This window comes from Manduca sexta, chromosome 23 (genome assembly GCF_014839805.1).
Source record: "Manduca sexta isolate Smith_Timp_Sample1 chromosome 23, JHU_Msex_v1.0, whole genome shotgun sequence".
Lineage (NCBI taxonomy): Eukaryota > Metazoa > Arthropoda > Insecta > Lepidoptera > Sphingidae > Manduca > Manduca sexta.
In genome coordinates, this window is record NC_051137.1 from 4,592,101 (window position 1) to 4,880,458 (window position 288,358).

The 288,358-nt window shown below is 33.6% G+C and overlaps 21 protein-coding genes and 1 long non-coding RNA gene across 33 annotated transcripts; 15 read left to right on the plus strand and 7 right to left on the minus strand.

Moving 5' to 3' along the window:
- The first annotated feature begins 1,880 nt into the window (after nt 1-1,880).
- Nucleotides 1,881-14,893, plus strand: LOC115443698 (lactase-phlorizin hydrolase). The gene is made up of 12 exons (XM_037441715.1): nt 1,881-1,980; nt 2,605-2,747; nt 3,314-3,978; nt 5,310-5,618; nt 6,489-6,727; nt 6,871-7,029; nt 11,668-11,694; nt 12,186-12,322; nt 12,495-13,159; nt 13,391-13,699; nt 14,129-14,367; nt 14,689-14,893. The coding sequence occupies exons 1-12, from the start codon at nt 1,961-1,963 to the stop codon at nt 14,846-14,848; spliced, it is 3,072 nt and encodes a 1,023-aa protein (XP_037297612.1). The 5' UTR covers nt 1,881-1,960; the 3' UTR covers nt 14,849-14,893.
- A 1,646-nt stretch (nt 14,894-16,539) lies between these two features.
- On the plus strand, nt 16,540-21,433 carry LOC119190289 (myrosinase 1-like). Its single transcript, XM_037441826.1, has 6 exons — nt 16,540-16,619; nt 16,866-17,010; nt 17,563-18,227; nt 19,349-19,657; nt 20,340-20,578; nt 21,101-21,433. Exons 2-6 carry the CDS (start codon nt 16,881-16,883, stop codon nt 21,258-21,260), a joined length of 1,503 nt encoding a protein of 500 aa, XP_037297723.1. The 5' UTR covers nt 16,540-16,619; nt 16,866-16,880; the 3' UTR covers nt 21,261-21,433.
- Nucleotides 21,434-21,627: 194 nt separating this feature from the next.
- Nucleotides 21,628-47,923, minus strand: LOC115443706 (probable G-protein coupled receptor 158). 2 transcript variants are annotated; one of them, XM_030169226.2, is made up of 11 exons: nt 47,324-47,923; nt 28,336-28,512; nt 27,324-27,848; nt 27,020-27,256; nt 26,831-26,899; nt 26,448-26,615; nt 25,934-26,134; nt 25,413-25,622; nt 24,952-25,146; nt 24,492-24,512; nt 21,628-23,660 (listed from the first exon to the last, which is right to left on the minus strand). In XM_030169226.2, the coding sequence occupies exons 2-11, from the start codon at nt 28,486-28,488 to the stop codon at nt 23,508-23,510; spliced, it is 1,932 nt and encodes a 643-aa protein (XP_030025086.1). In that variant the 5' UTR covers nt 28,489-28,512; nt 47,324-47,923; the 3' UTR covers nt 21,628-23,507. The 2 variants fall into 2 exon arrangements, with proteins under 2 accessions (XP_030025086.1, XP_030025087.1); XM_030169227.2 differs by lacking the exon at nt 24,492-24,512 and having other exon boundaries at nt 47,324-47,921.
- LOC115443697 (myrosinase 1) lies at nt 30,395-34,071 on the plus strand. The gene is made up of 6 exons (XM_030169212.2): nt 30,395-30,546; nt 31,379-31,515; nt 31,689-32,353; nt 32,583-32,891; nt 33,313-33,551; nt 33,888-34,071. The coding sequence occupies exons 1-6, from the start codon at nt 30,524-30,526 to the stop codon at nt 34,045-34,047; spliced, it is 1,533 nt and encodes a 510-aa protein (XP_030025072.2). The 5' UTR covers nt 30,395-30,523; the 3' UTR covers nt 34,048-34,071.
- Nucleotides 47,924-48,634: 711 nt separating the features above from the next.
- On the minus strand, nt 48,635-80,853 carry LOC115443704 (rab3 GTPase-activating protein catalytic subunit). The gene is made up of 4 exons (XM_030169222.2): nt 79,522-80,853; nt 78,844-79,028; nt 50,121-50,376; nt 48,635-49,847 (listed from the first exon to the last, which is right to left on the minus strand). Exons 1-4 carry the CDS (start codon nt 80,770-80,772, stop codon nt 49,086-49,088), a joined length of 2,454 nt encoding a protein of 817 aa, XP_030025082.2. The 5' UTR covers nt 80,773-80,853; the 3' UTR covers nt 48,635-49,085.
- On the plus strand, nt 52,635-77,415 carry LOC115443703 (vasorin). The gene is made up of 5 exons (XM_030169221.2): nt 52,635-52,992; nt 74,263-74,427; nt 74,512-76,110; nt 76,197-76,737; nt 76,859-77,415. Exons 1-5 carry the CDS (start codon nt 52,990-52,992, stop codon nt 77,119-77,121), a joined length of 2,571 nt encoding a protein of 856 aa, XP_030025081.2. The 5' UTR covers nt 52,635-52,989; the 3' UTR covers nt 77,122-77,415.
- A 385-nt stretch (nt 80,854-81,238) lies between the features above and the next one.
- Nucleotides 81,239-86,218, plus strand: LOC115443711 (protein FAM92A). Of its 3 annotated transcripts, XM_030169236.2 has the most exons (8): nt 81,239-81,463; nt 82,850-83,009; nt 83,206-83,355; nt 83,433-83,657; nt 84,471-84,509; nt 84,585-84,707; nt 85,076-85,180; nt 85,984-86,218. In XM_030169236.2, exons 1-8 carry the CDS (start codon nt 81,327-81,329, stop codon nt 86,035-86,037), a joined length of 993 nt encoding a protein of 330 aa, XP_030025096.2. In that variant the 5' UTR covers nt 81,239-81,326; the 3' UTR covers nt 86,038-86,218. The 3 variants fall into 3 exon arrangements, with proteins under 3 accessions (XP_030025096.2, XP_030025098.2, XP_030025097.2); XM_030169238.2 differs by lacking the exon at nt 84,585-84,707; XM_030169237.2 differs by lacking the exon at nt 84,471-84,509.
- Nucleotides 86,219-87,205: 987 nt separating this feature from the next.
- On the minus strand, nt 87,206-89,228 carry LOC115443712 (heat shock factor-binding protein 1). 2 transcript variants are annotated; one of them, XM_030169240.2, is made up of 2 exons: nt 88,982-89,228; nt 87,206-88,415 (listed from the first exon to the last, which is right to left on the minus strand). In XM_030169240.2, the coding sequence occupies exons 1-2, from the start codon at nt 89,066-89,068 to the stop codon at nt 88,263-88,265; spliced, it is 240 nt and encodes a 79-aa protein (XP_030025100.1). In that variant the 5' UTR covers nt 89,069-89,228; the 3' UTR covers nt 87,206-88,262. The 2 variants fall into 2 exon arrangements, with proteins under 2 accessions (XP_030025100.1, XP_030025099.1); XM_030169239.2 differs by having other exon boundaries at nt 88,970-89,228.
- Nucleotides 89,229-89,722: 494 nt separating this feature from the next.
- LOC115443724 (cell division cycle protein 23 homolog) lies at nt 89,723-94,461 on the plus strand. 2 transcript variants are annotated; one of them, XM_030169252.2, is made up of 7 exons: nt 89,724-90,248; nt 90,375-90,723; nt 91,064-91,243; nt 91,784-91,948; nt 92,662-92,908; nt 93,566-93,752; nt 94,155-94,461. In XM_030169252.2, exons 1-7 carry the CDS (start codon nt 89,817-89,819, stop codon nt 94,380-94,382), a joined length of 1,788 nt encoding a protein of 595 aa, XP_030025112.2. In that variant the 5' UTR covers nt 89,724-89,816; the 3' UTR covers nt 94,383-94,461. The 2 variants fall into 2 exon arrangements, with proteins under 2 accessions (XP_030025113.2, XP_030025112.2); XM_030169253.2 differs by lacking the exon at nt 91,784-91,948 and having other exon boundaries at nt 89,723-90,248.
- Nucleotides 94,462-96,218: 1,757 nt separating this feature from the next.
- On the minus strand, nt 96,219-99,538 carry LOC115443710 (arf-GAP domain and FG repeat-containing protein 2). Its single transcript, XM_030169235.2, has 6 exons — nt 99,295-99,538; nt 98,697-99,221; nt 98,451-98,599; nt 98,311-98,376; nt 98,093-98,226; nt 96,219-96,708 (listed from the first exon to the last, which is right to left on the minus strand). The coding sequence occupies exons 1-6, from the start codon at nt 99,456-99,458 to the stop codon at nt 96,658-96,660; spliced, it is 1,089 nt and encodes a 362-aa protein (XP_030025095.1). The 5' UTR covers nt 99,459-99,538; the 3' UTR covers nt 96,219-96,657.
- Nucleotides 99,539-100,097: 559 nt separating this feature from the next.
- Nucleotides 100,098-104,066, plus strand: LOC115443689 (zinc finger protein 33B). 2 transcript variants are annotated; one of them, XM_037442112.1, is made up of 3 exons: nt 100,098-100,660; nt 103,010-103,355; nt 103,440-104,066. In XM_037442112.1, exons 1-3 carry the CDS (start codon nt 100,550-100,552, stop codon nt 103,703-103,705), a joined length of 723 nt encoding a protein of 240 aa, XP_037298009.1. In that variant the 5' UTR covers nt 100,098-100,549; the 3' UTR covers nt 103,706-104,066. The 2 variants fall into 2 exon arrangements, with proteins under 2 accessions (XP_037298009.1, XP_037298008.1); XM_037442111.1 differs by having other exon boundaries at nt 100,101-100,660; nt 103,010-104,066.
- On the minus strand, nt 103,764-108,168 carry LOC115443688 (asparagine synthetase domain-containing protein CG17486). 2 transcript variants are annotated; one of them, XM_037442110.1, is made up of 9 exons: nt 108,011-108,026; nt 107,589-107,859; nt 107,161-107,412; nt 106,405-106,579; nt 105,801-106,018; nt 105,319-105,725; nt 104,468-104,639; nt 104,065-104,306; nt 103,764-103,980 (listed from the first exon to the last, which is right to left on the minus strand). In XM_037442110.1, exons 2-9 carry the CDS (start codon nt 107,637-107,639, stop codon nt 103,785-103,787), a joined length of 1,713 nt encoding a protein of 570 aa, XP_037298007.1. In that variant the 5' UTR covers nt 107,640-107,859; nt 108,011-108,026; the 3' UTR covers nt 103,764-103,784. The 2 variants fall into 2 exon arrangements, with proteins under 2 accessions (XP_037298007.1, XP_030025056.2); XM_030169196.2 differs by lacking the exon at nt 107,589-107,859 and having other exon boundaries at nt 108,011-108,168.
- A 238-nt stretch (nt 108,169-108,406) lies between these two features.
- Nucleotides 108,407-113,892, plus strand: LOC115443687 (regulator of nonsense transcripts 2). Its single transcript, XM_030169193.2, has 10 exons — nt 108,407-109,105; nt 109,377-109,589; nt 109,780-110,031; nt 110,186-110,328; nt 110,580-110,874; nt 111,161-111,376; nt 111,597-112,637; nt 112,780-112,929; nt 113,000-113,145; nt 113,569-113,892. The coding sequence occupies exons 1-10, from the start codon at nt 108,407-108,409 to the stop codon at nt 113,741-113,743; spliced, it is 3,330 nt and encodes a 1,109-aa protein (XP_030025053.2). The 3' UTR covers nt 113,744-113,892.
- Nucleotides 113,893-115,425: 1,533 nt separating this feature from the next.
- LOC115443720 (nuclear pore complex protein Nup93) lies at nt 115,426-122,125 on the plus strand. The gene is made up of 15 exons (XM_030169247.2): nt 115,426-115,595; nt 115,990-116,170; nt 116,630-116,935; nt 117,956-118,098; nt 118,187-118,420; nt 118,607-118,748; nt 119,005-119,173; nt 119,245-119,350; nt 119,594-119,679; nt 119,885-120,011; nt 120,395-120,560; nt 120,642-120,722; nt 120,801-121,040; nt 121,418-121,615; nt 121,933-122,125. Exons 1-15 carry the CDS (start codon nt 115,426-115,428, stop codon nt 122,050-122,052), a joined length of 2,469 nt encoding a protein of 822 aa, XP_030025107.2. The 3' UTR covers nt 122,053-122,125.
- Nucleotides 122,126-122,140: 15 nt separating this feature from the next.
- LOC115443721 (putative nuclease HARBI1) lies at nt 122,141-123,961 on the minus strand. Of its 2 annotated transcripts, none has more exons than XM_030169249.2 (5): nt 123,614-123,961; nt 123,343-123,533; nt 122,930-123,062; nt 122,711-122,844; nt 122,141-122,563 (listed from the first exon to the last, which is right to left on the minus strand). In XM_030169249.2, the coding sequence occupies exons 1-5, from the start codon at nt 123,833-123,835 to the stop codon at nt 122,560-122,562; spliced, it is 684 nt and encodes a 227-aa protein (XP_030025109.2). In that variant the 5' UTR covers nt 123,836-123,961; the 3' UTR covers nt 122,141-122,559. The 2 variants fall into 2 exon arrangements, with proteins under 2 accessions (XP_030025109.2, XP_030025108.2); XM_030169248.2 differs by having other exon boundaries at nt 122,143-122,563; nt 122,703-122,844; nt 123,614-123,956.
- A 105-nt stretch (nt 123,962-124,066) lies between these two features.
- On the plus strand, nt 124,067-126,026 carry LOC115443714. Its single transcript, XM_030169242.2, has 6 exons — nt 124,067-124,479; nt 124,670-124,861; nt 124,950-125,015; nt 125,195-125,351; nt 125,447-125,600; nt 125,693-126,026. Exons 1-6 carry the CDS (start codon nt 124,276-124,278, stop codon nt 125,727-125,729), a joined length of 810 nt encoding a protein of 269 aa, XP_030025102.2. The 5' UTR covers nt 124,067-124,275; the 3' UTR covers nt 125,730-126,026.
- Nucleotides 126,027-126,141: 115 nt separating this feature from the next.
- LOC115443730 (general transcription factor 3C polypeptide 5) lies at nt 126,142-131,044 on the plus strand. The gene is made up of 8 exons (XM_030169259.2): nt 126,142-126,442; nt 127,266-127,473; nt 127,760-127,874; nt 128,533-128,824; nt 129,234-129,444; nt 130,063-130,241; nt 130,477-130,659; nt 130,943-131,044. Exons 1-8 carry the CDS (start codon nt 126,332-126,334, stop codon nt 131,021-131,023), a joined length of 1,380 nt encoding a protein of 459 aa, XP_030025119.2. The 5' UTR covers nt 126,142-126,331; the 3' UTR covers nt 131,024-131,044.
- Nucleotides 131,045-132,893: 1,849 nt separating this feature from the next.
- On the plus strand, nt 132,894-160,277 carry LOC115443731 (retinaldehyde-binding protein 1). The gene is made up of 6 exons (XM_030169260.2): nt 132,894-133,111; nt 135,133-135,371; nt 148,157-148,313; nt 149,090-149,232; nt 157,226-157,387; nt 157,731-160,277. The coding sequence occupies exons 2-6, from the start codon at nt 135,144-135,146 to the stop codon at nt 157,914-157,916; spliced, it is 876 nt and encodes a 291-aa protein (XP_030025120.1). The 5' UTR covers nt 132,894-133,111; nt 135,133-135,143; the 3' UTR covers nt 157,917-160,277.
- On the plus strand, nt 149,239-155,331 carry LOC115443732. Its single transcript, XR_005112849.1, has 2 exons — nt 149,239-153,202; nt 153,364-155,331. It is a non-coding gene; the product is annotated as an uncharacterized LOC115443732 (long non-coding RNA).
- A 1,995-nt stretch (nt 160,278-162,272) lies between the features above and the next one.
- On the plus strand, nt 162,273-170,481 carry LOC115443696 (alpha-tocopherol transfer protein-like). Its single transcript, XM_030169211.2, has 6 exons — nt 162,273-162,989; nt 165,446-165,540; nt 166,314-166,467; nt 166,972-167,165; nt 168,595-168,856; nt 169,537-170,481. The coding sequence occupies exons 1-6, from the start codon at nt 162,812-162,814 to the stop codon at nt 169,569-169,571; spliced, it is 918 nt and encodes a 305-aa protein (XP_030025071.1). The 5' UTR covers nt 162,273-162,811; the 3' UTR covers nt 169,572-170,481.
- Nucleotides 170,482-171,251: 770 nt separating this feature from the next.
- Nucleotides 171,252-198,138, minus strand: LOC115443695 (alpha-tocopherol transfer protein-like). 3 transcript variants are annotated; one of them, XM_030169207.2, is made up of 7 exons: nt 197,899-198,138; nt 176,839-177,018; nt 175,288-175,382; nt 173,993-174,146; nt 172,759-172,952; nt 172,287-172,548; nt 171,252-171,772 (listed from the first exon to the last, which is right to left on the minus strand). In XM_030169207.2, exons 1-7 carry the CDS (start codon nt 197,948-197,950, stop codon nt 171,741-171,743), a joined length of 969 nt encoding a protein of 322 aa, XP_030025067.1. In that variant the 5' UTR covers nt 197,951-198,138; the 3' UTR covers nt 171,252-171,740. The 3 variants fall into 3 exon arrangements, with proteins under 3 accessions (XP_030025067.1, XP_030025069.1, XP_030025070.1); XM_030169209.2 differs by lacking the exon at nt 197,899-198,138 and adding an exon at nt 179,790-179,955; XM_030169210.2 differs by lacking the exon at nt 197,899-198,138 and adding an exon at nt 177,100-177,118.
- A 19,090-nt stretch (nt 198,139-217,228) lies between these two features.
- LOC115452562 (alpha-tocopherol transfer protein) lies at nt 217,229-253,717 on the plus strand. 2 transcript variants are annotated; one of them, XM_030181128.2, is made up of 6 exons: nt 217,229-217,335; nt 242,302-242,446; nt 248,602-248,696; nt 249,439-249,589; nt 250,236-250,429; nt 252,387-253,717. In XM_030181128.2, exons 2-6 carry the CDS (start codon nt 242,308-242,310, stop codon nt 252,732-252,734), a joined length of 927 nt encoding a protein of 308 aa, XP_030036988.2. In that variant the 5' UTR covers nt 217,229-217,335; nt 242,302-242,307; the 3' UTR covers nt 252,735-253,717. The 2 variants fall into 2 exon arrangements, with proteins under 2 accessions (XP_030036988.2, XP_030036987.2); XM_030181127.2 differs by lacking the exon at nt 217,229-217,335 and adding an exon at nt 217,653-217,729.
- The last annotated feature ends 34,641 nt before the right edge of the window (nt 253,718-288,358 follow it).

Consider the following 288,358-nt stretch of genomic DNA (forward strand, 5'->3'; position numbering starts at 1 on the left):
AAACAAACTCTTCACCTATATTTTTAGATTAACTTTATTTTTGCTTTAATGGAAGCATGAATGGACTGTCACATACAAGGAGACCTCTTTATTTACATTTTGGTATCAACAAGGCATTACTGTACTAGGCCATATCCCGTTACACTTGAGTAATAATTATTAGTAATAGACCTGGCCTGACCTCCAGCAAGAGTAATTATTGTAATAGACCTCATCAATACATATTCTAATCAGTTATTAATCTAATTATCTGCGCGATCACAAATGTTTTAGGTACATCTTTTACTCTCAAACTATTTAAAGTAAAAAGTCGAGCTTTATATTTACGTTTTATTGCTAATCTATACTTATAATAAATCTGTAGAGAGGTCAATTCTGTACATGAAATATATTTCCAAAATAACTATCAGGGGGTGATTTGGGATCGATACTGATGCCAAAAATGCAATTAGTAAAATTTTTGTCTGTCTGTCTGTCTGTCTGACTGTATAACCGTTATAGAAACAAACCTACTCGACGGATTTTAACGAAACTTGGTACAATTATTTTTCATACTCCTGAGCTGGTTATAGTATACTTTTCATCACACTACAATTAATAGGAGCAGAGAAGTGAAGGGAAATGTTGGGAAAACGGGAGAAGTTACTCCATTTTTTAAGTTTCCGTCGCGTGTGCAACCTTAATGGTTAAAAATTCCTTCGATTTCACCAGGCTCCCATCATCAGACCCTGACCGGACAATCGGACCACCTGCATACCACCATACATTAAAAAAACATCCCGACAAATTGAGCACCTTCTCCATTTTTGAAGTCCGAAATCCACGCGGGCGAAGCTGCGGGCGGAAGCTAGTATATAATATTATTCAAAATTGAACAATAACATAATAGATTATATTAAATCTTATCTCAATATAATATACATAAGATATCAATACTTTGACAGCATGTCAATATTTGAGTGTACGCGTTACGTAAATCGGATAATATGATAGGTAAAGGTAGTGGGACACCGTGGAAGGATGAAATTTTAGAAACGGAATCCGACACAACATATAGGCATTAATAATATGCATAAACGCGGTCTGGACATTGTTCTAATGATAATTAGATATCACATATATATGAATGGGAAGCCGGCAGGAACTGGGTTAAATGAACTATGGACGTGGGGACGTAATGTCCTTTTTGATCGGTGGAAATCTAGCGAAATGGCAAGTGATATCAGTATCACTTACTTAATGATGATGCCTTATTTAATGAATCGATGCCGTCATGGTTATCAGTGTCGATTTTAAGATCCATTAGAGTTTTAGATCATTTTTCTTTTAGGGATTTGATTTGTTTTTTATATGGGCGCTGAGTTGATTCATTGTAATCAGTAATTGTGAAATGTGGGTGGAATAATATGCGTGGATCCTATTGGAATGTGCGCAATAGTCCGACCACTGTCTCTGACACTACCAGTTTATTAATTATTAACTATACTATGGTCACCACTACATCTCGCCTTTATAAGTGTTATATCGCGTCGGGTCGAATATAATGTTAACTGACGAAAGATGATTACCCCTCGGCAGTCGACACAATTATGCCGGCCTGTTGGCCTGCCGGAACTAGATATACATAGTCTGATCCCGGAACGCGATACACTTGCATGGGTCACTATGGCGGGTTTTAACGCCTTGTATACTATGCTCGCTATCCGGGCTTACATAAATTATATCCTACAACCAGCAAACTGTTTTAGAGTTGTCAACCCTAACGTAATTTACAAATTAACCGTGCTGGTTTCATTTTTTTTTTCTTCATACACTAATACGCAGCTTATGAAAAGTGGAGGGGATTCTTATCAAACTTGGGGATGATGAACGAAGATAACAGTATATATTATCATATTTATTTAAATAGCCTGGAAAACAATCTGCAGTGTCGAACGGCTGAGGTTAGAAGTAGGCCAAAATGTTACGAAAAAGCACCATGTAAGTTTTTTTTAAAATTCACCGTTATATTAAAATTGCTGTATCTAATTGAATTATCTAATGTACAAGTTAAGTTACAACTCCTAAAAATAAACACGGAACTCTATAATACTTGACACGGATACTCGTCAGTTCCTCACATTTAAATTATTGTCTCGCATTTTAAAATTAATGATGTTACTAGTAAAATCTATTTCTATTTTTATTTAATAGTAGCTTTTGCCCGCGACTTCGCCCGCGTAAGGGAGTTTTCCGGGATAATTGTCCTGCTATATATTTTCCCGGGATAGAAAGTAGCATAACCTTCCCAGGGTCAACTATCTCAATTTTTTTGCGACTTACTAGAAATTACACAAAATCATTATAAATTGTAGCCTATGTGTTATTCTATGATGTATAACCAATATTACTGTAAAGTTTCAGCCAAATCCGTTTAGTAGTTTTTACTTTACGTGAAAGAGGAACAAACATGCATACCTACATACATACACCCATACATCCATCCTCGCAAACTTTCGCATTTCTAATATTAGTAGGATGTATTTAAAATAGTTCGGATATATATTTTTTGTTATATAAAACAATTAAAGCTTAGTACTAAATTTGTCCTAATTTTTGTTTAAGAATTTTGTTGGTGGCATGCGTTGCATTATGTTCAAGCAAGTATACCAAGGATGGAAGGCATGAAGTGAGAAAATTCCCGGACGGGTTTATGTTCGGCACCTCAACAGCTTCATACCAAGTGGAAGGTGGTTGGGATGCCGATGGTAATATACTATTTACAATTTATGCCAAAAGCAATTTTCTTCTTTCTTGCATTGATGTCCTCAGTTCTGAAAGTTGTGACCTCCTCTCACCGGCTTCCGTCGTATGATGTTACACCATCGATCCCGGCTTTGGCCAGCTGTATGGCGTCGTATACTATGGTGTCAATTGCGGATCTGATCGGTCCACCCTATCAGGTTACCTCCACATGCTCTTTTGCCCTCTACTTTGCCGGTGACCATCAGTTTCTCCAAGTTATCTCTCGTCTTCCTTGCAATATGTCGAAAATACTCAAACACTCGTTTAAGACAGATGGTAGAGTAGTTGTGATTTTGATTGCTTGAGTATAGAGACATAGTTCGTGGCGCCGTGTAGCTAATATCAAGCACCCTGCTGCAATACCACATCTCGAAAGCATCAATTCGATCCCAGTCTGCCACCTTTAGAGTTCACATCTCAGCACCATAAAGAAAAATTTAGAAAACCAATATGCGTAATGTTTCATCTTTCTTTCTTTCTCCAAACAAGTTTACATTGTAAATAATTATTAATGGTGTTCACGTTTTAGGTAAATCTGAAAATATATGGGATCACTTGACTCACAAAGATCCATGTGCCGTTAAAGATTGCTCCAACGGAGACATTGCCAACGACTCTTACAATCAGTACAAACGGGATGTAGAAATGATGAGGGAAATGGGCCTCGACTTCTACCGTTTTTCACTCTCATGGTCAAGACTTTTGCCTACTAGCTTTCCTGACAAAATCAATGAAGCGGGAGTTCAATACTATAATAATCTTATTAATGAAATGCTTAAATACAACATTGAGCCCATGGTCACTATATTCCACTGGGACTTACCGCAAAAACTGCAGGAATTGGGCGGTTGGACTAATCCCCATATAGTAGACTGGTATGCAGATTATGCTCGTGTGGTTTTTGAGTTGTTCGGGGATAGAGTCAAATATTGGATAACCATGAATGAGCCATGGGTCATCTGCTATCAAGGATATAGTGTAGCTGCAAAAGCTCCCTTATTGGAAATTGCCGGCGTGGCCGAGTACATGTGCGCGAAGAACTTGTTGTTGGCCCACGCAAAGGCTTACCATATATACGATAAGGAGTTTAGATCGCAACATGACGGAAATATTTTTATAACATTAAATGCTCAGTTCTACATGCCAGAAACTGAGAATGATTTACAGACTGCTAATGACTTGGCTGATTTTGAGGTGAGTACTTAGATTATATTTGTACTTAGAAGATTATTATAGCGGCGATAGCCTAGTTGGCTGTGGAACGGACTGCCGAGACCAATGTCCGCAGATTCAAATCCCAAGGGCACACACCTATGACTTTTCTATAAAATTATGTGTGTATTCTTTTTGAATTATTGCTTGCTTTAACGGTGAAGGAAAACATCGTGAGGAAACTTGCATACCTGAGAAATTATCTATACGAATTTTCAAGGATGTGTGAAGTCTACCCATCCGCACTAGGCTAGCGTGGTGGACTAAGGCCTAATTCCTCTCAGTAGTAGAGGAGGCCCGTGCCCAACAGTGGGACAGTATATAATACAGGGCTAATATTATTTATTATTTACTTAGAAGATTAAGAGTCTGCTTCACATGTTCTGAGTAAATGCTACTCGTTATATATATATGTATAAGTTAATCAAATACAACAGTTAGACTCTAGCCTATACTACCAAAAAAGTAGTAATAAAATGAGTACTGTCTACTATAGCTGTTTAATACAGTCACTTTCAAATTAAATTCACTTGAAACTTGTGAAACAGGCCCTTAATGTAAAAAAAAAACTTAATAGAACCGTTAAAAAAATGTTAAGTTATAGAAATTGTGTATCCTGTCAAATAAGTATGGCTTGAAAAAAGTGGGAAGAATTTAAGCTCTTCTATTCCTTTCATACCATTATTCAAATTAGTAATTTAATATAAATGAAAAATAACAATGACAATATTATGATATAATATGATAAAATTTAAATCATTGTGTGAGTCAAAAAATATCTTTTAAGAAAAATAACTAACATTGAATCATGAAATAGAAATCCGAGCTTATATTTGCTAATTAAAACTGAGTAAGCCTTTAACGTTTACATCTAGACTGTTTGATATAAAGTTTAAAATCGAGACTAGTTTAAAACTATATTGACCCTCATGGGCGTCCAAAGCAAACAAAGCAAAGCAAAGTAATCGCGGTTCCGGCCGGTGAGCTCTGTACCAATTGCATCAAACATACCATACATTTTAAATTGTTTTGTTTAATACGGTACACAAACATTTTCTGAATCTACTTAAAGCGCAGCGTTGAACCACATTTTATTACCGAAAAAGTTTCTCATTATTTTGGTACTCATGGCTTTGCATGCATGATAAAGTTTTCCCGGGATATGTCTTGTTATACATTTTCCAGGGATAATATACTTTTTACTTGATGGCTGTGTCCTTAACCATGGTTTCAGTTTTTCCGCACTAAATTTATTACACATAATTAAAGCAAATTATTGTTTATAGTTATTTATAATTTTTATTTTTTTCTAGTGGGGAACATACGCGCATCCAATTTTCTCTGAGAACGGCGACTTCCCACCAAGAATGAAAGAACTTGTCGCGATTAAGAGCGCAGAGCAGGGCTTTGCCAGATCTAGGTTACCTGAATTCACAACAGAAGAGATCGATTTTGTAAAAGGAACCTCGGACTTCTTCGGCCTGAACCACTACTCCTCGTCAATGATCTACAGGAATGAGTCAGTCGTTGGCTACCACAAGATTCCTTCATACGATGATGATGTGCAGGCTATCACCTACCAGCCCGACGAGTGGAAGAGTGCTGCGTCACCGTGGTTACGGGTAAGTTTTATTCCTTGATGTGCTTGTTTAATTCATTATTATTTATTTTTAAAAAGAGTTGTTGTAACCAATCAGGACCTGTCTCTGAAATTTCATGAATTTAAATTTTATTTCATATTAATGTTATTAAACAGCTAATGTAGATAGTACTCACTTGATTCTAATTTATTTCAGAGCATATGTAACAGTGTGAGTTTTGTATTTGGTAGGCTTATACGAATATATTTATGTGACGAGTAGCAGAAATTGTATAATACAAGTATGTTCTAGCGCAGACGTGATCACCACATTCAAATGCCATTTTAACAAGAATGTGTCACACACATAAGCTCCCACATTATACAAATTTTTGCATCGTAATATTATATTCAGGGTGGATTTTTGAGAAAGTGCGGCAAGGGCTGCAACCTTAACCGTTGTAGCTATAAAAATACTTTCTTAGGAGACTGTCCATTCTTTTGCAGACATTAACATTTACATTCATAGATTTTGAGAAAAATATACAATTAACATGAAATTGGCAATTTATTACTTTTTTATGCCATTCGATTCTGTTGTTTATAAGAATTAAAAGACTCTTTGGAACCTTTAAAGATTTGTGCTTTTAAGGTCAGAAATTGCAAAAAAACTTTTTCCATACATTTTATAGAAAAATGGGACTCCAATGCGCTTTAAAATTTTATAAAACTTTGTATTCAAGATTTATTAATTTAAAACCTACCAAAATCTACCTTGTATAACTAGTGGATGACTGGATGACTCCAGTGGCCGAAATTCGGCTGCCGAATTAAATATATTTATACTACATATTATGCATGTACTACATTTTAATTTTCTTTATATAAATTTCAATTATATTAAATTTTGTAGGTTGTTCCGTCGGGCTTCTACGAGCTGTTGACTAAAATCAGGAAGGACTACAACAATCCCACTGTTTACATCACCGAGAATGGTTTCTCGACGTTCGGTGGGCTGGAAGACGACGACCGCGTGTCGTACCTCCGGCAGTACCTTGACGCAATGCTGGACGCTATGAACGATGGCTCTGACATCGCGGCCTACACCATCTGGAGTCTTATGGACAACTTTGAATGGATGGCGGGATATACGTAAGCTAATTTTTTAACATGTTCATTATTTGCTGGGTTTAATATTTTACCAGCCTGATATTCCTGTATGTGGTTACATTTAATAACGCAATATTACAATTACAGTGTACATGAACATCATGTTCATTAAAAATATTTTTCAGTGAACGCTTCGGAATCTACGAGGTGGACTACGAGAGTCCTGAGCGCACGCGCACTCCGCGCAAGTCCGCCTTCGTGTACAAGGAGATCATCCGCTCGCGCTCGCTGGACCACCACTACGAACCCAACACCACCGTCATGACCATCGACGAGGGACACTAATTACCTCTGCAATTATTACAAATAGAAAATATCAATAAATACCGATCTTTTCATTTTAAAGATTCTTTCACTATCTTTATAAAATATGAACTGTCACTGATACTGAACATACATACATTATACATAATATAACCCTCAGCCATAATGAACAGCCGGGCAAGGTAGCCCTACAAGAAAACTAAAAAGAAGAAGCGCCGCTATGAGATAAATAAAAATACTTGAAGTATTCATCACACTTAATGATTTAAACATTCTCTTCAAGTAGAGGCTCTAATCGGAACCATAGATGTAACATTACCATAATGTATGCGTAAGTAAGGTTAAAAAATATACTTACTACAGACTTCAAATATCTATCTGCAACCAGTGTTCTCCGAAATTATTGGCATGTCATTATGTTAATTTATGTATATACTATATGGGGAAACTCTACCCTAAACTTTCACATAATTGTCAGTAACACCTATGTTTTTCTAAATACAAATATTTGAAAAAATAATTTTATTTTGTCGCCCGGTTTTTAAACAAGTAAAAAATTTTTTCACACACATACTTACGTCTTTTATCACTGAAGGGGTAGACAGGGGCACAAGTGGAACACCCACTTTCCACCGTGTGTATTACGCTACATAATGATGATAATTTTAAACATTGTTTAAAGAATGTTCACAGCCTGATTCTTTCGGAATTTTAATAGAAAAGCGGCCCACGTGCGTTGTTTGGAACATAATAATACTTTTCTCCTTAAATAGGTGTCTAGATCTACATATAGCTAACTAAAAGTCTAAAACACGGCAAAATTTTTACTAAGGGTGCCATGTGAAGTCTTTTTTTCATATTCACAAAAAAATTCTATTAAGAAAACTTTTGCAATGGCTTTGTAATAATTGGTATATTATCGTAGTAAATGTAATAATTTGTATATGCTTTCGGATAAAAAAGAAGTTTCCAAATAGGTTCAGAAATGACCGAGTTCTGAGGTAACAAACATAAAAACAAAAATATCTCGTCGAATTAATAACCTTTTCCTTTTTGTGACGTCAATTTAAAACTGTACCTAAATCTAAGTCCTCAGTAATCTTCCTTCATATTCTAATAAAGAATGCTCTGCTGTGCTTTACCCACAACGATATATTGTATGCAAATTCTAAAATTTTCTGGAGCGGTAACAAATGGTAATTCGCATATTACGAGTGATTAGCGTACAATATATTGCTATAACCATCGATATGTTATAACACTTCAAGCTTTTGTCCATGATTCCGCCTCATTAAAGTTCGTTCAAAATTAAAAGTAGCCAATATGATACATTTCGTTGCAGTATAATAGATTTAGATATCTTGCTACCGAAACTATAAATTATCTTTACTTCTTCGTAATGCTAGGATAGATCTATAATGTATTATAGTAAATATATAGAACCCCATGACCTGCCGGCTGCCCTTTCGTCATTTATACATATAAAATCTAATTATCTTTAAACGATTCTACTACTACTACTACTACTGCATTAAGCATATTAGTAATTATATGTTGTGTTGGGTTCGTTTTCGGAAAATTTCGCCCTTTGCAAGGGCCCTTATAAGGACTTAATCATAACATCATACGATTTTGAACAAGTGGAAGAAGTAAACGAAATACTTTGCAAAACATTTCTTACATAATCAACTTGATAACAGTAATCATAAATGACAATACAAACTGATCTTGAAAGCCGACACTTAACTTGATGTTAACTTAACATTAATTAGCAATCAAACTTAGAGACGAATAAAATCAACGAATACCTAATAAAACGTTAATAGAACTCAGAGTGGTAGAAGAATACAATCAAGAGAATGGGGGAATAGAAATTTAACTCCGAATGAGAATATAACTTAAACAACTCTACTGAACTGTACTTGCTTTATCACTGCTTTTTATTATATTTTTTTTACAAAATTTTTTGGTTATACTATTCAGAAACTGACCAGAATAGGTCATATTAATTAGTTATTATAGATTGTCAACATCATTAGATTTCAACTTAGCATTAAACATCCTATACATTTCATTATTGATATCAATATTGCAACATAGGTGTAATGCGTTGATATATTTAATGTAACCCTTAGTAGTTAAAATGAGAAACTTGCAATTTGACTCTTCTAAGCACCCTACGGCTAAGAGCAGGTTATTTCATTATTTAAAAGTGAACCAAACGTTTTTAAAATGAGTACAAAAACAATCATGAAACTGCCGCCAGTGATACTTAGTAATTGTAAGCTCAAATTGGTATCGTAGTTTTAGTATCTGGGCCACTGGATCACCGATAATGTTCTTGATATCGATATAATAAGGGAGTTCAGTGCACTTCTCAATTAGAGCCAACGTGTTAGCCCGTAGGTTTACACATTGCACAAGTGATGTAAAAATCACAGTATTCCGAGCATACTGTCATCATTTTATACGTGCATCTTATAGGTATATAGTATATTTATATACTAAGTGCGAGGAATGCACTGCTGTTCCAATACAATAATGCATTCCGAGCTGTGGTGAGACTGGCGTGATTCTGCAGTGCTTCGCGAATGTTTGTGGAGGCGGGTGTAGATGGTCACGGCAATTTTGGGTAAAAGAATGGCATCTAACTGTGATTGTAACTCTGTACAAGAAATACTTGATCCGCTTCCTAATGTTTGAGATTTATTGAAAAAAACTAACTCGGATAGTCCATTCATGCAGCGGTTGACACGAATGCACCTTAAATAGCATCCAAATAGTGTTGTACGATATTCATTTGTCTTGTTTTATTTCATTTGTTCATTTAAATATTGAGTGTCGTAAATTTAAAGTATAATACAAGAAATCGACCATAGACCTAATGTCGTCCTACAATAGACCTAAATCGTAATATTGTTAGATCAATCTTTAAACTTATCATCTTTATAACTCATGCAACTAGAGAAGTCAGCGCTTCCCCGCCAGAGTATTCAAATGCCATGCCTGTGAATAAGTTTTTTTATAACAAAAACGAATTATAAAATTATATATATATTGTTTTAATTCACTATATATTTTAAATATACTTGGAGACTGATATAACTCGCATATGTGAGCATTCGTATTATTAGTGTCGATAAGTGGTTTTAACAACAAAATAATAATTATTAAAACAAAATAGAACTGATAAATTCATCATGAGTGACATTAATAAATATTCTATTGATATTAATTAATAATTGTGAGTAATGTCAAAACTACAAGCTATAAAAATCGCGACTGGAAATTCGGTTAATCCAAGAAGTTGCATCCAATAACAGCTGCCTCAGTGGCGTATTTGTATTAGGGTAGTCACGACTGCAGTGCTGAAATCTCAGGTCAAGTGAAGTGATATTGAGTTTTTCTGCGCAGTGTTTGCACACAGTCTGGACCAGTAGCGATGGGTAAATTTTTTTAAAAGGTAACCTGATGCAAAAAACATTGCCTTAGTTAACATATTGCGCCCAATTTAACAGAAAACAAACCCAAATACGAAAGTAAATAAACCTAAAAGGGAAGCCTGTAGGAATCGGGTTCTATGGACGCCTCGCTATTACTCTGGACTTCGTGCACGATATCACGATAATCTCGCCCCCAATCACATCATGGCATGAAATATATGCATAGGACAAAAAATTACCATAAATAATCATAAGATATAAATTTCCATGTTATTAACTCGATAAGGTTTTCTATATTTTATTATAATGAAAACAGTACCCCTAGTAGGAATTAAGTATATTATCCGTATCACGTAATTTAAAGTTTAAGTATTTGCTATAGTTGTTTGACAATACGACACGTCAAAAAAACCTAATTCGGTTTGCCGATTCCCACCCCAGAATTCCCACACATTTTAATTTAATCGCTACCATGGTTACATGATTCACTATTAGAACTTCACATGAGCGCAATACGCTCACGGGACTCTATTAATTACTATACAAAAATCTACTGAACGAATTTATGCTAGGGGTAGTTGCGTGAATTATTTTGTTATTTTGCTACAAATAGAACAAAAATAGCTAGCTTATAATGATAAAGCCAGATAAAATTGTGATAAGACGAGACCAATTTGATTGAATTGTTGGTAAGTTATATAAGCAAACTTAATACATAATACTTTAGTATTTTTTATTATAATTTGTATGAATATGACCATAAAGTTTAAATTTGGAAACTCCTACTATTATGTGTTTACCATTCATGAAAATTGGTACATAAGTATAATATATCATCCAACTTCAATCCTTACGACTTTTATTTATTACTGAGCCTATTTTGGTCTAATCTCGCCACTACTAGTTTGTGACCAGTAACAAAAATAAGACTTTTCAATGAAATCCTACGGTAATCTGCGTCACATTTCACGAAAAATCCGACATAATTTGGACAACATCATGTGATAAGACCCGTGTGCAAATAAACACACACAATAATGAACTGAAAAACAACAAAATATGCAATCATCATGACTCCCTTGGATATTTTCATCTTATTCTTAAGTACTTAATAATACAAGATAATACAAGGTTATTATCTTCAAGAGTATCTGATATTTATGACATAAAAAACTAGGTGCGACGTATTTCAATATTTAGTTTACTTTGAGACAGCGAAATGTTCATTAAAGAGAGTTCTATGTAAGTATTTTTTTATGTCATATGTATATGTAAGGTTAGTTGAAGGATCTTTTAAAGGAGGGTTGTTATTGTTCGATTCTCGTCCCAAATATATATAAAATATACGGGCCTATTTTACCGGAATTTTACCACCTAGATATTTTTGCCCTCTGAACCTAGGTGTGAAGTATGAAGGGAAAACCCATCATAGTTAAAGGTCATATACATACGGAATGACCGATAAAACGGGTAAAAAAGTTTTATAATGTTTTTTTTTTAGTAATACTCTGATCTACTCATTTATTATTATATTTATTTGTGTATATTAATATTAATTACATGTAAGCATGAACTGCTGAGTATTTAAATAGGTCCGTCGATCAAAAATACATATTGTATAAATACGATTTTCCAAAGATTATTTAAAAAAAAACATAAAATGAACTACGAAACGTGAAGATCCATTAACTAAATAATTGGGTTTTATAAAAAGGGACAATAACTTGTTACAGTTTATTATTTATATGCTGCGTTTTCTTTGCGTACTGCAAGGCGAGTGTTCGACACGATGTGAGAAAATTTCCTGAAGGTTTCTTATTTGGCGCGGCTACCGCTGCGTATCAAGTCGAAGGCGCTTGGGACGAAGATGGTTTGCAGCTTTAATTTATTTCATCTCTTTAATTTCTTATTTATACTTAGTTCACCCAATTTTGCTACGATTATAACGAATCTTCATAGTATTACACTCAACAGAAATAATAGTTAAAATTCATTAATTGACCGCGCGTATTTTATTAGGCTACAATTTATTTTGATTGCAGGAAAGAGCGAAAACATCTGGGATCACCTCACTCACCAAGTTCCAAGCGTTATTTGGGACGGAAGCAATGGTGACATCGCTGATGATTCATACCATCTGTACAAAAGAGACGTTGAAATGATGCGGGAACTGGGCCTCGATTTTTACAGGTTTTCTTTATCATGGACGAGGATCTTGCCTACAAGCTTTCCTGATAAAATCAATGCCGCAGGAGTGGAATATTACAATAATTTGATAAACGAAATGCTTAAATATAACATCTTGCCGCTGGTCACGCTATACCATTGGGATTTACCACAGAAATTAATGGACATGGGAGGTTGGACCAACCCACACATTGTAGACTGGTATACGGATTACGCACGTGTTGCTTTTGAGACATTTGGAGATAGAGTCAAACACTGGATCACGATAAATGAACCGAAAGAAATATGTTATATGGGGTATGGTCCCGGACTCGCGGCTCCAAGGATAAACGGTTCAGGATATGCGGAATACTTATGCAGCAAAAATCTGTTGATGGCCCACGCTAAAGCATATCATATTTACGATGAAGAATTTAGACCCAAGCAAAATGGAACTATTTTCATTTCTATAAGCGCAGAGTGGAGTGAACCTGAAAGTGAAATACACGCTGACGCGGCTGACGATAAAGCACAGTTCGATGTAAGCTTTTTTTTTATAATGAATAGTATAGACAGAATTAGAATTCAATCATTCTAAAATCAGCATCATTCTTGAGGCTAATAATCTAAACTATCATGCTGTTTCTAATATTACCATCCGAAGGTTTAATTAGGGATATATGTATCCTTATTCCTTACAGTACAACTTAGCCATTAAAATATATTTTTATTTTTATATTATATAGGTACATACAAAATATTACTTTTACAGTGGGGTCAATATGCTCATCCAATATTCTCGAAAACCGGTGGCTATCCTGAGGTAATGAAACAAAAAATATCAAAAAAGAGCGCCGAACAAGGTTTCTACAGATCTCGATTGCCAGAATTCTCTCAAGAAGAAGTAGAATACGTAAAAGGCACCTCCGATTTGTTTGGTCTCAATCACTACTCCACTCGATTAGTCTACAGGAACGAGTCTACTGTTGGATACTACGATACTCCATCCTATGACGACGATCTTGGTGTGCAAACATATCAGAAAGAAGAATGGCGTATCGGAGAGTCAATATTTACTATGGTAATTGCATACCTACTGATCCACTTGTTTGTAAGGCAGTTTCTACATTTATTATGCAGCAGAATGATCAGACGAGAAACGAGAGTCAGCGTCACAACTAGCTAATTATAATAATTAACCAAACTACTCAAAACCTATATAATACACCGTGGCTATGCTTCGCTCTCATTACGTAAAATAGTACATGTTTCCTATTTATTCTAACTACAATGTCAATCATACTGGAATTAAAGAAAACCTCCAAATTGCCGCTTAGCGATAGAATTAGATAAGCAATCGGTTTTATAGATAGGATTCCGCTCAACAACAAAAATGTACAATATTGATTATTTTACAACAATGCTCACAAAAATGTACCATTGTGATCATTTTAGAATTATGGAAATTGAAATATGCGGTTATTAATTACTTACTCTTAATCATTTTCAGTACGTGCCCTGGGGATTTTATAAGCTGTTAAAAACTATCAGAGAGGAATACAACAATCCTCCTGTGTTCATCACTGAAAATGGTTTCGGAGCTTACCCAGGTTTGGAGGACAACGACCGCGTCACCTACTACAGAGGATACCTCGACAGCATGCTGGACGCTATAGAAGATGGCTCTGATATCAGAGCATACTCCACTTGGAGTCTTATGGATAACTTCGAGTGGGTGACCGGATATACGTGAGTATCACCTTACTATAACGCTATTTGAATACAAAGTATTTCCGAAGTACGATTTTGACAATTTTAGCAACAAGCATATAATTAGTTTAGATCATGAGCTGTAGCATTCCGTTAATAGCTCATTTGAATATACTGTAGACAAAAAGCATACACAATATGTACATTGTGATGGTATGTAGGTACAATTATTGTACATAAAATCGAGATATTTAAATAAAACAGTATCGGCTACATAAACCGTTGCCAATTTAACTTCTACTTACAAATTTGTTCGTTGTCTATCGACTAATGAATTAACCCTAGTGTACTTAATTCCAGTGTGAAATATGGACTGTACGAAGTGGACTACGAGAGTCCTGAGCGCACGCGCACTCCGCGCAAGTCCGCCTTCGTCTATAAGGAGATCATCCGCTCGCGCTCGCTGGACTACCACTACGAACCCAACACCACCGTCATGACCATCGACGAAGGACACTAATTAAGGTGTAATGATTATAAATAATAAATAAAAACTATCAATAAATATCGAACTTTTCTCTTTAAAGATTCTTTCACAGTCCTTATACAACATGTCACTGATACTGAACATACATACATAGGGATATATATAACCCTCAGCTATAATGAACAGCCGGGCAAGGTGCGCTAGTCCTACAGGAAAACCATAAAGTAGAAACGCCGATATGCTATAAAAAAAAATACTTGAAGTACTCATCACACTTAAGGATTAAACACTTTCTTCAAGTGGGGGCTTTCATTGGAACTATAGATGCAGATGACTAGATGATGACAAAAAATAATAATTTCAAAAATGTCCTATTTATTTTAATGTACAAATAAGCGTAAGCCACACAGGACGCTCTATGCAATAGTCTGAAATGAACAGTATCCAAATAATATTTGGTCATAGTGTATGCATCAGTAAGATTAAAAAATATACTTACTATGGACCTAAAATATGTATCTGCAACACTGTTAAGTATATTTTATAACCCTGGTTGAGAACACTGTTTCACCGAAATTATTTATATGTCATTATGTTTATTTACGTCAATATTCCATATGGAGAAACTTTACTCATAACTTTCATACATATATTTAAATTCTAAACAAAACAAGTAAGACGTACCTATGTTTTCTAAATAACATACAATGTGATGTGAAATAACATACAGTGTGACAATATTCATGCGATTTGTGACAATGGATGAAACATGGATCCACCACTACATTAAAGAGTCAAAACGGCAGTCAAGTGAATGGACGGCAACCGACGAAAAGCGTCCAAAGCTAGCAAGGTTATGGCGTCCATGTTTTGGGATGCGCAAGGTATAATATTTATTGACTATCTTCAGAAGGGGGAAAGGATCAATAACGAATATTATATGGCATTACTGGATCGTCTAAAAAAATGCTCAAAATGCAAAAGGAAAAAGTGCTTTTCCATCAACAGAATGCATATCACAAATCGGTCACCACAATGTTTTTTTTTTAACATTTCTAAACAAGATCACGTTATTTAGGTAAGTTCATTGGATAGGTATTTCTTTAAGCTATATGATGACTTAAAATTAAGATTTAATTTTTTTTTGATATACCGCTTTTGAGCTTAGCACGGCAGTTTAGGTAATATTAAAATTTGAAAAGACAAAGAAATTATTTTGTCACCCTTAATGAAAATTTGATGCTGAATCGGAATTTAAAACAAATAAAAGAAAATTTTATCAAAGCAAGTAAGCCTTTTGTCGCCGAAGGAGTATGCAGGGCACAACTGGTGCACCCATTTTCCGCCATGTTTATTTCGTTACATGATGTGATAATTTTTCGGACATTAAAACAGCGGTCTGCGTGCATTGTTTTGAACATAATAATACTTTTTTTCCTTTAATATGTGTCTAGATCTTAAAGTAGCTACAAGTCTGAAACACCATGTGCCATGTGAGGTTTTTTTTCATATTCATACAATTATTATATTGAGAAAACATTTATAATTGTTTTGGAATAATTTGTGTTTTATCGTAAAAATACTTAAGTTTTTAATAAAAATTAACAATATGAAAAAAAAATCTAAAAACCCTTCCACCAGAAGTTTTCTATATCATTATAAAACTTAAAGCATCGGAATGTTTGCCGGCAAACATAAGGTTATATTCCCGTGACACACGTAAATGTCATGTAGCTGTCATGTTTGCCGGCAAATATTCCGATGCTTTAAGTTTTATAATGATATAGAAAACTTCTGGTGGAAGGTAGGTAAAGATAGCGGGACACCGTGGAAGGATGAATTTTTAATTTAATATGACGAAATTTTAAAGGCCGAAATATCCATGATTATTAATTATTTTTACGTTTTTCTTTCAACTGCGAGAACTAATCACTAACTAGACGTGAATTTAAATTCTTTACTTGCCAATACTTGTTTAGTTACCCAGATTAAAGGTGAAACAAAATGTATGAAAATGGACCTTGAGGTATCGCCTTAATGTTTGTTTAAGAATTTTGTTGGTGGCATGCGTTGCATTATGTTCAAGCACTTGTATACCAAGGATGGAAAGCATAAAGTGAGAAAGTTCCCAGACGGGTTTATGTTCGGCACCTCAACAGCTTCATACCAAGTGGAAGGTGGTTGGGATGCTGATGGTAATATACTATTTACAATTTATGCCAAAAGAAAATTTCCTCTTGGTTGCGTTGATCTTCTCTGTTCTGAAGGTCGTGACCTCCTCTCACCGGCTTCCGCCGTATGACGTTACATCATCGATCCCGATTTTGGCCAGCTGTATGGCGTCGTATACCGTGGTGTCAAGTGTGGTGCGGATCTGATCGGTCCATCCTGTCGGGTTGCTCGCACGTACTCTTTTGCCCTCTTATTCACCGGTGACCATAAGTTTCTCTAAGTTTTCCAAAATACTCAAGCACTCATTTAAGACATATGGTAGAGCCTAGTCGTGCTTTTGAGTCGCTTGAGTATAGGAGCACTAGTTCGTCGCACCGTCCAGCTAATATGTAACATCCTCCTGCAACACCACATCTCGAAAGCGTAATTTTGATTCCTGTCTGCCTTTAGAGTCTACATCTCAGCACCATAAAGAAAAATTTAGAAAACCAATATGCGTCATCCTTTCATTTTTCTTTCTTTCTCAAAGCAATTTACAACATTATAAATAATTATTAATGGTGTTCACGTTTTAGGTAAATCTGAAAACATATGGGATCACTTGACTCACAAAGATCCATGTGCCGTTAAAGATTGCTCCAACGGAGATATTGCAAACGACTCTTACAATCAGTACAAACGGGATGTAGAAATGATGAGGGAAATGGGCCTCGACTTCTACCGTTTTTCACTCTCATGGTCAAGACTTTTGCCTACTAGCTTTCCTGACAAAATCAATGGAGCGGGAGTTCAATACTATAATAATCTTATTAATGAAATGCTTAAATACAACATTGAGCCCATGGTCACTATATTCCACTGGGACTTACCGCAAAAACTGCAAGAATTAGGCGGTTGGACTAATCCCCATATAGTAGACTGGTATGCAGATTATGCTCGTGTGGTTTTTGAGTTGTTCGGGGATAGAGTCAAATATTGGATAACCATGAATGAGCCATGGGTCATCTGCTATCAAGGATATGGTGCAGGTGTGTTAGCTCCCTTGTTGGAAATTTCTGGCATGGCCGAGTATATGTGCGCGAAGAACTTGTTGTTGGCCCACGCAAAGGCTTACCATATATACGACAAGGAGTTTAGATCGCAACGTGACGGGAATATTTTCATAACATTAAATTCTCGGTTCTATATACCAGAAACCGAGAATGATCTCCAGACTTCTAATGACTTGGCTGATTTTGAGGTGAGTGATTAGAAAATTAAGGGTTTGCTTCTATCTATGAACCATTCACAACTAGTGTGCCCTCGGCAAGAAGGCGCTTAAGCCTTAACTTTTTTAAACAGGACAAATAGGTGCTCTGTTCCCGTAAATGTTTTGATAGTATTAGGTATTATGCCTTTTATATTATTTTTCCTCTTAGTATTACTTACAATAATATTCAAACGGAATTGTAATTGTATTATTAGCTACCATACTTGTCTGCTCATTTTTAGCTATAATGATAACTATAAGTGAAGTCTTGTTATTGGCTTTCAGTCAACTAGTTTAGTGTTATTTAGGTTTCTATAGCTGTAAGTCTTCCATACTTAAATACATAATATATATATATGTCGGAGGAAGCCATGTGTCCGGTTGATTGTTGTTTACGTGCATAACGCACAATAATTGTTAATCTAATTTTATTAGATTTGTTACATTTTTCTATTACTTAAAACCTTACGCATAAGCCATAATGTAATAGAAGTTTATTTAAAAATTATAATTTACGAAACGACCAATCAGAGCAAGGCACGTGCCTCGAGCGGGGTCGAGGCGCTATCTTTACTATTCAGGCAGGCCATGAGTGCTTTGGACATTCGTTGAAGGAATCATGATAGTGACTGGTCGAGTTGATCGAGTTGGATCGTTGAGAATAATGCTTCTCCGACATATATATATATATATATGCATGATCTGAATCTGTATAAATTAAGTACTTACTGTGTTAATCACAGTTTTGAACAAAATTTTACTTCCGAAAAAGTTTGTTTGTTTTTAATTTGTGATTCAAAAACTGATAAGGCATTATTTTTATACTAACTTCTACTCGCGGCTTCGCCCGCCTGAAAAAGTTATTTCGGGTCAAAAATTCTGCTGTATATTTTCTGGGATCAAAAGAAGTCTATGTCTTTGCATAAGGTTTAAATTTACCACGAAGTAAACTTTAATAAAATCGATTAAAGAGGTTAGGCCGTAAAAGCGTAACAGGCAAACAAATAGAGTTACTTTCTTATTTATGAGTGAATATTTGAATATAGATAAATAATATTAACTATGCATAATTAAAACAATTAGTTCATTCATTTTATTTTCATTTTTTCCAGTTGGGAACATACGCACATCCAATTTTCTCTGAGAACGGCGACTTCCCACCACGACTAAAAGAACTAGTCGCGATCAAGAGCACAGAGCAGGGCTTTGCCAGATCTAGGTTACCTGAATTCACAACAAAAGAGATTGATTTTGTCAAAGGAACCTCGGACTTCTTCGGCCTGAACCACTACACCTCGTCAATGATCTACAGGAACGAGTCAGTCGTTGGCTACCACAAGATTCCTTCATACTATGACGATGTGCAGGCTATCATCTACCAGCCCGACGAGTGGAAAAGTGCTGCGTCACCGTGGTTGCGGGTAATTTTTATTATTTTCCGCACTTGTCCAAGCTGATATGTTGAGGTGTTTGACAGTCTATTTAACACGAGCTTTGACTACAATTAAGAGTTCTTAATTCAATGTTAATTAAATATGAAAAATATAAAAAAAAACATTCGAAAAGCAAGAACACCATATCGTATCAGGTCAATGAAGTCTCTGTAATAAATCAATACCATCTCAAAGTATAAATAGAGTCATTTTAACATTGCGATACTTCACACTACGCGTTAGTCGTATCGTCGATATCAAATAAAAAAGTTTAAGTTTCGAACAAAATAAAAATTAATTTTAAATTTATACGCCCTAATGCCATTACTACTACTCAGAATTTGTCAGTGCCACAGTTTCAGTCAGAAATACGTGTGACTGTGTTCTGTTCGGACATCACTTTGTGAAGGTCGTTTTAACACCATTTTACCGAGATTGGATTACTGGATATAGAGGCAAGCAGCTGTTGTAAAACTAAGTCACATCCATTCTGATATCATCTGCAGCATGCGTGTAATACCGACGTTGTATCCACAGCACACTGGATTCAGATAAGAGCAGGAAGATGGTTGCCGGAATACGTACAATTATGAGACCTATTACGCTGTACGTCGTCGCAATTGGCCTAGTATAAGACCATATATCATACTAAATGTTTATAATTTTGTAGGTTGTTCCATTGGGCTTTTACAAGCTGTTGACTAAAATCAGGAAGGACTACGACAATCCCACTGTTTTCATCACCGAGAATGGTTTCTCGACGTTCGGTGGGCTGGAAGACGACGACCGCGTGTCGTACCTCCGGCAGTACCTTGACGCAATGCTGGACGCTATGAACGAGGGCTCTGACATCGCGGCCTACACCATCTGGAGTCTTATGGACAACTTCGAATGGGCGGCGGGATATACGTAAGCTACTTTTAAAAAAGAATCTTTAGTTGATTGGTTTTGTGTGTCACCAGCCTGAATTTTTTTCCCGCAACAAAAGTAAACCATTTATGTTGTTAGTTGTTACCTACATATCTACCATCGGTGTGTGAGTCCAGCTCGCACCTGTCCGGTCTTTTTGACTTTGCATTTCTAAATAAAACCATATACTTGTCTTCTGGAAGATAAAATTTTAAAATGTGGTGCTATAATCGAAAAAGTAACTTTAATGTGCACACCCTAATGCCACTACTAATAATACTAATACTTTAAGAAAATTTGTCGGAGCGGCATCACGCATATAGTCAGAAATACACTTATGCACACACCATATTCGCACTGAACTACAAATTCAGCAAAAACTATATGCGGGATTTTTGGCGAAAATATTCTTTATTCATGAATGAATTTTAGCACAAAATTAGTACCTAACGGTAAAAATGGATTAACACAATGCTAAAATGTTGTATATGGAGATCATGCTCGTTGAAAAATATTTTTCAGTGAACGCTTCGGAATCTACGAGGTGGACTACGAGAGTCCTGAGCGCACGCGCACTCCGCGCAAGTCCGCCTTCGTGTACAAGGAGATCATCCGCTCGCGCTCGCTGGACCACCACTACGAACCCAACACCACCGTCATGACCATCGACGAACGACATTGAAAACACGTATACATTTTCATAATGAACGCTTGTGATAAAAATACAGAAACAAAGTTAATGAATAAAAAAATGTATATATTTGAGATGTTCATGACTTTCACAAGAATTACTGGTGCTAAGTTCCACAAAATAAGACTTACACCTATATAAAATAAAATTGCGGGAACAAAAGAAGTAAGTTCCTTAATAATCGCCTTTAATTACAAGCCTTTGTTACTTACCTTGTGTTTTCCAAAAAAATAAATATTTTTACATCATAGTACTGCGAATTCCCTCCGTGAACTCATGCACCCAACACACCTACTTTACTTACCTAGGTACTTACCACAGAAAGCTTTCTAAAAAGGACAATAATAAAATATGGCAGTTATGAATATTGTCATGTATTCAATAATTAATACAATATTGTTTATATTTCTTTGGCATCAGTAAGATTGCACATACCACGAAAATATATCAAGCTCAACGTACATAATATAATATCAATACAAAAAAAATCAACAAAATTATGAAACTATTCTTTCATTATTTACATATTTTATAGCACATCAAAATATAACAAATAAAATAACTTATTATCACCGCAATTCTGATTGAAGAAATTAAAATGAAATAAAACATAACATTTCAAAACCAACAAATATTTGAATGACAATCAGATAACCAGATTATAAGTATTGATCCCTAACACTGATAAGTTTAAGTCATGTCCTTAATTAGAATATCTATAGAATATTAATGAGTAAACATGTGAGCAGACCGGAGATTAAACATAGTGATGCTCGGTATGAAGGTAGACAATAAGTATCTATTATAAAATATTGAAATAGCCATTTGTGCCAGTGACTCTTAACATAACAAAACTGTGTGCTTAGAATGTGGTAAAAAAACACGACACGACTCCGTGTCGTTTTGTGATTGGTTGAAAAACGCACGTGACTGACGCATTGGTCTCGCGACCAATCACAAACGTCAAAATTAAACGACATCGACTTACGAGTCGTGTTTTTGGGGCATTCTAAGTCGACTGAGCCTTTTTACTGTCACTATATCAAAATTCTGAATAAGGTGGTGATCACGATTAGCAATCTAATTATGCGGCTCAGATTGATATTGTTAAGGCATGTGCCTCAAACTGGAACACATATTATTTTATATCTAAATGCTTATAGAGGAAGTTAGGACACTTCTTGTAATGAACATCAGAATACTTTGTGTATATACTGTAACCAATGGCCTGCTTAGGTACTTGTTGACTAGTTATATTTACTAGATTGTTTGACATGAATAAGGCTGCAATAGGTATTGGTTTATATTCGTTATGAAATATTCTATGTATTCGCCCTTATACAAATGATTTCTTACCAGCTATGTAAAATTATCCATAACACGTGAAATATGACAAAACAGGTATTTGTCTGATTATATCTACAAGACAAAGCCACAGGGACAGCTTGAAAATAAGAACATTTACAGATACATGGAACTAGTAATAAGTAAAGATATAAAATTTACATTGAAACATATATGTACGTAGTATACAGTAAAATTGTGATTGCAGATTTGTGCATTTGATACATATACCACCAACTACCGCGGGATTTTTAGAACGACTAAGATTTAATTTGTGAAAACTAAAACTCCAATATTCGGGTTTAGATTTTCGGACAAAATAAATAAACATTCATAAGCAATTTTATTTTCCGACTATAGTCACGTAATTATATACCACAAAATCAACTGTTAACACATGATTCCAAAATAACCGATGTATTTAAGTGCAATTAAACATGCACCGACAATATTTAATAACGACAGCAATAAATTTTCTACCAGTACAATATGTACTACTGCTGTACATCTATTTAGGAAACTTTTGGTTTCCTCATAATAATAACGTTTAACTCTTACTTTAAACTGACTTAACAGGCAACGAACTATCTTATTACCACTTTGAGCCAACATCATGGTCAAAAGTTATTCAACATTACACCATTGGAATAATTGCCAATCACCTTCAAGTTGTTTGGTGTCTTCATAAATTTCAAATATGGACCCACACCCCAACCTTCAACGAATCAAAATTATTTTTGTACGTAATGCTTTTGTAGCAATACTCTTTTTAGACATTTTGCTCAAGTTACGACACGCATTATGACCAAATTCAACATCAGCGTCAACGATTGCTGCGACATAGAAGAGTTTATAATTTAGAACCCCATTTACATCGAATGAATTGGGGAACGATCAGGCCTGGGTGTCTCCATCTGTGTAGTGGGATGGACCTTCAGCGGAGCAGACGGAGTCCTCGGGCGTGCGGGAAGCGTCGCACGCCTCGCTCGCCTCCACCGCGCTGGCATTGCCGCCGGCCTTCTTACCACCGCGACGAGCTTGAAGAGCCTACATGTTTATGACTAGATTTTAATAATTAAAAGTTATTAAATTCATTAGAAACTTGTTGATTTTACAGTGAAATTATTGTCTTTCATATTACTCTTTTTATTTTATTATCACTTATTTTTTTAAGGTTTTTATTATTGCATTTAAACAGGGATGCTCCGATTTAAAGTCAACGATCGACCACAAAATATGTAGGTACATAAGTTACTATATATACTGCTCCTATCCGTCCAGCTAAACAGTATTGGTCTTTTAAACATTGGACTTAAAGATTTTTTTACTATATATGGCTTCAATGATATATATCATTATATCAATCGGTCGATCGCAATTTAGCTTCTGAGCACCACTTCATTAAAACTATTAAATTATCTCTTTGTGTTTATATTTTTTACCATGGGATTTAGCGTAAAACCAACAAGCTTCACCAACTAATCTTATTTTAATATTATAGTTATAATTAGCCAAAAGTAGCTGGGATATAAGCGGCATACTCTGAAAAATTTAAAACGACGAAAACCGATGTAGACCTCAATATGAGGAGCGGCCTGGCAGAGACGGTCGATGATATCAAATAATATAATTTTGATAACTTTTAATATGTAGCCAATAAGTTTAGACCGATACCCGAGTAACAAAGAAAGCGGACGTGTGAAACATCGAATCAGGTTGCAGTATTTGCGTTAGGGTAGGTGCAGACTTGGTGCCGCTCTGGGGGGGCGGGGGGCGCGTGCCACGGCTCGGGGCACTACAGTATCGGGGGAAACTTCCACAGGGGTCATGCGGGGGAGCCACATCAGTGCACATGCCAAAAATTTCGTATCTCCTTACCTTTTCCCGACTGCCCTTTTTCTAAATCGGAGAAGGATGTAAGATGAAACATTCCATTAATGACATTGAAGATAAAATACTTATAAAGGAGGCTGGTTTCTATTAATTGCAAAGTTTGGTACCTTATGTTGTTACCTGCAATATGCAGCTAATAAAACTAAATCACAAACTAATTCAAATAAATAAAACGCAAAACCATGAAACATAGGAACTAAAACACCTAGAAGACGATAAGGTGATGATTCAAAAACAAATTTATAGTTTCTAAAAGAAAGGTTAGGTTACAGTTAAGGTGATATTCATCAATACAGTAACGAGTTCAGTTAACACTTCTAAATTATCCAAGGGGACATGATACTTAATTCGTTAAACTTTGAAGGGGAATTAATGTATTGTAATTTGGGTAGGTAATAATGAGATGCGTATAAGGAAGTATATACGTGTATACTACGATGCAGACCTGCAAGGAGAATCTGCGATGTGGTTTCCTGCCCCCTCTCCTCTTGCTTATGTGTGGATTGTCTCTTCGCATAGTTTTGCTACGCAGCAGTTCCAGCTCAATATAAATTCTTTTCAACTCGGCCCTTACTTCCTCGGATGTTGGTTCTTCTTCAGCTTCTGGACCGAAACCTTCCGCTGGACCTCGGCGAGACACCTGATAGTATTAAGCAATGAAATATTAAAATCAAATTAAGAAACCTTGTGTTCTGTGAACATCTCGCAGATTAACAGAAAGTAACTGAGCATTACTGCTAAAAACATAATTGTAACATGTCTATAGCAATTACACTCCGTCAATAACCTTAACTTGTTTGTAGGGCGACGTGAAAACGAAAATGAGGGAAAAACCTTCCTTTAAAGATGGCATTTGGAATACAGCTAAAAAGTTTGAAATCAAACAATACTAAACCAAATACCGACCTCCTGTGCAAGTGATCTGGCTCTGTATCCGTGCCAGAGGCGTGGTGCAAGCACGCAGGCGAGTGCGGCGCCCGCGGAGAGCTGCGCGCGCACCGTCGCCGCCACCGGCCAGCGCTCCGGCGCCGCTCCACCGGCGCCCCACGCCAGGCAGCGCCACCACACGCCACACGCCACCTCCGACCACAGCGCCGCTGTCAGCCACCGGCGCTCCTATATCATATTTAAAAATTACCATACAGCATGAACAAAAGTAGTTTCATAAACTCGGAAACTTCACAAATTCAAAACCTATGATAAGACGTACTCTACGAGAAAACTAGTAGTTCGAACTGAATAGTGAAATAAACAAAATCGTCTTAATTCCAGGGGTTCAAGTTCAATTTGCAAAACGCAGCTAGTACATAAGTATATACATATTGCATATTGTAATCTCTTTAATTTCGCATTATAGGCAGAAGGGTTGCTTCCTATTATAAATATTAACTGGACCCTGAATTAAGTAATTTTAATGTATAACATACTTGAAATGGCACATTAGCATTCCGAGCAGCGTACGCGATTCTGATACCAGCGACGAGCAGCAAAATCTCGGCGGCGGCAGTGACGTGATGCCAGGCGGCGCGTGCGCATCCGTTCCAGTCATCATCACACACTGTAGTAGCGGTGAATGCTGCTAGATAGCACGTCGCTCCCAACAACATCGCACCCACCACGCGGAGGACCTATACACAGTAAAATTATTTGAGAAGCATTTAAGTCAATCAAAACGATGAAATTGATGTAACGCGGTACTAACGAATATTTTTTTAATTAAGAGAAAATGCGGTGCTGTATGGTAGATATACGAAAAACCCACCAGGTAAAGGGCCATTTCATTACTAATACGAGCCACCTCACGTCAAGAAACGTAATCTTAAATCTCAGACTAATGAGTGCAGTAAAGCACTATACAATATCAGGTTTAGCATTCGAAGTCCTGAGTAGCAGTGATATCTACTCCTAATGGATAGATTTAGTTAAGATGTAAACCCTTACCTCAGAATCTCTAGGCGTCCATCGATGTGCCTTTCTGGTGCGGAACTCGGCCAGCAACACCCACAGTCGCAGCACTACGGAGCCGTAGCAGGCGACGAAGCCGAGCTCGCGCAGCCACGCGCCGGCGATGCATCGCCATTTACCGTTAGATAAGTATTGAGACGCCGCCTGGAATGTGCATACTCGATTCGGTTTATATAAGAATTCTTATTTCATTTATGTTTATTGATATAGAATAACATTAATGAGTGACTGCATTTTTTATAATTCATAAATAAACAAGTAGCTATTAAACTATTTGGTGTACATCTATAGGTTTTAATATTTTTTTTTTTATTTCTTTGTTTCATATACTTAATATTTAGAGAATACTTATTACTTACAGATGAATAAATCAGGAAAGCGCCTACGAGAACAACTTCCAACACGGTCCACATTCCCATCGCTACAGCCTGAAAAAAATTTATTAAAATTCATAGGTTATTCTCAATTTTAATTACTTGTATGATAATTTACATACGAAGTGGGAAAAATAGAATGAATGAAATATTTCTAGAATACACCCCACCCACCTTACACTTTCTCTTTCTAAAGATAATAAGACCAATAACAAGACAGCTGAGCATTCCTGCTAAGTTGACGGCGAGAAGTACCACGCGGTAAACATCAGCGAGGCACGCCGTGACGTCGCTTCCCATCCCACAAGGAGTGCAGGTGAGGACATGTGCGTCATTATTAGCTAACGCACTTCCGCTCACCCAGCCATCACCGATTTCGCTCCAGTGCCCTCCTTGGCATTTACATCGATACTATAACAAATATCAAAGATTAAAATTAATCATACCTTTTTTTATTTAAATATTCTTCAATATATACCTCTATCTTTCGGTCACTGTTTCCCAATGCTGAATACGCTTCACACTCTGTACTAACAGAATCACACCGTGGAGGTCCTCCGAGCCAGTCGTACATAGCTTCCTCACACGGCACGGCTGGCCAGCGACGAAATACAGCAGCAGCGGCTCTTGTAGGGCCAAAACCACGTGCCGCTGCGACACCTCCCCACCAACCTTCGTCGCCACTCTCGCAGGAAAACCAAGCGTTTGACCATACTACAGCGGTAGCATTCCAAGCTGATGCCAACGTCCTCCAGAATTGTCGTAACGTGAGAGTGTTATTTTGTTGAAAAACGATGAGTCGCGGTGGTTCTGCGAAGTATAGTACTCCGAGGTGCAATTGTGGAGCCCCTAGAGCCACGGCGGCTGGCGGCGGCGACAGCGGCGCTCGCGCTGCGGCTCGTGCTAGCGCGGCCGCGCGGGATTCATCTGCTACACCCTGTTCAACCAGTTCTGCTAGGGCACGCGCCGTGTGTACAGCAGCCGCTTCGTGTTCACGAGAATTCTGAAAAAAATATTGATAAATGGTTATGATGTGAACTTCTGTATTCAAAAACTTATTCCAAAATTAAAAGCATACATTACGTTAAAATAGTAAAATCCAGCTTGATATACTATATTATGTAAAATAGATCAACCGAACTGGTTGCTTCGTTGTTTAGGCATGACAATCATCTAGACAACGAGTCTTACGACCTGGTACAGTAAAGTGATATTTGCAAGCTGTAAATATATTACTGTGGGGTTTCGGATTATGGTTAAATAATTAACGCACGCGATAAAGTTTAAATGTTTATAAATGTTCAATACAAATGGTAGAAATAATGTTATAAAATGTTGTTATAAAATGTTATGTTAAAGGTGGTGCACCCGCTCGCGACGGTTGTACGTAGTGCACTGTTTTAAATTAATATGTGAGCATCAATAATCGATATGTGCAACGTTGGTACCAAAATGCGTCGCGTGTTCGGGTTTTACCAAAACCGAATTACCGTCGGCAGAGGCGGTATGTTCCGCAGCAGCAGCGGGTCGCAGGACGGCGCGGGCGGCGTCGGCGTGGCGGATGGACGCGTGTGCATCTCAGCCGGCGCGGCGGAGGCGCACGCGCATACTGCCAGCGCCCACGCCGCCCACCGCGCCGCCATCGCTCACCTTCCGCGCCACACTCTCTGTAAAATAACCACTTCCATTAACATCAAGATACATTCATAGGCGGATGTATAAAAAAATATATCTACGAAATTTACGACAATATTCTATAACCATAATGTTTCTGATTTTTCTTTCAAAATTACGCTTAGAAAAAGGAAAATTATATTTTACATGTTACTTCTCGGGAAGCAAAAGACCTTACTTATCTTCTCTTTAGTACTACAATGTTCGCAGCTACGCCGTTCGCATTCATATCTATTTTGTAACCTACACGATGTAAACACTCTTGGCAGTATCCAACAGCTACGTAGAAATGACGTTATTTCAAATTGCAATGACAAAACCCTTATAACTTTGGCTACACAATTGTATTGATTAATGCGTAACGTTGTTACGTAACACGATAATAATATGTTAATCCATGTCTATCTGTAATAAATCACACTTCGTAAATACAATACTACGACTGGTCTATTTAAGTTTTTACTAATATTATAAATTCGAATGTCGTTAGAAGTAAACATTGTGGCCGAACGGATTTGGATGAAATTTGAGACACGGACAAACTATGTCTTTGATTACTAAGATGTTTTTATTACATAGATACGTTGTCCGAGCTCAATACTGGCAAGACGAAAGCAAGGTAATTGCCCGACATTCACTTTGTCAACCTTATTATAATTATCTTTACACTATTTACCTTATTTTTTAACTTATAAATGCATTTTATTCGACTGTCTTGGTGACGGGGCGGTCGACGCTCGGATCCACTCAGGCGCACTCGGGCCCACTCGGGCCATATCAATACGAACCGCTAGGGCTGTGACTATAGTAAATACTGCGCTGTTTTATGTGCAATTTTGTTAGTCTATGACGCTTCTATTTGTAATACGTCATTGTTTGATTAACATACTTTTTATTTCGAAGATTTGTTCCCGTGGAAAAGGTTTGAATTTTTTTATCTTGGTAGATTTCGTAGATGTCCTTTTTTTTCTTGGGGAAAATCCTCTTGGATCCCTACCTGCTAATGGTAAGCAGGGTATGCCGGACTTTTACCGGCTAAAAACCCCATGTTGGTTTCCATCTGCACCTTGGTAAAGCTCTGGGTCCTCAAAATGAACACGCCAGAACTCCACCGGTTCGTAGGTGTCCTAGAGACAGCGCTGAAGACCGCTAGTGATTTAGGGACTTTGTAGCAGATAAAGCGGTTCACGCGAGCGAAGCCGCGAGCAAGACCTAGTCTAAAATAAACATTGAATTGTTTGTTAAAACAGTACAGAAATTTAGGCTGCTTAGGGCTTTCGTTGCCATGGCTCCTAGACTTAAAAATAAATGTTTGAGGCTGAGCTAAAAATTTACTCGGCGACAGAGCGGGGTTTTTCCGTTTCTCAAACGACATATCTTTTATTGCGATATTGTTATTATATAATTCATCTTAAAATAAAAACACTAAAGCCAGATAAAATTAGTGATAAGACAAGATCAATTTGATTAAATTGTTGGTAAGTTATATCAGTGACCTTAATACATAATACTTCAGGCTTTTTTGTAAATTATTTGTACAAAGTTGAGCATACAGTTTAAATTTGGAAAGTAATATTATATATTATAATAATTATGTTGACCATTCATGAAAATTGGTATATAAATATAATATAGTCGTTTCACTTCAACCGTCCTTGATTTATTACCAAACCTATTTTGGTCTAATTTAACTCACCACTACTAGTTTGTGACCAGTAACAAAAATAGCACTTTTTAAAATCCTACGGTAACATGCGTCACATGCCACAAAAATTGCGACATCATTTGAGCATCATCACCATTCTGCAATTTGTGGCTGTGGTAAGGCTCGTGTGCAAATACACACAATAATCAATTGAAGACAACAAATGCAATCGTCTTAACCCCCTTGGATTTTTTCATCTTATTCTTAAGTACTTTGATAATACAAGAGTATCTGATATTTATTACATAAAAAACTAGGTGCTACGTATTTCAATATTTAGTTTCCTTTGAGACAGCGAAATGTTTATTAAAGAGAGTTCTATGTGAGTATTTTTTTATGTTATATGTATGTGTAGGGTTAGTTGAGAGATTTTTAAAGGAGGGTATTTATTGTTCGGTTCTCGTCTCAAATATATACAAAATATATAATATATAATAATAATAATATCAGCCCTGTATTATATACTTGCCCATTGCTGAGCACGGGCCTCCTCTACTACTGAGAGGGATTAGGCCTTATTCCACCACGCTGGCCTAATGGGGATTGGTAGACTTCACACACCTTCGAAATTCCTATAGAGAACTTCTCAGATGTGTAGGTTTCCTCACGATGTTTTCCTTCACCGTTAAAGCGAACGATAAATTCACAAAGAATACACACATGATGTTTTTAGAAAAGTCAGGGGTGTGTGCCCATAGGATTTGAACCTGCGGACATTCGTCTTGGCAGTCCGTTCCAAACCCAACTAGGCTATCGCCGCTTATATACAATATACGGACCTATTAATTTTAGCACCAGGATATTTTTGCCCTCTGACCCCAGATTTAAAGTATGAAGGGAAAACCAATATTACTTAAAGGTCATATACTCACGTAATGACCGATAAAACAGGTAAAACAGGTTTACAATGTTTTTTTTTAGTGATAGTCTGATCTACTCATTTATCGTTATTTTTATTTGTGCATATTTATATTAATTACATGTAAGCATGAACTGCCGAGTATTTAAATAGGTCTCTCGACCAAACATACATACCCTATATCTATACGATTTTTCCAAGATTATTTACAAACAAAATTAAAACGAACTATGAAACGTGAAGATCCTGTAACTAATGATTGGGTTTTCTAAAAAGGTCCAATAATTTGTTACAGTTTATTATTGATATGCTGCGTTTTCATTGCGTACTGCGAGGCGAGTGATCGACACGATGTGAGGAAATTTCCTGAAGGTTTCTTATTTGGCGCGGCTACTGCTGCGTATCAAATTGAAGGTGGTTTCAACGAAGATGGTATGCAAATTTAATTAATCTAGTCTCTCTAATTGCTTATTTATTCTTAATTCACCCAACTTTGCTACTATTAAAACTAATCTTCGTCGTATTTACACTCAAATGAAAAAATAATTAAAATCAATTGATAGCCGGCGCGTATTAAACAAAGATAAAATTAATTTTGATTGCAGGAAAGAGCGAAAGCATCTGGGATCGCTTAAGTCACCAAGTTCCAAGCGTTGTTCAGGACGGAAGCACTGGTGACATCGCCGATGATTCATACCATCTGTACAAAAGAGACGTTGAAATGATGCGGGAACTTGGTCTCGATTTTTACAGGTTTTCTTTGTCGTGGACGAGGATCTTGCCTACAAGCTTTCCTGATAAAATCAATGCCGCAGGAGTGGAATATTACAATAATTTGATAGACGAAATGCTTAAATATAACATCTTTCCACTGGTCACGCTATACCATTGGGATTTACCACAGAAATTAATGGACATGGGAGGTTGGACCAACCCACACATTGTAGACTGGTATGCGGATTACGCACGTGTTGCTTTTGAGACATTTGGAAATAAAGTCAAACACTGGATCACGATAAATGAACCGAAAGAAATATGTTATCTGGGGTATGCTACCGGACTCCTGGCTCCAAGGATAAAAGGTTCAGGATATGCCGATTACATGTGCAGTAAAAATGTATTGATGGCCCACGCTAAAGCCTATCATATTTACGACGAAGAGTTTAGACCCAAGCAAAATGGAAGTATTTTCATTTCTATAAGCGCAGAGTGGAATGAACCTGAAAGTGAAATACACGCAGAAGCGGCTGACGATAAAGCACAGTTCGATGTAAGCTTTTTTTCCTATTGAATGGTATAGACAGGATTAGAAATCAATCATTCTAAAATCATCATCATTCTTGAGTCTTATAATCTAAGCTACCAAGCTGTTTCTAATATTACCATACGAAAGTTAAATTGGGGATCTCTATCCTTATTCTTTATACTACAAATCAATCATTAAAATATATTTTTACTTGTTATTCTACATACATACACACGAAATATTAATTTTACAGTGGGGACAATATGCTCATCCAATATTCTCGAAAACCGGTGGCTATCCTGAGGAAATGACGCAAATAATATCAAGAAAGAGCGCTGAACAAGGTTTCTACAGATCCCGATTGCCAGAATTCTCTCCCGAAGAAGTCGAATACGTAAAAGGCACCTCCGATTTTTTTTGTCTTAATCACTACTCCACTCAAGTAGTCTATAGGAACGAGTCTGCTGTTGGATACTACGATACTCCGTCGCATGACGACGACGTTGGTGTGCGAATATATCAGAAAGAAGAATGGCGTATCGGAAAGTCACAAGTTACTATGGTAATTGTAAAAGTACTAACCCATTTGTTCATGTGGCAGTTTCTACATTTATTATGCAGCAGAATGACCAGATGAAAAACGATAGTCAGCGTCACATCTATCTTATTATAATAATTAACCAAACTACTCAAAAGTTGGAAATATAATACAGCGTGTCATTTCTTTGCCCTCATTAAGTAAAATAGTATGTCTGTATTTTCTCTGAGTGCAATATCCACGATACTGGAATAAAGAAAACCTCCACATTGTCGTTTAGCGGTAGAATTGGGTAAATAGTCGGTTTTATAGCTGAAATTCTGCTCAACAACAAAAACGTGCAACAGTGAATCGTCCTAGAAAATCGCATTACACTTTGCACTAATTGAGGATTATGGAAATTGAAATATGCTATTATTAATTACTTACTCTTAATCATTTTCAGTACGTGCCCTGGGGATTTTATAATCTGTTAAAAACTATCAGAGAGAAATACAACAATCCTCCTGTTTTCATTACTGAGAATGGTTTCGCAACTCACGGAGGTTTGGAGGACAACGACCGCGTCACCTACTACAGAGGATACCTCAACAGCGTGCTCGACGCTATAGAAGATGGCTCCGACATCAGAGGGTACACCACTTGGAGTCTTATGGATAACTTCGAGTGGGTGAGGGGATACACGTAAGTATCATCTTACTATACTGCTATTGAATACAAAGCATTTTCATGAAGTATTATTTTGACAATTTTAGCAGCAAGCAGCTATGCTTGCTAAATTTAGGTCATGAGTTTTAGCTGGCTAAATAGCTCTAGTAAATAGCTCATCAGAATATACTATTGACAAAAACATACACAATATGTACATTATGATAGCATACAGGTACAGTTGTACATAATGAATTGATATTTAAATAAAACAGCATCGGCTACAAAAGATGTTGCCAATTGAACTTCTACCTAAAAAAATTTTTCGTAGACTATCGATTAGTTAATTAACTCTAGTGTACTGAATTCCAGTGAAAAATTTGGACTGTACGAAGTGGAGTACGAGAGTCCAGCGCGCACGCGCACTCCGCGCAAATCCGCTTTCGTGTACAAGGAGATCATCCGCTCTCGCTCGCTGGACCACCACTACGAACCCAACACCACTATCATGACCATCGATGAAAGACATTAATATACATTATCAACGAATACTAAACCGATTTTTATTTTTACATGCAATGCTGTGTGTTTCCTAATTGATGTGGATAAACTGCCGTAAGCTGTATTTGTCCCCTAGGACTACGTTGAATTCTGTTCCAAACCGACTCTAATCTAATCGACCCTAAAAATATTTGTAACTTGTTGTTGTTCGCGGCTTCGCCCGTCTGAAAATCCTTTCCCGCTACAAAAGTCCTTAATTACTATAGCGATTTATAGCGCCGCATATTGCGACGCCAGCGCCATCTAATTATAAAAACTCCGTTGATTTCAATAGTTGTAAATAAAATGATAAAACATTACCGAGATATAAAGTAGCCTATGTGTTAATCCAGGACATAATCTCCTCCTGTGCCAAATTTCATTCAAATCCATTCGGCTGCTTCTGCGTTTATTTTTAAAAAACATTCGTACACTTTCATAAACCTTTGCATTTATAATATTAAGAAGATAAGATACTTCTCATCTTATCTTATCAAGAAAGATTCGTGTACTAGTGAAAAAATACTAACAATGTTATGATGTGATCTGCAAACAATAATGTTTATTTATTTATTTAGATTTGCTTAATATGGTTTCAACATTATCACTAAAATGTAAAACACATACACTAGTTTAATATAAGTTGCACAACCAATCGTAAGCAAAAACACAGAATGCAAACAATTCATTAATTACTAATGTTTCAAGTAAAGGTGAGGTTGCACATTATTCAGTAGCATTTAATGTTCGAAACACCACATGCATCAAAAAATTTAAATGCAATACCCACATATTTTGTTTTCATTAATGTCCATTAAAGTATTTATTGATATTGGAACGAGAGCACTCGGGATAAAACCAATTAACTGGTTGCTCTCAATCATAATAGTTCACCGGGCCGACGAGCAAATAGCGCGGATAATGCTTTGGCTCCGTTATTAAATTGTACGTTTGGTCGAAATTGCATCGCTTCGTATCTTTACAATAATAGTTATGGCGTTCATTTAGCTACATCGTTTGACTCGACGATTAATTAATAAGAGACTTGGGGAAGACATCGAACAAATCTATTTCCAAACGTTGCCGGTGGAGTAGGATTATCTAAATACGTAAGTTTCAACTTCATTACTCATTATTAGAATTGGAATTAGAAGTCTTTCAATTTATAATGCTTAAGTCAGATGGTCTGGACCGAACAAGCTAAATGAGCTACTTAATATTTAAAACTACACACACACACACACACACACAACATCACGCATTTATCTCCGAAGGGGTATGCAGAAGTGCAAACAAGGCACCCACTTTTCGCCAAGTGTGTTCCGTCCCATGATGTGATAGGGCAGGAGCCTATCGCCATATCGGGCACAAATTCCAGACTCCGGGCTGATACTCAGCAGAAAAACCCAAATATCACTTTGTCACTTTGCCCGACCCAGGATTCGAACCCAGGACCTCAGAGCGCTATCGTAGCGCGCATGCAGTATAACTACGCCACCGAGGCAGTCAATTTTTAAAACTATTTATTATACTATTTATTATATTTATAAAACTAATCAAAATTGGAAACAAACTACATTTTATTTTCTAGAAACGACTTTTGTTTAGTGAGTGTAGAAATACTTAGTCGTTTGCATAGGAAAAGAAAAACTACACACTTTAATTTAAGTTAGCATAAAAAAGGCATTTAAAAAACGCATAATTCTACATTATCCGGTCTCGCATAAAATACTTGCAGGCCATAATGAATGGGTAAAAGTATTTCCTTTGAAACGTTAACTTAATTTTCAAAGGGCGTTGCTTGAGGTCATTATGGCATAATTTAGCGGCTGATTTACCGCGGAGCTCACTTCATTAGTGCCGATTGTAGGCCGCTCTTCAGCACTAACTTCACTCTCTACCTATTTGGATACTATTAAACATAAATTTACTTCATGATCCTAATTGAATTCATGTTTCAATTAGACAACATTCGGGTTATAAACTTTACTATTTATAAAACCTTCTGAATTAGTTGCAGTATTTATTTAAACAGTTTAAGCATACTTATATTATAAAAATACATTAATAATATTGAGACATGATTCCGCGATGTGACTTCAAGCTGAATTTGATGAAGGTGATAACTATAAAACGCATTTTGCAATATTATTCTCAGCAATAATGAATCGCCAAGTTGCATTTAAGTCACTTAACTTGTTATCTCTTTGGTTATAACCTGGTTTTACACTACTGGAGACGCAGTAAAGTCACAATTGCAAAATTAAATAATGCAGTGCATGTTGCAGTGTTAAATAATGTTGAAAATGTATGTGTGCACGAGGTGTTATTACCCGTGTTTGTTCCACGACAAATGCGGAAATAGCTCCATCTACGGAAGAATTCTTATTTGTTCCATGACGAGCGACGCAACGGTACGCGGGATGCCTGTCATGTATGGAGAAAATATTTTGTTAAACGATGTACTTGGTGGTATGACTAATTTTGTAATAGTATCATGGCGAAATATGATGTGAGAGGTATAACGCACTGCGTTGGTGGAGTTATTGATATTTATTCTTAAGCTGAAGGACCCTGTTGATCATTTTACATTGCAGGTTAATCTTGATAGTAGTCCTTATGCTATGAATCGTAATCTTATATTCCGGAAAAGGCCTCGCGCCCCTTGAACTGCGAACAAACCCCAATTTATCAATAATTATTGTTGTCAATAACTCTCGGCACAGGTATATAGCAAATATAAGTACTGCATGCAAAAATAAATCTTCAAACCAGAATTCTAATCCTCAAAAAACATCATTGCAATCTTTTTTTAATAATTATTATATAGTTCTTCCTCGCCTTTTATACTCATAAGCCACAACTATGCCCCAAAAAAATATGATGTATTGTGCAGCTGAAGTCTTTATTCTATTGATACAATTTAATCGAAGTGAAATATTCCAATCGCTGTTGATGCTCGGTTATCAACACGACCAACTTACCTAGACCCCTCTGGAATTCTCTTGTTTTGTTATACGCCGTGCTGCAGGGAGCTTCACATTGAATTGTCAGGGGCCTTACTAGATAGATGGAAATATTCTACAGCATTTCCAATCTTGGTCGACGCTCAAACCTCGTTGTCGATGACAATAAATGTCCGTCTAAATTGCATTCAAATAAAAGCTTCAGTCAGAAACAAAAGCCTCGTAGTCATTTTATTGAATCGTCTATAGATTTTACTTTTTATATTACGTAAATGTAGACAAAAACGCATAGATTGCAAGTAGGTAAGTACCACCAACCTATTTCTACCGCCAAGCCATAGTGTGCATATTGCGTTTCGGTTTGAAGTATGTACAATCAGCCATAAAAGTTATTGAACAAATTAATGATGGGATATTAGTTAGTCTAGTTATTCTAGTTGGGATATGTACAACCTTTCAAGGACCCTCTCTGTCTCTACTTATGGAGGAAATATAGCCAAAAACAGTGCCCACAAGAAAAAGATGAAAATTATACTGAGTCTATGGATGGGACCTGGCTGAACTGGTTTCTGGGCTTTTGAATGAGACAACGGGACGTCTACCAGAAAAATGTTGTATTTATTAAATTCTAAACATAAAATCGCGCATACACGTTAAGTTTAATTGAAACATTTTTTTCTTGTATTTAAATAAAGTGTATCTATTTTATTTATGTATGTAAATCTGTTATAAAATGCATTGTAATTAAAATTTCTTAATTGTGTTGCTTTTGTCGAATGGTGATCGTATCGCATGCCATTACATTAGCGCCTTTTTTATTTTGCCTTTCAGTAATCAGTAGTACATAAAAACATGTTTGTAATGTAATGCTATAAAAATAAATATCATTAAATTTAATATATTAAAGGAGGTATAATAATTACTAATAGCTTTTTACTATATCAAGGTCAGACTAATTGTATAATATTACTCTAGGAAAGAGTTCAATATTAACCTTTGATCATATTACTCTTTAATAAAGTGTATCGAAGACATTGACTGTCCACAAACAGTGCAGGGTAGAGCAAAGGCGGAGCCGGATACTGCCAGGTACGGAAAAAAATAATATGTAAGTAATTACCTCCAACAATCACATACGTAGTTCTGTATAAATACTTATACAATCACATTAAGTGGTATCAAGAAACCCAAGCTTTTGGTCTCACAACTTCTAGACTGGTATCCAATTTATATAGGACACAAACATTTGTGTCTATAAGAGAATTAACTACGTCGCTTATTTTTTTTAATTTACTTATCCGCTCCTTCAAGAAAGGAGATAGCAAGAGCCTCAAAACTACTGCGTCTTTCATAATAATAACTGCAAAAGTCGCAAAATATTTTCTTGTTAAACACCGTGTAATATATTTTTTGTAACAATTTGACACGTAGCCAAGATGGATAGATACTTGATTTTTCCTCAATAGGCCCTTGACAATTTGGAGAGTGTGCGTCGGGACGAACATTCGACGTTATCCTAAATCCTATATTTTCCGTCGCTTATTATGCTCTACAATGAGCACGCACTGTTGTTGAAAACGCCGGAGCTAGAACGCCCCACTTAACTCAAAGTGCGTCTTGTTAATTCCTTCAAAAACTCAAGTGGCTCTATTGTTCTCATATCCCTACCGAACAATGCGATTAGAATTGCTGAATCAGTAACCCAGACAGCAGGTTCTCGCAGTATCACGTAATAAAATGTCTGGCTAGTTGAGAAATAACCAGATCCGTTCCGCCAAGACCTTCGTACAAACAAACACTCTGATGAAGAACATAAACACCTCTTCTGCATTAATAATATTCATAAAGAGTGGCTCTATGAACGAAGAGAATTTCCCTGCGAACGATGTACAAGGCCGTTTCCACGCATTCATTAATTCCGCCGATGGTAGTAATGCGTCAATGTATAATTTACGCCTTGAGACATTGCTTGGCTAGTTGCCAAAACCGAGATAGCGTATTCAAGGTGTGTAACCAGCCGCCTTGTCCAGTAACCGACTAAGTGCCTGAAATTTTAACAACTATTATCTTAGTTACGCTTTCCCGACGAAGCTCACATAAATCAACGTTTATGTATCTTCACACCTCCAAATGGTTGTTGAATGGATGTTAACATACCATAGATCCGGAAGAAAAACACAGTTACGTAATTCCAGTGAGAGAACATCGGGTTAATACTCCACAAATCGCCTTCCTGGACAAAAAATGACGAGTTGTCTGATGATAATGTTATTTACTCGTAACTAAAAACATATTAATTGCGTCATGTAGGTTACATTATTGAAGCAATAGTGCAAGATTCCCTACGCATGATGAGAATGGTAGTTAGCGATACGAAGGCTTTTCTGGTATCGTGAGATGAAATTCCAATTAAGAACTAATCACATCAAAACCAACTACGTTTTATCTGTTTTTATCATTGGCACTGGTTACAAAATAATGATATAATTAAATCAAATTAAAGATTTTTCTACACTTTTCTTACCGGTTATATTCGTGTTCTCTGGAAGTTTTTAAAATACTAAATATCCTATTTTTTATACTAATAGGCGCTTGAGCAAATACAAAATTCATGCGTACAGATTTAAGATAGAATGCAAACAATGACACTAATTTGTAAAAATAACTACACATGTTTTAGCATGGAAAACTTTCATTCAACACGGACATCTCGTTCGAGTTTGCAGTAACGAGCACAATGGCCCTAATTCGACTGGCCAATAAAAAAAGTTAAAAGTGGCCCTACTTCGACTGGCAAATAAAAAATGTTAAAAATACACCACATACACTGTACAGTCAACTAAAATATTATTCTGATAAAACATATGGAATTTTTGTCTTTAATATAAAAAAACATAAATCGCATAAATTGCTCGACCTGGTATTGAAGTTTATTCAAAGCTGATTTTCTGAACAGATAAAAGCTATCAAATTAAATTAAACATATTCTAACCTTTACGTCAGAGTTAACGGAAACTATTCAACTTTTTTATTGCTCCAATTTTTTATTACTATTTCAAACTAAATAAATAATAATTAATTTTATGTTTTGATTGTAAATTTCGCCCTAAGGAAGGGATATTCTAAGATAGTTTACCTACTATTAGAGATTCAGAATATGGAAAGATAAATTATGCACTTGCCCTATGACTACTAAAACATTATGTTGCATGCATACTATAGGAAAATTTTGATCTAACTATGAAATTATATTTCCTAACGGATCACTGAAAAGAAATTATTAATTGTTACGTGTACCGGAATAAACTTATCGGGTTTAAGTGTTTAATTAAAATTGGATCTACTTAGTCTGGCCATAAATACTGTTACACTTAATTATAAAAAAATATTACATTTGAATTTCGAATCTGTCATTTTTATACGATTGTTCATTGTGTTTTCTCATTTTGGCGCCAATACATTGTAAAATATTTTGCGATATTAAAATGGTGTGGGGTGATAAAGAGAACCGAATCGCTGTGATAGCATTACACAAAGTAGGTATGGAGCCAAATGCAATTTTTAAAACTCTCCATACACTTGGTATTAGTAAAATGTTTGTGTACCGGGCTATTAATAGGTACAATGAGACCTCCTCTGTTTGTGACAGAAAAGATCTGGCCGTCCACGTAGTGTTCGTACGAAAAAGGTGGTCAAAGCAGTAAGGGAAAGAATTCGAAGAAATCCTGTCCGAAAGCAAAAGATTTTATCTCGGGAAATGAAGATAGCACCTAGAACCATGTCGCGTATTTTAAAAGATGACTTAGGACTTGCAGCCTATAAGAGACGCACTGGCCATTTCTTAACTGATAATTTAAAGAAGAATAGGGTGGTAAAATCGAAACAACTACTGAAGCGGTACGCAAAGGGAGGTCACAGAAAAATTTTGTTTACGGATGAGAAAATTTTACAATTGAGCAACATTTTAACAAACAAAATGACCGTATTTATGCTCAAAGCTCTAAGGAAGCTTCCCAATTAGTCGACAGAGTGCAACGTGGACATTATCCGACTTCAGTGATGGTTTGGTGGGGTGTTAGCTATGAAGGAGTGACTGAGCCATATTTTTGTGAAAAAGGTATCAAAACATCGGCACAAGTGTATCAAGATACCATTCTTGAGAAGGTAGTTAAGCCCCTTAACATCACCATGTTCAATAACCAAGTATGGTCCTTCCAGCAAGACTCGGCGCCGGGTCATAAAGCTCGGTCCACGCAGTCTTGGTTGGAATCGAACGTTTCGGACTTCATCAGAGCTGAAGACTGGCCGTCGTCTAGTCCCGATCTTAATCCGCTGGATTATGATTTGTGGTCAGTTTTAGAGAGTACAGCTTGCTCTAAACGCCATGATAATTTGGAGTCCCTAAAACAATCTATACGATTGGCAGTGAAGAATTTTCCCATGGAAAGAGTGCGTGCTTCTATTGATAACTGGCCTCATCGTTTAAAGGACTGTATTGCAGCCAATGGAGACCACTTCGAATAAGCTTTTTATATTTTTAATTGTTTTATATTTATGTATTAAACTGACACACTGTAAAAGTAATAAATGTTATTTGCAGTTAACAATTTTCTTTTTTCTTTATTACAATATTTATGGCAAGACTAGGTATTTGCCGCACCATTTTCTACCACATTCAACAGTTATGCAAAATTACGTACATAGAATAAACTATACCTACCAAGTAGCGGTATTAAATGTATATATACATATATACGTAACTATAAGTAAATATTTCAAAACCATATTCAAACGACTATAAATAGTCACCCCTGAGCAATATGGTGTCTAGCAAATAGTGAGCCAGCGTAGTCAAGCAAAATATTGAATTTGAAACCAGAGCCTCGTACCGTTGAATGTTTTAGAGTTTTTGACATATATATTTACAAATTTCACTTTCGAAAAAAATATATCGAAATACTAAAGTTAATTTATATGCACACTAGCCAAAACAAAAAATCTTTCAAGAAGCAAGATTATTGATGTTGATGTCTCTGGAACGGAACTCAAGGAAAATAAGCCCGAGGGTATTTCCAGGAAGTACAGGTTTTGCATTGCCGTTGCTACGCAAAAGGAACATGGAAAAATACTCCGCCATGTTACAAGTATAATGCGAATAGGCGGATGCGAGCTTTCATACTCCTCGCATACAGCGATTTAAAAATGCATTATATTTTCATGCTAGGTCATGTTAAATTCTAGCTCTTATATAGAACCGTTTCGATATAACTAATATATTAAGTTGATTTTTAAGTTGATTTTTAACTAAGTGTCGAATAGGGCCGTAAAAATCCAAGATAGGTTATTAATTGACTCTTTCAATTAATTATTTTCATTGATCGTCACAGTTGACAAGATAAGAGAAAATGATATTGCTGGCTGTAAGAAGAAAACTGATGTTTTATATTTGATCGTAAATTAAACGTCAAGACCACGCACGATCGTTGCGGTTGAACTATGGGCGGCGCTGAGCAGTTCCACAGCATGTTTACTTCGCACAGCCATAATTCAAACTTCAAAGAGAATAAAGCTTACATGTTATGATGTGGATTTCACTTGTGTGGTTTTACAACTATTTTGGACACATATACTCACGCCTTTATCCCCTAAAGGGTAGGCAGAGGCGCAACTGGTGCACCTTCTTTTCGCTGTGTGTATTTCAAGCAATGATAGGAGGCGAACCCATCGCCATATTGAGCACAAATTCTGGACTCCAGATTGATACTGAGTAGAGAAACTCAATATCACTTTGTCCGACCCGGGGATCGAGCCCGAGGTCTTAGCATTGCAATCGCACCGTAATATTACTATGCCATCGAGGCAGTCAATAGTATTTATGAATAGTACAAAATTCACATTGGAAGATTATTTACTTTTTATCTACAAGTAAACATATCATATTAGCGTGATGTAATTAGGTCTCGATCAGGGATTCTTCAAAGCAAAATGTATAAAGCTTGATGTGAGTAATAAAATCTGATTGCGTTAGATATATTATATAAAATATTCCTTTACATGGATTGGAAATTTCAGTTACAAGGCTCAGCATGACATTGATATGCCCTTGTCACAAGAATCTGCCGAGCAGACACAGGTTCATCTTAAACGATTATATTGTCTACAATGTCCTCAAGCCGGAATACATCAATGCTTAAACTTTGCTGGTGACAACAGACAACAGGTAAGTATCGAGCCATACAAACGTCCAAACCTTAGACTTGCCATTTAAAAATTCCTGGATATAAACATTCTAATAATATCGGCACATCCTACTAATATTATAATTGCGAAAGTTTGTGAGGATGGATGAATGTATGTTTGTTCCTCTTTAACGAAAAAACTACTGAACAGATTTGGATGAAACTTTACAGTAATATTGGTAAAATTAATAATATAAAATAACTCATAGACTATAACTTATAATGATTTTGTGTAATTTAGTCATAATATAACGATACATATCAAGTAAGTCATAAAAAAATATTATCCAGAAAATCTCCTTCACGCGGGCGAAGCCGCGAGCAAAAGCTAGTTGTTGAATAATATAAAACATTTCATCACGTTATGCGGCCGAGAATTTGTTACAATACTAAGACTAATATCTAGAACGCAGACTATTGGTATAATTTATCCATATTTACAAACACGATAACAGGTTCAAACTATGGTCAACATAACCTGCTACGCGTAGCGATACCTTGATAACAGTATTAGTAGTATACGGTTAATTATAAGCTGAGTAACGTAAGAAACTAGTAAAATAATAGATTTTAAATGAATTTTTATAATTACCAATGCTCATAACAATCAGAATGCCAAAAACAAGCTGGATGCGACACCGATAGAATTGAAATTAGAAATAGGAGACTAAAAGCGATATTGAAGTAAAATTGTTTTTCGGATTTTATCACGGTTTTTTATATTATAATTTTCTTCCGACGTTTTGAAGACTTTGCAGTCTTCATGGTCACAGGGGGACTGGGGTGTTGGTTGTCCGAAAAGTTAAAGTTACAATATCTAGGGAGATAATTATACAATCCCATTTTTATTATTTTTAATTTATATATTTGAAGGAAAGTGATTGATAGGCTACGTATCATTACAGAAAAACTGCAGCTTTACTTATATCTATTCATGTCAAGTAGACAAATTGAGTACAAGTGTGGCTCTACCAAACATTTACACGGTCCGTTTACAAGGTAGTGAGTAATACTTGGTATTAATAAGTCGCTTGTTCGTAAACTATAGTCACTTTATCGCTCCATTAAACATAGCATCAAAATATTAAGTTGATATTTTTTTTTGTAACTCTATTCGGCAGTAGCCAACTGAGGAATATATAAGAGTTTTACGAACACACCTATTTCAAGAGAAATACCTACACATTACGATAAAAAATATATTTTTGTCATCAACAATAACTAAGATCCCATGATGTGCTAAATATTTATTTCGGTATTACATACCCGTATTATTTCGACGACAGACACAAACAAGGAAATAGAATACACGAGAATTATAATTAACCAGCCGTCCAACGACTTTACACTATGTTAATTGAAAGCTACACAATATTAATGATTCCATGGTACACGTTTTGTTCGCAAGACATTATATTTAGTAGTAAATGCTCAGTTAACGCATCGATGTGCTAACAGAACAGACATAATATGCTTCATATAATATAGAATAGCATTAAACAAATTATATATTAAGTATTCACTAGCATTTGATATGAATTGGCTCCAGAATATCACCTTCTCAGAACTTTTCGAGTTGTTAGAAAGTCGACTAAAGGATAAGGTCTAAACATTTTACTAAGTCGTCGACATAATTTCATGAACCAAAGCCAACGAAGACTTTTTACCTGCCCAATTGTTTAAACCAACATTACTTCATTTAAGAAATTCCAGAGCTCTAATCCAGATAGATCTTTTTCTTTGTAGCTAGCTTATATACTTATTAATTTTGTTTTTATAAATGTAACTTCATGTCAAATATGTTGATAAATCCATACCTGGAATGAAGAATAATACGCATGCAGCAATAAGGAACTTTGCAAGTCAACATTTACCAAACACATAGGTACCAACCATCGGCTATGTACTACAGAAAGTGGTATTAACCGTGACCCTATTAGTGAGCGGTATATTGAAAGTTATGTAGCTACGAAGGCGACTGGCTACGTCTTCCATCAATTGTCCAGTTGAATGAGCACCGTATAATGGTCTACCTATTTATAATGAGTTCTACAGCTCACAGGCCACCATTCAGTGGCCATGGAGGACGACAGTATCGCTCCATTTAACATACACGTATGCTTCGTGTATAATCAGCGCTAATAGCTAAAGAAATTTAATTGGGGCCGGACTAAGTAGGTGAGGTTAAAGGAGAATAGATATCTATAAGGAGCAGTTTATATTTATTCGTTTTGTAGCGATAACGCGATAAGTCAGCAGTCGAGTCTAATGTAATTACTATCGCCTATACATGACCACAACCTCAAAGGAATTCTAAAGTACGTAACTAACTTTGAAGGAAAATCCCGATGCTTTCCTCTCAGTGTCTAGACTTGATATGGAGTGGGTTGTTAAGCCCTTCATAATTTTTTTTCTACATATAACGCAACCGCGAAGTTGTTACCCCAATTCGATTATTTGTAAAAAAAAACGATAAAGCAAGCTTGTGATTATCTATGGTAAATATAGATAATTCCATTATATCGTAAATCATGATTCAGTTAATATAAACGTACTTATTTGAATAAATTATTTTGTGTTACGATAAGCAAATAAGCAAGAATTTTGCCAAAGAATACTTTAGTTTAAGTATAAATTTATATTTTCACGTGAATTACAATTTTGTGAGCGAAACCGCCAAAGAATATTAGCTATAAGCCAGGATATCTACCTAATAGTACTGATATAATAAAATATATGTACTTAAGTACTACAATGCTTAAATACATTTAATATTTGGCAGTATAATGTAACTGGAACTGAAAAGAACGAAATAAAAGAAAGATATACTTCTGTGTTGATAAATACCGTTGGTGGACCAAATAAATAAATAAATTTATCTATATTTGTTTAAACCAGCAGAACAAAATGTATTCATTATAATTGTGGTCATTGCAGTACAAACTGGCTGCAATAAACATCCATTTCCCCATTAACAATACAAGGATGTTGCATTATTAGATTGGAAAGCGACAAAACTGCTAGAACATGTTACAGTGAGGGACTAAAAAGAAATTATCATATGTATAAAAATACAATAAATATGGTTAGTTGATTGATGAATCCTTTTTATGGAATGGAAGGCCAGTATTTTTTTTATAATATTACAAAAATATTCAATATTTATGTTGTTACAAATAAGTAATTGTTTGTGTATTATTTCGTTTGGGTTCATTTAGTTATTCAATCATTATAATCATTCAATCCATACCTACTGAAAAGAACATTTCCGAAAATGCAGTCAAATTAGAATCCACTAAATTATTCAATATTCTGTTAATTTTATAATAAAATAATGTTTTTTTTTTCAATTGTTCTGTACTCGTCAAAATCGATACAATCTACGCATATGGGTATATAGGATAAAAAGATTAACAAAAAAATCATAAACCTCACACAATGGCTTTCAATATTTTTGTTTGGATTACTTCCACCCGTCCGTGATTTATTCCAACATAATAGAATTATCATTCAGATCAACAACCAGAGATAAATGAAAAGGTATTCTTTGATCCAATGAAATATTGTGCATATTAGACTTCCGATTTCATTAACAGTAGGTACTTAGGTAAGTATAACCTTATTTAACACCTCTGTAAACATGGTATAAAGCCAGTCAATTTGCCTATAAATTGTAGAACAAATTATTTCGTGTTACGATAATTCATTTAAAAGAATTTTGAGAGCATAACCTTGTAGAATCTATCATGTTACTTACAACTCTGTAAGCGAAACCGCATAAGAATATTACCTATAATCCGGGACGTAGTTATTACCTGCGATATAATAAAATAAATATGTACCTACTTACTACAATGCTTATAAATACAGTTAATATTACGAAATATAATGTTTCTGAGAAGAAACGAAATCAAATGGAACGTATGGTTTACGAAGATATTCTTCTGTGTTTGAATATGGCTGTTTATTTTTACAAAACAATTAAAATGTATTATTGTATGTTTCGCAGATGCCGCAATTTGTTTACACAGTTCTAATTAATAGTATGGTTGCTTTCGCTCACCTCTGGTAGCACAGCTGACATATTCCCCTTCATAACAATTCCTCTCGAAACACGTTAGAACATCACACTATACAAGTTCACACATTACCCGATTATCCATACTTCAATAACTACCATAACTTTATGTCACAATACTATTACAATATCCTTGACTTTGCACTGTCAACCGTCAGAAAAAAACAACAACTAAATCATCTCATCGCACTCAGCGTGTAGTTATCACATGACGGGAGATATACGAATGCGTCCTTTGATTTTTTTAAGATGACAGCAATCGTTCGATCAGATTCAACAATATGTCTCGACAATTGAATAATTACAGTGGAGATTATTCACTTTGCCCACAAGGATAGTGATAACCTTGGCGTGTATGGCCGGCTTTATTTATATTTGTATATAATTTACGTTTCATACGGTACGGTGAGATGGTGCTTGCGCGCGCTCAGGAATCGACCGGGCGTCCCGCCGTGCCACTGAGCCATCTCGCGAGGTTCCTGCGAGCGGCGCGGCGGTGGCGGCGGTGGCGGCGGTGCGCATGCGTGCGTCGCACCACCCACGCCACGCGCCACCCGCCTCGCTCTACGAGTACATTACGTGCTTATACATACCAGTGCCGTATACTCATTCCGTGCACATAGCAATACGCACCGCACGGGCCGTTATCACCGGCGACTCGCGGTCCGCCACTCACGACTCGCGTCACCTCATGCCCAATTCGGTATCACTGATATGACGTCACCAATCACAACTTATCACTAGTGTTACGGTGCATGACCAGCTCGTATAATAAGGATTATTTGATTAACGTCCACAGAGGGCGCGGATCGGTAAATGAACTTATCCAGGGTTAGATAATCTACTAGGTGGAAGTTCACGAACATATTTACGTGTATCTTCATATATTTAATATTTATTCATTGAATTTAATGAATGCATAAAGATAATTCGTTAATCAAATTGTAATCATGGAACTAAGTACGAAAATAAGTACCAGCATATGAAAATAATATCCATGAACCAGTACAATAATTATTATATTCTGTAAAAATTGCCAGTTACACCAAGAATAAATTTAAAATAATGAAAGATAAATCCTTCATGTTAAATTCACCAGGACGAGAATTGTCAAGACATGATAAATATCGGGAAGGTTACTTTCACATCCTGCCGAGGTCAGAGACATTCGGTCTGGCAATTAGTCGCCGTACAGCCATGGATTCGTTGAATAAATATACTTTTTCACACCAACTTCATTTGTCTGCGCTTTGCGGAGCCGTAGAGGTCATGAAAAGAGCAAAAGAAAACCGTGTATTTTCAGTTGTAAAGATGTATTTAAAGAAATTAGTAGAAATTTATAAAGAAACACAATAGAGAAGTGAATGTATAAAATTAACAGTATATTATCCAAATGATGATGAAGAATACACTAACCTGCACAATTCGTTGCGGAAATCAATAATTAATTATTGCAAGAATAATAACGTAATTAATTAAACTTTCATATTTATAACTTATATACTTATCCACTTAAAATTATTTCAACAATTTATACAAGCCGTTAACAATGTACGCATGATATTATAATTAACAGTAACATCCGAATGCCGAATTTGAGGAGGAACAAAAATGCCCCACTCGCCTTATCAACCAAATGCTATCCCCCTCGCACTGCCAAACAAAAATAATTGTCTCGACAACTTAGCAAAGTCTATGAGCCTGGTAGGAGGGCATCATTAAGGAATGGAACACAAGGCGAGGTATGCTACAAACACACGATCCGCTCTGTGAACGCGCCCACGATAGTTATGTCGGCAGCCAGCGCCGCGCGCATTACCTGCGGCGCCACCGCGTCCTTCACCCGCAGGGTGAACTCCTTGCGCACGGGGGCCGGCAGCGACCCGCCTGTCGCATGTAAGACCCTCGCTCTGCCAGAAGAGTCCAGCGGTTTACCCTCGACACTACTGCCCAGCACGGTTCGCATACACAAAGCCCGACATGCTTCTTTCTCCGCCTCGTACAAATCCCTCGCCGCTATCTCGTACGTTCTGCGTTGGTCAACACCACCAACTGAGTTAGTCCCACTCGTAACTCCTTCTTCTATAGCCTTAATTGCTCCGGCCTTTAAGATAGCCGGTAGTAGAAGTTCTGCCGCGCCGCTTACGGTTCGCGAGCGAAGGAAGTGTAAGACTTGTTCAGCCTCGCGGGTTTCGTCGAAGAGTCTACGTTGACGCGACGCGGGCACTGGTCTCGCCACACTCCATGCCTCTACCCATGGATTTCCGGGTAAGAGCATGCGATCCCCAAGGGAGCCACCACCTTCCGGTTTCCAGTCACGTGGGGAATACCACTGCACAAAGTCGCACAGCTCAGCCCCAGGGTTGGCTGCTTTGAACGCCTCCATGTCCGAAAGGAGCGAAGCACTCATCATCCGTGCCCGAAGTTCAGAAGCCTTGGCGTCGTCACCTAGACGCACCATCAGTTCGGCGTCTTCTTCCAACTGATCCTCAGTCTTAGGCGCGGGGTCCTAAAGGACAAAACAATCTTTTATCTTTCATTAAACATTACATAATTTATTATAACAATAACAATAAAAAATAAAACAAATTCAAACTAGTAGTTCCAAAAGATTAAATAATATGTGGGACAGAAGTCTTCGTCTTCTACTACTTGCGTTAATACCTTGGACTATGACTTAATCAGACGATAGATATATTAATCCTAATTGAAACAAATACAAACTTTCTAATATTTTCTAAATTATCTACTTTTACTATCATTAAACAATCAGTTTTAATACCTGAGTTCTAGGCACGAAAAGCGGGGCGCCATTCTTAAGCATTGCTTCACCGAGTCGGTTGAGTCGTCCCGCAGGCCGGTCCCACAGCGGCTGTTCCTCGCCATCTTCATCGTCAGTGCAATCGAAGAACTCGTCTTCAGAAGAGTTGCCCGCGAAACTGCTGCTTCCCTCCAGCGCCCGCTTTATACAACAGTTGAGCAGTTGCAACTTCTGGTGCAGTAAGCATGTGCGCGCGTTGGGAATCCCGGCGGCAACACTGTTAACAACATTTAGATAATAAGTGAAAGTACAACTAACTCTAGACTTATAACGGTTATGCTATAGAAAGTGAGATTTGAATGGATCCTCTGCAATATTATGGAATAAAGATATCTCCATACTACGATATTACGGGTTCACCGTTTATTTACATTACTTTGTTATAGGAAATACAGCGAACGAAAATGCCAAATGAAGCGTGTTTTGAAGATTCCATCGCACTGTAACACATTCACTATAACAATCACAAGGGCCAAGGACTAAGGACTTTTCATTGCAATGCATTCGGTCTTAAAAAGTTGATTCATTTATAGCCAGAAGTCTCTACTGTTACCTGACGATACTAACCAATGTTTAAACTATAAGTATAGTGTTTTGTGTGTTTCTTTCCTATGTCATATTATAAATATAATCATGAAATGAGCTTAGGTGACTATTTCAGGTGCAAGCCTTGCATCATTTTAACTCGTGATGGTCTTATAGTTATTATTTACATCGTGTTGATTGTGTACGGTGAGGGTTGAAGGGTCGATAAATAAAAACAGGTATCATCGAATAACACTTTTTCCAAAATATGAGTTAGAATAAAACTAAATTAAACGTCGACTACTCTTGTTAATAATTCAAATCTCTTTATAGCAACTTAAAAAGTAAAAGTTGCCCCAAAACGGACCTACAAGTTTGCTAATTAATACCACGATATCTTAAAATTATTTATGGTTTTACATGAAATCATTATGCATTTAAGTAATGTCGCTCTCACTCAAACTCGTAATGCTCTGTTGTGCTTTCGACTAAGGTCAAACGGCATGCAGTCAGCGCGCGGTGCGGCGGTCGCCACGTATAAACCATTCGCTACGAAGCTTTCTCTCTCACATTTACATTTTAGGAAATAATATATAAAACAACATAGATTTTATAAAACTGAATGAATAAAACAAGTCGCTCGCCTGAAGGTGAGATTTGTTCAACAAAAAAAAAACTACATTTGAGACACGTTAAATGCTAAAATTCCCACCAAACGGTTATTACGCTGAGTATAATGTCTTTTCAATCAGAATCTATAATCTGGCACACTGTTGCTTGGTGGTGAAAATAGACAAAGCAGTGGTTCTTACCAAAAATAATCCTCACATATGAGAAATTGCAACTTAGTAAAATTTCTATCAAATGTTTCTAACCGCCATTAATTCGCCCGCTGAACAGTTAAGGGACAAGTACAGATTGATCGTATGTAAGTATCGTCGAACGGACAAATGAGGGTGTGGTCATATTTTGTTCATAGCATTTCTATGCTATACATATTATAGGTCAAGCCATGGCAATGCGAGTAACTTATTATATTTTTTTTAAAACTACCTTTTTTGTGTTCCATCTCTGAAATTCTAGCCTTTGTCAAATTTAGGTTACAGATGAATAAGCAATTTTTAAAACAATTCATAAACATCATAATTACACTCATCCAAATGAAAACGTCGTATTTTAATTATAATCGTAAATATTACGTATCCACTAACCATTGGAAAATAGAAGCAAACGTACATAATGATTTCTAAATGACCGTTTTTACTGCAGAAATATAATCGAGTATATATAAAATATCTTAACGTCGTACCTAGGGACGGTGAGAGTGCACATACGGCTCTTTTATTAGCTTTGACATCAAGTGATCTTAACGAGTCTAGACCTTATTTACCCAGCATTCTCATAAGGTTTACGTTTATAGCGCACTCACAAATTGAATTACTATCACGTGTTAAACCTTCGCGCAGTTTATCGAGAATCGTTTTTCGGAACGATTCCAAATATCTTCCGAATTCACAGGTATGTCACCGTTCACAATGACACGAATTTAATTTCCTCCATATTCATAGAAACTGACGGGCTTCGGCATCGACGGCTTTTCGACTTTCACTTTAGAAACATTTTTGGGTAGAAAAGTACATGTCCTCATGTGATAAACGAAAAAATGTTGAATGTCTCGTACAACGTCGAATGTTTTATCTTTCATTTCACCAAGCACGCTTCCATAAACGAGGCGTACAGCTAGGAATCTTGTCCTGTGTCACTTAAACAGGATGCCGTTTCGCCACCTGCATACGTATCTGACATTCGAATTCCGTGCCTATTTGTGTGCCGCGACCCAGAATCGCTGAGAACAGAAGTAAATGCGCAAGCGTTCTCACAACCGTTATCATATTGAATTACAAATGTGTCGAGCGGCGCATGGCGGGCGAACATCGGCACAGCAGCATCTTGGCGATCATGGTCTTGTAATCGGTCGGTGAACCGTTTGTTTACCAGGCACACCACGGCCGCAGCAAGTGGGTGTAGGTCAGGAAGCGTTGGTGGGGGCCTCCGTGCCGGCCACCAGTCCGTTGCCGACGACGGGCGCGAGCGCAACCATCGCGCAGTCATGGACCTGCCTCCAGCGCCCTCCACGCAAATACTGGTTCTGTGATTTGAACGAAAGTGATTCCGACCACTGTTATGATCTAATGATGATAAACTCCTCGTGATATATTATAATTAACAAATTACTTGAAGTGTTTTTGTGACAGTGACGCGAGGATCGACGGATTTTTTTTAAAGACTGCAGATTATTTCCATCATGGTAAGTCCACGGATTCTATTATAAATCAATTATAAACACCAAATTCAGCAAGTCGCGAAGAAACTCTCATCGAGTACGTTGACCGACTTAAGCGAATCATCGCATAGCGTCTCCAGCAACCGGCACGAACAATAAGAAACTAACTTGCATAAATACCACAAGAACGTGATCGCAGTACGAAATAAATATTCATAACCTTCACCGCCTCTTTATCAAATACCACGGGGCTTGGCAATTAAAAGCTAAACGCGATACACATCTCTGTATTTCACAATATAAACAAACGGTATGAGAGTACTAATTACTTTGTTATTCAGTAAAATAATTTACTAGACAAAAGTCCATAAGACAGCTATTTAATCTATTATTACTAAAACTCTAATAAGTGCAAATATCCATAAACCCAATTGCTTTCCTTAAAGAGCGATGCATCTTGGATACACTATGGATTGTTCTTTTGGAGTAGTCGTTGTTAATGAGTGGAGATCATTTATTCATCGCATCTGCTCAAACTTAAATTCAAATTTAAATTCTTCTTATAACTAAAAAATAATGCTTATGGCACATATTGACATAATTTGTAATTTTTTTCATATCTATTTGGTATTTTCTAAAGTTTCTTCCGCGTGGACAATACTTTTACCGACGGATGGCGAGTAGAGCTGTATACTCCGACGAGACGCATCATTACTTGGCGAGCTAACGTGACTCTATGTCAAACGCGTACTTTCTCTGATCAATAGAATTTCATTAGTTTTGTCAATTCTATTGCTTCATTTACGAACAATAAAACTAGTCCATTTTAGAGATATTGAAATGACACGTTAGCTCGGTTACTCTGAATTTATAGTATGAATTTTTGTAGAGTGATCACCCTGCTTCAAAGTGCGTGATTTAAGCTAAGCTCTCTCATCAAAATCAGTTCCGTCCTTTAATTTCGTTAATGTTCTCCCCAAGTTGATTCATAGATTAGGAATAAAATATACAAGAGGAGACAAAACATAATCTATTAATTTATAGACACGATAACATGAGTCTAACAACATCGCATCATTTTATTGCTACAACTTTCTATGTACTCTAATGACAATGACTATTCTCTACATGTCCGAAAAGTAATGTTATACATTTCTACTCTTGTGCTCCTATTTGATGATTTATATGAAGACAAAAAATATATGTAATGATATTACTGTTCACTCGTTTGCAAAATTAATGCATAATATGTTAACGTACTTCACGATAAATATACGAACTAATATAATACTACTGGTGAAAGCTATCATTTGTCGCGGATGATTTTTTATATTTTGAGAAAGTTATGCCAACTAAAATCTGGTTTTATATTAACCTCATTAATTTAATATTCTATTGCAAATTGTATCAGAACAGAAAATATGTGTTTATATATATTTTTTTAGACGTTACAAATATCTTCTGACGTTGAGATATACTTATAATAATATTTAATATACAATTTGGCACGCATGCATGCATGCATGTATTTTAAATTGCATAACAAAATATGACTCGCTTATAAATAAATAAAGGACCCTTTTCATTTAAATAAGTAAACGTAAACAAAGCTCGCGTGTACGTGTGTGAACATAATACAAGTATCACAGGTCATCACTGAGAAACGCGGAGTTAAGTGTAGTTTATGAATTGCAATAAACATTCCATACGGGAAATTATTTGTGTCGAATCAGCTAGATGAGTGACAAAACTCAATCCTGACAGTGTAGCGGTACAAATAGACAAAGTGTTAACAATCATCCAGGTCGATGACTTCGAAATATACTTTGGATGAATCCAAATGCAATTATTGTTAGACTAGATTTATATTAGGTTACTAGATAGATTAAGTAGTAGGTTAACACCGAGAATTCGAAAATAAAAACCATGAATTTAGTTCTAATATCTTTTATATTATAAAAAATGGTAATTTACATTACCGATGTGCGGAAATAATAATTATTATAGACAAAATCTATGATTAAAAAAAATAAAGCAGTATCTCTAAAAAGTTAACGTAGTTTAACAGAAACAAATATAATTATTGTCTTTTAAAGTTATTAGTTGCCATGTTAAATTACACATTTCATAACAGTCACTTATGCAAACAACAAAACACGAACAAAGTAAAACGTCTCAATTTAATAACTAGCTACACTCCAACTCATAAACAGCAGCGAAATGTACAAAACAAAGTAAACAATAATTTCATGCAATTTTCGATAGCTTAGCAGCGCTCGAGCGTTCCTCTTGACTCGTAATATTTGTTGTGTCGTCCCACGCGAACCTACCTCGATCCGTAAACTCTCCGGAATTCAGGAGTATGATTCGAATTTTGAATTATTAAATTTGATGGTGAACACCGCGTAAACTTTCCGTTCAATATGACTACCTTTTTGTCCTGTACAAAATATTTTCTTTGGAATAGGAAATGTAGTTGGATCAATTTGTAGAACATATGTCTAATAAATATGTGTACATACTTAATATTTGTTTGAAGTGTTTTGAATTTCAAGCTAAAGCTTGCTTCCGAAGTTTTAAAGACAATAATAACCCTAAATAATAATGGGGGTCAAAGTGAATTACCATCATATTAATATTAATTGTTATAAAATGAATATATTAGGTATGTTAAATATGTATATTTCAAAAACATTCTACCAAATAATAAGTAAATTAATTTAACTTTTATAAACACGATCCCCGAACCATATTAATCATAAATTGTATATCCTTAAACGAAGCATACTCATTCACATCATAGCCCTTCATTCATTCCAATACATAATATGTGTGGCATAAATCCCAATACCTTTTGGGCTAAAAGGTACTATTTATAGGGTACGACAGAGGACGTCACCTCCCGCAAGAGCCGCGGACGAGGGACCGCCGCACCGTCCACACCCTTATACCCGTAAAATGCGCTTCACATAAAAGAATTTTATGCGATAGCCGCCAATATCATTGTATAGGATTTAGTGAAGCAATAACTAACACAGGTACGGGGTACACAATTCCAACGCGGAAAGTAAACGTTTGCCGGTCATTATCACGTAGACACAAGTAACATGGAGTTTTTAGGCATCGATGTTTTCACTTAAGATTTATAAGTGTACAAAAACGGCACGAATAACAAGCGGAGACAATAGGCAGAGTAACTGTGATGACTGTTACAAACGCACGCTCGTGGGAGACACCACATGTCTTTGTACTCCAGTGTATAATACGGTTGACACTGAGATTAGTGCGCCGCCTGTCGTCTGTTTATTTGTAGGTTAATTACTTGAACCGTACATACACAAACTAAAAACTCAAACATTAATCCAAAAACCTCTGAAGAACAATACTCACAGCCGAAAGTGTTAAAGCACTTTGTGAATCCCATTTTATCTGTTACGGCATTCAGCGGTGATGGAAGAATTCGCATAAAACTGCGGCGAAGTTCAGTTAACTGAATTAAATTGCCTCTTGAAATTTTATGTTCTCAACTATTTCTACTCTAGTGGCCAGCGGATGCGGTAATAAAAAAATATAATCAAAAAATTTTGTGAATTATAGTGAAAAAACAGCCCGCGCTGGGAACAAGTGAAAAGCGCAATCGAGGATTAAAAAACTATTCAAACACGCAGGATTTAATGAAAATGGAAGGCAGCTGTTGTACCCATTAGTCCTGTAATCGTCTTATTTCCGATTGACTCGCTTCCTATGGAACGTTTTGTAATCAAGTCTTATATAGAAGGAAACCAACCCCTTTGATGTTCATCTTAAACACATTTATAAAAGCATCTGGTGGAAGAGAGCGGCTATTCAGTTTTATATTGCAGTTATTACGACTAACCTCCCAATGGAAATATTGAAAGTCTGTCACGTGGAAGTCCTGCATAACAACTATTCAGAGTGAATAGCTAAAAAATAATAAGAAAGCAATATTGAGCCAAGACGGCATAAGCGACTGGTTTTATTCATTGCTAAGCCTGTAGGCATATTTTATCAAAAGAATATCGGTCAGTATCGCTTTCTTAAACTTATGCCAGTTTTAACATACATATATCACCAATACATAAATTTTCTCATAATCTTCATTTATTTGAACGAGCATGATATTTTCATATTTAATAAAATAGGTTTTGAGTTCTCAACTTTCCAATTAATTATACAAAGGTATTAGGGCCAAACATAAACCGCATTCTTTAAAAATATTTAGCCCCATTTACGAAAAATATTAATAATTTACTTCCTGATAGTCTCATAGCATTCCACATTTCAAACAAAATTTATAATAATAGTAATACCTGCCTATATTATATACCACCCACTGCTGAGTACGGGCCTCCTGTATTAATGAGAGGGTTTTTACTTTTTAAGCAGGGTATGGAATGGACTACCGAGAAGTAAATTAATATACATTTAATAACGGCAAAGAAAATATTTTTTATGAAACCTCAACCGATGAATATGACTATATCACGTTTAACATTATGACCTGAGAATAATAATAACGACTACAATAAATAAGACATTGTCACTAATTCTAAAAACGTCCATGAAATACAAAACTTGTTTCAACAAGAGTTTGGAAACAAAAACATTTGTCGAAAGCGTGTTGATTTCACGGAAGCAGTTGCGGAACTAAAGAAAACTCCGTGACATATGAACGTCGCACTCAAGTTGGGAACAGTTCCCCCGGTGTCGAATGGAAGCCTAATAAGCCGTATAATAAGAGAGGAAACTTGAATCTGTCTGAAGCGTGCTTAATTTACTACTTCACTCTAGTTTGCGATTAGTTCGTAATCTGATGACGGCACTAAATAATAGATACAGATTGAAATATAAGGGCGTCATGCAAATTTCCTGTACTGGTTAAACTATATTTTTAAAAACTTAAATATCAACAAAATATCTTGCTAGTCACTAAAATTGAAGCATCCCAGACGGAAGCGATAGATGCAATAGGCAAAGCTTTAGTACTTGCATACTCAAGTAGTAATGTAATACACAAGTTACCATTGCTTTATTCATAGTTCGTACATTATTCATAAATCGTAAGCAGGTACAAAGCGAAATGATCGAGTTCAGTGAACTCGCACAGGTGCAGTAGTGACATTCATCTAAGTCAAGGCGCCGACGTCGCCAGCCGTGAAGATGGATTGGCCACCATCAAGGGCCATTAGCGACACTCGATCTAACACCGATGTAGGCCATCACTTCATACAAAAAATTACAACCAAAAACAAAAATGAAATTTAACACAATTTCCTCGTCAAATTCATTGTGCTCGTTTTGTTGGTCATCTCATTTTCAATGCAAGCCAATTTGGAGCTTCTATGTAAAATTCATGTATCATTCTCGACCAGTGATTCTCATGAATTTTGGGAAAACTCTTGCAGCACTCGGTGTGAAGTGTGATCTACTTATGATAAGTGTGGTCAAGTCAGTTGTTAAGATTCGCACCGCTCGGCATCGCGGTCAGCTGTCGGACTCGGCTCGTCCGTGCTGCTGATCTGTTCGAATCTTCACATAAAGTCGATGATGGCTCGCCGCGTGCCGCCGTAACATGTTTTTATACATTTCAATGTGAGGAAAATGTAAAATACTGTGTGATTTCACTCGCATTAAATTCAAACGCAAACGGGAGCTACGCTCGGGTATCTGTTCAATAAATATGTTAATCCGTTCGGAACTTCTCTCGTTATTCGCTGCAGATGCTTCGCATTATCCACGCTTTACTTAGGAAACATCTATTTGAGTTTTGGATTTTTCGGTTGATTAGATTGAAGCAGAAATTGATAGCGCAACACTAGATTTCTTCTGCATTCGAGAGAGTCAGGGTGCAGCAATTTGATTCTACACCACAATTGCTCCGACTTTATGGGGATCGGACTAAATTGCTTAGGTACTGCTATACAGGAACTAGCATCAAAATACTTTTGTAATTGCCTTTCGAGCTATCAATGAGATTACTAAGATACAATTGATTAATAATCAATTACCATCAGATGGCTGGAATAAAAATATATTATTTACCATCACAACTAGTAACGCTCATACAATATACGTAATTAGCAATATAAAAAACTATAACAACATCGATCAATTACAAAGTTAATTAATGATACACACCAAATACGATATCATGAATCAAAATGCAATTTTCTCGTCGCAAACGCACATAAATCCGAGGATATTACCAAACCCGGCTTCAAGTGGTAGGATCCGCTACGCAAGCGAAGACGGCGCGGGCCCGGCGAACGGCGGCGCAGCACTTCCCGGCGAAGCGCTGTGAATGGAACCCCGCCTGCCATTAGACGGACAGTCTCCGGGCGACTATTACCCACCACCGGTGGATATCTATGAGGCCTTGTTTTATTGTTCATATACTTGGCTATTGAGGATACGCTGAACGATCGTCTTAGAATACGTAGGCACACGGATTTAAGTTGTTTTGTATGTTATATGCGGACTTCAGTCTACGTAGATATAGATATAACTATTGCCGTATTGTGTTCCGGCTTGAAGAACATTGACAATAGATGACAATGAATGACTTGACATCTCGCATCTATAACGAATACAGTGCAGTATAGTGTAGCACCTAATAAGTGATAAAAAAAAACCCACGCTGTTGCTACTGATGTTTTCCATCAGGTGATCCGCTCCTCCGCGTTTAAAAAATCTGTTGTAATAATAATAAAAAATGATAATGGGTCATCAATGATATAAAATGATCATTATAACACTTTCTTGGTTTGAAAATACCTCGGCTGTGTTTCCACTCTTTGCTCTATATACATACATACATAACATCACGCATTTATCCCCGAAGGGGTATGCAGAGGCGCAACTAGGGCACCCACTTTTCGCCAAGTATGTTCCGTCCCAAAATGTGATAGGGGGCGAGCCTATCGCCATATCGGGCACAAATTCCAGACTCCGGGCTGATACTGAGCAGAAAAACCTAAATATCACTTTGCCCGACCCGGGATTCGAACCCAGGACCTCAGCGCGCTATTGTACCGGACATGCAATACAACTACGCCACCGAGGCAGTCATAAACTAAAAAAAAGTGATTGTATATTATATTTAGTCAGCAATCTATCCAGGTACATATTTTGATAACAATGAAAAAAATATATTCCCTATACAGTATTCAAGGAAGGAAAAATAAATATTTACCCACTTTTCGATTATCTCTACCGCATTAAAAGTAATTGGCAGTTAGAACACAGGAACACTGAAGAGCATTTTCAATTTGTTTATATTAATTTTTTTCCTTCCCTCATAGTATGGCTATCATAATTTAACACGCACATATTTGCCATAGCGGTACAATACACAAACGTACACATGATCTAAAAACATCGGCCGTGAGTCGACAAATAACGGTATTAAGAAATAAATTCGCGCCAAATCACTATCACACATATTAATGCATGCTAACTTAATCGCATGTGTCTGAACGAGCTATTATGACAGATATAGAATAATTATAACAGAATGACGCATCGTATTTTAGTCGAAGGATTATTAGTGTAATTATAAAATACATCGTAATTACACACGTGTAATATACTTTCGACAACTCACATATGAAAATCTAGAACTTCAATTTCCGTCGTATATTGTGTTAAGTATGTATCTGTAAATCATATAAATGCATAAAAGTATCAAATGTTTAACATCTTTTAGCTAATATGTAGTGTGTAGTGTTGTTGACCGTAATTTTATTACAAATGAAATCACGGCATAAATAAAACATTTTCGTAACTTTGGGAATATTAAGATTAGGCAAATATAAGATATAATTTGTACAATTGTTCGCGACACAAAGGGATGCTGAAGCGGGAAATAATCTCGCACGTGCCATCATGACGCTCACGAGCGATTAACTAACACTTAGGGCTCTGATTAAGATACGGCTTAAGATAAAAACGACCCAATAAACGAGAAAGCGCAATAAAATTTAACATTTTCCGCTAAATTATGTACGAATATAAAAGAAAAGTGTTTGTTTCTCTTGAAACGACTGTCAAACGGTTCTATTGAATGACAAACAGACATTCCATTTCCAATGGCTGTACAAAACCATTTATATCCCAAAATCCGCTACTGAATGAATCGTTCGATACATGAAATACAGGAAAAACTTGTAACACGCATAGCAGAATGTCTCTCGATTTCTTCGGAGTGCAGATTTGCCATGGTCGGTGAGCAAAGTCATACAAATAATGAGATTCAATCAAAATGAATTGTAGCATCAGGCTTAACGTTACACAGCGTTTGATACAAGCATTATGCGGTTTCTTGTTCATTATCGACGTAAGAGGCAATAGAGCGTAAACACTAACGAGCCAAAAAGAAACTCCAAATTCTAACGACTCTTTACAAAACAGTAACTGAATTGTAACTGCTAAAACAGAAAGTTACCGCACGCAGAACCATATGGCATCATACGGAGTTGAGATTTCACGATCGGTACACCAAATGGGAACAGAACAAAAACAATAACCGAATGAACTAAAAGCTGAACATAAAATGGCAATTTTGCACATGACTACAATATCGGCCTCGACCATGCCGTGGATTAATAATAGAACCGAGATGTTTTACCGATACACACACAAATAAATCTATTTTTAGATTATTCGAGTGGATTTAAATAACTATTTTTCTTTGATACTCATATACATTACCTCTATCAGATTTTACGCGTTATTCAGCTTGAATTTTCTATTTGTTTTCAATGCGGCGATGATTATTTAATAAACGTACCTATTTTCTCTTAAACGACAATGCATTTAATATAAGCTTATGAAAGTAAAATAGTATATGTGCATCATACCGCTTTAGTTCTTTGGCACATAATTTCAACTTATAAATAAATAACACTGCAATGGAAACTCGTAACTTACACCTAACTTCTAAGCATTCTTTAGTGGAAACAATTTCAAACTAGACCAGCACATTATGCAGACTCATAAAATGATTGCATACGGTAACAAACACTTTTAACTGCATGCACGGACGGCAATAACCACATTTTATATATACACAAACAGAGCTGTGGAGGGTACAGTCTATTTGATCAAGGCAGGTGGCATCGGGCATGCATGGTATCGAGCGCAAACACCGGCCCGATAGGATCCTATGCAAACAGCGCTCTGCATCGCGTTCATATTTTCCGACCGCACTAGTTTGTGTTTTAGCCCCACGTACACCCACGTGACTTTATACAGGTTTCATTATTCAATACTGCATCCGATTTCTCGCAAAGCCGTATGGCACAGAATCTAATTCCAGATAAAGATTGCTTAGACCTGAGCGAAGTCAATTTATGGTTATATGCACCTAAAGATTCAGGCGTTAGCTTATGTTAATTAATGAACTTTTGTTGATACTCCCATTACTCAAACAAATGAATTCGCCGACTACGTCACTAGAACTTAATATATATTTCAGCTAAATCCAATGTGATTATATTATGGTGCATTTATGTACAATAAACATCACAAAACAATATAACACAAACAACACAAATAAACAAAACTAAACGAATATAATTGTTCATGCTCCCATAACTAAGAAGTACGTTGAGGAACAATTAAAAATCATATGTCAAACAATCTTAACCTAATCAAGGGAAAGTAAAGACTGACCAATTTCAACCATTTGACCTAAACAGACGCCAGAACAAGTTGAACGAGGTATCATCACGATCTGAATATTCTGAACTGGTCATCCAATCGCAACTGGGACACGCGTACCGCACGGTCGGCCGGAGCGACCAACTTAAACCAACGGTAAACACTCGTTAGGCTCTATTAGACCATAATATAACTCCGCTGTAACTCCACATCTTCATTCGCTGTAACAAGTTATGTCATAAAACTGGTTAATATTTTAACTAAACTGGTCTGCTTGCATTGTGCGAAACACCATTACTTGGAAGCCAAGAATATGTGATCGTCGTCGGAATAAAAAGTGTTTTACGCTGTTGGCAGATGTGCAAGCCATTTATCATAGAATGTCGCGTCTAGATCGATTTCGTGTTCTCCAGATCTTAATGGTAGATATGTAGTTTAAGATTTCTGCCATTTTGCTTTCTCGCAAACAACTGCAATCTCGATAGATAAGCCTTCAATTTACAATAACAATGTACGAGAATTGTCATAAAACAAATAACACATTTATAGAACAAATACATTTAGAAGAAGTATAGCCATATTTTGTTTTGAAATTAATTTAACATTAGATACATATTTATGAAACACCATCACTCATGATTGCGGTATTTATAAACTTCAATTAGTTTGATAATAACAGACAAATAATGCAATTTTTTATATGAACACAAATTCATCAACAAAAAAGAGACGTATCTACATAGATTCCATGATATACATGTATATTATAATTATTCATTGTCGAAGGTCTATACCTTGCTTGCTATCAAGCCCGCCGAAACGCAAGTCACTAAGATAATAACGCTGAGTCATCAACTTTCGCTCGCTGACGTGACACTGACAACCCACACAAATTAATATCCTGAGCCATACAAAGATGATGTACGCCCATTATGACACGTGACAAATTGGCGTCACATTTTTTAATACTTTCCATAGGGCGCCTAACACTGACCTACGGCACCTAATCACATGCGAAAAACACCATAAATATATAGAATGCATTAACGCATAACTTCAATTTCATTCGCTATAATTTTAAATTCAAATAATTTTGCATTAACCTAGCACGTTTTGTTTCATTATATTGCCAGCCTGTGCTATAAAAGAAAAAATACTGAACATATCGCTGACTCATTATTACAAGGTACTGTTATATTGTTGCAAAAACTGAACTATGCGTACATATCAAAGTATTCTACAACTTTTTCAGTTAAAAAAATCAATAAACCCGAAACATTAAAAAAACTAGGAACCTTGAATTATAATAATTGTCTTTTCATTTTTACCGACATGAAAATTTTAAATATATTTTTTCCAACATAAATAAAAATATACATAGTTGTAATAGTAAGCCAGCAATGTATACGTATTGCGCACAAACATAAGTCTATTATTGTGACCAGTAACCACAGCTCCGGTGAGATTGTGTCAGCGTCTTCCGGACAGACGCGCAGCCTGTTTGTCATGTCCTGATGCGCAGTGGTAATGTGCATCCGTCACACTATGATTGATTGTCATAAAATTGGACTGCAAAGATGGTGAATCTCTGTTGCCAGCATACGTGAGCATAAAAAGCGAGAAACGGTCTATTTCTTGCCAAGAAGCTCGGTACGAACTATTGTATTCACATTTGAAGATTGTTGTCCCTACTTTATTATCGAGGCATTATTAGCCAAATTGGCATTATGGGGAATTCACAAGGCAACAAGAGCAGAATATTGCCATTCTTAGCTTATCAATTCTAGTTTTTTGCTAAATATCCGGGGACCCAATTCTTCATGTAGTGATAAAGGTCGGTCCAATTATGAATTTATAACTTCTTTTGACTTTATACTTCAACGCTTCAGTAATCGTTTATAAACCTTTGCGAACTTCACATACCTACAAAAAACATAAGGACATTAAATAAGCTACTCGATTAGCGTGTAACACGACCATACAGAGATTTAGTACTACTAATAAGCTACTCGATTAGCGTGTAACACGACCATACAGAGATTTAGTACTACTACAGTATTTTATGAACTGTTAAAGCAACGATAATATGCAATATCGTGAGTAATGTATCGTAATCTCACTTTGTTCAGCTTTATTCGCGTTTCGTGTAAACGGAACATTGAAGTGCCATTACAACGCAGATAGCTTTAATAAATAGTAACATGATAAAATTAACTTAATGTATTTACTAAATAGGTGTACATTAACCGTATAATATGAATTTGATTTAAATTAAGATTAATTGCTGTATATAATAAATACTACCAGTAAAAAGGCGAAAAAACAGATGATTTTTAATATCTAAAGTAGTAAATGCTGATATCCCAATTCTAGCAGAGCTAGACCATAGTAAATTTTTAACCACCAAAAAAATATAATTTACGCTGGGAAGCAAATTTCCTTTGATATGAAAATAAACTCACCCATATTACATGACGAGATAGAAAAAGGCTCGCAGCCAACAGGATGCACTCGTTGCACCCCAATGATGTTAGAGACGTGACCTCATTACCAAGGAGTCTTCATGAACATATCGTGAGGAAAAATGTAATCTAGGTAGGTACAATATGCACGTATCGTACGAGCGTGTCCACCGCCCTGGTGCATCTGCATACCAACTTGGAGATAGATTGTAAAGGGGATGGAGAGGGAGAGGGGGGCTTAGCAAGAGCTCTTATTCCTCCACTGAGGCAGTGCTTTCAGCGACGCACTGGTGGAATTAAGGCGTGTTCATCTTGAGGTCCCGGAGGTCCATCAAGTTGCATAGAAACCAATATGGAGGTTTAAACCAGTGAAAATCCGGCATACCCTGCTCACCCCTAGTAAGCGGGAATACAAGAGGATTTTCCTCATGACATAAAAACGTACATAAGGTACAATATGCACGTCTCAATCTTAGTATAAAACATGCACAGCTAAACTAGATATCAGATATGAATGTTTGAGCAGTTGTTTAAGCATAGGATGAAGACGGCGCGGCGTGCGGGGTGTCGCTGCGTCACCGCGCCGTCGGAACGCGACATGTGAAATGTTTGATGAATCTCACGCGTGGAACACGCTTTCTTAACATACCAACACCTTAACGCCAGTCTGTACGGAAAATGTTTAGGCTTCAAACACTTTCTGCACTTTAATATTTTTCGTATTACAAACATGTAAGTTGGATAATTTAATCTAAACGAGTAACGGAATGTAGTACAAGTCTCCATTATACTATTTATTATCATGAGAACAGCCACAATTCATTTTGGAAAGGAAGATATTTCAAACATACGAAAAAAAATAACTCCCTTATAGCAACGTTGCTATACGGACTATGGCTGTATGTAAAGCCTAAGCCAAGACTATAAAAATTGTATTTTTTTTTTCATAATAGTGTGTAGTACGTAAGTATTAAGAGTTACCTATATTATGTAATAACACGATGCTCCGATATAATCAGTAGTCGTCGTTGAGGTCAAGTTTGCTATTGTACGCAAGTATAGTCGCACACCGCATACACAACCACAATAGCGGCCCGTTTAATATTCCGCTCAACACCAACACGTACTCTAAGTTTAAAATATATACTTGAGTCTTACAAATCAATTATTGTAACCAAAGAGTTTCATGTAAACTTTCTAAATAATCCTCTTTGGTGATTTTCGCCTTTGTTTACCTTTAATTATAATTAGATTAGAAGCTATTTTAATATTACAAATCTTACATTCGTTTATTCTAATATAACAAATCTTGTATTCATCCAAGGTTAGTCACATTAAAAATCTTGTTATAGTAAGATCAAACATCAGCCCAATGATATTTTTATACCTATTTAAATTTTATAATGCCTCGTAATTATACTGGATACACATGCCACATTCCTTCAATGCGGAACATAGTAGAGCTTGTGGACTGTTGCGCGATGGCAGAAAAAATGTATACCTATTCATTATAATTCATGTTAATATCATCTATTTATCATATAATCTAGTTGACCTATTATAAACAAACACCACTCCCTCATAACTTAAGATTGCTTTGCATTAAAGATCATAGAGCGTAAAGAAAACCGCACATTATTGTGCAAACTCGCCCAAGCTCCAAGTTAAACAATAACGGACCGTTATTTTAATAAAATTTCTATATCGAGTAAAGTATTATACGGTAATCTATTATCACCACCGATACAAGTTTGACAGTACATTAATCATAATCGGCGAGGGCGACCTGCTTTCGCGTCCAACGGTTTTTTTTAACCCGTTGACATAATCAGTTTATGAGCAGCGAAATAGGGCTTTATGACGCGTTAGCCTTTGCTTACGGCTGCGCCTGTGTGGAAGTTCGTTTCCGGAATAAAAATAGATTATGGCATTCGGGAACAATGTAGATTCCTATGTATACACTTTAGAATCAGAGTAGTAGTTTTAGATATTACGCCTTACGTCCAAACCTTGAATGTTGGTACAGAAATATAAATATGGGTTGTCATGCTTTTCTTTATCACTAGTAGTATCATTTCAAGAAATTCAGTGCTTTTTTTATGTTCGAAGCTGTGTATCCAGTTTTGACGAAATAACTATTCAACTAAAACTTTTAACCTTTCGTTAAAAGCCCGCAACGCAAACTTTGTTTCCTCTGACTATTGTGAGGGTTCATAGACGGAAACTATGACTATTTAGTATAAACTGAACTAAAATCATCGACTCTTCGTGAATCTTAAAAAACTAGATAGCAGTGCAAAACCACCCGTGAGGTAATATAGTATGATTCTCATGCATTCTGTCCGACCATTTATAGAAAAAAATATTTTAAATGTATCGATAATTGTAGACATAATAAAATATAAATTCTATGCCTTTTCTATGAAAGATATAAATACAACGACATCGTATACAAATTGATGACCACTTAGCAACATGCATCCGTAACAAAAAAGTCTCAATCCGCCGATAAACCTAAAAATATAGGTTAAGACCGCCTTAAATGTTATCGAGGAAGTCTCAATGGTAAGTACGGGGCTTAAACCTGTACCGGAGGCGGTAAACCCAAGTGCATTATTCCCGACTGCAAATAAAGTTCGTAGATAACATCTCGACTGTCGGCCAATACGACTACTTCGATTCCCGCGGTCGTTACAGATCGGCTTTGTTCCTGCAAGGCGTACATAATGAAAATATAATATTGATAAAAGTTGCGAGTTGTTTATTGTTTTTGAAACTTAACATTTCACACGGATATTATTATTTTAAGAGTTTATTATTTATTGAGTGAATGATTCGGGCGGAATTTGTATATAGTTTTGGGGAATGTGTTTTGGTGGGTTTTAGAATTACATGACAAAATTACTGTTAATACTTTTTTAACTTTATTTACGTAGTGATTAACAAAAATATATGCATTATAATATTGTAGCGAATTAATAAATGTAAAAAATATTTTTTTTCGGTATAGCTAAAAATTATTGTAGAGCCTAAATGATCAAAAATAAAATATTGTACAAGAACCATAACCTCTATAGTCCAGATATATTTACATTTAGTAAGCAAAGTGAAGTTAATAATTACTTTATTAGTTTAGTAGTCCAAGTTACACTAGTTCCGTAATAACTGACAGTATAATTCGATAGTCATCTTAAATATTAATAAACAATCGACGCAAAAAGACAATAGCAATAGCACTGCCATTCGTTTATATTCATATTGTGGTAAAAAAAATTGTATACAGCATGAATATGATAATGTGAAGTTGTTGTTCAATATTCCACAACTCGTTATATTTTAATTGCGAGGAAAGCCTGTGTATATTAACCCAAGTAATACCAATCGTGTTCTGAATTAATTTTGCCACTCGCGCATCGAACAAAATGACGCATTTATAATGTTGACCACGTCACAACGCAGGTAATTAAACACAAAGGTGACGTCACAGATAAAATATAAATATATAAAACGTATAGATATAAACGGTATGTTGAGCTCCAACGTATCAATCCCATGTATGAATTTTTTACGTTTTCAATCGCGCGTAAAACGTTGTGAAATATGTATGAAAGTATTCAGTACCTCTATAACCGGGTGGGTCACGTTTAAGACTTATGTCGTTCATTCGACACGTCTTCCACATTAAAAGTCATGATAGAGTCCACTTTCAGTTCCGTCCTCCGCAGTAGTTTTGAGATATAAAAACGTAGAAATGTTTTTATGCACATAATCATTAATTATGTATATTGTGCATCAAAATACTGACAGTCAATAAAAATATAAACGCTATTCACCAGTTTTAGGCAGGTTTAACGGTTTAATTCAAAATATCCTGCCATAGTTATCTACTATTTATCAACTATCACGTCTTATCAGTCGAGTCACTGTTTGGCTTTGATTTTTAAATACCAAAATATCGACGATAAATTCGTAGTTCCTACTTTGCCCACCATCACCCGACCACTGAGCGCTAGTATCAGTAGTCACTGTACAGCACTAATAAATCTATTTTTTTCTACAATAAGATCTTCCAAAAATTAGGGGTCAGTCTGATTTTAGCCCGCCAAATGCGTAACAATCGATGGCGGACTTCACGCAGACGCGTGATTAATCGGATCATCATCCCCCGTTAACCTTTAGAAAGATCGGATGATGTTGGTGGCAAGCGAGCTCTTGTATAAACGCTTGTAACCAAACCATAGCGCGATCTAATTCGACGCTAGCGCCATCTGTTGGCTGCTTTCGTAAAGCTTCAAAATAATATTTTTTGGCTCAATCGCTTTCACAGAATAAAAATGACATCAAACTCTATAACTAAATCTGCTATTTTAAATAATTTAATTTAATTCCACAATCTAGGTCACTTTGTGAATATTTATCTATAATAATTCTGCATATCAAATTCTCAGAACAACTTTATAAAGCCGAAGATAAGACCTAATCTAAAATGAAATGTCCATTTTAAACGAGGCAGGTGATAAACTTAAATGAAATTAAATTTTTATTTCCTTCGAGTTGCGCCAAAGTTAACTTTGTTGAAATCTATGAAAAGTTAAATCAACCTGTCCTCGACGCTTAACTGAGAACTTTTAAGCACAACACAGAAACCGTTCAATCCAATTAAATATGTATTTGAAAAATAGTAATTTAATCACTTTTATTTATTTATTGATTATTTGATTAGAACGATTATAAAACCATTTACACTCATTAATACAGTTATTTGCCTAAAAAAACATTTTCAATTATTACATGCATGCAGATAATATAATAATAATAAAAAAATACTACAAAATACAGTGATTTTCACAATAGGCTAAAATGTAAGATCTAATAATATTCAAATAATTATCAGTAAAAAGATCAAGGCATGGAGGCAGTCATCCAAGAGAGTATTAATTTGTCTGTAGTATATATAGCTTGAGAAATTATTAAACATCATAGAGGCAATCATCTGAATCTGAAATTCAGACGGGTAGTCTAGGGAAACAACTTTTGCAATAACGAAGTTTTCCTCTAAACTACCCGCAATAAGATGTCCACCGAAGTGATTACAACTGCTCAGATGCCTTATCGCAATTCCAATATCCCGAGATTAAATTGAAAATGATAATATTTCCATCTTGAAACGTATTTTAATAATCTCAGCGGCGTAATAATCTTCGATGCAGTATATTTTAAGAATATGAACAACTTCATATAATAGTACACAACAGATTCCATTCAAAAATCACCGTTAATACCCATTCCTAAATTGATGAATTGTTGGATATTTAAAATTTTATCATTTTTTATTTAATTGTAAGGTAAAATCCTTTCGGTAACTCGATTGACAATAGTCTTAGTCTTTATTCTTGAAATTTGAGACTTAGATACACCGCAATACTCTTAAAAAGGTTTGAGCGGCATTTTTCCACAAGTTTGAATTACTTAGTTTATAGAGAGTATTCAATTAATGTGTATAATTATTATAATTAATTTGAATTCGATGGGTATATTTAGAAAGCTATATAAATATTCCTTCCGCGACTCAGTCAAAATTTGCATAGAAACTTTCGCAGTACGCATCACTTAAAATTTACAAAAGTCGGTCACATTTTTTTCCAAAATAAATTTTATAATGCATTCATTAACGTATAGTGAAAGTGGAACCTAATTAAGTGGCAAAAATGATTATTAATTTTTAAATAATTTCACTTGATTTTAAAAACCGTTAAATTAACCTTTTATCTAAATTAGAAACGACACGCAAATCGGAATGACATTCATATTATATGAATATTTTTATAAATTTCTATGCATTAGTATTTAAAAGAACATCACATTATAATGAAGTTGTATGAACTGCAACAGAGTTTCAAACTATCTTCCTCAAAGAGGAAAATGACACAAATCCGATATTTCCGTTCAAACCGTGCACCGATTCACAATGAACTTATTATTCATTCTAGCTTCAGAGCTAAACGAAGTCTATGTGAATTTAAACGAGCTGTGACGCTGTGTTAGGTCACTGCACGTTGCACAACGTAAATACGTGGTTATTTAACTAATTACATTCTATAAATCATTTTCTTCCGCTCCTCAACATTACAAGATTCATTACGATAGCATTATGATGTTGAATTGAAAAATATTAATTATCCAGTCATAAATCGATGTACATAATAAACAATTGCATGGAATAAAAACATCAGTCAAAATAGAACACAATGCAATAAAAAATAAATCATACCATGTTAAAAAGATGAGCAATTTGCGCTAAACAATACAATGAAATAAATAGCCAATAACGTAAGTAAAACTAGAAACGTAGCCAAAGGCCATGAGAAAGTGAATTCGCCAAGATTCTGTGTCCCGGCGGCGGTGGTCGGTGTAGTCTCTCGACCGCGGCAGTACCGTTAACGGCGAAATCGGATGACTCGTAAACTCATGTAAATGGGCCAGTGTTACGAACGCGACGCACGCCGCGTGCGCCACCACTAGTATGTTGTTATGAATGATGCCACGTTAATACTTCATTTCACTTATATTTTACACAACATGTAACTCGTGAGTGTAAATAGGTATGTATATATAATTTAATTGAATCGGAGTAACAGCTATAAAATGGCAGTGTCACTTAAACCGACCTGAGTAATAGATATTGATTGTGTTACAGAATGGGATAGGGAACAAACAGCATCTAGCACTAATAGTCGTGAACAGAATACTTAACTACACAATAAACGGAGCGTCCAAATTGCTTTACAGCGAACAATACGAGACATGGGAATGGCCGCCCAAGAGACGACACAAACTTGATCAATCACGTAATCTCATTGCATCATAATTATTCCAACAGTTTCCATGCATTTTATAATAATCAACTCATTACATTATTATTGTAAAAAATATTTCTATAAAAAAGGCAACTAATCTTGATACCATTTTGTTACAAATCGTTAACTATTCATAATTAGTGCATGAAGAAGTAGAGTGTTAACTGATATGCCTACTATCCATACTTTAACGGATTCATAAACCCATGTGATATAACGAGCTGCAATATAGTTTTAATTACCGCTAAATATGACTTTTTAATTATTTTATTATATTAGGAAAACAAATAAAACAATAATTTAAATTAAAACAAAATAAAATAGGTAACACACAATACAGTCAACTTTCCACAAAATCATTATACAAAAAAAAGCTAGAGGCATCTTCAAGCCACCGACTTCATCCGTTTTAATCCGCATTATTATAAAATATTTTAGAACAATAGCACAATAATATGTTTTTGAGGAACACAATGGTATGATTTATTATTTTATAAACGTTTCAAAGAAGTAAATACGATCTCTCCGGTAATTGTTCATAAGACATAAAACTTCTACTATTGCTCGTGGAATCACATCAACGGGCACATATTGGCGTAAAACAATAATGGCAAGTGTAACTAAAACAAGATAATTATAGCATCAAGCACTACTAATATTAATGAAGTTAACAGATTAATGTTCAAACAAAATATTTTCAGATACCCACACCACTAACATCATAGTGAATAAAATTACCACACAAAATAATAACTATATCAAAATACCCTGGGTTTTGTCTTGAAAAATCTCCAAGCTTTATTTGTTAATGAAAATTATATTAAATCTACATTCGAACATGTTTAACAAAACATTTGTACATATTTAAACTGCGACAGCATTATCCATTTGTAACACAACACTGGCTGGATAATCGACGTCTGTGGACATCCGCAAATTTACTTACATCCAACGCAAATATTTACAATTTTTCGGGGTTATTTATATCTAAATGTCGGCGCGGGGAACGTTTTTCGTTCTATCAAAGGTAAATAGACGTGGAAAAGGTTTTATGCTTCATTTTGTATATAGGCTAGAGGCATTAGGATTACAGGCGATGTGGGTATAGGGAAAGCTACATTTTCCAAGCTAGTAGCCCGTAGCGGCCACGCTGCGCTACTCTTTAACGGTCCGTGCACTAGTTGATTGCAGCTCATCATACGCATTGTCGTTCGCAGCTTTTTACTCGAATGTAAGAAGCCATCATTAGCATAGACAGTATTCTCAATTTAAAATCGCCAATATTCTACTTCGATGACCAATTACGACATTGCAGCGCACGGCATTTGTCTTGTAATTTCTATGCTTACTTTAACAAAATAATCTGACCAAGTAGAATGACTACATACTTAGCTTATATACTATAAATTTAATGATCATATAAAATTATGTATAATTTTTCTACTATACCTTCGGTAACTGGAGAATATTCCATACTTATTAAACTGCAATAGTAAATATATTCCTGTCATAATGATATCTCTCTCTATTTTTTTAATCACGGGAATTAGTCTACATATATATTTTTTTTTCGAAATAGATAGAAACTTACACAAAAACATTAAATATTTTAGAAAACAAATAACAATTCATTCAATAATTTGCAACATAATGTACAGTATATACATCCAGTTCTCAAATCGAAGATACCTATTCCATAATCCATACTTTATCCAAGTACAAAAAATAACTTTAACGTTAAAATTTTCTTGAGAATAAAAAGTCAATTAAATGCACGCAGACAATGATATTGTTGGCACCCATCAGCACCTTTTAATTAAACTAACAGTTATATCTTGTGGATCTTTTAAGTGCTTGCATGTAAAGAACACATTACGAGTGAATCATAATGCAAGAGAGCTTATTTGTTATTAGCATATAACAAACAAATGTAATAATTAAAACAATAAAGGGTCCACTTTAATAGATAATATACGTCCAAATTAACCGATTTCAATGAATCATTATATTATTGTAGTTAGAAACACTACGAAGCTTAAGAATAATACGATAAATATTTTTGTAAATAGTAGTATTGCACGATCTCATCAGCGGTTTATTACCATAGTTATTAAGATTGTTCTTTATTTATGTTAAACAAAGATGTAGAAAACACATCCTTAAATCGATATTTATAAACTTTATCAGTAATAAATTACTAAAAAAAATAATCAAATACCAAATACATAAAATAATAATTGTAATTTTCTTGTTCAAAACTTGTCATTTTAAATATCAATGTGTATTTGTTTCAGGGGAACCGTCCACATAACGCCCAACAATGGATTTTTACGCTGATGCTTGTAACTTTATTACGCAACGTGTCAGGGCAATGTCCCTGGGTAGGATCACCAGCCTTACAGTCGACATGCGTGTGCGCATTCAATCTAGCCAGCGATCTCTCAGTTCAATGCGACCAGGTGTGTACTCTTATAATTAAGGACAGACTTGAGAATGTATTTAAATATTATACACGTACATAATAATATAAATTTATGTTACAGGTAGATTTCCCGGTGCTCTTGGCAGCACTAAACTCCAGCGCAAAGGATATGATCATAGAACTTTTATACGTAAATAACTCGACAGTTTCGACTCTCACCAATGGCATGTTCGCCAACCTTAAGATATACAACTTACAAATATCAGGATGCAAAATCAAGACAATAGAAGAAGACGCCTTTAGAGGCCAAAGTGTTTACCTCAAAAATTTAAACTTGCAAGACAATAAACTTACCGAAGTACCGACAAATGCCTTAAAAGTTCTTACCAACCTATCACTCTTAGACATATCAAAAAATCGTATTACACATATAAACAACTATTCGTTCTCTACACTTCGCAAACTAACAACACTAAAAATTTCCGATAACAATGTGACGTTAGCGACAAACGCACTATCCGGTTTAGAAATTTCATTAAAAAATCTCAATCTCAAAGGAACCAGACAGAAAACAGTACCGGAATGCATAAGAGGACTCCGTAGTTTAGCATTTTTAGACTTATCTCAAAACAGCATAAGAGAGCTACCTGGTCCGGAAGGAAGCAGTACATTTGAGGGGTTGGACTCCCTTACTGCATTAAATTTAGAAAGAAATTTAATAGTAACCCTTAGGGAGGATGCTTTTGCCGGTATTCAAAATACATTAAGCTCTTTAAGCCTTTTAAATAATTTATTGCCAGAATTTCCGACTGCTGCAATTGGAAGTTTAAACGATTTAAGAGTATTAGACATAGGTTTTAATTTATTGAATAAGTTACCAAAAGAAGCTTTTCGTCAAAATCCAGCTATAACATTGTTAGCCTTGGATGGAAATCCTTTACCTACTGTACCAAAGGAAGCATTTATACATTTAAATCAGTCGTTGCGCGGTCTTAGTCTAGGTGGAAGATTCCTAAACTGCGACTGTGGACTACGCTGGATCATAGAGTGGATACGTAATGGGGAACTACAGGTGACTTCCCGGGAAAGAAATCCACAGTTTTGCGGAAAACCAGCACATTTCCGAGAACGAGGCTTTTATAGTTTTGAACCAAGTGAACTGGTTTGCGATTATGATACAACAATTATTCCTGAAGTATCATCCACTTTAGGGGAGTTAAATGATTGGAAGATAAGTCAAACCACGACCAGTACGACAACTATTAGCACTACAACCACTACCGCCCGACCAGTAACTAGTAGTACAACAACTGCGACAACACCAGCACCTCCTGAAAAAGTAAGCAACGTAGACCTTCCGAGTAGGCCCGTTACCACACCGTCACCAACGTCGTCGTCAACCACACTCAGTACAGCCCGGCCGAGTCGCGTTCCATCGGTTCGCCCAGTTTCACCAACATGGCGACATGCTCCTAATCAAAGACCACCATTAGTAATGAATTTCCCACATCAGAAACCGAAAGTTGATGACTCTAATGAAGTTATAGTGAAAAATGCTTACAGACAAGACAATTCTGTCATTATACAATGGGATTCTGATGTTGCCAATATACTGGGCTTTCGAGTAGTTTATCGACTTTTTGGAGATAAAAGTTTTAAACAAGGACCGCCACTGGAGGCAAGCGAACGAGAATTCAAAATCAAAAACGTTCCATCTCAGGTACATTTATATTATTATTTTTCAGGATACGAACTCAGGAAATTTTATGATTAACATATTTTAATGCTATTTAATCTGTGTTACAGGAATGTATCGTGGTCTGCGTGATCTCCTTGGAGGAGGTGCACGTGAGTCCAGAGACAGTGCCATATTCTCAATGCCGTGAAGTGCGCACCGTTTCCGCTGCAGCCTCCAATATGGACAAGATCACGATAGCAGCCAGCGCAGCCATCTGCGGCACAATCGTGGTGGCAGTGCTCGTGTTCGCAGCCGCCTCGAGACGTCGCTCTCGCACCGTTCACCGCCTGCACAGCCAGGTGCCTGAGAAACTGCCCAACCCTTGTTGCGGCGGCATCACTGGCACGCCGAGCCCTAGTGGACCATTGTCATCTCTTGCTACGCTCGGCGCGTTTGGAAAACAGCGTGAGTGGGATCAAGTGTCGGCTTACAGCGCACGTTCGATCCCTCGCGCACGCACCTATAACGAACCGGCTCCCCCGGATCCTTTGCCAGGTCGACCGGGCCGAGCACGATCTCTCGCTGATGGTCAATCGCAACATAGCTACGCACATTCTGGACGGTACGGAATGCCGGGGTACCCTGGCAGTCTATTAGGATCAAGAGCTGGTAAGTAGCTTCTGCTTAATCTATATCCCCACTCTTATCTTTTTGCTCTTATATTAGACTGTAGTGACCGCAAACTGTATTAGGATAAAAATACAATAAACATTGATATTTTTATTTTTAGATTTACGACAATCTCGCCAGTCTCTAGGAGGAGCATCAGAGAGGGCTTCTCGTTTGTCTTTGAGCGGCGCTGCAGGTGGCGCCACAGGCGGCACGTCCGGGTCTCGTCGGAGGCCGCGTTCTCGTTCCCGCCCGGCGAGTAGGTACAGCGTCGGCTCTCTAGGCATGGGCTACTGTGATACTTCCGACAACTGGACAGATCACGACATGGACATCTATATGGCGCGAAATCCGACGACGCGCAGCGGCTTGGTACCTTTATAGCGTGTAAGGAGCACGGCGCGGAGAGAAGCGACACCTCGCGTGCGCTGCTTGCCCTCGCGGATAGCCGCCACGAAGTGCACCTCGTGGTATACTCATGAGTATTGCATAGCTCCGCGCTACCACCGCCATTCACGACCACACCGACATAATTACGGAAAACTTAACACTCATACAAATGTGCGTTGCGACAAACATGCATGAAAGTTAAAAATGACTTCAAATATTAATGTCATTTTGCATATTGCATTAATGTCACCAACCAAAATTACATGACGATTTTGTACAGTAAGTAAATGAAAATGAAGTACTTTAAAATAGATGATTTTCCTATACCGTTAAAGGTAAATATAGTGTTATTAAAATTGTTATGATATAGTGATTATAGATAATTCTTCAGAGAATATTGTATTAATTGTACCACACATATCGGGGGTTGCAAACACTTTGCTCAATTATGCAGAAAGAACAATTACGTATTATTGGTTAGTGAAAACTAGTCATATTGATACCTTTCTACCCGTATGATAACAGATAGGCTATAGACGATGAGACGTCGCACACACATTGCCACCTCCAATTGCAACACGACAAATTAGATCGTCGATATGAATTATGTGTTGTTTTAAACGAACGCTCCACTTTACGAATAAATTTGTTGCATTACTTAATCCATTGGACGTCGAATAGCTAAACTAAACGATCCTAATGGCTATCTTCAGATTGATCCCAAGAAAAAAAGGATTAAAGGAAGTAGTCATCTATAAGCATGTCAGTCAAACCATATTCTGATGCATTTCCGTGATTAATCCAAAGATAGCTATTTGTATAGTATAAAAATATTGACCGATTACGCCTTTGGTCTATCAATCGCCTTATCTCTAAGTCTCTCATGAAAATTGAAGATACCATATTTTTTTTTATGTTCTACTTTTCTTACAGGCTGCTCTCCAATACTGTTTAAATGTCATGTAAATAATAATTATGTAATTAAATAATAAGATGTACATATTAGATAGGTATAGATTCCAAATAACTTATATTTTATATGATAACCAAATACGAAAGTAGCGCTATTGAAACGGTGCTATTTAATGTAGATTATTTTTTATTATTACCAAATGAGAGATTACGTGGATTTAGAGTTGGATAATAATGTTGTTTTAAACATACTCAGCTTAAAAATATAATTAATAATATGGAACAAACACTATGGTAGAAAATTTTCACAAAGTATATATTATTATTTTGTTACAATTAAAATTTAAGTAAGGGTTTAAATATACAATGCTGAGTTTGTTATTTAAAATTGATCATTATTATATTTATTTTGTATGGATTTTATAATGTATTTCTAATATATTATAGATTTAATAAAAAATACATCTAAACTTTCAAGCATGTGCCTTTTAATTACAACCGTATAATTATAATAATTCCCACAATAAAAATCTTTTTACATATTAACCGATATTTTCATGGTTTTGGATAATAGAACATATCGCTCAGAGCTAGAAGCTTTAAAAGATATTTCAGCCAGTGTTATTACTAGGCGATTGTAAGACTATCATCAAATGTCTCATTATATAATATATTTGCCGGTCAGAGTCAATGCTTTGTAATTCAGGATAGTATAGCCACAATTAAGACAATCATGACGTCAGTCATCAGGCAAACAACTTGCTAAACGATACCATCTCTTAGCGCTATGCATCACCCACTTACCCTGGGACGAGTATGCGCCGCTCCCATCGGTACTGCAACTCTTGAGCGAACTCGTACCACAGATGCGCGAGGTACGCCAGCCCACCGGCGTCGTACAGGCGCGCCGCCGTCACCGACAACCTCCACACAAGCCCGTCCTCAGGACTAGTCTTCACATAGCTGCATAGCTTGTGCTCAGATGAGTCCTGGAACATTAACATGTTTGCATTTAACTATGGTTGTATTAAAATAGTACTTAAAACCTACATTTATTAAAAATAATACAATCTGGTCCATGAGAACCAGTTCTAAAAAATAACATGAAATCTACACTGTTCCTGAGGGACATACAACAAAGTTTTATACTGTTTTATAACTTTTATTAGCAAAAATTTTTGTACATAGGTAGAGCTAAAAGAAGCTAGGACTTCGTAGTATATTCCTAAGTTAATATTGCAATACTAAAGTGCATGGCACTATTGCAGCATTCATGTGTTTCAAAATTCTATCTCATAAGACAAAGTTTACAATTAGCTCTAGAAATAAAATTAAAAGAATTGGGAAGGTAACTCTTAACAATTTTCTTAACATTGTGACAGAAGTTTCACCATCTTATAAATTATTTTATTGCTGCAATAAATTCATTTATATTTTACAAACTGCAATTTTTACTTAATCAGAAATATTTAAGTATTTTACCTGTTTGAATTCAACTTCTAACTGTTCTGTATAATTAAATGTGTCATCTTCAACAGCATCAGGGAATATGTAATATAGCAGAGGCATGAGCAGGTCATCAGCTATAGGTCCCTTGAACTCCGATGTATTACGGCCCTGGCCTATAGCTGCTTTAACTAACTTTGATATGGTTATTGGTGCCTCAGTAATTTTGTGTAAAGGATTCACTAGACCCAAGCTTCGACTCAATCCAAGTGTGTCCATCAATAAATTGTTGTCCTCTAACAGATTCATCATTTTCTGTATTATATCTGATAATTGACAGTTAATTTTCTCCCTCATTTTGAGAGTAATTGTCCATGTCGGAGCCATCAGTGGATCTATATCAGAAAAAGTTGAAGATTCAACTATTGTACATTCTCTGAACTTGGGCCATATTGCATTCAACAACACACTGCTTGTAGGATTCTTCTCAGAACCAAAAGGTAGTTCAATTAGTTTTTTAACATCAAAACCATCTATAGACAAAAATTCATTGGAGTGTGTAGTTTTCTTCCAAGTAAATGCTTCAAAGTCTTTTAATTCATAAGAAAATTTTGTTGAGACTACAACAGCATCTAGAGCTACAGGTGAGGCAATTTTAGACTTAAACAGGCTAACAAGACCACTCAAGTGAGAGCATTGGTTTGATATCCTTTTTAAATGTATTGTATCAAAACTAATTTTATACTGATTATCTTCATAAAAACCTAGATATGTGTGTTGCCAGTGTTCCCTTATTTTAACAAAGAACGGCACTCCACAGTCCACATTTGCAAATGCTATGTTTGCACTACTCATGACTAGTTTAATAAGGCTGCCATCTACAAGTGGGAAACTGGGATAAAGTACAAGAAATCTTTTTAAACCGAACCAGTTAGACACAGGGAACTGGCTGCCGTCGTCATCATCCATGAAGCTAGAGGTGGCCTCCCAAAGCCCATTATGTATATGAGTCATTAGTGGTTTCTCTTCAGATCCTTCAGAATCATCACTACTCCTTGAGAAATCGAGTGTGTGGTAGCTTAGAGTATATTTTTGGCCAAGAAACAGAATTTCTTCAGTCTTTGTAATCCATTTCTTTGTGTATTCTACTGCAGATTTGGGTATAGAAGACTTTGCTAATCGCCATTCGCCCAAAATCTCTTCTATACGTGCAATAAACACTTCCCACTCCGAAACAGTAGTGAAATCTTGGTGATATATGTCATATTCATCTATTTCTTCGTTCATTTTGGGAGATAATTGACAAAATTATAACAAGGACAGGTACACAAAAACAAACAGCTGTTCCTTATGACATTGACAGCTGACATTTGCTATTTATGAAAATACGACAGCTGTTTAATTCCGATGTCTATGGTTTTAGGCTGTATGGCTAAGAGCCTTTGCCTTCTCCTTAAGGAGTAAATCAAACCAAAAAAAAAATGTCTATGGTTTTTCACAACTAAATCCACAGAGCATGTGACATCTTAAAATCGTTATAATCATTCACTCCTAAATATTATCCACATTTATAATTTGGTACACGATTTCGTACCAACTTGATCCATAGCCCTGAATGTGAAAAGAAATCTTATAATAAGTAATCGCATAAAACAATACATATCTAAGAAGCGTTTAAAATGAAATTTTAAACTTTCGAATTTTCGCACTTCGTCATTACGTTTTAAAAAAAATTGTCTCCATGGTAACCATGTATAAGTAAACAAACAAAAAAAAACGATTATTAAAAAATAGTTTACTCCATATTTATTATAATTCTCTTTAAGTTTACTATCGCTTCAATGTTTAGAGGAGATAGTGCACATTCTTTAAGCTATGAGCAACAAGCTAAATTCATACAGGATAGAATTACTAGCGTGGAAAAGAATTTTGGAGAATTATGTGTGGCATTTGGAGATTATACACGAAAAACAGCCAGGTTGAAATTTTGATCGATATTATTTTCTAGTACAACATAGACTATGTAATATTATAATAAGAAACAGTATGGTGATTTGTACAAACACTACTGTGTTCAGGTTTGAAGGCCCGGTTAACCAGTTTAAATAATTAACTACTACGCATGATGAGATTTAAATCTAATCCTTTAACATCCAATTCGAAGGTGGAGTAAAATGACAAGTCTGATTATACCTATACCTATTTTAGTAGACAGTTTTTCTGTTCTAGCATAGGTAGACCTAAATAAAAGATTAATGCTGACCAAATACATATCTACCAACCCGTTATTAGCTGTTCAAAAAATGCAGCTTATTTACATAATATAGTATACAGAGTGGCGGTTTTCAATGCGAAGCTGCGGCCAATTGATCTAATCAAAGCCTTTTCTATTCGAACCCCTTGCTCAGGTTTAGGCGGTAATTGAATTACTTACCTACTTACAAGTAGGTAAGTAATTCAATTACCGCCTAAAATACATTGATATTTGTATTTCAATTACTTACTAAAAATGTTATTTGTAATTGCTGCTTATTTGAATTAAATTTGCAGCAAAGGTAGTGTTTTGTAGTTATTATTTCAAATACTTATGGCTTCAACATAAACCTTAATATAAATAGCTACATTTAGCGATCTTATTAATGGGTGTCTTATACAAAAAATAATTATTCTTACCCCAAGAGGCTATTTGTCTGATAATAGATGTATTTAAAAATCTATTGCTGATGAAAGAAAATTCTTCTTTTCCTGATAATTAGGCCCTGCTGAATACATTTTAGCCAGCTCTACCCTTGCCAGAGCCAGCGCGAGACGACACGCGGGAACAAAAAAAAGTTCCCCGATTTTAACAATTTCCTAGATAAGAAACTTACTTAGGATGGGTTGATAAACAGGTTCCAAAAAAAGTCCTTCTAAACACTAGTGCCCAGGCTAGGCGGTTGCCTAGTTCACACCCCCTTTCCGCCCTGAGTCCGCCAAAGTGTATACACAGATACATATATAAGATTTCGTTCTAGATGCCCAAGGAGATTATACGTATGCTTAGGTAGGTAGGTATTTAAACTTTGTATTCTCAATAGTTACACGTTTCAATACAATTTGAGTTTATAGATGCAGCAGATATAATGAGTGGTATTCTTCTTGATGAAATATTTACACAGCTACTACTCAACAACACTTACTTAATAAATAACTATAATAAATAAGTATAATATAGGTACTACGATATCGAGGTATTAGTAACATTTGTTTTTTAAATTATGTTTTTTATGTAAATACTTATGTAATTATAGTAGATGTCTAGGTACCACAACTTAACGCTTTAGTGCTATTTAAAGCGGAATAAGTAAAATGTAAATTTAAACAGGCTTCGCGATATGGGTGACGAATTAACAAAAGTACTGAAAGAGTATGCAAATAATGAGATCGTCAACAAATCATTGAGCGCTGGCCTTGAAAATGTTTCCATTACTCTCACCGCTATAGAAGAATACAGGAATTGCGAGGTGCAACGTTTGGAAGCCAAGGTAACAACAACTATTTACACACAAACCTGTAAAAGTAGGTGAAGCTTATTCCTAAATGTCTTCTTTGGTATGCCTAAGTATAAACGTGGGATTACCGTAACATGTTTAATGTAATTTATAGTAATTGTTGTCACAGCCGTTTAGAATAATTATCAACCGAGACCGATGTTGAACTACTTTACATTTCATTCATCAGGTAATAGGAGAACTTAGCCAATATGAATCCATCTGCAAACATGCCAGAGAAGAAGTAAAGCACAGCATAAGTGTAAGAGAAAAAGAGCTTGCGCGAAAAAAGGTGCTGGATAAGACTAGAGAACGACAACCCTTTAACCGGCAACAAGTCGTAAGTGTATAATGACTATTCATTTTCTATTTTAAAAGAGGAAATTTATTATGTTTTGACCAACAATTTTAATGCAGACATATGCTGAAACCGAGTTACAAAAGGCGTCAGCAGAAATGTCCCGTACGGCTAAAGGACTCAGCGAACAAACTGAATTTTTTGAAAGACGTAAACTCCAGCAACTTAAAAGTCTCCTAACAGATTTTGTCATGATTGAAATGACGTTTCACGCAAAAGCTGTAGAACTGCTTACTGTAGCGTATCAACAAATTGCGGATATAAACGACAAAGCTGACCTTGAGGTTAGTATAATTTCCTTGTCTAGTTTATACAGTCATTTCTTGAATTTTAAAATATTCGCACGTTCAATACTTCAATCACTGATAATTATGCAGATTCATGGTAGGTAATTTTTTTTTTTATTTGCACAGTCTTCCACGAAAGCAGCTAAACTCATACAAAATTTTAAATCCCTTTTGAACTCTTGTGTCCGTATGAACAATCGCTTTTTATTTATTAAAATTAACTTCAATGGGTTTATTATTATAGATGTAGAAAAAAATTATATTTCGATTGAAGTCAATGTGTAAAAGTGTTTCGAAGTTTTGAATTTGTTCAACTACTTATCAGGCTGACTACAAAATATAAACGTCATTCAACAAACAAAGAAGATTGACATGTTAGCCTATATAGCTACTCTTAATTAAGAACTCTAACGTAGTGTTATATTTCTTACCTACAGAGTCAGATAAACTACATAAATGATTGATTTAGATCCTTTTCAGATGACAACCGCTAGACGCACGTTTACAAACTATATGTATTTCAATTGCTAACGCGCGCTACGCTAAGCGCAACATCCCGAACAAAATACATGTAGTTGGTAATGCGCGTCTAACGCTCGTCATCTAAGCGGGGTTTTAAGTACTTCAAATAATCCTTCGAGCCGCATATGATCTTTATTTTTGGATTTTAAAGTTAAGAATTCGAAAGCAATCATTTTAAAGGTACAACAAGCGGAAAATAATTTTCTGAGTTTGAATACTACTAAGTTTAATGCCATAGGGCGTAGAAAACAAAATTATTTTAATAATTTTTGTTTTTCTCTTCCGAAGCGATTGAACACAGGTCTTTCAGATAACGAGGAGCAAGCGGTAAATATTTTGTTATTTATGATGCATGTTTAAATTTCTTTTTATTATTTGGATTGTTTTCTTTTGTAAATATAGAACTTTAGAAGAAAGTTGCGTTCTCCGGAGAAACAAGTGAACACCGGTATATCGGCCAGGTCTTCTTCGCTAGCTTCACTAATGACTACATATTCACCATCAAAAGACAATGACAACTCATTGGTAAAACTATTTATCTTCCCCTTACAGTAGTCCAAGAAATACTTATTAATTCTAAAAATCAATGTTGTGATCAAACAATAATATAAATACCTAAAAATGGAAATCGATATCATACTTACATATTTTGTTATGTTTGCGCTGTATTTCAATAATGGTCTAAATAATCGGCACTTTTCCGTGATTGAGAAGTGTTAGATCTATCGTCCATCATGTAGGTTCTACTAACTTACTTTAGATGCATTCCAAATCCTTATAAATATGTCCCTTTCCTTTTTTATTATAGTATTTTTATCTAACGATTTTTAACTATGAACATCTACGTCCTAAGCTTCTGCTACTTGTAAAACCAAATAATATAAATATTACAGGTAAACAAAAACATCAAAAGTCCTGAAAAAACTGGCATGAATAGGTCCACCTCACTCGCTGCTCTCATGAATCAATCGTCTTCCAAAGATGAAGATCAAACCACGGTGAGATGTTTTTAATGGTTATATTTTAGTACGTACTTTCATCTACATTTTTATCACCTCCAGTTGAATTATAGAGAATGCTTTTGTATAAGTTTATATACCTATAAGTAGCTGTATGTATATTATATAAGCTATCAATATTATGCCCACTGACTTGCAAGTAGGAAGGTATTAACTCATAAAACCACTTGCGACCGCAAGCAAGATGTATCGTCTTACACCAAGTCTGGTCTTATTCAGGTCCAAGGTGAAGGACATTACAATACTGAAGTTCTTTGCAGGTGTTAGGTTATTTGTATCCGTTCAGATAGCGATAATTGTACACAGGGTGTGAAACTCGCCATAGTGGCCCAAGTCTTACGTTCTGGGATCAGCCTGTGTACCTTAGTCCGATGTCAAACAGGTCGGCATTATTGTGTCGGTTAACGAGGAATAATTATTTCTCGTCAATCGACAACATCAGAACCATAATCCACCTACCATTATGTGCATTGGGTCGCTTTGCTGTGTAAAATAAAAATATAAGATATTTTCGACGCAAAATTGAAAGATAAAATATCAAGAAACTTACAGACTTCAGTGTTCCGTATCATGAAACTAAGTACCACAATCGATCGAATTCAAACTATTCTTAAACGCTTCGCTTTGCGAATCGCACCGGAAGTAGCAAAGGAAAACTTAGCATACATTTTGTATTCTCTCCCATATTCAATTTCATAAGTACTCTTTATTGCTATTCTAGATACTTGTGTTTACTTTGAGACATTCAATTTGTCGTCTGATTAACGAATTTTTTATGACAGGATACTGAGGAATCTGAAGAAGAGGACACTTCGGAAGAGACTGAATCCCGATAAATATATATTTTAGTGTAAGATATAGGTATATATTTTATTTAGTATCATTGGCTTGCTTTATATTCATTGCAACTTCGTACGTATACAATCATAGCTATGTATAACAAAACATACCAAAGTTACAAAAATCATGAACAGCTGAGTATAGTGTGTCTTGTAATAAAGTACAATTTGTATAGCATCATTTTGTTTTTATTTGTAAACCTGTACCAGACCCTTCATGGCATTTATTGATTTGTCATTATGAACATGCAATGTAACATTTCAGTGTGCCATCCAGTCCCAGGCACCGAACTTGATCAGTATTCACCCCTCTGCACTAGTAATGTATATAAAGACCAAAAAAAACCTAAATTATTAAAAAAAAAATGTACCAATATCGAAGAGGAGAAAAGATTGTTTTACAATTATAATATGAAATATGAATATGGTAAGGGGGTACCTACTACGTCTAAGGGGCTAAATCCGCCTTTTTGTAATTTCAGACGTACTAACCTAAGGACAGCTCTATTAGCTATATGGTTACCAAAGCTGTTCTCCGATTAGAACGCCCGCAAATGTAAAAAGAGGGATATGCCGCCGTAGACAGTATAGGGCCCGCCGACTATATTAGGTTTTGTTAACGGCTTCGGCTGCCTGAAAGTTCTTTCCCGATATTCTAATCCCAATATATAAACTTTTCCTATAGGTTCCATTACTGGAATAAAAACCAGTCTGTATCCAGAAATCTGTATGTAGAATCCAGAAAATGGTCTATACATGTGTAAAATTTTAGCCAAATCAGTTCAGCTGTTCCTATGTTTACTTCTAAACAACATACGAAAATGTTTACATCATTTTGCATTTTTTATGTAAGAGTTCCCTCTGCCCAGCAGTCCAATGCGCGCGTCTATTAAAAAGTAAGCAAAGCTTGGCTCTGGAACTGCTAGAGGAGTGTTTACACTGTGCAAATGCTATCACTTTCATATAATACTTTCATATTGGTCTCTACCCCACCCGAAAGTTATCTGGGAGAGAATGCCATTGGCACTAAGTCCGCTCATATACATTTGGATATAAAGTGCATAAATAACTTGTAGCTACCCTCATTCATTCTGAATATCCATCATCCGCAAATATTAAAATTGAAAGATGGTGAAAAGGCTTGAAGTCAACGAAGAAACAGATTGACAAAATTAAAAAACAAACAATATTTAATATATCTACAAATAATACACTTTAATTATAAAAACCATTTTACAAATACAATCAGGTGAACACCAATGGACTTGACCCAGCTTGACTATTTTTCCACTAGCTCACTATATCTGTGTATACAAGTCTTATTTAATAAGTGAATTCATGTAGTATAGTGTTATTTTTTTTATGAACAATTCAAAACCTCAATCACGTAGTTAATACATTATAATGATAATTCAATATAAGCCAAATTCATTGTGTACACAAAACGGAATGCGGTCAGGAAATATATTTTTACATTATTTCTATGTCCTAGTAGAGAACAATTTATGCGACAATTTAATAAGTTTGGCATTATATGGCGAAGTGAGGGTTAATTTGGGTGGTACAAGTTAAAGTACCAAATTGACTCAACAGCCTTATTGGTTTTGTATCTATGTAAAGTTATTGGTAAACTACACAGAATCTGCCACATTATCATATTATTGTTTGAGCATTCTTATTATTCATGTAAAAGTGCTGAACTGTGATATATAACAAAGCCTTACTAGGTTTTTAGTTGTTAAAGTTGCATAAATTCAATGTGCTTTAGTGGACATAATTTTATTATGATGGTGAATGATCATACTAATTTGATATGAACTTTTAATACCTATACTAAGCTGAATGCATATTTTTTATGTAACAATATAAAAAAGTATTAATTAATTTTACGAGGCAAATATTGGCTGTTTACATACTATGTAATATATTGAAAAGATCATGGAGCATTTCCATTATCAGCAGTTATATGCCAATAATAATTATTCCTTAACAATGAATATACAAAAAGGCAATTGTTTGTACAACTATAGTCAAATTCTAACATATTCTTCTACAACTGTTCCATAATTTCATACACTTTAACCCCATATGGATGTACTCTTTCACAATATTACATCTATTGTTTTTAATATTATTTGTATTTAGAAAATTCAGGCACAAAATTATCTTTGGGTGATATTGCCAGTATCCAAAACTGTGATAATCAAATTCACAAACTTATTCTACTTTTCATTTTCAACACCAGCTTGTGTCATAAGATCTGTGATGTTTTTTTCAAGTTCATCAACTCTTGTGCCCATTTCATCTATTCTGTTTATTATCTGATCCGACATACTCTGGAACTTGTCCTGCATGTTTTGTAACAGCGACTGCACCTGCAAATTTTATTTAATTTAAAAAGTTACACCTTAAATAAAAATATCAATATTATATTCCCAATTATTTAAATTAATAAAAATACTAAAAAAAGCAATTAGACACTCTACAATATGCAATGAAAAGACAACTTTGCTTTGATCAATTTTATTATAACTATATTTTATTATAAATGATTGTGTAGCATATTTAATATTTAACTATTATATATATTCCAGCAACACAATGGTATAAACACCTTTTTAGACTACCATGGGAGGAAATTTTGGTGCACATTTAAATATGGTTTTACCAATTAATTGCGGGTAATATTAGAATAAAAATATCCAATATGCAAGAAATCAGTAAAAAAAACACTAACATACTGTAAACTATAACATAATGCATGATGTATAATATATTGCTTCTGTTTATTCAGCTAGAATATAATAGTACATTACATTTTATTTGGTATATTTTCTTTATGAAATGGCATCATTTTATTTGTTTGGTTATGCAGATTTAAACTATACTATAAAACAAAATACATAATATTGGGATATAAAAATCTTACATATTGTGTCACCTCTTGCATGTTTTTAGGATCGTTGGCTGGCGCAGAATATTCACCCTCGCTGGTATTTTTCACGGCTTCTGTATTTTGTTCTGCCATTGTAAAGGAGCAAAATTTATGTGGAGTCTACGGTCGGATATAACAAACTGTTACAAATTTTATTGGGCAAATGTTAGCAGACCGTAGAATAAACGAACCCCACAGTGAATATGAATTACGAATTTTAATCATATTGACAATGACACTTAACAGTGAGATTTACACAGACTATGCTACACGTACTATTTGAATGATGATTGATTGATAAGACCTTACTAATAAACATGATAGAACATTTTTAAATTAAATTATCCCCATATCATGTTAAAGTAAATTTATAAATTTATTTATTTAAGTTTTCCATAAATGAAACTATATCGAATGAATATAAGTTAGTGATAAGTAAGATTTTTTCTCGGTAATGCGTAAATTTATCTATGGTAAACGTTTAAATAACACTGACAGTTAATAAATATTGCCGATACAAAAAAATATAATTTCCTCTACTTCTACCAAATTTGAATTTGTTGGTGTCAAGGTTGGACTATATTATATTTTAAATAAATCTCTTATCAATAAATGGAAAGATAAATGAACTTTACCTTATCTAAATTTAAGCTATAAAGTAAAAACGAATATTATTGGCAACGTCATTATTATTGAGTTTCCGGCTGAGGAACATGTAGCCATGGCTATGAATAAATTTAAAAAAATCACGTTAAGTGACAGCTGTCATAAAAAATTATAAATTGGGAATTTTGAGAAATTCTAAACGATATATGCGAATACTGATATACTACAGGAAAATATGAAACCCCTGTCAATGAATAATAAAGGCGACATTCAAATCGACTTAAACCAAGTCAGGATAGATATAAAATGTGGTATTCGCGAATGTACAGATCGCGGTTTAATGCAAACTACAAAGTGGTTGGCCGAATTAAATTATGCTCTTAGGGACCACAAAATTTCTTATGATGATTCTCAAGAACTAAGGGATGACGGTATCTCTCCAGAAGACCGAGATGCCTATATATTAGCAAAAAGCTATTTTGATTGCCAAGAATACGACAGAGCAGCAAATTTCCTAGAGAATTGCACAAGTCCCAAATGTGTTTTTCTCCATAAATATTCCCAGTATATGTCTAGTGAAAAAAAGCGAATGGACAATGCCACACATGCAGGTGCTGAAAATACAGAATGCACACAAGTATTGTTGGATCTGCTGTCATTCTTTAAGGTGTGTCGCTCAATGAACTTGAATCAGAAACATATAATCCGTAAATTTTATTCTTGGAAAGGGCTCAAGTACACATCTTGAGGCATTTTAGTAATAATACAGTAATACTTAACTAATTAATTTCAGGCAAACCGCAACAACCTAGATGGTTACTTACTTTACTTAGAAGGTGTTGTGTTAAAAAAGTTAGACTTACGAAGTCAGGCTGTAACAGTCTTGCAAGCTGCAATATCTGCTGCTCCTACTCTCTGGGCAGCATGGGTAGAATTAGCTGGTCTAGCTAATGAATATGAGGCACTAGACTCCTTACAACTGCCAAAACATTGGATGATGTACTTCTTTGCAGCTCATGCATTTGTAGAACTAAAGTTGTCTGAACAAGCTCTTGAAGCGTACAATACATTGGCTGCAGCTGGTTTTAATAAGAGTACTTATGTCACAGCACAGATGGCTATCGCACATCATGATAGAAGAGGTGACCTTCACTAAAATATAATTTTATGGAGATAATTATATTTATTACAATATATTATTATTTAATAAAAAAACTTAATTTCAAATTATATTAACAAGAAAGTTACATCACAATACTTAAAGATGTTCAAAGTTTCATAACATTCATCAAAAAACTTGCAAGTATTTATATTTCTTAACTGTGTTTTACATTTTATAATAATGATAATGTGTATAGTGATTTATTTATTAGCTATAAGTTTGGCTCTGAGTAATGGTCAACCAAGACACTTTGTTTGTAACACACACAAAGTATAGAATGAAATATTAAGCAACTATGAACTATATTTATAATGTTACAGATGTGGACTCGTCATTAGCTTTGTTTCGAGAGTTGTACCAAAATGATCCTTACAGGCTTGACAACTGGGATGTTTACTCTCATCTCCTTTATTTAAAGGAGAAACGAATGGAACTTGCTAATTTGGCACAAAAGGCTGTATCAATTGACAAATACAGAGTGGAGACATGTTGTGTTATAGGTATTTAATTATAATATAATTGTGAACTAAATATTGCTTTGCTGCATGAACAGCCTTTCTCACCACAAAAATCCTATAAATAACTAGTGATCAATAGCACCATCAGTACCACACCATTAACATATGATAAATATACATAATAATCAGATTAAAAATTAATATCTTTCACCCAAAAGCAAATTACGGAGATAAAAAGTAGCTTATGTTATGTTAAAAACAATTTCCACATATGATTTTTTGTTTATTGACTAGTCAGAAATGAATTATATAGACCTGGTGCCATACTTTAAAAATTGAGCTCAATTATTTATATTAGAAAAAAATTATATTAGGATAAAAAAGAAAATAATTTTAATTGAAATCATAGAAGGCGTAAGATGCTTAAAAAGTAAAAAAAAATGTATGTCTGATTTTACCATGTAAATATTTTAAACCAAAACATGATTGGCTTATTTGCTTATTACTTAACCAAGAACTCAGAGATGAATTTATATAATTAATAATCCATGTAACTCACTGTTCTAAAACAATGTATTCCAGGAAATTATTACAGTTTGCGAGGGGAACATCAAAAAGCAGTAGTGTACTTCCAAAGAGCATTGTCCTTAGACCCACAATACTTATCGGCATGGATACTTATGGGCCATGAGTTCATTGAACTGCAAAATTCGAATGCTGCTATTTATTGTTATAGGCTAGCTATAGGTATGTGGTAATTTCTTTTTTCTTCTTGTAATTAACCCTGTACAATATGCCAGTAAGAAGTAAAACAAGTGTGTGTAAAGTGTATTCCACTCAACAAATTATGCAATGTTTAAAGTATTTTCTGCCTTTATATACCTAAAAGAACTATATTTATATAAGGTACTAGCGACCCGCCCCGGCTTCGCACGGGTGCAATGCTGATACTAAATACACTACAGAAAAACTGTGAATGTTGTATATAAAAACATAGCGGCCCGCTCTGGCTTCGCACGGGTATAACATAACAAAATAACAGTATTTCTCCACTATTTAATGGATGTTATTATACATATAAACCTTCCTCTTGAATCACTCTATCTATTAAAAAAAACCGCATTAAAATCCGTTACGTAGTTTTAAAGATTTAAGCATACAAAGAGACATAGGGACAGAGAGTGATATGAAAATAGATTCTATTGTCACAAAATTAAACCATGGAACACATGAATAGGCTAAATAACATTTAACTATAAAAAAAAATGGTGGAATGCACCATTGAAATTAGAACTTGTGTAGCTAATACATTACCATCATACTCAAGCGCTTGAATATTGCTTTACGTTCAACTTCAACATATTGAATATAGTATGAAAATATTGTTCATGAATCCTCTTTATTATTTTTTTTAATAGACTTCGAAAATGTATGTAAACAAATAGTTTCATAATTTTTAGATGTAAATAGGAACGACTACCGCGCATGGAACGGTCTTGGTCAAGCGTACGAAATATTGGGCTTAAATGGTTACTGCATTTATTATTATTCAAGAGCAGCACAACTGAAGCCCGACGATTCCAGAATGTTGGTCTCCCTTGGCGAAGCATATGAGAAGATGGATAAAATACCTAATGCCTTAAAATGTTATTACAAAGCGCACAGTACCGGTGATATTGAAGGGATGGCCTTGTTTAAATTAGCTAAGTGAGTTTTTTAATCTTCTTATGTATTGATAAACTATCTATATCTATATGGTAATTCACAAGGCTAATATTTTTCTAATCAACTGAGTAATAGGACAAACAAGTCGCTCGCCAGATAAGTCTAACAATATAAGCAGCAGCAATAATTAAAAAAACAAAATTGCTTGGCAATGAACTGCACACATCTGTCTGAGATATTGGACATTGATTCTGGCAATGCCAAGTAACAACACCACATGTCCACTTGGACATGTGGTGTTGTTACTTGGCACTTGGATATGCGGTGTGGTGACATAATAACTTTATTATTAAGCACTAAAATGCTGGGCAAAGGAAATATATCATGCGGTGATACCTACCCGCACGGATTCTTATACGTGAAAACAGTGGATTTGATGATGATTATAATTCATTAAAAGAAGGCATCTACTCGATTGCTCTTTACTGTTACTACATAGATTTCGTACGGGCTTTCCTTATCACGTACAAAACTCAAATTTCTGCTCCCGGGTCGTCGCATTGGTTAAGCGCGCCACACGCTGCGCCGAAGGGGCCTTTATTGCTCTCGGACCTTTGGGTTCCTAGCTAGACCCAATGATTTTCAAGCAAATGGGTCACAATCCTATTATAATACTAAACCATTAATATTTCCTTTCAGGTTATACGAAAAACTGAATATGCCGAACAGCGCAGCGGCGGCGTACACGGCGGCCTGCCAGGACCCAGCCAATGCGGGGAGCAAGGAGTTGCCGACAGCGCAGCAGTACTTAGCACATTACTATTTAAGATTCTCGTTACTAGATCACGCCGCGCATTACGCTTACAAATGTTTGGAACATGAAAGTGTAAGTTATATGAAATAAGTAATATTCAGAGATATAAAATTCATTTGTTCAAAATCGAAAAAGTTTGTGGAAATGTTTGGATGTATGTTTGAAATAAACGCAGAAACAGCTTAACGGTTGAGGACGAAATTGGCACGCGATTTGTCCATATTGTCTTGGATGATCTGTGAATCAGTAAAGTTTTAGGGACTTTTGTAAAAGAAAAGGCTTTTCAAGCGGGCAAAGCAGTGTGCAACTCCTAATATTATATAAAATAACCCGCTACGCCATAATAAGTACCTCGCTTTAAATTTTTTTTTTAATACTTTGCAACTGAATTATCCACTAATGACAAAAAACGTTTTTATGTGGACTGTTTCACACATAAGAAATTTTCATTAAATATTTTATGTAACTTTTCAGACTAAGGAAGCAGGAAAGAGTATATTGAAAATTATATCGGAAAAGCGATTAGCTGCTTCTTCACAGCCGGCGAACCTACCGGAAGATTTGCCCGAAGCCATCAGAAACGTCTCTGCGGTGTCCATCACGCAAGATACGCCAAAGACTCCACTGCCCAGCCCCAACGTGACGCCAGATAATTTCTCCACGCCAGTTCTAACACGGAAAAGCAGTAAATATAAAATGTGACATACAGCTGACCGAAGAACTAAAATGTAATGCAAGAGAGTAACGTAAATGAATGTAATAAAGACAGGTATAAAATAAACCAGTGGCGTATTCTTTACACTTACCATAAAAAGTTTAAATAGTAAAGGGTATTTGTTCTACAATTTTTAGACAACACCTCGAATGGAATTTCTCCTTTGAAGTCGTTTAAATACTTAGTAAATTATTTGGGTAACAACTAAAAATGTGTTTTTTATTTAGTTAAATAAGAAAAGGTGCGGCCAATCCGCTCCTATTTAATGGTCTGAATTACGGAATCTGGGGCGGGCAGACTGATGACAAATAGTTGAACAATGTTTTGAATATAGAAATTAAACTTCAACACTTTTTTCCTGTGATTTGTCCTGGGTGTTACTTGTCCAAGCGTCGATGCTGCGTCACCTAAATTGATGGTAAGATGCCGGCCAACCATAAAAACTAGTGAATCATCTCAATTCAATCATTATTTTCTAATCGGATTTCCTTCCTCATAACTCCCCGGCCGACTTCGGTCTCGCTTTGTGTTTATAATATGGAATATGGTGGAGAGAAAGACAACTGCAGACAAACTTGTCATGTGTTGTTTTCATCCGAAATTGATTATAGTCGTGCTTTATACAATGTTGAACCATCTTGTGGGCTGTTCTATGGGTGATTCCAGAGATGATGACTAAGTTCAGACTTTGAAGGATAATTTTTTTAATAATACACAATTTTAAAAAATTAATAGTGATTCATCTTTTATTTATACAAATTAACAGATCTTAGTGCTCAAATAGTAAAAAAAAACAATTACATTTAAGAAGTAAATAAATAGTAAAGTGCATTGATTAGAAATAAAATTGTTCAAGTTAGCTCCTTGCAAATAAAAATAAAACTGATTACAATCACAGATGAAGCGCCAAATTTGAGAGCTCATTTACTAATTGTCTACTTATTTTAAAACCTAAGTTTCATGATTTAACAAACAAGGTTTCCTTATATTATAACGTAAACCCTGACAATGAAAATATCAGTACAATTTTTTCATGTTTAATATGAAAATATTAATATTAGCGTATTTCATGAGGCGATATAACTAATGTAAATATATAATCAACAGCTATATTTTACCAATTCTCAGAACTGAAAAAGCGTAATTTGCACGACACAAATTAAATTAGAGCCTCTTATGTGCAGCATTATACTTCCTAGAGTTGTGATAAAATCATACTGTATCGCTACATGAAACACTTTTAACAATACATTACACTCATAAAAATGAGTCCAAACGAAAAGCTGTTCCACATTGTATTAGCGTAATCAGGAAACATAGGCATATTAGATTAGGGCCTTTCAATAAACTAAACTATGTACAGTAGATTCATATAAGAATGCACAAATGGCAACACATTCTAAAGAACCACAGTAAATAAAAAATGTTGCCTTCAAATCCTGTTTTGCGATGCACGTGTCTCATGCACATAGTGAATCGCCAATATTTCATCTCAAGCGGTCGTAACAAATTTACGCAAGCATCTCGAAATTTGATTATCAAATAAGGCTTCTAGCCCAAGGATGACATCATAATTTAGCAGAATAGCCACCGACAGACTTAATGAATAATCTATGTGCATTAAAATTGTGTTGTGTATAATATAGGTGTCTGTTTGTAAACTCAACAGGAAATTATTAGTAGCGCATTATAAGCGCACGCTCACGCACACAATACTTATCATTATACAAATAAAATTTGTCTAATGCACATATTATATTACAAATAAAAATGTTTGGTGACTATGTGTCTGCAGTAACATGAGTAAAGTATTCATTTTTCAATTTTGCAACAATCTTTAATCTGGTATCAGCAGTTGGCCTTGACATTGCCCAACTATATTCGTAACAGTACTAACTAAATAATTTAGAATAAAGCTAAGACCAGCACTTTTATCCATATTCGTTTCATGTTAACTTATACAGTCTTTTAACATTCAAAATACTTTTTATAACTATAGTAGAATATTAAGAAATATATCTTTATAAATATTCATTTTTAAGGCATATTGTGAGGCACTGAAGTATACAACCATTAGCGTGTTGAATTAAAAATTCAATAAAGTAATGGTCAATGCAGATATTCTATGGCATAATGTTAATAAATTATTTAACTACTTTTACATTTTTTTTATTATATAAAGTTTGTAGCATGGTTTGTGCTTTTGTTACTTATTTTGTTCTTTAATTTCTTACTTGGTTTGTGCCACTTCAAAGACACCAATCAGAGAAATGGATTGTTCGAATTTGTAAAACTGCCATTGTTTGTTGTTGGCTGAAACAAAATAAATAAGATAAAAATTTGTGGGTATGTTATCATATTAATAACAACTGCCCAGAGAGTGATACATTTAATAACTATGTTATCCAGTATGTTTAAAAATATTTTCTGATAAGGGGTTCTATGAACTGATGTGCCAACAGTGTGTGACAGAAATAAAAACATTGATATTCATCTATTTCCTTTGCATTGATGTATGCTAACATTTAGTTAAATACTTTATTTGCATACACATTTTAAAAACTATAATATTAAAAAAAACTCATTATGACAACAATATAAATAATGATCATTTTATTACAATTAATAAAAAGCAAAACAATATTTAACTACTAATAAACATTCATCAATATCAGCTTTAAATCAAGTACTTCAAGCACAACAAAACCCACACAGATATTATCTTCAGTACTTATGCAAAGCTATTTGTAGAACAAGCAAAAGGTTAGTAGGCCAAATGATTATCTGCCAAATGCCTTTTGAGTTCCACATACTAAGGAACATATATGCAATTTAGCTAAGCATTACTGTTAGAAATAATTTATGCAAAATAATGTCTGACATCACAGTCAACTAATGCTGTATGGTTAGTACTGTAAAGAGTTAATGGTATGAGATCAATAATAATTAGTTACATGGTATTACTTGAACACAAACTAATTTGAAACAGACTAGTTAATGCAACACCAATGGTCACTAAAGAACTTATGATATCCACATTTGCAAAGAAACTACAGTATCCACTAAGCAGCGACAGTCTACTTAGGGGCGAAAACCAAAGGCATGCACCTCTGACTTCACTAAAGTCATGTGTGAATTCTATGTGAAGTATCACTTGTTTTTATGGTGGAGGAAAACATTGTGTGGAAACCTGTGTACTTGATAAGTTTTCTATAAGAATTTTGAGGGTGTGTGAAGTCTACCAATCCGCAATAGGCTAGTATAAAATACAAGGACAATGTAATTATTATTCTTACAGTTTTTTAGATCCAAAACTGCAAATTACTAGATACCGATTAAAAAATTCAGAGTAGCCTTTTATGTATTGTCAAAAAAATTAACTGCATATTGTATCCTTTCTTATTATAGTCTCATTCCTATTAGGAGCCATACCTCTGGCTCATGTGTGATGTACTACATTGGCATGCATGATGGACCAATCAACTCCAAATCTAAGCACTAGCGTGCTAATAAATATTATCAAGCGATTCAAGGACACATGCAACGTAAATAGAAGCCTCATATGTAATATGATAAATAATTTCCTGTTACCATAATATAGATACTATGCAGAATATTGTATTTGAATTTTAACACATTTTCAGATAATAAAATGGAGGCCCGGGTTTTATAATATTTTTTGCATGATTACACTTACCATAAAGGGGTTTACCGGTACTGGTGCAGTAGGAATACTCCATCCTCCATTGAAAAAAGGGTTTTTATTGGCAAAAATGTCATTGGTTGTTGCACTTTGGAATGGGTTTTTGTTAATTACAGGATTACTCTCCTCTGAAATAAAGAAATTCAAATAAAATATGTTCTACTTTTGGTATACTTTGACAATAATTGATAATGAAATAAAAAATTTCTTACCCATTTGCTTCATGTTTTGCTGTCTTAATGCTAAATCTAAGTCTGCTAAAGCAGCATAGCGATCATCTGTAACAATGATAATTAAGATAAATTATTACAATAAAACAAAATTTTGCAATTTACTGAGATCATAATCTTACTTGCAGATGTTGTGGGCGGAGTGAAAGCATTGAATGCTGGTGATGCCATCTGTGGTGAAGGCATCAAATTGTTGTTCATACTGTTGAAACTATTATTATTAAACTGACTGCTGTTGTATATATTCGCTGTAGAAAAATCCACTGGGAAACTACAAAAAAAGAATTGTTTAACAATTTATTATTTATTACATAGGATAATCATAGAGAATGCAAACATGATAGATGAGGATAATCATTGTAACTTACTCAGGTACAGGAGGTGGTATGTTGACTGGCGCAGTGGGCACGGGTGGTGCATTTAAGTTGTTAAGAAGTGGTTGCCCCATACTGCTAACAGGCCTTGCGATTCTGTGGCTGACATCATTGCTAGTGGGTGCTGGCAATAGATTGGTTACAACTTTCGCCGTTTGCACTGCCGTATTATTGTTAGGCGCACTTTTTAACGTCTGCGGCGCAATCGATATCAAAGGAGCCGCATTCGATGCACTGCTTCCGGTTCTAGTTTTCGATTTATTTTTTAGTGAAGAGTTCCCGTTGACTACGGAATTATTTAGCGGCGCATCCAAATAGTAACGTTTTTTTTCATACTTATCGGACATAAAGTCCCTGACACTCTGTTCGTCAGTAAAATTCACACTTTCACCCTCATAAAGACCGAGCCAAACGCGCCTGCAGTAGTCATTACCCCGCGCTTTTATAATTTCTATCTCTTCCGGAGTAAACGTGGCCATTGAGATCGACTTCACTCGATGAGGAGGCGTCAGGCCACGCCTGAAATAAAATATCTTTAGGTTTGTTGTTCTCAAACAGACAAAAGCAACAATAACGTAGAAACAATACTTACAACATTCCCGAACATTTTGAACACACAAAAGAACCGATTGTAGTATTTACGTATGTAGGCCCTCTTTGATTACAATCTAAGCAATATTTATTTCCATTTAAAGAAATAAGTTCACGTAAAATTTCTAAATTTTTATCGTCTTGCTTGCGACGATTTGCGGCCATTTTTATGTTGGATGTGTGGGTGCGCTAATGGTGTGTGTATTAGCTATTTTAGAGATTCTCATTCCAATGACAGTTAACAAGTCTTCAAAAGGGAATGAATGAATGACATGTACAGTCATAAAATTCTATAAGAACTATTGAAAAAGACAATAACATAGCTCTATGGGTACGGGAAAATAAAATGTCCCCATACAGGGGTCCTAGAATAAAAAATACCTCAAAATTATGGGAAATTGGAAAAACAGTTGTTTGAGGGTATTTTTAAAGATCTATCACATCTATACTAATATATAAAGCTGAAGAGTTTGTTAGCAACAACCATGTATGACGGAATTATTCCTTTTTTAAAAGTTCTAAAAATATATTATAAAATTAACTACCCCGCGGCATCTATCTGCCTGTCTGAAGGCGATAAACAAAAGTGCCTGACCGGTTTTGATGAATATTAGGTATGGACATAGTTTGAGGACTCTAGAAAGGACATTGTATACTTTCTATCTCAGGAAAATGTATTGCGGGATTTTTATCCTGGAAAATTCTTTCACGTTAATCGAGTAAGTACAGTTTTGTAGAGCACACATTTAAATATTATGTACTTGATAAAGCCAACAACTGGCAACACAACAGTACAACTTTATTTTTTATAATCAATAGAAATTAGAAGAGGGGCGGTGTGCAGTCTCTATATCATATTGCATAGGCGTACAATGGGCATACAATATTATAAGAACAAAACATGAATACGATTTGTAGTTTAGTTGTGAATGAAGCCTAGGTGCATAAGACACCTTCAAAAACTATGCATTAGAATATGGAATATTATGAATGAATTATTATGAAGTTGGAAATTAATAAAGACGACATCAGTTACGAACTTATACTAGTAAGAAAATTTTGTGCCTCGACGAGTTTAATTTCTAGTAAAATGTATGAAATTATAATGCGGTACAAAGAAAAATGCGGTACCAAATTAAAATTATACTTCAATGATCTTTAAATATACCTAATATTCAAATTATCGTAGTAAAGTTTTACATGTTAACAAAGACTCCGAAAATATGTTAAATTTGGATTAGCGACAAAATATAGCAATGAAGGAACTTTGTAGGCTATGCATGGGTTCAGAATTATTAATGGATATATTAACACTTGATGGTGAAACTAATATTGGTGTGAAAGCTGCATCTTGTATTGGTATTCAGGTATGCTATTTTAACACTGTGGTATTCTAGTTTCCTATTATTTAGCCATTTATAATTACAAGTGTGACCAAAACTAGTTTTTCTAACCGAAACCAAAAATGAAATCTAATGTCGGTTTGTTGGATTTTATGTCTTCGTAAAAGTAGAAAAGGGGATATTTAACTATTGTCTGAAACTAAGTCTATAAAATGAACGTTTCAGTATAAATTACTGAAGAAATGAATTGTTTTTGAATCTAAATAAAATCAATTTTATATTGAAAAATAGACAATAAAGAAATCAGTAAATATTGGTTTACTCATACTTATTTAATGTACATACGAAACATTAATACTCCGCGATGACTGTTTACACACGTAGTTTCAATTTCGGTCGTAGTTTCGGCAGTATCCTGCCGAAACCGAATCCAATGCATTATAGGATTATCTTAGAACTAGAAAGATTTTTTAAGTTATGAGCAATCTCTTTTGTATGTAAGTATTTTTAGGAATAGGGAGTTGACGATTTTTTTTACATACATTTATCAAAAATGTATTTTAACTAAAATCTATCGGAAAAAGAAATTACAAAATCCACACATTAATAAATAAGTAATGAAGAATTAAATTTGGTGGAAAGGGAAGTTGTCAAATTACAGTAATTGTGAAATAGTCCGGTCAATCTAGACCTAAAAATGAGAGCGAAGGTACATAAATTCCCATCAAGCTGAAAATCAGTAAGGTTGTTAAAAATATAATTTGAAAGTTCCCCATCTTTCCCCTGTATGGAAAAAAAATATTCAAGGTCAAAGGTAAAAAAATGAGTTTTTCGCGATTTTCAGCGAAACGGCAAGTTTTATCATAAAAATATCTCAGACAAAAATTGTAGATCATAAGATAATCTACAAAAAATGTATCAATACTTTTTTTCCTACGAGCTACCGTTTTTGAGATATAACGTATTTAAAAAGTTGTTCAAGTTGTTATCGTCATAATATGCATGAGTGCGCCACGTATATACATCTCTTATCTAGAGTTGTTATATATGTTGAAATATTTTTCTATCGGTGATTGTAACATATACTTATAAAATATATCAAAATTTCAAAATGTGTGAAAAACTAAATTTTGTTCAATGTGCTGGAGTTTTTAAAAACAGTAATTCAACTCAAGAAGAATTTATCACCAACGGCATCCGCTTTCTTCTTTCTATGTACGGAGCTCCTAAAAAAACTACCTGCTTAGATAAGCATCGATATGTATGTTACGTTAAACTTTACTCCCACCTGCACCGAAAATACTGCTGAACACAATTTTTTGCAACTGCAAAAAGGGATGCAGTGCTAAATGTGGTTGCAAAAAAGTCGGACTGTTTTGTTCTCTGGCATGTACAAACTGTCAAGGCCGGTCGTGCTCCAATGTTGAATCACTAACAGAGGAGGATTCGTTTAATTCCTACGAGGATACATCGCTATTGACACAATTTACTTGCACTCAGAATGAAGAAGAACAAGAAGAAGAAGATCGAGAAGAGTTTGACGGTTACAATTCAGACAAATAAAATTCACCACTTTTTTAATTTACATCGTTTTTTATGTTTTCCAATATTTACAAATTTCCGTAATTTTGCAATAGTTTAAAATTAAACAGGATCACAACTGACCGGTGGAGTAGGCCTACGGGGGAAACCACGTTAAAAAAACGCGCTAAGTACACGACCTCATTGGTGGCGTGGAACGTGTGCATATTATGACGATTGCAACTTGTACAAATTTTTGAATCGTTATATCTCAAAAACGGTGGCTCATAGGATAAAAGTATTGGTACATTTTTTGTAGATTATTTTATGATCTACAGTTTTTGTCTGAGATATTTTTATGATAAAACTTGCAGTTTCGCTGAAAATCGCGAAAAACTCATTTTTTGACTTTTGACCTTGAATATTTTTTTTTCCATACAGGGGAAAGATGGGGAACTTTCAAATTTTATTTTTGATCATATTTTTAACAACCTTACTGCTTTTCAGCTTGATGGGAATTTATGTAGCTTCGAATGTTTAAATTGACCGGACTAAAATATGACGCCACTCAGTGTCACCAACCATAACGTTGCGAGAAAAGGACAGCGCGATTAACCCCACCACGACCCCACTTTTGCTCACTACAATATGACGAATATGAATAATACTGCTTTATTATACAACCAATTTAGATACGAATTTCACAAAAGAATTTCTTTTTCATATTATTTTCTGTTACATATAAAATAATAAACTATATCAAACATAGGAAAACTACCCTATTGTAAAAGTTTAGCAAATTATAATAAAACTTCAAATAAAGTTACTTATAACAAATGTTTTTTTTTACAGATTTCCCCAAACGACGGATTATCTTCAAAGATTTGCAAAACTTGTAAAGAAATGGTGACAATCTTTTTCAACTTTAAACAGAAATGCATGGACGTCGATTTAAAACTTCGAACATTAGCAAGTTCCGCTTTAGTAAACAAAAACCTAGACATTTGTAGTCAAAAACCTAGTCAGCATAATAAAATAACTGATTTAGAAACTGCAAAAAGTAACATAATAAATAACGAAAATTCAACAATACAAGGATTCGACAAATCCATACCGAAAAAAAAATTTCAGTGTGAAATATGTGGCAGAATATTTAAGATGAAAGCAGGATTAGAAAATCATATAATAACGCATTCAGGTTTAAAACCATATCCATGTAAATTGTGCCCTAAAAGATACTGCAGAATCGAAAGTCTCACTATTCATATGCGTTCTCATGCAGGAATTAAACCATACGTCTGTGAAATCTGTGGCAAAACGTCAACGAAACCGCAAGATCTTATTCGGCATATGAAAATACACAGTGAAGAGAGAAACTATGCATGTCCCAGATGTGACCGACATTTCAAGCGAGGTAGCGATGTAACTAGTCACATGCGGACACACACTGGCTCGAGACCTTATGGCTGTGAAACTTGTAAAAAAACTTACACGTCGCACAGTGGTTTACGGAAACATTATAAATCACATTGTAAAAGAGGACTATGACTATAATTGTTTATATTTTATTCTTAAGTAATGACAAAGGTCGTAAGAAAACTATTGGTTCTATTGCTATAAGTGTATTTTATTTTTTATTATTTTCACATAAAAACGATTTAGATAAATCACTTCCTTTTTCGTTTTTATTGGCTATACGCGAACCGAATTGCAATGCTCGTTTGGGAAATAAAGCCACATCTGCCAGCCCAAGATTTACGGCAATAAGTCTTAACATTAACTTATCACCAACCCCAGGGCCTAAACTATCGCTGGGGAAACATCTGAAAATACCATAAAATTTATCATTTAGTATTATACTGATATACCATGTAATATATATTCGCAAAATAACATTATTTACTTACTTTAACCAAGGTTTCAATTTTAATACAAATTCGGTAAAATCCTCGTCCAAATAAGGCATTCTAGGTTGCCTACCATGATCGCAAATTACTCTGTTATCTCGAGCTAAATTTCTGAAAGATATCCTTTTCCAGTCAAGGTCTAATTCCTCTGCAAGTCCCGACCAACCACGTCGTCTAAAAGCATTTCTATGTCGTGTATAGCCGCCAAATAGCTCATCCGCTCCAGATCCTAATAATAATACCTGAATGAAAAACATATTATTTTTAAGAAATAACAATCCTCGATGTTAATAAATAAAGAATCTAGTACTTGTATGTACATGTCGGGCGAGTGATATTTTTATTATGATTTCATCATGATAAGTTATAACAATTTGATGCGAAAAATTATATTACTCCTGACCCTAGAAGTAGATATGCTGTCATTATCTTGTCCTCGCGCGGCAAACCACAAAGCCGATCCCAAACTTTCGTCCAGAATTGTTTTTCTTGGATATACCAAATCTGCTATTGTTGAAGCTTGACACCTTTCTAATTCTTCTTTTGTCACATTAACTTCTCTAAATACCCATTCCCTGGAAATTATATAAGAAATCATAGATCTACATATACTTAACTACTTTCAATTTAATATCTAAAATTTCCGTAGCCGCCTAATGGCCTGTCACCACAAATTTCGGTTGAAGCTGAGGGATTAAAACACGTAAGAAAATCATTTTAAGATTGGTTTCAAGCGTCCATTAACAATAAAAAATATGTTAAAACGAAAATTTAAGGCTTGTAATGACTATAGTGGAACTAGACAAAAATTACTTAACATTCTAGAATGTGTCAAAAATATTTTTTGTAAATCATGTACTTATAACAATTTGTTATTTACTGGATGTTGCTCGCAACTTCGTTTTTGTGAAAAGCTTTTCCATTTCATAAGTCCGTAGACACATTACTTAGCCAACTTAAACGTCATCCGTATAACGCGAGCGCCATCTATTTAAATAATCTGATTAAAAATGCCAAAATTTGTTATAGGAGCAAATTCACGAAATAAAAAGTAGCCAACTTGCTAATTCAGAACAAGGTTTATCCATCCATGTATCAAGTTAAAAGCCGAAATTACGCCGAATGATTTTTTCCCCGAATATGTCTGAAACTGAACCCGACGCCTCACTCGGACACTAAACGAGTTGACAAGTAGTTAAAAAAAACTGTTACATAGAATCATAACTTTGATTAGTATGAACAACAAACACATACCGTTTTGGGCATAATTTCTTTAATTGCTCTAAAGAATGTTTCGCAGTTATTCTATCTGGTACATCATAAGATTGATTATTATTCTTGCTAAAAGCAACGTTTATTAGATCTATGCTTTGTTCTTGGCTTATGTATTTGTCTGCTATAAAAGCAAGTATCGTACAATCCAAACCACCAGAAAAAAGTATTCCAACTGAACTGTGATGGCAAATTAATGCATTTAGTGTGATACAAAGTTTGCATTTTGCTGGCTGTCTCTTTAGGCGAATTTCTACACTTTTCTCTAACAGCTTCGTAATTTTAAAAATGGTTTCATTAATTACAGATTGTTCCATAATTTTTTTCATTAATGTCAGTTTACACTTAATTGTATCAGCAATTGTCTGTATATATTCAACGACATTGTCCTGTAATTTATTAAGGCATATTTTATTAAGTATATATTTTTTATTAATGCATAGCAACACTAATTTTATACTTACTTCATTAAACAAATTCTGAGTACTGTGATATTCAAGAACAAACTGTTCATCAGATAACATTTGTCGTGATTGTAGTATATTAAACCAATCTTCTAAATCATGTTTTTCAGATGATAAAGCCTCACAATCCCAAGGATGAAGAGAAATTATATTACTTCTTAAATTCAGAACATGAATGTGAGTTGCTGGAACTTCAACACATTCATAATATTTTCTACCTGTAAGAAACAAAACAAAACTACGTGGTGAATCTGTAATCAACCCCCCCCCCCCCCCCGCCACCCACTCCACCACCGTAATTCTATAATTACACTTTCCCTAGAAGGATATAATATACAATATGGATATCTGACATTTTAAGGATTAAAATGTCAGATATCCAACATCCATGCCTTGGTAGGCGTTCGAACCTGCAACCTTTGTCTTGGCAGAGAAATGTTATATGTGGCAAATGACAGTTACACACTCACATCATTAAATATTACTCAGTATTTCACACAAAATAATAATGCATTAGAAAGAAATAATTGCCTCTAAATTATACACAGTAGGTAGATACAACAAACAATGATAAGGATATGTAGCAACAAAATATTTTACTCACTTAAGACACTACTGATCACAAATGACTTATTATTTATATGGAACAATAAACTATTTCTGCCAATCTTATCTCTGGTGAAGAACAGGTCATTCGTAGCTTTATTGTAATATATAATGCTGAAAGGACCCTTGAGTAACTTCAAAATATTTATGATTTCCTGCTCTGATTTTGTATCCTGAAATTTATAAAATTATTGTTAGAAAATTGTAGACTTGCTAAAATCTCACAAAATGTTATATTTTAACATTAGGGCATTGAAACGCTGTCCTTAACTTTTTTTTCACATGGGCCACAAATATGTCTTTCTTAGTCATAAGTGAATTCATTTACCTACTTGATGCTAAAAACAGAATTTAATATTTAAATAAAAATTATTCACTATTAACTTAATGATTTTTATCTTACATAGCTTAAGTGGTTGCATATCTTGGTTAAAGTTTATTTAAATTTAATAAAATTATTTAAAAGTTTAGGGGTCAACTTGCAAGAACTTGGCAGACTGCATGAGAAAGCCTGGCAGGCCTCAGGTTGTGTTAAGTTGCCTAAACTAAACTACTTGATACTTCTTTCTTAAAGTTATATTTGAAATTTTGGAAACATGAGTAAAGTTCATTTCAATTGACTTACATGTAAGGATACACAATTTATGTCTCAATTTTTAAATCTTTGATAAGTCTTTATTGTCATAAATCTATAAACATATATGAATTGCATAGTGGATTAAAATGTTGGTGTACCTAATAGATATATACTTACATTTCTGTTATTAAGTTTATGCATTATTTCTTCTGTATCACTCTTCTCTATGTCCCAAGTCTCATCATAAATATCACCATTATAAAGTAGTATGCCACAATCATTCACCACTGGTTGTTCTGTCAGCTCCGGCCCTTGCGTGTGTAATACTGAACTACAGAATGATGCATTGATTCTAGTATCACCAGTTATGTTAATAATATCATACCAGTTAGGTCCTCTATTCTTAATCCTGTCAATTACTTGAGTATCCTAAAATATAATATGAATAAGAAGTATCCTGCCACATAATATTCATTCATAAAACGGATTATTATTTTAACTTTTTAAAAGAAGCTTGTCCGTACAATATGCATAAATAAGTTACTCCATAAGTCCACTTTAAAATATGTTTACGCCCTAATAACATAATACTGCTTTGATATTACCTTTACTACAATGCATTCCTTGCAACTTATTTCACAAAATATGCCACACATGTCGTATTAATTGTTTGTAACCAAAATTTAATATATTCCTTTCATTTATATTAAAATATAAATAAAATTGCTTGTTAAACACGTTCACTGTTCACATAAACAGAATACACATTTTTTACAGCTTAGAATATTAATATAAGCTGTTAGTAATTAGTTATTACTTATCAACCAAAGGGAATTATGTATTATAAATTATAATAGAAATTAAGGAAACTATCCCCTGAAAACAATGGTATAGGTTATGTTTGCAGACAAATGGCACAACAGCTGATCGAACTTGATTATTTCTATGTATTCATAGACACGTATAAGTAAGGGACCATCCTGAAAGAAATCCTCAGATATAGGTGAAAAAATCTTAAATGATATACCTATCTGATATTATATTTATCGTGGCTTGCCTAACTTCGTTTGTTTTTCCTGAAAGTAAAAAAAAAAATGTGTGTACGGTTTCTTGTCTGAGGTTTCTTGGTGTACTACATAATGGACGGAATAGTTGTATGAGTTTATATTATCTGTGATTTATATTTTCACTGAGTTGTATGCTACACTTATCGTAGGAACCAATCTCAACCAATCCAAAGAACTATTCACTATGGAACAATTCTTAATTCACATCTGCTCTTCCCTATAGATGAAAATATCGCTAATAAATGTCAAACAGGTTAATAATTCAAAATATTATTTAATTTTAGAAAAGGTACATACGCTTATTGTATTTACAGTGTAAAAGATAAGAATTGTCCATGTAAAAATAATCTAAAAAAATGACTTCAACTGACAACGAGCCGGAGAAAAGTGAAGCACCTGTACAAGATGAGCCTGAAAATACAGAGGAAAGTGAAAAGTCCACACTTAGTGAATATGTGGCAAACCTGGAAGCTAGACTCAAACAAAAAGCTGAAGTACGTAACCAAAACTTGAATTGCGTTCGCCCTCCAGAGAATTATTTCTCAAAATTGGATTCCGGTCTGAAGAAAAATACGACCTTTGTAAAAAAATTAAAGTCGTTCAGTGCTACACAAATCGACGTACTTTTAAAGGATTTTAGTGCTTTGAACCTAACAAAATATATATCGGAGGTTGCAGCCGCTATTGCAGAAGCGAAACTAAAGATGTCAGACATCCCTGCTGCACTTCAACTGTGTTCATTGCTCCATCGAACTTATGCTGAGTTTTCATCAAACTTTTTCGAAAACTGGCAAAAGATTTTGACATTTAAAGCTACAGATAAGATAGTGAATTCGTCGAAATTACGGGTGGATATCAGATTTTATGCAGAGCTGGTTGCTGCGGGAATATTTATGAATAAAACTGGATTGCCGTTGTTGGGAAATGTACTTACTGTGCTCATATCTATGGACAAAGAGGAACATAACAACATACCAATACTGTTGTCATTCTGTAAACACTGTGGTGAAGATTATGCTGGACTAATGCCTAAAAAAATAAGGGATTCTGCTGAGGTAAATGCATTAATATACATAAAATAAGATTAATAATATCCTGTTTGCTGTTTGTCAGTTTTTTTCAGACACATCTCATACGGGTTTTTATAGGGTTTCCGATGTTATTACTTGAGTTAATCAAAATTGAAGATGGAACGGGTTCAAAAGCATTTCAAGTATAATGCAGAAAAGATACGATTTTCTTTGTATAACAGTCTATATTCCTGATGTAAATGCCTTTAATAATTATTTGTGTCACAATTAGTTAAATCCATTTATTATTTTGTAGAAATATAATGTTACAATACCGCGGAACACTTTTCTACCAGCTGAGAAGCAAACAGTAGTGCGGTCACTGTTGAAGGATTATTTTGTGTCATTGACTAAGCACTTGTTGGCTGAAAGAGCTCAATTGCAAGCGTTGCATGCTGCCAATCAAAGAACACTGCATACCAGAGGTGAACTGTCACAGGAAAGAAAAGATCAGTTGGAGCAACATCAGGTGAGAAATTAGATGCCATGAACCAAATAAATTTTAATGTAATTCTTGCAAAAATTGTTGAAATTGCTTAGTATTTTTTATTGGTGTTTAGTAAAATGAACATATTATATCTGTAGGTAACTGTGGTATGTTCTGAATGATTATTTGAAAACTGTCTTTTCAAGAGGTCCATAATAACAAATATTTTTAGGCTACCTATGATAAACTGTTGGTTGGTGCTCAAAACTTTGCTGAAGTTTTGGGTGAAGAGTTAGGAGAGGCTGGTGAGCCTCCAACCTTGACTATGACCGTGATAGAGACTCAGGGATCCGTCACCATAGGTGGCAATGAGGAGTTCAATATGCAGGCTGGCACAGACCCATGGCAGGATGAAGATACAAGGACTTTCTACACTATACTACCAGACCTCAAAGATTTCATGCCTAATTATCAACTAAAAGAGGTATGACTCTTTGTAATATTTTCTTAATTATTTTATTAGTTGTAATATTTGTTCCGAATGAATATGTGTATAGTATATTTAATTTGTTTTTGTTGCTGATTTTTATTTAAAAAGGTTAGATAAAAAATCTAAATAGTGCAACATTAATTTTTAGACTGTGAAAAATAAAACAGAGACTGTGACAGAAGAGATGCTGGATGAAGATATAAAAGAAGACGATTTGAGTGACACTGAGGAGCCACCTACAGTACCCGATGTTGAGCAGGAAGAGGCACAGCCAACTTATGTCTCTAATAAGTATGATTTTTTTTAAATAATAAAAAATACACTTAATTTTCTGTGTATGTATAACTTTGTAGTTTTTATCTATTTTGGTATTATAAATCAGAATATTATGTATAATAAAATTAATAAAGAAATATACAGTGTTTCACAACTAGGGCCCAAATTTAAAACCACATATTAGTCAAATTAACTTTATTAAGTGTTAATGAAGGAGATATTTGATACATGATAATGATGGGCATGATCAATATTGTCATTTTCAGGTACGCACTTGATGCATTTTTAAGTGATTTACCAAATTGCATCAATCGCGAACTAATAGATAATGCCGCCGTGGATTTTGTTTTGAATCTCAATACGAAAAATAATAGAAAGAAACTAACAAGAGAATTGTTCAGTGTTGCCAGAACTCGGCTTGACTTACTCCCATTCTATTCAAGATTTGCAGCTATTCTGTATCCTGTGTTGTCTGATGTATGTGTTGATCTGTGTCAAATGTTGAAGCAGGATTTTAAATATCATGTTAGAAAGAAGGATCAAATCAATATAGAGTCAAAGGTAGGTGACAATTTATATTTTACTACAAATATGTTTATTCATTTAGTAATATTAACACAACATATATTAACACATCACCATAACACTGTTATAGTATACTTAAGCTCAAATTTACAATATAAAGCATACACAGTTGCATATAAACACAATCAACTTGAAAAAAAATTAGGCACCACTAAAGAATAGTGCGTAAATTAATCCACACACTTAAATTTTATGTTATGTATGTTATTTGATAACCCTTAAACGCCTATAAATTTATGAAAGTTTTATTTCTGTTTTCTAGATAAAAGTAGTGAGATTCATAGGAGAGTTGGTTAAATTTGGTTTGTATTCTAAAATGGAAGCTCTGTTCTGCCTCAAAGTACTTCTGCATGACTTTAAACATCACCACATTGAAATGGCATGCAATCTGCTGGAGACTTGTGGAAGATATTTATATTGTAATTCAGACACACACCAACGGACAGTGATATATTTGCAGCAAATGATGAGGAAAAAGGTATATTATTTTTGTTTATTATCTAAAACAATCAGCAGTATCAGAATTTTTAAACATCTTGGAGCATTGGTGATGTACGCCCTCTCTGTGACGTAATTAACTTTGACTTACATATTTATTAATTTTCTCAATAACTCGATTTTTAAAGTTATTACCTTACCTTTTATTATCTAAACAGTATTTTTAAATACTCTTATGTAATAAAAAAATATTTTTGTAGACTGTGTCAGCCCTAGATTCGAGATATGTCACACAAATCGAAAATGCATTTTATTATGTTTGTCCACCCGAAACACCGGCGCAACCTAAGGAAGAAGAACCGCCAATGCATCAGTTCATCAGGAAAATACTACACGAAGATTTACAGAAAAGCAATGAAGAGAAAATACTTAGACTGATGCGTAAGTTAAATTGGGACGACCCTGACATTTCGGCAATCGCAATTCAACATTTAGCAGGTGGGTGGAGGGTGCGAGCTAGTGCCAGAAGAGCTTTGGCGCGCCTCACAGCTGAACTGGCGGCATGGCAAGAAGTAGTAGCGCCAGCAGTTGTGGACACAATATTAGAAGAGATAAGACTTACTATGGAAGATCCGCACCCAAGGTACAATCAGAGAAGAATAGCCACAGTCAAATATCTCGGCGAATTATACAACTACAAGCTATTGGATTCCCGCGACGTTTTTACAGTTCTGTATTCGTTTATAACTTTTGGGGTGACAAACGATCACAACACTGTCTCGCCTTTAGATCCTCCCGAAAACGTTTTCAGAATAAGACTGGTTTGCGCTCTCCTCGAGATCTGCGGCGCTTATTTCAACAGCGGGTCTAGTAAGAAGAAACTCGATTACTTCCTAATATTTTTCCAACATTACTTTTGGTTCAAATACTCCGATCCGATATGGACTGATGAAAACAAATTTCCCATTTACGTATACAATATATATCAAGAATGCCTGACCAATTTGAGGCCTAAGTTAAATATGTTCACAAGTTGGCAACAATGTAAAGATGCTATAGAGGAATTGCGACAGACTTTGTATCCTGAATTGGGTGAAGAAGAGATCGATAATGAAGACCACGGTGACGATAGTGTGAATGAAGGGTTAGACACGATTATAGAGACAGATGATGAAACAGACAATCCACATTTGCCAGAGGAAAGTTCTGATGAAGAACCACTGCCAGAAAATATGAATAATGATGAGGGTTTACTTCAAGATGACATGAATATGGAACCACGAAGACCAGCTCCAAAGCCAGTAAGTAAAGTGTTTAATAACTACACAACATTATTTGTTTCTAATGCAAAATATAGCTTCTTTTACGCATATTACTTTGATAGTAGATATTACTTAATTCATTCAATACTTCTCAGTGATTGCAATTGGTTACCTCTTTCAGGTGGAAGATGTAGAGTTCGAATCCGCGTTTGAAAAAATGGTTACGGAAAATATAGCAGAGAGACAACGGGAGAATAGACCGCAACAGAGAGATATTGCAGTCCCTATGACATGTCGGCAGACCACTAAGAAAACATACGAACAGCTATTGGTAAGCATAGTTTTTTTAAAACATGTTACTTGTAAAACATTTGTTAAAATCGATTTCCATTTTTTATTAGCAAGGTAAAGAAGGCGTCGAATTTGTTTTGATGGTGCGCAAAGGAACAAAGCCGCAATACAAATCGTTCAGCGCACCGCCAGAACTTGCAAGCAATTTGCAACAACAGGCGCTGGCTGATAAACAAGAAATGGAGAGAGTGAAACGGTATGTTAGAAACACGCACACTTATTTCCTTCACGTAGCTTAGCTTATGTCTAACTGTCCGCTTTGAATTGGCCAAGTCGCTAACCACACATACCGCCATTTTCAATAAACGATCCCAATCGCTTTTTCTATCTATCTCAAAAATGGACCAATCAGATCAAGTTTATTTTGACATGCTTACAGTTGAATTATTTTAATTGAATTATTTCAATCTGGAATTGAATTGAAGATTGAGATTGGGATTGTTTATTGTAAACGGCTATTAATCGATAGGTGTCATAATTAAACTTATATTTCTACTACTGAGCTACTGTATTAGGTAATGAGATAAAGATTTATTCAAGTTATAATACACTCTTTCTCAACATCACGTATACTTTTTTTATATAAAGAAATAGAAAACAACTATTGGTTCTTTTTCAGTCTGACTCTGAATATTTCCGAGAGGCAAGAAGAAGAAGAGTACAGCGCTGAAAGTGGAGGAGGATCCGGAGGTAGTGGCAATCCCAACAGAGGACAACATGTCCGCCAGAAATATCAGCATCCCAAAGGAGCACCTGACGCGGATTTGATATTTGGACCAAAAAAATTTAAATAGCATTTACTTTCCGACTATTTTACAGACATGTAAATAGTCGCTGATGATTTCCTGGCTTGTGGATTGATAACTTTTTGCTAGCTAATATTTTACTTTAATTTTGCAGATGAATATGCGAATATGAGATAATATAATATGTAGTAATATTTTGTGTAAGTTTTATTTGATTTGATTCTTTCCTAGCCGAATTTTGGCCACGGCGCGGCGGCCAATTTCAACGGAGATCAGCCAGGTACCGTCACGAGATTTTACATTATATTAAGGCAAATGACGTTTTACTCTTACTAATAAATTTCCTTACTAACTAACTTATAAAACACTGCTTCCTTATAAGTACTAAAATTAAGTACGTGATTTAAAATCCACTCAGTACCTACATTGTTAATACTGAGAACAACCCTTTGAAGTAATGGTACGCATGAAGAATTGCCCGTAATTCGCAGGACAAATGCAATTACCGTGGATCTTCACAACGCACACTGCAAAAAATATTATGAGAGTATAGTAATTTATTGAATACGATATTTTTTTCAAACTGCGGGTCCCTATAAGTTATAGCTAAAAGCGTAAAAAACATATAGCTGACGTGAAACACTAACCCCCTTATTCATAAACGTTTTTTTATCTAAGGACGGAGTAAAGCTGTGATAACAAGCCTGTTTCTCAGTGCCCAACGGCACTGAGAAATAAACATAGGGCCGTTGTGATTGGTTATTATTGTTGTATTTCAATATTAGCCAATCACAACGGCCCTACGTCTACGCACTGCGAAGACTGCCATGCCGTCAGCACTGAGAAACAGACTTGTTATCACAGCCTTACTCGATCGTTCGATAAAAAACGTCTATGAATAAGGGGGTAATGCTCTACGAAGTCTGCAGTCGCTAAACACTGAAGGAGGCTCCAATTATAATCTGCGACTAGACAAGCCACAAGTCGTTGCAAACGAACATCGATTCCTGCTTAGGGTAATTCGTGAGGCTATTAAAAAATATCTAAATTTTAATAAAGAAGATGGTTGGAAGCTTGCACAAGCTTAGGAGCATAGATGTAAGGCCGGTTTTAAATTAAATTATACCAATCAGATTAATTTTAACTACATTTTCTTGATTTTACCGCAGTAAAGATTTAACAGGGTACCTATATACTGTTTAAAATATTTTTTATAATTTGTGATATACTACTGTTATTGATAGACTTAACGGTTTAGTTCTAGTGGTCTTTGAGTTGGTCAGTCTGACCAAGCGTACGTATTACCTACCTAAGTAATAAAAAAACTTTATTCATATAAGTAAAAACTCTGTGTTGGTAAAAAATAATTGTTACATTGTTTTCAAACGAAATAAATAATCAATTTGCATCTGCTTACATGATCCTCCTCAGAACAATGACAAGTCTGAGATGATCCTCTAAAAAATAAAGTTGGCAATATTTATTAGCAGTCTATAATATTGGGCTCTTCTGACATGAAGTTTGTACGCTTTTGAAGCTGTCAAAGTATCGCGCTTTTGTGTACCGGTCAAACATAATTTTATTTTTATGCAAACTTTTATTATAGTGGTGGATTATTTCCAATAATGAGTGTTTAATAAATAGAATATTTTTGGATAATTATTAAAACGGTTTAGACATTGAATTACTTTGGTGTTTCATACAAATTTAAACATAACCTAGTGTGCACGATGGCGGACGAAGATTTTAGTAAATTACTCCAGCAAGCAGAGCAGTTGACAACGGAAATTGAGGGTAATGAAGAACTGCCCAGGGTCGAACGCTCTTTAGGGCAAGTGTTGGAAGCTTCGCAGGAATTGTACTCGCGGGTCATACAATCTGGTACTAATGATATCCAAGCGTAAGTATTGACTTATTTTTGTTTAACATAGGGTCTTTTTTGCATTGTACTACTTCTAAGTGATAGCCTCCGTAGCCGAGATACTAATTCGAGTCTTGCATACATGTATTATAATATCTCGATAGTTATTATGCAGTTGGACTTATAAACTAAGTCAAATCTATTTTGCTTGAGTGAATTTATTGCGCCAACTCTACGCTGACGTAAGGTCAGTTTTTATCAGTGTTGGTGGTATAACATTTTACAATCAATAACGGCTACCTTTGCCTAACTACAAGAATTATTAAAAATACATAGTTTTGGTGTACCTGATAGCCAATAATGTTATTGAACCACTAGTCTTCACAAAGTATAATAATAAGTATATTAATAAAAATGGTAATTTAATTCACAGACATCTATTATTTGGATCCAAAGGAATTGATCTGAAGCAGATATCACAAAAGTTAGAAACATTAAGTGCAAAACGCACTTTTGAGCCTCTTCAGCCAATAGCAGATTCTGATATTGAAAGCTTCCTGAGAAATGAGAGGGAAAATGCAATATTATCCCTTATTGATGAGGTTAATGAGAATGTAAGTTTTTTTTATTCACATACAATTCCATATTATCCATTTATTATAGTACATCAGCTATGCCTTTATATGTATTATGATTTGTTCTGATGTCACTTTTGCATAGTATAATATTATGAACTCATAGTATGATGATTGTAGTGTCTCTTTTAATTCTTTTTACTCTTTTCTTTTCTTGGGCATTAACATCTCAAGTCATGAAACATTTTGAATTTTAAAATGTTTTTAGTAGCTTTTTTTCATGATTTGGCCTCAATAATAGTGCAAAAATACACATTCATATAAAGACTTCTACATGTTATTATAACTCATAAAGATCATAGGAGGCTGCTGGATGCGGGCTACTTCCAATAGGTCAATCTCAAAATCTTTGGGGGAGGCCCATGTTCAGCAGTGGAGATCTTGTGGTTGATGATGATGAATATTATAACTGATATTAACTTTAAATCATTGTTATAGTCTTTACAAACTACTGAGGATCAAAAGTGGGAACACATGCTCTCAGAATGGAACAGGGAAAAAATTAAGCTCATGAATGCAATGATAGGACCCTCTCAGAACTGGCTGGACCTGAAGCGCACACCAGAACCTCCAAGTATTGCAGACACTCCTAAGAAATTTGGTCAATCAATGTTGGATAATGTTGAAGCGGCATATGCCAGACAAGTGCATCAGTACAACAAAGTTGTTATCATGCAAGTGGGGAAAGCAGGAGTGGAATTGCATCAAAAGTTTGCTCAGGCTGCAGAGGAATTTAATGATCCTGTAAGTATATTTTGCCTTATACAACAAAGCCATTTTATGTAATTTAAGAGTACTGTGAGATATTAATAATACAAGTTTGCAAAAATAAATTGGTTTTGTCTAAAAAATTTAGAAATTTGAAGTAAATTAAGCAATATTGGTGTGTCATGCCATGGTGAGTTTTCTCTTACTGTTTTTTTTTAATAAGTATTAAATAAATTTTGCTCTTTTAAAGAAGTTAATAACCTGTCCAGAGTTGGAAACTATATAATACTCTTAAATATAGTTATGAATTGCCGCCCTGACAAATTAATAAATGTAGCTTACTGTATGTTTTCTTTTATGATTTTTGACTGGTGTCCTCTAGACATTATCATCTGAACCACTAGGACCATACTTCTCTGTGACGATTCATGTTACTGTACTAATCCCAGAACTTCAGCTACATGGTTGTGAACACAATCCAACAAAATAATTAGATTGCCATTGTTTTTTCTCTTTTTCAAAATAATTGTGAATTCTCGAGACACAAATTCACGCGATTGATGATTTAAAACAAATCTAGTTTTCAGAATTTTGTAACACCAAATCAATAAATTGTTATGAAAGATGTACATAGTACATGTTAGCATTGGAATCGAAAATTATATATGAAGTATACCTTGTTAATCAATAAATTAAATGAATATTATAGTATTTAAATACAATTAACTAAACATAGCTTGATCATAGTATATTTAATTAAATTAGTTAAATTAATTTGCATTGATTAAATTAAATTAATATGGTACTGTCTAATTCAAACAACAACTATTAGAAAATATTCCATTTATTGATGATCAAGCACTTAATCCTTTAATAATAGCAGTAATTGTTTTTCAACAAATTTGTTTTCTTAAAAGAAATATAATTAATTATATGTTAATGAATAAAACATTACTTTCAAGTAACTGATCGTTTTGCAGTTGTCAGTGCTCTTTGTAAAGTAACTTGAGTATAACTCATATTTTACTCATATTCATATTCATATTTTGGTTACAGAAAGTAAAAGAAATGTGGGAAATTACAAAGACTATGGCCAACATTCCAGCGTTAGTTAGAGATGAAGACCCACTTAAGGCAAGAGGGAATCCAGCCATTCAACAGTGTCTTGTAGCACAAGGAAAGAAATATTTGGAAAAGAGGTTAATTACATTCTGAATGATCTTTAAAATAATTCTCAATTATATTATGGGTAATGAAAAATCTCTATTATTTTTTTTTAATTTTTAGATATAAACAATATATGAGTGACGTAGTGCGTGCAAACCCAGCGGCCGCTATGAGAGGCGGCGAGCCCGGCACTTATCCATTAGTACGTGGCTTTGTGGGTCTGCGCCTGCAGGGTCAGAACATTCAGGTGCTCACTGACGGTGTGATCGACGAACGGCCCTTGTGGCCGATGGTATATTATTGTTTGAGAAGTGGAGATGCTAATGCAGCTTTACATTGTTTGAGGAAAGCTGGGTAAGCTCAATTTCATTGTACAAGACTTGAGTATTTTATGTAAAATTATTTCCATACAGATATAAATTACTTTTCTTAATTCTTTGAAGTAACTTGGTACTTAGGTTTACATAAATATGTTAACTAAAGAGTTTACTGATGAAAACATGTAGTTTATGTGGAATAAAATGATTTAAATTTATTCAGTCGGGATCATGAAGAATTCATAGCTGCTTTGGAGGAGCATATAAGAGACCCAGAAAAACCTTTAAGTGATAAATTACAAACTGCCATCAACTTCCAATACAGAATTCAAGTTCGCAACTCGACAGATCCATATAAAAGAGCTGTAAGTAATTTAAAACCTTCAACCCACTTTATAAGCACAGTATGGCAAAAAAAAAAATCGCAAAATACCTCGGGATTATTACTTTTAATTCAGCATCAGTTATAATTGACGTTGCAGACATTTAGAGCAAGATGCGCTTATACGGAAATTCAACACCAGAAAGCATATTTTAGAACATAAGTTTACCACCTACTCAACTTTAAATAAAAGATTTTGTTAGGTTACTTGCTATTTGTTAATATTTTTTGTTTTACAGGTATACTGTGCCATAGGTTGTTGTGACATCAGCGATGAACACTACGAGGTAGCTCGCACGGCAGATGACTATCTCTGGTTGAAACTGTCATTCATAAAATCACGAACCAATAATGAAACAGAAACATTCTCCTACTCTGATCTACAGAAATTAATTTTAGAAGAATATGGTATGATACTTGGAAAGCAACTTTTTTCATTAGAAAATTATTGTTTTGTTAACATATTTTTTTTATTGCAGGTGAAACTCATTACCATGCGTATGAAAAACCAGTTGTTTACTTCCAAATGTTAACTTTGACGGGACAGTTTGAACCTGCTATAGAATTTTTGTCACGGATTCCAAGGTACATAATGTATTCAGTATTTATTAGATAAAAGATGCACAACAAAGTCCCTTATATTGATAAAACATTTATAACAATGTTTTTTGTTCAGCAATGTTAAACATGACAACTATTAAACTCTATATACATTATATTTTTTGTAAATTACTTGTAGGATATTTTATGGGTGCATTGTTGTCTAGTAACACAGGTTTAGTATTAAAAAAAATATGTCATTACAGTCCAAATGTTACGTAATTGCAGATATCAAGTACATGGCGTCCACATGGCCTTAGCTCTTCATGACTTGTACATGTTGGGTACTCCGAGAAATGTTCAAGCTCCTTTACGTAAGTATAATTGTGTTTTAATAAGGAAACCAATATATTATAGCAATTGTTTGATATACCTTTATATAACCATAATATAATTATTCTCTTTATTATAAGTAAAAATACAATTGTTCTTTGTCATATTCTTTTGTTTTGGCTATATATTACAGGCAGTGTTTTAGTATATATAGGAACTCCATTATAGTTAATATTTGTTTCACAGTTTCCGTTGATACGGACGATCCGGCTCCATTACGGCGACTGAATTTGGCAAGACTTCTATTACTTTATGTTAGAAAATTCGAACTCACTGATCCATCGGATGCTCTCCACTACTATTTCTTCTTAAGGTAATAATATCTATCTGTGTAGAGCAGCTATTCTCAACCTGCGGCCTGATAATCTTCAGCCCACCTAACTTCAAAATGTTATTTAAACTAAAGATGTTTTTTTCTAAGATTGCTCGAGTTGTACGATAATCACTTAGTTAATTATAAATATTTTTTATTACTAAAATAAATAAAATTTTAGATATTTGTTACTGTTTTAAACAATAACGTATTTCAACGATTTAACGAAGAAACGGTAGAAAGTTATTGAATTGAAAATTTGTTATTCACATTGACCTCGGATTTCTATATAAGTACAAATAATACAATGAACATAAGCCAAAAGCAATATATACTATTCAGATATTATTTTTTGACTTCTATAAATTTCGTACTTTTTTTAGGAACCTTAAAGACCCCAGTGGTAAAAATTTATTCATGTGCTGTTGTACTGATTTGGCACTAGAGAGTAGAGATTATGACCTACTGTTTGGTCGAATGGATGCTAATACGGGTCTTCGCAGTCAAGGTTTATTAGATCAATTCAACAACAACCAAATTGACAGTAAGGTATGCTATAATTCCATGATAGTAAACAATTTAATTGTGGGAGCCAAAAATATTTTTATTGATATATTTGAAATTTTGCAGGTCATTGCTATCAATGTAGCAGAACAATTAGTCAATAAAGGTCTCTTTGAAGATGCCATTACAATGTACGACATTGCTGGGGTAAGTAACCATAAGGTATAATTTATAATATTATAACATCCTTTTCCCATTGGAAGTAATGTATTTAGTTTTTTGCAGAATTTAGAAAAAGTCCTGGAATTATTCTGTGTGCTGTTAGCCCAAGTGGTGAACAGCGGAGGAGGCGCAGGCGGTCTCAGGGAAAGATTGTCACTTCTGGCCGAGCACGTGTCTCGAAGACTGCGATTTTCAGATGCTACAAACTTGCCTGCCGCTCTTCTCGAGGCATATAAAAAGTTGTGCAAATTGATGGCATTTTTTGACCAATTCCATAGTGAAAATTACGAAGGAGCCCTGGAGGTAAGAATTACTACTTCAGTTATGCCACTAATGTCTTGTGGTGGTGGACATGATATATCATTAGTTTTCAATTACCGAAAGTAAAAATTGCGTTATTTGGTGCTGTTACAAAACACATCTTTGAAAAAAACATAAAAAATATGGTGTCATAAAATTTTTCCAAGAGGGGCAATTACACCATATATGTAGAAGCGCCGAAAAAAACCTTATTAACACTTAAACCACCTATGACAGCTATCCTTCTATCAGAACGCCCATAACTGCAAAAATATATGCTTCCGTAGACGCAATAAAGCCCCTTGACCGTAGCTCTTTTTTTTTATACTTAATTAAATACTGCTGTATAGGTATTAGGTATACATTGTTGTATTTGTTAGACGCTGCGTGAATGCGCGCTGGTGCCGCTGAGTGCTGGCGAGCTGGAGGCGCGCGTGTCGGCGGCGCGGAATGCGCGCGGCGAGCTGCTACGGAGCCTGCCCGCCGTGCTGCGCGCGCTCTGCACCATCCTGCTGCACCAGCGCCAGCGCCTGCGCACCACTGCCGCCGCACAGGCCAGGGGGCTCAACACTAACAACGTATGACAGTTATCCTTCTCATGTATTTTCCAAAATGATATGTACTAAATTCTTAACAAAATTAAATTTTATAAAAAACTAGCGACCCGCCCCGATTGCATTGTTGTTATAATATAGGGTTTTTTTTTTCTGTCATTGTGTTTGACTTAGCGCGCTTCAGCTTATAGCAACGGTGGGCATCCGGGAACGGCGCGCGTCGGTCTGTGTCAGCTTGAATTTATTTTGTCGCGCCATAGCTTTAATTTGATATTCTTTTGTGTTCATAATTTAAATTGTTTATTAAAATGAATTATTAAATTTCACTTTTTCCTTTACAGCAAGTAGAGTGGTTGCGTGAACAAGCAGAAGTGTTGAACACTTTCGCGGGAAGCATCGCTTACAGAATGCCCGGAGATACCTACAGCCAACTAGCACAAATGCAGATCCTTATGCACTAAAATGAGGTTAATAATAAAAAAAAATTACACCAATTTAGTAATTAATTTAATAATAAAATTATTTTCAAAATAATACTGTTTTAATACTATTCTTATGCACTAATCAGTCTTCGATAACCTTAAACACTATAATAAATTCGTTCGGAAAATTGTCGTCTGACTTCTAGACCTAGGTAAAAATCATTCATGTTATCATTGGATATTTCAGTGATTTCATTCATCACAGGAAGTGGTTCAGGGTCAACATATAGTTCTGGATCAGGTAGGCCTGCCTTTAAGCACAAATTGTGCAAGACTGCACATGCATTGATAATTTTTGCAGCTCTGAGTGGTGTGTAGTGCAGAGGGCGTTTGTATAGACACTGCCAGCGACCTTTTAGTTTGGCAATACATTTGTCGATGCAAGTTTTTGTGCGGCCGTGAAAGTGGTTATATTGCGAATCTGGGGTGCCCTGGGCGGCATGAAGTATTGGCGTCATTATCCATGGCCTCTGGGGATATTTGTTGTCAGCTGAAAAAAACAATAACACTATCATTTTAAATAGTTCATTAGATTAATTTTGTAAAACGTTTGCAATTCATAAAACGGCAACTCAAAATTGTTTTAAAAAATTAAAAGCCTGTCCACATTAGTTTTTATACATACATACCTACTAACCAGCTAGTTTCACCCTGGCTGTAAATATTTTCAATAAATGGCCGAATGCACATTTTGTTCCATATAGAAGCACAACTTCCTGACCCGCCATACCTACAGCACACAGCTATAATCCTCGTGTCTGCATCACACATCTAAAGTATTTTTAAACAAGGTTAGAATTTTTGATACTGAGTTGAGTACTATGTTATTATTAATTTATATAAAAAATGAACTTACAATTTGTGCATGTATTGAGTAATGCCCTTTCTTGTCATAAAACGCTTCCTCGTCATCTCTAGGGCATATTATTTCCACATATGTTCCATCTAAGCAACCTATTGTTTCAGGAAAGTGATATTTACTGTAAAACCTAAATGATTTTTTTTTATTTAAACAAACCATGGGGCGAACAACTTGCTTGCTTGATGGTAAGCACAACTTAGCCATAAACACAGAATTACAAAGCACTGTATCACATGGCACTGTGCTTGTGATATATCAGATATCACACTCTGATATATCAGAGTGACAGGCACAAAGAGTATAACAATCCTACAGGACAGGTGCCAGTATTATTAGAAGTTGAGTTATACAATGTTTTGTAATTACACTGGCTATGATGTCTTTTAACATATAATTTCTATAGTTACCCCTCTTTAATCTGCTCTCTCTGTACTGGTGTAGTAGGAAACACAACCCAATTATCCAAGACCACATTGAGACCCTCTATGATTAGCTTGATTGCCCTGCTGACTGACTTCTGAGATATGCTTACATTGAAATCTTTGCCGATAGCTTTCTGGTGGGAACCACTTGCCAAGAATGAGAGAGTTACTAAAACCTCAAAAAATATTGAACATTTTACTTTAAGTTTTATTTAAGTACATGTTTTACAAAAAAATATTTAAAATCTGAATGTACCTTCAGGGGAAAGGGTATGCCATTCGATCGTTGTGTTTTGGGAACTACCGGTTCGAGTATTTTTAAAATTTGGTGGAATACCGCTTGGTTTATGCCACAGTTTTTCATTAAATAAGATTCTGGGAGTGTAATACAGTCCAACATGTCCCTCAACTGACGCCGAGCTATTTTTTCTTTATAGCCACTGCCTCGCAACATCCGAAGTTTCAAAAGCATAAACATGATGTAATTTAATACTTTTCATTTATAAATGAAGAATAATTTATAGGAATTTACAAAAATAAATATTTTCTTGTAAAATGTCATAACAAAAAATTGACCACAGATTACAAATGAAAGACAGATGATAAATAACTAACCACAGATTATATCACAGAAGAATCTGAATATTGTAATAATTAGCAAAGATTATAGAGTACCTACAAATAAAAAAAAATACAAGGCACAGCACTATGCTACAGCCACTGACATTTGTGAGAAAATAAACAAATTATTATTGTTTTGTTTATGAAATATGCGGCAATAACAAAAAGTAGATTATTTTATAATTTCTAACAGAAATGCGATATGTTATCAAGACAAATGTTATAGAAAGATGTATATTGAACAAAATTATAAATAGATCTTCAGTGAAATAAGTATATCACTCAGCTGCTACGAAAATGGAAAGACGTAAAGCGAGTCCTGAACAATTAAACATGCTATTACATTTCTTGGAGGAGGATAAGGAATTAGCTATAGGTAAATTCACTGGGTTAGAAGGACGTATTCGGCAAACCAACGCATGGATCAAAATCACAGAAAAACTAAACGCCAACTCGGGATTTGGGTCCGGTGCTATTAAGACGCCGGACAAATGGCAACAGGTTTTTTTTTTACTACTATACAAAAATTTATGAGATAAACACCAAATTACAATTTCTTATTTCAAGAAAAATATGTTTTAACAAAAGTGAACATTTGTCTAAATTTTTCTCTAATATCTTTTTCTATTTATGTATTTCTTACACCATTTTAAAACATGAAGAAGTAATATAAATAGAAGTTTATTTTTAGACCTGGAGAGATTGGAAATCAAATGTAAAGAAAAAAGCTTTCAAAATTCGCAAGAACCGGTTTACACCAGGCTGTAACACCAACATTCAGTTGACGGAGGCTGAGGAGAAAATATTAAGACTTATTTGCACAAATACATCTGTATTTGGTATTTCTGGAGTGCCTGAAACAGCTGCTATCTCAAACTCAATGGTACTTCAATTTAGAAACCAAAATTGTAGTATGATAATTATTATGAAGGATCATAGGAAATAAGGTAAAGAGGTATGAAATTTTTCAGGCTCCATCTCAAAGCAATGGTGTGAATGATATCATGTGTGGGACAGATCCATCCACCAGTACTATGGTAAGAATTTTGATGCTGCCAAGACAAAAATGTATTATAAATTTGTACTTTGTATTCTAATTTGAAAAAACTTATATAGTAGGTATTATTTGGATATTTATTTGGGTGTTGTAAATTTAATTACTTTCAAGAACAATATTTTGAAAATAATCATAAAAAAAAAGATTTTTTGTTTGTAGAAGTGGCCACCAGACTCCCAGCATTTTACACAGGTGGATCTAAGCATGGCAGTTGATGATGTAATAACTACAGAAGTGGAAGCAGGGATGGGACCAAATGAAGTATCCTCGGCACCGAACACAGGCAAACCATTATGGAAGAAAGGGAGACCTGTCCGTTAGTATTTCTTAATTAGAAGTTTGTAGTAAAGTCTCTTATTGTGTGTAAAACTTTGTTCATAATAAAATTATTTTAATTACACACATTTGCAGGACTAGTGCATGACAGACTTCTTGTATTAGAAGAGGAGAGAATAAAAATTGAAAAGCAAAAACTTTTAGAAAAAAAGAGATGTAATAATATAAGACTGAAAATGGAAAAGGACAGACTGGATATTGAAAGACAAAGAAATGTTTTATTAGAAAAGTAAGTTCTCATAATGAGACTAGTTTTTAATCAATATAATATTTTATACTTTCTTTATTTGCTACTACGAATTTTTATTCTTTCTATTTCAGGTTGCTAGTTGCTGTAGAAGCCGTAGTTCATCGATAAGCCGGTGCAATTGTATATTAGACAGTACGAATTGCAATAATAAGGATATTAAATTATCATATGCCATTAACTTGTAAGAATGTGATAAAAACTTTTTTTTACTGTATTAGTTGTTTTTTTTTTATTAGGAAAAATCGACATCCTAATGTATGTTCCATAAACATGTGTGAGGGCTTTACGGCGAGTGGTCTATGTTCAAGTACTTTCCCGCTTTGTATAAGATAGTTGCAGAATGCCAGTATTAATAAATATTTTTCTTTTCAAAACACGAAGCATAAATAAATAAAATAGGAACAATTTAACTTATTATTCATATATAAACATGGTAATTATGTCAATCCATACTGATTTGTGTGAGTTTATGAACTCCTTTGCTCTCGCAGTTGTTCAAAAAATACCTAGTTAACTGTCAAGGCGACAATGTTGTCTGTCACACTACAGCTGAGTGCTGACAGTCAAAAACATAGAAAAGCACAGTTGCGATTATCAAAATAAACAAATATATTTTTAAATAATAAAAATATTAGTGTATCAGGTTTTTTAAATGATAGTCAAGTTTCCTATATCCTTTTTAGTGATCAAAGTTCTGAATTTATAACACAATGGATTACAATAACCTAGATCGCAATCTCGTAGCAGTGCTTTTTCCAGGAGTGGTTAAAAATGATCAGAGAGCTATAGAATGTTTAGGCGGCATAAGAAATATCTCTCAGGTAATATTTAATGTTTATATTATAAATTTTGAGTTGGATAAAATACATTTCTCAGATAATAAAATTAAATAAGTTGTCTCACAGAATAGGTACCTAATATAAATCTACATACTATTTTGATTTTGGGGGCTTAAAAATATCCCTCCTTATAATTATTTTTAAATACATAATATAAACGATTTGCTGTTTGAAAATTATGTACAAAATATTTAAATTATTAATTATAAACTTTGTTTTTATATTGCTCCGGAGCAAAAGGCCTCTAGCATTTGATCCATACATTTGTAGCACTATGGCAGTAATATACTAAGATTTACAAATAAATATCTTAAAACTGAATTTGAAGTCTTTTTGAAAATTCTGAACTAACAAAATATTCTCTATTTAGTTGTCTATTTAATAGTGTTGGTTTCAAATCAATGTGCTGTGTACTTTGTTTTGGAGGAGATGCATGGATCAACAATTTTTTGTGGTATTTGTATTGTGAAATTAAATTGTAAAAATATTGTGATTGTTTTTTCTGTATGTTTTATAAATTTCAAGTGGATAACTTCTAAAAATAAGGTTAGCATGCCATTTCGTTGGTGGGAGCACCAACCATGTTGGTTGAGCAGCCCATATTCAGCACCCATACAGGGTGGATTTTAGAGACTGGGCAAAAAGAAGAGCTACATTAACAGCATAACTACAAGATATGGACAGTTGTGATGGACAGTATTCTAGAAAAGTTGTCTTGCAGCTACAGTTCCGCTTACAAGTGCTCCATCTTAAAAATCCACCCTGTATATCACAGAATTTATAAACTGTTATTTTCTTTGAACAGGTATACACACAACAGAACAAAAAACGACTTGGTATGTGTTATCAGCCTGAAAATCCATTTATAAAAAAGATTTATGCAGATAACAATAAAACTGCTGGAGTGCTCCTGAAGATTAGAGTTAAGAAGTCAAAAGTGGATAATGAAGTCAAAAGGGAGGTAATATCCACTACAGTGCTAGGAAGAGTTAAGAAAATATATAGATTTGATTGTAAGTAAGTTTATGAATTTATGATAGGTAACAACTCTATGGATAGTAAATATAATGTCTGTATATATTTTATTATAAACCCACTTATAAGTACAGGAAGTCCAGAAAGTTCTGTTAGTACAATACAACTTAATAATAAATAATATGTAATATAATAGGCCTGGGTAATTTTTACAAAATACAAAACCCATAATACACAAGTATCACAAGTTTATTTTGGTGCCTTTGTAGCTTAAATAAAATTAATATATATGCTAAAAAAATAAATTATTTTCGTTGTTTTCAGCTATGTGTGATTTTCAATATTTACCAATACTAAAAGAGGGTACTAGCTCAAGTCCACCAAAATGTATTTTGGAGGAAATTCTACCTTCTGGTGTTGACAGTTTCAACTTTATTACGTAAGTTACATTTTCCATTTTTAGTAGCGTTTAAAATCCACAGTAATAAAATGTAAACACTAATGTTCATACTAGTGATGTAAAAATTTTGAATTTAAAAAATAAAATTGTAGTTTCTAAAAGTTTGTTTATAAAGATATTGATGCAATCTTTTACAAAAACCAATACTTTACGTCATTTGTTTGTATAAATGATTATAGATTTCTTCATTTGAAATGCCTGATATCGGTTGAAGGAATTTGTACTTTGAATATACCTACACTCTTCATGTACCAAAACACTTATGATTCTGTAGTATTTATAAGTCAGTTTTGTTGGTTGCGTGCGCGTTTGCTTCGCAGCATTGTCTTAAGTGCCGCGCGTGTTAGCACCACGTTTGGTAAATTATAGGGTTAATCCTTCAAAAAACAATAAAATGAACTTGAGTATGAACATTTAAATTTCAATGCCAAGCTAAATTTTAATATGCTACGGCCAAAGCCACAACCAGTTACAATAATAATATTAGACTTCGTTTTTTATGAGACCGGCTTTTGTCGTTTTTCATCTTGTTTTGGCAATACATACATGTTTCGCTTTCGCATATAATCAAAGGGTTTTGCGAGTTATAGAGATGCACTTTTTAGTGTTAATTATTATTTTTTGGATATTGTTCAAGGGATCCGTCTCCTTTATTCGTGGTGCCGTGGAACTTTACGAGGTTTGATAGACCAATCACGTACGCGTACACAGATAGGAAATATTTCGCGGAGAAAGGGGACACATCCCCTCAGAGAGATGATGATGTCCATAATAAAAGGCGGTCCGAGCGCGGGGAGCGGCAAACGCGGTTCCAATTCAATCTCATCGATGACTTGCCCACAGAACCCAACGAGTATTATATCAAGCAGAAGAACGAGAAAATAATCACAAGCCCTGAATTAAAGCAGGAGTATGAAATTGTTAAAAAGGTAATAAACATAATTATTTCTACACATATAGGGTATAAGATTGATGTTAGGCGTTCTTTATTTTTTATAGAAAGATTATGAATGTTCACATTTGTATTTTCCTGTTTTATATCTACGCGATTATATTATTTTAAATATGAAGTATGCAAACCGCATACTTCACCTAATTTACATTAAATGTCCGTTAACTTATAATTTATATTTTCCCACGATGACTGACAACCTCACTGTATTAGACTTCTTATTGGGACGTCATATGATGTTATTAGATATAACAGTTGAAGTAACAGTAAATTACTAAATGTTAAAACATACATTCATTAACATACTATGAATGTATATACCAAGTGACATCAGATTTTGTTATTAATTTATTTGTTAAAAAATAATATTAATAATTCCCCCTTAGCTATTTGAAGAAAGACCGATATGGTCACTGAATCTCCTTAAATTCAACACGAAAATAAAGTTTGTGTCATTGAAAATGATAATACCTTGCCTGGCGTTCCACTTGAAAACGGGTCCCTGGAGGGCCATGTGGGTGAGGTACGGGTACGATCCTAGGAAAGATCCCGGAGCCAGAATATATCAGATTTTAGATTTCAGAATGCGCCATCAAGGTATGTTTCCTGTATAAGTATATCATTTAGTTGTGCGACATTTAGGAGTAGTAAGCAAAGAACAGATCTTCATAAAATAAGTCGGGATTGTTTTGAATGAAACGAGTTTATTTCAAGTTTTCAATGCAGTTCACGTGCAGACTGCAGCTATGGACTGTAAGACTCTAGCTGATAATCGTAAACCTAAATACATTATTTATCTAAAAGTGCCTACTGTTAGCAGTTTTATGAAAATATTTAATTATGTATACATATATAATAGCGTTATAACAGTTACTAAACATACAAAAAAAATATTTGACAATTGGTTTCAATATACCTGTGGACCACATCTGTAAATGTCTGCAGACTGCAAACAAAAATAGATCTACTTTCTTGGAAATAACGACTACTTGACGTCTTTCGTTGATGAATAAGATCTACGGAGGTTTCCAAACATTAATCTACTATCTTGATATAACCAATTTCCTTTTATTAGTCCGCCAGCGTTTCCATTTATATTTCGGTATCCTCGGAATTTATGATCGGCGTAGAATAAAATTGGTTTCTGGATAACCAATTTGATCGTTTGCAGGCTTAAATAAAAAAAAAATACCAAAATAAATGTGATTTTCGTAGGTGGTGCACGATCGATGGTGACGACGAAAGACCACATAATACATTATAAAAAGGCCGATAGGGTCCGTAACACGAAGAACAGGAATAGAGATGAGCTCCTCGTGTCAGAAGATGTGGCGGAAGGCGCGGTGTACTTCAAGTCGGGAATGGTGCCTACCCAACGACAAGTACTTTATCAGGTAAGCGAGTTTAAATCGAAATATTTTTTTCGCCTTTTATGTGATGTAATAATGCGGAACTGAATTCTAAATTTAAAGTTATTTTTGTTTGTAATATTCAAATATGTGAAAAAATTTTATGCTAATGTAAATTTTCTGTGTACTCTCAAACCAAAAAAATTAGGGGTTTACAAGTTTTGGTGGTCTCTTGACTAAATGGTAACAAGTTTATCTTAAAGAATGAATCGTGTTTTAGTTTTGCGACGTGCAACTACCCGAGGTCCAGGAGTTGTTGGCTGAGGAGCCGCCACCAGGCTACCTCTGCCACGAGAAGCACGGATGGCTCTCTCCAAACGTGAGCAAGACGTGTCGCGACCATATGTTCCGGAACGTCAAACAGACTCTCTTCTCAAATCACAACACGGATTTGAAAATTGAGGTGAGATTTGATTGTTTTTATAGCACGAAATGGCCATGGTATAAGTAGTTAGTTCGGTGATAGTGATTTCCACTGCCCATAAACACAATAAAAGGAGAATACAGATTAGGAGGAGAATGTGGAAATCTGATTTACTACTCACTTCACATTATTTATAATACAATTACGGTGGTTTATACCGGGTAAGCCTGTTTATGCTGTAAAGCGTGGATTACATCGGGACTAACACCAAAAAATGTATATAAAGACAAGGATTCTGGGTAATTGTGTTTTGTTTTTATAGGAAGCGAGCAGCGATGATGAATCTAATTCAGACGAAGATTTACTTAGCAGCGTATTAAATGAAGCAGACGAGACTTTATAAAATAAAAAAATACGAAAACTATTTCTGTATTTATTTCTAGTAGCATAGGTTTTAAAATACACACATAATAGCTTAGGTCCAACATTAATTTAAGAAAAGTTCTATGGAATTTGTAATTTATTTTCCAAGAAGTACGTAGAAAATGATATTTCCCATTTTGGAAAAAATTTAGATTGAGAGAAGACAAATCTATGCAATTTTTTATCCTCGAACGGCAAAGTGACTTACTCGCATGTCATAGTAAAGAGTGTACAGATTAAATAAAACATATTGAGTTCTATTCTGCATTGTTTTAATACTGGTATGTAAGAACGGTCTCAGCAATCAACTCCCAATAGGAAAGCAAGCAGGCAAAAATTAAGTCATGGTGACCTGGAAGAAAGGCTGTACTACATGGAAACAAACCGTGTCCAATAATTGACTACGGCCTTAGACTTTGTACAAAAATATCTTAGATTATTATCGACTTAAAAAATATTATTTTTGTCCTTGTAAGGTCGTAGGTATAGCTTATCGCTAGATAATAATTGTTTATCGCAAATAAAGTTCACGCAAGTACAGCGTTACATCAACATGCGCGATGCAAGTTCCGGCATAGTGACTTTTATCTTTTGAACTGTCTTATCGCAGCTTAGTGTCCACGGAGGTGACTTCAGTCATGTTATTCCTAACAACATCTAAGTAATTAATGAATTTCTATTATTTTTCATAGTTATGTAACTGTTCTACACGAATATCGGGATTTATTTGTAGTGATATCGATTGTACATTAGAAAATCATGTACAGAAGAGAATTGTAGAGTAGTTGCATGTGGAGCCAATTCGTACCCATTTTTATGTGTGTAAACCCGAAAACGACTTTAAATTGACTGCATGCAGCATTCATCTACAATCACATTCGTTTCCTTATCAATTTATACATTTCTGGTATTTACAGTTTTTTTTGTTAGTACATCTATTAAAAATGTGTCATATTTGTGTGTCGGTTTTGTAATAAAATCCTCGTAATAATTACACAACATTTATCAAATGATTGTATCGTATTGGATTATTGAGACTAGAGATTTGTTATCACATTATAGATCTTGTATAGTAACAAAGTTTAATCGTTGTACTCAATGTTTTAAAGTTCTGTATGCATATAATAAGTTAGATTCCGACACGAAAATACGTTGTTCATTAATAAAGAGATAACACTGGTGTCACAAACGGCATTGTCGCGTTCAAGAGTCCGCCGAGTGTTCGTCATCGGAACAAAGAAAAGTTTTGGTCGTGTGTGAAGTAAGTAGCGGGAACAACGGTCGATACTTTGTGTATGTAAATACGGTCTATTTTATTGCATTTTGTAGGTATATCTGACTCATTAGTATTTGTAAGTTGGAGTTTGTACTGTTGTTACGATATGACAGAGTTTGATCTTTGCTTTTAATTTAATACAAGGATAGACCGATATCTTTATCTTTTCTAAATCTAAAATGTTACTTCCGCCTCTGTTTGATCTATGGAAATTGTACTTTTTAAAAAATTTGAAAACAAATAAATAAACAAGAATGAATATTGATTAAATATTAGTTTACAAAAGAACAATAAATTAGTTTAAATATATTAAAAAACCCAATTTTTTTTCACGTAATAAATATATAATATAATAAATATAGCCAAAATATTTTTTACAGATAAAGTTTTGGTACAACTTAAATACCTATGCTGATATTTGGGAACTAATCGTAAAGTTGCAATAGTTTTTTTTCATATTTTATCACGTATCTATTCTAACTCATTTAACATAATAAGGAGAGATAAGGACATCATACACAATAATAACATATAATTATTTCCAGCACCAGAATGTGGAGATTATAAAGAACTTCTATTGTTCCGTCCGTTAGGGTTTATCAGCAGGCTGTCCGCCGAGTGGAGAGCAGTGAGCAGCAAACACAAAGTGCTGTGCGCTTTATCGTGTAGATATAAAACGAGCGGGGCGTTGCGCGCGCGCACACTCGCTTGCACCTCTCACACGCCGCACGATCGATTTTCCGCCCTTTGTGATTTCCACCGGCGCGAGAGCCGCTCTACTACGCGAGTGAGGTTAGTGAATACAATATTACTACATTTATGCAGTGAACATATGGAAATGAACGATATATGTTTGTGTTTATATTTCGAACGTGTTTTGTATATTATGTGCATGTATAATGTGATATACGTTATTATTGCGTTTGGTTCAGTGTATAATCTACAAAATGATTTTTTTGATTTGGTTATGAAATATGGATTTCAAATTTAACGGAAATAATATTTGTATTGAATATTTCACGCACAGTAAATTATTTCCACCGGGTGACCAACTTGCTCTTTAACCTACTTTTTCGTATATTAATAATTATTAATATCTTATTAAATTTCGGACATTAGTAACTATAGGCACACGTTCCAATGACCCCTGCTAGAGCTATCGCTGTGAAGCAATCGGTAACCGAAAAACAAAGTCGGTGTATTTGAATTGATAATTTAAAGAATATTTTTGCGCAGTATGAAATATATTCTTACGAATAAGCATATTGTTTTGCCATGCGTTGCTTGAGTAGGGTTGATTGAACTAAAGATAAAATCAAGATAGTACAAATCGGTCATAGCAATGTAAAGTGGTGCTCAAAACAAAGAAACAGTAATTTTCCTGGATTTGCAAGCTTAAGTGTGAATAATCGTTTTTCTTGACGATTTATGTTCACCGATTAGATAACTTGCTTGACAACACTATGTACTTACATCATGTCATATGAAAAGCTACTAGCTTAATCTTTACCGATGGACTATCAATCGTCTAAGACCAAACAACGTAAAAGGAAAAAGGAACGTTAGTAAAATAAGTAGCTAATGTTATTACGTCACTTCTGCAATAATCTCTTAGCCTACGTCACATTTGAATCAAAAGATCAAAGTACTTGTTTTTATTTTATCGTCAAATGTTTATAAATTTTTTTGACCCACAAATACACATCTTGCTTAATATATATATATATGAATATGACCGGTCAACATATCATGGGGTAGATTATGGAAATAAATAGTCAAATATGGGTGTGCTAATTTTGTTTTTACCTCTTTTAAGGTATTATTCTGATGGGACATTCTGTGCATTATTATTAGTACGTAAAAGTAATATATAAGTACGGTATAGAAGATAAATGGCGCCCATTTGGACAGCCAGTTTTTTGCAATCTAAGACTCGGACGCAATGTGTTTTTAAACGTCCTAGCGACACGTGCGCCGGCGCATCGTGTTAGGAATTCGCAATTAGACCTTGCCTTGGAGCAGTGTCACGCCAAGTCAGAGCTCACTGACTACTGGTCAGTGACTACTGGAGACGTTGAGTATCGCAGCATATATTATAATCTGCAGGAAGTCAATATTTGGACATGTCACAATGTGATTGACCTTAATTATTTTTCCCTGGCACGTGAAGCAATCTCTACGAGAACAATGAGGCCTTAGCCGAGTACATGCGAACTGGCAGATGGTTACCATTTTTGACATCTACTCGTACAATAGTTATGGATAATTGAACAGCAAATTATATTTAATGGTTCATTATCATTAAACAGCCCATATTACTCATTGTTAGTATTCAGAACGTTTAGGATAACCCTTTTAAACAATATATTTGATTACTGATATGTACTGTATTATTTGATTATAAAATCCTGGTACAATACTAAAATAAAGAAAATATTTTTATCTGTTATATACGCAGAGACCCATAGTAGTCAGTCAGGAGATTACAATCTGTTCTATATTGGTAAACTTACCTTTGTGTATTAGATTTATATATCGCGATACATCCCACGTAAAAACAAATATAACTTTATGCCTATCAGAGGCTTTCGTAGGATAATATTTTATACAAGGGACCTTTTTGCCCTGTATGATAAACCTCATTAGAAATATTAGAAAATTAGGGTGTCCAAAGTTACTTTATTAATTAACTTTGGTAATTTTCTACGAGAGCGGAGGTTTTAGGAGATTTACGTTATTATATTACATACGTTATCATGTATAATTGGAGGAAAAATTTATAATTAATTAGGTATTTATTTCATTGTCCACAGTAAAATTGAAGATGGCTTCAAGCGAATTTAGGCTGGAGCGCAGCGTCGAGCTGTTGCCAGAGACAAAAGAGATTGCAGAGAAAGAGCTCAGAGAGACACCAGAGAGAGTCCGAGAGGCTCTCGAGAGACTTCGGGAACTTTTGAAGGAAAATAAGGACTTATACTTTGCGGATGACGATGAATTGTTAACTATTTTCCTCCGACCCTGCAAGTGGTATCCGGAAAGCGCCCTCGCTCTGGTGAGTAAAACAACAATAAATTTTGCCTTAAGTGTTGTTCACGAAACAAAATGCTTTAACATACTTATACCACAAAGATACTTTTGTTGTGTTATCTGTAGAGTGTGGAGTGAATTAGTATTTAGAGTCGTTTTTGAAAAATACACACTTCGGTTCAATTATAGTTGTAGAGATAAATCTGTATAATAATAAAGTTCCGTTTTGCTTTCTTATAATGTTTATTATTTTTGCACGAGTAACATATAGAGTAGTAAATAGCAAATTTACCTAATTAATTAAAAAACCTATAACATTTATTTAAACTATAACATGATTTAAAATTCGTAACCATGTTTGTGAATTTAGTTGAATTATATTATGCACGTGGCGTAAAGACGTTGTTTAAAAAATACTTCGTTGTGACACAGTCCAATATCCAAGGCCAAATAGGTTAATAAGTAACAAGAAACCCTTATTCATCCTCATCTGTATTAATTAATCCATTTAATCAGATATATTTAGACTGTATTTTGCAAACATCGTTAAGATTATGTATCAAGTGAACTGTGTGTTAATTAACGTGATGCAAATTTGCACACTGTAATTATTTATTGCTCACGGTTATTGAATTATAATTATTAGGAGATGCACATTATACAGGACGAATTCAATGTTAATAGCTTTTTAATCATTACGTGTGTACGATTTTAATCATTTACTTCGTGATTTTTAATTTTAATTTAAAGTAATATTAAAAACGTTATAAGTTTTTAGGGTTATATATAAATAGAATGAAAATTGATACGAATGAAAACAAAATTGCTAACGATTGTTAATATCTGTGTTACGTGCGTAATGTTACAGCCTAGTTAGTTTTCGTAATGCGCGGCTACAAACATAATATTGTGACGTTTCGGCAACAGTGCATTACGCTCGGTTAACGAGGGGTTTCGTAGTTTTGTCCTAGACCCAGCAGTTACTCGGTTACTATGTGCCACGAACGAGATTGTAGTTTAATGTATCATTACCTCCTTGCAACACGCCTTTATGTGCGAAGTTTGTAACTCTTAAATAATATTTACGTTGGAATGTTACACTTTTTTCATCAAGTTTTTTGATACCAGTTTGTTTTATTAAGTATTACATAATTGGCATCATTCGCTCCGAGATTTACAGACATTAATAATTCTGCATATTAGATATTGTAAACAATTCATTTGTTTATAACTATATTTGTCCAATATTAAAATCAACTCAATATAATTATGATTACCTATTGCTCGATATCATATTGTCTTTGTCAACATACATGATTATTATTTAAGTTAAAGTTGGATATATTTAAATTTCTTCATATATATATTCTTTACTAAAGAACAATTAGCTAACAGTGCCCGTCGTTGTGATTAATTGTCGCTTCTAATCATCGAGGCGATAACTACACATATTCTCTTACATATTTACTTGCATTAATGAGTTGGTTATGTAACAGCAATATTATTATCATTTATGTTGTATCCTAGAAAGTTCTTGTTAATTGCGGTAGTATCACTTTAATGGTGTCTTAAATGCAGTATGTGTATATAGACATTTAATATTTACTTCGTAAGAGTTGGTGCGGGTCAAGGTTTAGGTTAAAGGAGGATTAGAAATACTGGTCTATATGATGTGCTTTTATTAATATAGATGACTAATGTTTTTGTTTGTTTTAACGCTCTAGTCTCTGAAAATACTGATTCGATTTTTTTACTAATAGGAAGGTATATTATCCAAAAATAACCAATAGGGCTACTCTTTGTTTATGCACGGGTGAAGCCACAACTGAAGCCTATAGCTTGTCTAAATAAATGGCTATTTATAATATCACACTGTCACTTGGTAATTAAGATCATATATCAAATATATTTGTACATGCAGCGTATATTGTAATTTTGCAGCCTATTTTTTAAATATGCGCAATATGATGGCATAACCGGTCTGCTTGTTGATGAGCTCTAGTCTCTATTAACATTATAAGTCCATCACTCACATCATGCAATTGATCTAAGGTTTTTGTTTCTTTTTAAGAGATTTCATCTTCTATACTTATAATAAATCTGTAGAGAGGTCAATTCTGTACATGAAATATATTTCCAAAATAAGTATCAGGGGGTGATTAGGGATCGATACTGATGCCAAAAATGCAATTAGTAAAATTTTTGTCTGTCTGTCTGTCTGTCTGTCTGTATAACCGTTATAGAAACAAAAACTACTCGACGGATTTTAACGAAACTTGGTACAATTATATGTCATACTCCTGTGCTGGTTATAGTATACTTTTCATCACGCTACAATTAATAGGAGCAGAGCAGTGAAGGGAAATGTTGGGAAAACGGGAGAAGTTACTCAATTTTTAAGCTTCCGTCGCGTGTGCAACCTTAATGGTTAAAGCTACACAGAAATTATGTATGACGGAAATGTTCTCCTTAAAATTATGTAAAAAATATCCCACGACAGCATATGTCTATCTTTTATGGTTGACTCACAATAACGCGTGTAACTCCCGATAGCTTAGCAGTTCGAAGCTTTCTCATTATATTTGTCTACTCTTACGTTTATAACACTCTCAGTCATCCCTAATTAAAAAGTTAACATTATTAAATATTCCATAAAAAGAATCATAGAAATCGGTATAGAAACACCAAAGTTATACATGAAATACGCTAATAATAAGCCATCATGCGTGAATAATGATCATGCTATAAGGATTATTTTTGTATATATATAAGGTCGCGAACGCACAGGCAGACGGCTTGCTTGGCACCTAGAGGCTAGCGAATCACCTAGCGAGTAGCTTCGTAAAACGAACATTCTCGAACGTTCGCGACCGGCTCCATTTTTGAAGTCCGAAATCCACGCGGGCGAAGCTGCGAGCGGAAGCTAGTAGTAAATATAAAACTATCAGTATGTTCTCGTGGTCAAACTATTGAATTGATTATGATAAAATTTGGTATCCAGTAAGTTTGAATATCAAGAAAAGACTGACTATAATCTTTTATTCATATTTTTTTTTCATTTGACCCAAACCAAATTCCACGCCGACGTAGCTGTGAGCAAATGCTAGTAGATAAGTAAAAAAGAAAAAAAATATGTAGATATTGGAAACCGATCGTTGCATGTACAATGTATAGTCAGCTATGAAAACACCTCGATAAACACTACTTTATAATTAATAGATTAATAAATCTAAACTTCAAAGCGCTTCCACACATTGCCTTTTAGTCGAATTATAATTTTTCTTTATTTAAAATAAAGTAAACCCTTTAAAGTTTATTTTACTGAAAAAACGAAACAAAAGTTTAAAGGCGATTTGAAATTATTCAGCTATTTTTGTAGCTGACTGTACTTAAATGTATCATAATAATATATACGTATAAATAAAATGTGGAATCAGTCGGCTCCGACATCGGAACAGCTCCGATAAGCCCATGTCAAAGGGCAACGCTTATCAAACTCCATAGAGTTATCAGCTATCTCTATTTACAGACACGCTGCAACTCGCGTGTTAACGTTTATGTTTCGTCTCTATGCAATTAGAATAATATTAATTAATTAATATGAAAATATAATGAGATATTAAAAAATATTTTCACACTAAACACAAAAATCAACTAATAGAGTTAAATTAGCTAATGTAGAGACACGGTTATATCAAATTTAGCGACTCGATACAAATTATTTTACTTATTTTTTCATTAATTTGAATTGTTGAATATTTCAGATTAATAAAAAAACGTTTATCCATTAAGTTTTTTTTTAATATGGCCAGTGTTGCTTGTACCTTATTTTACTCGTGAAAATGCGAGGTGTAAGTACGCAAAACTAGTATCACGACTTGATTTTTTGTCATTGTTAGTTTGAAATTGTTTTCCATACAGGGTAGTCAATTGTATTATTGTTACTAAAGAGCGTAAAAATATACTTTTTTTTCTCTCTCCCTTAGGCAAGGCGCGGTTCCATCTGCCAGAGTCAAATAATATAACCAAACAAAGCTTTCTTAGTTTTAAAATTATAAACGCAGATATTATAATGTATATATTTTACAGACAAATATAAAACAATCTAATTTGCGTATTGGACTTGCGTCTTATTTCAAATAATCTTGTTGGGTAGAAGTATATACTTAATATACTCGCGATCATTACAGTCAAAATTAGCGTAATTATTTATACGAAACACAAATAACGACTTAGATAAAAACTGTACTATTAGTTCTGTGCTGCGGTCTAATAATACCTACCTAATTTAATTTTAATTTATTTAAAACTTTGTAATGATTGATATTACGTTTTTTTATATTCAAAATTCGAGTCTACATATATCTCTAAGTGTGTTTAGTTTAACAACTCAGTATACTTGGTTATTGAAATTTTCTAAAATTCTAATAACCATTTAAATTTAATTCAATTAATCTTAAGGTCTAATATTAATATTTTTAAATTTATCAGTTTTACAAAGAAAAACACGATTTCTCGCCGCATAGCTTAGCATTAAAAAGTCACAAAGATTTATCTACAAAATGACAAAGTATGCGTAAAATATAAACGTTATTAAGTAGTCACAAATACGATTAAAAATATTTTAAATAGGCTTCCACCATTTGATCTGCTATATAAATATTACAAAACGATGAGATTTTATAAAAAAAAAATCGTGCAGGTAATTTTTACCAAGGATTATTTTATGTTTAATTCTATACGCCAGTCCTGACGTGTGTAAATATTGTGGTATAGTTCAATAAACATTGACGGTTGATTCCAATGTCAACAACATTTAGCATTTAATTATACGCATATTTGCAACAGTGTATCAGCTTAGCCGGATATCACGGAATCAACACGAGTAACAATACGTAAAATAGAAAAATATAATTATGACAAGATGAATCACGTTGAGCACCGTAGTTTCATTAGCGGTTATTTATTGAATGTTTTATTATGCCCGTAAGCAAAATGTCCGCATTGATAAATAAATAAAACAATTATCTAAATAAAACATCCGCAGTCCGCCTTAAAGTGTAATGAATTCCAAACCGGCGGTAGCGATTTAGTAATATAATTTCATTATTCAACTCGACAACAAAAAAATCTTATCGTGTAGTTTCTGAACGACAGCACAGTTTAGAATTTTAGAGAAAAAAAAATATGGATGATTGCGTGGTAATTTTTTTAATGACATTACCTACCTGTCGTAACTTAATTATATAAGTAGAAGATCAAAATGCTGGTTCTAAAAATAACTCTTGACGTAATAGTAGTATCTATTATTATTAATATCTTAATTTTGATAGTTGGTCCCAAATAATAAATACGTGGTCACCACGTCAGTGTCTTCGGTTTCCTTACATTTAAAAAAAAAATTAGCAATAAACTTTGTGTGTCAGAATAATAAACGTCGGAGAAAACACTCCGCCAAGGTTTCTAATGCAATATGTGAACAATACCAAGTGGTGTGCATTTAGATTCCGGATTGATGTTGCATTTTACTTAATCGGGGTTTAGCATTGCATTCGATACGTTTTGTAACGTAATGTACCGGGTTCGAATAAAATGGAGATGAAAGTTAAAACAGTCTTTCAACTCAGATAAATGCGTGATGTTATGTATGTATGTATGTATGAAAGTTCGCTTTTCATTGGATTTAAAATATATTTTCTGTGAGTTTCAATAAATTCACTAAATCCAGGAATATTATATTTTAGAGGTCTTTATAATTTTTTTATTCCTTGAACTTCTGGTAGTTATAATAGGCATATTTTAGGGCTAAAGCCATGTCAATAAAAGATGCGCGGCACAAAGAAGGGAGTAGCGAGAAAAAAACCTATCAGTCCTACTTTTGGTAAGCGTTCAAAAAGCGTTACCAAATTATTGAGCTTCATATTATTATCTGCAAAAATTTTGGTAAACCTTGTTGCGTACAAATTATATTCTTTTCTTTATATTATAATATTAAAGTACCAGTCACAACTGAAGGAGGAGTCTTGTCCTCATAATGAATAAACAACAGATTTAGAAATAGATAATGTAGTCGTATACGCGTCAATATGTTATCAACATTTCACAAGATCTTTAACAATAAAAATGTATTGTTTCAAAATGCTAGAATCCTTGAGACGGATTATAGTAAATAGGTAATGTCCAAAGGGCGCGTTCGTGATCTTGTTTGTGAAATACGGATGCACGTAAAGGTAAATTACGCGATAACAACGATTGCTTAATAGCCTATAGCTATTAACAAAAATATTTACGTATGAAAATGCCTGAAGAATATATGAGTTGTATATTTTCCCTACCTCTGCTTTAACATTTTAAAACAAAAGTAATCATTTCTGAGTTTTGGAGGGAATTTCATTTAATTACTTATTACATATTGCTTTGTGAATAGGTACTTAATCCTCAGCAGATTCGGAAAGTTATTGATATGTAAAATAATAGGTTGTAAGTTATGTTTGTTGCGTAAAAGCAGGATTAGTAGATATAATTTAATGTATCTATATTCACAACAGGGTGTTTAACCTTTTAATTGAGAAATTGTAGAGTTTTGTTGTGAGTTACTTTAGATTTTCATTTTCACTACAATTGTGGTTTCGTAAATAGTTTATCTCAATATCTAACATTCGCGTAAACATAAGAAATCATTATTGTGGTTTCATTATGTTTCTTTTTTTAAATTTAAATTGAATTTGAATACACTTACTTTCCTTATAACATCTCGAACTGTTGCTATGTAGGGAGACGTGTATCAATGACCTCGTTATTCTAAATATTGTTTTACATGGGGTTATCAGTGGACAAGTTTTCCAGTGATTGAGCAAAATGAGTCGTAAACATTATGTCTTAATAACTTTATCAATATAAATGAACAATATATTACGCATACAACATTTTAAAATTAATTGCATATTGGAATACATTTTCGAAATGATAAGAGCAAACTGAACTTAAAGTGACGTTTACATACACACTACTGGAATGATACCAAGATGATAGCAAGAACATAATCCATCAAATATTTGCTTAATGCTTTATAAGCTCCCAGTAAATAACATAATAATTATAATATGACTGTAGATATTGGAACTCGCTACTGTGTCAAGATTAAGAAGTAATAATATTATTACGCGTTCAAGTACTTATAGATAATATTATATTTTTACAACATATAATTTAAAACTCAGGATGTAAAATAAGTTCAAATTGCTAAATTCGTAATGGCATAATTACGTTGAATGCGGTGATAGCCTAGTTGTGAATGGAACGGTCTGCCAAGCCGAAGGCCGTTGGTTCAAAATCCATCGCACATATGTACCTCTAGCATTATGAAGTTAGGTGCATATTGCTTGTCTATTATCGCTTGCTTTAACGGTGAAGGAAATCATCGTGAGGAAACATATATATCCAAGAATTCTCCATAAGGATTTTGAAGTATTCTGAAGTCTGCCAACTCGCGCTAGACGCCCGTCATGGACTAAGGCGCAAACCCTTAGTAATAGAGTAGGCCCGTCCTCAGCAGTGCGCAGTATATTATACGGGGCTGGTATCATTGTATAATGACGTGGAATTGATTCCAGACACACAGCGAAGTGCTGCATCCTCACCAGGATGTTACGTTATGATAATGTGTAAATTTTAAGTATTATCATTTAAATGATAATATTTAATTATTGAACTTGTAGCAAGTGAATATTTAATGATGTATATGCATTTTTTGTTTATGTTAGTATCTATGTTCTTATATTAGGTATAACTTTGCTTTTTGATATTTATGTTACCTTTCTTTTTAATTTTGTATCAATCTACGACAATTTGTTGTTATTTTTCTAGTAAACTGTGGATAACGTTGTGGGCTGCACACTTATGTAAACGTTGATACAGTAACAACCTGTTTGTAAATTTCATTGTGCAGCTGTTTGTTATCTCAACATAAATAAATAAATAAAAAAATCATCATGACAAAGTACAAGGAATAAAAATTAAAGATAACATAAAGCGCATGTAGCATTATGACTGGTTCTTAGCAGTAATAATGAACACCTTCGTTTTTATGTTGAAATTTATTCTAATGTTTTGTAAATGTGAATAAATGTGAACATTAACCATGTTGTAATAAATTGTTACTGACCAGTAACGTGTTGACGGTAACACGTTAACGTTGGAGTAAGACGTAACTTGGACCGATGATGTCAGAAATAAACTTAGCGTTTGACCAATGCAAGGTGTTTCAAATGCAAAAGTTCTATTTTAGCGTCTAAGAAAAGATGGACAGACCTTTAAGGTTATCGTGTATAATTGTATACAAAAATATATGGAGAATGGTTTAGTAAACAAAACTTTACCTAAACGAAAAATTGCTTGATGGTAATTTTATCCATATGTTATCATTGTAATGTTGGCATTTTTGGCTATAACTTTTAACTCTATCCGGTGTTGCCAACTTAGTAGAGTTACCATTATAACTGGTAGTATAAACTTCCCCCTATTATCGTAGAAATATAAATTTTGATGGCTTGTGGTTTTTGTTGCTGCACTAGTTTGCAATAATTGGTGAGAGGAAAAAAGCATTAAAACATAATTCATAATTTGTGACAAAATAACTTTCGCCAGTTAAAATAGTAGTGCGAGGTTGTAGCGTGTGTGGACTAAAAAAATCTCGCCAGAAAATCAAACACGTGATTCCATGTGGTGGTGGTTTGAGACAATCACTTATTGCGGGATGCGACAAAAATAGTTGGCAATACCGATTCTATCCCATTTGATCACTTGTTGCAGGCGTGCCAATGCTTTGCTAATTCATCAGTTAGAGTGCCTATTTGCAAAATATTTTGTCTACAATCCATGTTACATAACGTGGTAATACATGCATAGATTGCATAGTACATACCTAATTTATACATTGCTGAATATCTTTAAAAATGTGCGTCATAAAAAATAAAATAAATTTTATAAATTTATATGTAACAGGTGACAATATTCGCGTAAAATGTTTGACGTGTAGACGATTAAATTGAGCAACAATGTAGCTTTGTTAAGTAACTTAGTGCAGTTAATCTGAGTAATTCTTAGATAATTATGACGCGTTCTTTTAAAATCCGAAATGCTAACAGTAGCATTATTAGACAAGTACGCACATAAATGTTGCTAAGTAAATAGATACATTTATTAAGCGTTTATTGGAAATTGATTTGGTAGGGTTTAGATAATCTGGAAGAGATCGGTGTTAAAAATAAAACCATCCTACTGCTCTAAGTTACAGTTGATTTGAATATACATATTTTTGTATTATATCAATGAGTGTTATAAAATAAAATCTTCTTTTTATCTATGTAATCATGTTGGAAAAAAAACGAAATTACATTTACTCCTAAAATTACGTATCATTAAGCAAAAACAAGTGATTATTGTTTTGGAATGCCGTTGTCATAAAGTAGAGTAATCCAACCGTAAATTATTGCTAACAAAATATTTTAATTTTAATCGTATAACTTCGCATAGCCAAGTTAATCACGTATGAAGCCGCCGATAAGCCTAAATATAAAAGCATAAGAGAATACGTGTCACATTTGTGCTATATCTTGTATTATTCACACATTTAAATAAGCATTATGCAATAAATTATTGTTTATCGTACATGATAACAATTGACCGTAGCTTCATCGATAGTGATATTTGTTATAGATATGCGTCAATAAATAAATGCGTTTACAACGTTTACATGCGTTTCAACTCCAGTATCGTAGGCAGATGAGCAACTATTCCTCCTACGTTCAAGCAATAAGCTGAATTTCAAAAATATGTACCAAAAATTTTCTCCAAAATTAAGATTTTCCTATCGATTAACACTACGGATTTACAAAAAAAGACAATTTTTAGAACAAATTTATCATGTTTGAATAATTTTATAGAATCTGTTGTGGTTACATGTTTCATTCCTTTATTACCTTATAAATTACTCAGAGCGATCTTTAACTTAGTTTACGTGTACGAGTACAATAGTAGAATTATTTCTACTACGAACTAGGAAGCATTATATGTAAACAATAAACATGCTTTGTAATGTGTTTATTTATGCTTATTTAGGGGCCTTAAGCCCAGAGAGCCTTTTTTGTTAAGATACTGTGAATGTCAGTAGATAAAAAATATTTCTCTGATTCGTGGGTTGCACTAACTCACCATTAAATATAATAACTCAAAATATGATTGCCCAAGTTATTTTTGCGCGCAGTACGTGCGCGCTTGAGGTACGATGTTTGCAATCACTAGTGTTGGGCAACTCAGTGACCATCTGTGTTTCTTGCGTGATAATGGTCTTCATGTGGATGATTATTACTAACAATAACGAGAATTTCAGTGTTTAAGCAAGTGGGTCGCGTGCGTTCTTTATTCCGTAGTGCGATTTGAATTAAAATCTTATAATTATCAAATTGGTAATGGAGTTGATATTTGATACTTTGTAATCGTAATTTAAGGTGCGTGTCGTAAATAAACTTGGATTGTGATTCTAAATTGCGTCACTTGTATTACAAATATTTATAGAATTTAGTTATATTACTCAAAAACGATAAAAGATCTTTATATTTACAATTTATTACAAACCAAGACAACATTTTTTGAAGAAAATAACATAAATTTTATTAAAGCAATGTTACAAATTGGGCTATCGTTAGTGTGTCTATGGTGTTTATGTAATAAGTCATTGCACACACCCATCATTATGTAGAGTCTGTCTTTCTTTTCTGCCATCAATCAGTATGATTACGTGATTTGCATGTCTACGCGACAGTCTCACAGGCATGTATTCAATGAACCATTTGGCCCCGCTAATACTTTTAAAAGATTAATAATTACTTATAATTTAATGAAATGTAAAAAAAATATTTAAGGTAGAATCGATTACTACTACCTGGGGATATATATGTGTTATACAATGTATGTATAATGTTATTCCAGATATGTCTTGTTTGTTGCATAGATTGCTATAAAATGATCGACATTTAAGAACATGAATTTTATTAACATCTTTTGCTCGCAGCTCCGCCCTCAGTCCGTTCTCGAGATAAAAAGTAGCTTATAGCTTTAGGAATAACGTAGAACCCTATTGCTTCATTCCATTGAGAGATTCGGATTTTTATAAGCCAACTTTTATACTTTATGTTGTAAGATAGATAGTAGGTATTATAATCGGGACATCATTTATCTGGAGTATACATTTTAAATTTGGTCACACGAGTGTTCCCGTAAACGTATTAGTAAATTTAAGTGATTTTAAATGAAATTCTTTTATCTATAAACAGTATACATAATAAACAGGTATATTGAGTAACGATTAAAATACTTTTTGTTTATTACAATATTAAAACCTAAATACGTACCGGGCTCGGTAGTTTACCTATAACCTTCTATAAAATTCTCCCGACAGTAAATAACCCCTTGTTTTCATTGTATTGTTGGTAATGCACCATATTATCGAAACTGTCGAGGAAATAAGCCCCATTGTGTTTTCATGATAATGTAAACTATTCCATATTATGATAACAAGTTGGGATTACAGCAGAGTGCTTCGAAATGACAATATTTTTACTCCTTTTTGCATGACTACTGTCAGGCAGACTACGCACGGGGCATTTTTAATCAGATTATAAATGATTACGATATAATTACCCGCTATGTTATTATATATTGTCAAGCTGTATTATCTTTTTAAGTGTACTAATGATAAATGATATCAATCAGCTACGTATACTAATTTGTGAATATCTATAAAAAATAAAAGATTTTTTAAATTAATATTTAGATATTCTTTATTAAATGCGAAGACAACGCGTTGTGTGGTATGTTTCCCTATTCAGAAATATTAAAATATCACGCTGGAAGAAGTATTTTAAAAAGTTTACGTATACAATTATTTAATTTAATGGGATAATTAGAATATATTAACCATTGGCAGAAAACATGGTGCGTGCACTCATTAGAAACTTAATGTAAGCTTCCTTGGAAAACTTGCTTATGCAAATCAGATAACGCCTCCTCACAAGTTTTAATAGTATAACTGCAGGGAAATTTAATTGCAGCCAGTTAGACTGTTACACTCGTTAAAATATTAGTCACGGGCTAGCTTTCTTGTGGTTACAACGTTAAATAGTGAAAACGTATGTAAGTGATAACCAGAGGCGGCCTTTGGGGGAGGCGAACCGGGCAACCGCCCGGGGCCTCGCGCTCACAGAGGCCTCGCGCGGTGCCTCGCAGGACCTTTTTTTACGTTCTTACCGACAAAACTGTTAAAACAGGGGAACGTTTTTTTACTCTGCCCGGGACCTCGCGTCTGTTTCTTTTTGCTTTCGCCTGGGGCCTCACGTCGTTTAGGGCTGCCACTGGTGATAACTACGATCATGTCTGTTGCCTTCAAAATTCAATGTAAGGTTCATCAAACAGCGCGATGACGTAACGCCAAAATCATGCAAGTTGGCCTTTGGAATCCCTTAAAACATAGACTGATCACGCATTACAGCAATGTTTTGATTTATTCATAGACATATTAGCTTTTGCACCAGGCTTCGCCCGCGTGAAGGAGTTTTCCGGGATAATATTAATAATAAATTTATTGGCACGGTTTGGTATCGTATTTTGAATGTAAATGTATGCTTTTTAGTTAAATTAGAAATGCAAAATAGAAACATTAATTGCGTTGTCTTTGTTTATAACAAAAAACAGAATACCTGTAGATCCAATGACTCATAATACAAAAATCTTATATCTTTTTTTTTGTTTTAGATGCGTCGTGTTGCTGAATTCAAGCGTGAAAATGCGTCTCTACTGGACGGTCTGTTGCCAGAGCATGAGAAAGATGCCTTTTTAGAACACAAAGTCGTCAATGTGATGAAAGGACGCGACCACAAAGGACGAAGAGTCCTTATAGTCAATGTTGGAGGTAGGTATCGGTATGGTCAGATATTATAGAGTACAATAGACTTTTTATAAATGCATATACGAAATTAAAATATATATGTATTGCCATTTTATAGCTAGGTACTAGGGAATGTCAAAATATTTTGTATCTGATTAAATAGCAACCACGATGAACATGGTAAAATATATCTTAAAGTAATTGGTTTTAACTCTCGTTCTCGGCTTCAGGTCGTCGCGTTCCGGGATCAACTGCGGTACATTTATTAAGACAGGGCACAATTCAGGCGAACGACAAGGAACCTAATATCTATCGATAGACATAAAATGTAGAAGTTTCGTAAGCAGGATGCGGGATGCTAATTAGTGAAGGGGTTTTGTCAAATCTTTAGGCTATTAGGTCGCGTGGGTCGATTGAAATTGCACAACCAAATACTTGTTTTAATTTTGCACCGCTTATAATTGCCGCTGTGCTCGTTTTGAGTAAATGCAATTGACGTATTTTATATATTTATCGTAAAAAAACGCGCGTTGCTATGTAGCGTCCCTCGATCAACAATAACACTATAGATTTCGTTTCGTTATTGTTGAATGAGTCATAGGAAATAAATATTTTTATAAGCACTCAAGGTATAAATAAATAACTTGTTTATATTAATTTACAATAATAATATCCATTATCAATACATCAATCAAATATAATCATGTGACAGGTGTGATAGGTTTTGAAACAGTTTTCTAGAAAGCATTATTTTTTCTTTGTTTTCTTATGTTGAAATTAGTAACAATTTTTTTTCTCAGGTACATGGGACCCAAAGAAAGTTAATGCCGACCAACTGTTTAGACTATTTTATCTCATCCACGTAGCCGCCATGCTGGAACCCGAGTCTCAAGTCCGTGGCACAGTAGTAGTAATGGACTTCCACAACATGGGATGGACTCAGGTCAGAACATAATATGACAATATGTGATTAATTATAATATAGACTCAAGTCTAATTCCTACGTTAAAGTCTGATTTTCTGTGATATTTTGTTAGAATTAGATCTACTGGACATAGTCAGTCTTGCATACAAAAATTACGCAAAGCTATGCTTAAGACACAAATTTATTCGATTAGCTCTTAGTCAAAACCCGACAACTTGCCTCTTAATTAGGTTTAAATTAGGAACCGGTGATGTTTTTGACAGCTATATAAGCAATTCTTAACCACCTCTTAAGAATTGCTTAACCACCGCTCGCTTAAACAAGTTTATAAGTAGGACTAAATGTTTTCTGTCAAACAACAATTGAAAAATGTTTATTTTTTTATTTATGTAATCTGTTGATTTTTAACTCAAAAGATCCGGCTTAACGTTTCATGGTCAGTCTTGAATAATATTGCGTAGCAAAGTGTTTATCTAGTTGTATGTCATAAAAATATTATATTTTGATTATATTCTTTTTAGGTCATAAAAATATTGAATAGAGATAACAATGTACGTCATCATTTAGTCAACGTATAAGAGATATGTTTTTTCAATTTACTTTCAATATACTAACACTATCTAAAAATTATGTTATCTACCTATTATTTATTTACAAATTACTTAAATGAACCCACGATAATTAAGAGGATGGAAGTAAATATTCTTCACGTATTACTATTTGTGATTAAATAACTAGATTAATATCATAATTTGGCAGCGAGGCGCGCAACAAACGCACTCAGCAGTCATCACTAACCAACAAACGGGGCACCGTTAGTTGGTAAGGCATTACTTACTCCTTTCTTCTATATAGAGTATATATTATTAATAACAATGCATAATAAGTTCTTGTTGCATATTTGTTTCAGAACATGCGGATAAAAATAAAATATTAATTTCTATATTAGGTTACCTAAATTATTGATCTTTGTTCCTGTTTACACATGTCCTGCGTATCGACACGGTTTTTCTGACCCTTATTGTGTTTACAGGGTTCAGGAAATAAATATTCAATGTGAAACGTATTATGTAGTTCTAGGTCATTGCTTTAATTTAATTACGTGTTCGAGTGTCTTCTTTGTGACATCATCAATGAAAATTTCGCATTAAATGTAAACATTGTTAATATGTTTTGGTACGAGTCCAAAACTAAAATGTTAATAACAATACAAAATATTCTGTAAAACAAGTTAACGGAGTACGTGACTCTTTTAAATCATTTAAAAGATAAACGTCGACAGGAAATCATATTTTTTTAGAATCGCTTGAAGATTTATTGTTGTAGTCATATTGCGCTTTAAATTATCAAATCGGTATTTGGTCTTTGTTTTCTATTGATATTTATGTTAGGTATTTCTTTATTAATCGTCAATTCCTCTATAAACTGGGGGCTTTAAAGAATATAATTATGATAGAGACAATTATAAATAGAGAGAACTTAAAAACCTATCAGAATATAGGACATCGACATAATTTAATACGTCGATAAGGTCTGTAGTCCGTACAATATTAATCCATTTACATAAATTTAAAACATTTGTTAATTTCCGTAAATTACACCTTTTTGTTATATTGCATGTTATCAACACGTGTTAATAATTGCTGCTCAAATGCGTACAGATCACTTTCACTGCGCGTGCGCACGGAATGCTGACTTGACGTTTATTGTTTGACAGTTTTTGTGTCAAACGGCCACACATCAATGGTGTGACTGATTCATGGCAGGTTCAAGTATTGTTTACCTATTATTTTTACTGCGATAGACAGAAAATGTTATGAATTAGGTTATATACTTAAAATACTATGTTAACTATACTATAGAATGTTATAGAACTTATGTTTTAAATCATAATATGGTAGTATTATCACTCATACCATGACTTTGCTAGCATTAGGAACCCCTAATGGTATATATAATTGGTTACTATTTATAATTATTGAGATATTCAAGAATACATTTTCATGTTATATAGCCTGTTACATCCTACGACCACCACTTGTCTTATTTAAACGATTCATCATTATTGTTAGCAATAATCGTACGCAATTATTGAACTCCTGAAAATATGAAATGGCGAGGCAATACTCGCCCGCATTGAAGTGCATAAACCTTTTGACTCATATTTCAATGACGATTAAATGAGGCTTAAGATCCTTTAAATTAAAATTTACAAAGTTTTAGGTTAAATTAAACCACTTTATCACACTTAAAAGTATGCGCCAAAAGAATAGCCTCACATATACGGTAAAATGTATATTTATATACTTACTTACGTGAAAATCATTACGTTACTTTTATGTACTTAGTTGAAAATAAAATATAATAGTCATCAAAATACATTATGACGTGAAAGATATAAATCACCTTGTCAACAAATAATTTAGAGATATCGTTAAACCATCTTTGCATTATCACGAAGATCAGTAAAGCAAATCTCCAGGTTTTCTTTGTTGAAAGTTCAGGCGCGTAAAACGCACTGCGCATGAGTCATGAAGCAGCTAAACAAAGTATAAAGGCACCTAGCCTAAACGTATAATAAAAAATGCTTGCTGTACCACGGTTTAACAAAGAAATGTACAAAGTACACTTGTTGGCGTGTCGACGGCGCCTGTATTGTTGCAATTATTATATGATCTTTGTTTTAATGTAATGGAATATATGTGTTTGTTTACAGGCGCAAGTGTGTTTGTAACCACGAGAACAATTGTTTAAAAATATGAATATATCATTTTACATTCTTACAATGGCGCATTAATAAAATTTGTGTTGTTGTGTACTAGAAGTTTGTAGAGGAATACGTGATTGGTGAAATATGTCTAATGAAATAATATTTAAATTATACGTAGAGTATCCAGCGCAAGACTGTTCTACTTTTAAAGGTTAAGCAGTTAACTTTATGAAATATATTTATAATCTATAATAATATTCGACACGAATAGATCATAATCGAATTTGATATGACAAGCATCAATAATCTTCATTAAACAGGATATGTTAATCTTATCTGTTAATTTTAAATCCTATTGTAGATATATTATCTATGATAGTGTTAAGTAGCGGGATTATTTTATGAAAATAATCTGAACAGAATTGATTTATAGAAGGTTTAAAATTCGAACTCTCTGTTTCAACTATACACCCTACATGGGTTCAGCTTTTCTCGTTTGTTTTCTCCACATAGTTCAAGCTGAAAAGTATTAAAGAAAATAGTATAAAATAAATAATTCAAAGACCTGTTGTAATCCACACATAACTCGGTATTTGGCGTAGCTGTGGATAGTACCGCGGTATCTGGCCGGGTATTAGTATATGGTCGCTGAGTGTGCCAATTTGCACTTTGCACTAGGCGCGCAGCTATTAAATAGATAAATTCGCTACCTATTCCGGTAAAATAATGCTTATCTGCCTATATCTGAACAAGCTTTAGATTAAGTATAGTATTTGCAGGAGATTCGGAATTACATTCGTATTCCATGAATTTTACATATATCTTAAAATATAAAGTCAATTTCGTGCTAATAATGAATAAAAAAAATATAATAATTACATAAACAGTTGGTATCAGCTGATTTAAAATGATTATTTGAGAATAGTAATTATAAATAAATAATGGCATTTCGAGTTGCTTCAAATAAATCTTAAAGATAGAACAATAAACACATAAAGAGCAATAAACTATTAAGAAATGTTTCCTACTTACCATCTATATTTATAGCCGATTATTTTTTTTAACATTAAATATAACACATTTGTATTAATAAATTTATATACATACCAAGTCAGATAGATCCATCTAATAAAGGACCCAGGACACGTATACTTACGACTTGAGTAACAATTTAAAGAAAAAAATATTTAGTATAATGATTTACGTGATAAAAACTAACAAACAAATATAATTCATTATTTTTAACTGGACAGGATGCCTTGAAATTTGGCAAATAAGGTAATAAAGTAATTTATATAACAGACAAGACACAAACACATACTAAACTTCGAGTCCAAACTCTGCCATTCATTACAAAATAACAAATCAGTCCACATACGGGATAGTAAAGATGATCGAGGCAGAGAGCTCATCAAATTATTATACGATACATAAATAAGGTAATAAAGTAATTTATATAACAGACAAGACACAAACACATACTAAACTTCGAGTCCAAACTCTGCCATTCATTAAAAAAATAACAAATCAGTCCACATACGGGATAGTAAAGATGATCGAGGCAGAGAGCTCATCAAATTATTATACGATACATAAATAAGGTAATAAAGTAATTTATATAACAGACAAGACACAAACACATACTAAACTTCGAGTCCAAACTCTGCCATTCATTACAAAATAACAAATCAGTCCACATACGGGATAGTAAAGATGATCGAGGCAGAGAGCTCATCAAATTATTATACGATACATAAATAAGGTAATAAAGTAATTTATATAACAGACAAGACACAAACACATACTAAACTTCGAGTCCAAACTCTGCCATTCATTAAAAAATAACAAATCAGTCCACATACGGGATAGTAAAGATGATCGAGGCAGAGAGCTCATCAAATTATTATACGATACATAAATAAGGTAATAAAGTAATTTATATAACAGACAAGACACAAACACATACTAAACTTCGAGTCCAAACTCTGCCATTCATTAAAAAATAACAAATCAGTCCACATACGGGATAGTAAAGATGATCGAGGCAGAGAGCTCATCAAATTATTATACGATACATAAATAAGGTAATAAAGTAATTTATATAACAGACAAGACACAAACACATACTAAACTTCGAGTCCAAACTCTGCCATTCATTAAAAAATAACAAATCAGTCCACATACGGGATAGTAAAGATGATCGAGGCAGAGAGCTCATCAAATTATTATACGATACATAAATACTTCTTATTAACATTATACGTTTAAGTGTGAAAGTTAGTAATGATGTTTAGTTGTTTTTTGGACGCAAACATAAACAAAATTTTGTATAATTGTAAAGTGACCAGTAAGGCTGCAGTCTTTGAAACGTCAGGAGAAAATTATAATATAAAAAACAGCGATTCATAAAAAAAAATTTGTTTCAATGTCTAACATTCGCGTGTTTACATAGATAGTGATGTCATAAATTAGTACCTACTAATTAGTGAACATGGTTAAACTTTTCTACGTGTTTTTGTGAAATAACGAAATGACGAACCGTGTTATCTAAGCACTCTTAATAATACCCTAAACATCTAAAGAGGTTTGACGAAAGAGGTTTATGCATGAACATAAACCATATGTATTGTGAACACAAATCTAGTTGGAAGGAAAAACAGTTTTCCTCAGGATTTGGTTACAAGGGACATCACGTCCGAGGCTAGGCAACTGTTTGTTTATTCCGTGGACGTTATCATTTCTTCCTAAATGATCTGTCGAGCGTGACATCATTGTTTATCGACAGAGATTCGATACTTCAATAAAATGATACTCTTATCATATTTTATTGAGATGTTCTATTTTCGGATATGATTTGAATTGAATTTCAGACTACAGATGTAAGATATGAAAATCATTATCATTACTGATATCTAAACAAGTAAATGAAATTAAAGTATTTGTCTGTTGTTTAGAAAGAAAGGCTTTTTCCTCAGGCCATTTTCATCAGTTACATGTCGTACCTAATAGTTATACATACATATTTTCTGTCTACATGTGTGTCGGGGTAAATTATGAGCAATTTGTTATTTATTATTTATATTTCTCATCGTTTAAACTTTCTCAGGACTTTCACAAATAATTCAAAACCAAAATTAGCCATATCGGTCCAGCCGACGTCGAGTTTTAGCGAGACTAACGAACAGCAATTGATTTTTTATATATATAGATAAAACAGGAAAGAATAAACATAACTTGAAATTATATTTAGGACAAGCTAAAATCCTGATATTATTAAGACTTATATTTGCAATCCGTAATAAGTAATGTTGTTTACGTAGAACTATATAAGTCTATCAATGAAGGCGCCGAAACTACAACTTTTACTCCGCCACTTAAGTTCCCGGTTGGTTACAGCAATACGAAAATGATTATGTTCCAAAGGAAATTAGCCAACCAAATTTATATCGCCGGGGTTTATAATTAGTCGACCTGATATTTGCCAGCCATTTGCACGAGCACCATTTAGGGCTCCGTACTCATAGTTTTGACAAAAAAAACAATATTTTAAGACAACATCCGTTCCTTGTTTGCCTGTACTTGTAAGGAAATGAGTTTTCCTCCATATTCGTGTGAGGACGAAGTTAAACACACTTTGTATGAATAAACACGTGGATAACAGTCGTAAAGGCTCTTTTTGTTAGTTTTTACGTTTTTATCCTTTATCAGTCTGCACCACCAAATAAACGTGGAAAGTCACCTTACAGAATACTTTAGACTAGACTGGCAGCTTCATTGCATAGATTTTCATAATGATTTATTTTTCGAATTGAATTGGTATGTTCTTTAACTTGATCTTTACCGTCGTCCTTGCTGGTGAGCCTCAATCAGAGCGTGTTTGCAATAAATCGTTATAAACGTCTGTAACTCGCAATATCACGGTCGGACGCTTTATGATGGCTTCATAAATCATAGCATAATAACAAAAAAAAGTTGATATTGGGATATTTAATTTTTTTACTCAGTATCAATCCGGAGTCTAGAATTTGTGCCAAATATGCCGACAGCCTTGCCCCCTGTCACATCATGGGATAGAATTGACATAGTAGAAAGTGGGTGCATCCGTTGCGCCTCTGCCTATTCCTGCAGGGATAAAAGGCGTGTGTATATTTGTATTTAACAAAGTTATATTTATATGATTTGATTAGATAATATTTGTTTTTGAATATTGCTGTAACGTCTTCACCTCAGTTATATAGGTCATATAGTTAATCAGATTTTCAAGGCATTATAATTCCTTAAGCTTCGCTTAAAGAGTTTTCGAAATAAACGCTTTAATTTATTTCCACAGTTTGTGACGGTTGTAGATGTGCCTTTGCGTGTCATAAATTTAGTGTTTATAAATATGTAGTTGTATTAAATGGTGTGCGTTCGCGACGACAAAACTTTCCTTTTCGTATGTAGGTTTGTTGCGATGGCAGGGATTGCTTAAGATTTATAAGCTACACAAACTTTAACTTTGGGTTTTAGAGAACTAGCGAAAGTGTGTCGTGAAGTTTTTATTTTTAACCGATGCTAAAAAAGATGATTCTATATTCGACCCGTATGTATGGAAGTTTGTATGTTCACGATTTTCATTGAAATTATTATTTTATTAATTGTAACCATAATTTCATACTTATACACGTGACTGGATAAAAGTCGCAGGAACACGTTGGATACAGGCCGATATCGACAGGTTCGTTTGGAAATCTTTGGGGAAGGCCTATGTTCAGTAATGGACTTTATGTGGCTGATGATTTATTTATTTATTTATTTAAGGATTTAATTCATGATGATGAATAATTACTTTTATTTGATACTAATGGGCCTGGCAGACGCTCTGTTATAGATAGCATTTTATGTAAACTACATTTCAACTAGATCTAGATCACGACAACAGCGTTAATTATGGAGTCCAAAGTTATCCTTTGATATAATCTGGAAATAATTAAACTCTCTCAAAATTATCATTGAAATCAGCTACGTAATTTCGGATATAAGCGTGTACGAAAATAAGTCATACAAAAATATCATGTAAATTGCCGTCTTTTCCCGTTAATTTTTAAAAAATATTCTTTGATACAAACTTGTCCTGACAATTAAGAACACAAAAGGAATCCGTCAAGTTGGTGGAGCCGTTTCCAAGTGATGCTCATACATACATGGGGCAACAGATTTTTATTAATATATATTTTGGAATTTTGATGTGTCCTTTCCAGATCGTTTTATTACGTTATATCAACTATTTATCATATCTATGTAAAAATAACATTGTTACAGACCATGGGTCTGACGCCGTCGTTCTCCAAAAGGCTTCTGACGTTCATCCAAGACGCGATGCCTCTCCGGCTAAAGGAGGTGCACTTCGTGAAGCAGCCCATGATCTTTAACGTTGTATGGAACATGTTTAAACCATTCATCAGAGAGAAACTAAAGACCAGGGTAAGTAATTTAGTGATATAAGTCTGAATATGTTAATTATAATTGTTGATATTTTTATTGTATGACTGAATTATAGTGTTCTTTAAAATTAATGTTACCTTCGATTTATTAGATTATAGCATAAAACTTAAATACGTCATAGTATACATATATAACTAATATTATCTCCAATATTAGGGATTTCATAAATATATGTTCCCCTACGTTGGTAGATTTATCAAGGAAAATCATCATGACTGTGACGTCCTTTTTCTTTCTTGAAATCTTGAACGCATAATTCTTCAGGTATTGTAGGTGTTCATAAAAACTCTGACTATATCTAAAAATAATAATATATTTGCAGATCTTCTTCCACGGATCGAAGATGTCCTCCCTGCACAAGCACATGTCCCCGAGCCACCTGCCGGCGGACTACGGCGGCGAGCTGCCCGCCATCGACTACTCCGGCGCCGAGTGGTACCCCGTCATCAACGACATCCTGCCGCACGTTAACAACTGGAACTCGTACGGGTTCGCCAAAAAAACATAAATACAAACTACCATATATTTAGACGAGGCCGTGGCCAGGTGGATTCACTAAAGATTTCTGTATTTGTTGAATATATGTTAAATTATTGGGACAGCATACATGAAATTTTCGCTTTGTCCCAAGATCGAAATTTAACATTTTGTTCCCTTGAACTGAAACCTGGCTACGCCCTTGAATTTAGATTAAATGCAAATACGTATCATTAAGACGCTTGCGATGTAGACCAAACTGAACCAAAAGACATTTATGAAATTTAGAATAATTTGTTATTTATATTTTGCTGATATTACGAAAATGTTAGTTTATTTTTGATAAGTCTCATGAGCAGTTATGGTGCAACTTTGTCTCACGTAGTTTAGTTGTAAACGTAGTTCAAGTTTGAGTGGTTTTTCGAAGAGTCGTTTGGACATTAGAACGCGCTTTTCGCTGAGCACCGACAGTATAATAGTTATTTAACTGGACCAACGTAGAATAGACAATTTAGATATAAGAAATAAAAGATTACATATACATCGAAATTTAATTATGTATTGAATATAGATGAAGAAGGCAGCCATTGGTGCCTTTATCTAATTTTATATATGTATTAAAAATATATGCAAAGGAGTTGCTATTTTTCGATATGTATGTATTAGTTGCGGTAAAACGTATTCTCTAATTTAATGTAGTAATGTTTGTAAGAGGCCATATTTGTGTTCTATGCGGACTGGTTTGTTTGTTGTGAGTGATAGGTAAATACGTAATAGTATATTTAAACAAAACTAACTACATATGTGATAAATAAATGACATACTGCTATTTAGGTAAATATATTTTGTAATCTAAGGATCAAGAATTAACTGAATGAAGTTTCTAAAATTAGAAATTATTTTCATAGATATATTTTTAGGCATTCAAAAGATGTAATGATGAATTTAAATTGGTTTAAAATATTTGTTTATTTCGTTATAAGTTAAAATTGTTTTAATTATCTACCTGCAATTTTTATGAAATAAAAGGTACCACAATTTGTAACTAAAACCCTACTCGTCCGTAAATAGATTGTCGACCTAAAAGTATGATTTTATAAAACATTAAATCGCTGAACGAAGAAAAAATATATATGTATATGAATCAAACAGTGGTGCTCTTTGATGTTATAAGCAAATAAAATAAAAATATTTTTTATATTTTAAGATTTAAGACAACTAGTTTAAAATGATTTATTAATATATTTTAAAACGAACATCTAAGTAAATAAAGATAATTCTGTGCCATTCAACGCAGATTTCGTGATAGATTATAAATTCTTTGAGAACAAAGTTATGCAACATAAATTTATAGCGCTTTATTTCCAAAAAGTAATGTTAAGTTATTTATACTTTTTAATAAATTTTGAATTTGGCCGGGTTTAATACAATTTGCACACGCAGTACTTAGATTTAGGTATTATCGCTTGTGAATTACGTGATTAGTGAGCGAATTTCATGACATGTACGAATGTTAGTTGTAGTTTTATGTTGCACATAACATAAGTGTGTTGATAGAGAGCTTATGCAATTACCATCTCTATTATAAGTATATTGTGCCAGTTATATACCTTGCTCACCAAGATTTTTTTGCTAATTTTAAGCAAATATTTGTTTATTTAATTCGTATACAAATATATTTATATCCTTTTGCACTAGATTTACAAAACTGTACATATATTCAAATATACATTCTTTACACATTTTGTGATGTCACCATTGCTTTTTACATTATTTTTGAATGTTCCATTTCATGATTTTTTCCATTCGTGTGCGTGTACATTTTTTATACAATTAAATCTTGACAATTATTTTCTATAGTTTACTTATATTACGACAAGTGAAACAACGATTGTTAATAAAAACGTCCCATAACGAAACGGCAATAACGAGTTGCGATAAATGACATAAGTCTATTTTTATATAATAAAAATAAAAAAATAACCTGCAAAAATAAATCTAAGATGTTTGTGGAGCAGCATAATTGACCACAGCTGCCAGTCTACTGTCGAGACTAAACTAAAATATCGGTGCATACAATATGCTATATAAGCCATCGAGTGTATATTTGTGGTGAGCCATTTAATACAATTTTATTTATAATGTTTTTCATATTTTACATATAGATCCGACAAGAACAATGCAATGTGAAATCTCTCTAATAATGTGGCTTACTTCCATATTGTATAAGCATTCCAAATAATAATGATTATATATATAATTGTGTGGTAGATAAGTAGATGTAACTATGAAAATGATACAAAAATACCTGGATTGCTCAAAATAATAATTATTGGAATTGTAACATTTTATATGACGTTTTACTTTGATACAATAAAATTATGGTATAAAATATATCGCGTTTTAATTAATTAACCTTGCGTGGAAATTAACCACCGTAACGTATGTATTTATATATTTATGTGTGAAGCGAAAACTTGAAATCACACGACGAGTAGTTTTTTAGTTCTTTTTTTTTTGGCAGTTAAAGATATTTTGAACGCTCGACGGCAAATACCACTGTATTTTACTGATAATAATTATATGATACATAGACACACTTGTCTATGTATCTGTATGTCTGTGGCATCGTAAGTCCCAAATGAATAGACCGATTTAGATGCGTTTTTTTTTCGAAATATTAAGTGATTGTGATGGTTCTGAACTATAATTTAGAGAAATCTATTCAGGCGTTTGAGTTACTGTTACAGGTATCTTACTTTCACAGGTCCAATTGATTTAAAATTTGGTATACATTTATTTTGGTGATATTTCTAAGACATGGCAACTTTGCTGCAGCATCATGTAGTTTGCGGGATATTCAACTCTTCAACAACTTACAGCATATATAGATTTAGGCTCATAAGAAATCAAAATGGTCTCCATGAAAAGGTAATGTTCGAGGCCCATGGTGGAGTAAATAGTAATTTATAATCGGTATAATAAAAATTTTATTAAAATAACCTTCAACACAAATAACCTTTAAAAGTAAAAATTAAACGAGTTTGTGTGCGTTTTAAGTATATTTACTTATAATATACTTAAAAGTTGTAATATTTTGAGTGAAACGTTCTCGTGTCGGGGGACCGAACTCCGGACCGGGGCGGTTAAAATACTTCTTTAGCGGTAAGGGTAAGTAATACACAATATGTATCCATAACAAACTGAAAAAAAAGATTACGGTCGAATTTCGACCATACTGACCACTGGTCAATAAATTAATATCTAGTTTAAATAAATACCTACATGTTTGGATTACCAAATGTGATAGCAATTTCACTTATTTAAATTTTCTGTGACAATAGATTACTCGATTTACCAGTCCATTAAATTTTTATACAACTCGACAGCAAAATGACAAAACAAGGATTATTAAAATATCTGAGCAACGACTATTCTAGATTGTAATAAAGATATTTATGTTAAATTAAAGATTTTATAGCCGTACAATTATTATTATATTTAAAGTCTTATATAATCAAGGTGTAGAGCCTAATATTTCGCAGTTCTTTGTTTTTTTTTTACTTTTTTAGGTGGCTTTGCTATTGTGTATTGGCAGGCGTAACAACCGGCATTAACGGACAGAAAAAATACCGTTCATCATGTAATTTAAGATTAAAAAAACAGAATAAAAGCTAGCCAGTAGCCTGTACTAGACGGTTCCTACAATAACATTAAAAAAATACACACACAAATTCGATCCTTAGAAATTCCTTCAATATAACTTTCAATACCAAAATATCGTTCAGTCGTCAGTCAACTTCATTATTTATTTATTTTTATTAAATAAGCACTAAAAAAGATAATATATCACACCGTATAATAATTTTTATTCGCCAACATTATATCACCTATATGGTACTTATGTGTATTAAAACGAAGCAAACCCAGACTACAAATATTATGAAAGTGCTCAAATTCGGAGCAACGCTCTCTCTGCTCTTAGAACTAGGTCAGGACATGACCTGAAACCTATAAGTTTTCGAACCATGTAATCGAACTTTATTCTTTTTTTATAATGAACATATCAGGCCAATGTTTCTGGCTTTTTGACACCAAAATTGTTGCTATTTCTAATATAATTATTATAAGTATATAAAATACGGCTGTAGGTTTTCCATACTGTAAATAAATAAATAAATTAATTAAAATTTATACTTTCTACCTAATAACTTCTTACAGATGACTATGACCATAATGATAATAGTAAACAAGTACGGTTTTATAATCCTTAGTATTGAAATTGAAGAAGAAAGACGTATAGTCAAAGTTACGATTTACATACATAGACACTCATTTTCATTTCATCATAGGTACAAACTGATAAGATACAAATGATAACAAAAATTAACTATACAGAATTATCTAAGTAATTGTGTTGCAGTAAACAATAAATGCAATTGTGTGATAGTTGAAAAATATAAGTTAAAATGGCTGCTAATATAAGTTGAGATCAGGGAACAGTCAATGGAGAAGTGAGATAGGAAACAGAACACCGTGGTAGTGGTCGAAACTGTTAACATGCGCAAACATCCAACAGCCCATTGAAGTATTGGCGCATATCACACCGACAAATGGTTGAAAACGGACTAGACTCGTATAGATTTATAAATCGGTTCAACTTAATTGCGACCCGACAATTACAAAACCAATGTATACGAATTATTCATCGAAACTATGTCGGATAATAGAGAAAATGCGGGCTGCGAGTGAAGGGACGTTGCTTGGTTGTCTGATGCCCCACTCAACAGCGTTCAGTACAACCATTGGCCTTTGTTGTGATATGCGTTTATTCGAGCGCGCTTCATAGCATAATCTGATGTGTTAAAAATAAAAGAAAAGTGATAAAAATTAAACTGTGATACAAAGTGCATTTAGTTCGATAAAATGGAATTGCAGCTTAACGAAGATGGCAAACCTTATGTGATGTGGGGAGACAATAAAATAATACTGGAAATAGAACCGGTTACTGACAAAAAAGTGTTAGAAAAGGCGGAAAATGAACTGAGAGAAACACCAGAAATTGTGAAGCAGTCTTTAGATGAATTAAGACAACTATTGAAAGGTAAAAATAAACCAAGATCTATTTTTATAATCAATTTTATCATGTTGAAACTTGTTATCGAATTTCGATAATGCTGTTTGATCAATAATTATAATATCATTAGCAATTATTGAAAAAGTTAACAATATAATTTGTTAAAGTGTAATAATAAATACAGAGAGTAGAGACTTATATTGTAAGTAGCAAAATACTATTAGATATAATTTGATATATTTATTGATAATAAATTCATTAATTTTCACGACAACAATATAATAATTGATAAAAATATAAGTACTAAATATGTATATTTGTATATACATATTATAAAAATGTATTATCTAGAACTTAAACTGCTATTAGCTCTTTGTAGATAATTTAAAATACAAATGAAAATTCGTAATAATTCGATCGAGGTGGTTAAAAAGATAGTTGCGCGAAAAGTTCTCAAACCGTTTAGTATTTTTGTATATATTGAACAGACGAGTCGATGTCTGACCTAGACATTTAAGATAGCTATGGTAATAATGTTTGTAAAATAATACTTTAAGAAAAAAAAGTAGTAAATACTAATAATTATAAAATTTAATAGTAATAAATTTAAATTAAGTATTATTGTACAAAAGTCTATCAATTTATTCTTAAGTTTTGTTACATAGGATATAACAACTGGTTACGTACTTATATAAATATGTAATGCAAAAAAATCCTTCATTTAAATGCATGGTTTCATACTTATTATAATCACATTTAATGGATAAATAACTACAAAAACGTATTCGTGTCGACATCATTTACGAACGTATTTTGTTTCTATGCTTCCTTAATTTCGACTAGTTACGTAAAATTATATGTCATAATATGCTAGAAAGCAAAACCAGAATGTACTTTAAATGCAATGTCGACATCTTAAATTGGAACATGATATTATGGCCATCTTAATATCTAGAATGTTAGTAATGATCCGATAATGTAAATAAATATTTTATTTTACAATTTATGCCCTATTTACTCTGTACCCGAAATGACAATAGGCTCACCCTGTATCACATCATGGAACGGAATACACATGGCCAAAAGTGGATGTATTGGTTGCGCATCTGCCTACCCCTTTGGGGATATTAACATATCAGTTTATTTTATAATTTACTAAATACTTTCTTAGTACTTAACAAAAATAGGATTTAATTCGTATGGATTTCAATACCTATATTAGATTTATACATGCAGTTATCTTCACTTATCTTTGTAAAATCTTAACAAAGGTGGTTTTGATTGCAGCACATGTGCTCTCTAAATTTCTTTGACATTGATGTATATCTTATACAAATAACCTCATTGAGTGTGTTGACTGTTGAACAACGGTTCCAACGCCGCGCCATCTCTACTCTGATGTTAAATAAACGAGTTTCTAAGAATGATTAATGCACCAAGGCAGCAGTGATCTCTTATGTATCAGTGTTTCTTATGTACCACATTATAAAATCAGTTATTATATTTACATATAAGTCCTCTATTTACAGATCTCTAAAAGTAATAACACGTATTTCAACAAGTACAACCTTGAACAAGTTATTATGTTCGTAAATGCTTTATCCGCAATACTTATGTTGTATGGTTTGCGAAATTATGTGTCATGCAGACATGATTTAAATACGTAGATTTATTAGATTTTATGTATTAAATGTACAAAAAGATAATTCCCCAAAGGTATACGTAATAGCTATCCAGGATATATAAAAGGCATCACTTTATTATTTGTGTAAATAGCACACAGTAAACAATTATGTCTAACTTTCTATACAAAAGATTTATATGTATTGATAGCACTAATAATAATTACAAATAATATCTTACTAAGTCGTACTCGCCACTGTTCTTTTAATAGTGATTAAATGTACAGAGTCTCCTAAATATTGGAATAAATACGTAAGGGGTTGATTATACGTCTCATTATGCAGAACTATTTTATAACTATTAAGTATTCTTTAAAACCATTTTCGTAGGAATGAAGCCTTTAACTGTAGACCAAAGTATTTGATGTTGATCCACGCTACAGCTCTGTGAATTCAATGGTCCAATGCTCTATTGTAGTCATAGGCTGCTCATAAACGTCTTTTTGAATCCCTTACATAATTATTATTTACGGGATACCTGTATATCCACTAAGTACGTATGTTTCTAAATTGATTTTATGCAGAAGGGCCACCACACCATTATGTTTCACCGAGCTTAAACCCGGCAGCTATTTATCGTGCTTTAGAAACAAAAACAACTAAATATGTTTTTATACTCTGTAAGAAATTAAATTAAATAATCTATCTAAATTTAACTACTATTGTAAGGTCTTTGGGTACTTCAAACTTAAAAACAAGATTAGAAGAGACAATAAATAAGATTTTTAACGTGTGTAAATATAATATACTTACATATAATCCAATTATTAATTATATTATACGAACATTATTTTTTGACAGAAGATAAGTCGCTGTTCGTACCGGTTGAGAAAGATGAATTCCTTTTGAAATTTTTACGACCGTGCAAGTTTTACCCAGAAAGCGCACTCAAAAAGGTATGTAGCTTTTATTTTATTTTATATTTAAAAAAGTGCATGAAGGAAATTATTTTATTTTGGTTTAAAGCACATATTACCATAACATTCTTACCATAATATCTTACGCAACCTACGACAGAATGTCTCGAGATTTCAATCGCTATTCTCCGGTGCTTGTTGGGCACTAGTACCTACTGACCGTGCCAAACATTGCCTAACCATTGCGGTTGCATTCGATGTTCGCCACCAACTTACAGTGTTCTTATTTTGTAACTTGGTCAACCATGTAATCATCTTATTTTATCAGATTTAAAGAAGCAAAGAAATTTTGTCCATGATTTTGTTTTGTTGGTTCTTACATCACATGAACATCTAGATGTTTAAGATATTATTGTGCTGTGACCTTAATAAAGAAACCGCAGCTAATGATAATGGCTGTTTAGGCCTAAGCACCCTATACTTTACTATATTAACTTATATTTACATAGGCGATAGGTAGAGCTATGACGAATGTAGAGGCATTTTTTCATTTGTTACAAGACAATAACATTGACGTAGTTTTCTTTATATGATAGCTCATAGATTCATATATGCCATAAATTAGCACAATACTTATGAATATTTGAGTAGTAATACAGGTCCAACCTTGGGACTTGGCCAAGCGCAATGTATAGTTCTGAAGCGATTCGTTTTCTGAATTCTATATACCTTTTGTGATATGAGGAAGAAACAAAACAACTAAATATATCAAATATGGAAAAAAAATATGAATTAATTTCTTTACATTTCAGATACAAGCATACTACAAATTTCGCCAGACGCATAGTAATTATTGCCATGATTTATTGCCTTCTGCTGTGAGAACTCCGTTTGACCACTCCATCGTATCGATACTCTCGCCTAGAGATCAACATGGACGGCGGATCATGGTTGTCGAGTCCGGAGGTCAGTGCCACTTGTCTAACGCTATTTTGTAGTAAACTTTTTGTTGTTATGGCTTAAAGTCGCACCGTAATTGGACTCACTCTTACAATTTTATTTCAATTAAAAAGAGGAGGCTTTAAAATCGTTTGGTATTACGTGTATTTTTTTAAATTTTATATTTTGCTTTTGCTAATTTATTATTTTTAATTGTATAATTATCTTAATCATTCATTACTATAGATATTATCTTTAAGTTTTTACTGAAATAAGAGTACGCCTACCATGGTATAACACCTTTCTAATATTATTCATTACATACATTTGCATTTTTAATGACCTACACATGTTTGCCAAATAATTTATCTTTATCTTTTGAAATAATTTCAACTTTAAAACATTCCTTACAAGCATAACCATTCATTACTGCAAGTCAGTGTTATTTAACACCGAAGGTCGATCTGTTCATTCAAGCGTGACTATGAGAACATTCTGATACGAAAATGTATAATTGTTTCTGTTTTCCAGAAAGATGGAATCCTCGTTTGGTGCCTTTAAAAGATACTTTCCGTGGTTTACAACTGGGGTTGGAGGCTGCTATGGCTGAGGAGCAGACTCAAGTTTGCGGAGTTGTTGCCATTATGGATATGAAAGGTCTTTCGTTTACCCACGTCATGCAATTCACGCCTTCATACGCTAAAATGATGGTGGAATGGATTCAGGTAAGATGATATGAATAAAAAAACATTACGATTTAGTAAACTTTCAGTCACATTGTATTTGCATACGATGTTTCAGCTAAAGAATCAGTAGGGCGGATAAGATGGAGTGTATGATTGGAAGTAATGAATGTCGGTAGAAAAATGCAAAAAAGTTATAAGGCCGACATTAGTTACGAAGTTAAAGTTTTAAAAGAAGCAATTGAAATTGAAGAAATCTTATTAACCGACTATAAAAAAGGAGGAGGTTCTAATTTCGTACTGTATTTTTATTTTTGTTGCTTCAGAGATCCTCCATTAAATAACCGATTTAAAAAATCCTTTTTTTATTTGACAGGATATAGTTTCAGATTGGTCTCATTTAATTTTCATCAGAATCGATAAAGTAATTTGATTTTTAAATCAAATTACTTTATCATATCATCATCATATCATATACTCAAATGGCATTGAGAACCAATTGCAAATGCAATCTCATTTGTGGTCACAGACGCTTAAACATATATCATTGGCAATGGTTTGGTAAAGTTTTACAAGGATTTTTCAAAATGAGCTATGTTAGGAACCTGGCTAAGTACGATCACACTACTTTACTATTCTCTCTTCAATTATTCTAATCTTTTTTTGACATTTTTCTAAATTGGATCGTTACTATCAGTTCTTTTATAGTTCCAAAATGTTTATAGAAATACTTTAATCAATTAGCAACACGACTAGAATAATCCGGCGAAACACAACATTTAAATAAGTAGTTGTTCATTATATTCAGGGCAATACTAAAAAAATATGGAAATGTTATGATAAGTCATTGAAGTTTTGGCCTGTACCAACGATGTAAAACTAGTTTAAAAACTGGTGTTGTTTGGACAACGTCCTACTACTACACTTTGTGAAAGTATCTTACTTCTTATTATATTACCTACTTGTGAATGAGAAAGTTTGTAAAGATTTTTATAGTAATAAATGGAGGAAGTCAAGCAAAGTTTAGATAGACGTATTTCACGTTTTGATCCTCCTCACCAGTGACTATAAAATGTTTTCGGGCACCATTTCTACATAGTGTTATAATGGACTAGACGTTGCTCACGGCTTTGTCCACGAGAAACACTTTTTGCGTTATAAAAGTCCTTTATGCATTATGGCATACCATAGCGCCATTTATATGACGCCGAAGTCATTTATTTAGAAATTCGGTACATATATTTTTCCACATGAACGAATTAACTAGATAAAAGGTGGCTTATATTATATTAATTTTGAACTTGGGTGGTAGACATAGTCTAACCATGTGCCAAATTCCATTCGAATCCGTGCCGGGTTTCTGTGTTTACTTCTTTCAAATATTCTAACATTTATGAAAACATTCGAGTTTATAATTATAATAACGTTAGTAAGGTAAGCAAGATTTTAATTCTCTTCTTTTGCATTATAGGAATGCGTTCCAGTCCGCCTTAAAGCAGTACACATAATCAACCAGCCATACATATTTAACATGTTGTTTGCTTTATTCAAACCTTTTATGCGTGAGAAACTCCGAGCTCGCATTTATCTCCATGGCTCTGATATGAGATCTCTCCGAGCGCATATAGATGCAAAAGCTTTACGGAAAAGGCATGGCGGTTTGTTGCCTGAACCAGAAATTCCGGGAGAAGTATTGTGGGGGATGCTTCATCATTATGAGGATGATTTCAAAGGTTGGTACTAATTTCTTTTAAAGTTTATTTCTGCAGTTGATTTAGGTTATCTGTAAGCAATAGATTTGGAGGTTGTTTCTTACAGACGTATGTGAGTTTGAAAAAGACTTGACATTGGCAGGATTGTCGTATAAACGATACCGCCAAAAACAAAATAGATTCGATTGGATGGGAGTTTCAAAAATATTTTTTAATTGTTACAAACCACATTATTCACAAGTAATGGAATTAATGCATATGTATCTTTATGGGATTGGGTTGTGGGCGATTATTAATATTACTTTCTTTTACAGCCTTTTTTTATAGTTTTTGCCCAAATTACATGATCCCAATCTCAATCTTTAATCCTATTCTGAGAATGATCCAATCAAAATAACTTATTTCTTATTTGTAAACGTGTAAAAAAAATATTACGATTGTTTCATTTTTGAGATAGATCAAAAATAACGTTTGGATTTGATTATTGAAAATGACGGGGAAAATAATTATTTTATTCGGTCTAAAATATTAATCTTGGCTGTTTACGCTTCAGCATTCAAAAACAATGAACACGTGGATATAATTTGCTTTATTTTTTTCTAAGTTATTTTTTTAAGACATCGTGAACAATGTTACTGACAGTAATCATTGTACCTACCTTTAAGAAATGATTAAATAAATGAACATGTTTTTTTTTTCAGTTGCAAATTCGTACGGGTACATTTCAAAAAAATAAGAATTCATGAAAAATACATGAAGAGCAGTAATCTGTAATCAGTGGAATTTTAAAATAACTATTGTACTTAGTTTATTATGAGTTGAGTAAATTTGTACATTTATCGGATTACGTTCTTTGTATTACAATTGTTTTAGTATAAATAAGGTTAAAATGTGATAATATTAACGTTTGTGTGATTACATATTAACATTCCATACAAGATGGCCGTTCATCTGGCGTAATAATAACGGCATAAACGTTTCCAATTTTAATCTGCGATCCGATTCCGAGAATTGAAACCAATCAAACTAAGGTATTTGTAAGCATGTCAAAAATACTTTGTTCTGATTGGTCCATTTTCGAAAAGAGATTTTGGATTAGAATTTTGGATCGAAAAAAGCGATTGGGATCGTTTATTGAACACGACGGTTAGTAATGGCTAGTTTTGATTGAGATATCATAGCGGTAGTAAAGTTGAAAACGGGAAGGAATAAAAATATAATTATTTTTAGTTATGGAAATAAATTTAAAATAATATAATTTGTATTGTTTTCATTAACTCATATAAAAAATAAGGATAAAATTATTTAGTTAAGTTTTTCGTCTCTTATTATGTAAATATAAACATTTACTTAGTATATTGTCGATACGAATAAAGGTAACTTCATGAATCCTATTTTCGAAACAATGAATGCAGGCATATATAATATATATGAAATAGGTACTAACATATGAAATGGACTGAGTAAAGTGTAGGCTTGTAATTGAAAAAAAAATATCTCAAATAAAGTATGTTCTTACTTAATACTCTCTAATAATATCTGCTTTTTACTGTTTTTTAATGTAAGGGGTAAAATAAAAGAAATATTTTGTACAAACTTTTTAATATATTATATGGAACAGATGACTAAATAAAATTATTTGAACCATTACATATATTCATTAATTTATTCTTACTACCTAAATCATCAACCCTGTAACTCCTGTTAATATTCATACATATTTGTGAAATGGCGTTCCTATCCCCTTTGAGAGAATTTTCACTTACGTTTTTGTTACATATTTTCTTGTATGAATGATCTATGAGTTATATTTTGTACGAACAGACATATGGCTAACTATAAATAATACTATAATATCCATTATTCAATATCTACACTTATGCTGCAAGAAAATGCACATCATGGATACACACATACAGTCTTACTTATAAACTTGTTTTAGCGTTAAGAGGTGCTTAAATAGCTGTCAAAAACATTTAAGAGGCAAGATGGCGGGTTTTGACTTACAGCTGATCGAGTAAATTTGTGTTTAACTAAGCATAACTTTTCGATTTTTTTATAAGTAAGACTGATAGTCATAAGATACATTAAATGCCACATTAATGAAGGCATCTAATATCACAAGTTAAGATTATAAAAAATATAATGAGTGTTATTTAAGACCAATTTATACGAAGGGCATGGCAAAGTAGTAGTTTCTTTATTGAAAGCGTTGTTAAGGTAATAATATCGGTCTCTTAGGCGCAATTTATATTATTTATAGATAATTTATGACAGTAATTTTAATATTATAGAAATTGGTAGGTAACTGTTACATGTCCATAGTATCTACGCAATTTCTGTATTTTCAGACTTGAACAATGTATTTGATATAAGGATATCACAGCCAAACTATTACATATTATATATTTCACGATTTTATACATAAAGTGGTTTAATGTTTAGATTTTTATGTACCTATTGTATGAAAGACAAAGGCGATTCTAGAATCTTTACATAATATACAAATAACCTAAAAGTAAAACAACAGGCTACTGTGGAAATTATTCCGTAACATTATAAATGATTATGGTTCGAACTTCTAAGGAGAAATAAATACAGGCAAATTGTTTCTAACTGTAATTTCTTTAAGTAAAAATAACAGGATAGAAACTGAAAGCACGTGGCAAATGATATTTTGAGATATTCGATGACATTTTGAGATGATCGAAGGCCAAAGTTGTTTCACTTAAAAATATTTTATCACAAATAATTCAGCTTTTCAATTTTTCTTAAACAGATTTATAATATTTTGTACGTTTATACCTACTTTTCTTATTTTATATATATTATATACCTAACCTATTTATTATCTACCAATATCACATTGTTTAGTAAATTTATCTCAAACCATTTCTTTGTATCATCACTTCTTCTTGTATCCATAAGAGTTGATAGCTGTAACAAAATTAATTCCAATAAATAAATTTCCTACCTTTACAAATAATATTTTCAATTAGGCAGAAAAATATACATTCGTAAAACATAACATAGTCAAAGAAGTCAAGAGGATTATAAACTAACTGAACACTTATGCGAGTGTAGGTTAAAAATACTGCAGTCAACAGAAGTGGACTGGTGGAGCGTTAACAAGTAATTATAGATGGAGGAGTTATTTTTTACCACTTTATATCATATTTGTATGACCTTGAAAGGGGTAGATATCACTTTCTAATTAAGAACCAGCGTAAGGCCGTTTACAATTGCATTTCGCATAGTGAGACTGCCGAGCGAACAATTTCGCCTTCCACATAAAGTTCCTTCTTACTCAGATGTTGACATGTATCTACGCACTGACAATTCTTCGAACTGAGACTATTAGTGGTTATAAATTTCAATCATCATCAGGTGATCTATGTATTTATAAGAGTACTGATGGATAATTAATAATTGACTATTGATGGATACTTACCCATAAATTCCCGATCACACATGAGCAGCAGTTCCAACCACTGCGCTCCCGTCACGCTAGGGATGGTCAGAGTCCCACCGTAAGATTCCGGCAGGCATTTCGGACTGATGTGTTTATGCAGTAAATCTCGATCGTTGCCCATAAATATGATGCGGGAACGGAGCTTCTCCTTCAAGAACGGCTTGAAGATTTGGAACACCATATTGAATATGTAGGGCTGGTTGATAATATACAACCCTTTTATTCGGAGCGGTATGCATTCCTGGAAAAAGCAAAGTTTATTAAATGCTGATGGTAAGTGCAGGGGAAAGAATGTCCAATGAAGTCAATAATTATCTCTTGAACTCTCAAATTATTTACGTAATCAATAATATGACAAAAGAGTCATTAATTAAAACAAAGCCATATGTAAAGCAAAATAGTCCTACATATAAAGGGCTTAAGTATTGGCCTGTTACTGCAATATACTAACCTGTAACCAATCAACGATTCTCTTAGCGAAAGGCGGCGTGAACTGCATGACCTGCTGCATGGCCAGGCCATCCATGTCGAAAATGACCACGGCGCCGCAGATCTGCGTCTCCGGCTCCAACATGGCCGCCTCCAGAAACAGCACGCAGCCTTTGAACACTTCGTCCAGGGAGCATTTGTTGTGTTTCCATTTTTCTGAAAAAAGAATGTATGTTGGAGATAATAAATAAATTCAAGTAATTGACAAGACAAGATCGCTCGTTTCATAGCAAGCAACATGCCTATTTATAAATAGTAGGATCATTCCAGGAGTTTTACAATGTTAAAAGCCTGTTTCTCAAATTTCAGGCAATCTATTATTTTACAGTTATCATATTAAACGGCCAATGCCAATTTTATTCCTTTTTGTATATTTTTTTTAAACAAAGATTAGAGCCTGACTCTTGTATTTGGCCGGCTTATACTTTATATAACGAGTAGTATTTACTCAGAATGTGTGACCCAGGCCTTAGTCTCCTAAACATTGCAATGCAGGTTGACGTTGTATGTAACTATGACGCTTGTTCTGTAAAGTTCACAGTGTAATAGAGTAACGCACAGTGCGTCTGCAATATTGCTGTAATTATAATTTGCACATTTTTCCATATCACGGTTCGATAACTATTTTTATCTAAAAATAACTACAAAATATATGTATTATTTCAATGTATGTTATCTTGGCACCGGATGAGCGTAATGTTAATGTACAGTAAATTATACAAAAACACTAGTTCCGTGTTCCGAGGGCAGTAAGGTCTGATGTATATCTATGAATTAACATGCTCTATGTCTCTAATTAACTGTAGAAAATAAAGTTTTTCATACTTTTTTATACGTTTAATGTTACGAATTTAATATCTTTAATCTTTATTACATGTATGGGAAGATTTGCATTATAATGGACAAAGAACATAATAAAACGATAAACATAACGAAACGATATCTTTTGTAACGTGTATTAAAATACAACTAAAAATCCTTAAACTATATAATATGTACTTAACAAATACGAACAAAATTCTACACACGTTTCGCAATGAAATAATAGTAGCAAATACTGAGATATTAAGTACACACTTGTTTTTACTGTTACGCTTGAAGAACTATGATAGCAGGTCTGATGGCGTTGGACTTCCCCACCATTAGGCAAGGAAAATACGTGTTTATGTTTTTGTGTACAAGGAAATAAAACTTACTGCCTAATTCTAGGACGAGTACCCGCCGGCCGTACTGGTCGCGGGTTGGCAACACCGTCAACACATTCTGGTTGAATACATTAGTTTCCTTGCTAGGTATTAATCCATCGTAGTGTTTGTGGTGTTTCACTTTGAACCCGTAGTACCGTTTAATCTGTAAACATGAAGAAAGATTTTGAGTTTAATATTGAAGTAGAAAATGAATTAAATAAACATTTGGAGTACTTTGAATTATAATGTCACTGGTGGCCACGGGCCTTCTATACTAATGAAAAGGCTTGTTTCTTAATTTACCACACTAGTCTAATGCGAGTTGGTAGACATCACAGACCTTCGATATTTTTATCGAGAACTTCTCAGGAATGCAGGTTTTCGCTAAAGTATATTGTCTTTAAAGCAAGCGATAATTTGGAAAGAATAAATCCCTAAATGTGTGTACATAATTTTAGAGCAGTTAGAGGTCCGTGCCCTTGCGTTTTGTACCTGTGTTCCATTCCCAACTAGGCTATCGGCGCTTTAATAGTTACGTACTATGAATTGGGTTTAATGAAATTAGACATTTTATATAAATTACTTATTATCACTTAATTACAAATTAACCTCAATTCAAAACACTACGTTTTAGAATTGGAAACCCGATAAACTGAATTTGCATAGTGTGCACATTTTGGTAAAAAGTGCCCATTGCAAAAAAGTTGTCTGGGAGAGATCAGTTCTTGCGATAAGACCGACCAATAGGATTTATTTTTTTTATTACTGAATGTAGAGACCGGTAAGCCGTTTACCTGATGGTAAGTGTCACGACCACCATCACACCGCAACAACTTGCGAACTTTGAATTACTAAATACGGCATGGTATTGAAATGTACTCGTGACCTGACTTAGATTTGACATTAGATGTCAAATCTCATAATCCTCATAACATCATAAGATTGGCTAGAATGTTTTTTTATACGTGTACGGTAGAGTGAGCCCACTGCACCTGATGGTAAGTGGAGTGGCGTCCAATAGAATGTCGACTGACGAGGGATGATTACCCCTCGGCAGTCGACACAATTATACCAGCGCGTGGTATACATACCTAGTCGAATTCACGCGTACGAGTCCTAACTTTTAAAAGTAAAGAGTGATTTAATATCTATTCTCAATTATATTTGTAGAAACCAGGACGTTGTCTATGTGCTAAATTTCATCCAATTGCGTCATCCGGTTTCACTTATGTCAAACATTCTAAGAAAACATAAAAACAAACCAGCAATTATAGTTACAATAATTATTAATTAATAATACCCACCAAATCATAAGAGCTCTCTGGATAAAACTTGCAAGGTCTTAGGAATCTAATCATCCATGCTTCGCTGTCTAGAGGAACACGAAGATCTTTATCCTCTGTAAAAGATAAACAATGTTAGCTTCGGTTTCGTATAAGTGTGCCACTTAATTAATCTTGAAAATTACAAACAAGAAACCTTGAGTTATATTTTTTGAAAATATTTAGGCTTCGAAAGATGTAAAAACATTTGAAGACGGCATAGTATAAATATGGCAATAGTCGTAACATTAACAATGTATACATGTGAAAATTCTTGTTGTAAATATATGGAAACTTAAATTCTAAACTCTGTATAATTGGGTAGGTATTCTTTGTATACAGTATAATATATAATTTTACCGTATTTCTATTAAAATAGCTGATGACCAAAAAGACTTCTTTTTATAGAGCATCATCGTCAAGTACATGCTTGGAGAGAGTGATTTCGAAGAATTTATTACCATTATGTAAAACACAAAACTTAAGTAATTGATAGGGTTTTTTCTTTATCATTTGTGGCTCGTTAACCATGAAAAACTCAAATCTAGTGTTCTAGTTAATCAGGTGACCTCATTCATCCTATAACCGCTAAGTCACTCTTGAAGCTACATAGTACTGGCGAATATCAAGGTGGTCTTATGATTTGTAGTAAAAGTTTCTATCAATAAAATTATATATTTGAGCAAAACTTTATATTCTGGATTATTTTTTAGCCTAGCCCCTTTGATATGCCAAGTCCGCAACAATGCAACGAAATATATTTTTCACTTATTATTGTTATCCTAAAGGAAAGAAGTAATATAATTTTGCCTAATATGCATCACTTTATGTTTTATATGCAACGACCGGAGAAAATTGCCATAATATGCAAATGCATATATTACGGTATAATAATGCATGTATTAGCTCTATGTATGGAACCAGTTTCCATTACTGATTTGTTAGAGGGTAGAATGTATTACAATTTTTGGTATCTAGAAAATGTTTTGATAATAATAACAATGACTGACTATGACATTAATTTATATAAAATACGTTCTGCCACAAAATGATTTATGTGTAGTTCCACTTATAAGTGGAATAAAATGTTGTATAACACTGCTCGTTGTTCCTATTTCTTACTACGGATAGATATGATTTCATTTGGTTGATGCATGAGCCAACACTAAATATTACGGACGTCGATGGCTCATTTATTTTCAGCTATTCCGGTGATGTTCGATCGTAGCGTTATAATGGTGCTATTTAGCCTTGTACAGTAAATTTAAATACTAATAAAAATATTGAAGTGCTTAACGACCACAAAAAGGATCAAATAGAAGCGTAAAAAAAAGATTAGATCTCTAAACAATTCCACACGCTCTTGGAAAATTTTAGACACTACACAATGGTGTTTTATTATTGTTTAATTGATTTGTAGCTTTTTTTATATTTGAAAGAAAAACAACATTAATATTTGTTAACAACTATAAAATATAATGAAAGTTATTTGCTATTTTATTATAATCAGGTTGCTAGTTAGGTCACACATACCTTGAAGTAGCCTTCTTAACTCTTCAATGGCTGGTTTGACCACTTCTGGAGTCTCTCTGAGTTCCGTCCTGGCTATCTCCCGAACCGACTCTCGTGGCTCGTCCAGCTCGAACTGTAGAAGGAAGTCGCCAAGCTGCACTCCTGGTAACTTCTCCAGATCCGTGAGCATGTGTTGTGAAACTGGAAAGACGTATACCATTAGTTTTTCGACGTACAACAAAAATTATCTAATTATAAACATCTTTTTATGTTAGGGCTTACAAAGCGAGTTCGACTCCGGTTCCCCGTTTAGTGCTATTTTAGACTATAAATATCAGCATATTTTTGTACAGTATTTATTCAATGATTGGCAGACAATAGATTGTTTGAGTGTAGAGTGTGTGTACTCTGACATCACTCTGGTGTTCAATTAACAAAAGAATGACGCTAGATAAAAACCGCACAAGTGGAAGTTGGACTCGTGCACCCTGGGTTCTGTACTAAATTTCCGTACATATTTACGGTTTTCAAATATTGCAAATTTACATATTTTGTAAGACTTTGCTCTTTACCAAATTTAATGATTGTAGGTCAAAGGGAAGTATTCTACAGGCTTTGATTTCCTTGTGAAATCGCAATATGTGCGAGATAAACAGTTATATCATTTGATCGCGTTGGTTTAATTGATTGACTTTTTCACAACTTAAAGAAAATGTACATTCAAGCATATTTTGATATAATTTTCAATTTGATACTTCTACGCGTTCCTAAGAAAAAGAGTCTTGAGAGATAGACGGGCGGACTGACGAACAACAAACTGATCCTAAGTATAAGAGTTTCTTTTGAGGTTCGGAACCCTAAAAAGTGTAACCGAGGTCCGTGTATTAATTAAATGTTACAAACGTTTTTGTACTTGTAAAAACTGGATAGATATTTTAAAACTTTTTTATCGTCAATATTAAAGAATCATTCATCTGATGATATTTTCGTACAGTGCAAAAACGAAAAGCTTATTTCATTTACGTCAATAGAGTTGCCAGCATACAAAGCAACTGGATTTATTTTTAGTCTGGCTGATTATAAAATTATTTATAAGAAAATAATATTATTTGAAAAAAAAAATGTGGCATATAATTTTTAGTAAGCACTTAAGTTGGAGCTAGGTGTTGCTCGCGGCTTCCTCTGTGTGAAAGGCGTTACCCGCAATAAAATTCTTACTGCATAAGTAATTACCAATTTTTTCTAGATAAAAAGTAAACTATAATATATCACCATGACAAACATGTACGTAAAATTTCCTTTAAAACTAGTTTAAAACTTGATGGTCCGTCGATAGATATTGTTTTATCATGAGAGAAATAATATAAGTTGAAAGAAAAATCAATGATCTAAGTTTCGACTCACCTCGATTCGACTTCTTAGGTTATTGAGAATTTAAATATAAGTACTTATGTACCATCATGTTGGTACACCAAAAAAACAAATTGTTGTTTTATTTGTACTTCGTAAATAGTCATGGAAAAATAAGGATTTTAATCAACAGCTATATGCTAATTGAAGTTATTATTTTGATATAATAAAGGTTCATGTTGTGGATGTCAAAGAAATTACGTTAATTATAAATCGCTGCAAACAACTTTGTTATAAAATTACTGCAGGTAAAGTCATGATTTACTCACAGTCGAGGAAGTAATATTTGAGTATTACATAGACGGAAAAAATATAAGGATTATTTTTATTTGCAGTTAGTAATAAAGGAACTAATAAATACGTCTAGTTTCGTGAATCAATGCTTTTTCCTAAGAATAATGTTCACCTAAGCAGTAGTAAATTACCCGGAAATGATCTTTCGTAAATACAATGCAAACAATAATTACTGATGCGTTAATAGCAATTTGATTACTTAGGTTCATCTTTAAGCTAATTCGTAAACAACTATAAAAAAATCATTGTGCGATATTTACTACAAATATATTAATAACCGATTTAAAAGCAATAATAATAATATTGTATGCGATATATTATTATTTCTTAAAGAATATTATAGCGTGAAAAGATTTCTAGGTACTATTTGAATGGCTTAAAAAATCTAACATTGAAATGATCGATAAAACAAAATTAATAAACTTGTTGGATAAACAAAAACAATGACTGTACGTGTCATATTCACGATAATAAAATGGGCGAATGGCACAGTTGGCACTATAATAAATAACAAAATTGCTATGGCTGACATTTTTGAGTTAATTACTAATAATACTCCTTCACTCTATAACAATTTGTAGAATATTTTACGATTAAAATTTCATTGGCATGTATTACAATAACGACTTAACACAAATTGTTTAGGTTTGTATTTTCAATATATACCTCCCAACTTGTTAGTTTACTAACTTTGATGACTAACGCGTATGCAATTTTGTACGTTAATTCAAAGCATTTCGTTTACTTTATGCGTTTTTTTGGCCATAAATCAACATTATATTTATCGTTCCATACTTATAAAGTCACTACGATGCGTTAAATAGACTTTGTACTCTTTGTAAGGTACCCACAGGTTAGGTTTTTTAGCAAAATGTTTGTAGATGCCTAATCCATAGGGCGTTTTAGGCGATTTAGGAAGATTTACTTTGGCAGACCTAAGACCACTTCTTACCATTTATCATCGTTAGTAGTTGGCAATCCTACCTAGTTAGATAACATACTATACGAGCTACTTGGTATCATATAATATTTGATTATGCATAACCCATATGAATTTGAATGTGTGAAAACAATATGATCTACCTAATAGGATAAGATTTGACGAAGCAACATGATCGGATGAACTAGCATATAAATTTAAATATATAAGCAATAAAACAGGGTTAACGGCCTTTCGAACATCAGTTACGATGACTCATAAAGCACATTTTGTTACTTAAATAAGTCGTTGAATATAATTAATAATTTAGAAATCTAAAAACACTTACGTTTCCCCATAATTTATATTTTTAGTTGAAAAATGTCCTAGTTTTGTTACAAGACCACCGAGTGAACACACGCACAGTTCAAACACAACTGGCTTCATGAGTCGATAGCAATAATTTATAAAATAATGTTTTACCTACATCGTTATAGACTAAAATGTACAATATGAATTTCGGTGGTTGGTATTTGTAATTCTCACATCAAATATGAGTCTTATTGTACTTTGGTCATAATTATGCCAAAAGTAAGGTTTTGACCTGGCAAATATTTAATTTTGCGAAGAGGGCAATCTTCTTAAGTTTTTATGATAAATATTTATTCTGGTCAGAACCAATCGGAGAGGATTTTTCAAACAAAACACTTGAATTGTAATTGCGTAGGAAGTGAGTAGTCACAACAATATTAAAAAGTGGATTTAAATAAGAATATTTTAGTACCTAATAATACATGTCTAATAAAGTAAGTGGCATATTGTTATTTACTTTGATGTAATAAAAATATTTTTATTATTTCTAAGACTTTTTTGCAATTTCTCCCGCATAAATGGTCTTGTCAAAAATTAAAGTGTTATAATTTTTTACACTATATGGCTCGTAAACGTGTTACTGGGTGACCTCATATTAAATGATAACCCATTCCTTAAGTCACTTAATACCACAAAAATCACTGCACCAGGAATGTGGAATCAAGGGACTTCTTTTTTCTGCAATCAACATTACGCTCGTTGTTTGAATTTGCGTTGTAAAAAACCTTTCGTATGACAAACCTTCTGCGCATTGAGTGATTATTTAGTGAATATTATACTTTAGTACTAAGACTTAAAGTTATGTATGTAAGCTTTAATAAGGTGATTTCAATATTATTCATAATATACGTAGTTCTTGTTCTAGCTATTTGCTGTATTTTTCCATATAGATAATTACAAGCTATAATGATTCCGGTGCTTCAAATAAGTTTTTATCGAACCTACATCCAATTTTGGGTTAATGTATTATACCAATTATTATTATATGGACGTGGCTTTAGAAATACAAAGTCAGAATATTTTTTGTAAGTCTGTGCTCCGTACCAGATGTGACAATCCCAGATTACTTAGCTACAATTAGTAATGATTTTCTGTCGATCTTTTTTAGCTGATATCTGCATTATCAGAACCCTACATGCAGATTTTAAATCAGAGTTACTAGACATTTTATAATTTTTTAAACTATCTATTACTTACACTCATATTCACAAACAGTGCTACGACGACGTAGAGTGCACCGGAACGCATAGTATCGGTAATTTAATTGTTTTCTTTGGTTTCGTTAAACTTTGTTTATCTGACAGTCAACTGAAGTAAAGTTGTTTCTCAATATTACTCGATCTCAGCGTCCCTATGCCTATGCACTACGTAGGCTGTCCCGCCGAAAAATCAAACTAAACCGAAAGGTATCTAATATAATAATTCCAATTAAATTCAAATATGGCACTTACAAACGTTTTCTAAATAAAAATAAAAGTACTTGAGCAGTTTAAGGTTTTATATTCAAAATATAATAACCATGCTATCTACAATTAGAAGAAAATGACCTCAAAATAAAAATAATATTATAATCTTGATTATAATCAGGTCTACTACTTTTAATGCCATCTAGTGTCGAATAGCAAAACTAATTTTAAAGAACAGTTTGAGATGTAACTTTTTACCATAGATGGAGTCACTATGCTTACACTGTTTCATAGAACATGCAAAAATAACAAAGAGTAATAATTGTTATAATGCTTATACAATAATGATTTATTATCTGCTATAAACGTAACACGAAATTAATCGGTGTTAAGTTAGTTACTTAATGTATGTAATGTGCAGTATAGGTTGTTTGGTTATTGTTATTTTCTAACTTACTAATGTGATTTTAACTACGTAATTATGATATGTATTTGATAATTCTTTATGGTTATTAGAAATCAAATATACATTGGTTACTTAAGTTTAGTGTAGTATAGTTGATGTTATATATAAGTAAAAAATGCAACAATTTATACCATATAAGATAATATTTTTGTTGATTTTTTAAAATTTAATTGCACCAGCTGGCATTCGAATATTTACTAACATAGTAACATATGTTACCGGTTTGGTTATCACACGGAACGTCGACAGGTGAGCGTTTAACATTTTATATTGCTTATGCCCTAGTTTAGTAAAGGTGGTAGAAATTAGGTCAATGTTATTATGGGTCGCGAGTCAGTTCACTAAGTGGTCCAACATTATACTTTTATCACTTTTATTGAACGTTAACTATGTATTAGTTAACAATAGTATTGTAATCTAAATAAAAATATTTTGCAGATTTTATAGATGGATCGCTCTGTGACCACGAAAGCTGCAGGCTTCGAAACGTCGGGAGAAAATTATAACATAAAAACCGCGATAAAATCCGCATAATTATTTTATTTTAATGTTTAACTTTGACATAAACATAAGAAATCATTATAATAATATAGTAACTTTATTAGTAATTGTTATTTTTTTCTGCGTATTGCGTATCTTTTCATGTTACCTACCATTACTTCTTTAAACAGTGTTTCAAATGGTTTATTAATTGTTATGAAAAATAAAAACAAAAGTATCTAGTTATACCTGTTATGTCAGAATGCCTAAAGCTGGATGCTTGCACAGAGTTACAGACCGTGAACTGATTGACGTAATGCATCTTGTGACACCAGTAAATTAATTTGAACATCCAATTTCATAATATTATGAAATCAATACAAAACAAACTTAAATGATTTGTAGGAACTAGGAATTGATATTATATTTATATTGCAATTGAAACCAAATGAATAAATAGTAAATCTATATAATATATAAAAATGAATCCCTATTTCCCTTAGTAACGCCATCACGCGTGAACGGCTGGACCGATTTCACATTTTTTTTGTTGTGTTTGTTATTTTCAGGAGAAGGTTCTTATGAAAGAAAAAAATCCAAAAATTAAGCGAAAAAGTAGAAACTTCAAGAAAACTTAACGACAATATTAATTTTACATAACTGTCAGTGGTTTAAAATAACTGTCATCGATCGACAGAATGCGCGCGTGCATACATAATTAAGACAGGACGTCTAGTCTGTCGGGTCAGCTATTTACGTTATAATATCAGTGGTGAATGAAGGTAGACTAGGCTTTATCAGTTACGATTAATTTGATTGAAACCTTTTTTCTCCGATTTTAAAAGGAGTTATTTATTCGTCGTATTTATTTATTTGTAGGCCAGAGTAAGGATTAATGCAGAACGAGGACCTATTTATGTCAGACTAGGTGATTAATTTTTTTTTTAAATATAAGTAATGAAACATTTTTACAAGTATTCGCGTTTATAATATAATATATATAGTACTTATTATATTGAGAAAAGACAATAATATATCGTGAAGAATAAAAGAAAACATCACTAAAAGATACGCAGCATTTTTGTGTGGTCTATATATACCCACGTAAACACTGTGTCATTTTGTCCTTAAATATGTGAAACAGAGATTTTTTCTTTCTAGTATTATAAGCTATTTAGTCATCTACAGTATGGTATTGGGCCACCAACGAACAATGCATCTCATCACCTTCAACACGTTCAGACGTATCATAATTTCTTTACGACCAATGACGTGAAAGGCTACAAATTGAGCTACAATTATAATAGCAATTATGCACTGCCATAATAGATACTAGCACATGTTTGGGAGAGTGCCAAAAATGTCAGGTTAATGCACGATTACACGTGGCGACACTGCGTATAGGAATGATTTAAATTAATAGCTCATTGTATTTAGTTAGAAATAAATCTTATCGTCAATCATTGTTGAGTCACTGAATCAAATTCTGAATTCGAACGGTCTAATGTATATGTCTTATGTCAGGGATATAAGTAAGTAATCGTTTTTAACTAGTAAAATATTTTCAACAACAATACAGTGCCTAATAATGTCATAATTTTTTTGGAGATACAGATCTATAATGAAGTTCTTTATTTTTTTTGGTCAGCTATATAATACCTCTCTTACATTGATAAGCTTATATAATTATCCATTAAAACATATTGGCTTCATATTAGATATAGCACGGCTAAATTGTAAACATCATGACGTATTATTGCATTGCGACGCATAGGTTACTGGCGAAAACCTTTTAGTGTGCGATATTACATCGAAGTACTTCATCATCGACTCATGTTGTATCGTTTGTACTCGGGCAATGACCGCCACTGATTGATAGCAGGCCGTTATCTCTGAATACAAATGATCAACCAAATAACTATTCAATTTTCATTATTTACGAGGTTAAATCTTACACTGATGCGTGCAGTATGTCCTTCATTAACCATTGGCCTAAAACAACGGAATTCATTATGCAAACGGTAATTTGTTAAATACTTGATTCTATTATATTTACAATATATTGTATTTATTTTTATAAAGATTATTAATTTTATAAAATGCCTGGAGAAATAAAGCAGTTTGTTTTATTTGGGTTCTTTTATACTTATGAGACCCATAAGGCGTATGCTATGTAATATATTTAGAGTACTTATAGCTCGTTCTATTGTGTAAATAAATGGTAATGAATCATTGAGACGTGTTTTCCACTTTTATATTTGCAGAGTACGGGGTTTGGACTCATTGGTTAGGCGTGTCATCAAACTAATTTTAGTTTTCTAATCTGCGTTATGTTATTTAAACTATAATATATGGCGATGAGAAGGCTGTGATTCCAGATAACATAACCCTCCAATTTTGACTTCGGACTCCTGCATGTTTCATCAGTATATTTTGTTATAATAAGCATATTTACTTTATCCTTGTTATGAAGGTGCGCTAATGGGCTTTTTTAAATTTTATTTATATTTGTTGTTTTGTAGGATTGATGTTTCCTAAAGAACTTGATATTGAAGTTTATGTACACAGTTCATATACAAACAAAGACCAATAATTTAATCTTATGCTATAAGTATATTAAAAACAATTTTGATAATGTAAAAACGTTTTTTTATTGAGACGACAATAGTGTTTCAATTCAAATAGGACGTACAATTAGTTTACTATTTTATTACAATTACGGCCGCAATGCTATCTCCCCACGCGATTTATTCATTCTTGGACATGTTCATATTTTTATGGACCGGGAGCCGCCTACGCTTCCACTTAATATGTAGTTAATATTATGTTTATGCTCGCGCCGCTCACTGCTCACGTCAACGTTCTTTTTCGAAATAAATGAATAACACTAAGTGCAATGTTCCAGATAAAAAAGAGTTTATATTATTAGCTTATGTAAATATAGAAATAGTTTTCCTATTGGTAGGAATATTTATTAATATCACCCAAAATTATAGTATTTTTTTGTTTAAAAATGTAGATGTTTATCTAAGGCCATTAATCGTAGAAAAAATTATTATGGTAATGATTTATTTATTGCAAACATAATATTGTTATCATATTTAACAGTGCGACACACATGGCTTGTGGGCAGATGTGTCATTCACTTGATAACCGACATAAGTAAATGTAGTTTACAAACACAATAATGTAATAAAGTTAAATGTTTAATAGACACTGTTTTAATCGTCTTGTACAATAAGTAGGCTTTTTATTGATTTTAACAGCAGATAAAATTAAACAGAGGCAAGCAACTCTAACGGTACTTATTTTTTTTCTAAGATGACCTGATTCTTAGCCGGACTTTCATTTCATTTGGAACATGATCGGCTGAGTTCATAACGTAAGTTACAACAATATTTTTTTAACATCGTATTTAAACGTAATTATTTTGGCAAGACTTCGTCTGTTTTTCCTCACGCGACAGGATAATAACGTCGATAATTTTATATTACTTTCTTACTTAAATTATAATTCCGAATGTTTGTGAAAATGTTTGGAAGTGTGTTAGGAGTAAACACAAAAACCGCTGAACAGATTTGGATTTTGAGAAGTTCGGCATATACATTGTGTCCTAGAATATAAAGGCTATTTTCCGACCGTGAAAAATATTTGGTTTTTGTAAACTGATTTTAAAAATGGCGCTGCCATTTTTATGTGGCTTTATGGATCGCTATAGCAATTTAAAGAGACAGACATTTCATTGGGCGAAGTTGCAATATTTGCCTAGTTCATTAGAATTTAGAAGTATGTGGTTAAAAGCTTATTAGTCTTTCATAGACATTCTATTTACATCAATGTATTACTTGTATCCTTGTTTAGGTTTATAACGTTAACTTTTTATAAATAATATCACTAAAGCTTGTGTCAACTGAATAGTTAAAGTTGAATGTTTGTCAAAAAGGTATGTTTACTAATAAACTTCATAAATAAAATGTCTAAACCTAATAACTAATGTATACTAATATAAGTATATACGAGCTCCATTACCTATGGTCTATCAATCACATACGTTATCTACTTCGAATAACAATAAACGTTATTCCATAACAAAAGACGTGAGAGACGTGATGTTACTCATTATAGGAATAGTCATCGCGCTGTTGTTATCGTTTATGTAGATAAAAGGTATCTGAGTTTGGAAATTTCGGAAAAAGTAGAGGAAATTGTGATAAGACTACTAAAATAAAATTACAAATACTATTGTGTTAAATAATGTGATTTTATTTTTTATTATCTATAATTCGGTGGTGGGCCAGAGTAGACCTACTGTCGGCGCCACACACAGAAAAATATTTGAACAAAGACTTTCCCACACATTAGAACACAGTTACAGACACTGACCAAATTAAATTTTTTATGGCTTTTACTTTTAGGTTCTCCTTCAAGCAATTCAATAATTTTGAACGCTTTGAGGTGTGGTCGAAAAACCGATACCGAATGGCAAATACGCAAACATTTAAACAAACTTTGCATCAATACGCAAATACCCGTGCCACACATGAGTTCAAACAGGTGTTCAAATAAGTTTTCAAATATTTTTGCTATGTGTGGCGCCGGCATACCACCAGCCAGATGAGAAGACATCATCAAAGTCCAAGACAAAGTGTAGATGGTATATAAGGCCGGAGAGAATCGAGTGATAAAGAAAAGCCTACTTCCAGCAGATGTAGATAAAGGGTGGAATGAGGTTGATGATAAACTCTTGTTGGATAAGCTACGCGCCATAATTCGTTGTAACACATAATGAACTGTGTTACAACGAAAAGAATTAAGTAATCACTATATTAATTCCAATGTTTTTATAGACATTAAAGCCGGTTAAAGATCAAGAATTAAGCTATGGAAGTTTAGTCTACTTATGCTATAGCTGTAATATTTTGTTATACATGTGTGCAGGTCGCAAACTATGTATACTAAGCTATGCGCTATATATAATTTTAACAGTTATACGAATTATTCAAACTTAGCTCTATTTTGGTCTGCAACTCTTATAATCATTTCTCACAGTTTGAAACAATAATAGGCCTTATTATCATGGGTTGTGCAAGTGATATCAATCTAAAATTACGTATACAAAACCACGGTATAGTGTGTTAAAGTACGTATTAAACCGCAGGATAAATTTAGTAATATATGAGAAGTAATGAACGCTGTAAAAGTGATCGCTCACTCGCCTGTCTATTTGTCAAGGACGCCGGTTACCAATTACAATGTTATTAATAAGAAGTTTTGTAATCTAAGTTGCAAAATAAAGTTGGTTTGTAACCTTGTGTATGGGTTTTTAACAGCAAGTTTTTAGGTCATTGCTTTTAAATATTTTTTAACCGAATTTTGGATATCTATTTGGAATACGATCAACATGTGCTTCTGTAATAGCAAGTTAATATTAAACGACAGTCTTTTAGAATAAGCATTTCAGAATCAAATAGTTTCTGAAATTACCCACATATTAACTAATAAAAAACTTTTTTTAATATTTATTATAGACATTCGAGTTGATCATAGATTAAGCTGTAAAACATTAAATTCTGTACGTACTCTTTTAATGAGCTTCATGATATTCTCTACAAAGATGGATATTTAAAGTTGTCATAAAAAGTAACATTTCAAGGTGTAACAGATGCGATCTTGTAAGGTACATTATGAAGATGCGCTATGAATTTCTTCATCAGTATCCTAGTTTCGAAAACACATTGGCAAAGACAGGAATGTAGAACGCAAATGGATCTCTAATGCCTTTTAGATTTGTTCTGAAAGGTGTTTCATAATTCTTTATTTATGGAGAAATATTAATACCTTTTGAAAATTTACTTATCTCAGAGTAATGCTAGTCTATACAGTACAGATAAACAAGAAAATCGAAAAAATGTTTTGACTTTTATACTGACTATCTGAGGCCTTTGTATTTGTATTTATAGCTCATATAAAACATGTAGAATGTGGCACAACGCTTTTGACAGTCCGAAACGAGATTTTTATCGGTTTTATATTATCTTTCAATCGTAGGTATAATATCACGTGCTCAATATTATCAGTATCAGCTGTTTCTCTAAAATGCATGCTTTACAATTAGTAAGCCTATGACGCATTTCAAATAAGATACTTTCATGCCTATTTGAGCTAACATTCCTCGCGCATGCTAGTGTGCAGCCAAGATGGCACGCTATTCGAAGTTTCAAGTTTGTTTACATCGACTTCTATACGTGTCTTGTATACGAAGTAACCTATGAGTCTAGCTTAGGTAATAAATAACCCTATTGTTTAGTTTAAAAATCGTTTGTTCATCTTCTATGAGTAATGTAACGGATCAAAATTTTCATATAGATATATTTCCAGGATATAGTATAGCAAGAATGTATGTCGTCTTTAATTTGCTGCTCGAAATTATACATCACAGATCTACTTATTACAATAATGTTAAAAATGAGCCAATGTAATACATGGCTGAAAAATATGATATTTGAAACGTTCATTGCGCCATGGTATGTCAAAACTGCGTAACCGGTTGCATTTAAGACAATGTTCTAAATTCACATCCCATAGACTAAAAATTTGCACTTTATGATTTCACTCTTTGTCTGAGTTGCAGAGTGTTGACGAAATTGTTATTAATTATCCTTGACTTGAAAATTGCTGGTCTCTAGTTAAGTCATAATAAAACTAGCAATTTTGCTCAGTACATTGTTAAGATTTTTAATTGCTGCACCTTTGTCTTCCTAGATATTTATGTTATTTTCTTACTTAGGCTTAAAATGTTAATCTCATTAATTATAATCAAGTAGGTAAGTAATGTCAGCGTCGTAGGCAGCGATTATTAACTTTTATTTCTAGTAATTATAACTTTGTATTGTATTTAAAAGTTTATGATATATAACTTATTTGATACATATCCATATATGTATTGTTCGCTAAAGGGTAATACTGAAGTCTGATTAACGGGATCATGAGAAATTATCGCCTGACCAAACCGATTCACCTTCACATGAATTGTAAAGATGCATTATCATATGGCGTGTCATTGACCCCTCGGTGTTTCGTTATGTGAAAGTAAATGTTTCGACTCCACGCAACTGCTGTATTAAAGACCGGGTGCAAATGACATTGGTACCCAATCAATATGGTAATGATCATTCTTGTCAATTCATGGTCCGGTTGGCGTCAAATTATGTCATGAGATTTTTTATTAGTTTGTTATAACATTTTTCCACTATAAGTCCCTAAATCATTGTATGTTTCCAGGGTCATCTACATATTTAAAAAATAAGATAAAAAAACATTATTTGCCATCAAATTACCGTGATAAAAGGAAGACTGTGTGTTAATACAGGACATGGTCTACGCGTGTTTCAAATTTCATCCAAATCCGTTCAATTAATTGTTTCTGCGTTTATTTCTAACAAACCTATAAATACCCAAACATTTTTCACAACCTTCCGTATGTATGTTTATAAGAGTAAAAAGTAAAGACTCAATTAAAAGTTTTTATTTTGGTAAAAATAAATTTGACGTAAAAACCGAAGGTTCTCGTAGTCGTTCTAAAATCCTGTTTGAAATATCCACTTAAATAACCGTTCCTATTGTTTTTAAATAATTAAACCTACGTATTATGTTTTTATATCTACATAATATGTTCCTTATTACAAATAGCAAATTTCACACGTATAATTAGCATATTTTAGCGTCTCGTTTTATATTCCGTATTATGACATGAATATTTTGCTAATCAAGTATTTTGTAAACAACATGGTCCTTGGCCTCATTTCTCCGATGTTTGGTTATATCTTATATAATGTTACTTAACTTGCGGTCGATGCAAGACCATGCTCCAGTAGGCATATGACCTTTATTCGAAGGTAAACGACACTGTAACGGTTTTAAGCTTGAAGCCAATGGTATTTTTGGTATCGATATTTTTTTATAATTTTAATACGGTTTGAACTACGATGAGAAGGCGGATAAGGCTGAATGATATTTTTTTAAAAGAGTGGATAATATATGCAATTGAATTCAAAAGAAGCTTGGTAACACCTAGCTTCTTTTGAATTCTATATTCTATTGAATTATAGGTAAGTGTTTATTACACAGATAACTCTATATTCATAGTATTTTTGCATGTAACTAATATAAGTAATTCCATTTTCCACAATAAAGTTTCGTTTTATAAACAATTATTTTAATTCACCAAATAAAGAATATGGAGTACATTAAAGCAATACATTGGCTTTTGAGCACTTACGGTCCCATAAAGCATATTCATTGTTCAAAATGTTTCCAAAATTAAATGTATAAAAATGTCAATGCTAGCACCAGCGTGAATGCCCTGAGAAAAAAATAAGTAATTCTAATTCAAGTTTTTTATTTTAATTAAAGACATTTATGTAGTATATGTTTTTCTATCTTACTTAATGAAAAAACTGACACGGAACTTATCTATTTTTAAAATTTCACATTAATGAAGATTTATAAATGTCATCGATAAATGTTATTAAGCGATGGAGTAAATTTTGTTTATTTTTGTATATAATACATAGTTGTACATCATAAAAAATAAATGGAATCCAATCACCGCCAATTACAGTCTTGGAATATGACAAAAAGGATTTTTAATTGCGTTCGCAAACGCTTTTTAAGAGATGAGAAAATTGTTCAACGACATCTACATTCATTGTTGTAATATGAATGTAATATAATTGCATAGGTCCATTATAATTTTAATTAAATTATTATAGTTAATTACTTTGTAACAATAAATTCTCATTTGTAGGTATTTATATGGCGCTTTTAAATGGGTTTTAGATGCGAACAAGTTGCAAAGTTATAAATAAATAGGCTTCACTCAATTCAGTTATTTTATTTATAAAGATAAAAATAATAACATGAGGTCAGGGGGGCCTATTCCGTCTACAGGGGCATATCCGTCTTTTTGCAATTACGGGCGTTCTAATCGAAGGGCACTTTTGATGATGGTATAGGTAAACAGCTGATTTTCGTCACTCTAACCTATACGGTTATTAAAGCTGTCTTTCAAATAGAACGACCGTAATCGCGAAAAGATGGATTCGCTCCTGTAGACGGAATAGGGCCCGCTGACTTTGTAAGTGTCATGATTATAGCCTAACAAATAATATGTTCTTTTGTAAATTTCTATTTTGAATTGAACCCTTCAGAGTAAATAATCGTTAAAATAACGGGTTTCAATAAATCATTGCTTAACTGCTATAAGACTAGTTAAAAACAAACTTGAATTAAGTTATAACGTTTATTATGTCAATCAAATTGGGTAGGATTGTTGCTAAAAGATTCTAAACACCTATTATACATTGACAGCGTGAAGGGTTATAAATGCGTTGCCGATATAAATCAACTTTTCTTTACAGTGATTGAGTATTCAGAGAAGGTACCTATATCTTGCTTGAGTCGACCTTTTCAAGTTCTATTTGCCGCTTACATGGCTACCGGTTTGAAAAACCTGTTCAATTAACAATGAGCATCAGGTTGGTTGAAACCTTCTTATGTTGTGTTGGAGTTACTGATCCTACCAATATTATATTGACCCCACGCAAACCAATTCATTGTCTAATGTATTTTTATGAACACTTCAAATTTGATTAGGCTTTAATATGATTAGTCTGATAACATGAGCTTGAGACAATAAGGTTTTGATGGGAATTTTGATCATGTGTACAATTTATTACAATTGTTAGATTAATCACACGCTATTTGCAAAATAATGGATGTAACTTATTTAGCAATTAACAAAGATAATGATAACGTGTAAAAAAAGTAACAACGTTTTGATGGATGTAGGATAAGTACAAAGCAGTGTTCTACAGATCCCTACGTGGACACACAAACTTGGACGTGATTTTTGATGCATTCGTTATCATTTTGCGAACTCGACATTATCTCGACGCGCGATAAAACAATGCTGGGAAGCGAATCTCGACATCCGTGATGCATGCGTCAGCTGAGTAGATCGTAAAAAACATATAAAACACGTTTACATCTATTGTTTGAATAATTTGTATAATATATTTAGAAAAAAAAAAACAGAATTCCATCTTAATGATTATGTAGATTATAGTCATAAAACAGAGATGAAGTTTAGATTGTAATTAATATTTTGGATTCCTTTGATTTCCTTTTATAGTATATTTGACTGTTATGCCGACGTTGAACTCGATCCGTATTTCTATCGGTCCAAATAAAGGGATTCTCGATCGCTCGATTGATTGATGCTTGATCGCTGCATCCAGAGAACAAACCTAAATAAGACATTTGTATTAATGTCAAACAAATTTTATTACGATTGAAATTATATTTTAAAGGTATAGATTTTCCATTGGCACAATCTCAAGACTCAAAATTATCCTAATTGAGACACTTTCGTACATTACGGGTAAACCACGAATACTTATATGTCTGTTTTGTTCGGACTGGTTTAAACTGAATCAACACAAAGATTCGGACCATTTATTGAAATTAGCCGTTGTAATGCACAAATATTTTGTGCTAGAAAATATTGTAATACGTTATTGTCGTAAGTTGCCAGAACTACATATCTGTTTAGATTATTTGTGTCAACATTCGTTTATTGATTTGATTCATTTGAAGATGTGTTAAAAATAACACGGGGTGATATAATATGTAGATATCAATATGGTGTGAATTTATTTAAGACATTCGTAATGGTTAGCGACGTGCTGTTATATAAATTTGTTTACAGAAAGAAATTGAATATGCTTATTTAAAGAGTAAGATATGAACCTAATTATGTGTTAATAAATTAATGTAGTAACTACCTGTTTTTATTTTCCAAAGAATTTAATTGGATAACAAAAGTTAAGAGGAAAGTAATTACATTAAAACTGACCTATAAATGCACTTTGGATTGTTATGTTGTAACTCCAAAATACCCTCTATTGCAACTTATCTTACTCTTCCTCATTTGCACAATTACATTGTTAAAACTCGGTGCTCCAGTGGCCTGTGTATTCTTAAAGAACATTAAGCAAAACTTACTTGCATTAAAAACGTATATTATATGCGGTACTGTTAAAAAAAAAAATCAAGTGTGTTTTAAGACAATGTTATTGTGCTTTTATAATATGAACGGAAACAATGGGGCATATACACAATAACGGCTTAACAATACAGAAATCCTTGTAAACTTTTAAAAAAAATACATGCGTGTGGTATGATTAGTCATAATGAATGTTGCTGCGTATCGTCCTGATACCGAAGAATTCGTGAAGTAAACGTCTTTTAGTGTATTACAAAGTAGCAGTTAGTAATATATGAAAAGGTTTAATTCTATCTCAAATTTCATCCAAACCCATTCAGTGGTTTCTGCATTTACTTCTAACAAACATAGGTACCTACAGGCTCTCTTCACTGCGGTTCGTATTTATTAGCAAGAATTAAGTTTCGGTCATGAATTATAATTATGTATGGTAATAAAACATTAAGCAAATATCGTCATGGCAATATTTTTTTTACTTAATTCATCAATCTAATTTGACTTACAAAATACACTTACTGCTGATGATGCAATTTCATGGTGATTTCTTTATAATTAATCCTTCCCTATTAAGTTTTTTTTTCTCACTACATAATTAGTACGAGTAGTACTAATTGTTTCATTAAGGCATAAAAAATAATATTTAAATAATTATACTTAGATCATGGGTTCAGGTCAAGTCTTAGAAGATGTAAGATTGCATATAATATTTCCAGTGAATAGTTTTCAGACTGATATTGAAATAAAACAACTTTAGGGAATTTATCGCGGTTTTATAATAAAAAAAACTGCGTTTAAATCCGTAAAATTATTTTATTTCAATGTCTAACATTCGCGTAAACATAATAAATCATTTTTCAGACTGATATTTTTACATTAACTATGTAATATTTTTTATTACGAGATGGTACCTATTATATAAGATTTTGCCAGTTATAACCATCGGTTATAATTACGTTTAACGTGAAATATAATTTATGCCCTCTTTCAGAATATTGTACAAAATAAAATACTAATAATATGAATGCAAAAGTTTGTTAAGTTGTTTATTTGTAAGAAGTAAACATAAACTCCAAAACAGGTTTGGATGCAATTTGGAATGCGGATACAAGTCCTCGATTAGCATATTTTTCAATAATCCAAAGTACGTAGTAAAAATTTTATTCGGGAAAAGAGCTATCCCAAGGTTGTGACGTTTGCGACTCTCCTCCGAGCGAACGGACTTAATCATTCTTTCCATACTTTTAGGGCACCTGAGTTACGGAATAAATAATGCAAAGTATTACGAATGATTTAATTCAAAAATCTAATTTAGGGCTTTTTGAAAATGTTCAACTACAAAATATTCCTTAATAAATTATTTATTTAATATTGTTTGTTGGTTGCGAAATAAAATACCGTGTACTTTAGGAGGAGATTCCCGGAAAGTCAATCTTAGTGGGATTTTCATCATGAAATTTATGAAACAATAATTATTAATAAAAAAAAACAAAGACATATTATAGAAATATGATGTTTTTTTTTTGTTTGTAAATTTTTAATAGATAGCTTCTAAAACTGTTAGCGTGACCTTTTGCTGGCGCCGGGCGGGAGCTCATTAATATTATGTAAAGTCAAAGCAAAGTGGATTACAGTATTTTATTACGTTATAATGATTTTCGTAAAGTGTATACATTAATATATTGGGTAAAAATTTGGCAATGTTACCAAATTTGTGTAAATGAAGGTTAATTTAGAGAATGTCTTCTTATAAGCAGATTCAAAAGAGAAATGATGTAATGATCATAATATTATATAGATTTAGTTTTAAAAAAGGCAATTTTCGAACTGGCTTTAAATAATGGATAACCTAGTTTTTAGCTAAGTATCCTAACGAATATTTAACCAAAATATTAAGTGGTTTGAGTTTAAAATAGTTATCGCTTATTGTATCCTTACCAATACAAGTATTGTTTAAATTTCATAATCAACTTTTTGTAACAATGGTGACAAAAGTAACCTTGTAGAATCGTATGAAAGTGCGGAAGCGCGCGCAAGGTACTTTCCTGGTGAGGTCTTCGATATATATAATACTTACTCTTATTAAAATATTTTTTCCTTACCTATAATTTGGTTCCTTAAATAAAACAGACAAACACGTCGTTGTCTGGAAATTATATTTATAATATCTATATTATATATACTTGACACGGTTATAAGTTTTCATCGTAAATATGATGACATCTCTATGATTCGGTTAAGGCAGTCAAGGTTAGAATAAATTACCGAAATTGTTTAAAAAAGACGTAATAGATACGATCTGCAAAATAGGTAAAGGATTGGCCTCCTGCCCGAACAGACAAGTATCAAGACCAACATTGTTGCAACTACATCGGGTTTTGTTGGCAATATACAATAAGTACCTACGTATATGTATTTTGGATCATAATATTGTTGTTAAAATCTGTCCTGTGGCTCATGCTGTTAAGTAGGTATGTGATCAAGTTATGTTGAGTTGTTGTTGTGTTTCTCAATCTGGGATCTTTGTGGCGAGCGTGATACTCTGATCACGAATGAGAAATTAAGAACTTATTTTTTCATTTTACTTGGCTGTACTCACAATCATTGTGTAATATTAAAGTTATGGGGAACATTTAGACAAATTACAGTCATCCTATTTTCCTAACGGCCTATTTAAATGTATCAAGTTTTTAGATCTTCATTAGATGTGATAAGCCTAGCCTTCGGTCTTTCCTAGAATGCCAATGAAGAGATACATTACTGTGATGGACGTGATGTGAGTTTGATGTCTCGTAGAAGTACGTAATAAACGTACTAGATTAAATATCTTGTGCGTAATAGATATGTTTTCAGAAAGTAAAAGTAGACGGAGTTTTTCTATTCCGAACTTTAGGTAATGATGCAAATTGTGCAATGTTCATATTTTATACCAAAATGTTACTTTGTATACAGAAGACATTTACAAGTTTTCGATATAGTTCACGATGAGATTATACCAATGCACAAAACGTTTACAATTGATAAATAACGCATTTGAAATAGTTTTTTTATTAATATTTTCAAAAAATAAAGACCGGCATAAGTAATTTTAACGTAGGTGTTTTAATGTGTGCAGTAGCACAATCGGTACAATTGAGTAAGTTAAGTATATTTGAATAGCCGTATGATTGTAGTTCCTATTGCAATGAGACAGTCTGTGAATCATCATTCAATAACAATACGCCAGTGCGCTGGCATTGGCCTTTGTACAGCGGCGGTTTATTGATTCAATACTATGATTTCTTCGGAATATTTAGTTTATTGTAATAAATTATATAATCATATTGCCTCGATATTTCCATTTCTGTAGTTGTATATGACGAGGTATTAATAGTCCAACAATATAATATATTGTGAATAAAATTTAAATAATGTGTCTGCATCAATGACCAGTATTACTGAAATTGTTAAACATACGTATGTAAATAAAATACTTATTTAAAATTTCATCAGTTAAATAAATTAAAAGTTGAATCTGCTAACAATGGCTGTATATTATATTTGCACATTTCATTCAGAATAATGCATATTTGTGCAATTTACATTTTTCTGAATGAAATGTAGAATCGAGACTGAATACAATATTTTATGAATAAAACATATTAAGTATATAGTTTAAAAACTATTCGAATGCGTGACGTGCTTTGAGAAGGTGCTTCTTATACTTGACACGTTTTTTTTGTAGACACTTATTATTTACTTTTTTTTGTAGACACTTTACTTGCTTCGTGCGCGTGAATTTTTTTTCCGGGATAAATATTTTCTCGATATAAAAAGTAGTCTATAGCACTAAGAAGTAATGAAGCTTCTTATCAGTGAAAACTTTGCAAAATCAGTTTAGCAGTTCCTAAGATAAGCGCCTTTATACAAACAAACGAACTCTTCAGCTTTGTATAATAGATTTTCTCGAGTTAATGAGAAACTTGCGATTGTAATTGTCTAGTAATAATGCTTATTAACCGCGGCGGAATGATTAACCTTTCAACCGTTGGTTGGATTTAAAAAAAAATCTGTATTTACTTCTTATTTGTTCAAAGGTTGCCACTGAGAATGTTAAGTTTGACCTGGTGATTCCGTTTTGGACGATCGTCCGTTTATTACTTTAAAAAGGAAAGTTAATTTATTACAGCGTTATAAGGGTTACATTATGATTGATTAGTCATAGTTCACACATACGTATTTTAATTCTAAGGGTTTCGATTTTTCTATTACGAGATACCAATCGTTAAAGGCTAGTGACACGAATAAATACACTTCGCTATTACACGTATAAACATATTCTACAAGAGGTCTCCCCGTGACAAATGAGTATCAATACTACAAACCACTTCAGCAGCTTAAACTACCAGGAATGATGGTAGACACGAAGTATTGCTGGGCCCACATTAACGTCTAATATCATATTAGCAACAACCGAGACGAAGCGTGGGTATAGCTACGACTTAACACTTTCATTTATTATTTTAACTTAATAAAAACGCAATATTTTTAGAATTCGTTTACTTATTGTGATAATGGACATTAGATGTTAACCTTTAAGTATGTGGTGATAGAAAAAATATTTCTGTATATGGATTGAGATCCCTTGTTATACCAATAGAAACGAAGTATAATTCAATAAAAAAATACTTACTCTCGGGTGTAACATCTCGCAGCACGATTCTTGTTTCCGCTTCCGCCGGCATTGTTGACACAGCAAACAAGATCGATATACACCAACAAAGAGTTTTATTGCGTATAAAGTATTTGTATTTGGAACAAATTTTATGTCATGATATTAAAACGGTGTGAGCATAATAGTTTTTGTGAAACGGAACGTGCAACCACTGCTACCGTCGGATTGAAACTGATTGAAGCGTTCGACGCTGCGGGCTTGCGCTGTGCCTTGCGTAGACACTATCGCAATAAAGTTTTGGCTCGTTGGATGCATTACGTCAAGCGATTACATTTTAATTTAGATCATCTAGTTGCACAAAGTCATCGTTTTGGCCAGATGATTTATTTTAATTGACCGTGTTGATCGGCAATGTTGCATATTTTTTTTATTAATGTTACAAGCGTTTTTAATCGTTAATACGTAATCTATGGTTGTACGATTTAGTTTTGTCATAGTTGGTTTTTACTCCTTAGTGTTGGTATCATAACAAAGGAATTTCCTTCTGAAGTCATAGGTACAATAAACTGATTTCCTTCCTATTTACAAGCTAAGAATAGAAAAAAAAATGTCAAGTGAATGGTATCTCCGAGTTTTGCAGCGAAAAAAGGTTTTACTTACATATATCGTCTTTTAAGCATTTCTAATTGATATTTGTTATTTCTAAAATGTTTACAACCAACACAAAAAAATCGTACGTCATATAATTGTGATGCGGAAGAGTTACACTGAAGTTAATTTTATTTAAAACTTAAAGAGACCGGCTCAACCGCGGTAAAACCAATGCATAACAAAAATCCAACGGGAATTGACAGCTCCGCGTAAGATTTTTATGTATGATAGATTTTTGAAAGCTGGCTTATTGTCTTCCCTTCCCAATCCTTGTGTCTTTCTTTTGAGAACTTTTGAGTCTGGGATATTATAAAGTATCATCGTTCATGAAGCGTACTTTGGGATTTCACAAGAGAATCAAGACTTATGTATAGGGTAGCGGATACTTCTCATTCACCAAAAATCATGAAATTTTGCAAAAAGCAATGACTTACAGCATATGTAGAGGAATAATTGTAAATCTATAATATATTTTTTATTTAAAAAAAAGAACTCTCGGTGCGCGAGTACAACTCGCACAAGCTCATTTTTTTAAAAAAATTCTGTTCAACCCATACGAATTGCTAACAAACTATCAGCCAATTGTTATTGCTGTTTTCCCGATTTCTATACGACTGAAAAGAGATGATGCCGGTTTGTTCGAAACCAGATATACTCAGGATGACCTCGGAAAGCTACTCCCTAAACGTGGGCCTTTTTCACGGGATTTACACCTTGTTTGCGGTCGCTATCCGGATCGATATAAATATCCTATCACTCGCATATGTTGCTTCTGATACTACCATGTACAAGATCCAGCGGCGATATCCTTATTGGGTGTTGAACAGATTGCCGAAAGGAATGTCCGCGGGTTGCAATCCAAACGGCACATATCTTTGACTTTTTTTTAAATTATGTGTGTATTCTTTGTAAATTAATGCTTGCTTTAACGGTGAAGGAAAACATCGCGAGGAAAAATTTTGAGGGTGAACTGTGAAGTTTACCTATCTACACTAGGCCAGGTTGGTGGACTAAGCCCTAATCCCTCTCAGTAGTAGAGGAGACACGTGCAAAGCAGTGGGACAGTATATTATAATACAGAGCTCATATTATTATTATTATTATATATGTATATATAGATCTACAATCTGGTTAAATAAATGACGTAAGACATTTACAGCCTTAACGACGTAACAACTCTTGGAAAAACTTACCAATTGTTCCGCGATAGAATTGTTTACGGAATCATTACAATGACGACCGGACTTTTTGTTTAGCATTTTCCTTAGGGGTTTCCAGGCAAAAACACTTTCGTAACTTACTTTAAATTAGGATAATGGAAATACCTGAACTAAAGTAACGAAGATTGATAAAAGATATTGATCCTATTATAAATACAAATTGATACTTAAATAACAGATCAAAAGAAAGTTTTGAAACTATAATAATATGAGCTCTATATTATATAATTACTTTATAAACCCCGCTGGTCTAGTGCGTAATGGCAAATTTGACGACCCTCAAAATTCTAACAGAGAACTTCTCAGATATGCAAGTTTTATTACGATCTTTTCTCTTACCGTTAAAGCTAGCGATAATTTATAAAGAACACACACATAATTGTAGAAAAGCCAGCGATGCGTGCCCCTGAGAAAATAAATCAGTAAGAGTTATTACAAATTATATTTTATATTTAAAATATAGTACTATATTTAAGTATAGAAATTAGTAAGTACCTATATAATTTTTTACAACTGTCTGTACTTGATCTTTACTGTTGTTCCATGAATTATGAATATTTATCGCACGGAAATATCACAACTGCAAAGAACGGAAAACTTCTCAGTTGAATAATTACGATAAAATTGCTATTAAAAGTATATGACATTTAATGTTTAAGATCATTTCCGTCGTTCCGTTTATGTTGTTAAAAAATAATCAGGGAAGACAATGTTTAAGATTCAAAATGAGGTTATAGAGTGCGGCGGTTTATGGAATATTTTACAATTTCTATGAATGGTTAAGATACTTGGAACTGGGAACTTAAGAATAATCTGCGTGCATATCTTGATGGTTCCTAAGTAAACTATTGTATCTAAAAAATTATCATATTCATTTTTTTACGTTTTGTTATCTTAACTAAAAAAGTTAATAAATAATTATTATTAATAAAGATTTTCTTTTTTTATTAACTTTTCAATTAAATAGGTTTGGTAGTTAACAGTATCTACATAGCGAAACGTTAAAAAAGTGAATATAACATTTTTTTCAGATACGATAGTTTATTTAGGAGCCATTGATCTGTTGAAATTAATTTAGAACACAATTAATACTTAGTAGAGGTTTACAAAAAGTAGGAATTTCAACAAAATTATGGTGGAATGTCTTTGGGAATATCAGTTTTACATTAAACAAACTGTGGTACAGTCATGATCAATAAGATATTATAAAAAAAGTGTCATAAGGAATTCTATGAGCAATAATAGTGTTTATTCTTGACAAGGCTTTTGAAGCTACGGTATGTCTAATTTCAATTATCAATAGAGATTTAGCGTCTATTCACTATAATGTGAGTCATTACCATACGCACAATGTAAGGCTTACATGGAAACCCCCTAAATCATAATTGCCCTTGCTTCTTATTCTTTACGCGTATGGTTAAAGTTAATTGTATTTATATTCATATTTTAAATGCATATTTTTACATCAGAACTGGTCGAAAAGTAATTTCGATAAAGCAGTTATTCAGAAAGCTACAAAAAAAAAATACTGACTCAAAAAACAATTTCAAATGTTTTTTTTTTTAACAAATATACAATATAATTGGTTGGTAAGATAAAATGTAACAGGCATTAAATAATAATATTCATACAGACATGTCGAATCAATACATCCGAATCAAAGAAGAGGGTAGGTATACCTAAGAGTCTGTAATAGGTGATTAACACCTTGGGACAACCAACGCGGCAAATAAATATACTATATAATAATAAAAAAATATACTACTTAATGGCCTTTTTTGATTTCTAGATTTAATACAGTGTTAATAGCGCGTAAAAAAACATTGCTGGGTAATTATTTTGACACTAATCAGCCCGTGGACTAATACCGTAATATAATGATAAGACTATAACTATGAACGCATCTTCATATTTTTTATAATATAAAAAAATAGAAATATAAAATAATTTTTAATTTTAATAAATTATATCTTTAATAAATATTTTATTTTAACTTAAAACCGCTGTTTTAAATTTGATTTTAACGCCATCTATTGCTGAGTAGTAATCACTATTTAGTTCTTTGTTCAATTAATATATTTCAAGGGTATGCTTGATCGGTTTATTTAGTTTTAATAAGATTACATAGATGTCGTTATTCTTAATGAAATAACTGCCTATTGGAGCCCCTAATAATATCATTGATTGATCCCAAGGCATTGATAGAATGTGGAAACTTGAAAAAATTATGCATGGTATTTACATTAATAAAACATAGGTTTCAAGCTTGGCTGAACTATTGTGCAAAATATCGATTTTATGTAATACTCTACAATATCTTATAAAAACTCACTTTGAAGATGAAATGGTGAAAACAGAGTCATTTTAAAATTTAGTAATTTGTATAATTTTACGATCTAATTTAAGTACTAACTTGATTAATATTATTTAAGTGTCTCACTAAGAATACCGAATGCATGTCGGATTCACATCTAGTAGATATCAAAATATTATTGTATTGTTTCATACCTTTTACTTATAGCATGTAATATGTTTGAACATCAGTTTTGTGAATTAAATAAAAAAAAAAAACAAAAAAAATTGTTGAGGATTTTTGTTAACAAGTGCCAATTAATTACTAATACCGATAATGAAATGAAATCAAATATTTAAGAAAACGTACTTAGGTATTCAATTAACATTTTACACTGGTTCCAAATACAGGCGGAATTTGTGCCTTCAAAGCAAATGGAAATAAATATTTTGTATGACAAATGTTACACATTAGACCAACTTTATTTAACAGAGCTTTTGATTAAGGCAAATTTTAGAAATTTCAGCTGTATTATTTCTGAATTCTTATTCTTTATGCGTTCATTTTGTAACAAGTTCTTACAAGAATAATCGTGGTATTTAAAATGTTTTGTGGGTCATCTGATTGTATTAAGGGATGATTAAATTAATTACTCGGTTAATTACTATTAACAGAAAACCTTGTGTGTTTATCTCGGCAGAATCGTATGCCTTAGCGTGTTGCATTACTAAGTATCTAGACCTATAATTTTATTTAATAGCAAAGTTGTTTGTCTTGCATTAAGGTAATTAATGTATCGTTAATCAGTCTTACCTAGGCGTTTTGTTGCCTGCTTAAAATACAAATTAGTGAAGTAACTAGTACGAATTATATGCTCAGATGATTTCTGATTTACTTTGTTCACGATCGGACCGTTTAGTACCTACAATTTTCTGGTGGTAGGTCTCTCATATGTGAGAGTCCAGCAGGGTACGTACCACCGCAATGTCTATTTCTGCCGCCAAGCAGCAGTGTTTAGTCACTGTTGTGTTCCCGTTTGAAGGAAATTGTAACCAGTGTAGTTACACTGGTTACAATTTCCTTGTCTTATTATGTCCAGTAGTTACTGGACATAATAAGACATAACATCTCATGTCTCAGGATGGCGAGTGCAGTAGAATACCAAACAATACTTTGTAATTCAAGGTGTTTCTGCTATTTATGGGCGGTCGTATCGCTTACCATCAGATGAACGGCAAGCTCGTCTCGTCTTTTAAAGCAATAAAAAAAAATCAATTTTGCCTTTTAATGAATTACACCAAGGCAAAAAAAAGTACTAAATTTAATTTTTTTTCTGAAAATGTGTAGTAATTTTTTTTGCCTGGGTAAAGAAACCGCACTGCGTTGTAATTAGAATTCAACTTCAAAGAAACGGGTTAGACAAGATTTTTTAATAAAAATCTTTATGTTCTGTATTTGTAATATAATTAAGAAACTTATTATTATTATATTAATAAATCCTAAAAAATTGTGTCAGTTAGTTTCGAAAACCAATCAATATATTCATATTTTATTTCAAAGAAGTTACAGCATTAGGTTTTTCTGTCAATCTATTTTTATGACTATGTTTCATAACTCTGCTTTGGGGCAGACATTTTAACACAATAGCATATTTTATTTTAATAATTTATCTATTTTTAATATTAATTCAAAATCACAAAGATATTTTTTTTACTTTTACCCTTGAAAAATCTTAAATAACATATGGCAAGAAAATATGGTGTTTTATTAGTTCCTAAATCAATATGTGCATAAAATAACCTTAGTTAACCGTAGAGTCAAGATTTCTAACAAATAGTTGTTTTAACTAAATATAAATTCATTCGTGTCACGTTATTAACATGTTTTATTTGTTGATAGATAAGTAAATAGTAAATACCTCACGATAAATATAGATTTACTTTGAAACTGTATTAACACTTTGAGATTTAAAACTTATATGAAACTTCCAAGAAATTATTGACATTAATGAGATTTTTGAATAAATGAATTTATTTTGCAATATTGCATTCTTTTCGAGCAATATGATATATTAGTGAAACAATTTTAGAAATTTCGTGTAAACATTAATTCAGGTGTATCAATAAAATATTAATGAACACTTTTTTAAAAAAATCATCTAAGATAGTACTAATGATTTCTTATATACATGAATGTGACACATCGAAATAAATTGTATTTATTCCGATCGCATAGTAACCATGAAGGCTGGACGGCGCGTCTTCGAATTGTCGCGTCGAGAGAAAATTAAAATACAAAAAAAAACGCGTTAAAATCCGAAAATTAGTTTTATTTCGAATATCTAATAAATAGATTTTCAGAGCTGCTTGTTCAAATGTTTTATGAAGGATATACTTTTTGTTAATGTTATATTTTAATATATAAAATCATAACATGATTTGATTAGTTTTTGAAAATACTTTTTAAACATATTAATAGGCAAAGCCCGTTTAACTACGATTTTAAGTTATTGTTTATATTTTACTTAACTTTTTTTATACATTATAAATATGAATTTTAATCTCTAGACTAAAAAGCGGAATTTAACAAGCAACGTTGTCTGCTCGACATCATTTTTGGTTGTATTCTAATTTGCCTACAAGCTGACGTCACTTGCTCTATAAGAATTATCTTTAATTAAAACGCAGTAGCCTGAAATACTACAAAAAAGATCTTACGACCCTGACCTGTTTAAGTTTTGTCTTGCTTTGTAAATAGCAAAATGTCAGAAATGTTAAACTCAGCGCACACTACGACTCGATAATTCGCTTCTGGTAGCAAACTTTATAATGCATATGTATATAATTGTGCTGGTTTTCAGCCTTGTTAAATGTAAATTTATTAAGAAATAAAACTGACTACGTTGGCATTAATATTATTTATGCCTATGCTTTCTGATCATATGAAGGGCAGCCTGCAAATTCTTGTCTTGATGTGATAAGCAAGTCCTAAGTTCTGACGTTTGAGCCATTTGACAAAGTTAAGAACTCGTTGAATTGAAAATACCCTGGGGGCTCATTATACTTCTACATAATATTTTGTTAAACGCTCTTTTTACAGTAAACATTATATTAGCAAAATAATTACAGAACACAATTTTAGACATTCTTTTGACAACGTCCAACCAGAGAGAATAATAAAAGAATAGTCGCCGCGTGACATATCTTATCTTCTGCTAGCCTGCCCGTGTAGCCGAATACTTCCAGAAACGCCTGTAGGTTGATTCCCTATGCTACTCGCGATAACACACCGTAAACGCGTGTTGTCAAAACAAGCTCTAAACACAAACGCGTTTCATACACGCGCCACGATGTGTAATTGAAAAATAGGTATTATGTATGCCGTACGATAGGTTGTCTATGCTTAATATTTTTATATTACGATGTGTTAATGCGTTCAGAAATCTTTCATCCCCTCGAATCGGCAAGTATCGGTTTTTGAAAAGGTTTTTTGTTTGTATTCGTGATATTAAATGATGTAACTCGAATAAATCACTGCCAAACTTTATTTAATCCCATTTTTGTATATACTTAAATGTAAGAAACATGAAAGGAATATAAAAATAATTTAAAGAAATTTCTGTAGACTGTGATTGTTTTCAAACGAAAAAATATTACTTCAAAATGATTGTCCAATGTCAATGTCATAGACTTATTTACTTGATTTGTTTACTAAAGCCACATTTTAAAAATTGAATTGAATTGATATATTTAATGCTACTGAAGATTTTACACGAATGCTGTTATATGAATAAGAGTAAATGCTGTTGTGCTTATGTAGTTTGTGCTAAATTGGCGCTAACAATGTATATTAAGAGGAATTCTACGGACCTTCCATCATAAAATTTGTTGCAAAATCGTTAAGGCATTAACTCAATTTTTTTATTTAGTTAAATAATGTGACGAGGATGCCGTTTATCTGATGATAAGCGATACGACCGCCCATAAACAGTTACAATGCCATCCGGAACTTTGAATTGCAAAGCACTATGTGACGTTCCACAGTAGGTTTTCAGAATGAGATAAAGATTTTAGGTCTTATAAAGTAATTACGCTAGTTACAATTTCCTCTAAACTGGTACACATCAGTGCATGGACACAGTTTAACTTGGCTATAGAAACAGACATTGCCGTAGACACCTTATAACTATCAAGACAGACATTCACATATAACAGACTTACCACCAATAATTAAAATAAGTGTATATTGCCTATTAAACGTTATTTTTAAAAATTTATAGCTCTATTACCTAGTAACTTCTATTAGCCGCTCAACCGGCATTAATCTTTTTGGAATAAAAGTACTCTATTCAATCCACAGCTCACTGTCTGAGTACCATATTTCATACACATTCATTTAGTTATTAAGGTGAAACTGATTAATTAACAAACATTCACTCATGTATAGAAATTTTACTTATATTATGTTATCTAAGACTGAACAATAAATAAAAAATAAAACAAAGATAATGTGTTGTTAAAACTGAGTATATTTTACTATTATTTATTTGGAATATCTTGCATTACATTCACTATCCTGTAAAAGTAAATAATTTCATTATTACATTTGATATTATCAGTTTTGTTAACATTAGTATTCAATGTAAGATGCCTTTGGTCTCCTAAAATAAAAAGGAAGTGTTTGTACAAACAATTTTAGATTCAACATGATTACATACTTTTGTATGTAATTGTTTAAAATGATTGGGATTACCTACATGAAAATTTTGCTTTGTTTCCCTGGATCGATATTCACACTTTGAAGATTTTGATATTTAATTTAAAGCTGGCTAAGCCCTTGATTAAGACCTCTACCAATTACTTATAACAACAATAATGTATAACTAGTAAAAATTTCTTCAATAATCTTTATTGTTATCAAACTTTATAGGTACAAAACTTTCACCACAAAGAAACTACATAGTATTAATTGTAATGTACATAATTAAGAAAACATATTGTTTAAAAGGTACCTTCATTAGTGTTTTATATTTGTTTGCCTATCTATTTACTAATAGAAATATTACATCGAAGTAATAAAAATAAATTTGATTGAACTCAATTGTTGTCAAAAGTCGGGTTGCCAGTAGTAAAGTAGCTTATTTTTCACCGCTGAGCCCATAACACAAATTTGACTATCAAGATACAAAACATAGGTTTGAATATTAATTCGATCATTTAGGATTTATGTTTGTTTTGTTTCTGATAAGGTAGAATATTATATTTGAGTTTTCACGATGTAAAGAGGATACTATCGTCAATAGAAATTATACAGTCGTTGTATCTAAATAATTAATTAGTCTAAACGCGCATAGACGCGCTGGATTGCCGCACGTTATTTTGACAATTCGTAACATGCCCGTAAGGCGGATGTGTCACACCTCATCGAGTTCATGAAATGTCAAATTAGCATCCAGAATACTCTTACACAGTCATAACACGAAGTTAACGAAACACGCCGTGTTACAAGTTCGACATTGTCGTAGAGAATCATGCCCCTGATGTCATCGGCTAGGATAGCGGCGCGTAACAATTTATAATATCTTCTAATAATCTTCGACGTAGAGCTTGAACCTTGTTTAATTTCAAGGATTTCATGATTCGATAATATTATTATATGATCTCCCTTTCATATTTTTCGATTAGAAATCAATCATAGTAAATGTCTGCAAAATTTTTATATGTTTTATGTTTGAAGAAAAGCGATGTAATGTGCGACAGCCTTTAATGTTGGCGTTGGCTGCGATTATAAGGTCTTGCGATTTCATTGTTTGAGGCTTTTTTGTTATCTATATTGTTTAAATATTTCATTAATATAAAGAATAAGTTGTATATTTACATATTTAACTAATTAATTGAACACGTTAATATCCTTGTTCGATTTTTGTATAAACAATTAAAAATCGGATTCAATTTTTTTATTGCATCCATTATACATAATATTACGTATATCTGAAAGCAAATTAACGTAGACAATCCATTGACACTAAAAAAGCTGTGCCAAACCACAGGTTCCGTCGTGGGAACATAAAATATGATCTTTAGTTTCTCAACAATTCTCTAGGAAGTTATAAATTATACTTTATTATTTTATGCTATAAGCAACACCAGTTTTTAGCCAGTTCTTACATTTTATAATACACACACAAGCACATGCGCGCTGACGTTATTTTATCTCCAAAGGAAAGGGCAAGGCCCAATTGGTGCACCTACTTTTAGATGTGTGCAGTCCGTCTCGTGATGCGTGATCATGATCACTCCTCACGAGACGCATTCATAATTGTGATAGGGGGAGCCTATCGCCTTATTAGATACGAATTCCAGATTTTATATCTACTAATATAAATATCTACTCAAAAACCCAATATCATTTTACCTAACCCGGAATCGAACCCGCGATTTCAGTGCACACGCAATACAACTACTCCACTGAGTCACTTATAAAATAAATTACATATACCCTATTGCGTACGTATTTTTATATCTTACCTAGTTTTTTCTATTGGTCTGTGCTATATGTATACCTACAGAGTGGACATGCGATAAAGGTTTGAGGAGGCATTGATAAAGGTTGCAGGAAGTCGCTAGATGAAACCTTTCCAACACATTGGTCTTAAATTGTTTTGGGGATTCTAATGTGCAACAGTGGGTTCCCTGTGACTGGTCATAATACCTACATGTACTGAGCTTCTATTTCAGCTGTGGTTAATTTCGCCTGATAAAAATAATACTTGTGCCATTTATCATGTGATCTGTATGGTTGTTATGAGACCCGATACCGCACTCCCGTGGGTCATCGCAGATGCTGACACATGTATGTACAGTTCCAGTTCTAGGAACTTGATCGATTGACACCGTGCATTCAGCGCTACTGGCCGCATCTGAAATCCAATCCGTGAGAAATTGTGTATATGACAAACAACTCGACTGATTGCAATTATTGATGTCTACATGCATACGACTGTGGGAAATTCATTTTTGCATATCAGTATTTTAACGGCGATTGTCATTGAATATAAAAAAATAATATACATAACACCTTTATCCCCAAAGAGACAGGCAGAGGGCCCCCACTTTTAACCATGAGTGTTCCGTCCCACGTGATAGGGCGCAAGCCTATTATTATAATTGTAGACGAGTTACAAACTCCGGACTGAGCATGATAATTTAAAACCAAATATCAATTTGCGCGACACCAGATTGGAACCCGGACCTCAAAGCAGTGGTCATACCGAGCGCGCAATACTATGCCATCGAGTCAGTCGAATCAGTCAGGAGGAACATATCTTTATCATAAGAATACTACATAGTTATTATTTGCAGTTGAAATCTTAGGAAAATGTTTCAGTTTCATAAAAAAGTTATTATTAATGCGTGAATATAAACAAAAAAAAACCATATTAGCAATAAGCATTCTGAATGAAGCCCATGTCAAGGTATACTCGTGGGCACTTTGCATATTTACTGTTAGTAGGAAATTGACCTTGACGAGATGTTCGATCGGAGGCCTTAAGATTATACGCGATGAATTTAATAGGCCGAAATAATTAGACAGTGATTAATATACTTGTGAAACGTTTCGCAAATTGAAAAAAAAAATATGCGTAAAATTAGCATATCATTGACTAGCTTCATGTTGATATTAAAAGTTGTAGCTAGTAGTGGCGAAGGGTGAATTTTTCAAAAGGTTACCCGAGCCAAAAATAGCCTTAGTTAACATATCGCGACAAATTTAACAGAAACAAAAACTAATACAAACGTTAATAAACCTAAAAGTGAAGCCGGTAGGAATTAAATTACTGCATATTATTAATGTACATTAAACAAATAAGTAGGAAACTTAGAATTTAACTGTAACATTATAATCATATTTTATATAACTGTAAAATCAATAAATAAATGTAAATGGCATCAATAAATTATTAAAAAAAATATTGTAAATACTGTAATGATATAGCCTCAACAGAGTTTTATTGTGAAAGTTACTTATATTATACATAATAAATTATATGTTAATAAATAACAGTCTGCTATAAGTATGTTATATTATAAAACATTCTCACGGTTATAATTTATAATATTCATGCTCTAGTTTCTTTTTCCTTTGTATTTAATGCAAAAGCGGTCACTACAATCAGTATATTACATAAATAATTTTTAGAATGTTTAAAGTTGAATTTACCTATTAACCTTTAGAATTTGACAGTATAGCTTCGAATCTTAATTATAATTATTAAATTTCGCGGTTAGTGAGATTCGTCTTGGGAAAATTGAATTCAGTAGGTATTCATCCACAGAAATGCGACGAAGGATAATGTACAATGTACATAACATTTATTTTACATGTGTTCAAAGTGTAGGTTTACAGCTTTAATTTTAGTTTGAAAATTATTGCGTCGGAACAGTTTAAATAAAATTACTATTCCTGTAATCCTCTATATGAAATTTAATTACACCTTATCTCCTTGCGCGCAATGCTTATAAAGTTTTTCGTTACGTATTAATTTATATACGGGAATGTTAATTTCCATTTGATTTTGTTTTATATTTTCTTTCAATGTTTGTATTCCACTGCAATCTGTATAACCTAATATACTTTAAAGTCACTGGCAAAGTAATTGTCTTGCAAAATTATATCCTATACTGTATAATTCAATGGTTCAAGACGTCTGAAATAGCTATTATACATTTGGAAATCAAACAATTGGGAAAAGGTCACGGCTGTTACACGCATATGTCATAAAAACCATCAAAGAAAGAAATATACGCTCAAGAAAATCGATTATAACGGAACAAAATATGACTCAATGAAAATTTTTAATAGTCAATTGCTTACATTGCGTAAACTCAGCAGTACTATGGATGCGGAGCCGCAGCTTGTTGGTTAAAACCATTACGCCTCCAACATATAGGTTCGTCTACTCTGTCCTTTGTCGCACCATTAGGCTTTCGAATAGTTTGCCTACGCGCATGTTCTCTTTTTCCAATAATCTCGGGTCCTTCCGCCGTAGCGTGAAGAAGCATCTTAGAAGCATCAGGTCTAGTTTAGTCACTTTGTAGTGCTAGAATAAAAAAAACTTTAATTCAGTGATTTCTTATGTTTACGCGAAACTTAGAAATCGAAATAAAACTAGTTTTTGGATTTTATATATTAATTTTCTTCCGACGTTTCGAAATATTTGTAATGTTTATGGTCACGGGGCGGCCTTCATGATCAGTCCGCTAGTTTTACTTCGAACTTTAATTTAATTTGAATATTAAAATAATTGTAGACTTTGTTTTCCAAAGAACTTGCGAGCAGTGTAAACGCGTTGGAGTGCGAATTTTGTGATTTGTCTACTCTTTGTGTAATTTGAAAGACAAATTTGCAGTTTAAGACGAAAAATAAATTCCACATGAATTAAAAACATTGTTTATATACCCCGTATGCATAGTAAAGATACGCGTATTAAATGTTTATAATTGTTTTTGTTTGTTTGTTTTGTTGCATTTGTCTGCTAAAATATTTTTTTATTATTATTTAATCTTTATTAAAGAAATTTAAATAATAGTGATTAAAATATTTTTTAATCTCTATTATTTAAATTTCTGAGTTGCTATAGTCCGAACAAATGTATTGTTGTAATTATTTCGCTGTTGTAGTTGTATCAGGTAAGACTAGAGTGCTGAGGTCTCGGGTTCGATCCCCGGGTCGGGCAGTGATATTAGGTTTTTGTACTCATAATCAGCCCGCATTCTGGAAGTCATGTCCGATACGGTGATAGGCTCGCCATCTATCACATCATGAGACGAGATACGTATGGAATGTGTGTGTACTAGTTGCGCCTCTGCCTATCCTTTTGGGGATAAAAGGCGTGAATATGTATATGTGTGTATCTGTATATTTGACTTTGATTGTCTAATCGAGTATTGTTAGGCGTACTGTACATTTTGCAACAATAGTACTATTCAATATAATAATTCATACGATGGACGAAGACTTTTGTAATCATGTCTTAATTCAGATAACCTATTTTATTTACTAAAGGGGGGTGTGGCCAAAATGATTGACGTCTATAATTATTGATGAGTATTGATATGTTTTGAATTTATCCCCCTATAGTGATATTTATAACTGGAAACACACCTTTAATTAAATAAATCAGTGTAAAAATGTTGCTAAATATAATTGATTCCTTGGTTAAATATCTTGTCTTCAACTCTAATCTTGCAAAAAATGGTACTAATCAAAGACATTAAACTATATAGTTATTTATAGATCGGCCATCAGGGCCAAATTTTTGCCCCAAAAGTTATTACTATAAGTAATAAGTCTCTGTCTTGTTTAAAATGTCCGTATGACAGAATATCACAGCATCCTTAGATATTAATACAAAAATAATATATTTACAGAAAATTACAAACGTGCAAATATCGACATAGAAAAAACATAAACTATTTTAAATTGGTGTTTTTGATATTTCACAGTAGATTGAGTAGGCATCACATAAGCGCAATTTGTTTTTATGACAATCTTCCCAATGTCCACTCTATACATTGATACTCTATATAATCTTAGAACTCTTTGGTACTAATAATATATTAATGAATGCAAAACGTTTATATCGACAAGAAAAAATATTTCTAAATATATACACCTAGTTTATTTTAGGAAAACGATATAATTAAGGCACTATTTTACATTTATTTGTTAATAATAAATAATAATGGTCATTCTTAACGTTTCGTACAGACTTGTTCGTGCACCGCAAATTTCGAAACATTTCTGAATCACAGCGGAATCTCGTGCAAAATTCACGGCCTAGAAATAGGATTTGCATTTTGGGTGCGGTGCTTGATAGGTCGCCGATATATCACGTAGATTGTAATCATTTTTATGTCATCACAAAAAATTATGGCTTAGATTATTGAAGGCGCAGTTTTGAAAATGACGCAATATGCCGAACACACCTCTCACGCCCACCGCAAGACACAGTTAAGTAATATCCTTATCCTTTTTCCCACGCTGGCGAAGTTTTCGGACGCGTGCATTCGATAATGTATGATATATGGTAAAGCCTGAAAGGCTAGTCTCCTTTTATGAAATTATGATGGTTACAAAAGAAGGCCCTTACGATTTTGGTGGAAGGTGACGTTCACCGACGTGTAGTTTTAAAAAATAGAATAGAATCTCGGGAGAATATATGTCAATAATATAGTCCCTTTCGCTCTTATCGATGTCGATGATACAGGGCGATGACTATGGACTCTTGAATGATTCACAGAGACAGTGATTAAGAGAGAGAGAGAGAGTGTGTGTGTGTGTGTGTGTGAGAGAGACAGAGAGAGAGAGAGAAAGAGAATATGCCTGACAGATTTCGGAACGGGCTATAATATAATTCTAAGTGCGTTTAATGATATATTGATGCGCGCTTATTGAGCCATTATATTTGAGGAGGAAGCCAGCTTTTATGAGGAGTTAATTGCACATAGGTATACTTACTGGCTACTCCATAATGACTGAAAAGTGAAACACATAAGTATGTTTTTAAGTTAATATTTAAAAAAATGCGACGAATAGATAAACCTTCTTCCTTTGGAGTCGGTTTAAAAATGGGCAAGTATTAAGGTATTTACAACTTTATATGAATACTTAATAATCTCTGACCTTGGCTGGTTAAAAAAAGGAAAGAAAAGTGGCAGAGTGCCAGATGTCGTTGCATTGTTATTTATCGGCGTTCGGTTTACAGACAGCCACTCTGCATATTGTAAAAACGTCAGGCAAAAGATGGACATTTCATTCTTTGCATTTTTATTACTAACTTTTGCTCAGGGCCTCAACCGCTTAAAATTGAGCCGAAAATTGGGCCTATATCCACATGTGAAATAAGATGACAAGCAACAGTTGTCTAAATAATTACCTTGTGCGCTTGCTCTTAGATTCCGTTTATTCTTCAGAAATCTGTAGTGGACTTATAGCCATTTTCAATCAATAAGCAATAATAATAATATATATTTTTATTATTTGATTCCAAGAATGAACCAATCAAAGTAAGTTTCATGTAAGCATGTTCAAAACACTTTGTTCTGATTGGTGCATTTTTTAAATAGATTGGAAAGAGTGAGTGGAATCATTTATTGAAAATGGCCGTTAGTAAATATTTTGAAAGTTTATGGAGCTCTTCAGTATGGAAACTATACCTAAAGTCTAAAGAAATAACATAGGATAGGATATTTAGATAAACGTTTATAATTTACGATTATATGGGTCGCACTCCCACAGATTATGGAAATCAAATAAAAATACATATTGTTAAATTAAAATAATGATTGATTCCTTGCTAGCCGAATTTCGGTCACGACGGGCATTCTCAATGGAGATCAGCCAGGTACGCAGGATAAATTATACGTATAGTGCACAAGCGTGTGCGCAATACACCGGTGCATTCTATTCCTTCCCCTGCATCGTCCAGTGTGACGTCAATCCGACATGACCGAAGAGAGATGAGGTGCAGGACTAACGGCTTTACGTGCTTTGCGAGGTACCAGGGTATCACACCGCCAATTGCCTGACTACGAACTGCGACTGAGTAATTTTTAAGATGGAAAAACCCAGTGGCAATAATTTTTTCGCCCGACCCGGAATTCGATCCCAGACCCACAGCGCGGTAGTCGTACTTATACTGTGTACAATTACAACTACGCCGCTTACGCTACGAGGCCTGCTTGTAATAATAATGTCTTAATAAATATACAGTAGGCGAGGGAGCGCCTTTTTAACATACCTATATCTATGTTTTTGTGCCAAATTCAAGTTTTTATATGTATACTTGTAGATAAGCCAGTTTTAATCTACATGATCAATATCTACAGATATTATTGTATCATCTAAAAAGGCTGCAGTGGCATCTATTTGTTCTTGATGTTTAGTGCAAGATAAATAATATACTACACTCGCTATATGCACTTAGCTTCCAATGATGCGATAGCCATGGATATACGAGCAGTAGTATACTTCGGTAATCTACTGTGTTCTGTGGGTTCACCCATATGTCAGTGTAGTATATAGTATTGTTATATTTTTTTAATAAGACGCAATAATTACGTAGACTCAAATCATTTTAAAAAGTATAAATTTATCCTCAATCAATATTGCTTTTTATTCCGATCTGTGTAATATTTATTCCCATGGTTTGAAAAACGATACATGAAATGAAAGGTGGCATATAACTTAACAATTTAAAACTAGTTTCGTTTCGTACGTAATCGTTTACTAATTTGATCATATTCTGCCCAATGATCTTTGGCTGAAATAATAAGGACAATACGACATTCTATTTTTAAAAGACATTGAAACAATGTTACTTTATTAATGCAAACGTACTCACGCCTGTCAACCCCGAAGGGGTAGGCAGAGGTGCAACTATTGCACCCACTTCCCGCCGTGTGTATTCCGTCCCATGATATGATAGGGGACGAGCCTATCACCACATCGGGCGTAAATTCCAGACTTCAGGCTAATACTAAGTACAAAAGTCCAATCTCAGTTTGCCCGACCTGAAGATTGAACCCGAGACCTCAGCATTGAAGGCGTACCGTAATAAAACTATACTAGCGAGGCAGTATTACTTTAGAGTAAACTATTATTCCGATAAATAAATACATAATTACATGACATTTTGTTGACTGTCGAATGATATACTATTTTTAGTTTCATTATATTACAATACTTTTACGTGAAGTAGCCTTGAATATTGAGTTACTTTAATTGGTTAAGTTGAAAAGACGTGAGAGAAAAATATTCAAAATTACCGTTGCCCAAGTTTGATCACATTTAAAACTGATTAAAGTTGGGACTGCAGAATAGAAGCACAGTAGTCCTGAACTGGAAAGTTGTAGCGGACATTGTAAGTTGTTTAATGAGCTTCCACGTGCGGCAAACTTTGTACCATTCTTGTTTATAACTTTACTAGTATTTGCTCGGGGCTGCGCTCGTGTTAGCAACTATTTCCGGGATAATAATTCGCTTCAAGCTTTCAGTATTTTGTTGATTTCTAAGTTATATTACTAATTTTAGAATGAGATCACTTATTTAACAGGATAAATGGACTAGTAGACCTTTAATATTTTTATGCAAAATTGAGTTGAATTCCTTTGAGGTGGGCGTCTGTGGAATCACTGGATGTCCTAGATTCTTTATTGGTTTTTATGTACGGCGGAGATGTTACGAGATGACCCATTTGTTCGTTAGCCAGCAAAAGCTTAATAATTTTTTTTATGTTAGTTGGGTTATGATATATACCTATATTTATACAAACTATTGTCTCGTTTTCTAGGATGGATGATTTTTATCCTTATATCCATGTACAGTGTTGGTTATTTAATGCATATTTCAAAATATATATTTTTTTGTTATAATAAAAAAGTAAATGTTGATCCTTAAAAATTATTTACTTTAAAATATATACGAAGATTAAGGAATTTAAAAATTATACACAGTTAAAACTGGTTATATTAATATGATGACGTAATGAAAACGAACATTACTAAAAAACTCGTATTCAAATTTAGACTACTGTATTTTAAAAAACTATACGCAAAAAAGGTTTATTATGCACAAAAAATTTGATATACTTACTTATAAGTAGAGCTGTGTGTGGGTATCAAAAAGCTGGTTTACAATGTCGGTATGCCACATACGTACGTATTTTTAGTAAGATACAGGGGTGTTGAGTTTGGTTTTGCTTTCGAGGTAATCGTATTTTAAAATCCTTGACAATTACGAATTGGTCACTTTGAACAGTTCTGGTTATTTATAGAATATTATTTATAATACTATGTTTGTATGAGATTGCAGATATGGACTTAAAATTGCTTATGTTATGAAAAGAGTGGCAAGTTTAGTCAAAGCTCTATATCAGATTACCATGCCAATTATATCTAAAACTACGCGATGTTTTAATTGAATTTTTAGTCCTTGTATTTTTTTTTTAAATTTTAGACCTGTTATACGCAAAGCACTTAATACAAGAATCGTCTGCACTTTTCGTACTATACAACTATGTTTTGTACTCGTTGCATCGCGAAGGTCAAACGGCAACGTACAGACAATCCCAAGTATCAGTACGAGCGTAGGTCTATTTAAATTATCCAAATCGTAAAACTTTTGACAGGAGCCAGGTCCAAGAATCTCCGTGCAGAAGTGCTACGACCAGTTTACCGCGTGCCTCGCGAGCGTGCGCGCGCGCCTTCGCGATTTTCTTCGTTTTACAGGGTGAGATATTTTTTATTAATTATTAATTTAAGCATGAAAAAAATATATACTTGAATTTTAATTTATTGATTTAGGCAACGCCATTTACAAGTTTTTGCAGAAATATTTCTATACAAACTACTTTTTGTATACCTATTATTTAGTTATGCGTAATATTCCTTTCAAGTTAAGCATTGTTTTATTTATACTTGAAATTAACAATGGTTTTATTCATTATCTTAATTATCTATATTAGCCGCTGGGAAGCCAAAACCACAATGTTTTGATGACATATCGAATCAGACCTACATAGAATGACCTTATTTTGATAACGATGGCACGATAAAAATATTATATGTAGTATTATTGTAACAGTGCAGTGGTCAACATTGTTAAAAAACAGTATAACAATATGGTATGTTATTATAATTTAACACATCTATAATTTCTTGTTGATTATCTAATATCAAATTTTTGACATTGACTTATCCATTAACATAGATACGCACGATGTAGGGTCATGTCCTTAAGGTATATATTTTTTTTCAATTTAATAATCGTAATTATTACCTATATATAATTAATTTAAATAAAAATCAGCATACTGTGTTTAACTGTCTTTAATAATAAAACTTGCAAATTTGAATTTAAAACGTCCCATGTTTTTTTTTAAATACATAATTATATGCTAACATTAGGCTTTTTAGTTCGTAAATTGTAAAATTATACATCAGTGCATAATATTACGATTTGACGTCATAAACGCGGCCATGTGAAAATTGTAAATTTAAGTTATTTAATGAACATTATAATACAGTTTACAGCCGACCTCTCGCATAAATACGCAATAATAATTCATAATCCTTACTGCCATATTTATATCATAAATGTAATAGTAGGTTCGTCGGTTTGTTTTTCTGTTATATTTTCACGAATAACTACTGAACCGATTTCGATGATATTTAGTATGGAGATAGTTTGAGACCCTGGGAAGGACATGGGCTACTTCTATTCCGAAAATAACCTAAGCGGGACTTTTTTATTGCAAAAACTTATTCACGCGGGCGAACCTGTGAGCAAATGTAAGTATTTATTAACTATCTGTGTGCCCAGTGGGACTTCACTATGGTTGCAATGAGTACTGAACAATGTGTTAGATAATGATTTATTATGTTTACGTGAATGTTAGACATTAAAATTAAACTATATTTCGGATCTTATTGCGGTTTTAATGTTTTAGTTTTCTTCCGACGTTTCGAAGACTTTGCAGTTTTCGTAGTCGCCTAGCAGCCCCCCCCCCTCCCCCCCCGTAACCACGAAGGCTGCAAAGTCTTCGAAAATTCGGAAGAAAATTTAAACCGCGACAAAATCTGAAAAATAATTTAATTTTAATGTGTTAGATGATAAAAGTGGGAAGATGTTACATAATTTTATTATGAACTAGTTTTTATTCAGGCTTACCAAGCCCGCGTGAAAGAGTTATTCCAGGACAAAAGTATCATATTTATTTTCTCAGAATATAAAGTACCGCATGTCATTTCCACGGTCTAAAACTATCTTCATTTTTTTGCCTCCATACCAAATATCGAAATCATGTTGGTACTTTTTTTATTGTTTTGAATGACGAGACGAGCTTACCGTTCGCCTGATGGTAAGCGATACGACCGCCCATAAGTAGAAACACCATCCAACACCTTGAATTACGAATAATTGTTTGGTATTCCACCGCGCTCGCCATCCTGAGACATGAGATGTTAAGTCCCATTATGTTCAGTAGTTATTTCTTGAGTTTATCGCGTTCAGACAGCCAGACGCGGCGGGGAACTTATTTTTTATAATTTGTAAGGATACAGACTCATTAGCTGGAACCTTTTGAGAGATAAAGACCCTGACCATATAAAGAGACGCAACGTGTGAAGTACCTCTTTTTCGGCAAGCAAGTTTTCGGCTTTTGCGGTTTAAAATATATTAAAATGTTCATAATTCAGAATTCATGACATTCAGGTTACAATTTAAAAGCGACAGGACTCGGCTTCGCACCGGTGCCTAAATGACTTCTGGTGGTTCGTTCGCTAGGTACCAAATTTCACAGGAATACCTACTGGGTTAGTCGGAAGATTACCTAAAAAGCAGATGTTTTAAATTTAATTCAATTACAGTATTCACTAAAAATACAATTTAAATCTATATATATAAAAATCAATTGCTGTTCGTTAGTCTCGCTAAAACTCGAGAACGGCTGAACGGATTTATCTTATCTTGGTCTTGAATTATTCGTGGAGGTCTAGGGAAGGTTTAAAAGGTGAGAAAAATTCGAATAATTGCCGGGAAAATCCTCAAAACAGCATTTTTCTATTTCCCATACAAACGTTTTCTAAATAAAATGGAGAGTCAATTTGTAATTTATTACCGGTGCATAAAGTTCAAATTCGCGTGCGCGTTGGAGGATCTAATATCGCGTTCTGAAACTCAACAAAAGTGATATCGCGGACCCGACTAAATTGAACAGTCACAAAATTTAATATATCATTAGTTATTTGGTTGGCTTCACGATATTATTTCTTTTGTTTTACTTTAAAATGCATGTTTTCGTTATGGACAATTTTTGAGCTACTTTTGCATATCTATACTTATAATAAATCTGTAGAGAGGTCAATTCTGTACATGAAATATATTTCCAAAATAACTGGGGGTGATTAGGGATCGATACTGATGCCAAAAATGCAATTAGTAAAAATTTTGTCTGTCTGTCTGTATAACCGTTATATAAACAAAAACTACTCGACGGATTTTAACTTAACTTGGTACAAATATTTTTCATACTCCTGAGCTGGTTATAGTATACTTTTCATCACGCTACAATTAATAGGAGCATAGCAGTGATGGAAAATGCTGGGAAAACGGGAGAAGTTACTCCATTTTTTAAGCTTCCGTCATTTCGTGTGCAACCTTAATGGTTAAAAGTTCCTTCGATTTCACCAGGATCCCATCATCAGACCCTGACCGGACAATCGGACCACCTGCATACCACCATAAATTAAAAAAACATCCCGACAAATTGAGCACCTTCTCCATTTTTGAAACCCGAAATCCACGCGGGCGAAGCTGCGGGCGGAAGCTAGTATGAAAATAAAAAGAATTTTCTTTTTTTTTTATCAAAAGGGTAATGTAAAATGACTCGCATGTGCTGTTGGTAGCACTGACAGCTGGTGACCTTGGAATCGGCTACCCGACCGATCGTGTGGTCGCATAGTCTACCATCCATTAATATTTATTATATGTAGAAGTATACAGAATTTATTTTGACACAGATTTAGAATTTTGGAATTACCAAGTGGCTTTTTTAGAATAAAATTGAATAAAAAATTGGATTTATTAAAAAGTATAATTTTAGAATCCTTTTGAATAGTTCAATTGTATTGCTATTTTGTTATACTAAAACAATCTATTATAATGGTTAATTTTAAAAAAAATATACACTACTCATATTATACACCAATGATAAGGAAAATAAATACATGAGGTATATAACTTTAACTGACAAAATGATCTTATTTTAGCCAGGATTATAACGCGCATTTTTTTATTTAATCATTTTCTCTAGTAGCATTCACATAGAAATAAATATAACACTGCTAAAAATAAATATTGATTGTTACAAGTTATATGTTATTTTTAATATCGGCATTATGCGCAATAAATATTATCAGTGAGTGGGCGACTAACTATGTCTTACAAATCAAATCGCAGCCTGCGGTTGTTTAGTAAACACATCGTACGCTAACCCACTGTGTTATTACTCTCTTTGTTTGATTTACATTAAATATTACTGCCAATTCGTGTCATTAATATGTTAACATCACATTCATTTTCGTAGAGTATTTCGTGTGGTTTCATCTTCAGACCATTATTATTACTAAAACATACTTAAGTCTGGGCCCTTATTCTCTATGACATTGAAAACTCGTAACACGGCTGTGTTACGTAATCTACGTGAAATTAACGTGGAATGGTATTTTGTATGCCAATTTTCATTGTCTTAAACGCGACGCGGTGCGTTACATGCTTGTTATGAGAGATTAGAGAATGACTCCTGTTATCTCGCATGGGATACACGAGGTAAGGGCGCAGATTTATTTATCTATATATTTAAAAATTAATTCCTATTTCCCTTGGTCACGCCATTACGTGTGAACGGCTGGACCGATTTCACTATTTTTTTTTGTTGTGTTTGTTATCGTTAGGAGAAGGTTCTTATGAAAGAAAAAAAAATTGCGCGGAAAATTAGAAAATTTAAGAAAACTTAACGAAAATATTAATTTTGTATAACTGTCAATTGTTTGAAATAATTGTCAGCGATTGACAGAATGCGCGCTGCAAATTCATAGTTAAGACGGGACAACGTCTGTCGGGTCAGCAAGTTATTTATATTATTCGAGTTTATATAAAATTTTGTCCTAAAATGTTATTATGTTAGGCGTACAAATTCTAAAAGAAAATAAATTATATAATTACAAGAAATATATAAAAAAAGATTTACTCGACCTGGGAATTGAATCCCAAACCTTATCTCTTACTTCCGTTCCACAGGGGATTATCCTGTACTTTAGAATATCAAGAGATATAAATAGGAATCGGTAAAGGTATGATAACTCGATTCTTTGTGAATCTTATTAAATACTCTATTGTCTAGCGTGTAATTAACATCAAAATAATTTAGTTATACCGGAATACAACTTAACCCAGTTTGTCGTCAAAAACACGTTTCGGGGTACCGGATGACGCCATCACATCAGTAATTAAAACTCAAGTTTATTTCATTTAAAACAATAGTTAACTTAATTTGTGAACTCTGTCGACAGTCGCTTTAATGATTAAATTGTTTTGTAGGCTAAATTTGGACTACGAAATCGATAAGGTTTTATATTCAATAATTTGTTTAAAGAAGCAGAATTTGTAGTTTTTTTTTTAATGACAATGACCTTGCCGTTCGCCTGATGGTAAGGGATACGTCCGTCCATAAACAGCAGAAATACCATCCAACACCTTGAATTACAAAGTATTGTTTGGTATTCAACTGCGCTCGCCATCCTGAGACATGGGATGTTAAGTCTCATTATGTCCAGTACGTACACTGGCTACAATGGCCTTCAAACCGGAACACAACAGTGACTACACACTGCTGCTTGGCGGCAGAGATAGACATTGCAGTAATAGGTACCCAGGCGGACGATCACTTATGAAAGACCTGTCACTAGTTTTTTCTTATACTTTTTAATTATACCTAAAATATACACATTAAAATATACCAAACATAATATAATAGCATATACGCCGTTTGCAATGAACGAATCCAGTTCCTTTTATTCAATCTGTCGTGAAAATCGACCAATCAGAATAAGGTTTTTTGACATGCTTACAAATGAACAATTTTGATTGGTTTATTCACGAGAACGGATCGAATATTAAGATTGGGAACGTTTATTGAAAACGCCTGATAGTAGTAGTTTGCTTTATTAACCTCTAAAGTCCAAAAAATATTCTATATACCGTCTCTATAATTTATGACTGAATTATGGGTCGCCCTATAGGGTCGCGGCGCGTAGAGGATGTCAAATTGCTCCCAATTGCTCTTTTTTGATTTATAACGAATATTGACCAATGAGAATAAAGTTTTTTGGACATATATTTAAATGACTTATTTTGGTATGTTTATTCTAGGGATTGAACCGAATATTAAGAATGGTATTGTATATTAAAACGGCAGTTAGTGTTTGTCGACATATTAAGGATAAAATTTCGTCGGCTTATAGTACTGATTTTTAAAAACTTTTTTTTAAATACTGTAATTTTATAGGAGAAAGTTTAAACCTACTTAATGCTATCGAGGTATTTGTGGGTCTCTGGCTAGACATTCGATGACGTAAGCTGTATCAATCGCAGTCTCTATAACTAGATTTTCCATATAAGAGATGAGTACGCGGAACTTGAATTTCCTCATAGCGTGTGTTGTATGATATATAGAATATAATTGTCTTATTGGCTTAGTGGTGGCGTACAAGGACAATACTGTAAGGTTCCCGGTTTGTTTCCCTGATAGAGGTAATTAAAAGTGCAAGGTTTTTATTACAAAATTATATATCTGAGTTATCCGCAAGTGGAATTTGTATTCATATTGCGGTCGGCTTGTCTTTTTATCACATCATGGGATAACTCTTAGAGTCAGTGCACATGTTATGTTTCTGCTTAACTCTTTCGAGTATTCGTGAGCATTTGTTATTAATAACTAGTTAATATTATGACTGGATTGGTTGTTTTGCAATGATATGCGCATAATTCTATGAAGAGTGATATCATTGAAATGCGAAAATGCAGTCGTTTTGTTCTTTTAAACACACGTTATTGCAGGATGCTATACATTTTTATGAGTAATGTTGATAAGCTCTTCAATTAACATTAATTAATTGTAGTTTAAACCTTTTTTATTCACTTAAAATTATTATACCTTAAGTAATAGTTTGATCAAAATTTCTTAGCAATAGGTTTAAGCCCTATATTGTAAGACCTTACTCGGCTGGTATAATGCGTATTATATCCCTGTCTAGCGCCTCTCCTTACGAAGGGAAAAAAGGGATTGTTTACGTTTTTCTTTAATTCCGCGAAATTCCTTTTTTATGTAAAATATTTTTCGTTGGTCATGATGACAGACTTACGCTTTAAGTTAGAAGTGCTTATCAGAATGATTCGGCGACTTTAGTCTAGTTTTGTTATTGAATAATATTTGTTTCGTCTTTTAAGGTAAACATTTAATCAGTCTATTTTTCAATCCCTTAGACCTATTTTAGGATGATGTAATAAAAAGAAAACCTACTGGATCCCTAGAGAAAGGTATCGTTCACTGATAAAACAGAAAATTCTGAGCAAAACTTGATTCTAAGGGTTCCGTACAGATTTTGGTACATTTTAATTAATTTTTAAGTATAGTGCAAAGCTAAGTGCATATAATATGTATTTATATGAACTCAGTTTTGCCTGTCATCCAAAGAAGATATTTAATTTTGTAATGCTTAGTACTTACTTTTATTGTTCAAGCAGGAACACAACAGTCATTTCGTAGTGTTATTTGGCGGTAAAAATGAAAAATGCGTTGGTATTATGATTATTAATACTTAAGTGTACTCTCGAGTTCTATACCAATTGATACTATAATAAGAATATTAATATATCTATTTATTTTCCTACAAGTTTTCACAATACAAATTGAGTCCCCTGACATCTGAACTAGGTGTAAACCTGTTCCAGAAGTTTGAGAAACTAAATTAAATGTATTAATTAAGGAACTCATTAGGTATTAATTAATATTTAAACATCATGCTTTATTAGGTTGTTATATTAGAATGATTTAATTTGTCTTTTATATTCGGAACCCTACCTACAAATAAACTGAAGGCTGTCCACGCATGTAGTCGTTGAACTTGCCGATATGTTTTTTTTTCAAAAATAATTATGTTTATGTAAGTTGTATATGTTTATAAACAGCACTCACGAATTTAAGGCCTAGCTTAATATACTATAAATAAATAATATCACGTTCTACTGCTATTACAATAAAGAGTTATTTTGAAATTACCACGAAAGAACTGATTTTACATTATCAGTACGTACAATAATATTATATTATACATTATTAGTACATACAAATAAAAACAGTCGTTCAAATGAAATGGTTTAATTATTTGTGTTTTACATTATATAGCCAGTGTATAAGTTCTGTTATGGATAGATGATAATTGAAAAATCAGTACCGACTACCACATTGTTGCGAATACGCATTAGTAGCATTGATCTAATTAAAATGTAAAAGGAATATTAATAATAGATTTATTAACAATTTATGTTTTTTAAATATATTGTCAAAATTATACCTTAATCTTATAAACATTATAAATGCGGAACTTTGTAAATATGTTTGGATATTTAGATATTTGTCACAAGTAAACATGGAAACTTCTATATGCATTTGGTTGAAATTTGGCACTTCAATAAATCATGTCCTGATAACGTTAAGCCTTATTATACATATATCTGGGTAAATACAAAGAGCGACTTATTTCTGAAAGAGACCTCGAGTTATAAATAAAAATTATTTCGTAATGGAGGTTTTGTGCTCAATATCAGCCCAGAGTTTGGAATTTGCACCCAATATGGCGATAGTCTCGATCATTATCACATCTCGGGAGGAAATACACCCGGTGAAATATCGGTGTATTAGTTGCGCTTCTGCCTAACCCTTTGGGGACAAAAGGTGTGTGAATGTAAATGTTTTATAAACAAATGTAAAAGTATTTTAACCTATTCTATTGCTCCCTTAACATTCTAAATAATATTCATTGATTCCTTCCTAACCGAATTTCGGCTACGGCGGCCAATCTCAACGGAGATCAGTCAAGTACGCAGTAGATATTATAGTGCACAAGTGTGTGCAATATACATGCATGCTTTGTTCCTTCACTCTCATAGTTCGGTGAGACGGCAATCCGACATGACCGGAGAGAGGTCAGGTAGGACCAACGGCTTTACGTGCTTTCCGAGGCACGGACGTTTCACACCGCCAACTTCCTGACTCCAAGCTGCGACTGAGTAATTTTTTAAGATGGGAAAAGCCAGTCACAATTATTTTAGAAACGACCAAGGATTCGAATCCAGGAACCTCAGCGTGGTAGTTGCACTCGTACCGTGTACAATTACGACTGCGCCACTGAGGCAGTATAAATAATATATTAGTGGAAGATTACGATTTGCATTATTATCCTTATATTTTACACTTACATCTACACTAAATTATAGACAACCTTAAATCTTCATTTTTATTTCGTCGTTTTATTAAACAATTTATGACGCAGTCTTAAACAAAATAAAATAAAAGTTGTATGTGGTTTAAAAAACTGAATATAAAGTTTCCTAAAGGCGAACTGAGTCGGTGACCGTCAAGTTTTTATTCCTTTTTCAAGGGACCGGTTTGCATTCCCTCCAATCTCAACCTAGTCATGGTTTGGCAATTTTAAATGCGATGTTCTTTTTTCGAATGCGCATTTTAAGACCCATTGTGATATTTTTAGTGCATACCTTACTTTTATTCATAAGAGAATTAAAGTAATGGTCCTAAAAATTTTACTCGCAATGTGTATCCAACAAAATTATTATGTCATTGAAATCTTTAAATTAGTAAATCTTAATAGCGGTCTCTGATTTGCATTAATAAAAAATCTTTTTTGTAAATCATTAATTTTATCTCTCATGCTAAGTTTTTTGGTTTAATATTATTTCTATAATTAACATTATTTTTAGAAGAATAAAAATATCAGGCGATGAACGTATTTGTACCATGAAGTGCGGAGTCCGCCGTTCAAAGTCGAAGTTTTTGTTTTTAACTCATCTTCGTTATTGATAAACAAAACAACGTTCATAATAAATTAAAACAATCTGCAATTTTGGCCACAATAATTTATGTCGAATTTATTTAATTCCATAGTATTTGTGAAAAATTGTGAAGTCGTTTGAATATTTGTTAGCTAATCACACATACTCGTACACGTTACAGTTTTCGAGTCACTTTTCACCTCGGAGAAGTTCATGGTTCCACGAATTTTATCGCATATAGACATATGTATATTTCCATATTCTACTAATACGTAGGCATATTTATAATGAGTTTATGTAATTTGGTCATAATATAAAGATACATAATCAAGTAACTAGGAAAAAAAAGCTATCTTGGCATACGCTGCCTAAACCGTTGGAGTTAGACAAGTATGATGTACCATAGGATAGTTAATTGATCCTGGGAATGTTATAGGCTAATTTTTATCCCGGGAATATATTTAGCGGGACTTTTATCTCGGAAAACTCCTCTACGCGGGCGAAGCTGCGAGCAAAAGCTAGTATTTATATTTATTTTTGTACGTATTACATTCGCGTATAGGTAATGAAATAACGCCATTTTGAAATATAACCAGGAGTAATTACATTAGATCTACAGCGATATATAGACGTGTAAGATTTTAACAATAAAAAAAGACGTGCGACGTATCATAAAAAGTAAGTCGTGAAATTTTATGATCATATCAAACCAGTTAACAACTCGCATAAGTCTGCACTTAAATTTGACTTTTTAATAAACGACCACTGATTAGTTAGTATCGAAACTTATGTTTAGAAATTGTACAACGTATGGCTCTAAGATCGGCAATAAAGATATCCTGAAGTTTCGTTAATGCATTCGACTCCAAATGCAAGCCCGACCTTCATTGTAACTCGAAAAATATTTATGGGATTAATAAATAAATAATTGTGGATAATTAACCTTGGACTGTTACTAGAAAATTTATTTTATAGTTTTCAGTTATAATTCTTGTTATTTAATTATCAAGACTGAAAGGTAAGAATAATTAATAGTTACTATTTAAAAAAAAAGACAGTCCATATTGCATGTAATTGTGATTAATATCTTTAGGTATTATGAATGGTTATGATCCGTTCATGGACACAGTACGTTTATTCCAGCATAAATACAGGTTTTCAAGGACTCTTGAAATTGATGGATTTACATTGAATTGTAGTAAACAATTACATTAAATAGCTAGTTTATTACCGATTTATCGCTTATTTTTATAGGAATTTATATTAATACCATAGGCAACTAAATTTGGAAGTTTGTATGTTATTTACTGTTGAACTAAATTTAAATATTTTCACTGTGTAGTGCGAAGATATACACATTTATTTTATTTGAATACTTGTACTTTTATTTCGCTACAGCACACCGAACGCGCGTGGAATCAGGGGCAAAATATAGTAATGTAAACACTCAGAAACGTAATATGAGTTATAATAAGTACAGTATAGTGTATACAATTTGATTCAAGATGTTTGTTTACGAGCTCACTGAACCGTTAAATGAATAGTTAAGACCTTTTGTACGTATAATAGTTAATTGCAGGAAGTATCATTAAACGATGTCTCATCTTCACCATGACAACTGTATTGATTAATTATATTTATTGTATTGTTCTATGATTCAATAAAATGTTTATTTATTATTGTTTGAATCGACTAACAAGATATATACACACTTAAGCTTTCTAATGACGCTGTAAAAGAGATATTCTTTTGAAGTCAGCTTTTGTTTGAATCAAAAACAAGAAGTTAACTTTAAGTAGTTGTTGATTTAATTCTATTTTAGCTTAAACGTTCGATATTATTTTTAATTGATTGATTTGTATTTAGCATTACAAATTACCGCGGATTACGACTCAGCCTATATGCGACAAGATATAGAATTTAAATCATACGATTTATTATCGCAATACGTTCGAAGCTATGACACATATGCTGCACCTTTGTGTGTATCTATATTTAATTATTTATTTATTTGGACTACACAAAAAATAAACACCATACATAGTTAGTTATTTATGTACATGAAACAATAAGTGTTGTAGTTGCTGTCCCTACGTGTATTATATAATTCATCTTGAATTGGATTGATTATTTATATTTATATTTATGCATTGCTTATATATTTTCATGTAAGTAAATCGAGAGAAATAAGACATCGTTTTACGGAATAGTAGAAAAATATACACATGTATATTTTTCATATTCAGTTTAAAAAGACTTATTGCGTAACTTTATTGATTTATTTTTAAAGCTTTTATAGTAGCTATTTAGGCCTATCAACCAAACAGGTTGAACGATAAAACCGAAATAATATATTAACGCATAGTAAAATTAATTTTAGTTACTAAAATTAACGACCTTGAATTTTTATTAAGAGCCTGTATAATGAAATGATAGATTTATAAGTTCAATATAACGATAATCTCGTGTTTATAACTCTTTTCACAATTAGCACTCCAATAATTTTTGCCTTGAATAATGCTTGAAAGTTGCCTACACTACTTGGTATATTTTTTATATGTCAATTAACTTGAAGTACTATTTTTATAGACCGGTTCGATGCTGGGAGTAAAGTAATCTCTGAAATAAAAAAATTATGATAGATAAGGAAACTTATTGTTTATCGTTTCATAAATTGTCTGTTATAATTTTATTCAAACAGTCCTATGTAATAGAAATAAACTGAATGAACTCTTGTTATAATAAAAAACGTATTTTAAAAGCTATCTAGTCGAAATTTATAAAACACATAAGAAATATATTAATACCGTATTCTTTATTATGTTATTTTAATTCTGGTTGTTTTTTTTTTTATAAGAGGATATTGTTACGTTAATTTTATAATGATAAGGCTAAAATTGTTGTACATTTCTTGCTCAAGTTTGGTACACATCACATTAAATTGCAACCCACAATTTTACAAAGATCATTTAAGGAACATTGTGCTAGTGTAAATTTTAAAAAGAGACCTAGAATTTATTACTTAAAGAAATTATTCGCAAATCTATGCATATTCCCGCCCAGAACTCTTGCGCAGAAAATCTGTGTAACGAATGCTCAAGGTTGTCTGTTCGGGGTCCTTAAAATGATTAAGCGATATTGAATCTGCAATAAATACGTTTCTCGTGAAAGAACATTTTCCGCGGAACGTATGGAAATTACAAAAAAATTATTGTAATTGTTTTCCGAGTGTCGGCATTCCAGCGTCACGACTGCTCATAATGATCATAGCGTGCGCTTTTCGCACGAAGTTTTCCTTTCTTAGAATGTTCTTATGCATCTAACAAGTGGTTTAGATAGATTTTCATTTTTAAATTTCGCATTAAATATTGAATATTTGGAGTTTGAAGGACTTTATTCGTAGATATTGTGCCTAATTCAAATTTTTCAAGATATTTTGAATAAAAATTCTAATTGAAGAAATATTTATTTAAATAAATATTTTAAATTTCCATTTTAAATTAATTGCAGTTTATTTAATTGGATTCAGAAGGTGTGTTTATATTACGACTACTTTATAAGTCGATGGGTCACATTTCAAGGTAGACAAATTAACGCTAAGAATGGTCATATAGGTCGGCTGAAATTTTCGCTATTTTGCCAAATATCGTCGTGGTATTTGACTTATGGCCATATAAGTTAGTTTGAGGGCTTTGTAGTTCATACATAGATTGTAACCTCACAAATAATAAGTTCAGTTACGTGAGAAATAATAATTTTTTATGACAATTTATATAGCAAATAAAAATTGTAATTATAATTTGGCAATACAAGTCTGCGAATTTGATCTATATGTTCACTTTTTATTATCTGCATTACGCTGTTTTATTAGCATCATAATTGCATGATGTCTATAATTTTAACACAATAAATTTACATTTCAATTAAATCAATACATATCATTAGCTAAACATTATGCAAAACCACACACATTCCAAAATTTGGCTTGGAGATTTGATTTAATCTACTACTTTTCAACTGTTACTTAGAAAAAAACAAGATATTTCTCATTAATATAACTACCTTTGGATAATGTTGTGTTGTATGAGAAACGAAGGTACTTTAAATTAATTTGTTGGTAAAAGACGGTAAGTAAGAAGTGAGTATCAAATAGAATATGCCATATATATTTTGTTCTACTTAAACATAATTTATAATGAAACTCTAGATTTTCCATGTCTGAACATAAAAGTTTTTGGAAATAAAACTGGCGGACTTGGAAAATCAGTAAGGCTACTAAGATCAATAGAAAAGTTTGTTTGCTAAATTTACATCATGCTCATTGGATTCAAATATATTCTATATAAATATGTATGAGCTTCATTTAAGAATGCTTGAGCGGCTGGACTGATTCCTTTTTTGTTGTGTTCCTAATTATCAGAACATGATTTGAACCAAAGAAAATTTTTAAAAAGTCAACGGGAACAGGCGGGATACATCGGCAATTTGGGTGATATTTTGTTATGATTTTTTTCGTACACAATATTTTCATAGATTTGAATTTAGAATAGAATAGAATTTTTCTGTAGACAAAACATTTTTGCCTGATTTTTTTTTGTACCTAGTACACAGGCACCACACTACTGATATTTTGAAATATAATTCTGAAGCAACAATTATGTAATATTTAAGATAGAAATTGTATTATCTTGTATTATATAATTATATTATATTCTTTTGTGGATGCCAGTAATTCAAATTAAATTAGTGTGAGATTTTTAAAATTTTGTTAACAGTTTATAAAGTTAATTCCATTGTGGTATTCTCAATTAATTATAATAGTAATTACTAAATTATTTAACGTTACAACCGTATTTTAGACAATCCCGCATATTCATTAGAATATAATATCTTAATAAATTCCAAATTCTAAACGTAACCGCTTTAATGTAGCGACCTACATTATTGTGAATTTAATTTCATGTTTATCCCGTAAATGAGGCTCCAATAATGATTTACATAAAGTCACATTTAATGAAAAATATTGGTCCTTGTTTTATTTATGGTATCATTAAGAGAGATACTAAAAAAAAATCTGATATGCAAATATTATATTGGCTATTATTAAAAAATAATTTAAGGATGTCCTACTTTCAAAGCTTGGGCTAAGTTACATGTTTCAGAGAAATAAGGCATTGAGTTAATGCTTATTATTTTATAAAATATAATTCTTTTGTTATAGGATTTAAATATTTTTGCAAGACATTGCTTCGTATTAATATTCTTAAGGTTACTCGGTCAAGTAGAGATGTTTCGAAAGACGAAACAAATGCTGTTATTGTTTTTTACATCATATTTTGTATTTTTTAACAATGATTCTCATGACCAAGTACCTATTCATTGTATTTTTATTATAATTTTAACCGTTTCTTATTCCAAAAATAAACGTCGGTTGCACGCATCTCTTCGGAGAAGGGCAAGAGAAGGACATTACATACTTATGTATGAAGTGACTATTTTATTTGATACTATATGATTTGAATCAATAAAAAATAGTCATTTTATATAATAACTACACCCTTGGTTCTGCATTCGTACAGGCAAAAGTGGAACCCGTTTACGTTCATTGGCCAAATATATTTCATCACACTAGATCTAAAGGTTACTTAACTAGAAACAAATTTAATGTTCTTTATTACGACTTCGGCTGATAAAGGAACGAGGTCTTTCTTCCTTTCTAGGTATAAATAGAAAACAACATTGATCTTTCCACAATAGCTTGACATCTTTTCCGTAAGATGTTACGTCTAAGTGATAACTTTATATATTTACCATATTCCTTACCAGTTTAATGCTTCGTAATATAGTAAAACCAGTTATTGTATAACTTACAGGCGTGTGTTACTTCCTATGTGTAGGTTATTTTAATATATTTTACAGTAATTTATGTAAAGTGCGTTTTATATTTTGAGTAATTGTTGCAATTTGTAAGATATTTTTCATGACGTCAGTAGGTTACAATTACATTAAAAATATTAACTTTTAATTACTGTAATTAAGAATTGTCGGTTTTTAATTAAGTTTAATAAAAGTTTATTAAATAAATACTATCACAACTTGTATATTAATAAAACCTTGCTGAACAAGGAGAAACATTATTGAAAGTACGTAGATAAACCTATTGACATACTTCGAAATATATATTTTTTTTTTATTTTATCGCGGTTTATTGTATTTAAATTTTCTTCCTACGTTTCCAAGACTGCAGCTTTCATTGTTACACAAAAAACACAATTAAATCCGAAAACTAGGTTTATTTAGATGTCTAACTTTCGAGTAAACATAAGAAATATTTATACATGTATTTCCGTAAAATATTTCTAAACATAATATATTTTCAAATATATTATGGAATGGTTAGGTGGTTGTTTGGTGGTGTTTACGATGTAAATATCATTTGAAACCAATAAGCTCAGGCTCATGTTATGCAAATTATAAGAAACGGTAAGCTTCGTTGCCACTTTTAGTATGTTTAAAACTTTCTAACTATAGAAGTAAAATATATTTTATATTGAAGAGTATAATGAAAAAGCCATTATCAGGTACCTACTTTATACTTGGATCGAATGAGAAGGTATCGATGACGTGCAGAATACACAAATGAAATAAAACAAAACACACCACGTCCTTATCCCTGAAGGGGTAGACAGAAGTGCAATGACGACATCTACTTTTCGCGTGTGTATTCCGTCCCATAAAGTGATAGCAGGCGAACCTATCGCCATATCGGGTAAAATTTCTTGACCCGGGAATCGAACTGAGAACCTCAAAGTCGCGTCGTATCGTATCCGCAATACAAATACGCCAACGCAGATGCAGTCTAGTAGAATATTATATTTCAATATTTATTAATATAATAAAATTTAATGTTATGATAACATATTCTTTAATCATTCCAATATATCTCTTTGTGGGTATTTATTCAGAGTTATTTATTGTTTTTAAACTGGAAGATAAGACGAGGATACCGCTCTGCCGATGGAGACCGTCCCGAACGTCAAAACTGTACACAAGTGTCATACCACCAGAAGTTCAAATTACGAAGCATTCCGAAAATCATACTGATACATATTTTATGTCTCGTCATTTGAACTAAATCATAAAAATATCTATACAATATTGTTTGGCGACAAAAATAGTCGTTATAGTGGTGCCTATGCACTCTGACTCGCATACGACAAACCTGCCTTCCAGTAATATTATTGATATCTACATACATAGTTTTACTTATAAGCCTTTCATCGAGTATTGAATTAAAAACCGAATTGCTGCTCGGTAAAGAAAAGGAAAGAAAGCGTTATATTCATAACAAAACTGTTATTTCAGTAGAAAGTTAACAATCTTGCATAATGCATGTCCAACGCTGTTATTTTCTCTTGTCGCTTTTAATTGTAAGACGTTCAAGGTTGCTAATTGGAGCAAGTTTCTTGCAAGAGAGGATACCGGTTTGAAGCGCGCACAATTCGGATCTGCGTCGATTAGAGCCCTTTCCTTTTTATACGAATATTTTCGTATTCATAATCTTATTACTTAATATAAATAAGAAAGTTTATGAATGACTGCCTTGGTGGCGTAGTTAAATTGCGTGCGCGGTATGACACCACTTTGAGGTGGTTCTACGGTCGAATCCCGGGTCGGACAGTGATTGAGTTTTTCTGCTCTGTATCAGTCCATAGTCTAGAATATATCCCCGATATGGCGGCGATAGACTCGCCCCCTATCATATCAAGGGATGGAACACACCGAAAAGTGAGTGCCCTGATTGCACCTGTACTTACCCGTTCGAGGATAAATGTGTGATGTGTTTGTTTTGTTTTCAAAAGTTCATGAATAAGTTAGATTTTATTAGAAATAAACGCTGACCGAATTAAGATTAATTTGGTATATAGAACTGGACAAAAATATAGGCTTAAAAAAGTACAAAATCAGACTTATTTCGAAAAAGTTATTTCACGCGGACGGAGCTGCGAACCACAACTAGTATCTATATTATGCATAGATAACCGTATTAGCTTCTGATAAAATGTAAAATTTACGCATCCCAGGTGGAAGTCGTCCACGTGTACGCTAAAATTGTCGAATTCTCGCGTGTCTAGCTAAACACGTGCGGCCAGCGGTATCTATGGATCTAGATAAAAGTTCTTTTAACACATGACGTACGTAGTCTATCATTAACCATAATGAACTGGTTTTAGGTAACCGTGCGTAATCGACTATTAATTAGGCGTCGTGTTGATACTTTTTCACGGCCTTTTGGTGACCTCTTTACTAATACTTCCTTAATTTAAAAATAAAGGTGGGAATGTTTACGGACTATTCAAATTTAAATGAATTCGTTTAATAATGGCATGATACTAATTAGCGACTTTAACCACATTTTAAGGGGTGATACGTATTGTAATAATAATAATGTGTAAGGAGTATTGTTACTGACACTGTTGTAGTAAATACATTTGATATTGTTATAGTAAATCCATTGTTGCGTCCAATACTTGTTGAAGTTACCATTTCGCATGAAGATAACCTTGTTAAGACCGAAATAGACAAAATATCTAGATATTTAGTACACTGGGATGTGCACACAAGTCAGTATTGCTCTACACGGTACGCATTGTAAGGAGATTCCTCACTTTAAATCTCTGCCGGTGGCTTCGCTATCGGACGGTGATTCTCCTTTTTATATTTTTATCTGCATAAATGTTTTTTATTAAAATAAATATGTAACAAATAACTTTCAAAATAAAGAAGAATAATATAAAAACTTGAGAGGAGTGCGTGGTTGCGATTGCTGTTTAACAAATTTAAATGGACAATTGTAACTAAGAAAAACAGCTGTATGTGGTTACCGTTCAAATTGAACACTGCCTCATTTCATGACAATTTTCACATGAGTTGTAAGTGACCAAATGAGCAATAGGAAAGTTCGATCTCTTCGCTTTAACCGATGTAGTGTTAACAACTTCGTACTCCCGGTACTGAAAACATTTAATGCCCTAGTCGCTTTCCTTTTATAGCGTCGTTACATCGTAAATATTGTCAACTATAATATAATTATTCTCACGGAGAGCGATTTCGTGACTGGTTTACGTACTAGGAGCCTGTTTCCCGCCGGGTGGTGAGGTCTAGTCGTTTCACTAGACTTTCTCCGTTTCCTGTTACCCTAGTACCTCACCCTGCAGCGATCGAACGTAATGTGCAAGACGTGAGAGCAAGCAGCTGCTACTTTGTTGTTTATGATGTATCGGGTGAAGTTTTTGCCGCGTGCGAAGTTCGACCTATTTTGACCTTTTTCGAACAAGCACTCACATATTTTTTCGAACAGAACGATAAAAGTACAACTAAAACGAAAAAGGATAGGTTGGGAGTTACGTTGCCGATGTTTTGTGGTGGAGAAAATATGGAAAAAATGTAATTAGGCAGTTTATGTTTGGGTTTGATTTATTTAAGTAGAGCAAACATTTTATTTAAATATTTACATATCAACACACAGCCATTACAGGTTACACCCAATTCAACTGGCGGAACAAATTTATCGGTGCGAATTTGGGCATGAGAAATAATGTGACAGGGTCACGCCTAACACAATAATATATTTATATAGAAACTGTTAAGTGTTAGTGTAAAATATTATCTTATATATGTTTTGCTCATGGGTGCGGCCGTGTGAAAAAGTTATTCCAGGATAAAAGTACCCCTTTATATTTTCCATGGATAAAAAGTATCTTCCTATTTCTGAAAACTTTTCAAAATCTGTTTAGTTGTTCCTGAGATTGGCGCATTCAAACAAACAAACACTTCAGCTTTATATATTAGGATATTGTATAGATTGAATTCCACTGATAGATCCGCTAGCTAACAAAGTACTTTATTATTTATTCGCCACGTGGATACTTGTACTTTTTATGTCACAGATGGCTATTATGATTGATAATGACTCCGACAGAAATATGTAGGTAATATAAACGCCGTATCATTTTGTTACCAACCTTGGTTTTGCTTTTAAAACAATAAGGAACTACATTTTTAGTATAAAATATTCTTTGCCATCCAAAAAATCACAATAAATATTGCTACAGGTAGAAATTGTTAAGTAAATTCATTTGGAAGGACGTCTGAATGACAACACGAGAGGCCGCCATTATTATATATTTTTTATTTTAAACTTTATATTTCGGTAGTTATATAATTAACCATTATTAATTTTCCAAATAAGATTGAATGTAACTTATTTTGTTATGAGCCAGCAACGGCTCATTTATTCAGCTGCATAATAGGAGCTTCATTATAAAAACAAACAAAATCCATTAGTACGTGACACCTAGTAACACTATTTCATAAAAACCTTAAAACAATGGAACACAAAGGCGTATTTAAAATATTATTTCTCTAAATCCTCAAAGTAAAATAAAGAATATTTACGTAAACAAATTGATGTTAGTATTTGCTTTGCGCAGTTTCCGCATTTCTAGAATGCGAGTGCTTATTAGCAGGAATTAACGGATGCAAATGCGTGTTTATGCTTTGTTTATCTATATTCCATTGTTTATTGTGAGCATGAGTGGCAATATGTACATTACGTGCAGTTATTAGTAGTCTATGAGTTATAATTAAATGAGTTGTTCCTCTAATTTTGTGATTAGGTCGGATTGAAACGCGATTGGTTAATGCGAATTATAGAGTGCTCAGCTTTATTGGTACCTAGCAGGGTCTACCAGTAGGTAATTACCAAAACAAATGACAGTACGTAGTAACGTGCTGGCAATTTTGGCTACAGCAATGAAGTAATAAGTACATAATATTGTCTGCAATAAAAATTGGGTCGGAATAATTATAAATAATAATTCAAATGTTGAAGATACATATTCATATATATATATATATATATATATATATATATATATATAGACATATATACAATATACGTTATGCATGCTGCAATGAACACTAGATGCAGTAAAATCACTGTAATAGTATTGTTTTAAAATATTTAAATGAAATACCAAGGCCACTGGACGCAACCAAAGTCATAATAAAGTTATAATTCGCAATTACTGCATTTATGTGCATAGTAATATGTTGTTTTTTGGTTTTTTTGTTTGCGAAAATAATTTTAATGAAATACCTTGAACTTGATTCAGTATTTCAGCAGCATTTACATGATTATATTTTTTAAATTGGATCCGTTTATTATTATTTCAAGGATTTTACCTTTCTGTTAACATTATTGCTGAATGTTCAAGTTGTGCATTTTAATTTAGACAATGTGCAATGTGCATTCTTCATTATTTCATAGTATTTATATTCACTAATATGCTAGCGACTAAAAATCTTTTGGGTGCGCAAACATACCTCTATTGACCAGGATTGTCGACCATTTTTTAAATTCCTGACACTAATTAATAGCATTTTCGTTCTCATACTACATATAATACTATTTTCCAAAGTTATTGCAAAAGTAGTTAATAGGACATTACATCAAATAATATTTTTGTCAGCAAATTTAAAGGTCCAAGACACTGTGAGCTTATTTGGCGTAGATCGGACCGTCAACATAAAAAAATGGTATAATTGTAGAATGTGGGTAGGCATTGTAATTTGGACTTTACGGACAACCACTTGAAGGCTGAAAAATCTTCGAAAGGTCGGGAGAAATTATAATATAAAAATCTATAAAATCCAAAAAAGAGTTTCATTTCAATGTTATATCATTCCTAGCATCACTCCTGACTAACCGCCAGATATTTCATGCAATAAATTATGGATATCATTGCGATTCGTTTCCTTACTGCAATAAGTTTTTATTGCGTCTTCACTGCCACCTTTCCTTTTCGTTAGTTCGAGATCTATAGTAGTTTTTAGTGCTTCTACCACGTATCGCGCAGCTACCTACGAATAAACGTGTCAGAGATTATTTTAAGTTTTAAAGCCTCGATTATTTTCCTGTCTTATATCGGATAGCGATAATTTGAATATTAAAACGAATTATACTGTTTCTTTATCGATTGGTTTTACTTATTTTATGTATACAAAACTTGAATTTTCCTTAATTGAAATTTAGTTGTATACCTGGTTTGAAATACCAGTATTCATTTGTTTATAGTCTTGGAATCAATTTTCATGTGTAATCCGTATGGAATTAGATTATAGCAACTAGTATTATGGTTACTATTTACATAATTTAGTAATATTTTTAATGAAACTGAATGAAGAGACGAGCATGCTGCTAGTCTGATGGTAAATTTGGAAACTAGCTAGCTGTTATTTATGTATTTTTCTTATACGTGAACTGCAAGACGACCCCACTGCACTGATGGTAAGTGGAGTGGGGTCGAACAGAACGTCGCCTGACGAGAGATGATTACCCCTCGGTAGTCGACATAATTATGCCGGCCTATCGGAACCGAATATACACCGGCTGATTCCAGAACGCGATAAACTTACGTGGACCACTATGGCGGGTTTTAACACCATATGTACGGTGGTCGTTATCCCGGCGGATATAAAATAGATCGTACCACCAACAAATGCGCAGTAATTTAGGTTAGCTACAATGTCCTTCAAATCAAAGCACAACAGTGAAAGCACATAGCTGCTTAGCGGTAGAAATAAAAATTGCGGTGATATCTACCCAGACGGTCCATCGCATACGAGAGACGTATCAATAAATCACTAAAATTAATTTAAAAAATTGTAAAATTCCGGTTTTATTTTTTATAATCCTAAACCGATTCTAAGAAATCTTTCACTAATACAAGGTAGTGTCATAGCAAAGGCTACTATTTATATGGAACATCCGTTTTAAGGAAGTGTGGCGAACAAAAACTGGTACATTTAAACACTTGAAAGTAAAGTTAGTAATGGACATGATAAATCTTACTATACAAGACTTTATGTACCCTAGAAATTCTACTATTAGTATCTGCGCGGCGCTTTTTAATTAATGAAATTTTATTAATTAAATATTTTGATTGTTTCATAAAAGTAGCATATCGGTTATGTTCTGTATCGAATTTAAATTTGCATGTTACCTTCAATGAATTGCACGACATGACCCCAAGTTTATGGAAAGCAATGTAAAGGTCAAAACTGCCACACGATTTATACTTGAAATTGATATGTGAATGAATATTCATGTAATTTATGGTGATGTGTGCTATTTTGATCTGAATGCAGACTTACTCAACAAACTAGACCGACTTCTAAATAACTGCATTCGATTTGTGTTTAACCTCCGTAAATATGATCACATTTCTTCCTATCGTCTACAACTTAAATGGCTGCCTATACGTCAGCGGCGTTCGTTGCGAGCACTAACTACTTTATTCTCTTTTCTTAACTCCCCTACTCCTCCTACTTACTTATCTTCAAATTTCCAATACCTCTGTAATAGTCACGATAGGAACCTTCACTCAGCTAACAATCTTCTCCTTAAATGCCCACGTCATAGCTCTGACTTTACTCACTGTTCTTTCGCTGTCCAATCTATTCTTCTATGGAATTCACTCCCAACCGAAATTAGATCGTCAACCACTCGGTTTGCCTTAAAAAAAAGAGTTCGACAGTTACTGCTGAATGAAGCGGAATAGTCACCACCTTAACTTATAATATTACATTATATTCTTAAGTATATATGTATATTTATACGTATATGTTTATGTAATTATAATATGTATTTTATGTATTTTGATAGTTACAATGTTACTTATATTGTATTTATAGTTATTATAGGTATTTTATACATACCTTCTTTCTCAATGTCACATTACCGTGATGCACCTACCTTGATTATCTCTGCACCACCCTAAGGTTGACTGGTAGAGAATGCCTATGGCATTAAGTCCGCCTGTATACATTTGTATATTAAGTGCAATAAATAAATAATTATGTTATAGAAAAATGGAGCGATCGGTACAAAATTCAGTATGAATTAACACCTTATATATAAAATATAAATAATACCTTTTATGCCGCTTATACGATTTAAGCTATGCTTAGTTCTCGGTTGAACTGCGTTGGAGTTACGTTCGTTCTAAGGCCGAGTAGGACATGACATTCCATGGCGTGTACAATAAGTTAATCTTTGCTAAAGGCCAACAAGAGCAGTTGATCCGTGAGTAACCTTTGTAATAGAAAACAATCCTGGATTATGAAAACCACCCCTGCCGTTCCAAACAAATGCATTATAAAGCTGGGGACGCACCCACGAATCCTTTCACATTGCAGGTGTTCATACGACGGCAATCACATATAATGAGAATATTTGTATATAATCTTAACGGCAGATCTGTAAAAAAAATTTTTGAATACATAGATATGTGGATTGTAACTTGCGGGACCGAAATCTTATAGTGTATTTATATTACAAATATTTTATATTTGAAGTCACGACTTATATGGATTGTTTTGATTTATTGTTCAAAATAATTGCCACGATTGCCGATACCTTAATTGTTTACAAAGGTGAAATTATGGATGGGGTTTAGCGCTAAGTCGTGATTACGAGGGAAGGCTATACTATTATTATTTTGGCGTAATACGGTCTTCGTGCATGCTTTATCTGTAGTATTTTATCAATTGCTGATGACATTTTACCTCTGTGAATATAAAAAATTACTAAGTCGTTTTCAACAAATGGCTTTTTGCTTTCTATATAAAAGTTTCATTAAATATGGCTATTTTTTTATTACGTCCGGACGCAGTCTGCATAAAGAAAAAAATATTAAATATGACCTATGAAACTTAATATTGGTATATCCCATTGTAGTTAGCATTAATAGTTACGTTTAGATAATTTCACCTTTGTTATCTCGTTAATACTTAATATTCATTCCGGAACACAAGTTTTGAGTTATAATTATGTTAAAAACTTTAAGCTATTTTGTATATAATGCGTACCCGATTATAACCTGTTTTGTGTGTAATAAAATAAAATAAAATAAAATACCTTCAAAAATACGAAATGTCATTATGTGGACTAATACCACAGATTAAATATTCTGATACTGTGAAAGCATAGTCCGGGTATACTGTACTATAAAAATGTCGAAATTCCATGTTATGACAATTTTTACATATATTTTAGTTTACTTTTGCGTTCTGTTGGCTTAATATATGCGGAGAAATTAATTTATTAAACCGTTTCGTATGTCGGAGCTATCTGATATCCTTTGCTCAATAAATTAACTTGTTAAAGTGTCAGTTTTTAAATATTTCATACAAGCAAAGTTAATTAGTTTTTTCTTATATCATCACTTCATCGTGTTGAAACTTTTACAGTAAAATAATAATATCAAAGTAATGATATGAATGATATAGTAAAATAAAGATATTGTGATTTTACGCATATGATATGATAGATGATTTTTTTTGTATCACAAAACCTCTAAATGTTTCGTCCTGTGTCATCGACCTATTAATACTTTATACACCAATCAACGGTCATACTGTAATTGTTTTGGTCTATGAATATGAAATATATTCAATCAGATTTTATTATTTATAAATAATCATAATTTATGGCCTTTTCAGGCGAAGATGCCGACTCCAGACTATAGCGTCGATATAGACTTGGGGGAACCCCCGCCAGAATTGGAGGACTATGCCCGCCAGCACTGTGGAGAGGACCCCAGCACGAAGCTTCAGGCTATCGACGAGCTAAGGGACATGATATATGGTTAGATTTTAAAATCTATATTTTAAAGTTTTTTTTATCATCATAACCTATTAAGTCAGCATTGTATTGTTAGCATTGTTTAGATGTTTTTTGTTAATTTGCGTAATATAATAAGTGGATAGTTTTAATGACTGAAGAGGGTTTAGTGTTCTCATGGTGGGAAACTACAATTAAACGTGTAAAGGCGTCGCATATCAAGATCAATAGCTGTGTATAACCAGTATATAAGATACCAAATTCTGTCAAAGTGATTGTCTTTTATCACATTACGGAAGACTAGATTCATGGTAAGGGTAACAATAGGACATATACATTTATGACTATGATGTATAACTGCGCGTCGAAACGTCCAAAGACGTTATGTTTATTGTCTCACACAGGACGTTTGGCGGAATTTACCTAACGAATAACCTACAATTGTCCAAGTTAGCCTCTGTATACATAACAATTTCCTAGTATATTGAACCGAAATACATTAACAATGACATTTACATAGTAAGTGCATTTAAAGTCGCATACGGTCAACTCATACAGGATTATAAAGTAAACATTCTAGTTTAACACGACAAGGTTTAGTGACGGAAGGCAGTTACTTACAAGGTAGAAGTAATTAGGAACGGGCATCTATTGACGGACACAACGTGGTTGATGGTTGAATTCACAAGGATAGTAAGCTGCTAAAGTATATAAAAATGTTAATTTACGACCATTAAACCACATATTCAGGAAATTTGTTTTAAACACAATGATATAAGCTCACGACTATAATGCCGAGGTAGACAGAGTCGTAGCTAGGGTGCGTTTCCCAGATTATAATTTTCATTCGTTTATGAAGTACGGGGCGGGTGTACCGCAAAATCGTGCTATTATTGTGATACCGAGTCTTTCATTTAAATTTAAAATTCGGAGAGTCCAGCCTCCAGGCTGCATTAGAGCCCAATTTGCAATAGAGCCGAGTAAAGCTAATAATATTATGATTTGTTTTATTTATATTATTGAAGTTTTTAAACATAAGTCAAAGGCATTGTTGATCGATGAATATCTGTGTTGAAAGTCGGGTATCGCTATTTATTATGTAGCTGTACTGTTGCTATGGGCCTATGATTTTAAAATTCAAAGAAAATACCATATAATTTCTTTACGCGGAAGCCAATTATTTGATACATAACATTAAATTCGTATGAGGCCTAAAGAACTTGTATAAACTGATTTTTTACGATAAAATTATTATTGTTTTTGCGCAGTTGAATTAATTATTTAATAAAGACAGATATAGCGATGGAACAAAAGAGTTTGTTATTTAAAACTAGTTTCCAGCTTTGGTTTAGAAATGTATTGTCTCATGGATCACGAACTTGATCTATTGTATACAATCTAGGTCAGATCAAGATACATGTAGGAGTTAAACGTTAATATATTAAACTAAATTTGGCAATCTTGCTTCATTTGGGCAGTATTAAACTCGTTTTAAAAGTTTCTGTTAATATTTATCTATATAATTATATCCTGTGGTCGTTGTTTAATAACTTCCCACACTTTTTGGTGTTACGTTTCGAACTACCTAGACTGTAAGGCGTGAGAAATTTCTCACTGCAATGCCAATGCAATTTTAAGATGGTTGCTCGCACAAGAAAGGACTTTCTAGGGAAGAAAGTCGCATTTGTATTTTTTCGAGATAAAAATATCTAGCCTATATGTTAATCCGGACTATGACTATAAGTGTACCATATTTCCTCTAAATCCGTTCAGCGGTTATGTGTTTACTTCTAATCAAGTATCTGCAGAAAGATTTGCATTTATATTCCCAGCTTTTGCTGTAGTATTCACCCGTGTGAAAGAGTTTTTCGTTTGCCGTGATAAAAAGTAAACGTTGTCTTTCCATGTGTCTCAAATTATCTCCATACCGAATTTTATAGAAATCTGTTAAATTCTTGAGTTTATCGCGTTCACGCACAGACACGGTAGGGGTCTTTGTTTTATATAATATGAGGATGTAACTCCTCGTTGTTAGAACAGAGAAGACTGGTTTAACCAGTAACTACAATGTAAAGCAACATTGTTATAATGTATCAGTTTGTAATACACTGGTTTGAAACTCAGGTATTATAACTTGATACAGGTCAATGACAAACTAGCGGATGATTGGCGAGAGGGCTTTACGATCAAAGATGTTTACGTGTCCTTATGTTAATGGTGAAGGTTTATACTAAAGTTCGGAACGACTTTATATTTTGTTCTTTTAATTTACGTCATTGGTTGCCTGTAATGACGCAAATAAGTTTATATTTTGAAAGATTTGTTATTTTTAACTAGACTTCAAGACACTGTGAGCTCATTCTGCGTAGATCGGACCAACAACAGCTAAAATTTTTATAATTGTAAAATGTCGGTAGATATTGTAATTTTGATTTTGCGGATAATCAACACCTCAGTCCCCCCGTGTACGAAGGCTGCAGTTTTCGAAACGTCGGGAGAAAACTAAAACATTAAAACCGCGATATAATCCGAAAAATAGTTTAATTTTAATGTGTAACGTAAACATAAAAAATCATGATGTTTAACTGTGTAATATATTTCTCAATTTTTTTTATCGTGATACAGAAAAGTGACTATTATGTGCGTGATGTATTGTGGTCCATTTTTGACCTTAGTAAAGAAAAAATTTCAACATGTTCAATTCATTTTCAATTTGCCACAATATTCCCCCATACACACATTGCAGATTCGGGGTAGACGTGATTAGACGTTGTGTTGCCAACTTTCATGTTTCTGGCACAAGGGCAAGTACCTTATAGGTTTTGATTCGACTGCAAAATCGAAAAATCGGTAAACTTCCATATCATTTAATTACCTTGACTAACAAGTTTGATTTTTCACAGCTGAAAGAGACCGTAGGCCGAGTATTTTATATAAATTCCAATTTGATATCTCTACGAGTTCCTGAAGAAAAGGGTCTTGATAGAGACGGGCAACAAAGTGAATCTATGTAGGGTAGGATCCGGGATCAACTTCTGTATATCCGGTTCGAATAGGCCTGCATAATTGTGGCGACTGGCGAGGCGTAATCATCTCTCGTCAGTCGACATCCTATTGGACCCCAACTCACTTACTATCGGGTGTAGTGGGTCACTTTGAGTGCCCGTATAAAAAAACCGTCTTAACTAAATTAATCATACGGCAAGTTCAAAGGAAATCTCATCTGCCACAACTATCTTGCATAATACTTAAAAAAAGTGATTGTGTTATAAATATTTATTACTCGATTAGTATCGGATTCGGATGTCTCAAGATAAAGAATTACTGTTATGTCCTGGATTAAAAACTTTATGACTTCCTAGGAATTGCATTCGTGTCAACACAACGACTAAACGTAATACTATACTTTCATCTGCATATTATAAACTATGGATTTTAATAATAAACAGTTGTAATCAGTGATTAACCTAAATAGTGTGTCGCGTTCCGGGATCAACCTGTGTATATCCGGTTCCAGCTGGCCTGCATGATTGTTTCGACTGCCGAGGGGTCGGGGATCATAGCCCGTCAGTCGACATTTGATTGGACCCAACTCCACTTACCATTAGGTGTAGTACCTAGTATAAAAAAATAACGTTCATTGACCGTAAGGATTTTACTTAGGCAAATGTGTGAATATATCGACATGAAAATGCCACAATGAGGTTTTTATTAAGTGATACTGTCGGATATGCGATGCCTTTCCGAAAATCCCTTTATTTTCTCCGGAGGTTTATTAATACTGGAACGGCTTAGTGCCATTACTGCACTTGGTAAGCAGAGTGGGGTCCAGATAAAGTGTCCCTTGACCAAATTACGCCGCCCTGTTCGTAATTAAATATGCACAGACTGATCCCGGAACGCGTCGCTACGTGGGACCCTATAGAGAGATTTACGTGTTCCTTAATGTCAAGATTAACTGCACTACGACACGTGTAAGCGTGGGCGATGCAATTAGCAAAATATATTATGCATGGACTAAGAGCTTTGATCTAGCTCTGCCGTGCCCCTCTGCGTGAGGCCGTTTCAATACGTTACTAATTGGACAAACACTAATTGAATAGGTTCACGCTTTGTGCTATTCCATAAACCATATTAATATGTAATAGGAACAATTACGTACTTTAATTAATGTTGATTTGATATGATCAAAGCGTAGTTGGAACGCTTCGTGCTTTGTAGAGGATGTGCTGGAGGGCAATGGCCCCACGAACCATCTCATTCTCATAGAGTTCTCTCAATTTATATAATAATTATAGATAAAATATTCAATAAGCATTTGTAGTCTATAGGAATAAAGAATGCACTCTCCAGCTTTTTTCTATTGTGTAGTTTATTGGACTAGCAGAGAATTTCGTGTTACCTTCAGCGTAGTCTGTTGGCATAGATGATTGTCTTGAAAACAACTAGCAAGTACACACAATTAAATCTTCGATCTGTTTAGTGTTAAAGTATATCATGAACAAGTATATATAGACTTTTTGTATTACATTCTGTTTCAAATTCGACTAACCTCCAGTTCTAAGTTAAAGTTAAATTAAACCCATGAACAGGTTTCGGATTTGATCGGAAGATAGAAAGCCACATTCGATTTTGATGATTTAATTTTCCATTACCGTAACACGATTACTGCCGGCATATCGAACAAAATTAGAAGCAAATAATATAGTGCACGGAGTTTCATTTATTAGTATTTTTGTTACTCTGTGGTAACAAATTATAGGTTATCCAAAATTAGTTTGCAATGTGCATAATAAACATTTATTTACGATGTTGTTTATAACTTTGAAGCGTCATTAATGTTTGCAATATTTCAATAATTATATTGCAATCATTCTTTATGGTATCTATCTCCTGTTTTGATTATCGATTTCTTCTCAGAACTGAAAAGCAATCGATTCGATGTATATGACCTTTAGTGGATAATATTTGGTTTCGATAATTTTGTCTATTGTGTAAGGAATATTTTACTTTAGCTAGCAATTGATTGTAGTACATTTAAATTTCCTTGCATATTATACTTAATACGTAACTAATAAACTATTGCGTAATATTATTAAGTATCCATAGCAGTAATTTTAGTTTTAAGCAACGAGACGAGACTTGCAAACCTATTCTTAACTATTGTTTTACGAATTATACCTAGATAAAGCATAAACCTTGGTGGCGTAGTTGTATTACGTGCGCGGTACGACACCGCTCAGATGTCCTGAGTTGGAATCCTGGGTCGGGAAAAATGATATTAGGTGTTCTGTTCAGTATTAGTCCGGAGTCTGGTATTTGCGCTCGATATGGCGATAGGTTCGTACCCTATTACATCATGGGGTGGAACACACAACCGAAAATTGGGTGACTCGATTGCACTCCCGCCTAACCCTTTAGGTGTAGGAGGTGTGATGATGTGAGTTTGTTTTAAAAGAGATAAAAATAATTCCGCTGCAAAATGCTTAAAATTTATAAAGTAGTACTAACCCGGTTATACCGGCCTCATCGATATAACCACTGTAAGTAAGCTATTTACAGGAGATATTATTAAAAGATTGTTTATATTCTGAGGATTCTGAACTATTTAAATGTTGACCTTATGTTGAATAGTACCTACATTTAGGTCGGAGCCAAAATGTCATTTTGAATACCTACGTATTTACGCATAACAGATATAGGCCATCTATTTTACTCTGTTTGTTTTTTTAACTGCACTTTTATATGGGAAATATTATTTTCCATAGTTATAATTGATCGTGTTGAGTTTTCTCAAAAATAATTTACCTGACACAGGCAGAAGATACCTCTCCTAACATTGTGCCAAAAATGATCCATGATTAAGGAATATTTTCGTCAATAATCCCGGTTTTAGTTTTTTGATTTTTGATCTATTAGAAGTATTAGTGGTTTAGTGGGAATATGTTAAGTCCATAAGTCTATTTCGGACTGTAAGCGCCGTAATTCTCTTTCACTATTAGATATTATTGATAGTGGAATTAAAGCGTATAAACGAATAAAAAATATTTTCTTAAATATGCCTACAATTTTGTATGTTACATTTACGGTAGAGTAACTTATTGTAAAGTGTTACTTTCTAGTAGACGAGTGCGTTGCTTTATTTACTGTATTATAAGGGCGAATACTGTTCATTTCAGAGCGGGGTGAATGTACACCACACCGGATGGACGATGAGTTTCTGGTGAAGTTTCTTCGTGCGCGAAACTTTATACCACAAAGAGCTCATAGGTTGGTAAGTGTACCTTGTTTATTAATCAAAGTGAATTAATAGCACAGAATACGCCTCTACATTTTTACTAAGTATTTTAGTAGGTGTAAATTTTTATACACCCGATGAAGTGAGGAAAATCGCTCTTAAATCTATAAAAAAGAATAATTAATACCAAGAATGATATCTTATATAATGATACGTTTATAATGCCTCGGTGGCGTAGTTATATTACAATACAATTGCGGTGCTGGGGTTCGATGTCCAGGTCGGACAAAGTCATATTGGCTTGTTCTACGCAGTATCTGCCCGGAGTCTGAAATTTGTACCGATATGGCGATAGGCCTGCCTCCTATCACATCGTAAGGCGAAATATTTACGGCGAAAATTTGTTGCATCAGTTGCGTCTCTGCGCACTCCTTCGGAGATAAAGGCGTTCTCTCTCTCTCTCTGTGTGTGTGTGTGTTTAAACTTATTACAGTAGCGTTGCTTCCTATAGAGGGCCCTATACCTAAATTTGTTAGAGGCCCTTCAAGGCAGTGCGAACTTTTAGGCTTGCTTAGTTTAATGTAGGTATTGGCCAAGAGGGGCCCCAAAGCTTGGGGGCACCGCAGCACTGATACGGTGTATCAGTGCTGCGGTGTATCAACATACTCAATACATAATAACAAGAGTCACTGAAGTTTTTATCAAAATAAGATTTTTTAATCCATTTTTTGTGATTATAATAAAAATTTCAATAAATCGATCAATTATGTTTTTGCAGCTCGTAAACTACTATCAGTTTAAAGAGGAGAATCCGGAGCTTTTTGACAACGTATACCCTTTGGATCTTCAAGGCATTGGCGATGCGAACATTATAGCCGTGCCCCCCTATCGAGGGCAGGACGGTCGGCGGCTTATAATATACAGAATAGGTGGGATTACATTTGTTAATTAGATAATAATTGGTAACAAAACTATACTAAAGTTATTTCGTTTGCTGGAAACTATATTAATTTTAATAGTTTTAACAAGTTAAATCTTAAAAAGCGGAGATAAACTGTAATACAATCAATTAATTCATTATTAAGTTGAGAGTGTCATATTTCATTAGTCAGAGGAATTATTATTTTAATTAAATTCAAAAATATTGCAAAGACCCCTTCCCTTTTTTAAATTTTTACACACGATTAGAGATGGAAATAGATAATGCGATAAAAAAAAATAGGAATTTGCAATCTCATTACTACTCGTAGTAGTTATTATATTATCAACCCTGTATTATATACTGTCCCACTGCTGGACACGAGCCTCCTCTACTACTGAGAGGGATTAGGCCTTAATCCACCACGCTGGCCTAGTGCGGATTGGTACACTCAGGTATGCAGGTTTCCTCACGATGTTTTCCTTCATCGTTAAAGCAAGCGATAATTCACAAAGAATACACACATAATCTTAGAAAAGTCAGAGGTGTGTGCCCTTGGGATTTGATCCTGCGGACATACGTCGCGGCAATCCGTTGCACATCCAACTAGGCTATCGCCGCCTCGTAATAGTTATTGAATGAAATTAATTTTACAGGTCAGTGGGATCCGAAAACAATTCCAATTGAAGACATGTTTAAAGCTACTATCCTAGCCCTAGAGCTGGGTATGATGGAACAGCGCACCCAGATCCTCGGCGGAGTAGCGCTATTCGACCTGGAGAACATCGGCACTCAGCACGCGTGGCAATGCACTCCGTCCATTGCCGCGAAAATTGTTAAGATTTTAGTTGTAAGTATCAATCAATCGTATGGAAATTATCGTAAGAGTAATTATTGGGCATTATGAGACGTAACAACTCATGTCTCAGGGTGACGAGGGCAGTGGGGCGCCACGCAGTACTTCGTAATTCAAAGTTTTGTATGGTGTTGCTACTGTTTACGGGCAACAGTAACATGCAACGGTTTTATCGCTTACCATTAGGCGAGCGGCACGATCGTCACGACAATTAGTTGCATTAAAAACAATTAAAGTTATACTTAAATTCATTTTATTTAGAGTGTAAATCAACTGATTTGTTTTTATACAATTTATTTAATTTACTCAAAATTCCAAGATAGAAGTGTTTCCATAGTGCTTTAAGCTAAATCTTAGATGTAAGTTAAGTACAAATATCTTTTACGCCTCAGATTTAATTAGTTTTAATTAATTACCCTGGATATACATTGTGGAAAAGAAAGTGTCGCGTTCCTGATAGTGAATTAAACTCGTTAATTAACGTTCTTACTGAATTATCATTATGCAGTATACACATTTTATGTTCAATGTCCGTTACAACTTAACAACAATTTCTTAAAATAAAAATTGGTTTTACACTTGTTTAGTTTCGAATATCTACATAAAATATAATAGTAATTATCATTGTTATATTTTGTGAATGCGTCGATAATATTTTTTTCTGATGAACGGCCCCGAACGTCAGAAACCTACGTATTGTAAACTTCGGGTTTCGGATGACGTTAATAACTAACAAATAAAAAGAAAATTGTCTTTTTATAAAAAAAAGAAANAATCCATAATTTTTATTACATAAGCGTAAAGGAAATATAAGTTTATGTTAACTTTACTTGCAAAAAATAGGCCAAATAAAATATATTTTTTATAATAAAATATATATAATATTGGCGTTTTACATATAAAACAGGTATGGTCATGACATACATAGTTATTATTAGTACCGCTTCCTAAACCTATTTGATTGCGGAATCCGCCACGACCTTTATATTACCATACTAAAATCAATGTCATGTTTTTTACCATTGATCATGTAAGTTCAAGGTTACTTTAAATGTAAAGTAGAATTGAAGGAAGCAAAGTCTAATGTATACATATTTTTTTCTTGCCACCGATCTGCTTTCTATCTTTTCACTTAATCCGATATTTTGTGTTCTCCACTTCAGATTAGGTTTCCTAAAATACGTCAAAACAAAATTAAACGACGTATTTCATTAAATATTTGTGTGTTATAAACAAATTGAATTGAATTGTTATGAAGCGGCGATAGCCTAGTTGGGTGTGGAACGGACTGCCAAGACGAATGTCCGCATTCAAATCCCAAGGGCACACACCTCTGACTTTTCTAAAATCATGTGTGTATTCTTTGTGAATTTATCGTTCGCTTTAACGATAAAGGAAAACATCGTGAGGAAACCTGCACATCTGAGAAATTCTCTATAGGAATTTCGAAGGTGTGTGAAGTCTACCAATCCGCACTAGGCCAGCGTGGTGGACTAAGGCCTAATCCTTCTCAGTAGTAGAGGAGGCCCGTGCTCAGCAGTGGGCAAGTATATAATACAAGGCTGATATTATTATAAACAAATTTGAATAAAAACACTCATACATACATATATTTAGCAATTTAGAATATCTCAGAGCAGAAATGAATAATGAAATGCTTTTCCCCATATAATCTTGATCCGTAACACCAATAATTACAGAGGTCTACAGTCAACATTGCCCTTCAAACCAGAATATAATTATTAATTACAGTACTTGTATGCGTTTTGTAATATTTATCAAAAGCCGTCGCCTAAATTGCGCATCAATCCATATAGACGAACACTTGCATATTAGAGACTTATTATCATTTGTTTTATTTATTTATTTCATTGGTACACCAACAGCCTCCTCCCCTTGTTTTCCCCAGTCTCCTCCGAAAATTATTAAAAACTATTTTTTATATTTCCAGTCATGCTACCCAGCCAACACCCACGCCATCCACGTCATCAATCACACTTGGCTGTTCGACAAGATGTACAATATCTTCAAGCCGTTCTTAAACAACGTTATGAACTCCAAGATCTACTTCCATGGCAACGACATGACATCCTTGCACAAGCACATTCACCGGGACCATCTCCCCGAAAGATATGGAGGTATATGGCCCGACTACCCTTATACCATTTGGTTCGAATCTTTGAGAAAAAACTATCACGTAGCGAAGGAAATGGTAGCGTGTGGCTACAAGTTTCGCGAGGAGGAAATCAGTGCTGACGTTGTGAGAAAATTGAAAGAGGATGGTATACAATTGTCGTAAACTTAGAAACTTGGACAATAAGAGTATTGATACCATTTCTTGCAGTGATTTATGCATGACATGATCAATTTCGCACCTCAAACGCGGCGTCCTGAGACGGGATGATCCCGTAAATTTAATAATGTTTCGTTTATCTTCAATTTTTAACCTGTATTTTTAATATTTAAAGTGTTTATCAGTCATAATATCAAAGGAGTGTTAAGTTCCTTCACAGGAGGTTCAAAGATATTTACAATGAAATATTTCTTTCGATAAAGGGTGAATGACCCTTACGTCGAAGATTTAGAAGGGCATATTATGACCTCATACACAACTCAAGTTGTTGGACCTGTGCCTTCTTTAGAAACGTGAGGGTTTTAAAGTTGACGCGTACGCGCAATTATTTTGTCTTTACGAAGACCGATTAGACGCGTCAAATTTTAAAAAAATAACTTGGTCAATTTTGATGATAAAAGAATGGGATGTTCAATCCGAGTATTTAAACCGCCCCTGTGCGCCTACTTTTAGTTACACAAATATAATGTAATTTAAAAAAGATTTATGAATACAACTGCGCCTTACAACAACCTTAATATTTTGTATTTTTACTATATTTTTTTTGAATGTAAATCATTAAAAACTTATTAGATAAGTAGTTTTAAATTAGTGTTATCAATTTAAAATTAAGATATTACTTAAGAAATTCGTCAAAAGCCTGTGATAAAATATAGCGTTAAAATGGACGTCTGGTTGGTAAAAAAAATATTTTTCGTTTTTAAGTAAGCGACAAGCATACGTCATATACTCTTTTGTATATTATAATAATTTAATAGGAGTCATTTTAGAAATGTAAATGTATTATGTAGACATAATTTTAAGTTTTTAATTTCATTACATTATGAGTGTATTCCATTAAATTTCCTGTATTTTAATTTTTTTAGTATTTTAAGGTGCCAGTATATTGTAAAAATATATTTAGAATACATCATATCTACAATGTAAACATTATACCTAGTCTTGCCATAAATATTGTAATAAAGAAAAAAGAAAATTGTTAACTGCAAATAACATTTATTACTTTTACAGTGTGTCAGTTTAATACATAAATATAAAACAATTAAAAATATAAAAGCTTATTCGAAGTGGTCTCCATTGGCTGCAATACAGTCCTTTAAACGATGAGGCCAGTTATCAATAGAAGCACGCACTCTTTCCATGGGAAAATTCTTCACTGCCAATCGTATAGATTGTTTTAGGGACTCAAATTATCATGGCGTTTAGAGCAAGCTGTACTCTCTAAAACTGACCACAAATCATAATCCAGCGGATTAAGATCGGGACTAGACGACGGCCAGTCTTCAGCTCTGATGAAGTCCGAAACGTTCGATTCCAACCAAGACTGCGTGGACCGAGCTTTATGACCCGGCGCCGAGTCTTGCTGGAAGGACCATACTTGGTTATTGAACATGGTGATGTTAAGGGGCTTAACTACCTTCTCAAGAATGGTATCTTGATACACTTGTGCCGATGTTTTGATACCTTTTCACAAAAATATGGCTCAGTCACTCCTTCATAGCTAACACCCCACCAAACCATCACTGAAGTCGGATAATGTCCACGTTGCACTCTGTCGACTAATTGGGAAGCTTCCTTAGAGCTTTGAGCATAAATACGGTCATTTTGTTTGTTAAAATGTTGCTCAATTGTAAAAATTTTCTCATCCGTAAACAAAATTTTTCTGTGACCTCCCTTTGCGTACCGCTTCAGTAGTTGTTTCGATTTTACCACCCTATTCTTCTTTAAATTATCAGTTAAGAAATGGCCAGTGCGTCTCTTATAGGCTGCAAGTCCTAAGTCATCTTTTAAAATACGCGACATGGTTCTAGGTGCTATCTTCATTTCCCGAGATAAAATCTTTTGCTTTCGGACAGGATTTCTTCGAATTCTTTCCCTTACTGCTTTGACCACCTTTTTCGTACGAACACTACGTGGACGGCCAGATCTTTTCTGTCACAAACAGAGGAGGTCTCATTGTACCTATTAATAGCCCGGTACACAAACATTTTACTAATACCAAGTGTATGGAGAGTTTTAAAAATTGCATTTGGCTCCATACCTACTTTGTGTAATGCTATCACAGCGATTCGGTTCTCTTTATCACCCCACACCATTTTAATATCGCAAAATATTTTACAATGTATTGGCGCCAAAATGAGAAAACACAATGAACAATCGTATAAAAATGACAGATTCGAAATTCAAATGTAATATTTTTTTATAATTAAGTGTAACAGTATTTATGGCCAGACTAAGTATATTATGGGCCTATGAACTATTGAATAAGTCGGAAGTGCGTAATTTGATTAAATCAAAACATTATAAATGGTGTTTCATTTCAATTAACCTAATATTATTTGGTATTTATAATTTAAGACGTAGTTAATTATTTAGTGTTAAAGTCTCAATTATAATTTGTTATTTTATAATAAAAAATTCCGGGAGTAATTTTATGTTCCTGCAATACAAATCTGTTTTAATAGTAATATATTATATAATTTAAATAATTAAAGGTATCCAAATTGCATAGACTTACGAAACTCAAGTGACAGTGGGCCGGGCACGTAGAACCGATGGCCGTTGGGGTAGAAAAAGTTCTGGAGTGGCGACCACGAACCGGGAAACGCAGCATAAGCAGGCTCCCTTCGAGATGGACCGACGACCTGGTGAGGGTCGCCGGAGTCCGATGGATGTCGGCGGCCTAGAACCTTATGGCCCTCAATGGGGGAGGCCTATGTCCAGCAGTAGACGATTCCTGGCTGAAATGATGATGATGACGACCCAAATCTCATAAGTAAAAAAAAAATAATTAATGCAATTAATTACCTATAGCCTTGAGTCCAGGTACGGATCAATAACGTAGCTACACCTGTATAGACTCGCATTGCAACCTCGCTAAGCCAATCAGTCATTGACAGGAATGGACGTTTGACATTGAATAGTGCTTTGCCTTGCTCAGCTCGGATGTCAAGGCCGCTATGATACGCAACAAGTTAAACTAATTTTATCTCTACTGACACATGTATTAGTGTTACGAAGCTGCGATGCTCGTATGGACTATATGGACCTTGTCACCTTGAGCATGATGAAGCGGTATGAGATTACCAGCCTTGTTATTGACTTATATTTAATCGCGCTATGAGGAACAAATTTCCTCTACTTTTGAGGGAGTCTAACCGCTCTCAGTAGTAAAGGAAACCTGTACATTTTCTGTTACTTTCTAAACCCTTTGCTGACTTCACATACTTTCAATATTCTAATATATTATTCGGGGGTGAGTAGTTTCCTTTGCGATATTTTCCCTCGTTGTTAAAGCAAGTAAAAATTGATAAAAAATACAACAGATTAGAAATTTGTGTCTTACATTTTGAATCTGCGAATTTTTTCTTCGGTATTCAGTTTAATCCAGAGAGTCTAGTTTCAATGTATGTAATATGTCGCAATAATGCTAGGGTAAGAGGAACATTCCATGCTCGTTTGGTCTCGCCTGCTTCCGAGAAATCATTTGAATTTTCATATCTAGTAACAAGAAGTTATGAATAAGTAAGCAATGCGTACCAAGTATCGATGTAATACCATTTCTGCTTTATTACAGTAGACGTCAGCGTTTTTTTTTTATCCTAACATAACAGTGAAACTTAAATGATAATATTGTTTGGGGCGATCTACGTATCAAAGATCGAAACCTAGTCCGCCTCCGATACCTAATACCATGATTGTGAACAAGTCATTCATACTCAATAATAAACCTTACTTTAGTAAATTCACTAAAAATGTATATATAAATGTAAAAATTTATATACTTATGGGTTTGTTAGAAGTTTCACCATAAACTGCTGAATAAATTTATATGCAATTTCACACACATTGATGAAGCCCTGGAATATGATTTCTTATGATTACACGAATGTTAGATGTCGGAATAAAACTAGTTTTTAGATTTGACCTCAGTTTGCCCTGTAACTATGAACTGTAGCAAAGTTTTAGAAATGTCTGGAGAAAATAAATTAAAAACCGCAATACAATCGGAAAACTAGTTTTATTTCGAGGGCCTGGATTACTTTTTATAGTAGAAAAGAGCACAATAGGAATTATATTGCAGGAAAGGACTCACTTGAGTGAAACTACGAGCAAATGCAATAATAGCACCCTTTTCATTTCCCGAAGGCTAGGCAGAGGAGTAACTAGTGCTAAAAATAGACAAATTATCCACGTAACGTACCCAGCTTACATCGTATGTAACTTGCAATTTTAATTAGATACCGACTACAAAATTGGTATCCAGTAAAACTTGTTATGTGAAATTATTTTTTGGTTTTGAGTGGTCTTTGAAGGCGGTTACATTTTTTTTTACGGTTTTTACTGTAAGATGAATGAGGTAGGATGCTCCATATTATTGTTACTAGTACACTCCTGTTGAAAGTCAATGACATGTAGTTCAATATTCTATCCGTGTCTAGGCACGTAATGATATATCATTATAAAAGCTTTGACGTGCTAGCACCACCTCAATAGACAGTTGGGACATTCTCACAGGAAGAAAAAACAAATTTTCTAGAGACATCGAAATAAAACTAGTTTATGAATTTTATCGCAGATTTTTATATTTTATTTTTTCCCAACGTTTCGCAAATTAAATTGTAGACTGCCTTAGTGGTCATGGGGCGGATTGAGGTGTTGGCCGTCAGAAAAGTCAAAGTTATAAATCTTCTCCTTGATTGTATTCTTCATTACTGAAGGTCGTGTCCGTCTCGAAATCTCTTGACGGTGTCGATGACTAGGTGTTTCCAAGCTCTTCTGTCTTCGGTTTTCTTCGGGGCAGTGGAGAAGTTATAATATCTAACCACATTTTACAATTTTGTATAATTGCGAGAAAATTAAAATACAAAAAAAACAGCAATAAAATACGAAAACTAGTTTTATTTCAATGTCGCGTAAAAATAAGCAACCATAAACTTAAATAAAACTTTGACGTAAAGTCTAACTTGGCTATGATATATTTTTTCTTTAAGATAATTTATAATCCTCGCGTTAAATTGGTACGCAACATATTCTTAAAACCCTTTTATCACCTTTTATTATTTACTTAGTATTTTTAGCATCCCTTATTGACTTTTCGTAGCGTACTCAAGCCAAACAGATTGTGTCCAAGTTTCAATATTCATATCGAACAAACGTAGTGCAAGTTTGTTGTTTCCGGTCAACGAAATTTTGTTCCGTCTTCTGGGTTTCCATTAAAGTCGAGTGCAAAGTTTTACGTATGCTACGTAGTACGTAAACAACGCATAAGATCTAAATTTCATTTAAAATTATATGTATATCCGGTTCTAACAAGATGGCATAATTGTGTCGACTGTCGAGGGGTAATCATCTCTAGTCAGTCGACATTCTATTAGAGCCCACTCCACTTATCATTAGGAGCAGTGGGGTCCCTTTGCTGTGCTCGGATAAAAAATAAACCTAACCATAATAAATATATTGATCAGAGGATATACCTGGTATTGCGGTGCAATTATCATTTTTAAGTACTAAATATTACCGGATAGTAAACATAGGTATAAACTCTGGTCAAGGAGTTCCTCATTCTCTATAATAGGAATCCAATGAATCAAATTTATTGCTCTTAGTATTCTGGTACCAGTCTCGAACATCAAATACAATTTTGGCCTACTCCCTGAACTATACTCATAGTCTAAATATGTGACCCATTGAAAGTGTAGAAAGTCAGATAAGAAATATTCAACAGTTCATAAATATGTTTGTATCCTCTCCAATAAATTGTCGTTATTGTTTTTCATCAAATATTTTCTATTTGCACTCGACATTTCAAGAACACTTTTTACTTTAATACCGAGAAGACTTACTGTTTATGTCGCATGATGAATTGGTCGAGCAATTTAGGTTATTTTATTTAAAGGTATTCAGATTTAAAATATTATTCGAAAGAGCCGGTCAATGCTCCTTTAAGATTCATTAGTACTTAAAAATAGAATGGTTTTATGATAGGTCATCATTCAAATATGAATAAAATATTACCAGCTTTTACCCGTAGGTTCGTTCGCGTAATAGTTCTGGTTCAATAAATTACACTAAAAGTGACGGATTTTGATATAAATTTTAATAAATATCTGCGTGTACTTACCGGTTAAGGTTCAAAACCGTAAAACTATTGTCTTAACATACATAAATATAAAACATAGCAGTCAGCATAGGAAAAAAATTGACACAAGTAGATATTGCTCAAGGTAAAGCCGTGGTCGCATCTTGTCTAATCATATAATTTTAATAACTTATATTAATTAATTTTACGTCACATTTAAAAGGTGATAAATTTGGGTGAATGCGGTCTTTACAGAAATACTGCTCAATCGTATTATTATGTAGCTTTATGCACATGTCTGTAAAGATTTGTTTCTCTTTCTGGGTTATTCAAATTGAATAAACACTTTTTATAGTATAAACAAACACAAATCTAATATTGTTTTGGTATAAAATGTTCTTTATCTTCATTTTGGCCTGAAAGGTATTGTGTTTATGAATTCCATCACAAAACTCCTTACCGCCATTACCAAACCGGGATAATGCCACATTACCTGCCACATACAAATAATACACAATTTACTCTTTACGTACATTCCATTATTTTTTAGTGTTCTAGATTATTCGTGTTACGTGTTGTAGATACTCCATCAAAACGAAACAAGAATAGTCATACAAAGCGGATTCAAGAGAATTGAATATTTGATAGAATAATAATATTTTTGTTTCGTTTGAGGAGTATTCCTGATGGAGGAATGTCAGAAATTATCGAATATAATTTAATCAAGCTATATGTATTATATACCTATATAAAACTAGTCTTGGTAAAGCATCATTGATAGCAAAATAATTTAAAGAAAAATTACAAGCGGAACAAACTACGAATATTTCAATTGAAATCTGCACTTATTTCTGTACTCGCAGCAAGAAATTGGGCAAATAAAAACTGTAGGACAAAATAACAAAAATATCAATATTTAAAGAAACTGTAAGTCCCAAAATAACAAGTATAATTAATTGATTTAAAAATATTTACAATCAAATGTTTAGTGACAACCATTTTCTCCAATTTCATGTTCATCGACTATAATTAACAATAGTACAAAGTCGTCGGAACTTCGGTCCACAGTTCATAAACCTCTATATTCATGTCAACGTGCCACAACTCGGGTCATATCATAAATTCTTAGTGTTAGTACTAAGAATAATCTCTCTGACGAGGTGAAATGGACCTAGAAAAGGTTAATAACCTGGAAACCCTACGTTACGTCACAAGGCGCGCCTCCAGCCGCTCATTGCGTCTCCAATGAAGGGCGACGGGTATGGCTTCGCGAGTATTTTCGTCTCGATTATCGAACACGCTAGAATGTACCGAAGATTGCTAGTATATCAATTCAGGTTTTCGTCTATTCATTAGGGACGTAGTATGGTAGAGTTGTTAATGAATATGCGTAGTAGTTACAATCAAGTTACCAGTCATGAATTATATACGTTTTGCTTCGGCGTAGTATATGTAGTAAACCGGCCACTGTTAATACAGCTAAGACTAATGTATCTTAGTGTCACTAAAATGTATGAGTAAACAGATTAAACAAAATAAAATAATATTTAAAAACAACCAGTTTAATAAAATTATTAGACAAAACTAGCTATTTGTGTATAAGATGTATTGGTTGGTATTTTATGTAACTCGTCACTCATGGACGTAGACTCGACACGCTTCATATTGACTTTCATGTTTTCAGCTGAATTCTCTTCGGATATTCGCAATAAATCCGAGGAGTGATGACTTCTCCCCACCCGTTCACACCAAGGAAATTTGAAGTTCGAAATATATTTAGACGTGTCACTTTCATCTGGGACATTCGACTCTGATATGTGAGCCGTACGGCGATACTTTCGAAAAGTATTTCTTAATCTAGTAAAAAAACTGTCTCTATTTGACTTTGGGAACGGCAAGATCTGGTGCATCGATAGAGATGGAGCTATGCTTTCTGAATCTGGCACAATGTTTAGAAGATTTTCTTTGTCTAACCTAGTTTGCAAAGTTGCAAATGGAACGCCAGTCAGACAACAACAACTTTGAGATTTCTCGTTTGATTTTGTTCGAGGGCTTTGACTTCTCTCCCTGAGACGTTCTGTTAGAAAATGTACGCTCGCGGTGTAAAACTGTTGTTCGTCTTCAGGCTTTGCTAACGCCAAATCCAAGGTAGCCGGCGACTTGCTTATGAATTTTTCATTCGCATTTAATGGATTCCAACGTTGCATTCCTCTCCTATGGAAATCGGCATTCGTCTCGGTTGCATTTTAACCATTCCCTGAATGTAGAAATGTGAGAACTAAATAAAACAAAATTAATTTTCCTACTCGAGTTATGACAAATTGGTAATTGACGTCCGGAATCGATCTGTCAATGTCACGGCCAATGTGTAAACAAGTACGCAATACATTATGATATACAACCTCGGCTAGGAGATTGTTTCCGATAAACCTGCCGCTGGCAAACATAGTTTATCTTTTGCAGGCATTTTCTGTTCTTTGTCCCGGCTTATTCCGAGCATTTAAATTGCGGAGATACCGTCCCTTGAGTACAAGATAATTTTAGGAAAGGTTTTCTCGTAAACGTTGAAAAAGGACGGTAAAGATAACATTTGGATTTGGGGCTACATTCTCCTCCGTAAACCTTTTGTACAATGAAAAACTGTGACGTATAGTGATGACGCGGTCATTGACACACATCTTCTAAGCGTGTAAAGACGTTGTGATAAGCTTAGTTATATTTTAAACTCATAAAATATTTACATGGAATTTATTACTGAGATAGCCCAAATGTTGAAAGACCATACAGGTTACTTTTATATGTAAATGGTACAATAAGGCACTTATACTTGGCCATTAAAAAAAAAACTAATCCTATTTAGATGCAAGATAAACGCGTAATTTATATTGGAGTAGCCACGGCGGAAATTTTTACACTCTCCTTCGAGATATATTAAAGCTATAAATAAGGCGGCGAAACACGCCGTGACTAATTTAGCTCCGAGTTTTCCATCCTCATAGAGAAGTAATTAACTCTTGTTTACTTGTCACCTTTCTATTTTTATTTCAACTTCTATACATTTAACATTGGACCTTAAAAGCTGCGAAATAAATTAAATTTTATCTCTTAACATATTTCAGCCAATTACCTACTTAGAGGCACTTTGAAGATATCAGGTAACAACTATAATATGAAATAATGGTAATAAATCAAAAATTCTTAAGTTTATTAGCATAATATTTGTTAAGTCGATGACTAAACCGCTAAACTTTTTAGTAATAGGTTTATCTTTTTTCCAGTAAAGAGTTGGTCGGTTTGACATTTATTTTGGGTATAGATTTGCTCACGGGTGGAGTCACAAGCAAAATCTGGTCTTACTTTATCACTTATACCTACTTACTTACTATCATAATTAAACCGAAAGTTTGTGCAAATGTTTGGAAGTAAACTATAAGACAGAGCTGAACTAATTTGGATGAAATTGATTTTTGAATTGACGCTGAACATATGGCGATATGAGTCGGTGCAGACATTTAGAGACTTGTTGCGGGAAAGACTTTTCGATTCGATTTTATGAGAGGCTATTTAAAAATAATATTTTACTATTCACTGCTATGGTTTGCTTGTCATTGTTATTCAACAAAATAAAGATGTATAATGTTTATAAATGTAAAGTTAATGTAATACATATATTATAGCGGCGAACATTTTACAAATGGGCAAGGAGACTTGAAAAGTAAAATGTCTATGAAAATTGTATTGTTTAATGAATAGTTAGAAAGAACCTTTCATATTCAATAGCTCACAGTCAATGTGAACTATGAGTTGAGTAGGATCTTTTATTAGAATTTACAGTTCATAAACCGACTGTAGCAGACTATGGGAATATAAATAGTTCGTGAGGGAGACTTAAAGCCTGGAGAGTTATAATAAAAAAATCGATATACTTTCCGTGTAAGTTACTATACGGCTAAATATATTTAAAATAATATAATAATACAAATAACGAGGATTAATTTACAACCAACATTATAACCACGTCATAATAAGCTCGAAACGTTGAATATGATAAGTATAATTATATATTAACGTTTTTAAAGAATGTTCTCTAGGTGTTGGTGCGTACTTACATTGCGCCACCTCTTTGGTTACATGTATTTTTAATCTGTGGAAACTGATGTGGATTATGCATTTCCATTTGTTTCTTTTATTTTATAAGTAAAATTGTACTCTGTTCTTTCCCATATAAACTAAAATACAATAAAAGTACTAAAGTAGTAGATTTATGACAATTTTAAAGCGATTTTTATAAAAAGGCTATTGGAATAAAATAATATTATATTTATCGCATTGCAATCCACATTTGATAGAGATTTGAATAAAGACCATATTTTAAATAAAAAAATATATTTCTGACACAGTAACCACATTGTATTCCACTGAACACCGGCTTTTTTAAACACCCACTTTCACTCCCACTAATAATTATTTGAAGTCTATGCTTGTTTTGAATAATTATTATTTAAAACTCCCGCCGAAATATATTTAGCCAGCACTAATACAGACTAATAAAAGCAATCCTCTAGTTCAATTTATAATATATATCATTAGGTGACTATTTTATAGTTATTTCGCATAGGAATAAAAAATATAGTCTTTAAAAAAGTAGTTAAAAATTATTTTATCAGGTTATATAAAGACATACGAATGATAATAATAATATATATATTTATTAATTTTATCTCTATAATTATGTGTATAATATATGACTATGTGTATATATGTATTTATAATATAATTCATTATATATTTAATACACCTTATGCTACCCCATGTTTTCCTGTTTTCCCTTATATTCTTCCGATGGTTGTCTTTAAGACATTGCATTGTGCGATAAAACCGCCATTTGTAATTTTGTTTGTTTTGTTTTGGACTATTTATAAGTCACTGGTATATTAAAATATTAAATAAATACAAATCCAACAGTGTAGGTATTTTCCTAGGGTTTTGGTTGTCAATAAATATTCTCATTAAACAGGTTGACAACATCTAAACGGCGCGGCGCTTTTACATCTTTAAATATATTTCACTTATGAATGACGAATAAATTCCACACAAGGCAAATTGCGTTAAGCAAAGACATATAGAAATTTCTACAGATATTCAACGATTTACTAACAAAGGAGTTTCGGACTCGTCCTTCTCAAACTAAATGGCAGAGAAGATGGGCTTTTGTGGCTGATGTTGGAACACGTTTCGGTTGTTTACCATTCAGTCACGTGAAACTAAAGAAAGACTGCCTCGTGCTACGGATTATCTAGAGCAATATTTGTTTATATTTATAGTGGAAATATTTGAATTAAATAGCGGGTTGCAAACTATGTGTATAAGGGCTGATTTTTCAGTGTCAGATGAAAATAATTCATCAAATAAATAATAACTGAACAGAAAAATAAGATAAATTGAAGACTTTATACATATATTATTATTATATTATGACATAAAACTGTCATTTTTACTTCATTTAAGTTATACTTTATCCTACAAATAAATTTTATCTGATTGAAAACTCAGTCCTAAAATATATTCTTGTATTATTAACATGCTAATGGCGTGATTAATGACATCGATAATCACAATACATAAACGACTAACAAATTAGCCAGTTGCAGATCAAAAGCTACGCTACGTAAACTTAGCTTAGCTCGCAGAGTTGAGTAAATTATATTATAACTTATGCACATCTTAATTTACATAGTTTGAGACCTGTACACAAGTATAAAAAAATGTCTCAGCTATGCGAATCACACTTCACTAACACAACTTAGTTTGTGGTTTGCAATCCAAATTAAACTCGAAGAAGTAATATTTATCGAGATAGGTTGGTTGGCGCAGGTCAGTTTAAAAATGAATTATTTAAAATGATTGTCAAAGAGAATCGAAAATTGATGATTTTACATTGTATTTTATTCAATATATTTTTTATAATTGTGTACGAACGTTTTATTTAATGTAGGGAATATCTACCACAAGCTCAACTTACTTATGGCATTGAACGAAAACTATATTACAATTTAAGAGCAACCCCCGTGAGTTTAATTTTGAAATGAAATTAAATGAAACCTATAACCGACCCGAATGAATCAATAACCGATTTTTACTACAAATATTGAGCAGTCCTAGTTCGCAATGTATGATTATAATTACTCAAAACTCTTTCAAAGAGCACGAGGCAAAGATACATTAATGACAGGCATATATAGGTTATTTAGTTGTGCCACGAGGTACTTCGAGTATGTAAGCTCAGTACAAACAAGGATAATTTCAATTAGGAAACAAATTACTTATGCTCGTGTATTTGTGAAACACTCGTAACTGGGCTAACAGTTGACACGTGGACTTATGTTTTGTATGTACAAGGTAATTTTGTTCATCCACGAGTGACAGTGGAGGTAGATTGTAACCAATAGAAGGCTGTTGCTTATGAATTGTAGAAATTATTTATTTCTTACATACAGTTATAAACTACAGACTAAACCAAAGTTTTATGTTTAAAATTAAAAACCAACGAAAGTCCTATTATAACTATACACAACAATTCAGTTTTTTAAAAGCGGTAACAGCGGTAAAAGCGGTGACTGCCTCGGTGGCGTAGTTGTATTGCATGTCCGGTACAATAGCGCTCTGAGGTCCTGGGTTCGAATCCCCGGTCGGGCAAAGTGATATTTGGGTTTTTCTGCTCAGTATCAGCCTGGAGTCTGGAATTTGTGCCCGGTATGGCGATAGGCTCGCCCCCTATCACATCATGGGACGGAACATACTTGGCGAAAAGTGGGTGCCCTAGTTGCGCCTCTGCATACCCCTTCGGGGATAAATGCGTGATGTTATGTATGTATGTAGGTAACAGCGTACGGAAGAACGGTGTGATCTGTGAATGTTAGACGAAAATAAAAATATAATAATATTTTTTTTTATTGCTTTGAATCACGAGACGAGCCCGCCGTTCGCCTGATGGTAAGCGATACGAACGTCCATAAACAGCAAAAACACCATCCAACACCTCGAATTACAAAGTATTGTTTGGTATTCCACTGCGATCGCCATCCTGAGACGTGAGATGTTAAGTTAATGCTACATTTTGTGAGGTAAGTGTAATTAAATGTTACTTTGAAAAAAAAAATTAAATTTTAAGGCCGTACAATATATTATTTTTCTGTTTTAACTACAATATTATTGTTTAAAATTACGTTTACTCTCCCCTCCGTATTTATAAAATGATAATATTGTATTGCGAAGAGTGTGTATCAAACTACGGCATTGTGTTGTTATCTTTGTAGTAAACTGTGCATAACTTGGGATGCACATTTAAGTAAATGTTGATACAGGTTACATCGTTTGTTAATTACGTTGCGCAGCTGTTTGTTATACCAAATAAATAAATAAATAATAGCGGGTACCCTGCTTTCGAATCTGCCGAAGAAAATATAGAGAAAGGCGTGATGCATGTTTATATAAACTATGATATCAGAAATACGATTTATAAACGTCATCTCATAATATAAGTACATATTAAACAGCCCCGTATTTGATCACCAGCATTGCAAGGACGCACGGGTTGCAACTTATGCAATATTCATAACATGATATTACCGAGGAAACTCTACTTCACGTAGCTGTTCATTAGTGGGAAACTTGCAAGGCAATTTATAATTATATAACATCTTTATAAGTCTTCATAGTCATTTCTATCGTAGCAACCCTGAGGAACGTTGTAGAAAATGCCATCAAATCCATATTCATATCATAAACATAGCATCATGTTTGTCTTTTTAGGGGTAGGCAGAGATTTGAGATCTGATTGAGATAGATACCTATAACACAGGTTCTCCTAGCATTGGTATCAGCAGATCATTTTCTTATTGTGACAAATGTAATGCAATTAACTACTCTGTAACATTTGTACACCAACTGGATTTTGTAACATTTGTCTGTTTTAATACAAATAATTTTATTATTATTATGTTACCACACTCACATTTCGTCAATTATAGCCAGTGTATATTCATAAACAATTACAATTCCAGAGTTATGACTTAAATACAGTAAAATAGCCTGTCATCAATTTACCAATAGATCGAACCCGAGTCCTCAACACAGTAACCTTTGTACACCAACTGAATTTTGTAACATTTGTCTGTTTTAATACAAATAATTTTATTATTATTATGTTACCACACTCACATTTCGTCAATTATAGCCAGTGTATTGTCATAAACAATTACAATTCCAGAGTTATGACTTAAATACAGTAAAATAACCTGTCATCAATTTACCAATAGATCGAACCCGAGTCCTCAACACAGTAACCTTTGTACATACACCAACTGAATTTTGTAACATTTGTCTGTTTTAATACAAATAATTTTATTATTATTATGTTACCACACTCACATTTCGTCAATTATAGCCAGTGTATTGTCATAAACAATTACAATTCCAGAGTTATGACTTAAATACAGTAAAATAACCTGTCATCAATTTACCAATAGATCGAACCCGAGTCCTCAACACAGTAACCTTTGTACATACACCAACTGAATTTTGTAACATTTGTCTGTTTTAATACAAATAATTTTATTATTATTATGTTACCACACTCACATTTCGTCAATTATAGCCAGTGTATTGTCATAAACAATTACAATTCCAGAGTTATGACTTAAATACAGTAAAATAACCTGTCATCAATTTACCAATAGATCGAACCCGAGTCCTCAACACAGTAACCGTACAGCAATACAATTATTACAATTACACTACTAAGACAATCCATATTCGATAAGTTACTATTAAATTAAAAAATATTAAATATATGCCTTTTTAAAAATAAAATTATATTTATTTTATGCCTTTTTAATTTTTATACCTAATTTATAGAAGTGCATTAATAAAAAAAAACGTATATTATAATTGGTATTTGAAAGCATTTTAGATTACAAATCCTGCTATAATGTCATTCAACTTTGGTACATTTTTGGGAACCACATATTGTCCCCGATGTTTCATACACAATGGCTTGACTTATAACGGGCTAAGGGAAGAGAAAAGGAGGATAAGAGAAAGAACATTGGTTCTTAATTTAGGTCTAAAAACTTTGATTCCTTTAAAATTATTAGGCAGACAATTTTTGGAAATTACACTCTAGTCCCGTATTTACAATAATATGGGAATAGGCGAGAGTAAATAATTATGATAGAGCTAATTAGAGCCACGCTAGACGTACTATAGCACAGGTTTGCAAACTTTTTTTTTAATTGACCACTTTCAAATTTTTTCTGGTTTAGGTAGACCCCTTGCAGCTAAGTTTCTACCATATCCCCCAGAATATTTAAGTTTTTACACGTAACAGTCGCTGAGCTTCTTAAAATATTATCTGTCGACATTGATATGTAAAGTCATGTCAACATTTTGCAAATGCAAATATTATGGGCGCGGTGAAAATTACCTATAAAATAACTTACTTACTCATTAATAAATGTATATATAATTATACAATAATTACCTACTGGTGATAAGTCTCTCATATGTGAGTCCGCCTGGGTAGGTACCACCGCAATATCTATTTCCACCGCCAAACAGCAGTATGTAGTCACTGTTGTGTTCCGGTTCAAAGGACACAACAGTGACTACATACTGCTGTTTGTGTTGTCTTATTATATCCAGTAGCCAGTGTGACTACTGGACATAATAAGACATTTCATGTCTCAGGATGCCGAGCGCAGTGGAATATCGACAATATTTTGTAATTTAAGGTGTAGGATGGTGTTTCTACTATTTATGGGCGGTCGTATCGCTTACCATCAGGCGAACGGCAAGATCGTCTCGTCATTCAAAGCAATATAAAAGAAGAAAATATATTCTCAGAATAAAGTAAAAATAAATTACAAATTCGATGAACGTTCTGAATAACTCGAGTCGGGCGTCAAGCGCCTCACACCACTCGTCGATTCATCTTTTCAAAACACGATCCCTCACAAACAAAAGAAGTTAAAAGATTGATTGATTAATTCAGAAAATTTGTATATTGTATATGGATGCCGGAAATTCCTCATGTAAACATATTGAATCGGCAAACACAATAACACGGAACTGTGTCAAATAAAGTTCGCCGACTTGTAAAACCCTTACGCTTCGTATGAAAGTCAACAAGTTAAAATAGGCCATAATACGACATAAAAAGATCGCTATGACAAAAACTCAACATATTTAAATAACCCATCAAAACAGAAAAGGTAGGTAAGTAAGGTTTCATCTTTATCAAAAGTTGGACAATAACCAGCTTGGCAAAATCCGTTTGTGACAAGGCAAAGTTGTTGTATAAATAGTACTACAGTAACACAACTATTTTTTAAATAATTAATGATTTGATGAGAAGTGCCTTAACGTATTGCAATGATATTTTATGAAAAGATTTTTTAACAGTGTAAAGTAAGATAAAATTGTTTCAAATTAATAATAGAAACCGATATAAGTAGTTATAAAACATATAAGGAATGGCAATGAAAGTATACAAAAGTGAGATTATTTTATGTAAGATGTCATAGATACTTATTCATAAATACTTTTTTCTCCGTTACAACAAAGTATTGACATTGACAACGATAACATAAGGAAGAAGGTCTACAACGCAAATATTACCTCCTTACAAAAACAACAATCAAAGAAAAAGATATAGTTCCAAGTTGTTTTACTGCGCCATTCTGAACTACGTCACCAGTGAGAAGTTCGTTGTCCTGGGGCGCGAATTGTGACCTTTGACCTACGTGACGATGCATTACTGTTTTCTCGATTTAAGGCGTCTCTAGATTGTACGCCGGGGAAATTCCCTTCGCACCTGAAACAATACGTTTAGATATAATATATCCTTTGTCATAACTTTGTTTCTTATTTGAAAGCAAACTTATAGTAAGTATTATATTTGGATAAATATTAAGTTTGACATTAATGGTTTTGTAGGAAAGTCAAGTAACTTTTAGTTTGGACACGTAGTTTGCACTATTAGTTCTTTTAATTCGTGTATTTTACTATTGATTTTCTTATTAATTTTGTTTCAAGTTTCACTACGATATGAGTCCTGACTGATTGGTAATATTTACTAGGTTTAGTAATCGCATCGAAGAAGTAATCGAGTTGTTTACCTATTGTCCATAAATTTAATCGTAACATAGGTCTTTGCTATGAACTACCATTTCAACGATATTAAAAAAATACTTAAGTTCGCCATCATTATTCATTCAATTAGATCATGAATAACGTGACATTTTGTAAGTGTCTTACATTATTACACTAATATGTCTGATGTATTGTTGCCAATCACAAAGTCTACTTCAAATCTTTATAATTTAAAATAAAAAAAACCGACAAGTTTCAGTTGAATTCGAGAATCCCGTACCAGATTTCTTGTATTAAGTTAATATTTACGGCTATCAGATATTTTTTACATGTGTTGTAAAACACTCTTGTCTAATTTCATGATTTTCGGTCAACGGGAAGTACCCTACAGGTTTGATTAACTTATGAAATTAAAGTAAGCAGCATATATGGTATTTCATTACCTGCAAGTTTAGTTTTTTCATAGCTACAAGAGACCACATAATCAACTATTCGATATAAATTCCATCTTGATACCTCTATGGGTTCCTGAGAAAAAGGGTCTTGACAGACAGACAGACAGACGGACAAAGAAGTGACGTTATAAGGGTTCCTTTTGAGGCACGGAACCCTAAAAAAATAATCACAAATATTATAAATTCATATCTTTTTGACAGATCGTGTTGTTGAGGAAACTTCACGCGCCATTTTTTTAAGCAGTGGTGATTCATGACAATTGGAAAAGATCTTGTGAAAAATTATTTTAATTTCGAGTTTGAGTTTGACCGTAATGGCACACTTGGTAACACTATGCACTATGTAAGCTCCTTTTAAATGCTTGAGCTACCACAGAAATCCCATGTCGCAGTCACGGAAAAAAGATTCTATACATTTTTTCAAAGACATTACGTCTAAAGTAAATTATCTAAAAATGGAAAATAAGTCTCCTTTTGACATAAAAGCTTTTTAACGTAATATGGCTCGCGAGGTGAATAACCGATCTACCCTCAAGTTTGAAAAGCTAAAATGTTGTAGGCGTCTTTGATAATTTCTACACTAGTTTAACAAATAATAGGTGTACGGGCAAATTGACCTTTTGTAATAACTATAAAGGCAATTCTACAATAAGCGTGAAGGAAATTTCTTATTAAATTAAATCACGTTTTCTATTTATTTAACCTAGTCTTATTGAGATGTCATTTACCTTAATACTAAACGATATTACAAAGGAATGAAGTCTTTCTTTAAATTAGCCATTTTGAACATGTTTTGTCTAAATATCTTAATTAAGTATATGAATATGAACGGAAGTTTTAAGTGAATGACACGTCATTAATTTGCCAACCATGTAAATTTAGCCACTGCAGCATAAAATTATTTATAACTAGCATTTGCTCGCCGCTTCGCATGCGTGAAGCAGTTTTCCGGGATAAAAGCCCCGCTATATATTTTCCCTGGATAGAAAGCCTATAAACTTCCTAGGGTCTTAAACTATCTCCATACCAAATTTCATAAAAGTCCGTTTAGTAGATTTTGAGAAAATCGATAATATACAGATAGATGCAAATTCAAAATTTAATATTGATACCTCCATTATGCAGCAACACGTAATTATAAAATAATAGAATCAAATAATTTCCATTCCTCTCATATTGGGAATGCGTTATTTATTTAGTTAATCAGTTACAAATTTCATTCGTAAAATATATTTACGATTTCTTATCGCATGAATGGTCCAAGATTATCTCCAATATTTACGTGAAGCGTTAATGTTTGACTGAAATTCAGGTTAATTTAGTTAGGAAGCATATTTAATACCTCTCAACGATTACCCGACCGTTATAGAACCCAGAGGCAGTTCGCTGGCTTACTATTACAAGGTCCTATGTTTATTTTTTGTTATGTTGCAAATATGAGATTAAAAACTTACAGTGGCGAAGCGTCCATACAAGCCGATTCCTACCGGGTTACCTTTTGTAAATTAGTTAAAAATAATAAAAGAAAAACGTAACATTATAACTATAATAAAACGAGTCATCTTATAATTATTAAATTAAATCAATTCTTCAATGATATCTGTCGTTCATGTCAATTCGTTAAAATCGTAACTCGCGCGCAGTGCTCGCGCCTTATAGTGTTCGAAGTGAACCCGGCGGCGCATAGCTTCCCTCGCGATATTGTTGTCTCTTTCACACGCAGCGCGGTGTCTTTGTCTAATCTTTTGAAAGTGACGTAAAAATACATGTGTGAGTGCGTGTATGTGTGCTTCAGGGTAACCCGAGAATTTGCGGCTTCATTTTGAGCTATTGACGCGAAATATTTTTAATAATTTAGAATGTATAATTAGTGTTTGTGCGTTATTAATTCTTGTTGGACTCTTTTAGGTACCTATGTTCAAAATATATGATTATTTTGTAAATTCAGAGACTAGACATAATTTTTATGTTAGAAGGAAATTATTTAGTATTATGATATTTTACTGATTTTAATTTATTGAGATCAGCGTATTATATTATGTTAACTGCAGAAAAAAAAAATTCGGGTTCCCTTTTGAAAATTTTCACCCTTCGCCACTGAAAACTTATTGTTTGTGAAAATTAGAAAAGATAGAATAAATAGATAGAATAATTCATGGTTCATCTTTTATTTCTCTTTAGGGATTATCAAATATTTTCACTAAACAAAACTCAAAATCATGTGATTAATATATATTTCAAATTGGAGCATCTAATAAAACATAGAATACGATACTTAGATAACAATGAAACCTGTACTTATGTAGATTGTATCTGAGTTCTTTTTCTCTACTTTTCTCATCATATAACTGTGATATAATGTATGTTACCATATGGAATTAAAGTCGATCACAACAAAGAGATCATGGTACATAATTTTTGTGCCATGATCATAATGATATGTGATAAGACCGGCCACTAAGTTTAAGGCTCCAACACTCAACAGGCGTGTTTATTTCAAGCAACCTCAAAGAAAATTAAGCCAAGTAAGTAATAAAATTATTTCCATCAAGAACTAGATCAGATCTCAATACCGAGTCGGTAAATGAACTAATTATAAACTATCAAGAAAACTTTCCGACCGCTTGTTTGTTTGTTTTAAAATATTTTGATCGAATATGCCGTCATCCCTCTATAATAATATCGATTCCTCGAATTATATAAATGGATAGGCTTGTTATGTTTTTCCTAGAGTTTATTAATAATGATGTGTAGCATTTTTTATCAGAATCAATTTAAAATACATACCTTCATCAATGAAGGGGTTTACGAGGCGCATCAGGTGCGTCTAGTTTCCGGCATGTGTATTACGTCCCATGATGTGATAGAAGGCGGGCTTATCGCCTAATCGAGCACAAAATTCAATCGAATATATTAAAATTCCTTTATTAAAGAAAGTATCAAGAAATTCTATATACATCACACGGGCATGGCAACGACAAGACGCTCTGTGTAGTGATGTGAAAAACCAAGCAATAAATAAATTACCACACATTACCACAATAACTATTTTCAAGTTTCTTTCATCTTATAGCACACCGATTTCCAATTGAAGTTTTTAGCTTTTATATGGATACTGGTTTTTGAAGTCTCCGTTTTTTAGAAATAATAAATTATGTAATAATGAGTATTCTTAGAGGTTAATGCCCCTTTTTTTTTTTTTTTTGGTTTCGCGGAGAAAGTACCTTATTACTATCGCCCAGCCTTCGCGGGGGGCGACTGAGCGGTTATGCTGGGGTAACCGTGCCTTACGGCCCGACGTTGAGCCGCCCGGATTTGATGGTGACCTTCGAGCGACCGCCGGGCCGAGTCCCTAACCATATGTACAACTTAACCTACGCACGGCCTACCAGCTAAAACTCCGTGGTGGCCCTCTTCGGGGCATTTGGGACGGCTGCGGGCTTCCTTTGACGTTGTAGTGACTAAGTCTACGACCGTAGCCGTCCCTGCGCGGTGCCGCCTTGCGGCCCGTCTCCTATGGGGGGAGGGGCTCAGAAGCCCCCGCGCACCAAAGGACGCCTTCGGCGTCTACGGCAGTATGAGGCCAACAACACACTGCCGTCCATCCCGAGGATCAACCGAAAAATGTGCAAAATGCACAAAAATGCACTAGGGCGGACAGCACCCTGCTGCCCGCCGACGACCCCCTTCGTGGCCCCTATTAGTCGCCTCTTACGACAGGCAGGGGATACCGTGGTGGAATTCTCCAAATGACCCCATTCCACAGGGCGGAGAGGCATTAGCCCCTGCTATTGCTGTTAAACATACATATATTATTAAGAGGCCCATACCAATGACATAACCTCTACGAAAGGGTGGAAAAGGCAAGGCAAGCATGCCTATAAAGTTGACAACTATCTTATGTCATATTATTGATAACAAATATTATAAAATAATCCAGGTTCATAACTACTTACTATCGCCAATTTTTATAAATTTGATTTGCACACGACACGATTAATAAAAGTTTGTACATTTTAACTGTGGTTTCATTTAATGTGTAATGACACAAACCTATTTCTATTTTTATAATAACACCAATCACCAATATAAAATTCATCGTAGAAATACTTTTTTACAACCTACATGAATAACTAATTTATTTTTTAACAAATATAACAACTTCAGCAAATGTTTGTATTTTTTGTCTATTAGTGGTGTCTATGGGTTTTAATATAATGTATAACGCCTCTGTATTTATTTAATTTTCGACCCGTCCCGGCTTCATCTCAGAAGCAAACTATCTCCATACCAAATTGAATCGAAGTACATTCGGTAGTTTTTGTGTTTATTTTATAATATGTAACAATTAATTCTAACAAATATAATAGGAGACTATAATACGTATATTATAGTTACCTACTTCAACAATAAAAATTACGCATATCATAAGAAGATCCATTACACCATTCTGAACTAAATTTTTTGTCTGCAATGTAGGTAATTAAAATATGTACAGGAAAAGACAGAGTAAAAAAAATATATACCTTTACCTTAATATCCCGATATAAAAATAGCTCTAACATATTTATTTCATTCAACCGCAAAGACCAATGAAAATATAATAAAACAGATTTCATTGATGTTCAGCCGTAAGAGATGTTCTGCGGTGTAAATTTACAAGAAATTAATAGCAATCCACATATCAATAAACAAGTGGCGCCGAGTATATCGTTTGATACACCAATAAATGGTTAGTCAGCATCAAGTCTAAATTCAGATAAACTGAAGATGCTAAAGACGCTGACAATTCAATGAAAATATGCATTTAGTATTGAAGTATTACGTATTAATGTAAGTTAAGCCTTACAAGTATCCAGAATCCTTAAATTGCTATTTTAAATTTATAAAGAGCATACATTATATATTTATAAGATATTATTTTTGATCACCCTATCATCGTCTTCAAAAAGGTTATTGTGGGTGTTTATACATTATAACATCAGGTGAAGGTTAAGTGAAGTATACAAATGAGCAACGACGCAACCTAAAGGTGAAAAGAGTATAAGGTTCATTTTAGTTTTAGTGTTTAGTGTTAGAATTGTACATCGGAATCACTCAGTATTGGGAGTAGTGAGGCTTAGAAACTGAAACGGTGTAGGCTAGCTCAGAGATTCTCGGATCTGATTCTTCGTTACCAACACCTGAACTATAATGAGCTATTCTTTATTTTATATCATTAAAAGTGTCAAGAAGGCCATTCGCTTGATAGTAATTGATACTACTGTCCATAGACAGAAGCCGCAAAACATAGAAATTGAAATTACAATCCTCTGCTTGCCAATAAACTGCCGTCCTCATCTTGAGATATATTTTGTAGTATTTTGTAATCCAAAATTCCTGCTTATAGACATGCGTCGCGTTTATGATGATGATTTAGATGAACTCACAATCTTGTCTTCGTAGTAGAAAATGGACGGTGCGATGCGATTATGAGCATAAGTAGAGAAATATGACAATGCGATCAGTAGCTTTCTTCTAGAATTACACATATCACAGGCTTGTAGTGGAAGAGTTCTACTAATTATTTAGTAGAGATTTTAGTTGATCGCTATGTTGCTTTGAGTCTTGGTATTCTGTGGTTAATTTAAGACTGTTTCCCTCAGTCTTTTTTGTCTGCCAATATACTTTTCACTCACTTGTAAGGAAATTACTTGACACATTATATACATATTTATGGAATGATGTGTCTCTAAGCTTAGATTATGCATACCTGAATACAAAACAGATCGCGTAGGTTTCATAGGAACGACTACTTCGATGACCTTTCTTTGTGTTTCTTTCATCCCAGAGGACATTACATATTAGTATTTATTATTAAAATGCTAGAATAATTACGAAAATGCCAGTGAAATAATTTCATTCAGTTATAATTTCAAAATTTATTTGTAAAGGAAACTACAGAGCCAATAGCTAATTTCTTAGTATAGCTTTTATAACTGTATTTATTGGTCATTATTTTAGGAAACCATGAAAATTTCTACGAGATTAACATTATACAATGTCTAGATTGGTGCAAATTTTATGTCATTAATTATAGTAAGGTCAATAGACTGATTTAATTGTATTGATATTCGTTTATATTTATCGTTATAGTTTATACTTAGTGGTTTACTTTCCAGATTAAGGCATAGCTGAAAAGAGCTGCATCATATAACAATTATTATGACTTCCAAAAGAAAATTAATAACATAATTGAGTTTACATATGAAACCTATTAAAGCTACAATTTCGTTAAGGTTCAAATTAAATATAATAATATTGTATTAACACAATTGAATACAAAGAATCTATTATTCCAACAACCTCCAGCCTGAATTCGACTGTAGAAAGACCGGGATTGTATGTAAAGAACATAAAGGATTGTTTACAATATACATGCTTCGGACAATAAACTTATAAAGGACTTTACAATAACATGGTCATTCGTTTATTTTCATAATATACCATTTGTTATACTTATATCGATAATTTACGTATGTTGGTAACAATTAAACAATACACGTAAGTTATTATGTTTTCGCGATAAAGGAAAATATTGGAAGAAAGGTCGTATATAATTATAGCTCTGAATAAGGTGTGCAATATGTTTTACTAGCTATTGCTCGCGGCTTCGCCCGCATACTTACCCAGCCGAAACATACTAGACCAACCACCGATTAATATATGCTTTTAATTAAATGACGCCCAAACTTATGGCAATGAAACATTCTAAACCATATATTTTCCTTATAAAATGGAAATATACTGCGAGCTAGCCAAGTTTCCTTTATCGTAATTAACTTCTCTAATTTCTCCCCGCTTTTCCACTGGACGCAACGCTTGTTTGCGATCTTAATCTTGTTATGTGTTTATTAGGAACATTGTGTATTTTAATTTATTTATACCATTTATATTTATAAAAAGTTTATTTTCCTTGCATCAACGTCTATTCTTTCAGTAATCTAACATACTTGCGGTCACTTTGCTTTGATATTTTGTTATCGAAAACACGATTCTAAAATCGGTCTCGACGAAATCTCCCGTCGAAACCACTTCACGGTCTTATTCAAATAAAATTATAGCATGTATTGTTGAAACAAACATTGCTACATTATTAGGTTAAGGACGCGCGGTCGACATACGTTATAACAACTCTTCTCTTGTAAACCAGCATAGCTTTTGATATTTTTCTTTAATTTTAACCTGTTTCTAATATATATTTTTTATACTCATTGATTTTGCGTTCTTTTATTTTTACTTAGAAAATTATAGTCGCTAGTTAAAAAGGGATTAGCGAGGCTTCCACTGTTTATAAGTCATCGACCCGACAAACTTTCCGCCCGTTAATCTTGAACTTAAGTGCCCGCACTTTGCACTGTGTATCGACTGTCTATTGCACGACCTGTCGAGGATTGTACAGGTACGTGAATAAGGTAATTTCAAGAATATTTTTCTTCTTCTTCTTTATTGAAGGTTAGCAATCAGTTCCTTGAACTTCTTCTAGTTCGTGGCTAGTGGGAATAGTTTTTATTCCGTATATTGCAAAGCCACGACTTTCTCCACCTTCCTACGTTCTTTTTCTATTTTCAACATCATGATGGTTTTGAGCAGATGACACCTATTATATCTCAAGATATCACTTAGGTACGACACATTACGATCGAAAGATCGACACTAATGCGATATTGCTAATGCTAAGCGATAACTGGAGTTGGTGTAGATTGTACGTTTGTTGGTTTCTACGATTAATTTATGAATTCCAATGCTTATACGGTGTCCATACTGGTGTTTAATTTTGTATATATTCTAAAAATGTTTGTTAGTAATTAGTGTTTTCAAAAAAGCTAAGTTTTTTTTTATACTTGCACTACAATGTGACCCCGCTGCACCTGATGATAATTGGAGTGGGGTCCAATAGAATGTGGACTGAGGAGAGATGATTACCCCTTGACAGTCGACACAATGATGCTGGTCTGTTGGAACCGTAAATTTCTTTCAATTAATGTTAATTGAGGTAAGAATTGCATGTTATAGTTATTTTAAGTAAATTATCTAAATATTCTATTCATGAAAAGGTTTTAGCGTTTCTTTCGAATATATGATTATATTAAAATGAAGCCCTTTCAAACCCGAGTGCGGTCCTTTTATCGCACGAAAAATAAACCCGAATTTTTGGTGAGCGGGGTCGGACGATGTCCCAGAAAATTTAATGGCCCGAAATGTAAACAATTTTAGGGGTAAGTGGTATATTGGATATCACAAAGGTTATAGATTTTATTAAAATAAAGTTTGTGAGTTGTTAATATATTATTATAATACTGTTTTAACTCATTGACAAAATTTATGCCTAAATAAAGTATTATAAGTAAGCCGACTGAATATGAAATTGAACTATGTTATCATAAAGCTGTGACTTTTATATTTTTCGCGATGTATTTTATAAGAGTGACATTGAAAAACCATCAATCTGTAAAATTATATGTAACTAGATTTTACCCGCGGCTCCGCCTCGGTAAAATTTTCCGGAATAAAAAGTAGCCTATAGTACTCGACAGTAATGTACCTTCATATTAATGAAAAAAAAATCAAATTGATACTGTAGTTCCAAAGATTAGCCCATGCAACCCTACAAACAAGCTTTTCCTCTCTATAATTTTAGTAGACATTAAATACTCCAGCTTAAACTACAGTTCGTAGTATCATAGACTTTTAGAGAAACCGTTCCATACAACAACAATTCAATAAATAAAATAAAATAAAAAGTAAAAGTAAAAGTATTTAGACAGTTTATAATTGTCACGCGCCCAAAAGTGCTTATGTGAACTCGTGAAGTAATTCTTCCGCCATACGACTTCAAAGACCGTTAATAATTTATGATGTTTATTCGGCAATTCGATGCACATTTTTACCCACACTAAAATAAAACATATATCAAGGCAAGTACACAAATTCGACCTTCTTAATTGACCTAGACACGTCGAAGTATTTGATGTGATTGTTAAACGACGGCTCCGAGTTATTTATGCGAAGATATAAGAAGCACAGGTTTAAAAATCTATTTTACAACGGAATTTGACCCTTGCTTAATGTGCGTGAATAGACACCGTAAACAAATATCTAAAAATTAAGATTCCCGAACGCATGATTCACGAGCATAGAACTACGTAAGATTAGATTAAATATTACCTACATATGTATAACGTTCAACCGCTTTCGGAAAAGTGAATAAATATCTACCAATTAATTATATCTAATGTGTGATGTAATTCCTTAATTTTTGAATAAATACATTTTGTAATATTTCGGCAATCGTAATTATGTGCTATAATGTATATCGTACTGGGACAACGAGTTCTAGGACTCATAAGGCGGATATTGGGAAGATCGTCACACAAAAATTTTGCGCTCTTGCTATTCTTACGCAATCTACCGCGGAATAACAAAATACCAATGTAAAATACTTTATTTTTCTTCATATTTTTAATGCGCATATTAGCATATTCTTTTCAAGGACGCTGTGACATCTTGTCACACGGACATTTTAAATAATACAACGACCTATTACCAATAGGTTATAACTTTTTGAGCACAAGCTTGGTCTTAGTTTCCCATCTATAACTAACTATACTGTTTAATGTTTTTGTACCCAGTACAAATAACAATTTTAAAAAAGTAGCCGAGTCCTTCGAGATTAAAAAGGTTAATGTTGATTGATAGAATTAGAATATTTGTAGTATCTCCGGTCTCCCTACAAATAACACCGTCCACTCTACATAAATAAAATAGGTAATTAGACCGCGTATTTATATGAATGGCAACCGTCTACGGGCTTTAGAATAGGTGTTTAAAAACGTCCGATTTGCTCCGTAGGGGTCAATGATCAATGCTCTACTTTAGACAAGTGTTTATTATATTAAACCGATTGAGTCTCGAAATAAAATGGTTTCGATCAATCACAACCAATGCATGTCTATAAAAAGATGGATTTTGTTCTGTGTACTGACCATAACTTCGTAAATCGTAAACTAATCTGATTATTTGCAGTTTTATTTGTATTTTTCTAAGATTGACGGGCTATTGCACCAAATCCAAACAACTGAACCAAAATATTAGTCTGAAATGTATTTTATGATGGATGTTATTTGGAATGGTATGCAAATTGAATCACGAGATTTGTTTGATATGCACCATATTTGTTAGAAAGACGTCAAGTGAAATAAATTGGTTAAGGAAAGCATAAGGTGAAAAATGAACGTCCCTGGCATTCTCGAATTTCGAGAAAAGTTTAATATAAAATTACTTAGTTACATCGCGGCATTATTTAGTTTAGATGTCCTACTTTAAAATAGCACAGTACCTTTCATCTGGAAAGTACGCTGTGTAATCTGAGAGCCGACTTTTATACGATATCAGGGTGCGATTGTAAGGCTGCAAAACATTGTATAACTGCCCATTAAGCGGCCTTACCTAAGTTTTGTAATTATTACAGACATACCTAACTCTTACGTAGCTTCACGCAATTTAAAATGTCTTAATAAAAATATTGAGTATGCTAATATTTAGTTTTCAAGATCTACTAAGCCTACAACAGAGGAATATATACAGTCAACCATAAAAATAACTGAAAAAATTGCTGGCTTCGAAACGACGAGAGAAAATCATTATATAAAAACAGCAATAAAGTCCGAAAACAATATTTATTTTGATATCTACCATTCGCGTAAACATAAGAAATGAATTAAGTATATTAAATCTAATGTCGGTTGCAGACCAGAGTCCAAACTAAATAAGTTTAAAGCTGAGTTCACATAGCTGAGAAAGTAATACCTACATAGCACATAGCTCAGTTTACATCGTTTGCGGTCTGCCCACAATAATGACAAAATATCTCAGCTATGTGGGCTAAGCTAAACTAACTGACCTTAGGTCTAAGTCTGCATGCCCTTGTCTGCGAGGGGCCGTCTGACTTTTGAGGTACTACCGCAATGTCTATTTCTACCATCAAGCAGCAGTGTGTATACTCTCTTGTGTTCCGGTTTGAAGGTCACTCTAGCCACTTTAATTACCGGGTACTTATGAGACAACGGCTTATGTCTCAACATAACTAGCGCAGTGGAGTAAGATGCTGTACAGTGTAATTTAAACCCAACATTTAAAGTATGTATAGTGTTGCTACTCTTAATGGGTCGTCATACTGCTTACCATCAAGAGAGCTGCTTGCTCGTTTTATCATTCAACTGCAACAAAAATGTGACAGATCGACATTTGGAACAGAAATAAACCATGTGGTAAGATATCTGTATCCGCCCGGATAGCGATCACCATTCTGGAAGTATAAAACCCTCTATACTGGTCCACGTAAATGTGTCGCGTTCAGGGATCGGTCTGTGTATATCAAGTTTGAAACAGGCCGGCATAATTGTGTCTTTTAGTGAGACGTAATCGCAAACAGAGGCATGGCAATCGACAGTCTATCTGGAACCCACTGAGTTTACCATCAGATACAGTGAGGTTACTCAGGTGTGCTAGGATAAAAAAAGCAGGATTAATACTTTTTATTCCTGGAAAGGTGTTTTAAGTGGGCGGAGTTGTAAGAAACTTAGTTAATAATAAATCACAAATTCCACTCGATAATACCTAATAGACTTCTAAGGTGGTCACTGCCTACATAAACTTTAACTCAGTACAAAATTATGCCGGCTTTAAGGTTAATCTCAATGAGCTTCCCACTTCCAATGCCCACTCCTTTTCTTAAAGCCTAGCGAATCGTCCACGATACTTCTGCCATTGTATGTGGTCTTTCGCGATTGAAATTACGAGGTATAACACTGGCTCGTTTAATAGAATTCGTTTCAAATGTATTTGTAAAAAAATTATGTAACATCTTAGGTAAGATTCGTTTAGTTGGCTGAACGAAGCCTGTGAAGGGTTGCGTCTCAATTTTGCCCTCGCCTTCAGCTGATCTGGCTTTCACGTAATATTATTAAATTGGCGTGACATTCGGTTACATTTTATTACAGCATAAAGTTTCATAACCTCCAGCGCGTTACTTTATTCTATTAAAAGAAGACACTGCATACTCTAAACGATTCGTATAAAATTTTCATATCAACGATTTTGTACTTATATTTAATAATAGTATAGTATTATTTAATTTTGGAACATATAAAAACCGTAAATTTACGAGCACACTTTGTTCATTATCTTTACAAAGACAAAATTTCATAAATTATACTTATAATACAGTAATAAAGAATGTTCCAGAATTCATAAGCCATTAAATATCATCCAAACGTATCGAAATAATCATAACGTTATAAATTCCAAACATAATAATACACTTAACACATATTCTTGTTGTAATAACTATTGTTTTTTTAGCACAAAAAAATTGTTTCCGTTGTGAATATATAGGTATACTTATTTTTATACGATATACACATTTAAGAAGTTTTGTATTTTGGTTGATAACAAGGAATATGTACGATTGATTGGTTGAAATTATATATATTCTAGATTCAAAAGCGTGATCAGTTACGACCAGATGGCCAGTTCACACGTTAGCCGTCTCTACGATATGAAAGAAAAGTAGGTAAAGAAGGCACCAATTGACTTTATCTTTACGGGTACCCGGTTCAAATTATTTATACCCAATGATTGCAATGAGAAATGGACTTAGTATAGAAGGACAAACGTATTATATTAAAAATCCTCATTAGAAATGAATATCATTAATCCAGATCATTGTTTTATCCCTTTCATTATATTATAAAAAAATTGTAACAGCTCGATGCCGGTGTATTAAAAATATTAATAGGGTCTTTATTAGAACAACAGAAACCAAAAAACCATTTTATATTCTTGTCTGTCTGTTTTTATGTTTGTCCACGCATTACGCACAACTATGTTTTTCCGATGTATTGCTAGAGTTCTAATTTAAAATGTACGCTCCATTTTGTCCTGGAAAAAAATAAAGTAAGACTTATATCCCAGAAAAACTTTTTCACGCAGGCAGAACCGTGACTAAAAGCTAGTAAAAAAAATATTTTCTGGAAAACCTTAACAACTGACATAAACTCACAATAACGAGATATCGTTAACTCGATTTAATGACTTATATAAGTGACCGTTAATTTTTCACTTCCAATTTGCAAATTCGCCGTAGAGAAAGGGTCACGTGGATAAATATGTGCGAAGGATTAACAAGACATGCCATGAAACTCGACTGTGTTATTTGAATATGATCCCCGGCCACGTGTTCGTTACCATTACTGTTATAGTATAATCCTTAAAGGTTATCTGGGTCATAGTATCACTCGACAAAAAGTGGGTAATTACGTCAATAGTATGAATTAGAGTATGCTGATCTGTTTAAAAAATTAAGAAATGGTTCACACTTTTAATAAAGCCGAATGACGCTTGCTGGTCGTAGGATATATTATTTTGTACCCGCCCAGATAGGAATCACCGTACACGAGGTGTTAAAACCTGCCATAATTTGCCTGTGTGTATTAGGTTTGAACAGGCCGGCATTTTTGTGACGACTGACGACAGGTGTCACCTCTTGACTCTTGACAGTCTATATGAACTCCACTCCGCTTACCATCAGGTGCATTGGGGTCACATCGCTGTGCCCTAAAAAACCAACCAAATCATTTCCATCTATAAAATTTATAAGTAACTACACCTGCTTGAACTTTCAAGTACGTTGTAGATAATCTAGACACTACTCATTATCCTGAGACATTTCATGTTTGAGGTTACTACGCTAACTTATACTGGGTACGAAGTCGAAAATTAACATTCAATAGTGCTTACACGGCACGCCGCCAAGGAGCAGATTTAAGTAGACCTAGGGCCTTGTGGGACTCTCGTATTCAAGGAGAGTATTGCTGCCTAACTACTAACTAGACTCATCTTTTACAAATATTATGCTGTTTTTATAAATGATCTAGTGGTCTGTGGTTTTTTGTGTTCATGAATACATTTCCGTTGAACAAAAAGCATCTTGCCAGTCCGTGTGACCATGGTGAGACTACAGAGGAAATTTCCAGCAATGACACACACAAATAATGTACGAAGTAAATATAAATATCCTATTTATGAAAAATTAAATACGTTCCATTTAATAATCTTCAAAGTTTCCTGACGAGTAACAATAAAAAAGTAGGGCGATTGCTTTGCAAAGGTTATTGTGAGCTAAATCTTCTGAAATAAAGAGCGGATACCTCACACTCGATATACGATTATATTTCCGGTATACGACCAATTTTGTACCAATGCCGTCGCGTAAAATCTATTTCCATGGCGAAGGTAAACAAACCTGCGTTTTAGCTTTAGTTTTTTAATTGCGACGTTCTTACTTGGCCAGCATGTATGAAGGCCGAGTCCTCGCATATCTTATACACTATTCCGTTACGAGGTTTCATTTGTTTTTCTTTTAATATGCCGGAAGGAAAGGCGAGTAACAGTTTCTCGAGAACAAGGCTAAACGTAGTTCAATGTCGACACACAATATCCACATGATATATCACATTGGTATTATTTTAAAATATTGCTTCGCGACGTTAACCCCTTTTCTTGTAAGTCGTTGACTCCGTGTGGGGGGCGTGCAATGTCAATATCCCCAAATATTTTCTCACTTCAAATAACTGCGATAGTAAAGTAATTTTTGTTTTTCATTGCGAATTAGACAGACGTGGATTTGCTTTTCGTTTTATTAAGAATTGAAGACGGTTTATCTGTTAACACGATAGAGCGTGAAGTTATCACTAAGCTGGGGTTTCAATCAGTTAAAAATTAAGTACTACTTGTCATAAGCAAGGCAGTTTAAATTGAATTAGAAGGAAAGAAACATTCATTTTAGATGTTATATTCTTAAAGTTACTATATAAATTGTTTTTCATGGTATAAGATGAGACTTGAATAATGCAATAAATTCCATAATGAAGCCATTAAAGTGCTTTAGACCTGACCAGAGCTCGGCACATAATAACCTTATATTAATTTCCCCTTTCCTTTGAAGTTCCTCTATTCTATAAAAAAAGCTTGATAGGCACTCGAGGTAATATGGCAGGAAGCTTACAAAGCTCGGTACTAGATGCATTATTGATTACGTTATCGTCGTATATTAGCGAATAGAGGCTGCGAGTCGCCTCGCCTATTTCACGTGATTATCACTAACAATGTACACGTGCACGTCACAAGTAATTCAGCGGTTCTATGTTTGTGAATTGTATGTCTGTGTATAATATTTTGTCACTACTTTAACCTGTCTGATCATCAGACATTTTACCATGTAGTTCTGTGACGCGATTAGGTAAATTGGCACTGACTTTTTTAGTCTGTAGCCGCCTTTATTTTGAATAATATTGAGACTGACACTAATGAAACGATATATATTTTAAATCGATTGTGCTCCTACATTCCCTGATACATCAAAGTTTAAAGTATTTGCACTCATAAAAAAAACGCAGAACCTTGTTATTATTAAGGAAAATATTTTGTGCCATTTCCTTCCTTATTGGAAGTTTGTTTCGAAGGTTGTTAAATATGAAAATACCCCTTCGATTCCAACCTTGGCATTTTCGGGCCATAACAACGTGACCGAAGAATTTCTTCGTGTAAATATTGATTGAATCTTTGGTTTAAGGAAACTCGTAGCAAAAATAAAGAATGACCAATTTAGGAGGTAGTTGCCTTTATGATGCACATTTTGGTGTTATCAATGTTAATATTGAACTTGATATTCATTTGGTTGGTTTATCTTATCGTACACCTGCACTAAATATTGGTAAAAGGCTCATTACGGCTCACAAGGAACTATAATGTAACTGTTAATAAAAAGATAATAAAAACTTAGATTGTACTAAAATAATAATAAATTTTGTGGACGCACTTAGAGCTGTTTACAATAAACGAGATTCCGAGAATGAACCAATCAAAACAACTCATTTGTAAACATGTACAAAAACCTTTGTTCTAACTCGTCCATTTTTGAGATACATCGAAAGAAACGATTGGAATCGTTTATTGAAAATGGCGGTTAGTGCACATTGTGATGAGGCAATATTTAATTATAAATATTAGCCGTAAATATTGACATGGATTATGATTAACTAAGTCTATTCATGACAAAGAATTGGTTTAGCAGAAAAGACGTACAAGTGTATTCAAAGGATGGCCTTTGATTGGATAGATGTTACTTGCAATGAGGCACGAAGGATTGATGAAGAAATTAGTTACTAATTGGTAATCTGTGACGCTCATTTGAAATTATTGTATGGATATACTGTTGGCTATAACTAAACTTTTTGAAATTAATTTGCTACGATTTGAATAAATATTATTTATGATTCAATCTATAACGTTATCGTAAGAATTTTCACGAGTGAAGCACGGATCGATCGCTAGTTCTACGAAATTTGAACAGAAACGTGTACTGAACCACTGTTGGCTGGAAACGTGTAAGCTTGTTGCTAAAGTATTAGGGCGGGATTCCAAGATATAGAACGTGCTGATGTTGCATAATATCTACTAAAGTCTTGCCTCGTGTAGCCTCAATTCGTGCATTACTTGGATATTCTAGACTTATAAGATCTTCACCATAATAGAAAGTGACAGATGAACGTATATACATTTTAAATTACTGGGTGAAGGTTAAGCGTTAACAGAATATTTTTTAACAAGATAAAATGGGCTTAGTGTGGTGAGGATTCTATTAGCTAGGATATTTACTGTACTTTATAGGTGGGTATAGTATTACAATGTATACAGGAGCGAGTCTCAGTAGCGTTTATGTTATTTATAATTTTGCTGCATGGCATTTTGTTGACAGCTTATCGATAATTTTTAGCCAAAACGTTTTTTATACGTGCTAAGTGACCCCACTGCACCTGAAGATAAGTGGAGTGGTAGGGTCCAATAGAATGTCGACTGATGAGAGATGATTACTCCTCGGCAGTCGACACAATTACGCCGGCCTGTTGGAACCGAATATGTACACAAGTTGATCCCGGAACGCGACATACTTACGTAGGCCACTATGGCGGATTTTAATACCAGTTTGTGTACCGGTAACAAGGTTTGTGGACGGTGGTCGCTATCAGGGCGGATATAAAATATATCCTACCACCATCAAATAGTATGTGATATGTATAATTAATGATCGGTAATAATTAACTCTAAAGGCTATGTTCAACCATGAACTTTTAAAGACTAGAGATAACGAGTGATGCATAATAAACAAGCTACATTTACGACAATATCAATGAATATTATTTTTGGATTATGTGTATTGTGTACCTAAAAGAAACATATGAAAGCGTATACAAATATACTCATGCAATGATATTTCGGAATCTTTTGTTCTCGGTTGTAAAACGTGAATCGCGTGTGAATGTGGGTGGTGCTATAACAATTTCCGCTGCTTTAAACTGTCATATATCTCAGAGTACCCACAATCCAGTTTAAGTACATTGTAAACTAAGTATATTGGACAGTTCTATATTGGCTGTTTTTATTGTTGTAGAATTAGTTGCCGAGGACGCAATTAGCAATGCGTTTATAGCTCCAAGCCGCGTGTTTTAATACCGGAAGAAATTGAGTCAATTCAGTCTCCTTCGTTTAAACATTTATAGAAATCCAGTTTTATCTATTTTTGAGCATTATTTACAATATCATGAATCCTTCACAGGGACACATTGTTTATATTGGTATTTGGCCAATAGTATTTCTGTTTCGAGTACTATTAGGTCATACTGTAGTTTCGCAATATTTTATAAGAATCGTTATATGAACATAAAAATCCGGACCTTTAAGTATAGCTAATGTTAAAGTTACATCGATTGCACAGAATATAT

Excerpts from the sequence above, each read along its gene's own strand:
- LOC115443704 (XM_030169222.2), bottom strand. The coding sequence starts at position 80,772 with ATGAACGAAGAAATAGATGAATATGACATATATCACCAAGATTTCACT. Across the intron at positions 50,377-78,843 it reads CGGCGCATACTCGTCCCAGG|TGTTGCCGCCGGGATTCCCA; the intron begins GTAAGTGGGTGA and ends TGTTGTTAACAG. Across the intron at positions 49,848-50,120 it reads TTTTCGTGCCTAGAACTCAG|GACCCCGCGCCTAAGACTGA; the intron begins GTATTAAAACTG and ends TTTGTCCTTTAG.
- LOC115443689 (XM_037442111.1), top strand. The coding sequence starts at position 100,550 with ATGAAGGAACTTTGTAGGCTATGCATGGGTTCAGAATTATTAATGGAT. Across the intron at positions 100,661-103,009 it reads CATCTTGTATTGGTATTCAG|ATTTCCCCAAACGACGGATT; the intron begins GTATGCTATTTT and ends TTTTTTTTACAG.
- LOC115452562 (XM_030181127.2), top strand. Across the intron at positions 242,447-248,601 it reads GCTAAGGGACATGATATATG|AGCGGGGTGAATGTACACCA; the intron begins GTTAGATTTTAA and ends TGTTCATTTCAG. Across the intron at positions 250,430-252,386 it reads AAATTGTTAAGATTTTAGTT|TCATGCTACCCAGCCAACAC; the intron begins GTAAGTATCAAT and ends TTATATTTCCAG.
- LOC115443703 (XM_030169221.2), top strand. Across the intron at positions 74,428-74,511 it reads TCTCAGTTCAATGCGACCAG|GTAGATTTCCCGGTGCTCTT; the intron begins GTGTGTACTCTT and ends TTTATGTTACAG. Across the intron at positions 76,111-76,196 it reads TCAAAAACGTTCCATCTCAG|GAATGTATCGTGGTCTGCGT; the intron begins GTACATTTATAT and ends TCTGTGTTACAG.
- LOC115443711 (XM_030169236.2), top strand. The coding sequence starts at position 81,327 with ATGTTTAGAGGAGATAGTGCACATTCTTTAAGCTATGAGCAACAAGCT. Across the intron at positions 83,010-83,205 it reads TGCAACGTTTGGAAGCCAAG|GTAATAGGAGAACTTAGCCA; the intron begins GTAACAACAACT and ends TTCATTCATCAG. Across the intron at positions 84,510-84,584 it reads CAGATAACGAGGAGCAAGCG|AACTTTAGAAGAAAGTTGCG; the intron begins GTAAATATTTTG and ends TTGTAAATATAG.
- LOC115443730 (XM_030169259.2), top strand. The coding sequence starts at position 126,332 with ATGGATTACAATAACCTAGATCGCAATCTCGTAGCAGTGCTTTTTCCA. Across the intron at positions 126,443-127,265 it reads GCATAAGAAATATCTCTCAG|GTATACACACAACAGAACAA; the intron begins GTAATATTTAAT and ends TTCTTTGAACAG. Across the intron at positions 130,660-130,942 it reads ACACGGATTTGAAAATTGAG|GAAGCGAGCAGCGATGATGA; the intron begins GTGAGATTTGAT and ends TTGTTTTTATAG.
- LOC115443712 (XM_030169239.2), bottom strand. The coding sequence starts at position 89,068 with ATGGCAGAACAAAATACAGAAGCCGTGAAAAATACCAGCGAGGGTGAA. Across the intron at positions 88,416-88,969 it reads TGCAAGAGGTGACACAATAT|GTGCAGTCGCTGTTACAAAA; the intron begins GTAAGATTTTTA and ends TAAAATTTGCAG.
- LOC115443721 (XM_030169248.2), bottom strand. The coding sequence starts at position 123,835 with ATGTTTATGCTTTTGAAACTTCGGATGTTGCGAGGCAGTGGCTATAAA. Across the intron at positions 123,534-123,613 it reads GCATACCCTTTCCCCTGAAG|GTTTTAGTAACTCTCTCATT; the intron begins GTACATTCAGAT and ends ATATTTTTTGAG. Across the intron at positions 122,564-122,702 it reads TGAAACTAGCTGGTTAGTAG|CTGACAACAAATATCCCCAG; the intron begins GTATGTATGTAT and ends TGTTTTTTTCAG.
- LOC115443688 (XM_037442110.1), bottom strand. The coding sequence starts at position 107,639 with ATGTGTGGCATATTTTGTGAAATAAGTTGCAAGGAATGCATTGTAGTA. Across the intron at positions 106,580-107,160 it reads ATAAACTTAATAACAGAAAT|GATACAAAATCAGAGCAGGA; the intron begins GTAAGTATATAT and ends TATAAATTTCAG. Across the intron at positions 103,981-104,064 it reads AAATTGAAACCTTGGTTAAA|ATGTTTCCCCAGCGATAGTT; the intron begins GTAAGTAAATAA and ends TGGTATTTTCAG.
- LOC115443687 (XM_030169193.2), top strand. The coding sequence starts at position 108,407 with ATGACTTCAACTGACAACGAGCCGGAGAAAAGTGAAGCACCTGTACAA. Across the intron at positions 112,930-112,999 it reads AAACATACGAACAGCTATTG|CAAGGTAAAGAAGGCGTCGA; the intron begins GTAAGCATAGTT and ends ATTTTTTATTAG. Across the intron at positions 113,146-113,568 it reads GAAATGGAGAGAGTGAAACG|TCTGACTCTGAATATTTCCG; the intron begins GTATGTTAGAAA and ends GTTCTTTTTCAG.
- LOC119190289 (XM_037441826.1), top strand. The coding sequence starts at position 16,881 with ATGCGTTGCATTATGTTCAAGCACTTGTATACCAAGGATGGAAAGCAT. Across the intron at positions 18,228-19,348 it reads ATGACTTGGCTGATTTTGAG|TTGGGAACATACGCACATCC; the intron begins GTGAGTGATTAG and ends CATTTTTTCCAG. Across the intron at positions 20,579-21,100 it reads GAATGGGCGGCGGGATATAC|TGAACGCTTCGGAATCTACG; the intron begins GTAAGCTACTTT and ends AATATTTTTCAG.
- LOC115443724 (XM_030169252.2), top strand. The coding sequence starts at position 89,817 with ATGAAACCCCTGTCAATGAATAATAAAGGCGACATTCAAATCGACTTA. Across the intron at positions 90,724-91,063 it reads CGCACATCATGATAGAAGAG|ATGTGGACTCGTCATTAGCT; the intron begins GTGACCTTCACT and ends ATAATGTTACAG. Across the intron at positions 92,909-93,565 it reads GCCTTGTTTAAATTAGCTAA|GTTATACGAAAAACTGAATA; the intron begins GTGAGTTTTTTA and ends ATTTCCTTTCAG.
- LOC115443697 (XM_030169212.2), top strand. The coding sequence starts at position 30,524 with ATGTTTATTAAAGAGAGTTCTAT. Across the intron at positions 31,516-31,688 it reads AGGTGGTTTCAACGAAGATG|GAAAGAGCGAAAGCATCTGG; the intron begins GTATGCAAATTT and ends TTTTGATTGCAG. Across the intron at positions 32,892-33,312 it reads GAAAGTCACAAGTTACTATG|TACGTGCCCTGGGGATTTTA; the intron begins GTAATTGTAAAA and ends AATCATTTTCAG.
- LOC115443698 (XM_037441715.1), top strand. The coding sequence starts at position 1,961 with ATGTTACGAAAAAGCACCAT. Across the intron at positions 2,748-3,313 it reads AGGTGGTTGGGATGCCGATG|GTAAATCTGAAAATATATGG; the intron begins GTAATATACTAT and ends TTCACGTTTTAG. Across the intron at positions 5,619-6,488 it reads CTGCGTCACCGTGGTTACGG|GTTGTTCCGTCGGGCTTCTA; the intron begins GTAAGTTTTATT and ends TAAATTTTGTAG.
- LOC115443731 (XM_030169260.2), top strand. The coding sequence starts at position 135,144 with ATGGCTTCAAGCGAATTTAGGCTGGAGCGCAGCGTCGAGCTGTTGCCA. Across the intron at positions 135,372-148,156 it reads CGGAAAGCGCCCTCGCTCTG|ATGCGTCGTGTTGCTGAATT; the intron begins GTGAGTAAAACA and ends TTTTTGTTTTAG. Across the intron at positions 149,233-157,225 it reads ACAACATGGGATGGACTCAG|ACCATGGGTCTGACGCCGTC; the intron begins GTCAGAACATAA and ends ACATTGTTACAG.
- LOC115443695 (XM_030169207.2), bottom strand. The coding sequence starts at position 197,950 with ATGCCGGCGGAAGCGGAAACAAGAATCGTGCTGCGAGATGTTACACCC. Across the intron at positions 177,019-197,898 it reads GCGAGATGTTACACCCGAGA|TTTCACAACACATGCTCACG; the intron begins GTAAGTATTTTT and ends ACGTCTTTCCAG. Across the intron at positions 171,773-172,286 it reads GTGTGATCGGGAATTTATGG|CTATCAACTCTTATGGATAC; the intron begins GTAAGTATCCAT and ends ATTTTGTTACAG.
- LOC115443696 (XM_030169211.2), top strand. The coding sequence starts at position 162,812 with ATGGAATTGCAGCTTAACGAAGATGGCAAACCTTATGTGATGTGGGGA. Across the intron at positions 162,990-165,445 it reads ATTAAGACAACTATTGAAAG|AAGATAAGTCGCTGTTCGTA; the intron begins GTAAAAATAAAC and ends ATTTTTTGACAG. Across the intron at positions 166,468-166,971 it reads CATGGTTGTCGAGTCCGGAG|AAAGATGGAATCCTCGTTTG; the intron begins GTCAGTGCCACT and ends TCTGTTTTCCAG.
- LOC115443714 (XM_030169242.2), top strand. The coding sequence starts at position 124,276 with ATGGAAAGACGTAAAGCGAGTCCTGAACAATTAAACATGCTATTACAT. Across the intron at positions 124,480-124,669 it reads CGCCGGACAAATGGCAACAG|ACCTGGAGAGATTGGAAATC; the intron begins GTTTTTTTTTTA and ends GTTTATTTTTAG. Across the intron at positions 124,862-124,949 it reads CTGCTATCTCAAACTCAATG|GCTCCATCTCAAAGCAATGG; the intron begins GTACTTCAATTT and ends GAAATTTTTCAG.
- LOC115443710 (XM_030169235.2), bottom strand. The coding sequence starts at position 99,458 with ATGGCCGCAAATCGTCGCAAGCAAGACGATAAAAATTTAGAAATTTTA. Across the intron at positions 98,227-98,310 it reads GCAAAACATGAAGCAAATGG|AGGAGAGTAATCCTGTAATT; the intron begins GTAAGAAATTTT and ends TCTTTATTTCAG. Across the intron at positions 96,709-98,092 it reads TACCGGTAAACCCCTTTATG|CCAACAACAAACAATGGCAG; the intron begins GTAAGTGTAATC and ends ATTTTGTTTCAG.
- LOC115443720 (XM_030169247.2), top strand. The coding sequence starts at position 115,426 with ATGGCGGACGAAGATTTTAGTAAATTACTCCAGCAAGCAGAGCAGTTG. Across the intron at positions 118,749-119,004 it reads CAGATCCATATAAAAGAGCT|GTATACTGTGCCATAGGTTG; the intron begins GTAAGTAATTTA and ends TTTGTTTTACAG. Across the intron at positions 119,351-119,593 it reads TTTTTGTCACGGATTCCAAG|ATATCAAGTACATGGCGTCC; the intron begins GTACATAATGTA and ends ACGTAATTGCAG.
- LOC115443706 (XM_030169226.2), bottom strand. The coding sequence starts at position 28,488 with ATGGCGGCGCGGTGGGCGGCGTGGGCGCTGGCAGTATGCGCGTGCGCC. Across the intron at positions 26,900-27,019 it reads TTAGAAAGAGAAAGTGTAAG|GCTGTAGCGATGGGAATGTG; the intron begins GTGGGTGGGGTG and ends AATTTTTTTCAG. Across the intron at positions 23,661-24,491 it reads AAAAGGGCAGTCGGGAAAAG|GCTCTTCAAGCTCGTCGCGG; the intron begins GTAAGGAGATAC and ends ATAAACATGTAG.